Source organism: Pithys albifrons, chromosome 2, assembly GCF_047495875.1.
Source record: "Pithys albifrons albifrons isolate INPA30051 chromosome 2, PitAlb_v1, whole genome shotgun sequence".
Lineage (NCBI taxonomy): Eukaryota > Metazoa > Chordata > Aves > Passeriformes > Thamnophilidae > Pithys > Pithys albifrons.
In genome coordinates, this window is record NC_092459.1 from 45,581,995 (window position 1) to 45,808,564 (window position 226,570).

The 226,570-nt window shown below is 41.1% G+C and overlaps 3 protein-coding genes across 9 annotated transcripts; 1 reads left to right on the forward strand and 2 right to left on the reverse strand.

Moving 5' to 3' along the window:
• Positions 1-21,262: 21,262 nt before the first annotated feature.
• Positions 21,263-112,997, reverse strand: WASF1 (WASP family member 1). Of its 7 annotated transcripts, XM_071548897.1 has the most exons (10): positions 112,898-112,997; positions 103,111-103,146; positions 50,096-50,256; positions 39,334-39,468; positions 30,796-30,949; positions 29,843-29,960; positions 28,910-29,082; positions 26,791-26,970; positions 24,042-24,679; positions 21,263-22,169 (listed from the first exon to the last, which is right to left on the reverse strand). In XM_071548897.1, the coding sequence occupies exons 3-10, from the start codon at positions 50,226-50,228 to the stop codon at positions 22,012-22,014; spliced, it is 1,689 nt and encodes a 562-aa protein (XP_071404998.1). In that variant the 5' UTR covers positions 50,229-50,256; positions 103,111-103,146; positions 112,898-112,997; the 3' UTR covers positions 21,263-22,011. The 7 variants fall into 7 exon arrangements, with proteins under 7 accessions (XP_071404998.1, XP_071405001.1, XP_071404996.1 ...); XM_071548900.1 differs by lacking the exon at positions 103,111-103,146 and having other exon boundaries at positions 28,910-29,079; XM_071548895.1 differs by lacking the exon at positions 103,111-103,146.
• Positions 112,998-113,785: 788 nt separating this feature from the next.
• CDC40 (cell division cycle 40) lies at positions 113,786-156,136 on the forward strand. Its single transcript, XM_071548903.1, has 15 exons — positions 113,786-114,019; positions 124,635-124,721; positions 127,309-127,438; positions 136,821-136,904; positions 138,795-138,934; positions 139,520-139,616; positions 141,287-141,426; positions 142,998-143,072; positions 143,753-143,798; positions 145,095-145,196; positions 146,691-146,806; positions 146,890-147,023; positions 151,556-151,632; positions 153,203-153,347; positions 154,883-156,136. The coding sequence occupies exons 1-15, from the start codon at positions 113,825-113,827 to the stop codon at positions 155,058-155,060; spliced, it is 1,746 nt and encodes a 581-aa protein (XP_071405004.1). The 5' UTR covers positions 113,786-113,824; the 3' UTR covers positions 155,061-156,136.
• A 9,902-nt stretch (positions 156,137-166,038) lies between these two features.
• METTL24 (methyltransferase like 24) lies at positions 166,039-213,641 on the reverse strand. Its single transcript, XM_071548904.1, has 5 exons — positions 213,265-213,641; positions 192,832-192,930; positions 188,929-189,068; positions 183,203-183,431; positions 166,039-167,502 (listed from the first exon to the last, which is right to left on the reverse strand). Exons 1-5 carry the CDS (start codon positions 213,547-213,549, stop codon positions 167,188-167,190), a joined length of 1,068 nt encoding a protein of 355 aa, XP_071405005.1. The 5' UTR covers positions 213,550-213,641; the 3' UTR covers positions 166,039-167,187.
• Positions 213,642-226,570: the final 12,929 nt, after the last annotated feature.

A 226,570-nucleotide genomic window follows, 5' to 3' on the forward strand; every position in this document is an offset into this window, starting at 1 on the left:
ATTTCCACTGTTTTTATCGATACTAATAATCACAAATGTGACATCATAATTGATGAACACTTTAAAGCCTGAAGCTCATCAGGGAACTGTTGTAGTGATGTTACAAACATAATTCAAACTAGATTTTATTATAGGTCAAAATGCTGTGCAAATTAAGAACTCTTAGGTAGCTGGTAAAAAAACGATTCCCTCCTTCTCCACCTTTTGAAGCCCCCATCTCATACACTACATCAAAGCTAGTAAATAAAAGAGGGCAAAGCCTTCCCTCTAGCCCTGTGGCTGGGTGGTACAGAGTGTGTTTAAGCTCCCTTCCCTTTGCAAAGCCAGGGACCAAGGCCAGGCTGGACCATTCCGGCCCTTTTCTGGTCACCTCCATAGACTCAGCCAAAGGCGCTGCATCACCCACAATAGTAACTGCTGAGACAGAAGATCAGTGAGTGGCTCAGACAGGTGCAACCTGGCAAAACCTTTTGGTAAAACTGAAAAACTTGCCATGTAAAACCACAGGAGAGGGTTTCCAAGCAAATGTCTTCACACTCGGACACTCACCATGCACCCAGGTATAAGACGCTGAGTGGGACCTGAGCAGGCTTCTGGGAGCCATCTGCAGGCTCTGAAGATCAGCATTGGCTCTAAAATCTCCTAGGAGAAACTGCTTCTACTTGCTTTTATTCCTTGAAGCTATGCAGAATGTGCTACAGACCACCTTTAATGCAACCACCCTCTTTTTACTCTGGACCTGAGCACCGGGGATTTTCACCACAAATTCATTACACAGTGACAAGCTGGATAAAAATTAGATAAAGAAAACTTAGTTGAATAGAATTCTACTTCAGTAATAAACCACTTAATTCAAGAGTGTAAAGGACTTACGTGATTTAGTCTTCTAAATTCAGCTCTTGTTACTTTAAATGAAAATTTGTTTCTTTTTTCTGTTACATGATTACATTTTCAGTTCACCACTTTCCTCCATGATTTATTAGATCTACAAACTAAAGCTGAATCTCCTCTGTTTAAAATGTGACACTTTTAAAGTATTTCCCCAAGCATTCCTCTCTTCTAGAAAGCAAATTTTGTTACAGTGATCTTAGCCATTCATTTTTCTGGGACAATACAAATGCGAGAGTTTTTTCCTATATGCCACCTTCAGAAAGATTTGCTGACTCATAATTTCTTGGAAAACCCATGGCAAAAGAGGAGCGAGTATTCTATTGGATTTTGGTTAGCCTTGACAGTGGAATTGACATCAACCAACTTGCAGTAAAATACAGCTTTTAATTTTCAGAGTGAGTCGGACCAGCAGGAATACCTGAGCAGAATAACATAAGGCAGACTACATAATCTCTTCTGTCCCCAAATAACATCTCACTTTAGAAAAAGAAAAGCTGCACTTCCTGATGGAGGAAGGGCAGGAATTGTGTATAGCATGATAACTGTATTTTCCTTGCTGAATTTTTATTGAAAGAGCAGAGATGTACTTGAGAAAATGGTGTTACTTTTGCAGTATCTGGACCCACAAACTCCTCTGTCAGACAATGGAGTTTTTACCATGGTCATGAAATTATTTGGAGTGACAAAAATTCCTGGAGTCTTTATTTCCAGCCACTGAGCAGGGCATGGCCATGACACTCACACAGCCACAATAGGAAGACACCTCAGGGGACAATCATGTGTCTGATCTTCTATTTCCAAAAGTCAGTGGGCAACTTTGTCTGCATAGAGACCAGAACTGCAATGGCAATTGCCATTACCCATGGTGAGCACAGATCTTTCCTTGTCCCTGTGGGCCCATTTTTATGTTCTTACATCAATGATGCAGTCTATGAGGGGAGAAAACACACACTTGAGTTAGGCAGGTATAAGGGTCATGCCCAACATTTGATAACGGTATATTCTATTTAGCCTTTACTGGAAATGGAAATTATTTTCTGCTTTAGCACTCTTAAAATTCTTTGCCTTATTCTGAGGTAAAATTACGTCAAACTTGGTCTAAAGAGCTTCCAGCCTGTTCCCACTGAAACCAGTGATGCTCTGTTGTACATCAGCCAAGATAATGGCAGTATCTCACTACCAAAAGTTACCATTTTGAGGCAGTCCTTGGTCTCAGCTCCAATTTTCATTGGCAACTCATAGTTTATTACTAGCCTTGAAAGTCTTCCCCTTGGAAGTTAGGGGACTTGAAGTTGCCTTGCAAGTCTGGATCCTGGCAATTTGGCTTTTGTGAAGTACCTCTTGTGGTGAGCTCCCTTGTTTCAGAAGGACCAATTACAGAAAAAAGAGCATAGCTCTGGTGAGGAAGGCCTGGTTGGGAGCAGGACCAAAAGCATCCCACACTGCTTGATTTTCTCTGGGGCTTCTACCGAAATCAGTGGTAGAAGAGTGGAAATGAGACTGACTCTGCAGGCTGCTTTGGATGAGTCACTGTATATTAAAAAGCCAGCTGGATCCAAAATCACAGGTCAAACAAAACCTCTTTATTTAACTAAGCAAACAAAAGGAAAAAACACTTTTAAACCTGAAAAGTGAGTCTGTACATATTTTTATCAACATAATAATCAACAGGTACTAAGTAACACCTAGCAAAGGACTAGAATCTCTAATCTCCATTCTGCCTCTCTCACTTTAAAAAGGATAATTTTTTATAATGAGGTAAAAGTAGTTTCTGATAGTGCAGCTGCTCCTCAGAATTTCAGCTGGCTTTTGTGGCAGTTGTTTAAAAAGAAAAAAAATACAAGGGGGAAACCAAAAAGATGATTTTCTCCTTCTTGTTCCTTCATGATGGAGACGTTTGATTTGGATGAAAAGGAGGGATGAGTGAGTGTGGTTCAGCTCTGCAAGGGGCATGAGCACATCTGGATCTCACCTCAACCCTTGCTGAGTTTGCTTGTTTGAAGGACACTCTGTGTTGTGAAGTGTCTCCCCATCACTGGATCCTCATGGAATGAGCTCCTCCCTGAGACCTGCTGCAGCCAAAATCTCAGAGTGCAGCTCCTGGGCTGCTGCATTTTGCTCAGGAGTGCCCCACAAACTTCCCTGGGTAGAAAACCTTTCCCTGCCCTCTTGATGTTTAAGTTCTTTCCTCTTTCTGTTTCTCCCAGGGAAAACATTCCCCCAGGAGTAATTTCATTTACTGAGGGCAGGAATTCGGTGTCCTGGAAGTAACCCAGCTGCTGCTGGGGCAGCTGGATGAGTGCTGACTCAGTGCTGACAGCAGAAGTGGCAGCCGGTTCAGCAAAGGCAGGTCTGCTCGTGTCAGCTCTGTCTGCTGCAAGGAAGTGACAGAAGGCAGCAGGAGGTGAAGCAATGGTGAGGTCTCTGTGCAGGCTCCACATGTTGCAGCAAAGTCCAAGAGTGAAGGGCACTTTCCAGCAGATTCCCAACCTTTTTTTATGATTCTACTTTTTGGCATTGTAACACAAGTGGTGGGAGAGAAAGAGCAAGAGCAAAGATGAACGTGCGACTATCTGCATAAGAGAAAGAGCACAGTGGTTTGCACTATGATTCACGACATGGGGACAGCTCCTCTGGCAGGTATGTATGGCCAGATTTGGCGAACGCAGATTTGGGCAGGGCTCTCCCCACGTGGGTGTGCCCTTCCAGCCTGCGCAGTGGATTTTTTAGGTCGGGCACAGCGTGCACAGAACTGGCCCCACCGTTTAAGTCCTGAGGTCCATCTGCCACGGGCGAGTGAGCTTGGACAGTGACAGGGAAGTCCTCGGGACTGTCACAGCACCCGGTACTAACCGGGGCTGACCCTGCTGAGCATCCGAGATGTGACGGGATGGGATGGCAGGGAGGCATTGAACTGCCAGAGGATGGTCCCCACTGAGACTGGAACTCAGGTCCTTGGGATTCAGAGTCCAGAGTGCTCTCCGTTACACCACAGTACCTTGAATACACCAGCTGTCTGCAGTGTACCCTTCCAGCAAGAGGCTGGTGCCACACACAAGACAGAAGGTCAAAAATAATTCTTCACTGGCAGCATTGTTTGAGTTATCATCAATCCTAGGCACCTCAAGCAGACAACTGCAAGTGCAAGCATATCTCTTGAGTTGCCTAACCTACCGTTCAGCCAGTGAAGGGATAAAAAATAGTCCAGATTCACCTTTTGCCCTGCTTTTGAACACAATTACACTTCTAGCTGGCAAGACCAGACTTGACTGTTACCTACACAATAATGTATCTTTTCCATCCGCTGCTGCCCCCTGTGGCCCTGACACAAGGTGCTGGGGCAGAGCATCTTTGCACTGTCCCTCACACATTCCTCTGTGGCACAGGCTTTTTCTATTCCGGCAAGACCGGAGTAAAATCTATACCATGGCAGATGTTACGAAGATGTGTCAGCATTTAAAAGTGAGAATTAGATGTTTAGGACAAGAATGAGGAAAAGGATTTAAGCACCAAAATCCCTAAAGGTGGGCATCTCAGCAATCTTGTTTGCTGACCTGCAAGGGCCAAATCAGCTGCTTTACATTTTTATCCTTCGTGCCCTTAGAGTCAGGCAGGAGCACATGCACAGAGTGCTTTGTCCAGGCAGCCTGGAAGCCACTTTTCCCCCCTACACTTGGTGGGGATTGAGGGTGTCTGTGTCCTTACACCTGTGTTTTCCACATGGCTCTGCTTGATAGGAAAGCATAGAAATACTGAATTGGATAAAAATGATCCAGACCTTTTGTCACTGCACTGGCCAGTGTTTTTGTAGGCTTAAATTTGCTCCAGCAGAGAAAGGGGCTGAGTCCAGGATATAGGCAGAGAGGATGTTTTTATGTAGTAGAGATTTATCAGCACTGTTGGAAACACTTGTTTCTCTAGCAGGGAAGAACTGGCTGCAATGCTTCAGGCACAGGGGATGTGTGGAGTCAGGAAGAGGTGAATTGTCTCTTGGGGAAGGAAAGAAATCCTGAGCTGGGAAAATATTTTAATGCAAGTTTGTGGGGTTGTTTGTTTGTGGGTTTTTTTCATGCTACTCACTGTTTAGCTCCTGGCTGGTTTGTAATAAAGTTGTTTTTCCAGTGAAGGTTTTCTCCAAGTGACCTGCTTGTTGTGTGGTTGCTTTATTTTGTAACTTCATTGAAAGACACAGATTTTTCAGGGAAGGATTGGAAAAAGATTTTAAAAATTAAGCTTGAACCTTCTGTCTTTTTTGAGATAAGACACATTTTGTGTGGCTCACTGCTCATTTTATCACCACCAAGAGGAAGGGATGCTTATTAATAATTATATTTAAAACCTAGGTAGAAGGAGAGGCTCTGAAAACATTCTACAAGATGTTGATTATTTAAATAAATATTTAGTCTCCTATAAAATGTAATTAGATCTGTGACACTCTATGAATGACTGATTTTTTTTTTAATGAGCACCTTCAGTGACATGTTATCCTTTGCATCACAGCAAGATAATATAATTGTATACCTACAGGTGGATATAATTCGTCACTTCTAGTTGTTGCTGCTTTTTATAGAAAGAAGTACATACTGTCAAAAGAAATATCTTCTGCTGGAAAACGAATGTGTCAGTAAACATGGGGACCATGCTGCATTCCAGTCTCTGCCTTTTGATATTGTGGCTAATTTTTGTTAGTCAGTAGGAAGTTAGATTTTCCTGAAGAGCTTATCATTTTTCCAAGCAGGGGTGTGTTTTGTTTTGAATGTCATTGTTCAGTGGCAACAAGAAAAATGGGAGACAGATAAGTTAAGGGCTCCTCCTTTCTTTATGCTTGCAGTTCTATAAACAGCCCAAAGAAAATAATAAATTGTGTTGAATTATGCTGTCAAAATAAATACATCAGAAAGTCTTTTGCAGGGAGAGTTTGGCCATGAAGTGTGATCTGTGTATGAAGCACAAACCGAAGGTGTAGAGCAGGTCCCATACTTGGTGCTGCTGAAGATGGACTCCTTTTTCCCAGAGTTCTGAGCTGCTCCACAACAGCCAAAGGCTGTGAAGTGGGAGACAGGCATTTGCAGAGAAGTCCATTGTATGAGGTCTCACTCCTAACACTGCAATAGTGAGCTCTAAGAGTAATCAGATACTGTCTATTCATGAATGAGAACAGCTAATTGCATTATTTTCGTTTTGAATGAAATCGAAAAGATTAGAATACTTTGCTGTGGTTGTTGTCACAGTGTTAGTTCCACACGAGACTGTTTGCAGGAAATAAAGGCTCTATGAGGCCCCACAACACTCTCAGCTGTGTTCAGGTAAATGCCCTGCTGCTAGCTTGCCTGCTGAAACCCACCACTATGTTAGTAGCATGCAGCTCTAACTGTGTCAACCAGAACATTTTCTTCTTTCATTAGACATTTTTAGGAGTTAGAAAAGGCTCTGTCTCTGCCGTAATTGTCATTAAAACTGGGACCTTTTGTCTAACCCTAGTATCCATAGTATTGGACAGATCCATAAAAGCTTCCTAATAATACTCTCCCATCCTGCCAGGCTTGGTCTGAAATGAACACTCATTACTTTACCTGAGCAGACAGAACCCTGCTGAATGCCTCTGATACTTGAGCTGGTGATGTCAGTCCAGCTTCTCTATAATGCATGCAGCAGAACAAATTTTCTCAACAAGTAACTTATCCCATTTGCCTGGCAAGCTATGGGGCTGTGTCCATCTCTCCAGTGATTCCCTGGTGCCTCAGCTAGTACTAAGCAGGGCATGAACATTCTGACACCCCCTCCACACTTTATCCCTGGCACAAACTGAGGAGTGTGTTGGTGGCACTCAGACTGTGGATGTTTCCCAATTCTCATGAGTACAGCACACCACTGGACAGGGCAAGGCATGGAAGGTGTCTCATATTGCTCTGTAGAACATCCCTATGAAGTAACAGGTGAGAGGTGGATGCCTGTGTGAAACTTGTGCTTTGTGATCCTTCTTTTCTGCAGAGCAGAAAGTGATGGTGTGAGAAAATGAGGTAGCAGTGAAATTTGTTTGAGAGCTACCAAATAACATGAGAAAGGTAATTTTGCTCCTGGAACAAGGTATTTGCATAAAAAACACAGATAGGATGCAAGTCTTCAGTTCCCATTTTGGCAACATCCATATGCATCTCTTATTTCTATTGTTCTTCTTGCCCTGACACTCTTTTCACCTTCTTTTCTGACCCAGAGGTGGCCTTTACTTCTCTTTTTCCTGAAGGCACTGTGACAATGGTGTTTTTCCTGCTCTTGGTATGACCTGCCTTTCTTCAAACACATCTCTATTTTCCTTTCTTTTCACATGGCACTGCCTCTGCTTCCCTCAGAGGGGTTTCATGTGGGAGGAGTTGGGTGAATGTCACCTCAGAGGGGACTGTTTCAAGGGGGACAGTGTTACTTCTGTGCCACTTCTGCTTTTGCTGCTCCTGGGAAAACTATAAATAGTAGAGGTCTGTGGGGTCAGGGAGCTGCTCCACCACAAGCCTGACTGAAGTTCCCCTGAAGAGGTGGGTATCCTTCCTCTCCCACTCAGGTTACACAAACCCCAAGTCTGGGGCAGGTGATGATGATGTGCCACTTGGAGACCTTCCTCCCCACTCCATCTTGCTGTCTTTCAGAGAGGCTTCAGTTGCAGTCTGGTGTTTGCTGGCTTTCTTAATCAGAAAATGAGAAATACACATTTATGTCCTTGCACATATCATCTACAGGCAATAAAATTATCTTTTAAACAATCTCAGGCAGCTTTTACATCATCTTGCCTTCACTCTATTCCCAAATGCCTTAATTCAATGTTTATAACTTTGTCTGTCCTGGTATCACCTCTCTTTGCTTCCACATAGAAGCTGTTCCTGCTTCTTCAGATTACTCTCAGGTGGCCTCCCTTTAAAATGTATAACCCTATATAAATCCATAGCAACAATTTCTTGGCTGTTCCAGCACTTGGGGCTATTGATTGGCTGTGATGTGTTTGCTGTGCTGTAGTTAACCAGGTCCATACCCCCAGTTCACCCCAAGCAAAGACGAGAGAAGAACTATTGCTCAGTGCCGTTTCCCACCGAACTGCATTTCCCAAGGGCTGTTTGCACACTCCATCTGTCAGAGGGGTGTTGTCTTTCTGCAAGCTCCTTTATGCCATGACCCAACAGTGAAGGTTCCTAACTTTTGAAAATGTTCCTTTGTAGAGAGATACAGCAAAATTCTCTACGGTTTTTATTATCTTTCCCTGTCTTTAATTGTCAAGGTTTTCACCTGGAGCCGATAAAGGCATCGTGACCAGGGATCTACAGTACCTGAGAGACTTATTATTGCTTGTTTGTGCCTTGTTCGTGTTTATTTTTCTTTCTACAAATATGACAGCTTCTATATGAAAATGTGCTTTATAGCTACAGTGAAAAAGAAAGCCTGACGTAACCCCCACCTCTTCTGTGTAACCTCTCAACAGCAAGGGGGGAGAGCTTCATTTGGGTGAAATTTCTTTGTAAAGCACCCTGTGAGAGCACTCACTGGGGTGTGCTGCCAGAGCTGGAGGATGTACTGAGTCACAGGTGTCTGTCTCAGACAAAACATGATTCAATTTTTTCATAAATGACTTGGGTGATGGAACAAGGATAGTGTTTACTCAGTGGGTAGATGTCAGAAGGGCTGCAGTTACCTCAGAGGACTGACTTGGTGTTCAACACAATCATAACAAGTCTGAAAGAGTCTGGAAAAAAACAAGAGATACTTTATTAGAGGTAAACACAGCAACTCAGCAGGAAAATCAGCAGGATATCCTGTGAATCCAGGATGAAGAGGGAACAGCCATGTAGCAAACCCAGGAAGGACTATCTTGAACTGAGCTTGGTCAACAGCTTCTCCTCACCATTTATGATGCCTCAGGAGAACTTCTCCAGTATGTGAAAGCTACTGTAAAATTAAAAGGAAACTTTGTGCAGAAAGGTCAGGGTAGGAGGGATCTTAAGGGATCACCCAGTTTCCCTTTTGTTCAGGCCATTCAGAGAACCTGTGGAAAATAGCAGAAAACAATGCCATTCTTGTGACAAACTTTGGCCAAGTTTTGCTGAGAAAACTGATGTAAAGCAAAGAGTCTTCTTGAAGCAACTTCTACAGCTGGTAAATTAAAGCAAATAAGGGAATCAATAAGTAATAATGTAGCAGATAAGCTGATGAGCAAGAAGCTGCGTGTGTTCATAGCATATAGATTACATCAGACAAAATCAATAGCTGCCTTTGTCAAAGCTATAGGCTTGGTGACTGCAGCAGACGTTTATCTAAATTACAGTAACTTTCTGCAAAGAACCTCATATAAAACCTGCAGAGATAATATCTGTCCAGGTAATCATGCTGCTGAGTTTGAATCAGTCAAACTTTATTAGGTAAAAAAAAGACAAGAGTTCAGTTTTCTAGACCCTCCCAGGGATGCTGAGACGATCAGGGGCCTGATGCTGTCCAACACCCATAGAGCTGTGTGCTGCACTGATCACCCCATGCAGGAGCTGTAGTCATTCACTACCCTAAGTAATTGTTGGCTGAAAACCTTTATATGGCTTCAAAGATCTGTGTTACAGAGCAAGTTCACTGTGACCAGTGTCACTTGAATGCATATTTCCAAGGACATGAGTCCTAGGACCATGTCATGGACACAAGTGTGCAGAGAAATACAAGAACTGAAGGAAGGAAGGAAGAGAAGGCTCTCTGGGCAGTGGGAATGGTGTGAGTGGGCTATGGAGATGCAAGGCAGCACACAGCAGCAAGTGCCTGCACAGACATGGTTGTTATTTGAAAAGGATACTTCTGCTGTGGGTGCATCTGGATACAAGACTCACAGCACTGAGTTTGCCACAGGACTCCAAAAGTTACTTCATCAACAATGAGAGGTCCTGCTCCATGGCCATGGGCTGGGTTAGGGTTATGGACTTGACTCATTGTTTCATTTTTGGCAATGCACACTTCTAACACACTCTCTCTGTGCTGTCTCCACAGTGCACATCCAGGGCTTCTGACAGCCAGCTTTGAAACAGTTGTAGCAAAGAGCAAAGCAGACATGTGGGATTGACTGCCAAATCAAATGTGTTACGCTTGCCGATATTCTCCCAGAGCATTTACTTCTCTGTGAATATCAGGTTAATACAGATATTTAGTGTAGTCATGTGATTGCAATAAATGTTAATACTGTTTTATGGCTGGCTCTTCATGTCTGCTTTGCCTAGAGGAGAAGGGGAGAGAAGACTCTTAAAGTGTTTTCATTCCATACTAGTAAAAATATTCCTGTTAGAAATGTATGTGACACAGGAATATGTGCAGGTATCATCGACAGTAGAACTTTAATCCACAGACAACTAGCCAAAAGAAAACTAGTAATTTAGCCAATATCACCAGCCTGATTTACTGCAGCCTGTAAAAGGAAATTCTACACTTAAACAAGTTGCCAAAATCATGGGCACTGATACCTCAGTTTCTGGTCACTAATAAAGCTACAGCCCCACTCTTTGAATGGAAACATTTATGAGAGAGAGTTCAGTCACTTATTCTAAAGTGACTCATGTTTGCCTTGCCAGACACATTCATTTCTGAGCAGTCTGGCTTGGCTGCAGCCATGCTGCCTTGTGCTGCAGCTCAGCCCTGCTCCACTTGCCCAGGGTCACTGAAAGAGGCAGGACAGGTGCAAACTAGGGAGGACCACAATCCCACGTGCACATGGATGCTCTTGTGAGGCACCAGGCTCTGGATTTATCCACATTCACTGGTTTCCTCTGGTGAAATACCTTATTCCGCCAGCTCCACACAGAGAAGCGTCTCTGTGAGCCACTCACCATGGGACAAGCAGCTTTGCTCAGGTGGCTGTCAGGGCTCGTCCTTCATAACTGAGACATAGGGAGGTCTTGGTGTCATCCCTGCCATTCCATGTCACCTTCCCAGGGCTGACAGTGGAAAGAGCTAATCTGTGCAGGCTGCCACTCCCCAGCCCTAGGCATGCATTAGGAGATGGATGCAGCAAAAATGAGTGAAAGCCTAGGGAGTTCTTGATATGCTTGCCTGTAGGATGCTCGTTTTAACCTGAGTGATGCTCTTGGGAAATGCCCCTGTGGCAGCCCACCTGTCCTTCAAGACCTGATTTAAAATCAACATTTTCTTGCAGTGTCTCAGGACTACAGACAAAATGGATTTTCAAAAATTCATTTGTATCCCTTAGTTTTATTGACCTCTTGAATATTTTCAGTCAAACTCTGCTTTCCTGCTTTTCAGCATCTCCTCCAAAATCTCCGGGACATGCCACCCTTCAGCTCATCCCATTGTCAGCTCCTCCATTTATATGCTTAAACCAGGACCACTCTGCCATCTTCATGCAAACAAAAAAGCATCTGTCACTGGGACCTCAGAGCTTCAGTGCAGCCACCACAACCCATGGTTGCAGCTCTGGTGGTGTCACTTGGGCACCATGAAGGGTGCAGAAAGCCCAGGGAAACTGACTGGGAAAAAAAGTGTCTCTCTAAGCCTTTTGGATTTGTACTGCTGTGTAGTGCCTGACAGCCAGAAGGATTCACCTTACCTTGGTATTGCCTAACAACTGATGTCATTGCAGCCAACACAGATGGTGTTCAGATGCAGGACACCACCAAGCCTGTGCAGATGCTGGTGTTAGATCACTCGCTCCATTGGAGTGTTTGTTCCCACATCAGGGAGGAGACGTTTGACCGTGCATGAAGTTACCAGAGGCTACAACCAGGGTCCCGGGCTTGGGGTTCAAGTGAGTGGAGCAGCCCTGAGTACTTTTGCTCGAGATTGAATCCATCTAGAGACAAACAGAATGCTGATGCCTGCTGACAGAGCTGTTCCAGGGAGATTGCTGGGCCCACGCTGTGCCACCAGCCCCTGACCAAAAATAATGCTGCAAAAAGAAACAGAAAAGGGAGACAGTCAATGAATGTTTCCCCTCAGTTCCTTCTCCTGAGTCAGCCCTGGGGAAAGGGTTGGGTTTGGAATGGTTGGTTTGGGAGCAGTAAAAAGGCACAGGACACACCATCAGCAGGGGTGTGGCATGCCCAGCATTCCACAAACATGCCACAGTGAGGATTTGTATGTAAAGCCCCACACGGCAGCACCACAAGTTAACAAATTAACAAATGCACAGGCAATTATGTGACTTGCCAGCGAGGTAGAACCTCTACATTTAAGTATTTATAAATGATGATATCAACATATTAGGAATTAACCCTTCCTCAGTGCCCCTGTGTGTCCCCAATTACGCCGTGAAGATCACAGCTTCCCAGCAGGTAGGGGCCCCTGCACAAACACCCCCTCAGTGCAGGTAAACAGCTCTGTAGAAGTGGTGCTCTGCTCATTCCTAGGGAACAGCTCCCTCATCCTACACCACATGCCTTCTGCCATTTCTGGCCAGGTCAGTTTACTTAGTAATTAGCATTTGGGTGAATTCCCAGTGCCTTTTCCTGTGCCTGAGGGCTGTGCTGCTGCTCTGCTGGGACCAGCATCCCTCCAACCTGTTTATGAACGGTTTGTATCAAGGTGTGTCCTCTGGCTCTGTGCTGCTCTTGTGAATTGAAATGCTGGCACTGTCCCGATATTACACCTGCCTTCCTATACCCAAATCCTAGAGACGGACTGTCCTGGGAGATTCTTGAATTAAGAGATGAGGTTGTTTGGTTGGGGGTTTTTTTGAGTTTTGTTTTATTTCTTCACTTCTGAGTGGCTGCCCGGGCTCTGAAGCACTGCGGCTCCTTTTGGAAAGAGAACTTGGGTCATCCGAAGGCATCTCAGTGCTTTTTTTAAAGAACTCTCAAGCTGCCTTGGTTTTGAACTGGCCTGTGGTCTGCAGGAGGCTGAACCTGGCACAATGAGGGCAAGGAAATGCTTTGAGTTTTCAGGGTATTTTGTGCAGCTGGTAGGACATGGACTGACTGATCTAATCACCCAGAGGAGTAATAGTGCTGCATCAGAGAGGAGCAGACAGGCATTGCTCCTTCATCAGGCTGCTGCTGCTGCTGCTGCTGTAAAGGAAGGTGTTGCAGACCTCTTGCTACAGGAACCAGCCTGCATATGTGTTTTTACTGCTTTCCTGCCATTTATGGCCTTCCCAGTGGCTGAGGAGACTAGGATGGTAGGCCTGTGGCATCAACCATAGCCCACGTTGCAGCAGGCCTGAAGGGGCACAGAGGGTCAGGTGCAGGTCTGCTGAGCCCCTTCACATCCCTCCATGGGGGGGGGTTCCCCGGGTTTCATGCCACTCATGGCACAGAGCTGCTCACAGAGCAGTAGCAGTGCCACACTTTCACTTTTTGAGATGACCAGAGGAGAGGGGATTCTCAATCATTTTGGAGTCTCTCACAGGGCTTCTGTGGGACTTTTAGCTGGTGAGCAGAAGGATGCAGGGAGCCTCACACAGTCCCCTTCCCCTTGAGCAGGTGGAGGCCCTAGTCCTGCAGGGAGCTTCCCATGGGTGAATGACATGGTTGACCTGCGAGTTTCTCCTTTGATGCCCATCCTCGCTGGGGCTGGCATGATCAGCGATGTCCGAGTGTGAGACCCTCGGTTGTTCTGGGTGCTGCGGGTAGTTTACTGCCTTTTTGCTGCCTTTTAACTCCTTCTCTCTCTTAAAATAAAGAAAAGGAGGGGGCGTGGGGAGGGGAAAGAAAGGAAGTATAGGGAGAGCTAAAAAAGGAGTAAGCAGGAAAAGGAAAGTATGCCAAACTTGGGACTTGAAAGCAAAATGATTAAAACCTGCTGCTTTTCTCTCGAGCAGAGCCCCGTGGCTGGCCAAGGCGCTGTTCCCATCCTGCAGTCGGGCCGGGCTCAGCGCGGCGGGGAAATGCTGCCACCTCCCGATGCGCATCCGTGTGGCGGCCCCGTGCCCGGCGCCTCCCGGCAGAAATTCGAGGGGTTTACTTGGTGCGTGTGAAACGCCGCCACACAGGTGGTTTTCGGCACGGCCTGAAGTGGTTTGTGGTTAGTCCCGGGGGCAGCCAACTCCGTGATAAAGCAAAACCGCGCACGCCGTCTCCAACACAAACAGCACAGAAACGACACATCATCTGCATCCCGCTAATTTGCGGGGGCTGATCAAACGTTATCTGATGGTGGGAGTTGGTGAAACAGCAGACTCAGACAGGGAAGAAACAGCCTTCCCGTAGCAAACGGCCAAAAGGAAAACATTCTGCTTTTAATTGTATTTATTTCATTATGATTACTGTTTAATTATTATTCTTGCAGTGACATAAGAGAAATAAGGGGAGAAATGTGGTGATGAATAGTTCTTACTGGTCAGCACAAAGTGTCATGTATCATTCTTCCACAGCCTTATGACCTGCAAAAGGAGAAGAAAAAGTTCAGAAATCCAATGGGTGGCCAGGCTGCAGGCAGATAAAATTCTGCTGGTGGGTCCACCTGCACAAACCAGAAAGGCTAAAACACCCCCACTGACATTATGGCAGGAATGGGGATCAGTTCTGAAGACCCTGTCCCTCTGGGGAAGCTCATTGCAGCAAGTGGGGCACAGAGTCAGGGTGTTTCATCTGCTGGGGCACTCAGGAACAGAGGAGAATTGTTTTGCATCCAGAAGGGGACTCCCTACTATCGAGGAAGATAATGTGGACTCAAGGACAGTGGTAATGTGGAATTAGGACAAGGGGAAATGGCTTTAAACTGAAAGACATTAGGTATGGACTAGATGTAAGGAAGAAATTCCTCACTGTGAGGGTGGTGAGACACTGGAACAGGTTGCCCAGAGAAGCTGTGGACACCTCATCCCTGGAAGTGTTCAAGGCCAGGTTGAATGTGGCCTTGAGCAACCTTGTCTGACAGAAGGTGCCCCTGCCCAGGGCAGAGAATTGGAACTGCACTATCTTTATGGTCCCTTCTAAACCTAACCACTTTAAGGTCCTAATATTCTACAAAGGAACAGCACTGCCCCACAGTTGAGCTGGGGGAACCATCATGACTGGCACAGACAAAGAGGACAGGGTGCTCTTCTTGAGGCTCTCAGAGGGGTTCTGGTGGTGCCAATCCTTCATCCCACAGCCTGGATCTGGTCCCGCACCATGTCATGATGAGAACAGCCTTCACATGGGCTGTAAGTGCCACCCATCCTTGACGGACTCAGCAGGTGCTACTGGCCCCTGCTTCTCTGCTCTGCCACCCCCAGGGGTGCAGGCAGGCATGCCTGATACAGAGGGCTGTCTTTGGGACAGGCAATTACATTGCTCTCCCTTTCATCTATTAGATAAAGGGCTTGCAGGTGAAATATCCCAGCTGGCACATGTGCCAGAGTAACTGCAGACAAACATGCCCACCTACTATGGAGCACCCAGCCATGCTTCTGAGCCTGCTCCAACACGGGGGGATATTTTAGGATACACACCCCAGCACTTGCTTTTTCCTGAAGAGGGGGTAGCTATGTATTTTAAGAAGAAATGCAGCATGCAGTCAGCATGCTGCCCTGGGCACCACAGGAATGGCCACACTTCCCAGCCAGTGAGGCAGTCAGGGACAGAAGGGGGAGGGTCTCTCAGTTCCAGAGAGAGCAGGGGCTGAAATTTGGCTCCAGCAAAGCTAAGAATAATATATAGGATCAAAAGGCTGGTTTCGTCTCTGGGGATTGCAAGTCTGCTGAAGGTTTGCTGTAGGAAATAAGAAGAGAAAAGCTGTTTTGGAAAGGCTGGAGTGGCTGGGAAGCAGTGGTGATGCACCACTCTATTTTTGGATAACTTTCTGTCAAAAGCAGCCTGTAGTTTGCTAACCAGCTTCTGATGTTATAAAGCATAGTGCTAGTTATAAGTGAAGGTTTGCAAGGGCCTTGTTGCACTGGATTGGAAATGTTTTCAGGGGCATACTGAGCACAAATGAATTGATACTTCCTCTTCACTCCACCTGATGAACAGGGATGAAAGCAGAAAGGGTGGCAGACTTGGGGGGCAGAGAAACAAGGAGGTACCTTCATCTTGAGTAAAACCTGCCACAAGCACAGGTGAGGGCTGCAGTCTTGGAGATGTGAACCAGGTGCTCAAGAGCAGCAAAGAAGTGGCTGCAGCCAAAGTGCTCCTTCCTGCTGCTGTGCTGGTCTGTGTAGAGCTCTGCTTCCTTTCATGTAATCAACAAATTAGATTCTGTAATTTGCCTTACAAACAAGACTCTCGTGCACTCACTGCCTTTTTATTTTAGAGGTTTACCAAGCAAACAGTGGGAGACCAAAGAATTAAAGCCATAAAGTAATCTGCATATAATCAGTAATTACCATGAATCAAACCCTCCTTCAGTTCAGCTGGTTATCATTTCCCTGATAATGTAATTCCCTGCACTGAAAAACTAGGAAATGCTCATTTTCACCAGAATAGCAAATAATTTCCTGCTGTGACTATAGTACTGTATCAAGCAGTTTAGTGACCATGTAAATCCAGTGAATGAAATTTATGGGGAATATAAGGCTACTGAAAACAGAGAACAAAACCCTGAAAAAGTAATAGCTCCCTGTGTGTTGGGATGGGGAGGACATTTTGCCAGCAGACATCTGTTAAACAATTTCTTACAGGTGTCACTGACAGGTCAACACTGGGAGTTGATGCAAATTAGGACGAAGTGTTCCAGCAACAATTTTGTGTAGCCCAAATGTGGGCTGATGGTTGTGTGTGGCTGCAGACATGAGAGCCCCTTGATCTTGTGGGATCTTCTCAGTCCTTGTAACAGAGGGCTCAGTGACCATCACTGGGACAGAATTTCAGCCCACAAGCTCCCAAAAGTGCTTCTTAATTCCCGGGGAAGTGAAGTCAGCACAGCTGCAACTGTGGGGACATGGCCAGCTGTCCCCCACACTCACAGGTTCCTCTGGCAACCCTCACATCCTGCAATTTTGCAAGCTGCAGAGATGTGCCAAGTCAGTGGAAGGTTTCAAAACCCAAAGAGGCATCCAAACCTGGCTGGAAAACCCCTGGGATTTAGGGTGGTAACTTTTCCATGTGACATTAGAGATCTCCATCAGAAAGATCTACTGAGGGAATTGCAGGAACTGCCTGGGAAGCCCAGATATATTTGGTTGCTCCTAGAGACAGGGTCTCCCTGCTGTGGGGACAGGGTTTGAGTTGCTGCATTCTACCTCTGATTCATCCAAATATGAATCATTGGCACCAAAATTTCCCCTGGAGAGAACAAAGTATACAGAAGCAAAGAAGTTATCCTAATGTTTTCCTCTAATTAACCACAGCTGAATTACTTCCAGGAATCCTATTGACCAGCAAAGAATGCTGGCTCATGGAGAACATCTGTCCTGTTTGGGAGCATTGCTAACTTCTTTGTGCTTTTCAAACCCAGAGGATGCGTTTCTCTCTGTGGTGTAGTGAGGGAGGGCAGCTCCTAGCTCAGACTGCCTGATGGCCTTCTCATCCCTGCAGGGGGCTGTGTTGGCCACGTGTTCTGCTGGCGACGCTTACAAGCTGGTTTTGGCTTTGCCAAAATGCAACTGGGAAAAATCCAGCCTGTGGCATTTGCTTGGTATGAGGGGAAATTGCTAACCTACACCAGCATGCCAAGACCCGGGCTGTGAGCTGCTTTTTCATGAGGTTAGAAGTCTTGGGCAGTTTGCTGGAGTTATTTCTGGCTGGTAGTGAAGTGCAAAATCAAGCTGTGATGACACTGAGTGTGGATCCTTGCTCGACAGGAGTGATTGGGGCAGATTGGGAAGGAGACTTGTTCTGAGATTTTAGATTTGTGGTGAAGGAAATGCCTCACAGAGGAGTAGAAGTGGCTAAAACACAGTATCAATTCACATTGAAGGGAGTAATTTTTGAAGCTTTTCTTGGAGTGATACTACCATGGAGCTGTGACAAAATGTCACAAGTTTTGCAATAAATAGCACTCTCATGTTCAGGGCATTAAAATGGGGAGCAGGAAAATGGAAACAACCTGTCCGTAGGGGGGCCTCAGTTGTGTGTCTGAAAGAGAAGCTATTGAACCATCACAGAAAGAAACATAAGGAGAGGAATATTCAGCCCTGTTTGTCAAGAGACGATACCTGCTCCTATCTGTACCCAGATGTTTCCAGTTGCCAAAAGGAGTGTAGATGGAACTGTCCAGAGCCTGTAGATACTGTAAAAATAAGAAGAAATGGGATGGAGGCAATTTTCTTCATAGGCAGTTACTGATGCTGCTGTCAGGGGCTGCTGGCAGTTGGGGAGCACAAGTGATGACTAGCATGGCAGAATGTATTTTTCAGGCAAAGGAATTAGCAGGGGGGAAGATGTCTGCTTGCAGCAGGCATGGATCAAAGGAAAAGCACGGGCTGTGCAGGACTGGGTCTGTCACTCCAAAAAGGAATGGAATACCCCGTGCCCATTTTCCTGAGGCTTCTCCAGGTGTCTTCTTCTAGTAGCAGCTGGGATGGGGATGAGGTTCCCCTGCCCTGCCTGCTCCTCCACAGCTGGCTGGTGCTGTGCTGCCAGGCATTCATTAAGCCCTCAGAGCTGACAGCCAAGTCACTCACTCGCAGGAGCGCTCCCTGCATACCTGCTGGCAAAAAGCAGGTTCCCAAGCTGACAGGAACATGCTTTTTAAGCAGTTAAACCTGACCCAGCTCATTAAGGCTGAATCCGGGGAAGTGAGAGCTGTCCCAAGCAGCTCAAGGAGTAGATGGAGGGAACGATCTACCAAGGGCTGGTACTGCATCCAAGAAGCAACCAGGGATCACTAAGGTCTGTGCCACATGCAGGAAAGCGTAACTTTATTGACTAAAGGTCTTTTTAATGTGCTTCCTGCTTTTTAAGACCCAGTACACTGGGAGGTAACAGAATCCCTTAATGGTATCTAGTATTTAATGGTTACTGTCCACAGCACACCACCAAAAAAAGAACCAGAATTGTCTCTTCGTAATTTTGTTTCTTTAGTCCCTGTTCTTTTCCATTTACCTATTTAATCTTTGTCTGTCCATGATGGCTGCATCATTAGTGTTTTATCTTTTGATAAACCCCTGAAGTGACCAATTTTGCACCTCCCTAGTCTTCAGCTCTGGTTCTGCCATCACCCAGTAACCTTTGTTTCTTCTTTCTATGCTTTTTATATTGTCCTTCCCCCCACCCCAAATTTCTCAGTAGGAGAGGCAGGTAATTTTTAACTGTCCCAGATTACAGTTCAAGAAAGGCGTGAAGATGAACAAAGGTTTCTTTTCACTTATATGGGACATTACTGACACATTATTTTTGTGGCAGACATGAAGCCTCTGTTTTAACCAGCTGCTGTAAATGTACAGAAGTAAACAACAGACTCCGTAAACAGTTCAATACAAAAGACTTGATTTAGTACCTTACAAGACAAAGCAATCAATAATCTATTACACATCTTATCACAGGCATGAATAGCCCAGCAGCCCACTGCACAGCATTCCACCAAATGAGAAGGGCAGTCAGAGACCACAGTAAAAGTGACACAAATCACTGAGATTGCAAGTGCATCACTTGAAGTCGATCTATAAATGCAAATATTCAAGTTCAGCAATCACCTCTCGCTACTAGTGAATCACGCTATTGCCATCTGGAGACTAGTTGCTATGGCAGAAAGCTGTAGCGATGGCAGAAGGCCAAGAATCCTGCCTTTGAAATGTTAACTGAATTTAACTCTTGACTTTTCTCAGACAAGGTTCATTACTTCGTGTGACTGTGTCATATTAAATGAGTGCTTTGTCTGCCCTGGGTACTGGCTTGGAAGGGATATTATTAATCACCAGGACAGTGAAGCAGGTCAAATAAGAACCATTTGTCAATAACGATTTTTTTTATAACTGCAAGTCTGATATTTGATAGCCGCAGTCACTTAAGGACCTTGGTCGGGGGTTTTTTGGCTTTCTTTCTTTTCTCTGTACTTTAGGCAAGTTATACTCATTTCACAGCTCCTGGATGCACTCACATCATACCCCAGTGCAAGTCTGATGGTGAGGAGATCCTCTAATTTCAACACTTACAGCCTTGGCACAGAAATGCTGCTGCTCCATTTAAGTTACCACATAGGCTGCTGCCGGTAAGATCCACCAGGAAAATCAGGAGTTTAGAGACTTCAGCAAGGTACAGGTATAACATCAGTCAGAAAATAATTTTTGTGAATAGCAGAACTACCTACACACGGTATATAAGGACAAGCTCTCCTTTCAGCTGCCTAAAGTGCTGATCTGGCTCCCTGCTTACAGGGTAGCTGCAGGTGTGCATGCTGCACTTTGCCTTCAAGATCTCACTCCTTCACAGCTGTGTAAATGAGATCACTCACATTTAGTTACTGGACGAGATTTGACCAGTTAGGATTACTGAGATCCAAGGAAACACCTAAACACCATCAAAGGCTCATGCAGCAGTGCTTCTGCCATATTTTCTTTAACATTATGATGGGCTGTTAGAAAGGACATGCACTTTGAAAATAACAGAGAAGAGCAGAACAAACCAGATGGTGTTACTGTGAGAACAACTATCAAAGACAACAGTGTATTGAGAACTGCATCCACAGTTATAAAGATGCAGATTCACAAACAGTGGTACTTATGCCACAAACACAATATAGGCATAACTGCTGCAGTGGGAAAAATCTTGAGCACAGCAGGCCCTGTAAAAAAACTGCAGTGGTGGCTGAGATGGTGACAGTGAAGTTGGAAGAGTTGCTGTACACTATTCCTACCCCAGTCTGTACCACTGGAGTTTTGCTCAGTCCCAAGAGTAGGTTAATAACCATATGTCCCTACAACTTGTTCTGTAGCCTTTAGAATACTTAATGTTCCATCTTCAGAAATCGCATTCTGACTTTCAGGACTTAATTTTCCTGTATTACACAATTCCATCTTCCAGGAATAAGATCACAGGGTAAGAGTGCTCTTGGACTCTCATGTTTCCCTTCTCAACAGGCTTTTGACTATGTGCTCAGACTTGAAGGAGTTATTCCAAGGAAGAGAAACATAAAAGCCCTGAACAACATGCACTACATGGCTAGATAGCACTTAAAAACAGACTTTCCAATATCATCCATGTTCTTCATTATCTTTCATTAACCATGATTTTGACTGCTACATCTCCTCAAGATACACTGATGGTGTTGTTTTGCTTTTTTTTTTAAAACAACCCTAAAGCAGATAAGCAACAAGCTCCCAATTCTGTATTTGTATTGTTTTTAAACTAAGATCACAGTAGGATTTCAGCATTTTCTTTTCTTTTTTTTTTGTAGATGTACATATATATTATTTGATTACAGTGTTCTTTTAGATGAAGTACAGAATATTCATTGTTACTTTGTAGACCACAGATTAAACACTTGAAATCTAAGGATCCCTCAGGTATACCAGTGAAATGCAGCCTTCATAGAAAAAGCAACACCCAGGAACATTTAAAATGAACCATTTATTAAATCAAACTGTTATTTTAACAGTTACATAAGTTACACAGCATGTTTAAGTCAAAAGATTTCACAAGGAAAAAAAATTTAAACTTTTATTATGCAGGCAAAAATAGTACCACACAATATGTACCTGGGAAGGAAGAAGGGAAGGGGAATCTCTAAACATTCAAATAAGGCCATAATTATTTAAAAACAACAATAAAACAATAATAACCCCCCCAAAGATCCATTTTCTTTTCAGTGTGTTCAGTGCTGCTAACTATATGTACTTTTAGTGTACAGGTGTGATCGAGGCAGTGATATCTTGATAGCTAGGTTTAATGTTTTAAAACACTATCAGAAGTGGAATAAGGCTCATTAGTACACACAGCTGCCCTTGGAATGTCCATCTCAGTTGCCTTCATCAACTTAAAATTCACAAAGTGCACAGTTAAGATATGCCAAAAAATTTAAACTGCTACTCTATCAACAGCTGTCCATGCTTAATACTTAGTGGTCTATTGGAACAAAGTATGTTCTTTCAAAAAAGATGAGTAAGAAAAGCCACTGTAAAACATTTCGTTTCAAAGATGCACTAGGAGCTTTCTGTAAACCGAAAAGTAGAAAAACATGGATTAATTATGTAAAGAAAAGAATACAAAAAACACTAGAAATGACCATCAAACTTTCAAAGAACAAGCACCACAATGGACATTAGCATTCGATTTTGCAGTGTACAGCAACGTAATAATTTTACTCCAGCCAATCTACTTCATCAAATTCTGAATCATCTTCTGAGTCGCTGTATTCCACAGCAATGCGACGAGAGAGGATAGTAGCAACATCATTCTCAATGCGCTCATGTTTAGCTTCTTGTTCACGTTGCTCTTCAACTTTGCGTAGCTGAATACCTGAGGAACATCAAATCACAAACATGTTGTATGGCCAGACTTGGCGAACGCAGATTTGGGCACCCCCCACGTGGGTGTGCCCTTCCAGCCTGCGCAGTGGATGTTTTAGGTGAGGCACAGCGTGCACAGAACTGGCCCCACCGTTTAAGTCCTGAGGTCCATCTGCCACGGCCGAGCGAGCTTGGACAGTGACAGGGAAGTCCTCGGGACTGTCACAGCACCCGGTACTAACCGGGGCTGACCCTGCTGAGCATCCGAGATGTGACGGGATGGGATGGCAGGGAGGCATTGAACTGCCAGGGGACGGTCCCACTGAGACTGGAACTCAGGACCTTGGGATTCAGAGTCCAGAGTGCTCTCCTTTACACCACGGGACCACCCTATAAGCATGTTGCCCTCCTCCTTTATCACTGTGAAGAGATGATTCCCAAGTCCTTTCCAAGCAAAAATGAAGACTTAGGACACTGTCCTCCTCAGAGAGAAATTCTCTTGCAAATTTTGTAAAATGAGGAATGTCAGAATTGCAGTGGTGGACTTGATCATGAGTTCTTCTACTATAATATCCTGGTTCTGATTTCCCAGTAAAAATACACCTACATTTTTAGTACTACTATCTGTGATTAAGCCTTTTGCTATTTGCATTTCCAGACAGTTTCTATACTCTCTCTTCATGACTTCAATTAAGAGTTACAGCTATTTTGAGGATACTAACAAGACAGGACTTCTTGTAACCCTATTTCTATCACATAATGATCTGTTTTGGGATAACTTGGGATTACTTAAACATCAAACACAATGGAGAAATAATACATCCTGACAATAAGAGAAAGTTATGTATTATTTTATATATACTCTATATTGTATGTATATTATATATTTTGGTTTTATACTGACAACATCCCAGACTGACAGACTGAATATGACCTACATCCTATACTTAAGATTCTTCACTGTAGCTGTCAGGCAACCCAATCACAGGACTTGGTGGAATTTAAGCTGTGGAAACTGAAGCAGTTGTTTCTTGGGCATGACTAGGTCAAAGGTGTTTCAAGCAGTCACTGAAATAAAACCAGCAGGCTCTCCTTTCTTAGTGGTTTTTTTGCTGACATTCTCTATGAATGTTCCGCACCTCTGCTGCACTCAACTCTTGTTGACATTTATACCCCACCATCAAGCAGCAGCAGCAGCACTCATGGTGCAGTGGGGATTTTGCTGGCCATGGGCATGTTAAGCTGAAAAAGGTACAGCTTGTAAACACAGCTCCTCACTAGATCATCAGGAAAACACTGCCCTGCAGCTCCATCATTCATTTGCACTCTGCCAGTGGGCACCTTGAAACGTAAAGGCTTCTCCACTGCTGCACTGAGACATGTCAAGATTAGATACTTAACAGCTTTTTTAAGTTATCACCAATGATTTCTGAGTGTCATTTACATGTTGTTGTAATACAGTGACATATGATCAAAATCCCAATGCAAATCAATCTGTTCTGCTTCTATCTAATAGTCTGTGGAAAAACAATGTCTTCTATACAGTCTGTAGGTTATCAGAAATAACTACATTTTCAAGTAAACAGAAATGGAAAGATAATCTCCACAGATCATCTACAAACACATGTACTTCTTTTTAATCTAACTTCCATCAAGAACCAGTTATGCCATCCAAACTAAACATCTGATAAATGCAATTACAAGTTGAAAAAAATCTGTCTGCTTGGCAATGCATGCGCTGTAGAGAATAGAAAGCAGAAACAGACTTAAGATGCATTGCTCTAACTTCTTACACATGTGGAATACCCCAACTCTCAAAGCTAATGTGCATTTGGCAAGTTTCTGAGACCATTCTCTTTCCCCCTTAAAAGCGAAAGCTTACCTTTCCGTATTGCTTCCAGCAGGACGCTTCTGGCATCACTGATGACAGGAAGAGTTGAAGGATGGCGTTTGGGTTCAGGAGCAGGAATCACTTGGGATGGTGGTGATGGGGGCATGAGGGGCGCATGGGGGCCAGGGACAATGGTGGTGGGAGGAGGGTGCAGAACGGGAGGAGGATGAGAAAGGGTTGCAACTGTGACAGGGGAGGAGGGTCGAATGCCAGGAGGTGGCAAGGGAGGAGGTGGGGGTGGTGGAGGAAGTCCCTGCACTTCAGCTTGTGGAGGAACTGGGTGAACAGGTACAGCTTCGCACACTTGGGCAGCTCTAGTGACAGGAGGAGAGGGTTGTGCTAGGGGAGGAGCAACTGGAGGTGGAGCTGGGTGTAGAACTCCAGGAGCTATCTGGAGAGGAGCTGGTGGAGGCGGCACAGCCGGGGCCTGCAGAGCAGCTGTGGGGGGAGGTGGTGGGGGTGGAACTGGGGGTGGAGGGGTGGAAGTCATTGCAGCTCTTAACGATGAAGTTGACAAAGCAGATGGAAGAGGTGGTGGCGGTGGAGGAGGAGGAGTGGGGCTCACAAACACTGGTGTTCTGCCTGTTGCTGGTGACTGAGGACGATTTTCTACCAAGCCAGCAGTAGAACTGCAACATCCAATAACAGAACAAAGTTATTAGAGCTAGAGAATGGAAAAAAGAGTTATAGATTCAATTCTGCAACTTAAGAACATAGAACCCTGGGTATTAAAGAGTATTATGTACTATGATGATTTCAAGGTATTCATTCATACCTCATATACAAGGAAATCCAATTTTCAGCATGGAATATGCACCGGTTTTCCAACAGATCTCTGCTCAGATTCACCAAACTTACATTCTTTTACAGATCTGCATCTTTATCAAAGGTTTCCTATACTAGTATAATTCTTCCCTATTGTCCCTAAGTATATCCAAATTATTTTTCTGAAGTAAGGGAACTAGAAGTTGATTAACTGCTTTGATTCACAGAATTTTAAACCCAAAACAGAGCAGTACAAACAATGAGGACAAATTAGATTTGAAATACGTATTTAAGGTGTGATGACAAAATGAGTGACACTAATACCAAAGGTCATCAATTCTATGTACAGAGAGGTATTGATAGATACTTGTTATAGTCCAATGCATAAGTGAACTGAAGAAAACAAAAGGGAACAGTAAAGTTATTTTCCTGAAAGACCACCAAAGGATTTCTTTTAGCTGTTGTGGAAAATTAATCTAAAGAATTTTGCATTTTTGTGTATGATCCCATAAACAGTAAAAAGTCATTCTTTTCAAGGGATTAAATCTTGCTAATGTAGCTAACGCATTTGAATGAACTGTCATGTTTCCAAGTTGTAGGTACTTGACCATAATGTAAGATTTTGGGTTTAAAACAACAGGGGAGTGACAACCAAAGCCTCACTCTAGAAAATATTGTAATTATGAATCCACTTTTGGAAAGGCACAGAGAAACAGAAAATAAAAACACCTGCAGGTGGTGAGGGAAAGCACTTCCAATTTAGCAAATCTGAATTAATATATAGTTTTGACAGCTGACTGTCTTACTGTGATATTTCATGCAGACTGAAACACAGCCTAGTTGTACAAATTTACAAAACTCCAAAGCTATGTCCTAAGATGCCAACATATTCCACAGAAACATTTTCCATATAGTTATTTGTCTTGCCATTTAACTCAGAAGGTCTCCTAGTTACAGCGGCCAGGACCAGTTTATCACTGTGTAGGTGTAACCAAAACGGTGTATTCTACACCCTCTACGTCATTGCTCATGAACTGTTAATAATGGATCATTTGCAGCAGCTGCCCAGGGCACACCTGACACCTCAGGCTACAAGCTGGGTGTTAAAGAACCCTGTGAGGCACAGAAATATTTCTGTCTTCACACCAGTGACTCAGCTGTGATAACTCCCCTCTGGGGAGGCATCAGCATCATCACACCCAGCCTGAGCGGCCATGTCTGCTAATGGGCCATTAGGGACTGGCACAACAGGCAGTTGGAAGTCCTAAACCATCAAAGATTACAAAAAATATTCCATGACTCAGAGTTAAGTCATCCATTGTGAACCTTTTCACCCTGGGGGAGGTACTGGGCATTCCCACCAGGATCTGAGCATAGATAATCTTAGTATTTTAGGACTTCTAGTACCAATTATCAGATCCAGAGGATGAGCAGAACCTCAGTAGGACTGTGACTGCCACTCTCAGCCAGACTGTGACCATCATCCTCACCAGCAGTTTTCCTTTCCTTTTACTCTGCGCTCGTGGGACCACACGGGGCTCAGCACAAGGGTAAATGAACACCATTCTGTTCACGCCCCAGGGTGCCAGGTTATACATCTGGTATTTTGTGGGTTAAACCCAATTTTTTTCTCTGTATCATTGTATTTATTGTAACCTTTTTAGTAAATTGTAACTCTGACTTGTAACCTCTCTTGAGCTGGGTTCATTCCTCCTGCGGGATTACCTTTAAACCACCACAGAAGGCAACACAGTTGCAATATTAATGGTAAGGTAAGGCCTGTCTCCACCAAGGGGCCTTCTGTCCAGCTCCTGTGTGCCCTTTGGGGCTGCAGACACAATGGAGCTGTGGACTGACACAGGCCCCCAGGATGTGTGTACTGCCTGGGCAGCGTGGAAATCACAAATGTCTATCAGTGAGTGGTGGAAAACTAAAACACCTCAATAAATTTGCACGTGGCTTGACTGCTTTGTACCTAACACACGGAGGCACAGGTTTGGCATCTCCTGCTCCATGCATTGGAGGTGGCGGCGGTGGTTCATGTGGTCTGACCAACACTCGCTCCTCAGCTCTGTTCAGAAGTTCAGACATCTGGCTATAGGGTAATGCAGAAAGTGAATATGATCCATCCATATGGTCCACATATGCTTGAGATCTGTAGAAGAACAGTGAAAAATTATGCAATTTGACCTCTAGTAAAAGTATTAGTGCCCTCAGCTACTGTTCTACACTTCAGTTTGATTTCTGAATTCAGTATCTTCTCTGCACTAGTATTGCATATTGTACATCATGGCTTTTTATTAATCCATGCCAATTTTCCTGTCACTACTTCCAGCAGCTAAAGGGTTTGATTTTGACAGGTATATTAGACAGTTTCTACAGCATGTGTGTGACCTTAGTGTTTATTAGTCACATTATTTTGAGCTAAGTAAACACAGCAATGCAATCAGAACTACTCTTCTTTTGTAAGTCATGAAACATCCATCGATGTTAGAATGGTAGAATATACAACTGAATAATTTAGCTGAACTTCTGTCAGAGGATCTATATTCCAATATGTACAGAGAACTCACTACTTTAATAGACATAAGACTCAATAAATATCTATTATTGAGTAGTAGCAATAAATAAAGATGATTCAACTGAGTTGTTAATGACAACTTTAGAGACAACTCAAGAAGTTGATCAGTTAGGAAATTTTAATTAACTATTCACAGACTTTTTTAAACCTCTATTAAATTCACAAAAGTGTTTGCAGAACATTTCCCAGCATGGAGAGCAAAACTGTACGTTTCCATTTACTGCACCACTGATGTTCCTTCTCTGTTATTCCAAAGCACGGTGCTATTCCATATCTGAACAACCTGTTCTGCATGTGTAGTGCTCCCAAGCACTTCAGCATTATTCATAATTGTGTTACTGGTACTGAGATAATCAAGGTTTAGGCCAGGATCCTGGATATAAAAAGGATACCTGCAACAGGAGTGCCTAAAGTGGAATCCAGCGTACAACATAACAGAAGGGCAGCAGGAAAGCAGATATTTCTGCCAATAACTTGACACAGCAGTTTACAGGAATACTATTACAGCTGTTCCTAAAACATGCTAATCACCATAACTTAAGTTGTACCCCACTGAGTGAAATGCACTGAGACCATTTTCACATTCTGAACTAAGTTTTCTACACGCAGATTTTTCCATTTTTCAGACAGCAAACACTCCCTTCTAGAGCTGCCATTATTATTCACCATCATTGTTGAGTTTGTTTGAAGGGCTTAGAAAGCAAAACAAAATACTCTCTTATGGTGTGCTTTTGTCAAGAGAAGGATAAGGGGGGAAATGTAACTGTTTTCTGGAGGACAATTGAATTTAAAAATCAAAGCAAACAAAAACCCCCAGCAAAACCATACCCCAAAATCTCCTAATATTAATCATCAGCCCTCTTTGCTATCAAACGTTTCTTGGCTGGTGAAATGAACTTGGTTTTGCACAAACACCAGAAGCATAAACACAGAAGGTGTTTACCATGTGAAACGCTACTTTTAGCCACCAGCGAATACATGCTGTGAAATGAGAATTCAACAGGTTGGATTTTGTAATAGGCTATAACCAGAAATGTCAATCAAATCTTGGATTTGTTCAAGAGTAAAAAGAAGCTCAGTAGTCTCATTTGAATTCCAAGTGGACATTTGTTCATATCACACCCACCATATAGTCTTGGCACTGTCTACTTAAGAAAAATCAAGAGACTGGAATAATAGGGATTTTGTAGGTCAAGGCTGGAGGAATGTAGTGACACACTTGGGTGCAAGCTTGCAGCAGTGACACTGCACCTTCTTCAAGCTGCAGACCACAAAAACATCCCCAAGGATACAAGGAGGATACAGGCTACTCTTGAAAATAACAACATTAATAACTACTCCTTTACAGACACAGTAAGTATTTTAAAACTGAGTTTTGATTAGGCTAAGTCAATGGTTTCCAGTGCATTTCAAGAACAGCAGTAGCACCTCATCCATCACTGGCCATTTCTCAAGCATGCTCACTATACAGTACGAATATACTTGATAGAGGACAGAAAGAATAAAAAGGAACCTTGATTCAAAATGTGAAGCTGGGCCATTTGCAACTTCAATGTGCTTATGTAAGAGGTTAGCATCATCTTCTGCAAGCTCTGGACCTTGGGCTAACTTCTGCCACTCTCTCCGTCTGTCATGAGGTGCCCTTGGCACTTTTTCTGGTTCATGAGGGCGATCTAGATTTTTCTGCTGTGGGAGAGTTGTGCAAACAAAACTGACAACTGAGACAGTGTTTTTTAATTAGTTGCATATAAATATCAGCCACAAAATAATGGAAAACTACTCCAATTCAAGTGCAAGAAAAATTATTTTCAGGCTAAACGTGATATGTAAACCAAAAAGACTTGTAAGAGCCAGAAACTTCAGTCTAGTGGATAAGTACCTAAATAATACAGAGAAAAATAACTGTATAAGTAGCCTTTTATGTGAAGTCTGAAATGAAATTATGAATTTGATACATATTTACTCTGTTATGCATGAAATATGGAGAATAACAGTGAAACAAAAAACACTACTTCTGCAAAAGTGCTTGTTCCATTTAAAGAAAATATAAGTGCTCTATTCTTAATAATTTCTTTCTATTTTAAATATATCAATTGGAATGTCATTCAATACCTGTGAGATTGTCAAAATTTTGTATTACAAATAAATGTTTGAGTGTAATTCTTTATTCTTGCTGTATTTCTGCTTTTTGAATCATTGATAGAATACTTAAAAGTTCTGGCAAACCTGATGTTAGTTACATTAAGACTAAAGTATAAAAGCTTTAGAGCCTTCTGTATTATTTTACTACTACTATTATTATTTAATTATTTGTTAAAGTTGATGGAATTAAGTTGAATAAAGACGACTCTGTAAAGTTTGGATTGTTATTAAAGCAGCATATCTGCAAGCAAACCCTTTCCAGAAAAAAACCCAACCAGAAGCCATATAAAGTTAACATACATACCTTCTGCTTCCTCTTTTCTTTTCTTTTGTCCTCAGTGTCCTGCAACATTTTTTCCTTCCACAGATCAAAGAAATATGAAGGATTGGTATAGAACTTCAAACCCTCTTTCCCATCATCCCTGAAATACAATGACATAAACAGGGCATACTGTTTATTTGACAATACATGAATTCAAACATTAAGACAGAGGAAAGGCATATTAAGGAACATGCAGTATCTCAGACCCTGAAACATTTTACAGAGGAATATGAAAAAGATGATCATTGACTTCCTGCACTATCAGTCTTTACTACCTTTCCTGGCATTCAAGGTCCTAATTTTAGAAAGGTAACTTTAATGCAAGCTGTAGACAAAAAAGACTATCATAAATCAGTGAACTCCCACTCCAGTAACTCAAATTTTGTTGTTAAAGTATTGAGCAAAATTGTATGGCTGCTCATGTTCAGCTACTGATTCAAATTAATTTCGAGAAAATGAACAGCATTTACAGAATCACAGAATATTCTGAGTTGGAAGCGACCCACAAGGATCATGGAGTCCAACCATTAAGTGAATGGCCCATACAGGGACCAAACCCACAACCTTGGTGGTATTAGCACCCAGCTCTAACCAACTCAGCTGATCTCATTAATTTCTATTAAAGACCTTTCTTTCTACACACTTAACTGCTTATTTTCTTCACATCCAAGAACATTACACAGTTTAATAAATATAGATAATAAAAAAGGCTTTTTCTTACTACTGTTACACTGCATTAAAATTTGAGTAAAATGGAGTAAAGTTTTAATGCTTATAATGTCTTCTGCTGTCTTTATTCCTCCAGCAGCTTTGCAATTTTCTAGTCTGGCTCCTTAAATATTCAAGCACTACTCAACATGAGCAAAGTGTCTGGACATAGCCTCTATTATATAAAAGAAGCTAGAACATGGTTTTGATTAATTTGGTTTACTAACCTGTAAGGAGTGAGAATGTTAAGAGGAGGAGGCTGTTCACAAATGTCGTAAGTTTCTTGCAGAGGAATAGGCAGAGTTTTGCGGTCAAACAGCTGTTGATCTTGAATTGTGGAACTCCGGAAAGCTTTTCTCATTGTAATGTCCTGCAGTGACACTGAAAGGGGAGATTGCCATTTAAAAAACCCCCACCAAATATATTTTATTTGGGTTAATCTGGAATTGTTTAATGTTGGTTGAAATATAAATAATAGGCATTATTACTTGCATCTTAGGCATTTTACAGCAAACATAAATTCATCTAGCACTACTACCACAGCATTAGACTGTGAAAAACATGTTTGTAATGTTCTGGCACATTATCCTCTCTTTGACTTCACAGGAAATTTTTCTCATCTGGATAGATATCAGAACTCTATCTCTCCTATGCTGGTCGACAAATTGCTTACTGTAGCTAAAAAATACCATTCAATAGTTCAGAAGTACCTAATAATATTTACTAACTCCATTTCACAATCCTTTCGGTACTAAAAACTCTCTCCCTCAAGGTAAAGGTGTTATCTTTATGCCATCAGCAAGCCAAGCTTTGCATTCCTTGCACATACACGGCAGGTCCACTAAAGGCCGACCGAGATGCCAAACCATCAAATTACTTATGCTACTGAGATCAGTTTTAATGGGAGGTTGTTCTGTGTTCCAGCACATGAAACTAGGCAAATGATGTTTTTTTAATTTTAACTGAGATGAGACTTCTCTGTTTAATTCAGGTGAGCTACTTTGACTTTTTAAGAACTATGTGAACACAACAGACTAAACAGTGATGGCAAATATTTTACCCACTCCTGTTAAAGTCAACATATCTTTTTCTATTTCATAATCATTAAAATTTAGATAAAAGATTAATGGAAAAGTAACCACAACTGATAAGCTTTGCACTTTTAATTCTGGAAACAGTATACTTATTTAGTCTCATATTTCCCTCCCTCCCCAATCTTCAGTTACCACATCTGTGAAGTCCAGGTGTGTCTCAAGGCTAATTTAGCAGTCAGTGTTAGACTTCCATTAGATAAATTGACAGATCTTTTCAGTGGCTGGAGTTTTTTTTTTAAAAAAATCACAAACAATACTGAAAACAGTTTTAAGACAAACTAGCAAAGAGAGTATTTTCAGCACATGCATTTTATCTATAAATGATTATGTTTATTTTATAGAAGCAGGTTGATAGTAATGTCCCTTTACATAAGATGAGAGGACACCCTTCCCCCTCCCATCACTATGGCCTTTGGCAACAAACTTAAAAAAAGATCTGTTTGAGCTGAACACTGCATTTTTACTCTGGCTCCTGTAACACACAGAAGTGTACACGTACATATGTACACACACACAGAACTGGATTTGTATTGTATGATCACAAAGGGGCAGAAGGAAGGATTTTTTCCAGAGGGCTGGCAATTCCTGCAATGTTCTGTCTTCTAAACTAAGCATATTAGCAACATTCTTTGTGAAGATAAATACAGGATTTATCTGATTTTCAGCTTGGCTTTTGAAGTTTATTACAGTTGGCAAGGTTGTGTATTCCTGAAGAAGTTTCCTCCTTCTTTGCCCTCAGGTTCTAATTTATCACAGTGTCTTTTATTCTTTTCAATACATTTAATTAGCTGCTCAGAAGTCTTTTTTTAACTGTGTGAGAGAAGTATTATAATGTAAGAATGTCAGCTAGGCGTCTCAATTTCTGGAGGTATTTTTGCATTCATAAATAACCCTACATATTTTGTACCTGTCACGAAGCACAGGTTGTTATATGCTGGCAAAAGTTCACAGTTAGAAGAACTGTGGTTTACCTCATCTAAAAACTTAAGTCTTAGATTCTTTTATACTTCAGCTGCTCTTACTTTGGGTTGTTCATTATACAAATCACACCAAATGGACTTGTTCAGAGCTGCTTGGCAATCCTGCAAGTTTTTTAACTGTCACTTACTGGAGAGTTTTTACATCACAAATTAAAACTTTGTATACTTCTCTGTGAACCTGTGTACGTTCTGAATACAATGAAGTAAATTAATTTAGTCCAATAAATAAACACAATTCTTTGGTCTAATATTAAAATGCTCACAGAGTGTGTGACATCATAGTATTGAGATGTGCACTGTTCTATAAAGTCTTTATTAGCATTCCTTAATCTCTTCAATGAGCAAATACAGCCAGTCTAGTCCACAATTTCCATTTTCTTGCTTAGAACTCCACTTTTTGTAAACATGTCCAAGGGGTAACACGCCTGAGGATAATCAATCAAATCCCCAACAATAACCATAGTTACTAAGATACACAGTAGAGGTCTTACAGAAAACATACAGTGTGGAATTTCAAGCCGCATTTCCTGTGCTGATATCCAGTAACACTCCCTGAAAAGCACACCATTATTCCAAACAACTGACTACATTAGGGCAACCTTACTTGGGAAATTAAGGGATGTGGCACACAAAACACCAAGAATCATCATGACATGGCTACAACTTGCCCACATACAGGGACCAGGCAAATCCCATGTCGCAGGCACCACACAGCCCTGGACTGTGCTCAGCTTGGTGTACAAAGCCACTTGCTTAGTTTGCCAGCTGGCCAAGAGACAGCAGTCCTGCTGCTTACCACCTCAGTGGAGGAACACGAGAAAACCTGGCTGGTCATCCAGCCACTGAGCTCTGGCTGACTGACAAACTGGCACAGCAAGGGGACAGGTCAGACAAACTGGATGTATGAATTCAAGTGTGAGAAGAGATGAGTGGCTGAAGGAAGAGCTGGGAAAGGTGCAGACATTTGATCTGATGCTGTTAAATTTAAGCTTCCAGTTGCTTAAGTCCTAACTAGCACAAGAATCTCTGTACACACCAAGATTCTAAATTTCATATGGATATATTTTTCTGCAAGTCCATCTGCTACACCACTTGTGTTTACTGAATGAATAAAAAATGGGGTCTTAAATAATTTCCTTAAATGCTGAGATACTCATAATTTATTTTAAACATTCATTCAACAATCGAAACAAATGCCTGTTTATTTTTATTGTGTCTGTTGTTTGGATTGTATGAAAAGACATATCAGCCAGTCTAACCTTCTGTACATGACAATGTTTTCCACGTAAGTTACAATTATCTGTCAGAAAGCTAAATTGCCAACCTTTTGTACATTTGGTTTTCAAAAAGAGATGCCAGTCCATTTTTACTTGTAATCAACAACAAACTGGGGGAAAAAAAGAGGTATTTAAATTGCAATCTAATGAGATAAAATAACACATCTGTAATCTATATAGTAAAAGTCTGATTTTTACTTCTTTTTAAAAAAGTTTTTAATGATTATCCACTTGAACAATAACTGGAATGGCACACACATTAGGTTTCTCTGCCATCAGAATACTTCTGACTGGTCACTACAGGTTTAATAGTTGCTGAGAGAGAATACTTCTGTAGATCAGACACTACTCTTTGGGCTTGTCCTCCACACATGAAATAGAAATTTCCTGAAATATTGCTCTAAAACAATTCTGAAACAGCTCAAGCAGTCTTTGGAGAAAATGCATGTAGCTTAACTACTACAGGTAAACAAAATATGTAAATGTCAGAGCAATCATTTTAAGAGGACTTAGAAGCCCCTTTAAATGCAGCCTGTAGAACCAGGGAGGCCCACACAGCCTGTTAAGGTGTGAATCACCCAGCACCATCCAGCTTCGAACCTGCTGCTCTCAACAAACCCGCCACATTGTATCACAAATGACAGTTTGTCCAGACCTCTCTTTTTATGCACGAAATATGCAATATCATGGCCCTACCACAGACTATTAAGCCCTGAACACACTAATTTAAAACTGATTTACTTACTAAACAACCCATAAATTTAGTTAAGGGCCTAAGAAAATTGGAGAAGGAGCATGGAGAGCAGTTGTGGTTCAGTCCACCTGCACAGATCCTTTAGAGGGAGATACACTCAAACCCAACTTTCTTTAAGTGGAGATGTGCAAGGAAAAGTGACCTGCTATGCAATTTAATTAAAGACTCTTTTTCTTTATTTGCCTTTGGGAGTAAAAATTCTAATGAATGAACTGACAATGGTGTTATTCTCCACTCAAGATATTACACATGGAGATCATAACCTAATTTTCATGTCCTCCCTGTTCTGAACTTTGATTACATTTATACTCAAGTCACCAAGTTCCTCTTCAAAGTCTAGAGAAAGTGAGCTGCTCCTTAAACTGTGACTACTACCTTTACCTTCCAAGTTTTACAATGGGTTGAGTGTCCTGATTTTGAAGTTGAATGAGTCTCCTGTTTTCAGAGTATACAGAAGTATACAGACCACAATGAGCTGTCAAGTTTTTAGGTTTCTACCCAACAAATGCCATCTTTTTTTGCTACAGGAAAATGTTAAATCTCTTTAGCGTTAGTTCAGCTAACAGTTCTAACAGATATGCTATGAAAACCAAAAATTTGATATTTTGCCCTTGAGATTAAAATCCTCTGGTTTGAGATTTAAATAGAATTAGGTGGCTTATATTTAAAGAGCCACTAAATTGATACCAAATTATTCTGATAAATTCTGAGTTTATGAATTTTGCTTGTGCCCTGATACTATTTCTTTATGAGTGATACACAACTATTTTCCAACTGTACCTCAGAGCTGTACTCTATATCAGCAGTTTAAAAAAGAACCATATAAATGTTAAAATGAATACTCTCTTAAAAACTGTCAGACTTCTACAGCTATTGTATTATTTACTTTTAGCACTACTTTACACTTAAAGATGCAAACAAATTTACAAAATGTGATACATTAAGAAAAATCTATTGTTTTACTTATAAAATTTGTATATACATGGAAAGAGTTAGTAATGTCATTTATAAAGTAAACCCTGACATTAAAAATGGTTGCAAAGAAATTATACCCTTAGGGTTGCAGGGCTACTGAAACCGTCAACCTTAGTTCAGCTTTGTAGCAAGAATGTGTTCTCTCAGCCTTAAAAAGACCCCAGATATGATTACTCTTGCATACATACAGGCTTCTTTTTCATACACTGAAATAAAGTTCAGTTTACTGAATGAAAACAGGGGATTTCTTTCTTGTCTGCATGCAAGTTTGGTATCTTCTGAGGGGAAAAAAAACATGCATGTGGAAAGAATATTTTAAAATCTATTAAAATATGAAATTAATAATACTGAGAAATCAAGAATTTGAAAACAGTACAATAATTCAAACCTAACCAAGTTCATAACAAGTCTTCTATGACAGAAAAATTGTGCACCAGGAATTAGGTCCTCGGAAGATACAATCATAACCTTGGTTTTATTCTTTCACAGAGATACTATAATTCAAAATGAGAAAACAAACAGACTATTCAAACAAATTCAGAGCTTTTTATTGCTCTGACTGTACCAGACACATCCTGTCAAGTATCTGCACCTTCTTCAGTGAATCCGACTTGGGCTGTTTTTGTTCATACCACTTAGCTTTAAATGAATCTTAATTTCTTTCTCTTGTGTAATAGCATGGGCCCAAAGGAACCTATTAAATCTTCTATTACTGCCTGCTGGCAAAGATCTAGCAGATGAGACTCATTTCACAAGTGTAGCCCATTCTACTCATGCTGTTAGCTGAGAAGAAGTACTGAAATTTGCTTAAAATCTTGCATAGAAGTTTGAGAAAGGTAAATCCAAACGTTTTCCCCCCACCTTCATGCATTAACATACTGCAGCTATTTTAGCCCAGACTAGGAATAAATCAAAACTATTTATGATGAATTTCTAAATTTCAAGCCCAAAACAGTATGCTGAAGGCAAAAAGTTTCCTGATCCCTAACTTTTAAGGAAACACAACATTGAATTTCCTCTCATCTCCTTTGTCCTCATCTGGTGACTCACTGTGGGCAGATGACTGTGAATAAGGAGCCCTGGCTATGGCTCAAGGACTGGATATTCCTCGATGAATAAAATCAGTCATTTAACAGCTCCTGACACTGAGGACTGCATGTGTTCCTCTGAAGTACCCGCAGTCACTGCTGCTCTGTGGTGTGAGACACAAATCCAGGGGATTAGATTCAAGTCTCACCTAACCACTCTGGCCTTGACAGAGCAGACCTCTTCTCAGCCCTCTTTGCTTTAACTGCAGTGTCTGTCTTTTTCTTTAGTTATACAGTTTAGCAAATGCTATCGTATACACAGTACTGTGAAAATGTATTATATGGTGCATTTGGGACTATATACTATTTAAAACTACTTCTAGCAATTTTCTTACATCAAACAGTTATGGGTATTTAGTACTGAAACCTAAGGCCAAACTTGTCAAAGGCCACTTTCTCAGGATAGAATGATTTTCCATTTTGCTGTTCTGTATCATCCTTAGATGCTTTAAATCAATGACTTAAAATGATCTCTCAATATTATTGAAACATGAATGGTTAACATACCAGATATGCCCTATCAACATACATTCCACACTGATTTAAACCAAAAATTAGGCTGTCAAAAGTAAACGCAGAAATGACATTAACATTCTGGAGTATTGCAGTTAGACTCATAGAATCGATTGGGTTGGAAAAGACCTCCGACATCATCATGTCCAACCCTTGGTCCAACTCCAGTCCACTTACCAGATTATGGCACTCAGTGCCACGTCCAATCTCAGTTTAAAAACCTTCAGGGATGGTGAATCCACCACCTCTCTGGGCAGCCCATTCCAATGCCTGATTACTCTCTCTGGGAAGAATTTTTTTCTGATATCCAACTTAAATTTCCCAAGTGTAGTTCTTACAGGGTTACAACTGCTGACAATTTGTCATGGTACACTGAAAAGATTTTTTGTCATTATCCAATCATAGCAAACATGGTATTGTATAAGTGTCCTGGTTTTGGCTGGGATAGAGTTATTTTCTTCCTAGTATCTGGTACAGTGCTGTGGTTTGGATTTAGGATGAGAATAATGTTGATAACACACTGGTATTTGAGTTGATGCTGAGCAGCAATCAAGGACTCTTCAGCTTCTCACCTCACCCCACCAGTGATCAGGCTGGAAGGGCACAAGAAGCTGGGAGGTCACACAGCCAGGACAGCTGACCCAAACTGGCCAAAAGGACATTCCATACCATATGGCATCATGCTCAGCATATTAACTAGGGGGAAAGCTGGCTGGGGGCTGCTGCTCAGGAACTGGATGGGCATCAGCCAGTGGGTCGTGAGGAATTGCATTGAGCATCAGTTGTTTTGTATATTCTAATAGTATTATTATTTTCCCTTCCTTTTCAGTCCTAACAAACTGTCTTTACCTCAACCCACAAATTTTACTTTTTTTTTCTTCCCCAGTTCTCTCCCTCTTCCCAACTGCAGGGCAGGGCTGAGCAAGTGACTGTGGGGTGTTTAACTGCCCACCAGCTTAAACCACAACAATTGGAAAAAGACGTGTGTATGCATGATTTATGCTCAGTTATCAAGAGACTTGGAAAACCCCATTAATGTAATAATTCCCCATGGTAAGTCATGATTTTGTGGAAAATCTGATACTAGCTGTGAACAGCTGTCTTTTGAAACTTGTTTTCAAATTAATGTCACGTGAAATATAGAATCAAAACTTTCCTTAGTTTAATTTTGCTACTAGTGAAACTTCGACACCTATAACTAATGACAGCCTGAAAACCATGCTCCTGGTTTGACATTTCATTTTTCCTGTCAATACACAGTTATCATACCTAGATATTCAGAACTGAAACAGCTTTTTATGCTTTAAAATTGGATCCCACAAGCACTTAGAAATTATTTTTCATGATAGGATGCTCCTCTACCTTCAAGGTCTTAACCATATTATTTAGAACACCCTAAACTATTTGGGGTTGCAAGACTTTTCACAGTTCCATCTGAAACCAACAAATACCCTTGAAGGCAAAAAAAGCTTCATGGCATTTACACATTAAGTTGTCAATGTTCCTGCAGTCATCACAAAGCCTAGGCATCCTTTAAATTTCACACAAATTCTCTCTTACTGGCATGAGCTATACTCTAATGAGCTATTTAGGAAGAATCCAAGAGGTTATATAGAATCAATAAATGAAGCTATAGAACTATAATCACACAGAAAGCAAGAAGGTAGAAGTTAAATGCAAAAAACCCTACTTGGACAAAGGTTTACATCCAATGGGAATTAGTAGGGTGATTAAAAAAAAAGTAAAGGCTTATCTCCAAGAATTCACATAGTATTACTTAATATTTATATTCTGAACACTAATACATAACACTGTTGAAGTGACACATTCTCCTGTAGCTGTTTTCATGTAAGTTCATTGGTTATGGTATCATTCAGAACCATGAATGTGCTGAGTTGAGAAAACTGCTCAAGGCTACGAAAGAAACCTGCAGCAGAAATAGAAATGGACCTCTTTCTTGTAACACTTTGGTCTGTGTTCTTACAACCATGATTTAAACTATTAAACTATTATTCTTTCCATTTCACGTATCAGTGGTGTCTGAGTGACAAAGTAAGAAATTTTCAGTGCAGAAGGTAACTTACATTCCTCTTCCTTTGGATCGAGTTGTGTAACACTGACAGATAAGCGATCTACACGTTCTTGTAAGGAGTTGACTCGAAATGAGAAACTGTGTGCTTCGTTGAAAAGTTCACCAAATATATCTTCAGCATATTTACCTGAAACATAGAGGGGAAAAAAAATTAAATTCAAGCATACACACAGTCAAATGAGTTTGCCTTCGAAAATATTTCTAACTATTTTACTTAAGTAATTCTAAGATGCATGAGTATCACTTGTAACAACCTGTACTTACTAAGCCCATTAAGAATGCTTCAGAAAATCAAAGAGAAGTAAAATAATTAATTTGCAAGTTACTTATCATAAATTACACTATTTAATGCATTACAGGACAGATATTGAGCTAGTATAAATTCATTTACCTATGCTGATATGCAAGGAACTAGACTGTTTAGTTTCTTGGAGATGTATGAAAGGATGACAGGAGATTCAAGTATTATGAGAAAAGGATCAGTACTGAGTTTCTCTTCTACAGAGTCCTCCACATAGTGCTTCTAATGTTCTCCAGACTCCACTTGAGCAGTCAGCTAATGCCACTGAAAAAAACCCACCAGACTGCCTATCAAAATTTGTAGTCACACTTCTGAAATACCATGTGATGGCTTTTTAGACTTTCTACTATATTGTGCATATGTAATTCATGTACTGTTTGTGCACTTATGTTGGTTTTCGAAAGATAAATCTCACAAATTTCGAACTACCTGCTTTGCACTCAAGTTCCAACAGGTACAAAAGGAAAATAAAGGTATGGAAATTTTGCCTTTGGTGAGCAATATATCTGGAAGTATCCATAAAAACAAGGACATTTTTATATAAACACATCAAAAGAACAAAAATTAAATCCCTACCTGTACTGTGGAAACTACTTAAAGATACAATGTAGAAAGCATAAGGCCAGCACATACCATTTGTTAAGACTTGGGTAATAGCAATAGAAAACCAGTATGACTATAAACAGCAGAATATTAAAGGGGATATCAGATGAAATGTACAGAAGAAAATAGATGGGATCATAAATTCTGGCATAATAAACATAAACCCCAAAAACTAGCCTGAGAAACAGCAAATTAACAATAAATATTCCTTCAAAGACATGAGGAGCAAGAAAGCCAACCAGGGAGTCTGCAGAGCTGACTGGCAATGAAGGCATAAAAGAACACAGAGAAGACAAGACCCTTGAGGAGAGCCAATTTAACACTTTCCACTTGGTTCATTGAAAGGAACTGGAGAGACCATCATGAGAGAACTCACTGTGGGAGGCTCGAACAAATTGAAGGGACCATATAAAAATTACAAAACTAAACCAACAAAATGATCAGCAAATATTAGTAATAATTGTAAATCTCCTTATACACACTGAAATACACAACAACCAAGTTCAAAATTTTCATGGAACATGTTGAGAGCTACAAGCCTGTAAGGCTGGCATCCAGACAAATTAGCATAAATCATTATGAAGAACCAAAACAGCAGACATCTGGATGACTTGCTAGAGAAGAGGCAACACAGCTTTTATAAAGGGAAATCTCAATGGTTTATAAGGATGCAGACAGAGAGCTATGATCTAGTGAGACTTCCAAGAGAGTTTAGAAAGTACTTAATCAAAGCTTTTTGGGAAAACTTAACAGATGGGGCATACAAAAAAAATTACATTCCACAGATAAATAACTTCTCAAAAGGTGAAAAACAGAGGATAGGAGCAAATCATCAGTCTTTAGAGTTGAGAAAGGTAAGTTTTCTTAAGTTTCTATACTGGGATCTATGCTATTTAGGGTATCTGTAAATTACCTGAAAAAATGAGATTAAATGATATAAAGTTATGGAAAAGAAGCACATTGAGCATTAGGAAATATACAGAAACCCCTTGGCTGAAGACACTTCCATGCTGAAAAGGGTTGGAAGCAGGGAGACCAGTACATGCTGTCTTGCTCTCATTCTTGGAGCAACTGCTAATAGCCACAGTGAGAAGCAGAGCAAAGGTGCAGCCATTCTTAGGACCTTTGTCTTTAAGCACCAGCCCACAGTAAAATAGAGAGGGAACGTGAGTGAAGTCTTCTCAGCTGGCAACTCACCTAACATAAGACTTTCTAATATAGGTCTTGAAACTCTGTAAAGTTTATGTTCTTTAACCTGTATCTGAAGCAAGAGAAATTATTTAAAATGTGATCCACTAAGAGCAAGATTACTAAACTTTTAATACACTTATACGAAAAAATATTTCAGAGCATATATTCAGGAATACTCATTTTAAGTAGATACGTCGTCTAATATTCAGATACATGCAAATAAAGTGTAAAATTTCATGTATTGAATAAAAAGTAAATTGAAGGGCTTTAAAATCCAGTAACTTTCCTTTTATAGGTGTATTTTATGGTTGCAGTTTTATCTGTATCATTTCATCAGGCTTATAATTCACCTACCTCACTAATGAGCTCCAATTGCAAATAATCTGTCTCAAAAATCTCCTCATTATGTTGCATACAGCCACAAACATACTGCAAGGAGTAATTTACTCATGTTTATGAACCCTAATCCTCAAATAGGAAATACATTAAAAACAATCTGCCATCTTTGGACTGGTGTGCCAGCCATAATGCCACCACCTACCACCTGTTGGGGGTCTTTTTATTTAGCCTGAGGTGTATTCAACCAAATACTTCTTCAGGCAGAGCAAAATGTTTGCATTTCGTGAAATGTACAACTACCATTCAAAAGAATACTACATGTGACTGTAAATATATAACATTCACAATCCAGTATTTGTTTATGTTGCTGTCTCTGTGTGTATTTTGTACCTTCAATTTTGAATGGATTACAAAAGATATGATTATGTGTGATAGTACTGAACAAAGTGTCACAAACTCAAATAAAAACAAGTATGAGAAAAAATACATTAGTAAACAAAGCTGAACTCAGTCCACACAAGGTGTAATATGTTAGAAAAATAAGGAATCAAAACTAATTCCATTATATACAATGAGTATTCCAAAGTATTATTAACACTTCAGAAAATTTATGGTATTACAGTGCTATTTGATGGAAAATTCTATTCTTGTTTTGTGCACTGTAATACAGAGAATTACAGCTAAATATGGCAATTGAAATAATAACACCTTAGGATCTTGGTCACAGCTGGATACATTACACAAGATCAAAAAGATCAGTGATATTGTTTGCCTATTAAATTAAATTAAATAACAACCTAACCTTCTGCTTGTGGACAGCTTATTTTACTGTATTTGCAAAACTTCCCTGGCATTTATTTTTATTAACAGAACATTTTTAAAAATTTAAATAAGAGGATACATTATTAGTTTTAATTAAGGAATTTATAATTCACATTATTCTTTTCACAACTTTTCCTCATGTCTCAAAGGGCTCTGTTCACTATTGAACCTTCAATAAGAAAGTGATACAGGAATGCAGCTGTCTCTGGTGTCAGTCAATATCCTTTTTTGTGACAGCCAAATAAACTGCCTTGGGAGCAATGTGCTGTCCTTCTCTCCTCAATAACATGCATGGGTTTTGATGGCTTCTGTGAACAATTATATTCCTGACTTTTAACACAGACCTATGAGCTGAAAACAGAACACTAGCTAGCAGCTATGAGCTGAAAATAGAATAAAAATAATACTGCTTACTGCCTATCTCATTTTTTAAAAATTAAACCCACTGAAACATGGATCATCTACTCTTGTTCATTACCATGGCAGTAACTGTACAATGGCTTATAAAATGTGAAAAACCTACTGTTTAGTTTTACAGTGCTTCTCTTTCTCCCTTTGTTCCTTCTAATTTACTTTTTCTCCTATTTTTCCCTCCATAGTTTCCTAAACATTTGTCCAGCAGCACTGGCTTCTGTGCACAAATGAATAATCTCTAACACTTCCACACATTAAAATAGATACTAAGGTAAAAGAAATGGGTTTTTTGTTTTTTTTCTGGGGGACTGGGTATGTTTCTGATGAACTGAAGTCAACCACAATCACCGTATCAGGTTCTGAACCATATTTCAGGTTAATCAAACAAAACATGACAAAGCGATGTCTTCAAAGACATACATTGTGTTGTACAAATTCTTAGAACCACACTGACAGGCTGCAGGATCAGGGCAGACATGAGCAGCCCCTTCGAAACTCCAACCCTCAAATTCACCCAAACTACGGCATTCTCAATGATGGATCTGTTAGCAAACCTTAAGGGAAGGGCATTTAAATTAATCATTTTGCAACACTAGATCAGTTACCATCAGATTTAGTTACACGCTCTGAGATAAGGAGCAGGACATGAGTCCTGAAGCAGGACTTGTGAAAGAAGTCACTTCTTTACCATATTTTTGCATTGTTAAAGAAAAAGTGTTCCAAATCTTTTAACTGCATCTCAAACTGAAACTGCATCCCACTGATCGGTTATAAAACAGCATCACTTTCACGAGGCTGACTGGTAAAACTCAGGCCAATGCAAGATGCAGCAAGCAGGAGAAACAAAATAAGACCAATATTGCCAAAAGTAATAATCTGAATTAATTTAGCCTTAAATAATCTGTGAGACTTCTGGAGCTCAATGAAGAAGGGTATGTGTGTGCTAACATTTACACAGACAAAATCTAATTCAACACACTTATCACTGGAATTAAATTATAAAAATATGCAATATATTAAATATGTGATGATATTCTTATGTACAAAGTATAACAAAGCATTATGGTATTAAATTTAATAATAATAAACATTATTTTAATACTAAATTAGTAGATATGTTGATACATTTAAATACACAAACCTCAAAATAATGTTACCATTTAAAAATACAGGTTCAATAATTTTAAAAAAATATGTAGAAATTGATATAAAATATCTGAAAGAATAAGGTAAGAATTCAGTCTGTTACCCACTTACACATGATCATTCATTGATTTCTATGATTTCAATCCTGTTCAAAAACTGTACAATATTTTTGCCCAGTACATTTTCTAAAAAGTAAAAGTGCAGAACAAGATTAACTATAAAGCCTGTCTCACGTCCCACTGCACAATTCTTTCCCAATATACTTACACTAAGCCAAATTACATTATTCACTACTGAATAGTTCCTTCCTACATAATATAATGTATTTCTTAGAAATTATTCTTTCAGGACAATTAGTTATCACATAAGGCACTAACAATATATAACTTAGGTCCTTTTATAAGGCAAAACAAGAAAGGTATTCTAAGTCTATCAATACATGTGTTCTTCTCCATTAATTCTGACATGTAATTCAATGTATCTATTGTCTGTTGATTCAGCTTCAGGTCTTTACTACATAATTTCATTTTTAGCCAAAGAAAGGTATAACTGAGTTTCACTTGAAAGCATCAACTTATTTCTCATCAGGATCATTTCAATCTCCCAGCTCAGTGACTGGGAGACAGACTAAAAGCTAGGAGACTGAACCTGGAGATAAGAACCTTGGCAGATCCTTGAGAACTCCAGTGGCTGTGGTTCAGCAAGCTCTGAAAAAACAATGTACTAAATACATAGCACTGATGCTAATTAGGAACCTTCATTATGAAGGGCTAAGGGCAATCCACAGAGATTGGATTTAAGGATTATAATAGGAGTATCAGAGTACTGAAGGGACAACTTGGTTCCTTTAGCCAGGAAAATGGAACCAGGCATTTCTCAGACACACTCACCAGGGTATCAAAAGTATCGAAAAATCTTTGTTAAAGACCATGCCTGGAGCAGGTCTGACACTTCTTGCTGACATTCAAAAAGAAAATGTCAGACTTCAAAAATCTTCAGCCATGGAAGTCTATCACTTCTTACCTTCCACTGAGGACATAATCAAGGAAACCAGGTGAGATTATCCATTACATATTCAGAAATCTGTGAAAGAGACTGCCGAGAGCTGAACTTGTGTTGAAGGTACCAGTCCTAAAGATCATTTCACAGGGCAGTCTTCCTCTTCCTTTCCTTTCTAACATCACCTGAATTCACTGCTCTGTGTAGGAAAGAATTAATGACAGGCAGGACTTTTTTCAGCTAACGCATAATTGTTTTCAACCAGACATTACTGACCACTTGTTTATCCCCTCATTACCATTTGAGATTGACACAAAACAACATCACACTGCCGGTGCTGTCACTGCTGGGGAGCCAACCTCAAGAAGTCAAACAGAAGACACTGAGCATGGGGGTTTCTCAATCTGATTTAACCTTTGGTTTTCAAGTCCATCAGTTTCTTTACCCCATATGTCCAAGACCACCTTTTCTATTGTTCCCTGCCAATTGTACTAATAATGAAGGAAGAGGAGTGACTAATGAAGAAAATTCAGAGAATACTGAATATGCTTCTGAGCACACTGAGAAGGATCTGCAGAGCAGGGCTTGACAGAGGGTTTCTGTGGTTTCTGGAATACTGACTGAAGCTCCAGCTGAAGACCTGCAGAGACCTACTTCCAATCATGCAACATGCAGGCTCCTTACCATGGATGTGGATGCTGTCCAACGGGATGAAGAGAGGCTGGTTTTTGAGCTGAAGAGGGCTGGTTCCAAACATTAGTTGCAGTCCAGACACCTCACTGCTAAGTAATTTTGGAGAAATGTTTCCCACTTACTGAATGCTAACACCTGAAGCCATGGCAAACTGAAGGTTTCCTGAGGTGACAAAGTGCCTCTCACAAGATGAACGGCATTTAAAACCCTCTAGGGGATAGCACGGTAAGGAAAACATAAGAAAGAAAAGTTAGGTGTGTCTGAGAGAAAAAAATAAGGAGAAATAATTGGCTCTGAAGTCGAATTTTCACACCTGAAAACTAACAAATAAGGGGAAATTAAAAGAAATAATTAGAAGAACATGGTGGAAATAGTACACAGAAAGATAGAAAGAGGGAAAAGGCTATGAAGGTTCAGTGTTAAGTGAAAATTGTCTTCACTAACATAAAAGGCACTCCAGCCTGGCAAAGACTCATGCAGCATTCTCTTGCTTTATACAGAGGTGAAAGAAAAAATGGGGAATGACATCTTGCTATGATTGAATAAAAGTTTTACTCAGAATACCTGCAATAAAAATATTCTTTAAAGGAACATTCTCCTCCCTCTAGTTGGAGGTGTCAAGAGACCAGGGCCAAGAACAAACCCCATCAGTGAGGTTTCTGATACAGTACTGAGATTCTGTGCCCAGGGAACAGCTGAATAAAAGGAAAAACAAGACTGGTCAACAGCTGTGAACAAAATGAGGAGGCTACATACACACAATAGAACAATTTATCCACCTTCTAACAATGGCACAGCTACACAATGCTATCAGTTGTGTTCCGCGTACGCGGGAATGTTATGGCCTGACATACACCAACTCAGGCAGAACTGGAGTTATAATGTATGTGCAATATTGCTGAAAAGAATAGGTAAGCACTTCTCCAAAGCAGATACTAGCAGAAAGCAAGAAATACAGGAAAGAATGGCTAGGAAACTAAAACAGCTGTTGCTGTTGTCCAGAGAGTTTCTGCTGCCACAGTGCTAAGAAAAGCTTTCAGAACACAGATCCTTTTATGAAGTAAGAGAAGACTGGGAATAGATAGGGGGGAAAAATTACTTACTGGCAATTTTCTATGTTGTATCAAGACAGATTGATGTGTTTTTATGCTCCAGGGAGAAAGGCAAGAACTATCACTCAAAGGAGAAATAAATATTTCGTCCTCTCATCTCTACTTCTTTTAAAGGTCAAAAAATTTCTCAAACTGAACAGTTAAAAGCAACACATCAAATAAACTTTGAAAGTGTTTACAATTTGTATGGAGACACTTAGCAGCTATTGCTGACAATATCTACTGGTGTAAAGTTCTTTTCATTTAATATTAAAACACAGGAAAACAGAATTCCTGTCACTTAATAGATACTGTTTCTGAATGCATGTATTACTTAAACACAGTACCCAAGATCATCGAAATACAGTCCTGTTCAGGTTGAAAAAACCTCCACAAGTCACCTAGTCCAATATGCTGTGCAAAGCAGATCCAATTAGATCCAGCTGCTTGACTAATCCAGTAGAGTTGTTAAAATCTCCAAGAATGGAGATCTAACAACATCCATGACGAAACTCCATGCTTAGCTTTTCTCAACAATGACTTTTGGTCTTGTTTAAGTACTGGAGGCTCCAATTCCAAGACAGCATTCTGTCATGGTGTCATCTTACAAGAAGTGTTAAGAATGGTTGATCATGAGAGTCATGACCATAATGGCAGAAGATTGATCCTCTATTTGAAGACCAGTACATGAAAAATCTTAGAGGCAGAGATGACTGATTGCTAATCAGGTCAAAGACCAATCATTTAAATTCACGTGACTTTACCCCCAAAAGCAAAAGCAGTTTCAGTTCAAAGGAAATTAAACCCTACCAGAACTCCCAGAGTAAAGCCTCATCTCGCCTACAACTTAAAGGCTGCTTCTCAAACATAAACATTCTTCCCAGAAAACAAAAAGCAAGGACTGCAGAGAAGCTGGTTGCCAAGGACTGCTGTGAAACCACGCGTGCTGGCTGTGACTCACAGGCAACTACTGAAATCTGTCTGCATGTCAGCAGGCCTCGCTCTACACCCCTAACAGTGACATACCAAGCCAAGACTGGTTATTCAGGTTTAAGCATGACAGACAAAATTCCTGCACCAGAACTCCTGAATATTTTTGAACTTGTACTGCTACTACCGTAAAAAGGCAAAAAAACCTAAAAGAATTCTGGAACAAATACTTTCACAGGCACTCATACCTTTGTAACATAATCTCCATTTTTACCGAGCAGTCCTTAACATTGCTGAGAAATAAGGACTACTTTGGGGGAAAAATGTGTTTTGGTTTTTTAAAAACATACACAGTATAAACTAAAAACTTTGTTCAATTGGTATAAACACTGCCTGTAGAAAACCTAACACCATGATGCTATTTAGAAGGACAAACGAAACACTGAAATAACAGGTTCTGCTCACTAGTGTTTAACTTCTAAAGAATTCAGAATGACCTATTCTGGGCTTGCTGTTGCAGAGTAAACAAATACATTTTCCCTTCTGTTTTACCTTCCTTGTCATATCCAACATCCCATGCCTTTTTGATCACCTAGTGAGTCACAAGGTCATGACAGAAACATCCCTCAAGTGAAAACAGCTAATTCAGGCTCATTTCCATGTATGCATGCTTCATGCAAGAACTACTTTCTTTTTACAGAAAAGGAGTTATACATAATTACACTCATGTTCCCTTGCAAGTGTTTCTCAGTGCTACATGCCAGGCAAACCATGTAACAAATGTGGGAGCATTCAATGGATGCTCTTCAATTTTTTCTTCTCCCTTAACTGAGCTCTTTCTGTTCTGGTATTGCTTCATCCTGATCTCTTAAGCACAATGTCAGATATAAGTTCTGTATACCAGCAAAACAGCAAAAGGCAGTTGAATTTCAATAGGTCAATTTGAGGCCATGATGTTGAGTTAGAAATTGGTGTTGGGTCTATTAACATCAAGTGCTACTTCCAAATGAAAATATCAAATACAAATTTGGTATGTCATCTACAAAAAAAATTCTCCTAGATGAAACATATAATCAAATGAGAATTTTTAAAACAAGCAAACTAAAATAAAATAATAATGCATTATTAATAATTATGACTTGGAAGGGGAAGCCAGCACATGAGCAGATAGTATGAGAAGGGCTTTTCACAGAATGAAGCAAAACCTCAGATGGTGACCATATACTGCACCTCTACATGACCTGCGGTTGGTTCACTGAAAAGTAGTCAAATAGTTATTTTTCTTTGTTGCTGCAGCTATATTAATAATGGTCATATTTATGTGCTGTAAGTATTCCTGTCTTGATTGTATCATTCAGTATCCTCAATTAGAGTCTTCCACCTAATGGCTAACAGCTTTGAAAGGCTGCCACAACACTCACCATCAAACCAACAATTAAATCAATCTAATTAACAAATTAGGCTACATCACCTACAACTAAAATAATGATGAAGCTAAAAGATGTTTCACATTGTAGATGTATATAAATGCACATTTAAATATTTAATAGGTTGGTAGTCTTACTAATGTCCTAGTGGTTAAAAGCACCTGTAGTATTGGGAATCCAAAATGTCTTCATTCTGGTTCATCTGACAACTTATTTAAGTTGCTGTAATTTAAAAAAAAAAATAACCCAGAAAGTAGCCTTTCAGCAAAACTCCTTCAGAGTTCTAGAGTTTGAGAAGTATTCCCTCCTCTCAAATGCACCAAGAATACATTGGTGACAGAAGGGAGAAGGAAGAAAAATCTTTAACTCTTTGAAATATTATGTAATAATTACATTTCTGGGTTTATTATTTCAAAAGGTAACTACTTTTTTTTTCCAAATGACCACAACACAAACAAGGGTTTAAGTAAAGTGAATTAAGCAACCAATGATATATTCCTCATTATGTCATATTCCCCACTCAAGAACTGCTCTAAGGTTAGCAATTACTGACTTCATTAACTACTAGTAACAGAAATATATGGCTGAACTGTTTTAAGATGTGCTACAAGAAACGTTCCTAGCTTTCTTTCACAGAAGTCCATGCTAGTCACAAGCCACAACAGGAGTACATTCAAGACTCAGAGGCAATTTTCAACTGAGATTTTGAAAAAATGTTAATACTTCAAACACAAAAACTGCGACTGTAAAATACAATACAACTAGTTCTAAATACAACTATTAAGGCAAAATACTTACTTAGGCTACTCAGTTGTCTGATTATATTTGCCAAGGAGATATTGGTGACGCATTCCAGTTCATTCTTGATGCCTCGGGGCAGCGCTGTGTGGCACAGGTGCCTGGGGTCTATGTTCCGCTTTACCAGTGGCATTCTGAGATGTATCAGAGGACCAGCAAACCTGTAAAGGCAAGAGACACAATACTGTTTTCTGAATCATATTTTACATTCAGGTTATGTCTAAAGTTAAACCAACTAATCCTAACAAGATAAAAAATAGCTCCATAGTACTGATGGAATTCATTGCTCTGTGAGTGCATAAATATTTTCTTCTTTGCCCAAAGAAAGATTATTCTCTCTTTAAATCTTCACCTGATTCAGATTCCAGTGAAGTGAGAAACAATTTTTTACAGTTCATGTTTTTTCATTTCCTCTCTCGCCGAAAAAAAGACAGGAAAATCTCTGTAGTACAAACCCATTAAAGAAAGACTGTGTTCTTGATGGACTACTTCCTTACTCAGGGCAAGCAAAGTCCAACAAAAAGTTCTTTTATTATGAGGTCAAAGTCAAACTAGTTGTCTATTACACTCTAAAGGAAGATATGATTCATTAATTTCACCATGTTACTAGCAGGAGCTACCCTTCTATTCTGAACATCCCTTCTAAATCATACCTAGTCAAGGTAAGAAAAGAGAAGATATTTCCCTTCCACCTACACTGCTACTAACAATAAAGTCAGCCAAGAATGCTTCTTCCAATTTCAAAAGTCTCCACGGTAAACTTTCCCAGACTGAAAGGCAAATGAGTTTTCCACAATGTAACTGTGTGCAGTCCCAGTCTCTCAACCAGACAGCCTGCCACACTTTCATCTGTCCTCTGCTTAGAATTTTTACCCCAAAATGTTCTCAGGATGCAGTCAGGACTTTGTGTTGAACCACAGAATGCACCTTCCCCACAGTATATATTTAGCCACTGCTATCCTTTCTTGGTCAAAACTGAGAGATTTTTTATGTAAGAACAATATAAGTTCATGGTGGCGGAGCTGAAATTTTGCTCACCTAGAACAGCACAGTGAATTAAGAGTCAAAGGCGACTGTAATAGAGTACTTTCCCTTTGCAGACTGCTTAGATTTCTCCTTGCCATGTTTGCTGGGGGTATATTCTTTCACTGAAGCCAGAACTCACAGGTGAGGGACCCAGACAGGATCCTTAAGTCTACCTGAGAAACATCTCTGTGTTTCCAGGATCTGATTAGACCTCATTCATTAATATCATGTCTACTGCCCTTATTTTCTTGAGAGCACAAGAAAAAAACATTTTATGCTTTTGAGGGACAAAAGCCAATAAAAATTTTTCCTTTGGTCACTGGCTAAAGGGAAATATTATATAGTTCTTTAAATTGTGTAACTATTTTCACAATACTAACAGTACAAATTACGGAAGAGTGTATGGGGCAGGGTTAATTGTAAGAAAATATTTTTATTTTCTAGAAATACCTACAATCTATCTAGCTGCTAAATACCTATGAGCTGAAAAGTTAGCTGTTATGTACAAACTAAATAAAAAAGAAAATACAAATCTGAACACTGTCTCAGATGGAAGCAATAAAAAACTGTTTATAAACCCTTAACTACAGGTTTGTTATCATGGTTCCCCAAGAGAAAATAAAGGAACCATTCTCTCACTGTCAAAGAAACACAACAAATGATACATGAGCAATGTTCTACAGAACTAATTAAATATTAATTCCAGAGTTGAGCCCTTTCTTGATTACTGCTTTAATGAAACTGTTGTATACAAGTAGACAAGTCTTTCAAAAATGGTCTAAACAAGTATGTAAACAAAAATTTTCACAGAAAAAAATCAAAATTCCAATGTTTTCTAACATCTGAATAACGTTTTTGTGGCTTTCCTACACAAACATTTAGCATAACAAGAAAAGGCAGTAGTGGGAACAGTAAGTCTGGTAAAAGGTATAGTTGTCAACAAGAATAAGCTTGTAAGGGAAACAAATGACAAAAGATGTAATTGACACCCTTGAAGTTCCACATCATGTTTGCAAACTATGCAAAGCCTGAACAGAGAGTATTTACCTGACTCCCACAGAAACAAAGCCAAGGGGACAACAAAGGAAAGTATCACTCAAACATGCTTAAGACAAAGAAAAAGGCACTTCACACGAAGTTTAATAAATTCTGGAACTCATTGCCACAGGATGCCGCATACAGAAGTACCTGCTGGTAATCTGTACATTATGGACCTCATGTTACTTGCAGTTTGCTGGAACCACTAGAAGGTCTTGATGAATCCTCCCCAGTTGTATCTAGCAATCCCAGCCTAGGGAGCAACAGGTGTGTAACTTTACTGTACCCACGCAATTTCTTCACTCCTCTAAAAGATGTCTCTCCTAATGTAGTTCTTAATAAGAAAGCTGAAAAATTCTGAAATCACTGTATTTATATGCAGCTTTATAGCTGTGAAAGAGGAAAAAAACAAAAAGAAGACATTGTTACAATCGAGTATATATCCTTTAGGTCAAAGGCAAAACAATAGACACACACACACATCCACACCCCTCCCACCTGCTATCAAACAATGCATTACCCAAGCCACTGAAGCAGCAAAGGAGAAATTGATTCCTAGATCAGGAAATCCTGTTACCACGTCACTCCCAAGTAAGCTCTGGAAAATGCTCATAACCCCAGTCAGGCAGAAGAGAGAAGCGGCTTGTCAGTGCATAAGAGGATCCCTTGGCTGAGAGGTTACATGACACCTCCTCAGAGGTTTACAGCTCTCCTCCTGTCACGCAGGTCTCCCTCTCCTCAGCCCCACTGCCTTCTAACTCAAAACTCAGGAAGGCAAGGCAATCCTCAAAGACAACTTCCTCCCCTTTGCTGCAATCCCAAGCAAATCTTTCAAAGTCATTCTCAGGAAGTGAAGCGGCTTTAGTTTACACCCCATTTACTGGAAATACTTTATAGTGATTTTAAACTGAAACTCATGTTTAAAAGAGATGCCATCTCTTTCATAGAGTCACTATTGAAAACTCCTCTGCCCCACTTCCTATACATCCTTTGAAGCACTGAATCCACTTGAGAAGCCAACTCTAGTCTTTGCAAAGCCCTTTGCTCCTTCAGTTTCACAATGGCTGGCACAACTCATCCCCCTCACATATGCTTCACGTATGAGTATAGAATACAAATGTGTGTACACAGCACTTGCCTAATGTTTCTGTTCAGGGGTGGTCCTGTGGAGAGCACTCTGGACTCTGAATCCCAAGGACCTGAGTTCCAGTCTCAGTGGGACCGTCCCCTGGCAGTTCAATGCCTCCCTGCCATCCCATCCCGTCACATCTCGGGTGCTCAGCAGGGTCAGGCCTGGCTAGTACCAGGTGCTGTGACAGTCCCGAGGACTTCGCTGTCACTGTCCAAGCTCACTCGGCCATGGCAGATGGACCTCAGGACTTAAATGATGGGTCCAGTTCTGCGCACGCTGTGCCTCACCTAAAAAATCCACTGCGCAGGCTGGAAGGGCACACCCACATGGGGAGAGCCCTGCCCAAATCTTACTTTGTCAAGTCTGGCCATACAATGTTTCTGTTAAGTTACCGTGCTTTGATACCTGATTTTTTAAGAATTACAGAAAAAGCTCCAGCTGCTATTCAATTTAATTCCTATTACTTTAAAAAACGCTGAATGGCACTAATGAGAGTTAATTAGTATATTTTCAGAAGAATAGCCTTAATGAGATTTGACCACACTTTTTTTCAAAAAGGCAAGTTGCTGAATGTGTTGTACAGCTCTTTTCAGCTATGAGGGGTCTTAGAGGTGAGTGACACTTCCCTATCTCTGTCTCATACTGTCCCAAAGACTGCTGGCAGCAGCTGACACCCCTGCTCTCGGGGCACCTGTCCCCGTGCCCACGGCCACCTGTCTGCAGGCAGGACAGTGTCACCCTGCTGAGTGTGCCAAGAGATGACCCTGGGCAGCACTGGGGCAGGGAACAGCTACCATTGTCCCTTCAATCAGCTCCAGCAGAAATATTTCAGAATTGCACAATGTGTGGAGAAATGTTACATGGCTTGCTAGAGCTTGTGAAATACCTGAAATGCCAGGAGTCACAATAACAACTCAGGTTTTCTAGCAAGTACAGTAAGACAAGTAGGAATGAAAGCACAACAAGGTGGGGAAAACTGTCCAACAGCTTAACTGGTAATTAAACTATACTTCAGTTTCATTTTCAGAAGACTAATGGAATTTCATGATTATGTGGTTTTTTAAACAAAAGTTGACTTCTGATTAGGTTTCATTTTATCCTTACGAAAATTGTCATTATTTTCTTAGCATTAATGGAAGACACTAATCTGAATTTTTTTCAGTAATATACCAATATTCCAGCACTGAATGCCCTTACTTTCAGGGAGTCAAATTTACTAGCCATCTCTATAGCACATCTTTAGGCCTCAATATTACCACACTACTTGTAATTTTCCTTTAACAATGTGCAACAGCAATGCCTTTCATATGCCCCATTTAATTGATCACGTTCTAGCTGCTGGCAGAACAAAACACAGCTTGAAATGTAAAAATCAATTTAACACTTCCTCCACCCACCTTCAGAAACATAAATAGAATATATAATAGTTTTTATATTCTCTTACATAATTAGTTACTAACTGCATTATGCTATACACACTTTTGGACAAAATGCCAGTAGCTAATAAAAAACCTTAAATGTGTTAACAAACCTGGTAAAATCAGAATTGTATCAGTTAAAAAAACCAAGCTCATTATCTTGGCAAATTTTCTTTTAATTAGATTATATGACATCATATGTTATACCAGTTGCAGAAATTCCAAAGATGAAGCTTTTATAATGCACACCTCCACTATGAAAGGCAAATGTGCAAAGCCTTCATAGAGCATGTTACTCTGCAGCTCTCATTGCAAGATCAAGGTGCAGGTATAAGCCTAGGAAGAAACAGACACCTACAGTGTGGAGTCCTTCAACAAAGTAGGTCACTACCACCTACTGTTGAGTCAACATAACGATTTTTGAACTCTAAAGGCAATTAACATACCTTAGAGAATACATCTTGGAACTGACAAGATGACAACTGACATCTTAAATTGACAATTCACCAGAAATGTGTTAAAATCACAGTTTTGAAATCCTTTCTGTTATGAACCATATTACAGAATGGAAGATCTACTCCGTGGAACAATTCCCTCAAATCTCAGTCTTCTGCAACTCACTTTCAAAAATTTTTCTAACTGCAAGTAACTGGGAAAAGATGACTTTGTTGTAACTAAAAAGTGTCAATAAAAAAAAAAAAGGCAGCAAAATATATTACCAGAAGCTGATGTTCACATGAGTGTCATGTTGACGTGAATGAGTGTAAAATTAATAGTTTACATCTTAAGACATCCTTTACTAGATTGTCTATTCAAAAAATTTGTTACCCACTTATAGAATCACAGAATCATAGGATATACTGAGTTGAAGGGATTCATCAGGATCATTGAGTCCAACTCCTGCCCCTGCACAGGACATCCCAAGTATCACACCACATGCCTGAGAGCATCATCCAAATGTGCTTGAGCTCAGACAGGCCTGGTGCCGTGACCACTTCCATGAAGAGCCTATTCCAGTGCCCAACAACCCTCTGAGACCTAATCTAAACCTCCTCTGACTCAGCTCCATGTCATTTCCTTGAGTCCTATCACTGTCAGGAAAGTCTGGACAACTTAAGGAGCAATACCTATATAGGGCAAAGAAGATAAATTATTTTTAAATTAAACCACGGAGTCACTAATAAAATATTTCATATTTTGTTTGAAGTCACAAATATAAAAATTACTGTTCCTCAAGTAATACCAACAACAATCTCTCAAAGCATTCTCTAAATATTCTGTTGCTGAACTGAAGATAAGGTTATTCAGGGATAGATTAATGTCACTGAAGGCTCTATCTCAATAGCATTATACAGGAAAGTGTATGATTAGCAGGATAATAACAAACAGACTGTAAAAACCCATTTACCTCATATAACTATAAAATAAATTTTAAAATAATTAGCAATTTTTCTTCTGCACTTAATTTTGACTGACTTCTGTGTTGTTTTAATTGTCTGTGGCAATTAGTATTTTCCTCCTATAGAACAATCTGTAATCATCTCAGCACATCTGTCACGTCAGATAAGCAGAAAAGACAATGCAGTCACAAAAATGGGTAGGACTTGAGTTGTACTAAATCTCTAAAGCTAATTACAGGCAGGGCTAAAAAAAATACTTCTCAGCTATTACTATCCAGCCAAATTTCTCTCAGATGTGTACTTCAAGACTGCAATCTCTCTCCCAGGCATATATGCACACCTGCACACACAGAGACACACTCATATTTAAAGCACATGAAAAAAACATTTCAAAATCAGTTTGGATTTGGTTACAGACACAAACCACAGCCACAGCTAATTCCCTCTCAAAAATTGTAAGTTTCATATTTATTCAGCTAAACAAATGAAAAAAGTGCAATACTTTTTACAGTGGCGGAAAAAAAAAGTTGTATTTTCAGCCCTCTATAGGTTGTGACCATCATGACGTAATATAATAAAAAGTGGCAATTTTGGCAAGTTACGTGTGAAAAGAAATTGAGTGATTAATTTGTGTGCAATTTGTATGACAACTTATGAGATCTTTATCTGAGACAAATTAGCTTTTAAAAAAAACCCTTACATGGTTATTGTCACTGAGATGACTCTGGGGAGGGCAGCAATGGCAAATTCTCAGTATGGGTAACATTGTAAGATATGACTCCCCAGTAACAACGCAACCAGTACAACTTAATGAATAGAAACTGCCGCAACATTTCAGGGGAGAAAATTGGCATACCAGTTGGCTGGTGAAGGGACTGGAGCACAAGTCCTATGGGGAGAGGCTGAGGGAGCTGGGGTTGTTTAGCCTGGAGAGGAGGAGGCTCAGAGGTGACCTCATCACTGTCTAGAACTACCGGAAGGGAAGTTCTAGCCAGCTGGGGGTTGGTCTCTTCTCCCAGGCACTCAGCAATAGGACAAGGGGGCACGGGCTCAAGCTCTGCCAGGGGAAATTTAAGTTGGAGATCAGAAAAAAATTCTCTACAGAGAGAGCAATCAGGCATTGGAATGGGCTGCCCAGAGAGGTGGTGGATTCCCCATCCCTGGAGGTTTTTAAGGTGAGATTGAACGTGGCACTGAGTGCCATGATCTGGTAAATGGACTGGAGTTGGACCAAAGGTTGGACTTGATGATCTCGGAGGTCTTTTCCAGCCCAACAGATTCTGTGATTCTACGACTATAGGGGTTACCTCAAGTTTTAGAGGAAAAAAACCCAGCAGGAACTGAAATTGCAATCTGGGTCAAGTTAATGAGCTCTATGTAACAAAATACAGCATCATAGCATGCAGCAACCACTTTCTACCAAGTGAGTCCAGTCCTCAGGGCTTCCATACTATTTCCCATTTTGTTGGGGATAATCTTTTAAAGTTCACCTCTGGCTACAACCTGCTGTATAGCTTTGGGCTTTCCTCAGTGTCCTCACTCCCACTAGCCCTTCTTGTCCCAGCATGCAGGTGAGAAAGGCTGTCACCATCATTCATACAGTCATCTCCTGTCCTCAAACCCTAATGAAAAACTTCACTCTGATTACGGGTACAGAGCAAAACCATAAGGTATCCTAAACACAAGGAGAGAATATGCAGCTCAGTATTGTTTGGTTTTTTTACCTTTTACCCAATACAAGTGCAAAATACAATAGGGTTAAATAAACAACATACGGATTTGGCAAATCTCATCCCATATAAAACATATGCACAATATATTTCCGTAACACACCTAGGCAGATACATACAGCTACTTTGAAACAGAAATCTTTTAAAATTATTACACATAAAATTAGAAAAAGAGCTGCAAAATTTCTTATCAGCGTTACTAAATATTATTCAGAATCCCCTGTATTCATTAATTTTCTCCAAGTGAGCTCCTGTCAGGCCATTTGATTAAAAACAATTTTGGAAGTATCCTGGGTTCTAATTTAGGTACAGCCAAGAATGCTAAATTAATTTTTGATTACAAGTTTTCCTCTGTTCCCCAAAGGCTAAAAATGTATTAAAGCATAACATAGTACGGGACTTGAAATTGCTTTTTGAGACCTATGTTTTATCTGATGACTTTTTTTCTCTCTGCATTAATCTTGTCTTCCTGTTAACAGTTCCTATATATGGTGTATAACACAAAAGCCCTATGATGGATTGCAACAAAAGCTCTTTATTATAGTCTTGACAGAGACAGATAACTAATGCAGTGTTAATTTAAAATCAAAACCTTAGTACCAGAACTAAGGGTACAGTTTCTCTGATTTTAGCATATCTTATCACAATATGCTACCTTTGAAAATTTTCTACAATTTTCCTTGAAAATGTATATTCTACAAATGAACAGTTACATTTGTTACATAGTCTTCTACCAGTCCAGGATAAGATCTATTAAATGCACATGTCAAATTTATAACAATCTTACAAAATTTACCAAATGCACATAGAATCAATGCCAATATATTTCTGTTTCCCAGATACAACCACCTGCTTTTGAAGGGGTGGCATTTCCTGGCAGTAAATGATAAATATTTAAAGCAAAGGTACCTGAACTTCCCAGCTGCTAAGAAAAGCAACCAGGCAGGTACTGGGAAGATAAGGTGTTTCGCCCTGGTTATGGCACTGCACTGCTGTGCTCCCATGGGCAGTGCCCTGCCAACTTCCCGAACTCCTCCTGCTGCAGGAGCCCCGGGCTGGGCATTGCTGTGGCAGCCAACACCTCCCACGGCAGCTCCTCCGAAACAGAGCTGGCTCCGGCACCAGGGCATTAGAATTCAGCACACAGTGCCCTGCCCTGACAACAGAGCCGTCCTTACAAAGCAAACACAGACGCACTCGCCCCCGGTGACCAAAGCCTGCCCTTCTTCCCCAGACACGAGCACAGAACCCCCTGAAGGCAAAGCCATTAAGAAATAATTACTCCTTTGGTACCAAGCTCCAACTGGTAAATATTAAATTATGACATGCCAAAAATGAAAGAAATGAGTTGCTGTGTGTTGGTGAGGAAAGGAAGGAAGGGAAATACAGCGGTCCGGGTGTTGTGTTGATCTTACTGATGAATCAGAGAAGGGAATTGAATGCTAATGAAATAATAAATGATGCTGGGAATCTACAGGAGTAATGAGACCAGTGTACAGATGGCTGTGACTAAGAAATGCAGGAGCTACTTATGCAGTTCCCATATATTCATTTACCAGTGATACACACAATATTAGCTGTGTGTGTGTGTGGCTCAGCTTCACGAACGCAGATTTGGGCAGGGGTCTCCCCACGTGGGTGTGCCCTTCCAGCCTGTGCAGTGGATTTTAGGTGAGGCTCAGTGTGCGCAGAACTGGCCCCACCATTTAACTCCTGAGGTTCATCTGCTACGGCCGAGCGAGCTTGGACAGCGACAGCGAAGTCCTCAGGACTAGAACCTACAGCACCCGGTATTTCCAGGAAGGTCTCCCATCCAAGTACCAATCCAGGGCTGACCCTGCTTAGCTTCCGAGATCTGACGGGATCGGATGTCAGGGAGGCATTTAACTGCCACACAATATTAACTAGTACTCGTTAAAACAAATAACAGGTGTCAAAAATGACTATTGGGAGTTTTTGTGCCTCAAAACACTACTAAGAAATTGCAAGAAATGATATTAGCACTGGAAGAACCACAAATGAATCACTTATTTAAAAATTAAGTTTTTCATTGCACTTAATCCTATCATAACAACTGCCTAACTGCATTTTATGCTTGGATATCAAATCCACAAATGATAGATTATTGGTTTTGATTTTCTTTTTCACAGTTTTAAAGAAAGAATTAAGATAAACCAACTATCACATGGGATTTAAAGATGTGTAATAATCACCTTACTACTACCAGCTGAGCATCTTTGTAGATAAATTTCCCTTCTTGTGAACAGCGAAATTCCTGAGAGGAGGATTACTTGTAAAAAATGCCAATGCACAGAAACAGAATTTTTTCCTATCTGCTGCCATTTATGTTACTTAACATGAAGAGCCATGCTGCACAAAAAACATCTGCACATATTAACATCTATAGAGAAGTTTATGTTTGAACTGAAATGCTATTAAATATTTCACAGTACAGAAATACTGATGATTTATACTGTTGTTAGCTAGAAACTGATCATTCCATCCCCCACTCTGTATTAACAGCAAAAGTCTCCACTGAAGTGAATAAAAGGCTTACTAAGTAAAGACTAGAAGATTCAGATGTGCCTGTTTCCTACCCAGTGCAGGGCTGTTTGGGACAGTAACTTTTACAGTAATTTTCCCATTCAAGTATCATCATTTTACATGGGGGATTCCCAGTAATTTCTTGGGTAAATTCTTCTACAACCAACTACATCTCATAAACAGAAAAATGTGTCACTTCTCTCTCTTTCTCTCTGACTTTTGTTCCCCTGTACTTTCAGATTACGTATTTTAGTTCTTACTTCTCATTGTTTGCAACAATTTAGAATTTCACACCTTTTCTGTGCTAGCAATTCTACCAAATTTCTGTTCTTACTTGGCAGAAAAAAAAATCACTAATTCCAGTAATGTTTATTATTCTGACTTACATACCATCTAATTTACCAGCACTTGTTGGAATCCAAAATCGAAACCAGCATTCTGGGTGCACCTGTGTTACATAAGCATACCTGAACAAGTCTAAACATCAGAACAGTGTGCACAGGCAGCCCAGAAAGCTGACTGTGTCCTGGGCTGCACCACAGGCAGCGTGAGCAGCAGCTCTGCTGAGACCCCACTGGAGCGGTGCATCCAGCCTCAAGTGTAGTGACAGCAGCACACAGTGACAGGACAAGGGGTAACGGCTTTAAACAGAAAAAGTTTAAAATGGCTATTTAATGTTTAGATTAGACATTAGGAAGAAATTCTTTACTGTGAAGGTGGTGAGGCACTGGCACAGGTTCCCCAGAGCAGCTGTGGATGCCCCATCCCTGGAAGTGTTCAAGAGCAAGCTGGATGGGGCTCTGAGAAACCTGGTCTAGAGCAAGGTGTCCCTGCTCATGGCATGGGGTTGGAAATAGCTGATTTTCAGAGGTCCTCTCCAACCCAAAGCATTCTATGAATACTTTTAGTTATAACATTATTTGATGCTGTCACCTGCTCTAAATTTGCACCTGCATAAATTCAATTTTGCAATTTTTTTTTCCCAATTAAGTTTCTTGTTTGGATGTCCATTGAAGGTTGAGGTCTGACATCCAGACTTTCAGCTCCTGGTCTTTTTAAGTAGCTATTTTAAAGTGAAATGAGATTCCTTACAGGATCACATTTAGAACGTGCAACAGAAAGTTTTTTCCATCAGCTGAAATTATATGACCTCCAAAGAATAAATAAAATTTTATGGAAAATCAAAGAAACTACTCATGTCAATATTTATTAAGAAAGGTGACATTATTTGCCCTTCTATCATAACACTATGAAAGCCTACATAAAAGAGTAAGTACTCACTTAAAAAATTTATGCAGCAAGTAGGGATCACATGCCTGAAGGTTTTTAAATGTGTTATATTTTAATAAACTAATTCTAATATTTCAACACCTTAAATTATATCACACAGTAAAACTTATTTTCCAGCCAAAATTAGATTTTGTTGTACTTTCATATGCAGCATTTAAAGACCTCATATTTACATATGTATTTTTCCCTGAATTTCAATACTAAAATTAATTGCAGCCAGCATTTACTTTCACTGCCTGTGTCTGAGTTTGAGATATTTTAGTGCCAGGAAATGAATAAATATTGCAGAGAAAACTAATTTTTTTGTTGAAGATTAGAACGAATTAAAGCCAGTCCTCTCAAGGGTTCGTGTCACGGTTGATTGTGAGCGTTAACTAAACCTGTTCCCATAACTGGGATATCTGTAGAATGCCTTTCCTCTCTGGTTTCCTGTATCTATTTACATGTAAATTAACACTGCCACCTTTCCATTGCCTGTAATATTTGCAAAGACATACATTTTCATAATATGTGCAGGGGTTTAATGACATTTCAAGTATCTGTTCCCCTGGGAAATTTGTCTCAAGTCTCACAGCCATTTAGAAATTATTGGGATGAAATAGGAATCAGACAAACAAAGAATGACTGCATTCACATCCTTTTCTTTACCCCAGGTTTGGAAACTTGATTTTTAAAATCTTTCATATGGTTTTGTGCTATGCATCAAACAACAATTATTTAAAGTTACTATCTTAAATAACTGAGTGCTTTCAGTTGTGTGCTCACCTTACATCAGAATTCTTAACAGAGGTAAAGTACATCCACAAGGCTGATGGCACCAACAGGCCTAAACCACTATGAGCAAGACAACAGCAGGTACACATTTGTAAGGGAAAATAAGGTGTTCTCAGTCTGCAGGGAAAACCTCCTCAGGCAAGTTAAATGTGACAATCACAGTACCTTCTGTGCTAAAGGAAAACACTGACTGGCTCCTGTGAGGGAGTCAAGGGACCACAGACACAAAAAGGAAAAAGCAAGGTGAATGTTTATTCTTGATACAATGTAGCAAAAAGATTAGCCCAGGCAGCCAAGAGGAGGGCAGATCCAGCAAGGGAGTTAATAAAGTTGGCTCTTTCCCTCTTAACAAGTATTTAGCAAACAGTAGATAGTGATAGAATAGGGATGTAGAAATGAGATTATCTTTAGCTGTCTCTACAGGGAGCTCTGAAAAGGCAGCTTTGAATTGTTAGACTTTGAACTAGAACATATAATTATCAAGTAATAAAGATACCTGTTTGTCTAAAAGGTAAAAACCAAGGAACTCAATAATTTCAGTAATTCCTTCTGCAATTTAGATATGCTAACTGTAGATATTCAGAGAACTCAGGACACAGTATTAGAACAGAACTGCATAAAACACTAATTATCAAATACTCATTCTGTCATCAAAATGTTGGTTTCAAGCATAGAAAAAGAAAGGGAAATGGATGGAAAGACAAGATAGAATGCAGAGAAATCACAGGGGCCTGTAAAGAGCAGCCCAGTCCATATACATTAGTTTTTTCTCACCAAGGATATATGAAACAAACAGAGGAACTCCTGAACAACATCCTGCTCTTTGCAAAACTCATGCAAGAAATGGGAAGACTGTCTAAAGGATGGGCATGAGACTAAGAGGAATGAATTCATTCCTCCCTTATTGCAGTAATCAAAAACATTAAGCCACAGAACACTTTGTGTGAAAGCACCTGAAACCAAACAAGCAAATATGAAAGACAAATCTTATCCAGAAATTGGGATATTAGCTGCAAGCAACAGAACTTAGTTCCCAGATCTTAATCCCAGGAAAGAATTATGCACTTACAACATATGTATAGTCATCAGATAAAACCATCTCCAGAATTACTGATTTGAAAATTAGCATGTCCTTCCAGTTTAATGTCCTGATTACTTGAAAGGCATCTTTCCTCTATTACCTAGCTCCTTCTGCCCTAGAAAGAGGAATACAAAGGTTTTAATCACCTATCTTGAGTGCTGTACCTGTACTTTTAAGCAGTCTAATATGGCATAACCACCCAAAAGTTCTATTAGTCAGAGACAGTAATGACCACTCTCAGAAGAGATGAAATTTGTCATAGGCCTAATCCCCAGTTCACCTTTTCAAGCTTCTCCTGGGAACGATAGAGAATTTAGGAGGCTGTTCACATATCTAGACAAATTAGGTACCTCCAGCCACATGTGGCTGACTCAGGCTAAATGTCTCAAACAGGCAGGGAGGAGCCCAATGTATTTATACAGATAGTGTTAAGCAGTCTTGGAAAATAAACAAATTTTACTATCTGAGATGTATATATTTTAAGTAGGTAAAACACAATTTGAGTAGCATGTCATCCTTAAACCACAAACCTAATCCTACATAATACAAAAGACAATGCTGTATAATTGTATTTATGAACTAATGAAGTTTCATCTTAAATCTATTTACAACCTTGCCCCTGATTTTACATTTAAGCAAAATTCACTCTTTAGATAACAGGAGACAATATGCCAATTCCATTTGAGATTTATGATTAATATTAATTTTTTCCCACTTTAGAACTGTTCTTCATTGATGATTTTTCTTAAAAAATTTTATCTCTCCAACTGTACTTTTGCGCTTTATTATGTTTTCAGTTTTACATAACTAAAACATATTATAATTAAATTCAGGATAATTACAACCAGAAAACAATATGCCTTTTTTAGTGAAGGACAAGTTGTGCAGTCAAAGAAGTTCAGAGTACTTGGATTATCACATGGGCATTGGTTCAACTCAAGAGGTGTTCTTCAAATATTGATTCAGATTATTTTATTAACTTACAGAGGAGAAGACTGTCCAGGAGACTGTAATTAGTACATTGATGAAACACCAGTCAGGAATCCACATAATCTGTAGACGCGCCTGAAAAGGACTGGATGTGGAATTTAACACAGGATTCGGCACAGGGATGGGCTGATATGCCAGGCAATTTTATGACACAGCTTATTGGTGTATGGAAAGAGGATGTAGGGAAGCACTAGCTAAAAAAATCCATTGTGCAGATCACAGCTTGGCAAAGGTAAGCAGATGTGGAAACCAAGTCCAGTCCAAGCCAAAGTTCTGCTATTCCCCAGCACATGGACAATTCACAGGTTGTTTTTAAAAGGGAAAGGTAAATGTGTATACAAATATTACTTCATGTATTGCATCAGAGGTGGGAGAATTCCCCTTATCAATGCCAGGAGACTACTAAAAACAAAATGAGAAGTTTCTTCCTCTTTAAACAGAGCTCTTACCTCTTTGAGCACGGACAGATTAGAGTATAAAGGCACTACCGTGACTAGCATTTTCAGGAAAGTTTCACAAACATTCATAAAAATTGGAAACACTCACTGAGTGTGCCCAAAGAAGAGCAATGGAGCTGGTGAAGAGTCTGGAGCCAAGGCCTGTGAGGAGTGGTTAGGGAGCAACCAGCATCAGTACAAGAAAATGGCCTCAAGTTATTCCAGGAGAGGTTTAGATTGGACATTAGGAAAAATTTCTTCACTGAGAGGGTTGTCAATCATTGGAACAGGCTGCCCAGGGAAGTGGTGGAGTCACCATCCCTGGAGGAATTTAAAAGACATGCAGATGTGGCATCTGGGGACATGGAACTGGCAAGGTTAGGCTATTGGTTGGACTCCATGATCCTAAAGGTAATTTTTAACCCAAATGATTTTATCATTCATACCAAACGTGGTTGGAATATTCATACTGCAAATTCAGATAGTCATCTGTCTCTCTGCAAGTAAAAAAATAACAAAACTAATTAATTAAAGTAACATTTCCCTGCAGTTTTCTATAGTAAAACCTTGATTTCAATGATAGCAAAGAATAACTTTATACCACTAAAATTCTCAGCAGCAACATCTGTGAAATTATCCCAAAAAAGAGCTTAAGAAAAATTTCTATTTTTCCCCAAAAATATAAGAAATACAAGCTGTAAATAAAATCCTTGCCTTACCCAATATACCACAATGACAGATGCAATTGAATAACATCTGCTTGGTTATTCTGCAAGACCTTGAGATTAGCTCAGTTGGTCAGAGCATGGTAATAACACCAAGGTTGTGGGTTCAATTCCCATATGAGCCATTCACTTAAGGGTTGGACTGAATGATCCTTGTGGATCCCTTCAACTCAGAATATTTGGTAAAATCTGTGAATCTTCAAACAAAATCCTTAACAAAAGACCAGAAAATAACCAAGAAGTAAAAAGCTTGCTCAAAAAGGTACTACCTTTAGTGCAATCTGAAATAAATTAATGCTTCTGACTGCAACAAGGAGAAGTTTAAAGCAGCCACCAAATGTCATCTGTATTACTTGCAGATCAATACTGTAATAGACATGGTTCTGAACACAACACAGTAGATATCAAGTTCCTACTAATAATCTGGAGATTCTTTGCAATACTAAGCAGGAGAATATGACACTAGCGACAAAAACTGATACTGATGTTTATTCACTGAACAAACACATTATTTTTACAGTTATAAATAGATACACTGAAAGGCCCTAAGATGAGATCTATAAAAAAAATCTTAACTTGGTTTGGCAAAATGGGATTTATGCACATTTCTCAAAACCTACAGTAACTTCAACAGTTTTTATAATCCACAACCTTAATGTAATAGTTTTCATAGATGACTGATTTTAATATGGCGAAAAATACTATAAGACTTCACAGCTACCAGAATTCGCTGCTGAACACATGACTAAAAAGGCTAACAAAATTACCAGCTTTGATAATTTATATTTAATGCACACGACAACTCCTACATCCTTGGAGTTACTCTACTAGTGCTGAGATGATCCTTGCCATGTACATGTTTGGGTTAACTAAGGTTTATCTTGCATGGCAACTCCTACGTGCTCTGAGTTAATCTATTAGTGCTGAGATGATCCATTCCAACGTACATGAGTCGGGGAAGGGAGTGGCACAGTAATCTCAGTATTGTATGCATGGCCAGACTTGGCGAATGCAGATTTGGGCAGGGCTCTCCCCACGTGGGTGTGCCCTTCCAGCCTGCGCAGTGGATTTTTTAGGTGAGGCTCAGCGTGCGCAGAACTGGCCCCACCGTTTAAGTCCTGAGGTCCATCTGCCACAGCCGAGCGAGCTTGGACAGTGACAGGGAAGTCCTCGGGACTGTCACAGCACCCGGTACTAACCGGGGCTGACCCTGCTGAGCATCCGAGATGTGACGGGATGGGATGGCAGGGAGGCATTGAACTGCCAGGGGATGGTCCCACTGAGACTGGAACTCAGGTCCTTGGGATTCAGAGTCCAGAGTGCTCTTCAATACACCACGGGACAGCCCTACATCTGAGTATTAGAGCAACAAGAAAGATGTTTTACAATTCATATCCCGATCATACGCTGAACCCACTTTCCTCCAGAGAACTAATCAGAAAGAAACTAGCAAAAAAAAACCAACAGGAAGAAGACAACCTCTCTTGCTTACTATTAAGCTGTCACAAGTCCAAAGCAACTTCTTCCAATACCCAGTTCATATCAAGGACCACTACCGGGAGAATATTTTGTTACTATAAGAGGAAAGGAAGAAAAAAAGAAACAAAAAGAGACCTTGTACAAGACTTTACAATAATACCATTACCATTGTATAAATATTTAGATAACCCTGTTCATAAACAAAAAGGATTAAAGTAATTGTCCAGCACTTTTAGTCACACAGTCATCCCTAATGAAGGCTGTAAGTTTACCTAGCCATAATTATTCCCCACTATTACTGTCACTCAAAAATATTACTGCTTATTGAAGAAAGAGAAGCATCTCTTCACCTAATTAAATAAAATAACCAAATGATTATGCAAGACTTAGAGTAAAACTGTTGAGGATAAGAGGAAATTCTTGTTATTTGTAGACCCAGTCCACATAGTAACAGTAACAATTAAACTGATCTTAAAAAGCTTTAGGAACAGGTTTTTCTCAGTACAAAAGTAGGTAATTTCCCTGTGAAAGTTCTTTGCTGAAGGTGTTTCATTTAACTAGTTTTCAGTCACTGTTGTGGTTTTTTTAGTGATTTCTAATATTGAATGAGCAGAAAGTTAAGTTCTCCCACTTCTCAGAAGTTTGCATGAGACTGATATATTTTTTGTCTTCAAGGGGCATCAGTTTCTTCCCTGACACTTCCAACTTGTTTAAAGGTCACCTGTTCCTTCTAAAAATAGCTGCAGAAGAGAACCATTCTAAAAATCTCCTTTCAGCTTCGGGTCAGGATTGCTGAAATAGTACTGAGAATATGACATTGGGCACCCCTGGATATGAGGCAAGCACAAAGAGCATGGAGGTTGGTGAAATGGCGCCGTGGGGTGAGTTCCTTGGCACGAAAGCACTTTTAACCAGAGGCTCCATCTCCCTTTCAGAAAGTCTTGACATCTCCTCCAAGACAAAGTCATTCCACTGCAAAAAACACAAGGAGCTTTACCAGGGTGTCCCAAAGGAGAATCCCCTACAGACTGCTGTCAGAAGTTCCTCCTGCTTTGAGTCACTTTGGAGAGATCCCAACTTGGTATTTGAACGCTGTAGTCAGCCATGTTTAGCAGACCACCTTTAGTATCTCTGCTTTCCTAAACCCCCCCAGGCTTTCTGAGAGGGAAAGAGGCATGTAGCAAAGGCAACTTCTGCTAAAGCACTCGTCCCTTCAGCTCGCTACCCTGCAGAGGTCACTCAACAAGATGTGACTGTGTTGAACCCATCCAGGTATTCAGGAGACTAAACAATGAGAAAATCCCAAGAGTGCTCCTGTGAGAGATTTAGGACTTGAAAAATTATAGCGCTCAAAAAAGCATAAATCATTTAAAAAACAAAGTTTCAGGTCATCTACAGTCTGCTCTCCTATTATATATAATTATACTCAAATTATTACTAGCAAATGATCATTTAGTCTGTCCTTAAAGACATCCTTAGATGTCTTAAGAAGTCTGGCAAACTCCCAAAGAAAGCTGTTGCAATGTTTCACAAAAACTACAGGTCATCTGCATACCTGAGAACAAGCATCTTTCACTGTACCTGGGAATAAATATTATTGTCACAAATTAAAAAATCCTGGGCAAACACAGGAGAAAAGAAGGAGGGGTGTGTGTGTGGAAGAGTTCTCACAACAAAAATAGCTTGTCTAGAGAGAAACAATCTAAACGCCAGAGAACTGTGCCTTGGTTTTGTGCCTGTCTCAAAGCTTCAATCACACAAGCTCTGTAAAGCTATCAGTGGTGTCTGCTGATGTACTGAACTGACAGTAAACAATGTCTACTACCTGGGAGGCAAATCTCAATAGTTAAAAATATGGTACATACACACAAATGATAGTCTTAACTGGTAATGCTTCTGGATTATTGGCTTATATTTTCCTGTTGAAAAGGGGAAATAACAGGTAAATTTAACAGTAAAAGTCAAATCTTTATAAATCTTCTGAAAAATTCAAGCTACAGTTGCTGCTAGAAAATATATGAGGTAAACACTATATTCAGTATGCACTACATTTTAAATTATCATCTTTGGCTGGGTGCATATTATTGGCCACATTTCTGTGTTAAAGAAAGCCTCACACTTCTTTTAGCATTCGAACAGACTCTTTGGAGATGTTATACCAATTAAGCATGAAGAACTTGTTCCTGTGTGCTGCAGATTTCCTCTTGCATTAATGCAACATATGTATAAAATAAGAAAACTAGAAAGTGACAATACAAAAATATAAAGGAAATGGAAGTACTTCACTGTACAACTCTGAAGGGCTGCTGAATTTCAAACAAAGAATTCAGGGAACAGAGTAGGGAACACAGATAGTACTGACTTCTGTTATTCCCATTATTTAAATTCCTTCCTGGAGCTTGCTCACTGAAATGAGGATGGTTAATTTTAACTATTCAGAAAATTTCACAGATCAGCTGAAGTCTTCTGAGGCACGAATTAAAGAATTTTCACCTGGCATCCCTGGCTCATGTATGGGCTAATTGCTTCAAAACACCATGTAGAAATCAGTATAGGTAGGGGCCACTCTACCAGTCCTGCCAGGGTAATTCTAAAGTGTTCAGGGTGCTAAACTGAGATAAAATTAATCCAAAAAAGGCCAAATTATTTGTGTGGGTTCTCCTAGTAGAGCATACAGAACAAAGGGTAAAGAAGAGATGATGAAAATTACAAAGGTTTTCTTTTGGTGTTCATTATTATTTTTACTGCAGTATCATGTTAAGACTCTATTAAGAGCTCGATGCTGAATTACATCAGTACTGGCCTGAACATCTCATCTAGTTTTAGAGGTCAAATCCCAAATAACGGTGGAATCCTGACCTACTGGCACTGGACTCAGTTAATACTAGAGACCAGAAGGAGGAAATGCTGATTACACAACTCAGTTGTTATTTGGTTTGTTTCTAATTAAGGTAAAATGCCATTTCCTTTTTTTGAACAAAACAAATTATTTTCCCCTTAGAATATACATTTAAATAAAAACGGTCTGTCAGATATATCATTCTAATGTTACTATTCTGGCTGATCTGTTCAGCTATTTTTTCCCGTTTTACTATTCTGGGCTTTCATCAGAAGAGCTGGAAAAAGCACACATTTGCATATTCCTACATTACCAGTGTTTCTACATTAACAGCATGTACTTTACAGCTCATACTTTTAGAGCATAGCACTTAAGACATACAATTTTATACTTTTTCATGCCATATTTTCTTTTCTAACTTTCATTTTATAGACAATTACAGTTTAAAACATGTTTTAAATGCTTAATTTTATAAAATTATTAATGCTTGTGGTTCAATATTTATGGCAGGCATTAATAATTTAGAATACATTATTTATACTTTAAGCATTAGAACAGGAATTGCAAATTCAATGGACAATTTTACATCAATTTCTTGTCCTAAATAAAAACATTAATATACCAGGCATATTGGAAACTTTGTGAAAGGAAGCCTGGGGACAAAAAAAACCCCAAACATTAGTAACAGATCTATGTTACAAATACAGAGTTAAGTCTAAGTAGCAACTAGCATTTCAGTGACTAGCAAACAAGCTGGACTGAATTTTAGATGAACAAAATGTTTTGCTGCAGATTGCTACCTGCCCAACCATGATATTAACACCAGTCTACCAGAAGCATCGCCAGCACACACACCTCAGAGATATAACTACGGCAGAGCATTCATTTGCATTAGACACTGTATATGTATCTATGGCCAGACTTGGGGAATGCAGATTTAGGCAGGGCTCTCCCCACATGGGTGTGCCCTTCCAGCCTGCACAGTGGATTTTTTAGGTGAGGCACAGCGTGCACAGAACTGGCCCCACTGTTTAAGTCCTGAGGTTCATCTGCCATGGCCGAGCGAGCTTGGACAGTGACAGGGAAGTCCTCGGGACTGTCACAGCACCCGGTACTAACCAGGCCTGACCCTGCTGAGCATCCGAGATGTGACGGGATGGGATGGCAGGGAGGCATTGAACTGCCAGGGGACGGTCTCACTGAGACTGGAACTCAGGGCCTTGGGATTCAGAGTCCAGAGTGCTCTCCTTTATACCACAGGACCACCCTTATTAGACACTACATAGATGGAAAAAGCAACATAAATATGACCTGGTTTAGATCTTTCAGATCAGAGGTTTTTTCATGGTTAGAATCACAAAACAACCAGCAACATGCTTGCACTGAGGAATGCACAAAGCTACTCCAAGACCTCACAGTGAAAGTGCCATCGAAGCAGTGATTACAGTCAGTACAACTGCGTGAGCCACAAAGGCCAAGAAAAATCACCAGTTAGAACCACAGAATCATTAAGGTTGGAAGAGATCTCTTAGATCAAGACCCACTGTTAACCTAACACTGCCATCTTCACCACTAAATCATGTCCCCAAGTGCCATACCCACAACTTTTTTGAACACTTTCAGGGACGGTAATTTCACCACTTCCCTGGGCAGCCTGTTCCAATTCCTGATCACTCTTTCCATGAAGAAATTTTTTCTAATACCCAATCCAAACCTCCTCTGATGCAACTTGAGGCCATTTCCTCTTGTCCTATCCCTTGTTACCTGGAAGAAAAGACCAAGCCCCACTCTGCTACAGTCTCCTTTCAAGAAGTTTCAGGGAGCAATAAGGTCTCCTGGGGAGTCTCCTTCCCTCCAAACTAAACTCCCCCAGCTGCCTCAACAACTTAGTCTCCAGACACCTCATCAGCTTCATTGTCCTTCCCTGGACATGCTCCAGAACCTCAATGTCTTTCTTGTAGCAAGGTACGTAAAATAAAAACACAGTATTTGAGGTGTGGCCCCACCAGTGTCAAATATAGAGGAACAATCACTGTCTTGGTCCTACTGGCCACACTATTCCTGACACAGGCCAGGATATCCTTGGCATTCTTGGCCACCTGGGAACACTGGTGGCTCATATTCAACTTCTCTTGACCGGCACCCCCAGGTCCTTTTCCTTTGGGAAGCTTTCCAGCCACTCTTTCACCAGCCTGTAGCGCTGCAGGGGGTTGTTGTGACCCAAGTGCAGGACCCAGCACTTTGCCATGCTGAACCTCATAATACTGGCCTCAGTCCCCAACCCAGCCTGTACAGACCCCTCTGCAGAGCCTTCCTGCCCTCCAGATCAACTCTCCCACCCAACTTGGTGTCATCTGCAAATTAACTAGAGAAAGCACTTGATCTCCTCGTTCAGACCATTAATGAAGATATTAAACAGAATCTAGTCCCTGTACTGGCCTCTGGGGAACACAAAAATTACTTCCAGAAGTAATACTTCCAGAAAGTGGAAATGATATAAAAATAAGGATGGCTATTAAAAAGCCAGAAGGGGCTCCTAAAGTAATTGAATCATTCCAGGCAGAAAGAGAGAGTATTCAAGGATATGGTATGAAAAGTGCAGTGCCAGAGAATGCAACTTACCACAGCAAATGCAAAGTGTAATCAGCTGAATAAACAACTAAGTCATTAAATGAAGAAGCAGAGGTTTGGTTTAAAAATGAAAGTAACTATGGAAGAAACTTTGTGAAGAAAATTTGTGTACAAACATACAAATTAACACATCACCTTAGCTCTATGGTACCCAGCCCAAGGGTTCTGATGAAATATAGCATGAAGCAGACACCAAACCACAACTTTTTTGGTAACCAAACACTGGAACTGACAAATGCAGTGCCAAGCTTGGGAAACAAAGGGGAATACATTTGGGCAAGTGTGAAATTTGATAATAGAAAGTATAATAAAAGACAGAATTAGTGGACATATCACTAAATATAATCCATCAGTGAAAAGTCAACATGGCTTCTGCAAAGGCAAGTCTCAACTGACAGACCTGCTGAAGTTCTCTGCAGGGGTTACAACCTCAAGCACAAGGGTGATCCAGCTCAGGCAGGCTATGCACATTCTAAAAATAGGTTTTAAAAAAATTCTTCTCTAAAGGTTTTTCAGGAAAGTAAGCTGCTGAGACATAAAAGCAAAGGTTGTGGTATGGTAAAAAACCTGATTAAAATAGAGGATCCAGAAGATTGGAGTTCAGAGTCAGCTCTTACAATGTCACTTGCACAGGGGAGTTGTACTGGGAACTGTCCTGCTAAACACATTCATAAGCAACATGGCAAGGGAGAAGGAGAAAGGGATGGTAGTACATCAGTGAGGGGAGAAAATCTACTGATGATACACACAACAAAGTAGTAAAGAGGAATGCTTGAAAGACCAGTGAAAATGTCTTATCAGTCTGAATGATCAGGTAATAAAATGGCTGGTGACATTCAATTTAGATTCATGTAAAACAATACATGTATGAAAAACTAATCCTAGCTTCATATATAAAACAGGAGGCTCTAAGCAGACCAGTAATACTAAGGACAGAACAGTGGGGCTGTGCTGGATAATTCCATGAAAACATCAGCTTGGTGCTTGGCCACATTAAAAGAGTGAATTAGGAAATTAAAGAAACATTAAGAAAATTAGGAAACATTAGGAAAGTAAAAGAGTATCAAACAGGGAAAAAAAAGACATTCTATGTAATTCAATAAAATTATGCTTGTCTGATACTTTAACCATTACATGAAGGCTTTTGCCTGTTCCTCTCAATAGAGGACAGAGCAGAAGTGGAAAGGTCCATGGTACGAATTGTCCCTGTATATGGAATGCTCAAATGCATGGAATGCTTCTGCTTACAGAAAAATGTGAGTTTGGGAGGTGTTGTGACAGAGTTCTACAAAACCTTTAGTGGCAACACCTTACACAGATATTAAGTATTCATGGTTTCTTGCAATAACACAAACAAATGGATAGCACAAAAAGGTAGGAGAAGACAGGTTCAAAGACAACATATGGTTGGATTTCAGACAATTCCAGACACTGAATGCAAGAAGTTCCCGTGATGAAGTCAGGCTAAACACAGACAAGCACTTGTGAGAGCTCATGTATGTACCTAAACAAACTAAACCTCAAGAGTTTACAAAACCTTCAAGATGAAAATGCTCAGAAGCTGAAAGAATAATAGGAAGCATCATATGAGCTAATTCTATTCTTACATTTCTCTAGGCATCAGTTAGTGTTTACTGTTGAAGTATCAATACTGAGCAAGATAGACTGGTCCAGAATTTGGTTAGCTATTTGGGTGCAATTTTTCCTGCAAACTAACAAACAATCACATTACAAAGACTGAGCTAAGGGGGTACAACAATATTTAATAGCTTTACAGTAGCTTAAATACTTGAAAGATAAGTACTCAAATTACATTCTGCCATCCTTGAACTCGTGCTCATATGGAAGTTCCTATCTTTAGAAGTTCAAACTCTTCTAGTGATTTAGTCACTGAACCTATGAAAGCTAGGTATGATTAATCCTACAGTAAATCATTTATCTATAATCTCTTATTTGAATAATCTTTTCTTTGGATTTTAGGTATTTTCCTGTGTTTCCTGCTCGGTATTGCTCAGGCAACAGCATACAGCCAGACTTTGGTAAGCAAGTCCAATATGGCAAAGCCTGTCATTTGAGTTTCCTTTGACCAAGTTCCATTTGATATCGACTGCAGGGCTATAAAAGATAAAAATTAATGGGAAGCTACTTCAGAACCACACAACTCTGTATGGTTAACACTTCTAATTTCCGGCCTCAATGTATTCACGTCCAAACTTATAGATATTTGTTCTTTTCCCAGAACCACTGTTTATCTTAAGTAATTCTTCTTCCTTTAGTGCTTACCTTACTCTGCACTTACATGGGGGAGGAGGGGGTGGGTCACAACTCCTTTAAACTTTCTTTGTACATCAAGTCAATCACTCTTCTAGTCCTTAGTTGCATATATTACAGTCATAATATATCATTCCTGAATACAAAATTTTACATTGGATCTTTCCAGTGCTTCGTAAAATGGCACTATTTTACTTCTAGCTATTTCAGAAATATTTCATCTGATACAGCCTAATAGCAAATTTGCCTTTTACAGAATTCAGATTCACTTTTGCTTAGCAATTATTGTCTAGGTCAGCTAGGGCTTCTCAGGTTTTCTTATGCACCCTTCTACAGATAAATGTAAAAATGCTTCTTTTGACATTTGTGCTTTCTATTATATTTCAACCTAATCAATTCAGTCTTCAGTCTTTCACCATTTAATGATGCTTTTCATTTTCTCATCTACAGATAAGAACATCAACAACTTCCCACTTTCTGCCTACTGATTAAGACTGGTATCTCCAAGAGACCTGGTACAGGAGATAAGGAAATAAGAGAGAAAAAAACACAGGTACAAATACTGGCATTAATATTGCCTATGCCTGTTTAGGTAGGCATGAGACAAGAAATAAGGAGGGTTTTGATGGACTAAAATGAAATAGTTTTACAGATATTAAGTATTGAATACCATTAACAATAACATGAAAAGCAGCACAGTTCTGTATGACTATGCATGCCGATTGCACCTGAAAAGTTTTCTTTACACATGCACTGCCCATTCTGTAATATGTTGCATACTGAAAACCATTCAAAAGTTTTTTTTCATTGCTTGTGTTTCTTTTCAATTAAAGATACATTCATCAGGAATCAAAGATAAGGCTGCTTTCAGAATGTTTAAATGATTTTTTTATATAACTGAAAAATGGAATGCTTTATTTTCTATGTGCAGAACTATAAAAAATAACAAGTGCATATTAAGTGATCTCAGTGAATAAACTGTACCAGTTTCAACTGCTCTTGTCAAAGTATATCCAAGTCAGATACAAAATAAGACTGTACTAAAGGACAGAGCATAAGAAAATAGCTGGCTGGCTCTAGGGATAGAACTCGCTCCATTAAGCACCTTAATTTTCTAGACACAGCTTTAGGTACTGAAAACTAGTACTCCCGATGCTCAGTGTATCCTAAGTAAAAGAAATGTCTACAACTACCAAAACTAAATGTGCAAGATAAATGTATTTCTGAAATTTTATCTCTTCTATGTACTTAGATACCCAGGCTGCATTTGAAGTAAGCACTTCAAATTACGTCAGGTATTTTCCACATTTAGTTTTTTTAGCGATAATATCTGTGTCCAGACAACTGGATTGATCAATACTATTGTCCATATCTCATGTAACAGCCTAGGCACTGATGCACTATTGGGAAACACTGATTCACTAAAAATCTACTAAGCATCTACTCAGATCCACCCTTAGCACTTTCTAGAATGCCTTAAGCACCAGGACACAGGCATTGGTAACCCACATGTTTCTGAAACCTGGAAAATGAAGAGCTGTGGTTTGGGCTTAACTCCCTACAGTCTACATGCATCAGGGCAGTCCCGTGGTGTAAAGGAGAGCACTCTGGACTCTGAATCCCAAGGACCTGAGTTCCAGTCTCAGTGAGACCGTCCCCTGGCAGTTCAATGCCTTCCTGCCATCCCATCCCGTCACATCTCAGATGCTCAGCAGGGTCAGCCCCGGTCAGCACCAGGTGCTGTGACAGTCCCGAGGACTTCCCTGTCACTGTCCAAGCTCACTCGGCCGTGGCAGATGGACCTCAGGACTTAAACGATGGGGCCAGTTCTGCGGACGCTGTGCCTCACCTAAAAAATCCACTGTGCAGGCTGGAAGGGCACACCCACGTGGGGAGAGCCCTGCCCAAATCTGCGTTTGTCAAGTCTGGCCATACACACATGCATCAAATGTGCTCACTTAATTCCTCCTGGTCTGAATTCCTGCAGAAACAGTAACACGAAAGGCCAGCTATGGTTTATATAAACAACAATCGCTGGAAGCTGGAAAAGTAGGCATGTTGATGGCTCTATATCCAGGCCTGGAATCAGCACAATCTTCAAAGCTCATGAAAATTTTACTAAAAACCTCACATAGAGGTGGCAGTTAATTAGATTTTTCAGTTATTCAGATCACTCTCCTGACCTTGGAAATCTGAATCCCATGCAAACTCAAACACTGTGGAGTATTTCAGAGTAGATCTTGCTCTCTCTCGGTGCCATAGATGGAGAATGAGATTTGCTTCCTCCATTTTGGCTTGGCTCTGCACAGTTCTTACCCAGCACTTCACACACGTGTGTTTCTGGAAATCTGCCCTTTGGTTTTGTTAATTTAATTGAGTTGGGTATTTTAAATGCATTTTTTCTAATATCAGTAATCTTATTTTTTCCCCTCTAACATTACTTTTACACTAAATTAACAACCTCAAAATTAATGCTTTGTCTGGAAAGGTTTTTTTAATTCAGAAAACATTTCCAATATAAAATACAAATCTTTCTACCACCTTAAAAATTATCTGTCGTTTGTCATGATAATTAATTATATGTGTAATGCAGTGATGTTGGGAAATGTCAACAATAATTTCTTTGTTGCCCTGCTTTCTTAAATAGAATCATAGAATATACCCAGTTGAAAGGGACCCACAAGGATAGAATCACAGAATCATGGAATCAGCTGGGTTTGAAAGGACCTCCGAGATCATCAAGTCCAACCCTTGGTCCAACTCCAGTCCATTTACCAGATCATGGCACTCAGGGCCACGGCCAATCTCAGTTTAAAAACCTCCAGGGACGGGGAATCCACCACCTCTCTGGGCAGCCCATTCCAATGCCTGAGCACTCACTCTGTAGAGAACTTCCTCATATCCAACCTAAACCCACCTGGAGTGGGTCCAGAGAAGAGACCAATCCCCATCTGGCTACATCCTTTCAGGTGGTTCTAGACAGTGATGAGGTCACCTCTGAGCCTCCTCTTCTCCAGGCTAAACAACCCCAGCTCCCTCAGTCTCTCCCTATAGGGCTTATGCTCCAGTCCCTTCACCAGCCTTGTTGCTCTTCTCTGGACCCGCTCCAGCCCCTCAATATTCTTCCTGAACTAAGGGGCCCAGAACTGAACACAGTACTCAAGGTGTGGCTTCACCAATGCAGAGTACAGGGGAAGGATCACTGCCCTGGTCCTGCTGGCCATGCTATTTTTGATACAGGACAGGATCCCATTGGCCTTCTTGGCCACCTGGACACACTGTTGGCTCATGTTGAGCTTCCTGTCAATTAGTACCCCAAGGTCCCTTTCTGCCTGGCTGCTCTCCAGCCACTCTGTGCCCAGCCTGTAGCGCTGCAGGGGGTTGTTGTGGCCAAAGTGCAGGACCCAAAGTGCATGATAAAGTTCATCTCCTAGCCCTGCACAGGACCATCCCCAAGAGTCACCCTTTTAACTAGTCACTCTTTATGATGGGCATAGAGATTATTACATACCTGTGCTCAGTCATTCTCTAAAATTCTAAAGTGCCATTTATTTTTAATATATTTACTCTCTAATCCCCTCTGCCGTAGTGGATTATCCCACAGTAAGGCATATGCTTTCAAGGCTTGTGACAGTTTCTGTGTATACTTCTATCCTAAGTCAAGGTTGTACAAGTACTGTATGTACAGTTGCTTATAGAAAGTTTTCTTCCATCCCTCTCTGTCCTTGTGAAGAGAAACATACAGAGCTTACTACCAACAGGCAGAAGCAACTTTACACCATAAAGGTATTTTTAAAACTTAAGAAAACAAAGCAACAGAGGATAATAAAAGCTGTTCCCATTACAACTGTAGGGCATTCTCCAGTCCTGCAACACAGAAGCACAGAAACACAAGTGTACACACATAAGAAAAAACAGCTAAAGGACAGATTTCTTGGCACACACTTGAAGCCCTTAATATGTAAGATGGTTTTGCAAATCCTGTGGTCAATTTTCTGCCATCTACACTTACGCAAAATTCTAGAGGTTTGTCTATATTTGAACTATAAAAAAAAAAACAAAAACGAAAGAAAACCACACATACCAAACAAGCAAACCCCAAACTATCACTCACTTTAATTCCCAAAGTGCAGTTCTGTTAGTGGTGAGGGGTTTTTTTACAGATGAGTGCCAACACACTTTGTTGTTAGAAAGGAAACCCAGTTTCTATCATTCACTAGTACCAGTTCATCTATTAACACCATTTCTTAGTGGTAGTAGTAAATTTGAAACAAAAGACCAAACAAATCACCAAGCAAGCGTAGATCTAGGCATAAAGAAAATATTTTTTGTTTGTGACTTGTGCAGGCAAACCCTGTGAAAATAAATCTGCCTTAATCCTCTTGCCTGAAAAAACCTGAGAGTTCTTTCCAAGCACTTTAAAAATGCAGTTTCTCTTTAATAAGCATTAGCAGTGAAAGCAGCACAATGCCATGAACATTTCAGCCAAGCTGTCTTCAGTATTCTCCATGTATCTACTAGATTAATGAAAAAGGAATGCAAATTCCAATCTGAAACACTGTTTCTGTAGATAAAAGTTAACAATTTTTTATGAAGTGGTGCTGCTCCTTCCACAAACATCCTGAGCCCCTTCTGCAGAGCAACTTTCCCAATAGTTCTGGCAAGGAAATGCCAGCTGACTCCAAGGAGGAAAGAAAAGGGACATTACGAACATGATCTTTCCTAGAAGCAAGATCCAAGGGACACAGTTGGTGAAACAACTCATATTTTAAGGCTACAAAAGCAGCATTTGGTCAGACCTTTGAACAACTAAGAATACAGGATGATCTCATGTCTGACACAGAAAGAGTTATCTTTACTACAATGAATGATCTTAATTTATTTTTATTTCAGACAAGTTCCGAATCCTTAATTAAACCATTCCAACAGCCCTGGGCAATACAGGTGTTTGGAAAGAGTTCTGCAGAAATTCTGGACTCAGACTCACTACAAATTAATACTAGAATTATTCTAGTAGTATATAATATCAAAAATAGAATACATGGTGAACAAGTAATGATCATGACTTTTTCCAGCACAAAGAATGCCTCTCTCTTGATTTTTCATGGTACTTTTCAGCCTGACTCCAGTAGAAGGAGAATGGGGACTCTCAATTAATGGTACATGCATATCTTACAGAACCTTCAGTTCTTCAGAGCTGTCTGTACAGAGCCCAACACAGAGCTGAAGTTTTAGACTGTGGTTTCCATTGCCAGTGCTGTACTCAACATTAAAATGAACAACCAACACCACAATAAAACACCTCAGGAAACAGTATCTTAAAATGTGGATTCAGAACACTGATATGGAAATATCACTGTCATGGAATCATAGAATCGGTTGGGTTGGAAAAGACCTCTGAGATCATCAAGTCCAACCCTTGGTCCAACTCCAGTCCCTTTACCAGATCGTGGCACTCAGTGCCGTGTCCAATCTCAGTTTAAAAACCTCCAGGGATGGGGAATCCACCACCTCTCTGGGCAGCCCATTCCAATGCCTGATTACTCTCTCTGGAAAGAATTTTTTCTGATCTCCAACTTAAATTTCCCCTGTCACCCTGCCTTAATTAGTTGATTATAGACAGATGTACTAACAGAAGAAGATCCATGCTTAATTTTTCTTATTCCACATAGATTATAATATATCTAATTATAGAAGACCATTTCACCCCTTCCTTGGATGATGCTACCAAGATAAAAAAACAAACATTAGAAGCGAACCCTAAAGAACTGGGTTGTAGTTATATAATCTTAAAAGCAAACAAATATTAGAATTTGTGAAGAAAATTAAACCGTACCACTTCTTAACCTTTCTGAAACGAATAGGCTTTGGAAAAGTAGAATATCCTTTTCTTTGAAAATTGCTCCCATCAGTAGAAGGCACCAGCATCAGTCACACCCCAGCTACTTTCTTCTCTTCTGTTACTCACTTGCATGCTTTGCTGAAATGTTTCAAATGCACCAGTATTTACCAGCACGACTTGGAGGGCAGGCTAATGGATTGCTTCACAGCCTAGGTGCCAATTCTGCTATGCAAAATGACAAAAAAAGGCATAGACACCAGAACTGTGGGCATGAATATGTGCAGAATTCTTAGTGTAGTGATCGTGCCAAGCAGCCAGACTAAAACAACGTAAAATGGTTACACCGTAGTTTTTAACAAGCCAATTAAATACAGAGGGGGTTTTTTAAATAAGTTTTGAATGTCATAGCCAAAACAGCTTTTAAAATTGTTACTTTAAAGAAAAATCAACTGCAATAATAAGCTTTCCATAGAATATAACACACAAAGAATGAAAGAAAGAAGGCTGTATGTACCTTTTTTTAGTTACTATGTAACACAGTTACTCACTATCGCAACACAGTCCCTAAACTGGTCTAGGATGAGGTATCAGCTCATTCTATTAACATAAAGTCATGATGAAAATCAGGAACCAAAAATCTATAATGTGCATTTTTTAAAACCCACTCTATGAAATGAGACATTTATCATGTCACCTAAAAATATGAGACATGCATTCCAGAGAACAAATGCTGAAGTTTGCTTTTGGCATCTTTGCAGATGATTAACTACCTTTTCATTCCTGATGTCCTTTCAGCAAAGGAGAGCTGAGAACTTCAGATAGATAATGCAGGTATTATTTAAATATAAAAGAAATTTATACAATGTGAGATCCCAACTGTCACATTAAAATAAAGCCTCATGCTCTACTACAGTGTCTGAAAGAAGCCTCTCAATTAGAAATAAGATTCCTATCCCTGTGGAAAACCCGATCCTACAAACTGATCTAAAAAAGAACACTTTTGTAGTTCTACTCTGTCAAAATAATTTGTAGGAATGAGATCAAAAGTCAAATGGATATAAGTGAATTTTAAAAAATAATTAATCCTGTGATTAACAGTCCTTATTTTCTACATACAAGACACTAATGACACTGGGGTTTGGTTTTAAAAAAATGGGGTCAGAAGGGTGTATGCAGGGATATACAGTTGCAAAGCAGAACTGTAGAACTACAGTTCCAAAGGAGAACTACTTTCCCTCCATATGTGATTTTTACCTCCCACCAGCAGAGTGAGTAGTTTGCAATTTTGTCCTATTTTATCACAATTAGCAGATGCCTCCATAGTGAGGTCCTTTGGGATCTTTTTGGTTTGTTTTGTTTCATGTGGTGTAGTGGAACTTTTTTGGAGGAGATGGATGTGTTTTGGTGTTTGGTGTTGTTCATTGTTTGCATTTTTTGGTTTTGTTTTGGGGTTTTATTTTTCCTGTTGTTTGGTGTTTGCGGGTTTCCCCCCTGCCCCCAACAAAAGCTTTTTAATATCACTATATGTTGTGCCAAACCTTTCTTTCCATTATATTAAGGTCTTTTACAGAAAAACTTTCACATCCTCTCAAAATTCCCAGCTTAGGATTTTTTTTCTCCCACTAAAATACTGGGAGAGAGGAGGTTGGAGAGGTGCTTGAAGGACCATCCTCACTTTACATATCAGGGAGTCAGTACATTTCATGCCATAACACACAATTTTATTAAAGCACTAGAAGCAGGATCAAATGAAATCATGCTGTCTTTTCCACAAGTGGTCCAAACTGCATCATTTCTTACAGGGAACAATGCCATCTTCTTCCTACTATGCACAGCTCTCAGCTGCTCATCTCTCCTTTTTCCAGTCTTTGAGCATAGTAAATTGAAATAAGAACTGAAAGAAAAGCCAAACCAACCTACAAATAAAACACTTCTCTGTAAAGAAAGACAAAATCCATGTACTTCTAATAGTTATGCTTCTGTAAGGATTTTCAGTGAACCAAAAATCCAGCCACTCACCAAGAATTAAATAACTAATTCAGCCTGAACAGTAGGAGTTTTAATTGTTTCAACTATTTTGTGAGCATAAAAATCACAAACACAACAATTGCCTTTGGACTATGCAGGAGTTTAGCTTTTTCACAGCAACTAATTCTCCTTAAAAACCTTAAATCTTGTCAGTACAAGGGCATTATAAAAATTCTGTTTCCATATTTATTCCTGATTTAAAGAACTGAAAAACCCCACCCAATCTGCATGTAAATTACACACAACTATTCACATTTTGTTGTGCTAAAGTATGTAGTATGTAAGTCCTACTCTTCCTCTGCCTTCCAATTCTACTATTGCAAGTAAATGCAGCCGAGGTGCTTTGTGCAACTCAAAACAGAAGTTTCCTTGTACATGCAATTTTGACCACTTCAAATCTTCAATTAATTTGTCAAGTTTCATAATAACTCAGACAACACAGATTTAAAAATTAGTCTCTTGCCTCTTCCATTACTATATTTAATGAAGATGAAAGTGAAACCACTTTTACTCAAGCATAAATTATATTTTCATGCATAGCTGGTTTGTTTCACTTCTTTATGGCCCCAGATGATGTCAAACCAGTATCCATGTATTTTACTTGATATTATTAGAAGGGAGAGAATGTATTTATAATCTCTTTAAACAACAAGTCGGGATGCTCATTTTTCATTTTTAGAATGGGAAGTTTCAGAAACACTTTTCATGGGGCCAGAAAATGAGAAGGAAAAAAGGGTATTATTTGGTGGTGGTGGGTTTTGCTTGTTTGTTTGTTTTGGAGAGGTTGTTGATTTTTTAAACCAACAGCTTCTGTTCACCTGTCCTGAGAATGACAAATGTGATCTGAGATAAAATTAATTAATTTCCCTTTGTCCATATTCCTGTAAGACATTTCCCCCTCTTCATCTTACTTTCTTGTGTATGTTTTGCCTTTCTCCCTCTCTTTTCTTTTTTTTTTTTTTTTTGGCTGAGTGACTGTTTCTCCTCTGCATTTCAATTCTGTTTTGGCAGCTGGATCTCCAATTCTTCCTTCTCCCAGTCACCAGAAAGGCTACATGTTGCTGGGTGAAGAGAATGCATTACCTCACCCAGAGTGCAAAAGGCACAGAAAAGAAACTTAGGTCTGCAATCTGCTATCTGAGCTTCTGCAGCCAATATGAGGACTAATAAAAAAAGTGGAGAGGAAAATGGGAACATTTGCCTTTGAAGACACCTGTTGCTTTCCTAGTGGCAACATTTTCTATGTGTATACATATAGATCTTAACTTTCTAAACTACTGTTTTTTCCCCATGTTCTCCATCTACTTAAACTAGCCTGAAAACCTTAGGATTAACAAATATTGCACACAATGCAAATTTCCTGAAGTTGCATTTACTGAAGTTATTTAGGTGTTTATTGCACTGAATGGTATCTTTTTTTGTTTGTGGAAATAAAAAGATGAGTAACTACTAAAGTCTTAGAAAGTAATTATGGGGGTGGGCACAGTAAGTCTTGAATTCACATAATCTGGCAATTCTACAAAACTTATGATATTTCAAATGTATTTTAACAACTGTTACTGCCATTACATAAAATACAGAAAACAGAACTATTTGCTATATTTAGAGGAACACGCGCTAACACATACAAATCCTGCTTTTCAGGATTTCAATCAACCGGCTGACAATAATTGTCTGAAACTGAAGTAGGCATAGCTATAATTAGCTGTAAATGTGAAAAACATTTTTAAAGTCTTTTACTTCAAAATTATATATACTAATGGGGCAGTCCCGTGGTGTAAAGGAGAGCACTCTGGACTTTGAATCCCAAGGACCTGAGTTCCAGTCTCATTGAGACCATCCCCTGGCAGTTCAATGCCTCCCTGCCATCCCATCCCGTCACATCTCGGATGCTCAGCAGGGTCAGCCCCGGTTAGTACCGGGTGCTGGGACAGTCCCGAGGACTTCCCTGTCACTGTCCAAGCTCGCTCGGCCGTGGCAGATGGACCTCAGGACTTAAACGGTGGGGCCAGTTCTGCGGACGCTGTGCCTCACCTAAAAAATCCACTGCTCAGGCTGGAAGGGCACATCCATGTGGGGAGAGCCCTGCCCAAATCTGCGTTCACAAAGTCTGATCATACATACGTACATACCAAAGTATATACAGGAAATCAACTAAATTTAGACCTAATATGCAAATGTGTGCATAACTACACACTAGGTCACTCAGTGAAGTAATTATAATGTCACTGGCTGCATGTCAGCTTCTGAAAACAGAGAATCAAAGGATTCACACAACCCAAAACTACCCACCATTCCACAAGATGTGCCACAACATAATTTTCAATGTTACATCACTCCTGCTTCTTTCCCCCACCTCCTACCCATTTTCCGGGGGAGGAGAAAATACAGGACAGAACAGCAAGGACATTCTTCCGTGACAGTCAGCATTAAAAACAAGCAAAAGAAGCCCACATGCTACAACTAGCATAGGTATAAAAAGCCATGAAAATTTGTCATTATCTTATAGTGCAGCCAATGTGACACCAGCCAAAGTGAAAGCTCGTTAGCAGCTATAACATGATGGGATTTGATCGCTCAATACAGTTAATTTACTGCAGAGTCATGAAAATAGATCAGCATAGAGGAAAACAATCCTTACCACAATGACAACCTTTCCATATTACTAATGAGGAAAAGAGAGAGCAGTGGTACTTAGGTACTTTTGTTTTATAAACAGAAAACAGTTACCGATCTAGGAGTTACTTTATATTTGCCGATCACAGACTTTATACTGCAAGTTTGCAAACACCCAGGTAAACCTGGGCTTCTTTTTAACCCATAACATTTTCTCTTGCTGCACTGTCCCTGTGTTATGACACCTGCAGAAACAAACAACAGAGACAGTTGTTCCTTGTGCATGTGCAGAGGCAAGAGTCCTCAGCTGCAGAAATTCCAAACAGCAGGGGTAGAAGGCAGGCCACCAGACGCATTATGACAGCCCCTTAAAGTACTGCAGCTACAGGAGTGAAGTTGCTTGGATCACTTCATCATACTTCATCATGGCAATTAGCGAGAATCCTTACTCATTTTACATCACGTCTGATGAACACATGGATCTAACATTCACAGGGAGACACAGAATGACAGAGACATTTCTTTGGAGGTACTTCCAGAGGTTATCTAGGCCAATCTCCCTTTCAAATGAGGATTATTACCAGCACTAAACCAAGGCTGCCTTCGCTTTAGTTCATCATGGTCTAGAAACCTGAAAGAATGAATACTACAATCTCTCTAAGTAATCTGTTCCAGTGCTGCACTATTCTAAAATGTTTCTGGAAGGTCTAAGAAAATTCATATGTTTGCACATCTAAAAGCTCCGTTCAGTACAAAAGCAAGTCAGAAAAACTTTGGCCAACAAATCACGAAATCAATGCTGTTCAAAAGGACGTTTGAAGATCATCTAGACCAAGCCCTTTCTTAAAGCAGGGTCAGCTAGCAGATTTCCTCCAGGCCTTGCCCAGTCATGTCTTGAGTATCTCACAAATAGAAAGTCCGCAATGTCTTGACAACCTGCTCCAGTGTTTAACCACACCCATAAAGTTTTTTCTCACGTTTAAATGGCATTTCCTGTGATCAAGTTTGTGCTCACTGCCTCTTGTCCTGTCACTGAGCACCACTGAGCAAAGCCTGGATCCATCTTCTTTACTGCTGTCTATCAGGCATTTATACACATTGATGAGATTCCTCTGAACCTTTCCTCCTCTAGGCTAAACAACCCCAGCCTGCTGAGACAACCACTTAAACCTTTTTGTGGCTTTCCACTTCAGAACATCCCGTCTCTTCCAAACACCTGAACGTGACTGTTACACTCTTATTTATATCCAAATGTTAAAGTAAATAAATCAATATTTAAAAAGATATCCAAACAATTATATATGAAAAATGTCCACCAAAATCCGTCACCCTCACAGAGTTCAAATTTCCAGAAACTTTGACACTGAAATTAAAATCTTCACTTACTACAATATTCAGAAACTTTTAATGGACTCACAAGGCTAACCTAATGCTTATTGAATAACTACTGTTAATAGTGCACACACCAAGCAAGTGTAGTACATGCTTTATAATTCCACAGAAAGCCTTCAGTAATTTTTTTACATTCCTGAAAGGCATTTACAATTAATTACCCTGGAGAAGCCATGAAAGAGATCTACTTTGGGTAATCTCAAGTAAGCTTTCAGCTATGCATTAGGGGAAAAAAATGACATAAGCTCACAAAACATACAAATGTGTGTACTTTTCTATTCTGGAAGAACAAAATTTTTCTTTATGCACTACAGTTTCATGTATTTGCTACAGTGTTGCAGGTCTGAATAGTATCTTCTGCTGGCCTAGAATTCATTACTCCAAGAATATGAATCCAAGCAGGCAGACAAATCTCTCTGTTTGCATCAGGGATATAGATGCTATTCAAGCTCATAAATGAAGAAACTTAGCAATAAAATTAACGATCCAATCCTGCAAGATTATGCAACCTTCAAATGCATTTCACTGTAAATCAAGATAAAACAATTCCTCACAAGTTTATTTTCCAGATATCACCACATGCACACAAACCCCTCACAAATCCTAATTCTCTGCCCTGACTTCAAGACTGCAGGCTAGAAAACAAGATTCAACATTGTTCTTGCCAGTAATTTTCAACTCTACAGACCTAGTATGTGATTGGTTAAATGCAAACACTGAGAGAAAAGCAGGATCGCCAGAGTACCTTCCGCCCCACTGGAGCCCCACCAATTCCCGAATGACGTAATTCAAGACACACATGCAACCTGCTGCCCCAATTCACTCGACATGTAGTCCACACTCTACTTAGGGCCCTTCAAACATCACAGGGGGGAAGGTGCTGCAGATGAACCAAAGAGCTCTATAGCTGCAATCTGCACCTCACTGATACTTGTCTTTCACTCCCTCCCTATGAGAGACACACACCCAGCTCTGTGACAGAGCAGAGACTCCAGAAGATGGAGACACATTCAGTTAAGCAACGGTGCAATTAGCAACAGTTCTATCAGAAAAACACAGATCTTCTGTCACAAATACACAGATCTCATGTCTTAAAAGGAATCATAGGACAAGAAGGCACCTGTGAGAAACATCCCCTATAGCTGAAGCTATATGGCTCATATGGAAAACATGGAGAAAAGCCTGTCCATGATAAGTTTTGAGAAAAACAGAGGCCCTATACAACTAAAAGAATGTGTCTTACAAGGTCAAACTATTACACAATTTAAACTAAAAACCGTATCTTAGAGAAAGAGATGACTTGAGGCAATTTCATTTGTAATTTGTACTTGGTCTGTCAGATGCCCACTGTTGAGTGGTAACATTATCTTTGACTTTCATCAGTGAAACACCACAGTGATGCTCTCTGCACACTTCTCAGTCTTTTTTTAGCCACCGAACCTGTAGACTATAATAACAGTACCTGTTTCTGTCAGGAAAAAAGAACCAAACCAAACCACACTGCAAACACAACACAGTAAGAGCACCTTACTTGAATTACAGCTAAACTAGGTTGGAAAATTTCAGGTTTAGTATTGAAGAATCTTTTGAGATATGATGTTTATGTCAGCCACCTACAATTTTGCACCTGTCTGAAATTAAATTCTGAATGAGAAAATGAAAAATAATAATTTTGAAATTATGGCATAAGGAATCTTCAGAGTTGGCTCTTCTTGCAAGCTTCTCACACTGTGTTAATTTTAAGCAGTCCACAAAGACTCTCCATTCCTTTAGCTTTTACATGTCAAAGAAAACATATACTCAGTGTTTCTTACATATTTTACTAAATCCAGTTAAGCCTTGAAGTACATAAATACCTCTAAAGGAAAGATGGTGCATTGGAATTCTTGGAAGATGAAACTACAATACAAACTAGACAAATAATTCACAGTAAAGAAGAAAGTAAACATTTAGGTTGTACTGTGTTTGAGTTTTTCTAAAATACTTGTGATATAAAAGTTGTTAACATTTTCTATATCTCATTTGGAAAAGTACACATTTCCTTCTCTATGTTAGGAAAAGAAATATTCTGTTCCTTCACACACACACGAAAAAACCCTGCAACCCAGCTTCCATAAATATCCAGTATCTCTATGCAGCAGTTGCTTATGCATCAAAAGCTGCCCTCAAACCGATGCTGCCCACACATAATAATTACTTATTTAAACCTGAAAGCAAAACTTCAAAATAAGGGTGAACACTATACCAAAAGAAATTAAAAGAAAAAAGCCCAAAGAATTAGAGTTTAAAGGCAAAAGTCACTTTGTGGTCATAGCCTGAGAACTTCAGCTTCTCTTTCCTAACTGACCATCAAAGAGAATTAACTGTGGCCTGTGTGCTGAGTACCAAAGATACTGGTGTACATCAGGTTTCCAACCAAAAGGATTTTTCTTTCCAAAAAGTTTTGCGTTTCTCTGAAGAATAATTCACGACAGCAACAGATTTGCAATCACAAAACATTTGACTCAAAATTAGTTCATTTTCCTGTTTTAAGCTCAAGAATTTCAATTCATACAAGCACGCACATCTCCCATTTGAGTGCCAGCTCTCATACACTGCAGCAGCTGCTTCTTTCATGCTCCAAGGCCCCAAATTCAGATGTCATGGGCTGGCCTGATATAGCCCTACCAGCACTGCCTGCTGCTTGGGATCACAGAGCACAGGAGAGGTCATTAGACTGCAGTACAGGAAAAGAATAATAAAATATTTCCCAATATTCACCCTTCTCCACTGCATGAGCTTTGGTGTGGGTTTTTTCAGAGCTACACCAGTCCCTCAGATGATCTCCCACTACTCACATATGAACATCCTCTGCTCAGCTCAGTCTACTCCTCAGTCAACCCAAAGCAGTTTGGTTTTGTCTGCATACACCTCAATGTTTACCTATACATTAAAGAATGTGTGTATTCATATAGATATCTTACTGTTGAATCAATCTGAAAGGACTTTTTATTCAACATTCCCAACCCCCAAACATCAATTCATAGCAATTCCTTCCTGCGCAAAATACTGGAGATAGAACAACACTGAAATAATTGTATGTGCTCAAAGTTTTTGTTTCCTTTTGCTGTGGTAATTACTACATTTTGTATTCACCTACACTTAGTAAAACTAAATTAATACCAAACAAAGTTTCACACATAACATCGCTTACCCTATGCACAATGTGAAACTGAATTACCTGCACCTTCAAAACAGCACAGAGTAGTTACTTTCCATACACTTGAACTTTCATGGCCAAAAAGATTTGTAAATTAAACTGGCATTCAGGGAATTCCCTAAATATCCAGACTAGGAGCATGTCACATTTTCTCATCCGTGTATCTAACTGAAGTGCTAATCTGGTGACATATCAAAAGGCAGAATTGTTTTCCATTTTGCATCTCTTCTTCCCCCTCCCACTCTCTTTGTGCTTTAATGCTCACTTTTGCTTTCCTCCTGATGTCATTTCAGGTTTCATCAAAACGATTTTGGCTAAGGAGAACATTGGTAATTGGGAAAAGAGACCTCTCTCCCTCAAACTCTGACCTTTGATGTAGGACAAAATAACAACAAAAATGGACAAACTGATCTGAAATCCCTGTTCTACTGGAATATTTGATCTGACTCAGAAATTTCCATAATTTGCTATGGCTGCTAAGCAACAAATCAAATACATTTTGGTATATTTAAATGCATTATTCCTCCTACTGCTCTTCTGACTGAAAAAATACAGATATAAAATAATGCTGTTGGCACAGAATAATAGTGTTGAGGAAAGGTCCGGAATTTCACCAGGTGTACTAATTGTACACAAATATTTATTTGTTTGCCCTGAAGTAAAAATGAGGAAAATATCACAATGTTCCACAATCTATTTCCAGTGGCACGATTGTTTGGACTGTCATCATTCCTCTAGGGATTATAATTTCACCTAAATTAGCCAGCTCATGGCAAAATAATAGGCAAGACAAACATAAGATGGATAAGTAATTGCACCTGGGGCTTTCTGTTTGAGATCAGCCAGTTTTGGGGAATTCAGCACTCCATTCTGAGATTTTACACATGTGGACACTACACTTCCAGTTGAGAAAAATCAACTGAACAAAACGAACCTTTAGTATCCATCAAAAATGTCCCATGCCCAGAAATCAGAAGCACAACACTTGTCTTTAAATTAAAATATGCTACTACTTAACAAAAAAATTAATGTGGAGTTCTAGCAAAAGTTCAGTGAAATCACAACCAATCTTTGTTTTTCCAGTTTCCATGCACTATAAATTCCTAGAATCACAGAATGGTTTGGGTTGGAAGGGACTCACACATATCACCTACACCACCCTATCTGCCATGGACAGGGGCACCTTGCACTAGACCAGTGTGCTGGTTTAGAGGTAAACCGGCAGGAGGAAGGAACTCAGCTCAGGAGAGATTATAAGTCAGAGTTACAATTTAATAAAAATATTACAATAAAAACAGTGACACAAAGAGAAATTGCTTGTAACCCACAAAGCCCAGAAGTGTAACCCAGCACCCTGGGGCACAAACACAATGGTGTTTATTCGCCACTGTGCTGAGCCACATGTGGTTCCCCCAAGTCCAAAGCAAAAGGAGGTAAAAAACCTGTTGGTGCAGCTGACAGTCGCAGTCTGGTGAAGAGTGGTGGTCGCAGTCTGGTTGAAAGTGGTGGTCTCCTCCTATCGAGGTTCTGGTCCTCCTCTGGATCTGATGAGTGGTTCCCCAAGTACTCAAACCCCCAAGATTATACCCCCTCAGGTCCAGGAATCACACAATGAGTGATCTCACCCTGTGACTCAGGGGGTATTTTGGAATCATTGATGGCCCATTAGCAGACATGACACCTCCGCAGGGTGCGGAGGTGCTAACGACTTGCTGGAAGGGAGTTATCACAGTTCTTATCTCAAAGGTGTCTTTCACACCCAGCTCACAGCCTGAGGGGTCAGGTGTGCCCTAGGCAGCTGCTGCAAATGGTCCATTTTTAACAGTTCATGGGAAATGAATAGAGGGTGTAGCATACACAGCTTTAGTCACTCCCACAGTGATAAACTGGTCCCACCTGCTGAACTAGGACAACCAGGCTGTTCAAAGCCCCATCCAGCCTTACCTTGAACACTCCCAGGGATGGAGCATGCACAACTTCCCTGGGCAACCTGTTCCAGCATTTCACTACCTTTACAGTGAAGAATGTCTTTTTAATATCTAACCTAAACCCATGCTAAGGGGGAATTTAGAGCCATTCCCCCTTATCCTATCACTATTAGCCCTGGTCAGAAGTCCCTCTCCAGCCCCCTTGCAGCCCCCTTTAGGCACTGAAAGGTGCTGCAAGGTCTGCCTGGAGCCTTTGCTTCTCCAGGCTGAACATCCCCAACTCTCTCTGCCTGTCTGCACAGGAGAGGTGCTCCAGCCCTCTGATCCTCTTCACGGCCCTTCTCTGGACTTGTCCTAGCAGGTCCACATCCTTGTTATGCTTAGGGCCCCAGAACTGGACACAGCACTCCAGGTGGGATCTCACAAAAGCAGAGTAGAGAGGGAGAATCACTTCCCTTAAACCTGCTGGCCATGCTTCTCCTGATGCAGCCCAGGACACAGCTGGTTTTCTGGGCTGTAAGTGCTCATTGCCAGGTTGTGTTGAGCTTCTCCTCAACCAACACTCCAAGTCCTTCTTTTCAGGGCTGCTCTCAATCTCTGCCCAGCCTGAACTTGTTCTTGGGATTGCTCCAACCCAGGTGCAGGACCTTGCACTTGGCCTTGTTGAACTTCATGAGGATCAGAAAGACAATTTCTCAGAATGCAAGAGCTCACCCATATCTATGCACCTTCAATTTAAAACACAAAATAAAGTATTGCCAAAGATGGAAAATAACTTTTGAATCTGGAAAATGAAAGTAACACCCAGCTTTCTTTCACATCATTAAAGCAACTATGTTAAATATGAATTGAAAGCAAGTAACAGCATCTGGTGTGTGGGCAGGAGGTTTGCTTTGCTACTACCAGTGTTTGTCATGTGCCTACTGAATATAAGCACTTTAGGTCTTAATCTTACAGTATTAATTGGTAAAGCAGTAACAAATCCATCAGAATCACAAGAAAGTTATACTTGTATACATATTAGTATCTATTTTCCAGAGCAAAATAATAATGCATTTTCATCTCAGTTGCAGTAACTTTCTGTGCACCCATTATTCAAATTATTTGCTATTAACTATGTCATTACTAGATAATTAGACTGTAGTAACAACTTTGTGAGGAATATTTTCTTTATCTACATCAGTATGATGGATGCCTTTAATTTCAGCTGCAATAGTAAGAAAAAAAGACTACTAGATTAGGTTGTCAGAAAATGTCTTAAAATTTTCATGAACAGATTAAGAAAAATTAATTCCTTCACACACAAATGTATCAGACCCATTCCTCCAGTTCCTGTTCAAATTGTATCTTCAAAAGAAATACTTAACATGATAAGAGGCTTAGTTTAACCTCATTATTTATGTAAAAAGAAACCCAATATTAACTGTATTCATCAAAACAAAGTATGACAATAACTGCATTTGAAATACATGGGTATAAAGCAGGTTTTAGTGCAAATACTCACAATGTGACTGTAACACTGGGTTTTTCCTCCTTTTTCCTCCTTTGAAAACTGCTGGTATTTACAACCCCAGAAGTGGGTATTTATTCATTTATTCAAAAGATTCAACACATGTAGCACATAGACAGACTCCTGAGATGTCATCTGTGAAGGTCAACACAGACTAATACCATGTAAAGTGATTGTACAACCACTGATGGTGCTACTGCTAAGAAATTCCAGAATTTTCACCACTACACAACTGTTCAGTAGCAATAACTTCTCATCACTAAAAAGAGGAAAATTAAAAGAGACATATTGCTTTTCTTGTTAATTTACACATTTGGAAATTTGGCCTTCTCTAAGATGTAAATTCAAAGAAGCCCCTCTTGGGGACTGGGTATTCAAGATGTTCAGGGCTAATTTTTTTTTTCTTTCATTTTGACAAGTCCTTGATTCCTAAGTCATCTTTAAATTCCCACAGCCTGTAAGCACAGTTGTACAAAACATCCAGCTCTGATCCTGCTTTTGACTTCTCAAAAAAACAAAGCAACCAATAAAAACCAAAACACAACAACAAAACAAAAAATCCAAACAAAACCCAAGCAAAACTCCACACCCAAAGTCATTGTATAACAGTGAAAGGAACGGCACTGAGGAATGAGTAATCTGAAACTGTGAGGTCCAAGAAAGAAGGGCTGACAGCTGACTGGCCAAGTGGCAGCCCCGCCCAGAAGGACCTGAGGGTTGCAAGAGACCCAAAGCTGAAGCCAAGTCAACAAAGCTTTTTCATCATGGATGAGGCAAATGGCACACGGGGCTGTGCCAGGAAAAAAATAACGATATGTAAACAAGAACAAACAAATGAAAAGTTACCATCCTGACTCAGTACTAGTAAGGAAATACCTAGAGTACTGGCATTTGGGGCTCTGACTTCGAAAAGACTATTAAGAAACTGGAGATGGTGCCTCTGGGTGCTAAAGGGCTGAGAACTCACAGCCTCCAAGAAGTCTAGGCAACCTAGCTCATTACAGCTAAAAGGACTCAGGAGCAATTTAAGAGCACATAGTTCTGAGTTGAGCAGGGGTCTGGATTGCATAAAACAAGGGCCCGTCATCACAACTATGGCTTTATCTTATGGAAAGACTTCAAAACTACTAAGGGATTAAAAGAATATGTAAAGACAGATATGGAAAAATTAACTAAATTTTCCTAGTGTTATGGTAATTGTGGTTTTAGTTGTAGGACTACCTTCCCTTAATGAAGTCGTGTTCAATATAAATGAAATAGGAAGGAAGTTTGGAATTACCACTAAAATAAAATGTGTCCCATTACCAGAAGCATATAATACAGAGACACAGTCTGAACTTTGAACATCATCAGGACTGGTTTAAGGATTACTTCGTGAGAAAAATGTAATGCAAAACAAACTCCCCCCTCAGCATTACTTTCACTTTTTACTATAAACTATGCATTTAGTTCTTCTGGAAAATAAACAATTACAGATGTCTGATGTGGCATCGGATCACTGGTAACTAACTTAAGCATGCAAACTGCTTCAGAGGAATCTCTACTGCCTTACAGAACTGGCAGCATAAAATCTTATTTTAACTGTCACTGTTATTGCCTGCTTTCTTTCAAATTCCCTCACCTCCAAGTTCATTAATAAGCTTCTTCATTGATAATGTCATATTTACAATTAAGAATTTAAAGGATTCACAGCATAGGGTATCTCCAGTTTGAAATAAATTTACCAGAATATTTTTCTTCTGAAAAACAGTCCTCATTTCAAAAGAATAAGGACCAGTTACAGCTGTGATTTTAGAAAGAATGTTGGGTGTAAAATACTCATCACATTTATTTCTGACAAAAGCCCAACTGATAAGTAAAGTCTAATTCCAAATCTACATAGATGCCTTATTTTCTTACTCTGGTAGTTTAAAAGTAAGCATACTGCGATGAAAATGAAAAGGACTACTTGTGCCTTTACTCAGCATTCTCAGTCTACTTGTTTTTGTAAGAAACTCGATTCTCCTGAAATCAATTCAAAGCCACCTTGATTTCACAAGTGCAGAAATAGATTTGATTACAATTCTTGGAAAGGTTTTGCATAAATCTGCAATGGATACTTAAGTAATAATTTGATAACCATTTTTGAAGCAGCAAAAGTAGAAATCCTGAACTTTCTTCCCACGTGTTTCCAGTTTAAGCATGCAGGTAAAATTATCTAAAAAGAACAGATTATTAGTCCAAGTAAAACAATCCGACAAACAAAACCAAAAAGACTGATCCCGCTTACTGTAACACCATCCAGCTGCAGGGTGCCTTGAATGCAAGGACCATCAGCAGGGAGTACTCAACAAAAAAGGTACGGCAAGAATTTCTTGAGAATCTACATCCTTACAAGCACCTTTCTGAAACTCAATGAGCCTACTTAAAATATTACACCCATATAAAATGCATACCTTTTTCAAAATAGACATGTACGTATATATGGCCAGACTTGGCGAATGCAGATTTGGGCAGGGCTCTCCCCACGTGGGTGTGCCCTTCCAGCCTGAGCAGTGGATTTTTTAGGTGAGGCACAGCGTGCGCAGAACTGGCCCCACCGTTTAAGTCCTGAGGTCCATCTGCCACGGCCGAGTGAGCTTGGACAGTGACAGGGAAGTCCTCGGGACTGTCACAGCACCCGGTACTAACCGGGGCTGACCCTGCTGAGCATCCGAGATGTGACGGGATGGGATGGCAGGGAGGCATTGAACTGCCAGGGGACGGTCCCACTGAGACTGGAACTCAGGTCCTTGGGATTCAGAGTCCAGAGTGCTCTCCTTTACAGAGACAGGGTTTCTGCCTCAAGTTCAGTGTCAATAGTGCAAGAATTTTATACAACATATTAGCCTAAGTGAGTCATGAAGTTTCAGGTTGCATAATGTTCTTAACACCAGTCACTGCTGAGGCTCTATGCAGACCGTGAGCATAAGGCACTGAAGCCTTACACTCACACCACAATAACTGCCTCTGCAAAACCTTGTGTTGCTGCCTCTGAGGAAAAACGCATCTGCCAGGAGGTAAGATGAAAACGTAACTGATACTCTAAGATTGTAGGATGAATTACAATGGCTAACAAGGTATTAGTCTGACTGCCTGGAAGTTCTTCAAATAAAACAAATATTGTCTATAAAGTTCTATTACCTGCATGTGTTTCAGTTCTGCCTAGGGTTTCTAGCCTCAAGTTGTATTTAACCCAGCTTTGTAATCCATAACACTCTTCCTCATATTTTTGTAAGATTGTTTGTAAATTCAGGTGGTTTTCTTTCCCTATGTAAGACCCTGATTTATGATGGATTTGCATTTTGTTCCTCTGCATCCTTAGTACTTTTGTTACCTTTCTCTGCTTGCTTTCCTCCCTTCACTTTCTGTTTTCCATCATATATTCAACCAATTTTGTGTATAGGAATTTTTTTCCCAGTAGGAAGGTTATTTTCTTTTTCCTAACTGGTGTTCTCTATTTCTTCTCAAATGTATATATCAACATGTTAAAGCTTTCTTCCAAAGCTCCTTCACCTTTTATTTTTTCCTAAACTGTTTATCTATACACCAGTTTAATCTTTCTTTTCTCCCTTCTCCAGCTCCCAGATTCACTTCCTCCTCCTAGCACATCTTCTATCATTTGATCCCTCTCCAGTCTTTCAGCTCTTCACAGTACATACAATCTCTATATATAAAGCTCTCTATCAGAATTTTACTACCAATTTCAAAAGGGTAGGGGCTTTAAATAATTTAAAAGAAAAATGGGCTGTTTTTAATTTTCCTAAGGGAGAAATCACACAGAAGTCTCCAATGCCCTTCAGACTCAGTAGGCACTTTAGAAAATCATAAATGCCTTTTTTTTCCCCTATTCCATCTGACTCCTCCTCAGAGTTTCTTGCTGCACTGCTTTACCCATCTTATCTGGTCATTAACTTCTGTGCCTTCACAAATAAAGCCACCTATTGATCCCACTCCCCCATATGTCTTGCAGCTTCATCACACCAGGATCTGAACATACACCAGTACAGATATCATCATTTTCATTCCATGCTGAGAGGAACTAATAAAAAATATCTCTCTCTTGCACACATGGAAGACTTACCACAACAGGGGTTTCCACATGTTTGCAGAACTGCTGTTGTCTTGGACAATTTGCTGAGTATGAAGTAGATAGAACACACTTTGAGAACAACAGTAAGTGGATTCAAAACATGACTGACTAGTCTGTGGTCTTATTTCAGCCTTTCAGGTGAAAGAGAGGGGGCATTTTGTTGATGGCTTCTTAGCTACAAATTTTCACTGGCCTCTTAGATTGTGGTTGTTTTTTTTCTTCCTCAGTAGTCATCTGTTTTCTTCTCAAACACCTATCACACACAGCTTGGGAAAACAACTTTGAAATCTTCCCATCCCATTCCCACCCACAGCTCATCCACACTAGAGAGCTAAGTTGTTGTGTCAGCATAAGAGGCCCTGAAGCCAAATTTTCTCCTCTTGTGACAAAATAGCTTTATTAATAGTCTGTAATTGGAAAGAAAATATGACAAGGTTAAATTCTGACTTTCCAATATGAAATCTTCCAATAACTACCAATGAAAAAAACCAAATATATTGAGAAGGAAGCAAATATTAAGCTACTGTTTTCAGGAAGACTAATGTATTCTTTGTAAAAAGCACAAGTTTATTGAAAGACAGACAGAATTTCACTTGAACATGTGAACTGACATAGAAGAGAAAAATTGTGAGTAAAGAGGTTATTTTGCACACCACCTTGGCAGATTTCAAGAGTCTATTTTATTTTGCTAAATCTGGCTCATTATCAAAAGCTGTAATACTTTAAAAAATGGTTTCCTAAAATGTCCACATAAATTATGTTATAATGGTGATTTAGCAATATCCATAAATGAGACTATTATTGCAGGTGACAACACTCAAGGTTTCCTCTACTTTGGTGGAAGAATTTTTAAAACTCAGTTGGGAACTTGAGTAAATTTCTTTCAGAACATAACTGGCACACATGATCCTGAGACTGCTCACTGTTCATCATCATTTTCTTCTACTTTCCCAAATCCTACTTTTCACCTGTTAAACCTCATTTCCAGTTATTGTTTTTTTCACTCTTGAGACAACAATATGATGAAACCAAATAGTTTTCTTCCTTAATAATGCTGTTGTCCAGGTGTTAAAGAGAGCAGAGAAGCTCTGAAAATTCTGTTTGGCTTTCATTATAACAACTATGAGTTGTTACATGATACTTATCTTTATCACAGTTGTGAATAGTCACACGGCAATCCTTTAGGAGTTCCCCCACACATCACCTATCACCAAAGATGACTTGTCTGACTTTGTACATCTTTATTTTAATAAAACTGTTATAATAAAGAAAATCACTCAGGATTGTGGTTTTATTTTGTTCTCTCTAAATACAGTTCTGCCTACAAAGAATAAACAAATACATTGAGTTAGCTAAAAATTTCTCTCCTGAACAAGCTTCACGTATCATGATGCAAAAACACATCCCCCCCAAAAAACCCCTTATGTATGAGGTTTTAATTTTTAAAAAAAATAAAAATTACATGGGACATAAGATTTCAAAATTCCAACAGTAAATCTTACCTGCTCTTCCTATCACAAAATCACAGATAACAGAACATTCTGAGCTGGAAAGGACCCTTTAGGATGATCCACATCCAATTCCTGGCCCTACACAGGACAGCCCCAAGAACTACACTATGTGTCTTATCACTGGCTCTTTAAATCATACTAGTTATTACAAATGAAACAAAATGTTTATTTACATTCTACAATTTACTGGTCAAAATGTTATTATTCCTTTGCTTTCTCCTTTATCTTGATACAGATTCCTAGCTTTCAGTTTAGAATACAATTGTTATTAAGTGTAGTTTTTTGCTCACATACATAATTATGAACTCATACCTATGAAAATAAGCACAGTAGAACACACCATTTTAGCACTCCAAACTTTAAAATACTTGAAAAAATGGTAAGTCTCACAACTAGAATAATAATTGAAAGAAATTCTTTATTACAATTTATAACAATTAGGGGGAAAAAATTTCAAGCAATAACTTTATTTTACAACTCAGTAAAATGATTAGGCTGTTAAAATGCTTAAGCCTTCCACACATTCACTCAAAGCAACCAAATGTAAGCAGCACAGCTTGACACCAGCTCTAGCAGTTTGTAATACATTTACTTGCCTGGCCTAGTGTATAGTACCTACATATTAAAACAAGTCCTGCTTGTAATCGTTCTCCTTTATCACGCAGACAAGACTTACCTCTACCACAAAAAGACAACAAAGCATTTTATTTACCGCCTCACTTACCAGGGAACAAAAAGTTAAGAACTGTGAACAGTAACTTACTGCACAACTGGGCTGTTGTCTCTTGCTCAGACTAGATGCTACCTTAGCAAGTAACACACTGTCATTTTGTAGAAGAGAGAAGACAATGGTGAGATGAGGCAAAAAAAAAATCAAAACACAAATCAAATGTTTATCTGTTGTGCTCATCTGACACATAAAAAAGACAAGGACTGTAATAAGCAACAACATCTACTAAGAAAAGTTTAAATTATATTTTAAAGTTATTTTTAAAATTTTTTGCTTCCTTTTTTAAATTATTTTTTGCTTATTTTTTATCTAAAAGCTCAAAAAGTAGAAATCAACATTCAGTCAATTTCTGCTAAAACATGTTGTCAACTTATGTCAGTTTTTATTGTTTGGTGCAGAGTTATTTTTAGAAGAATTATATTTAGGACTGAGTTCAACTAACCTGTTCACATTGCACACTGCTTAATACTTCTGACAGTAGCTGTTGTCTTTCTTTCATGGCCAACTTCAAAAATAAAAAACCATTAAGAAAACGACACCTTTGAGACCAGAGAGTAGAGCCCTAGAAGTTGTTTAATGGCTGAGTGAATGCAACTACTATCCCAAGCAGTCATGTGGATTGCTGAGGTCAGCAAGGGCTGAAGTGAAATGTTCACTTCAATTAGTTTCTAATACCTGAAGTTCAAAGTGTTCTGACAAAGAGTTACTTATGAATCCCATGAAATATCCATTATATACATGTCACAACAGAACGTTAAAGTGACTGAAGGCTCTTCAGCAACTACAAAGCAGCAGTCACACAACATCCACAGAGATCTTTTCCCATGACAGCAGCTGTCAACCTGAGGGTCTTTTACTGCTGCCCCAAAGCAGAATGACCCCTTACAGACCAGGCTCTCTCCAGGGCCATTTTGGGTAGGTGTGACAGACCAGGGATGGCAAAGCACTGAGGTGAGCAGAAAGGCATTAGATGGCATCTCTAAGCGAAGCTCATCACTGCCCTTTAGGAAAGCAACACTTCCAGGTATCTGCCTCTCTCCACTGAAAGCAGACAGCAAACCTATCACCTCTCTGCATTTCTCATTGTCAGCTGTGTCCTCTGAGTATGCACAGAGGTACAACTGAGCAGGGATAGGCAAACCAAGATGGTGTTTCTCAAACTGCAGTAAACAGACGTTCAGCAGCTTCAAGGAAAAAGGTTTGAAAACTACTAGTTCAGAAAAAGTTCTATTCACATTCTTATTAGCTACTCTCAGAGCAGTGGAGATTTGTAGCATACCACTGGATTCAGGAGGAAAAGCTTAAGGATATCACGCACTGAAAATGGGGAAACAACACTGACAGATGTTGAATCTTCTGCTCAAAGTTTCTCTGTTGTCTGTATAAATAGATCACCTCCTTAAATTCATGTTCCATTGCAACAAAAAAGCTGGCAGTAAAATAGCACTTACAGAGTTCCATATTTAGACAATTGAGAGGAAAATAGTGTGACTTGAAACTTAACACATCCAGGAAATAATACCATCTTTCTAAGACTAGACTTTGGGTGAAGGAGAAAAGGGTGTAATCACACACGAAACATGGTTTCACAGTCTAACCATTCTCACTTCCCTACCAAACCATGACATAACAATTACTGCTCAGCATAATTTTTGTCTGTCCCCAAACAGCATTCAAGACTACTAATATGCTATAAAACAAATTCAAAGTACACAAAATGCATCTAACAACTTCACTTCGCTCAATACTGAAAGATCAGGAGGAGTAAAGGTACATAAAAAAAAAAAGAATAAAACACCACTAGTGTTTATTTTGAGGTATACTTAGTTTTTCTAGTAAGTATGCTAAGGAAGTATGCTATGACTCCATTTCCACAGACCTAGGAGTGTCAACTTTCATTTAAAAGATACGGTTTTTTCAGTACTGCACAGACAGCTTTATTTTTACAAAATAAAAAAATCATCAAACAAAAAACCCAACCCAACTTGCTTGTATTTATGCGTTGTGTCACGCAACTCTGCACTACATACCATCTGGTCACATCTGACCATACTACTAAAGTCTAGATCTAGTAAACACTTACAGCATATCTACCTGGACAGCTGAAGACAAGGATCTGTTCAGGTGCCTGGAAATGAGCCAGCACTGCCTCAGCCCCATCATATGCCCACAGCAGGATGGACTCTGCCTTTTGAATCCTTATTTAAGCTTCTAGACTACCAACACAGAGTATGATAGGAATCTAAAATATCTATGAATGACAGTAAAGGCAAGTGAATTTTATATTCTAGTTTTCACCTGCCTAATTTAAACCTATAGGCAACCTTCTTTATTCACTGAAGATGAACAGAGCTGCTCAGATTCATTCTTTCAAAGAATGAAGCAGTTGCTCTTATTTTCTCTTACAAAACGTGGCCAGGAGACAGTAGAAACACCTTGCCTGGCTTTCTGGGATGTCAAAAGCATTCCTCCTGCTTCCTGTTGGGGAGAATACATGTATTAAAAATACATTATAGACCAACACAAACTGAAAACTATTCATCTTCTCTTTGCCACTGTTGCACTAAGCACAAAACAATTCAAGATCCAAAATAGCAAAATAAGAGCATGCATTAGTGACTCAGCAGTCAGGACACACAATACATGCTCCAGATCTTACATTTTTTAAATAGATCTGCATGTCACTTATTAAATCTTATCTCCAAGGCTTGCATAGTTCTACCCAAAATTAACACACGCACTAGAGTGAGACCACCATGTACCAGTCATAAATTTTCGTTAAGAAAGTTAGAAAAAAAACCCCACACCAACCTGAACAACAATACAATTATTGTAATTGTAATCAAACATTTCATTGTCTGTTTTAAGTATACTAAAATGTCTGCAACTTTCAAAGGGCTCTAACTCTGTACAGTGAACACGCATTTTCTTTCAATAAGACTCCAGATATTTCAACATTCCCAAAGTCATACCCAATATACATTTTTTTGAAGTGTTTCCTGTGAATTAAAGTACTGTTCCCAAGTGCAGGTGAATCAGGCTTCTTCAGAATCCTTTCAACAACAATGTCCAAAGGATTGCTCTTCTTTCACATGAAATCAAAACCATCTATCATTTTGTCTGCAACTCCAGCTCAGAGGTAGCTGAGTACTCTAAAAATAAAGCTAACAGACGTGTATTGGGATCTAAATGAACATTAACATCTTGAAAATTAATAACCTGCTAACCTGCAAAAATGGTAAATATGCAAGGTGCGCGTAAAAAACCCAAAAACATATGATGAGCCTCAAGTTGCAAGTCAGACTTTTGAAGGTGGGAAATCAAGGTTAAAAACTTACAATACCTGTTTGGAAGTGTTGCAACATGAGCTCACGAATTCCTGAAAAAAGGAGACATAAAACAGGTAGAAAAACATCAGTCCTTAGAAGTCTTTCTTAGCCTTCTAGAAGGTTATCATCAAGCAGACTCCTTAGCTCTCTCTAGCAAACATGCATCAACACCAAAACTGACCAAAAACCAGAACTGCACATCAATATCCAACAGGTTTTGTGGTTGTATCATACAGCAATTATAGTTTTCTTTTCTAACTGTCTCTATTTTAAAACCATATCCTAAACCTCTTGTCTTAATACAGCTAACCTTTATTCTAAAAAGATTATTTCTGTAATGACACAGAAGGTTTCAAATTAAAAAAAATTACTATTAGTAAAGAAGCTCATTATAATAAGAGGCGGTCCTGTGGTGTAAAGGAGAGCACTCTGGACTCTGAATCCCAAGGCCCTGAGTTCCAGTCTCAGTGGGACCGTCCCCTGGCAGTTCAATGCCTCCCTGCCATCCCATCCCGTCACATCTCGGATGCTCAGCAGGGTCAGGCCTGGTTAGTACCGGGTGCTGGGACAGTCCTGAGGACTTCCCTGTCACTGTCCAAGCTCGCTCGGCCATGGCAGATGAACCTCAGGACTTAAACGGTGGGGCCAGTTCTGCGCACGCTGTGCCTCACCTAAAAAATCCACTGCACAGGCTGGAAGGGCACACCCACGTGGGGAGAGCCCTGCCTAAATCTGCGTTCGCCAAGTCTGACCATACACACATTATAATAAAGAATGGACAAGAATGTCTACAATCAGCGTATGGTTTCAGATTCAAAAAACCTGAAACAACACTTGCTTCTTGCCACACTCAGGCTCAAAAATCAGCTTGGGTAGCCAGGGTTCCATATGCAAGCACTGAGCTGGGGGAAAGCACTTACACTTATGAAAATACTCAGACACACAAGATGACCCATTTAGATTGTTTCTATACACAAACGCCTTTGCTTTTCAATGTATTCTCAGGAACACCGAAAGACAGAATTAAGGGCCTGTTTTATGTGACAGGGCAAGAGTCTGAAACTATTCAAAGTACCAAGGATTTTTCTCTACCAATAAGTTATTGTACACAAAACTTCTTACCAAGTATTACTTTAGAACAACATTAATCATTAAGTGGCTGTTTCCTATGGGAACTCTCTAACATCTAGGCAGAGAGTGTGGTAAGTTGCTGTCAGAAGTTCAGAATTAACCAAAATTTTAGGTCACAAAAGTATACACATTGATCAAAATGTTCCATCATTGGCCCACAGTGATCCACCACAAGAACATCATTCCAAGTATCACATGCTATGCTGTATTAAGCAAATCATCAGACATTCAAAGGAATGGTCCATGCATTTCAAGAGAACAACACTGATCAGATCTCTAGTGACACACAGATAGTAAACTTGTCAGGAACCTATAGTTTACTTTAAGGCAACCTTGCTTTAAGAATTTATCAGATATGATAGATTTTAAGAATCAATCCCATCTACCTCAATTGCAATAGTGAGTTTGGTATATAAGGCATCAGGTAAGAACTCAGCAGAAATAAGAGCTCCTTTCTCTGTAATATCACTACTATATTTTTTTTATGAATATTGCCAGCACTTGTAAAGATTTGAGCCATGAAGCCCCACTCTGAACCTTCTGGCAGATCAGAGTGATGCCCATCTAGGAGGAATACAAACCTGTGCAGAGCTTAAAGACATGTGCACTTCTCATCTGGAATAAAATCATGTGTTTACTCGCAGAGTAGCCACAGGTATGGAATGGAGGTGCAATTCTCCTCCCAAGAGAATCAGACCTCTACTAGTCCCAGAGTATGACCAAAAAAAAAAATCTTTCTCCTTGATACTAAAACTTTTTTGATTTTCTAGACAAAGAGATAAAATCTTCTTTACAGTTAGAAGTAGAATGGATAAAAGTCTAGCTAAAACAGCTACACAGATAATCCCTAATATCTGTTTTCCATTACTGGAAGCATCACACATGGTATATACAATATATTCTTTTCGAACTGAATTGTACCAAAACCTCTCCTTATATCATGGAACTTGCTGAAGGCAGATTTGAAGTTCATTTCCATAGGAACCAAAAACTACTAACCCCTTTATATTCAGGTTTGTTGTATTTTTTTTTAATAGCTCACTCATGCCAGCCACACAATGCCTTCCATCATCCTGCCTGGGGATGCAGACAGCACTGTTTCAAGGGGGTGGCCACATCTGAAGCTTCTCTAGTACAACAGCCTTGCATCTTCAAGACTATGGAATAACAGAGTTCATTCTGCACATGACTGATATGCGTATGTATTCTGCCATACAATGCCACTCTTCAGCTGCAGTGCAGAGCCCTGCAACACCAAACATGTGTTGTACCACTTTTGATGTGTTTTCACAAGAGCAAAATCAGATAAAACTGCAATTACAGCAACTTTCATGATCACCTCTACAGCAGGCTAGGCCACCAATCAGTTCTCCTGAACTAAGAGTAAAATAACTTTTCCTCCTGCTGTGAAGATCATCTAATCATAGAACATTTGAGGATGCCCAAAGCAAGATCAACCAGAGCAGGTTGCTCAGACCATCAAGATGTAACCAATATCACTGTCTTATATTCCCATCAGAGACCAACATTTGCCAGATGGGGTAGCTGAGCAGCAGAGAAGTGAATTTTTCCCCCTCACAAATTACAGAACTTTTGTGAAGCCTTTCTTCCAAAGAAAGAGCACCCGTAACAAACTCAACATGTATTTTTAGTTGTGTTCTCAAGCCTCTTAAGTTTCACAACTGCACATGGAATCACAATTGGAAAAGTTTGACAATCACAGGCTTCTCCTTTAATATCAACAAAAGGCTGAACCAGCTGAGAGTTAAAAGACCTCTATAAGCATTTCTGCACACACGTTCAGTGGCTAGTGGCTGAACAAGATTTAACAAGTTAAGCATTTCCTTTTTTTACTGAAAAGCTGACTCTGCACGCCACTTTTACAAGGGCTGGTTGAACTACTTAAGTTCACACAGATTACCAAGTCATAAATTACTTGTGATTTTCCTAATTTTCTTTTTTAATTACTTGAAGGCTTGTGCCAAAAACCTCTATGGAAGGTGCTGGTTTTGTCTTATGATGAGAACCTTTGCAGAAAACTGCTTATCTGGTACAGCCGATCTGTCAGACAATCTACGTGAACCCACATCACCATCCTGAATGTGCCTGGAAGGAAAAAGCTCCTCAAACCATGAACAGAGTCGTGTTGTAGACATACATCTGACAACTTTGATTTTGGCTACTCCACAGCCATTATGTCCAAATTGACAACAGAGTGCTGCTGGACAAGCCACTTCAATATCATATTTTGCATAAATACTACCAGTAAAGTACCTTAGTGTCAATCACTCTTCCAGTTTTCCATAACCTATGCATCTATGTGCAGTGCAGATATTGAAGAAAAGGGTTAGGCTGAAAGACGACGACTCCTCCAAAAAGGACCCTCATCAGCTTGCTGGACTGGCCTAAGACAGCTTCATAAAGCAATTTTCATTATTGATTTATGTTTAAACATGCCATCCCCATGCTACAAGCTATTTCCATATTTAGTCTATGGATGTAGGAGTTTCTCTTGTTATCCCCCTGTTTTGGACTGCATCATTTTGTGTAAAACAGTCCATTACATCAAACACCCTGAAAATTACTCCAAAGCCCTGAAATTACAACATTTATTTCAGCTATAGAAAACTGAGAACACCTCACTGCAATGAATACTAATTTGTTTGAGCAGTCATCTCTGATGAGAAAGAACAAAGTTCAAATTATTGGTTTGAAGCAAATAAAGCAAGGAGTTTAAGCTGGTTCTGTGTATTCAACAGAATTAGTCTAACAGTGAATGACAGACAGGATACATACATATAAAGACAGAAATACAAGTGCATTTAGTGGACAAGGGCAAGAGTCTCAATTCCTCTCTTCTCACAAAACACATGGCTTCAATAAGTTGCCTTTTACTGATTGCAGGTTTTTTTGCTTTTACATCTGCTATTGGACAGCATAAATTCATGTGTATTTTATAGTTTCCCCCTCCTGACTTTTATTCATCTGTCTTTCTTTTCCTTGGGTAAATAATTCCAATCTTTTAATTGCCTTGAAAAACTCTGCCATATCAATTGTATCATACTCTCTACAACGCTGTGATTTATCTCTTTTAAACTAACTGACAGTTAATAACACACTTTGAATAGCAGATAAGAACTAATGAATTTGTATACAATGGCACTTCCTTCTCTGTGCCTTTTCCCCACATCTGATTGAAGCTATAATTTGGGTAACACCTCAGCAAACTGCTCAAATTTTTTTGTTATATTAACATTGTTAATTTAGGAACTCCTAAAACATATAAATGGTATCTTATTTTCTGCTTCCAAAACACACAAGTTTGCATATACCAAGAAGCAGTTTTACCTGTCACCCTGCTGTGCTTTCACACAGCTTGCTTAGACTTCTCAGGTGACCTTTCCAGTATTTCTGAATTTGATTAAACAGTTTTGAATCCTCATTAAATAATTCTACTCCATAAATCAAATTCAACAGATGATTAATAGAAAATATCAAACATCTCTCAATTTAAGACAAAACATTAAACCTCCTATAACTTACCATTTCTATTATTCCCTCTCAGAGATTTTTGTGATCCATGAAATTATTTTACCTCTCACATCATGGCTTCTTCATTTAATAGCCTAGTTTGAAGAACCTTCAATTATACCTTTGAAAAGTATATGCAAATTAGAACTATATTCAAATTTAATCTGCTATGCTATTACTGCAATCAAACCCCCAGCAGAGTAGTGAGGCACGACTGTCATTGCAGAGGCAGGACTAACCACATCAGCAATACTAGTTAGTACTACTGAGTCTACCCTCAGTCTTCACTGTCATCACTTACTTCTATCTATGGGCAGTTGTGATTGAAAAGGATGAGAATTACCAGTACATGTTTTCTCTTTAAGAGCACCCAAAGATTTTCAGACCTGTTCTCTATGATCATTTTTTCATTATAAGGTCATTTGCAGAGTATTTGTTGGAAGCTCTCCTTCAGTAACTCTAAATCTATTGACCGATTTTCTACCAAATTGGACTTGACTACACTGAGGTTCTCCAAATTTGTGAAACCAAGAGCTAAATAGAGAACAAACACTCCATTAATACTCACAGAAAATGAATACAGCTTACCACAGAGCAGGAGAAAGGGGGAAAACACAGTACAAATGCCCATAGATAGAAGTAAGGACTTTCATTGTATGCCATAAAACCCACACCTGGCTTTAGAATAGATTCCAGTTTTCTAATAAGTTTGAAGTGTCATTAGGGCATTTATAATAATTTACTTCTGCATGGAGTCTGCTGTCAGAAGACTAAATTCACGTTGCAAGCAGAGCAGCTAACTAAAAAGTCAACCATCAGCAAAGTATAAACTCATTGAAAACTAGCCATTATTTCTGCTCCTTGTTAAGTGCTTCATTAAAATATAACTACATTTGTTCTTTATGTGCATAACATAATTTATTATGCCAACAGATGAGCGTATAAGCTATTTTGTTTAGCTTCCCACTCCCCAAAAAATATAGGCACATAAACATATTTTCAGAAACATATACACTTTGCATGGCATTTTCTGTTCTTTAACTGATAAAACAGCATTTTGAGAGAATCAAGAAATCCAATATTAAGATATGAGAATTTATAAATACGATAATTAACTTCATATACGTGGAAGTCTATAATTAGTTTTGCTGCCTGACCAACACATCATTTGTTCAGCTTGTGTTATAAGATGCAGTTCATAGCACTGCATAAGCACTTGAGGAGTTTGAAGAGGCTGCACAGCTTCCACCCTCCAGGGAACAGCTGGCTCTGAAAAAAATTAGTTTGTTTGCAAAGTCATCCCAAGTAAGTACGACAGTCTGAGTTGCTTCAGTCTTAACCCGTATCCGTTTTTGTTTGAAAGTACACCTTGTAAACATGAAATATATAGCCTGTAATCTATGTCAGACGACCTCAGGATCCCTCCCAAAAATCTTCAAGAGGCTGATTCACAGATGTCCTGGAACACAGAACTCTTATTGCAATCTGGCGCCTCGGTATCTTTCAGAATCCGGGACATGGTCCAAAAAAACAAAAACTGGAAAAGAGGTATTATCACACTTGCAGCAGTCAGAGGCTCCAAGGCGGCAGAAAAAGCAGAGCAGGAGTTACAAAAGGTGCTTCACTCTCCAAGCAGCTAAACCAGAGTACATTAAGATGCATTGGACACACAAGCAGGTGGTTATAAATGGGCCCAATCCAAATGCAGAAACAGTAACCTGACAAGACTTTCATCGTGATATCTGTTCTCAGCAGCCAAAAGATATGAACAAAGGAAAAAAAAACTCCCTCATTTTCTTTCAAACCCTCTATTTCCAACAGACCTTCATGTTTTAGTTCAATCCTCTGTCTGATAAGTATTATGCTTTTATTTTTTTCCCCTTTCCTCCAAACTGCAGACTTACAGATCTAGATGGATGAGAAGTGAGTGTATACACAAGTGGGCTGACAGCAATTTAAGACTGTTAAAAACATATATATAGAAAAAAAGAGAATAAGTAGGATTATATGCATCATTTTCTGTGGGGAAGAAAAACCAACAGAAAACACAGGGTCTGAGATAAAGCACATCCATCATGGAAAGCAACAAAAAAAGAACTACGAAAGACCAAGAAAAGGGAAAAGAAAGTAGGATAAAATACATTAAAAGCAGAGGGAAACAAATATCATTATTAACTATAGGGAAGAAAGAGGCTGATGTGAAGGAAAATTTGTGAAATGCTGAGTTAAAAATTAATATATTTAACCCCAGATTGTTAAACAAATCAGTCTTATACAGGAAGTGTTGGGGGTTGGGGGCTGTTTGGTGGTTTCTCCCCCACTTGGAAACTGTCTGCCTGAATCCAACCAAATTTGACAGAGGACTAGGATTCTCAAAGATAACTGCTTATGAAAATGCTAAGTTCATTAATGCTATGAGTGTCCTCACCACGGGGAAGGCTGCAGAATGCATTAAGACCTTATTGCACATTTGATGATCCACAAAAGGATGAGATTATACTAAAAAAAATTCCATTAGAGTTTACAACCACCCCTGAGATTTAAACAAAAACAACAACAAAAGCTCAACAAACCCACATACCGAAAAAAAGAGTAGAAAAAGAGGTAAAAAGACAGGCTTTTACTTCTCCAGCAACTACTCTTGAAATACTTATTCCTCTTTCCTTTCACCAGGGGAAAAGATATAGCAATACTTGTATAGTATTTATCACTGGGAATAATAAAAAAACAGGTGCAAAAATGCCCTCTTTATATGCAAAAGTGCAGTACAAAGTGGGACATTTTCATCTTCCTTTGGAAAATGAAAAGAAGAGAAGCAAAGTGACTGCAAGTAAAAACAACAGTGAAAAAGCAGGATGGAAAGCAAAGCCAAGTAACCCAAAGCACCTTCCACCCACTAATTCAGTCTGTCTTCAGAACCAGCAGCATCTAAGGCGTAACAGAGTCCATTTTGTGGAACCCAGTTAAAACAGAGCCTGCTTACAGCATACAGTCGTTATTCATACATACAGTTACCAATCAGCACACCTTTTAAAAAATCTTTTGCTTTATTTTGTATCAATCAACCCTATCTTGAAATTAGAAATATGAAGTCAATAGTCAATATGTGTTAACAAATCTCATCAGCAACTTCTCAGCTTTTTGACAAAACCAGACTTTAAATAACCATGTATATTATCCACTTTCAAAGTGTAGTGAAGTCAGTTTTTCAAATCCAAAAGTGACATCCACGTGCTTGCTGAAAATTAATCTCTGCTACCATTCAAGCAACGAGAAACTTCAGATGGGATTCCACTGAATACCTTCTCCTGTGTTTGCTTACATACTAGCCTGATAGTACCAGAAATGCAGATAATTTAAACCAATTAAGTGATTTTTGTAGGTTCTACAATGAAAGCACCGAGAATCCCAGGTGATTACATTTCACTGGCAAACGATCTAGTGTTTGGACACAACACAGCTGAGCATACTTGAGCAAACTATCAAAGCTTCGTGAATTAAACATTCAAAATTCAAGGATAACAAAGCAGAATTAGCTTAAAAGATTTTCAACCCAATTCTCCAGATAGAATTTAACAGACTGGTTGTGCAAACAGATCTCGAAATTTTTCACTTTTCAGAAAGCACACCTTTCAACTTTAGACAACACCCAGGACCTGCATGCCAAGAGAAAAAGGAATGCAGCCATATGGAAACAGTTAACGATTACTGCCAATAAACAAATTGATTGCAGTGGAGGAACCACTTTTGATATTAATAAGCAGTGATTCATGTGGAGCGTCATATAGCTTTCCTTACTTATAGATTCATCAACCACAGATATAAGATGAAAAAGTCAACTCATTACCATATGAAATGCTAGTTAAATGTCATATATTTCAGCTGTTGGAGATGTAAACAAGAGGTCTCAGCATTAAAAACGCGTGACTTTACCTAAAATCCTGGTTCTAGAATACACAGAAGAGGCATGCCTGTGTTTAACACAACAGATCCAAACGCAGCACCTTGCTCCACTCCACACTACAAACATTTTCTATATGCCCTCTATGTTTAAAAAAAACCCATAAAAATAATCTAAACGACATCTTCTCAAGCTAAGGAAAGAAATGCCTCAAACCGTGACTGCTGAAAAGAGTGGAAAAATCAAACTAGAGCATTTAATCAGATTAAATGCCACTGTGTCACAATTAGATGTCACTGTGTGCCCACTTTAAATCTGAAAGCACATGTAGCTCCCAGGGAAGTCATGGCAATGCATCGCTCCAGGTGCAAGCGCGTGCAACGCGCACACCTGGCGACACATCCCGCCCTCGGCACTTCCCATTGATCCCACCCGCGGGCGCGGCGGGCGCTCAGGAAGGGGTTGCTGAGCGGGCTGGGAGAAGTTCGACCCTACGTGCCTCTCCTCGCTCCCGGCCATCCCCCGCGATCCCCGAGCGCGCCTAACAATGGTAGCAGTGTTCCTCCAGCGGGCAGCTCTGCCCTGCGATGCGATCGAACCCCGCTCCGCCGCCACCGGCGAGCCCGCCCGCCCGCCCGCCCCTCGGCATTGCCGGTGCCCGCGGCGGCCCGGTCCCCGGGGAGGGGGAAGGAGAGGAGGGGGCGCCTCTCTCCCCCCGCACCTGGCGGCGGTGACGTCACCCCGCCCGCCGCGACCCCGGCCCGCCGCCCCCGCCGCACCTTCCCTCCCGCCGGGCGGTCCCGCCGCGCCTTCCCTCCCGCCGGGAGCGGGCACTCGGGCCGGCCGGCACAGGGACAGCCACAGCGAGAGGGAAGCGCGGCGCTCCGGCACAAGTGTGGCCCCCTCCCCTTCTCCGCCCGCCTCGCAACACGCCCCCCTCCTGCCCCTGCCCGCGGGGGCGGAGGGGAGACGGGGGAGAGGGGCTCCGAGACGTGCTTTCCCTCCTTCCTTCCCTCCCTCCTCCATCCATCCCTCCATCCCTCCCTGCCGCCGCCGCCGCCGCCCCCCGCGCGGGCGCGGACAAAGGGGAGGGGGCCAACACCTGACGAGCACCGGTCCCTTTGTGGGGCAGGCGCGTCTCGCAGCCCCGCCGGGGACGGGGAGCGGGAGCCGGTCCCTCCCGCCCGCCCCGGGCACCGCGAGGGAGGGCGCGGGGGCACTTACTCGCCTGCCCTCACCTCGCACCTTCACGCCGCTCGCCGCCCGCAGCCTCAGCCGCTCCCTCGGCGGCCGCCGGGGCGCTGGAAGTTCAGGCGGCGCCGGCCATTCCCGGCTGGCGGTGCCGGGGGCGGGCGCGGAGCGTCCCCGGCGGCTCCACAATAGGCACACCGGGCAGCGCGCGCGTGTCCCCGTGCGTGTGCGCGTGTGTGTCTGTGTGTGTGTCTGTGTGTGTGTGTGCGCGCGCGGGGGGCGGCGCCTCTCCCGGCGCGCCGAAGCCGGGCGGGATGCGGGGGGGTGCGGGGAGCGCTGTTTACCCGCCGGCCGAACCCCCCCCCGCGCCGCCCCGATGCTCGGGCTGGCCCACGTGCCACCGCCCCCCACCCCGCGGGCGGGCAGGTGGTACAGTCCAGCCCGTCGGGCGCCCTCGCCCCCCGGCTTCGGGGAGGGCGGGGCCCCGCCGCTGTGACGTCACCGAAACCGGGTGCCGGCGGCCAATGGGCGGCAGGGGGCGGGGCTGGGCGGTGGGAGCCCGCGGGTGCTGCGGGGCCGCCCTCCCGCCCCGCCGCTCCCGCCGAAGGGGCGGCCAAAAGCCTTTGTGTGGGAGCGGAGGCCGTGAGCCTGCCCCGGGCCGGTCCATGTGTTCCTCTGCCGGCACGCAAAGCGCTGGGGAAGGGAGCAACCCCCAGTGCACCGCGCCGCGTTGCATGCTGGAGTTTGGAGTCCTGCCGTGGAGTCCTGAAAGGTTAAGCACCACCAGCAGCCAAGGGGAATGATCCCCCCTCTAACGCTTGTGTAGCTTGTAATGAGCTATCAGAGTGCGCTTTCCGTTTTAAAGAGCCGCCTGTCCAAGGCGCAGCCGAGCCCGCTCGCTGTTCGGGGCAAGGGACGCGGCGAGCCCCGCAGAGCTGCCAGGACCTGCCCGTCCCGGCATCCCCCGCGCCAAGATGTCGGCGGCGATCGCCGCGCTCGCCTCCTACGGCGGCTCCGACTCGGAGCCCGACTCGGAGCCCGAGGCCGAGGGCGGCTCCCAGCGCTCCGCCGCCGTGCTGGCCACCCGCGACGCCGTGCTGCACCTCCGGGCGCCGCCCGCCGCGCCCCCGGCCCTGGCTGTCGATGCGGCCCCGGAAGTCGCCGTGAAGGTAGGCGGCCCTCTGCGGCCCGGGCCGGGCTGGGTCCGCACCGCGGGCCTCGGGACGCTCCTGGGGACGGCCCTGCGGCAGCCCCGCGCTGGGGAGGCGGGAAGGGAAGGGTGCGGGCCCGCCGCCTGGCCCGGCCCGCCTGGCCCGGCCCTGCCCCTGGTGCGGGGCCGCAGCTGTGGAAGGAGGGAGGGAGGGAGGGAGGGCTCGTGTCGAGGAGCCCGGGTGCATCCCGGCTGGGGGGGGTTAAACCTATTAAAGCGTGTTATCCCCATCTCAGAGCGTGTCTCGGCTGTAATTCCTTAGGTACTCTTTGCCCGCTGTTCTTTGAGTTTAAGATGTTTCCAGTGTGGTTTTCCCGGCTCGTGGGGTGAAGTCGATACTTGATAGGCCGAGTGCAACTGAATCCTGTGCTAAAGGGCAGCCTGAAATCTGAGCGGTGTTTCCGTTTTTCTTCCACTCTTGCTGGGCAAACCTGAATTTTCCTAGTTCAATATCATATTGACTCATTTCTGTGATGCCAGAAAGAGGGGGAAGGTGCTTTAGGACTTAACACCGGCACTCTGGACTCTGAATCCCAAGGACCTGAGTTCCAGTCTCAGTGGGACCGTCCCCTGGCAGTTCAATGCCTCCCTGCCATCCCATCCCGTCACATCTCGGATGCTCAGCAGGGTCAGCCCCGGTTAGTACCGAGTGCTGTGACAGTCCCGAGGACTTCCCTGTCACTGTCCAAGCTCGCTCGGCCGTGGCAGATGGACCTCAGGACTTAAACGGTGGGGCCGGTTCTGTGCACGCTGTGCCTCACCTAAAAAATCCACTGTGCAGGCTGGAAGGGCACACCCATGTGGGGAGAGCCCTGCCCAAATCTGCGTTCGCCAAGTCTGGCCATACACACACAGTTTGTAATCAAGAGCAGGCATCTTCCCATGATAACTCTGCATGTGTTACTGTGTTGCTCCTAGTGTTCTGAAAAGTTTCCTGTTTGTGACCAAGAGGTGAGTGGAATCTTTCACTCTTGTCATTAGTTAATTCTTACCACTTACCAATTAGTTAAATATGACCACTGAAACTGGTCAGATTTGCATGTGTACGTTTTATTGTATATTTTCTTATCCCTTGGACTCTTGGAAATCTGACTTCCTGAATTTCAGCATCTGGCAGGCTGTCCTGTACAGGCTTCAAAAGGATTGCTGATTAATAGCTGTCATATCTCCTAAATGTGAAGGATTATAAATGGCAAGTAGCATTGGCTGTGTTTTTCACCACTCCTAGGGCTGTAGCAGTGGATTTTCCCTTTACCACACCAGCTCAAAGGTTTCTATAGTTGCTCAGTTGCTGACATCAGGGAACAGATCTGAATTTTTAAGAAATCACAAAACTGCTAAGAGTTGTTTGCCCTTGGGTCCATTCCTTGATCTTGTTGGCGCCAATGCTGTGCCAGCACAGTTAAATCCCCAACACCAGTGCAGAAACAGGCAGCTGGAAGAAAGAGTTAAGGGTCAGCAGCCCATTCAGTTCAAAGCTGTTTGCCAGGCTGTGCCCTAGAGGGGGTACCCACCAGCACGTCTGGGGCTCTGCCTCAGTCATAATACTAAAATAAAAAGGGAGCGAGGTTTCTGAGTAGAGAAATGTTTGATTAAAATGTTGTCGGTAATTTTTGAGATCATGGATGAACTGCATATAACTGAAAAGAGCAACAGCTTCAAGCTGAGGCTTTCAGAATACAGCATGCTGCAGCTGCTTTTAGCACCTTCTTTGAAGAGTAACTGATAATTTCTTTGTGTAGTGATGTTAGGCTTTCTTTCTGGGTTCAAGAAATAAGGGTAGGTCTCATAGACAGCACTTTCTCAACACCTTCCAGGTCTAAAAATGATGACATCCCACCATTCAATGAAAGCTTGGCAGTCACCTCCTCAGGAAGTGAGGAGGAATTAGAAAGCCCTTGCTGAACAAATGTAAAATACATGATGTTTGAGTGTAGGTTACAAGTGTTGTGTAAGTACAGGCCTGGAAAAACTGCAGGCTGAGTGAGTAGGAAAGCAAAGTTACAGTTCATTAGTTACATTTCGCTTGTGCAAATGTTGTTTTAACATGCGTGAGGATCAAGTCTCTTAAGTGCATGGATATATGTATTATACAAAGGACTGGGAATGGATAAGTGAAGATGGTAGTAAAAAGGGGGATTAGAAGGGTTAGTCATACAATAAATATAAATGACAGCTGCACACAAGTGCATTTTTGGCAGTTGAGAATGCAAATCGTGGTTGGTGTTCTGCATCCTGGTTCTAACTGTTGTACCCCTTTCTTATTCAGCATTTTGGTCTGTTAACTGGCATAGACATTAGACTTATATGTACTTTAAAGAGGAATAGGTCCTCAATGTCTTTATTAGCAAGGCACAGTAGTTAGCATGTTCAACCAACAGCGTTTGGGTTACTTAAGTGTGCATATCAAATGTAGCCCTAAGATGTTACTTCAAGATTTATTTTGTTTTTCTATAAGAAATCTGAGTCTTTGCCTCAAAGTACATCGTAGTTACATAAAATCATATTTCTGTGAAAATAATTCTTCTCTAATTGAAAACTGCTAATGATTTGAAACTGTCCTTTAAAAATGTCAAGGGGTGGCTTTTGTGAAATCCTCTTCTTACATTCTGCATGTTAAAATAGGCCTATTGTTGATGTTAAATTACTCATAACAGATAACATTGAGTTATAATTATTGGTTACTCCAATCCAGTAGTGGTACTTCTTTCATTATAAATTGGAAAACCAACTGGATGAAACTTGCATGTTTCTGCTACTGTTTTTGGCACCACTGAACTGCTGAAAATGTTACATCAGCTGGGGGAAGGCAACAGAGGATGTAGGTGTGTGCTTCTGGTCCCTTCATGCAGAAAAGGGTCTGTTGTAAGAGCATAATGTTCAGAGAAGGGCAGCAGGGCCAAAGAAGGGTCCTGCTTCTGTATGAGGAATTATTGAGGACTCCAGAACTGAAAAAGATGACTGAGGTGAACACCACTGATAAGGACCTACAAAGTCATTAAATGGCGTGTAGGGGATATGTGCTGGTAAAGGCTGGTGAAGGGACTGGAGCATAAGCCCTGTGGGGAGAGGCTGAGGGAGCTGGGGTTGTTTAGCCTGGAGGACAGGAGGCTCAGAGGTGACCTCATCACTGTCTAGAACTACCTGAAGGGAAGTTCCAGCCAGCTGGGGGTTGGTCTCTTCTCCCAGGCACTCAGCAGTAGGACAAGGGGGCACGGGCTCAAGCTCTGCCAGGGGAAATTTCAGTTGGAGATCAGAAAAAAAATGCTTTCCAGAGAGAGTAATCAGGCATTGGAATGGGCTACCCAGAGAGATGGTGGATTCCCCATCCCTGGAGGTTTTTAAACTGAGATTGGACGTGACACTGAATGCCATGATCTGGTGAATGGACTAGAGTTGGAGCAAGGGTTGGACTTGATGATCTCGGAGGTCTTTTCCAACCCAATCGATTCTACGATTCTGTGACTTTTCCCATGCAGCAACTGTAAGCTAACTAGTAGGAGCGAGTTTCAGAACAACAAAAGAATGCAGCTCTCCATGCAACCTGTAGTAGGGGCTTATGCCTGTGCGAAGAAAGACTGTGTGTGTAAGAAGTTTGCACTGTTATAAGGAGAGTCTGGCCAAGTACTTGGAAGAGATCTGTTGAAGGAAGAGTTGTTAATAAATACATGGATTTCTTCAAGTTTACCAGGTCTTCTGACCTGAAAATATGTGTCTGTTGAGAGAGTGCAGAAGTATCATGTACACTTGCTCCACTCTTGGTCTCCCCAAGGTGCAGTGTCTCCTTCACTGATCTGGAGTAGAGGGCACTGAACTGGATTGAAATCAACCAGGCTGGCCCAGCCCAGTACAGGAGCTGGAGGGTCTGTGTTGCCTTTAATGTGAGGAGGGGTTGGAAGGGTCAGTTCTCTGTTGAATCTGGTTGGCCTTTGACACTCTGCAGGCTTCCAGAACAGTTTTATTTCAGAGGCCGAAAAATACTTCTGTCACTTTTTTTATTGTTTTTTTAAAACCTAATCCCTGCCCAGCTATGGAGAGGAGAAAGATACAAGTTAGCATGTGACCATTGTGTTAAGCAGTGATAGAATTTGGGAATTGTCATTTGTTAGGAATGTTTTGTCTTCTTTTAGCATGGTAGATTTTCCAGCTTTCTTTGATAAAAAAATATCCTGGAAAGGAGAGATGTTTAGAACTTACCCTCCTGCAAAATGCTGACAGTGTAGCCTAGTTCAACAGAGTGGTTTAGCATTTGCTTCTGTTGCTGGTTTACTTTTATTCTCTTGAAGTTAATGGGGTGGGCATTTACTGTTAAGTGTGTGAATTGGCAGAAAGAATAAAAGCCAATAACAGCCATATCTTAATGCTGGAGCTCAATTGCAAATGCTGTTTATCTGTTGATAATAAATTTGAAAGTCTTTAGAATGAAATAATGTTTATTTGACAGCCCAAGTGATTTATGCAAGAATTGGTGACAAACTGCAGCCTTTGTAGTTCATGGGATATGGTCTTAATTTACCACATTTTAATTCAATTGATAATTAAAACTAATTAAATATTATGCAAAGCAGCCCGTCCTTTTATGCTATTTGACTAAATAGTAATTAATTTACCTGGGGAGAATGGAACATTGTATATTTATTATCTGAATTGTTCAGAAAAAATAGGAAAAAACCCAACAGGTAGACATCAAAACTCTCTGCTTGCATGAGATGAAACAGGAAAGCACAAGCAACATTCTGTTCTTTCTAAGGAGCAGAATTACCATCCAGTGTTGCGGTACATGCTGCAACTTGGGTTTTTTATTTAAGACCTTGCTTTGTTACCTATTACAGGCATTTTGCCTCTGTTTAATTAAAAAACTGTTTTTGTCTTGCATATATGTAAAGAAACTTTTCTTTTGGATGTTTTTTTTATTATTGAACTAATTTGTATTTTATAAATCAAGTATTATTCACAGAAAGTAGCAGTATTTGGTTTTGGCATTCAGGAAGGGTTTTTCTGAAGAAAAACAGGACTGTGACATGTTAAGAGGGAAAGTTAATCTGATTTAATGTATTTGTGGCCTAAAATCTCTTCTATTTCCTGTGCCCTTTCTTACCCTTTTAAGTGGCCAAAGGGCTATGGTAGGGCTAAAGGAGCCTGCCTTTGCAGGAGCTGGACATGCTCTCTGGAGAGTTATAATGAAGCACCTGCTCGTCCACACTTGGCATCAGAAGCTTCCTTCTGTCTCAAGATAAGATTCCTCAGGCAATGGCAATTCTCCAGAGTACAGCCCTGAATACCATTCCTCTCTAATAGTCTGATGCTGTGTTGTAGAACAAAAGAGACAAAGGGAGAGCATTTCAGTATCAAATAATTTTTTTACTTCATCAAATCATATCTGAACTGTAAATCAGCCCAATGCTGCAAGTAGACATTACATCTATTAAAGAAAACCAAAACAATACAACCAACACACTGAGTAATTTGGTGATATCATAGAATCATAGAATCGATTGGGTTGGAAAAGACCTCCGAGATCATCAAGTCCAACCGTTGGTCCAACCCCAGTCCATTTACCAGATCATGGCACTCAGTGCCACAGCCAGTCTCAGTTTAAAAGCCTCCAGGGATGGGGAATCCACCACCTCTCTGGGCAGCCCATTCCAATGCCTGATTAGTCTCTGGAAAGCATTTTTTTCTGATCTCCAACTTTAATTTCCCCTGGCAGAGCTTGAGCCCGTGCCCCTTTGTCTTACTGCTGACATCTGCCTCTTTTTGCCTCATATCAGGAGTGATATTTGCATCTGTCTGAACACATACACAGCTAACCAAATTTCAGTGGATCTCTGGACTGAGGAATTTCTGCCAAGCTGTGTAATCTGAATCTTTCTGGGCTGAATTAGGTTCAGTTTAAACCTTTGATCATTCTTGATTTTTCTCCTTAGGACCCTTTTCAGTAGCACGTATCTTACCTGATACGTAGTGCCCAATGTGGCTTCTGTACTTCAGTTGGGTACTTGTTACCACTGTGAGAAAAGCAGAGGTGACGTGTGGAGCTGAAGTTTGCAGCTCTGTTGTATTGTGTCTTTAAAGATGGGCATATGCAGTAAAGCACAAGCTCCTAACACCTTCATTCTTCTCCTGCAGGTTATGTGCAGTGTTCCACCTTTACAGGGCAGTCCCGTGGTGTAAAGCAGAGCACTCTGGACTCTGAATCCCAAGGACCTGAGTTCCAGTCTCAGTGGGGACCATCCCCTGGCAGTTCAATGCCTCCCTGCCATCCCATCCCGTCACATCTCGGGTGCTCAGCAGGGTCAGCCCCGGTTAGTACCAGGTGCTGTGACAGTCCCGAGGACTCCCCTGTGTCCATGCTCGCTCGGCCGTGACAGATGGACCTCAGGACTGAAACGGTGGGGCCAGTTCTGCGCACGCTGTGCCTCACCTAAAAAATCCACTGCGCAGGCTGGAAGGGCACACCCACGTGGGGAGAGCCCTGCCCAAATCTGCATTCGCCAAGTCTGGCCATACAATACAAAACCACCTTTAATGATATTACAGCATGCCATTAGGCCCATATTTACACAATTTCAGAATGGCACGAAACACAAACTGCTTCTCTGCCAGTCTTACAGCTGAACTTTTATCTTTCTCTCGAGGAACTCTGTCTCTCTTTAAGTTGACAGCTCCTTGACCCCCCTTTGTATGATTCCTGTGCCTTTGAGAGTGGGAAGTGATCTGGGGTATTAGTTGGTTTCTCACTGAATTCACAGATGCCCTGCTCTTTCAGCCTGGCTACTGATCATCTTCCGTCCCGCAGAGCCACTTGTGTCACAGGTGGCATATAAGCTACATGATGAGTTGCTCACCTTAGGCTTTTAGATAAATCAAGATACTCCTGTGACCAAAGGAAAAGCTACATCACAGTACAGAGACAATCCCTTAGATACCTTATCTCAGTCACAGCTCTGGCAGGCTGCTGCTCCTGTGATCCTTTCCCTGTGAGCTGTAGCTATGGCAAATGCATCTGGAATGAGTGCAGTTAGGGCTGCTGTCAGCATAAAGGACAAAGTCATAAGACCTGTATTTACTTTTTCTGCTTTCTGGGTCTTAGAAAGATGAGTTCTGCAGAAAGATGATTCTTCTGGCAGTTGTACCCAGAGATCTTCACCATATGCAGAGGTTGCTGATGAGTTCATAGAACCATAGAATCGATTGGGTTGGAAAAGACCTCTGAGATCATCAAGTCCAACCCTTGGTCCAACTCCAGTCCATTTACCAGATCATGGCACTCAGGGCCACGTCCAATCTCAGTTTAAAAACCTCCAGGGATGGGGAATCCACCACCTCTCTGGGCAGCCCATTCCAATGCCTGATTACTCTCTCTGGAAAGCATTTTTTTCTGATCTCCAACTGAAATTTCCCCTGGCAGAGCTTGAGCCCGTGCCCCCTTGTCCTACTGCTGAGTGCCTGGGAGAAGAGACCAACCCCCAGCTGGCTAGAACTTCCCTTCAGGTAGTTAGAGAGTTCTCTTTTCTCATTAAAAAAAAACCACAGCCAAAACACACCAATGCAGGTGCCTTGTCAATTTGTGCTCTTGATGGGCTAGGTTAATATTTTTTAATGTTTCTTCTAACTACCAGTCTCATAATGCTGTACAAAGTGGCATTTATCAGATGTTGACCAAAGAATATTTTTTCTGCTGCAATTTCAACTCTAGCTGTAGACTTAACATTTCAGACTATGTTGTGTCAATACCTTATATTCCTATCAAGATTTCAATTCTTTAAAATAACTGAGAAGGTAAAGTGGGGAGTTGGAACACTTACAAATTATTATATAGTTTAAGGCAAAGTGGCGTAGTGAAAAGAACCATTATGTGCTTCAGCAGCATATTATCAGATCATTTGATACCCCAAAATGTGAAAACATGAGTAAGACCGGAGGTCTTGGGAAGTGTAGCTCTGATAAATATAACATGTGCTTCAATTTCAAGGCTCGGTGGTTTTCACACAGAAAGGCTGTGCCTGTGGTGGTCTAAGAGTGAACATATTGTGTGGCTTCGAAGTGACTCAGCACTGTTCCACCAGCAGTGAAGTGGAACCAGGATTGCTATAATTGTCCAGCAGAGGATCAGCTTTCATGGCACAATCTGTTTCTTTTTTCAATTACCAAGTGGCATATAATAGAACTTAACAGGAAGAAAAGAGGAGGAAAAATAGCAGAACTGAAAAATTCATGGCATTTTTGCAAAAGTGAATTTTTCTCACTTTTTCAGATTAAAGAGCAGGGAAAACTCTGCATCTTAATTTCGAGTAAACTGATCACTGCTTAAATGTCACTAACCAATGAGCAGATACATTTTGCCTTATTATCACAGAATCAATAGGGTTGGAAAAGACCTCTGAGATCATCAGGTCCAACCCTTTGTCCAGCTCCAGTCCATTTACCAGATCATGGCACTCAGGGCCACGTCCAATCTCAGTTTAAAAACCTCCAGGGATGGGGAATCCACCACCTCTCTGGGCAGCCCATTCCAATGCCTGATTACTCTCTCTGGAAAGAATTTTTTCTGATCTCCAACTGAAATTTCCCGTGGCAGAGCTTGAGCCCGTGCCCCCTTGTCCTATTGCTGAGTGCCTGGGAGGATCAATTATCTTCATTTTTATTTTCTCAAATTATAAGTTTGGTGGACAGGATGCGAGGTCCAGCTGGCAGAGTGAGCTGTGTGATGTGACTTGAAAAAGCTGACTATGAAAAATGTGCTCAGGAGATGGGGCTGTGAAAGCAAATGTTAAATGTGTAGGTAATACAGGGTAGGCATTGGTTTTGATACTCCTGATCTGGCTGCGGATGTTTGTTTTTGTTGCTGAAGGACTGGACCAGACCTGCTGTGCTGTTTCCAGGCAAGTTCATAGTGAATGAAAGTCAGGGCTGTGAATGTCCTGGTAGCCACTGTCATCCAAGCCCAGTGATTGAAAAGGTCACGTGATGAGAAAACTGAGGTCAAGGTGAGAACTGGCAGCGTTAAAGGTTCAACCAAGATCAGTGCAGTGGCTGGACCTGCCTTGTAAAATAATTGATACATGGTGAGAGTAAAGCTTTCCTGTAGGGCTTAACAATTCTACTAAGACAGTGGCCTTAGTAGAAAATCAATTGACAGGATTGCTTATGTCATGATTCTTTTTTGTTTATGCCTTTTCTTTAACACCATTTTTTTTCTTTGAGTAGTTCTAATCAAATATATTGGGATAAGAAGCCAAAGATATTTAGGCACTGATTTTCTTTTCTGTGTTCTGGACAACCAGGTTTTAAAATCTGTTAAGTCTTGCATGCGTGAGCAAATTTATAATTGACCTGCTGTTGAACTGGGGAGAAAAATATGGTTCTGGGCATAGCATGTTAGAGAGTAGCTAACAATATTAAACAAGGAAAGAACGTGCCACTTTGCTCTTTCAAGACACTACAATACAAAGCAAGACTGAGTTCGTTTGAGGTAATTTTCTATTAATGAAGCAACTGCTAAAATTTGATCCTCTGTTGTGCCACTTCCTTCTGTGAGTCACAAATGCTTTTGGATCCTGTTGTAGGTATGCACTGATTAAATGCTGGTGTTAATATAGTTTTTTCAGTATAATTACTAGGGATGTTTTCCATATAGCTGTGAGTCCTTTACAGTTTTTGTTATTCTACAGGATCTTCCTGTATCTACAGGATGCAGGAAGCAGTGTCATTAATAATTCTGAAAAATAACATCATTAACTGAGCTCTTCATAGGGAGGAGGTACTATCAGTTTAGAATCAATGTAAATGAGCCTTTGTAGAGCTCTCTGAAACCAGGTCTTTTTGAGCACTGGTATCTTATCAGCATTTTTCTTTCCCATCTTCTCTGCCTTCTGTTTCAGCCTCATGTGCCCTGAGTTTTTCCCTTTGATTTGCTTGAAGTTATTCTTTTGATTAGTCCCTCTTTCTTATCCCTTCATCTCTCAAGTTAAATTTTTGTCACGCTGGACTTGGAAACATGTTTAAGTACTAATGTTGAATTACATTTATATCTTTTGGTAAAAACTCAGAGGCAAAGGATTATTGCATTTTCTGAACATCATTGTTATACTTAATATTTGTGCTAATGTGAATTTTTTTTTTCACAACTGTCTTTCAGAAGTTACTTGTGACTTCTGCCTTCTACCTGTTGTAGAATTCTATCTTTCATATCTTTATATTGAATTGGTGACAACTTTAAGTGGTTTTTCTTTACGCCTGGTTTTCAAACATCCTCAAAAGAAAACCAAAAGCTTTCCTCTAATCTTGCTGTTCTTTTTAAAATGTGTGCATGAAGTCTTTCAAAAAAATAATAACTCACATTTAAAATTCTGCATGTGCCTTAAATGAATTTCTTAGTGATGGACTGACACTGTTTTTGCAGTCAATATGTTTTAAAAATAAAAACTTCAGCCAAGGTACTATTTTCTTTTCATAATGCTAAAAGTGTCAACTTGAACTACAGCCCTAATTTGGACTGAAAGAAGGTAATGTCATGTATTTACAAGTCTGCATGTGAAAAATTGTTCATTAATGTGTCTGTTTTATTTCAGGAAGATGTGGAAACAGGAGTTCACCTTGATCCTGCTATTAAGGAAGTTCAGTACAATCCCACTTATGAAACTATGTTTGCACCAGAGGTAAGAAACAATATTGATCTTTAGAGCAGAAATGCCTTTGGATTAAAGGGCAGAGGTTCAAAAAATTTCATGTGAATTTCCTATAAAACAACTTGTTTGGATACTTGCTGCGTTTTGGGATCTGGTTTTGGCAAATTAAAAAAAGTAGATTCTACACAGTTGTGGTGGTATTTTTAATGCTTGAATTTTAATATTCTATATAAAGCTCTTCTAAGAAGAATCCTAAAGTGTTTATCAGAATTGTAACTGGGAAAATTAAACACTAATGTGGGAAAATAGCATTATAAAGATGTTGAGAAAAACATGAACTGCATGAAAGTGGTCTCTTACTATTTTCACATTTTTGGTATTTATTCATCGTGCTCCTTAGAGCAAAATGAACAGTCTTGCAGATGCAAGGCTTGTAAGAGGAGGATTTAAAATTAAAGTCAAGGTACTTTCCATTTAATTATTCACATCAGTATTAAGAATTTTAGTAACTTGAGCTGTGCTAAATATATTTGGTGAAAAGCCATTTTAGGCTGAATTTAAACTGCCTGGTGCCATGTGAACCACTTTCCATTTTATTATAACTGACAGGTTATCTGAAAGATAAAAGTAGCTATTCAACCATTTAGCTTTTTTCAGTGTTTAACTTCTTTGTACAGTTTGTCTTCTGTTAGACCAGGAGTTAATTCTAGGCAGACAAATACCACATCAAATTTCTGCATTAGTTGTGCTTTATGCTTAGAAAACATTTTGTAGAACCACATAAATTGTCATTTTCATTGCGAGCTGGTATTTTGCGATGTATGGAAGCCGTGATGTGTGTGAGCAAAAGTACTGCTATATACTTACATTTACATGCAGCAGCCCTGCAGGTTTAGTGAGGGAAACCTATGTGGGAGTGTCAGTGTATGCCTGACAAGCACAGGGGTTGCAATTGAAGTTAGTTTGGTTTAATCTCTGTGTACTGCATTTATTTGTAGCCTCTGTTCTCTTCCCTAGCCGTGATAACCAGGAAGAGACTGGCATTTGGTGTCTTGCCAGAGGAAAAGAAAGGCAGGGTACCCTTAGGGTTTTCCTGGATTAATACAGCAAGTCCCCAGTTGCTTTTTAAATCCACAAAAGTATTGCTGGCAGTGTAATTTCTGTATTAAATATATACATATTTTTTCATCTCTTCCCCTTACAAGGGACAGTACACTGCAGTTTTGTCTTCTGAATGCTTGTACTGTATTGGGGCCACCTCTTAGTCCCGAGCAGGGGTGCAGCGTGGATGGCGGTCAGAAGAGCTCAGGCACAGCAGACATCAGAAGGCTTTGACCAGAAGGCTTACAACTTTAGAGAGTTTATTCAAGATAGATAAGACAGATCCTCATAGCTCATAATAGAAGAAGTACTTCCTAGAAGTTCCTATTACATCATCTCACATCCTGGTAGATCTAACTCTCACTCAGTAGCATTGTCCTGGGTTGAGCTGGCAAAACGCCAAGTGTCCAAGACAGAGAGAAAGTGTTCCTCCTCCCCCCGACCAGCTAAAGGAAAAAGAAGAGGGAGAGGGAAAAAAACCTCTAAACCAGGTTTATGCTGAAACTAATTATATGTATTTATACAGAAAGGAGAAAATTAAGAGAAAACTACAATATAACACACACTTACACAAGTTATATAGATATCTATAACAAGAAATAACCTCTCACTCCCCGATTAATACAAAATGTATTACTTTAGATTTATAAGTACTTTAAAAGACACCCTGCAAGAAAGAGAAAGAGTAACAACAAAATGTTTCTACTTCCCTGAACTCAAACAAAACACAAGCAGCAGCAGCTGGAGCAGGGCCCAGCACAATAGAGGAGCTGCCAGACGTTCTCCTCTTAGTTCAGCCATGATGGAGCTGACTAAGCTACACCCACACTCCGGCTCTTACCCCTTTTGAGATGATGCAATATGGTATGGAATACAATATTATTGGCTGGAAGAAGTCAGCTGTTAGCTAGCCCAGCCCAGCTCAAGTCAGCTGACAATCCCAGGCCTAGTCTGAACTTTAAAGCCTAAATCTTTGGCCTACTTGCTAAACCCATAACAAACATCCACACCTTTTATGTACTCTCACATCCAACATGCTACCACATTATTGGTTTCCCAATTAACCTTACGTACACCACAGCCTCTCATTGGCTCTAAGCCACCACACATACTCCAGGTAGCTGTTCTCTGTAGAACTCCAAACAGCTTTGCTTAAGGGATGCACTCACTGTCACCCCCCACAATACTGATCACACACTGAATGACAGCATGTGTTGATACTGTCAAGTATCAACTAGTCAAGTCATTGATATTTGTCCTCTGTACCACTAATGTGGGCTAGAAAGTTCAATCATGAAACAGACTGTTCAAAGCAACTGTGTGATTCCCTTGCAAGATAACAGACTAAGAAGCTTATTCAGTAGTCATAACGAAATACAAAATTGCAATGATTTTGTGTTACAATTTTTGAAAGGCAAGTCTTTTTTTTTTGTTGTTTTTTTTTCTGGAAAAGTACATACACAAAAATAAGAAATTACTAATTCTGCAATACTTTGTTTTAACATTTTTTATGTAGTTTGGACCAGAAAACCCATTTAGGACTCAACAAATGGCTGCACCTAGAAATATGCTTTCTGGTTATGCAGAACCAGCTCACATCAATGATTTCATGTTTGAGCAACAACGAAGAACATTTGCAACCTATGGTAAGTCCTTAACAGTGGAATTTACCTCCACCTTTATTATGCCAAGGTTGGACAAATTATGTTGTTCTCGACAGAACAGTTAATAGGACTGCAACTTCTGTGAATTTCATTTTATCAGACTTCTAAAATGCAAAAAGGCCTTCAAATGATAATCCATATGCCTGGAGATCCTAGTATTTATTTGGGAAAACTAATTTTTTAATTCTCTTTGAAATTGTAATCCAGTGTATGATCTCCTAGCAAACTGCTCTTAATTAATCCTTTCATTATTTGCATCAAGTGTAAAAAACACAAATGAAAATTTCACATTTTTAACATGACTAATCATAGAACTGTTATGCAAATAGAATCTTGCATGTGATTCTTATTAACACTTCATGTGATTCTCTCTCGAAACTAAAAAGAGGCCTTACTGAATTGTCATGTTCTTCAGAGTGGTTGTCAGTACATTCAAGCTGAATGCATCGGATTTACAGCAAATGGGAATACGTTACTAAAATAGTCTTGGCAAAGACAGACCAAAGAACTCTGTGTTGGTGGTCACTGTAGTAGCTGCTTTCTTATCTTGAATTATCTTTTCACTTGCAAATACTTGCATTTGAAAAATAAACATTGGAGTCTTGGAGAAGCTTGAGGTTCAAACAAACTTTTTATGAATTGTAAGAAAAATTGATTTTTTTAATAGGAAAAATGTGGAAGGACTATGGATTCTAAGCATTCTTTTGGACACATTTGAAAGAACAAAACTGCTATGTGTTTATATGTAACAGTGGTTAATTTTTCTTCTTTCATTTCTGTTTTAAACTTGATTGTAAGTGCTTGCTCAGTTGAAGTATCACTTCATATTCTTCAAATTCAGTTTATTAAGCAAGTTCTGATACTTCCTGTTTAAACTTAAAATGTCACAACATAACTTTTTGCATAACGGATTTGCATCTTTATTCATATTTATGTTCAAAATGCTACTCCTTGCAAGCTCTGTTGCCTCAAAAATCCCCTCCCTAAACATGTGTCCCCTTAAATTCATTAGGTTTGGTGTTACAGTGAAAACAATTGCCTATCATGTCCTCAGTTTTTGACTTCTTTGATATTTATTAGAGGTTTTCCCATACAAGTTAAAAAATGAAATGCCTTTATGACAGTCTTTTACCTATTTTAGCTAATAGATGCTTTTCACTGTGTTGTTAGGATGTGGCATATAAGCAAAATGCCAATATTCAGAAGTGTATCTCTAGTTCCATAGCATAATTTTAACTCAACTGTATTTTTGTTGTTAGAACTTGACAGACAGTGCAGATAGGAGCCTCTTCAGGATCCGAATAGACAGATTAGATTTTGTTCTGTGAAATTAAATGTACATTGTGTGGGTTGTGCATTCTTGTATGTGTAAAATAGATACTGGAAGAAAGGAGTCTGTAGGCATTTAGTGTATGGTTTGGGGTTTTTATGTTTGAGAATTTTGGATTGGGGGAAAATAGAACTAATAAATCTACTCAAAACTCCTGCTGCTGGTTTTTATCATCACTCTGTAGCAACTGTCTTGAAAGCTGTAATACACGCAAGTATAAAAATGTATTTTTAAGACTTGTAACGTTGGCAACTATTCAGCTTTCCAGAAATGTTCAATAGATAATGATCTGGGTACAGTGAAAATGGAACTATGAAAAGGCTGAGATACTGGCAAGTATAAGCACTGAGAAGCTGAAGTTCAAACTAGAAGATGCAGTAAATGAGCATGATAGTCTGGCTCAGTAGAAGGTCTATGCAAAACAGCACTCATTTAAGTTGACAAAAGGTTATCTCAGAAAATTCAATGTTCTTTCTCCATTTGGAAGGATATAACAAATATATTCTCAGAAAACACCAAATGTAAAAATGAAATAAATTTGACAAGCATAAATCTAAGCCATGCATGTTTTTAATGGCTAAGAACATATTGGAAGAAGGGAGAATAAACCTGTCTTTTAAAAGCTGCAGATCCTGAGACCTCTGGCCTCTATTAATCTGTTTAGCACCATTACACTAAGGCAGGAGGTCTCAAAGAAATCTGCAATAGCTGGCATGTAGATAAGCAGTGACTATAAATGAAGTACAAGGGTGGTAAATTAGATCATGTGTCCAAAACAGCTCAACTGCCTCAGTGTCTTTCAAAAAAGCAGCTTTATGTTATGTCAACCTGAAACCGGTGTATTAATCACAAAAAAACCCCACCAAGTATGTTTTGGCAAATAGTCTTTCTTACCTACTTCTCTTGCAGCAAATATTTACTATTAAAAGTACATTTTCCTTGTGATGCCGGGGTAGCTGAGAACATCCATGCTGTCATTGCCTGGGGTCCTTCCAGCCCTTTATTCTGTGGGACAGGTGGGCAGCAATGGGTACCTGGTGAGGAGTATGAGAAGGAGCAAATAGTGATACATCTGAATACTTTTTTTCAATACACAGTCTCTCAACCAAGGGCAGTGCTTATATATTTATTAATTTGAAGTGAGTTTGTTGAGTTTGTTTGGTTTTTTTCCTTTTTGACACGCTTGTCAAGCTGCTTCTTGAGCCCATATAATTTTATTGTGTATATAGTAATTTCTGCAGCTTACCAGCACCTTGTGTGAGGAAGTCTCTCTGTTTTGAACTTGTGGAACTTAACAGCTTTCTTATTTGACTTGAGATCCCCTAGTCTCTTGTGCTGAAAGACAAAATGAGCAGTCATTTCTTATTCACCATTTCTGTGTCATTCCTTACTTTATAGGTCTTGGTCATAACTTCTCAGTCCGTTCTTTCTTTTTTTTCACCTGGAAAGGTCTGACCAATCTACTTACTCCTCTCTTGCAGCCTTTTCATGCCTGTGGCTGTCCTTGTTTCTCTTATGTCTCTGCTAGTTTCACTACATTGTTCCCCAAGATGAAGAGCAAAGCTGTGCACAAAGTTTACATGTTAGTCTCATTCTATATTTGTTTTGTGGCTTAATAAAGTGAAAGACTTTTCATTTTCTAAGAATTCTTAACTGGGCATTTTTCTCTAGAGCTTTAAGTAACTTGCTCAAAGCTACTTGCTGAATTTTTCCATGTAGAACATGATGGTCCAGAGCATGGATCTGCCAGCAACTTTTCTGTGCTATGCAAGCCAACCATTTATTCTTGTCAGTGTTTTAATAACTTTGCATCAACTGACCATGTAAAGACATGAGTTTTTTAAAGTGTCTTTGACATACCCTCTAATCAATCTAACTTGGTTTCCTAAAGATATCCAAAATCAACCAAGCTTTGAGATTGTCACTTCAGAAATATTCTGTTAGTTTTGTCATTGTAATTTACCTGTCCAGAAACCGTGTTGTCTGCTCTGCTGCAATATATAATGCTCATCCAAGTGCATACTAACTTTCTTTATTATAGCTTCTATTCCTTCAATCTTCTAACTATATAAATGGCTGGCAGGCTGACCTGTAGTCCACCATATCTCCTCTGAACAGTCTTTTGAAAGATGGCATTGTATTTGATACATTCCTTTTCTGTTATATTGAGATGATATTAGGTGAGAGTTTTTGCACTGTAGTTTGACTTTTCATCTCTTGGGTGACTGCCATCTGTTCCTGGTGTTTTGTTACTACTTTCTTGATTCCTTAATGTCCTCACTTGGAGATAGATACTGTGTCATGTTACACATAAAGAAAGGTTCTGGCGCAGGAGCCTGCCCAAGATACTCCATATTGAACATGTGTTTTAATAAAAACCTCACTGGTGTTCTCTTTTCCTTCCTTGATCACCTGTTGGCCTACATGTTGTCTGATATACTTTTTGTCCCTGCAGCTTTTGACAAAGGACCAGTGTTAGTTTTTATACCGTCTGTGATTTGCCCCTCGCTTTTGGAGGGAGTCTGCCTTACTGTGGTGTTTACTTTGTCTTCTAGTTGGTCTTTTGTATTTGCCACATCTGGGTGCAACTTCAGCTCTTTGAGAAATAGTTTCTTATTTCTGATAGTTTCTCTTTACATACTCTTCAGCTGCACTCACTTCCTTCTGGTTTCTTCCAAGTTGCCTTTTAATAGCTGGCAGGCACTAGTTTTTTTTCTTCCACATGGTGTCTTTGAAGTGCCCATGCATTTGAAAAAGGCTCTACCCTTTGCTGCTCACTTTGTGTTCCTTTTTAAAACCTTCTTTATTTGATATAGCCCTCCTGTTTTGAGATTGAGATCATTGTCATAAATGTTTTTATGGCTATCTTTGCTCAGTTATTAACAATGTTGATTTTATACCCCATTATGGTCGTTGATAAAATGTGTTCCTGTAGAAAGAAAATCTTCAAATCAAGTTTCCTGCACTGTTCAAGTGGCTTTTTTTCACATGACTAACACGACTGCTTCATGGTACAACTACATTGTGTAAAAATGCTGTTTTCATCACAACTTGGTGTGAGATTTGCACAGTCTGCTACAAGGAGGTGACTAAAATGTCATTATTGCTGTGCTTCTTTCTCTAGCACTTTGTTTAATCTCTGTTACCATTTCATGGTTATTGCATCTGCTGTCTGAATGGTCAGGTAGAGAGTCCTACCAACTGTACCCACCACTACTTAAACCTGGAATTTCAATCCAAAGGATCCTTTAATGCTTGTTAACACTATTAACTTGTTAATCTGATTTGTCTTTAAGCTTCCTGTGGCATACTGCATGTTTTTCCCCACTCGTATGACCATCTTATTTCTGTATTCTTTCTACCAGGTAAAACATCCAGTCATGTTAGGACTATCCTACCAATTATGTTAGTTTATTATTTTAAAGCAAGATTTTCCATATTTACTATGTATTATTTTTAGCCTCTGCCATTTTGCATGCATGTTTGCGTTTTCCATTTCCCTGCTCTCTGTTTAAATAGGATTCTATGCTTATTACTATCCCTCTTATCTCAGGTTTCAGTTTTCTGTGCTACCATTTCCTTGAGGATATGGTTTTCTAAAGATTGTGTGTCATTGCAAATTGCTTATTTTTGTTAACTGTTGGCTATACCCAAATATTTTATCAAAAGGTACTCTCTGAACCTCAGTACCAACAGCTTTTAGTCTAGATGAGACCTACCCATCTCAGTAAGGTCCCCTTCATGCCAGGAGTTTGGGGAAGTGAATCCACACAGGCACTGGAGGTGTTTTCCACATCAGGGTTAAGATCTGCAGCAGCTGAGGGAGCTGGGGTTGTTTAGGCTGTGTCCTGGGTTGAGCTGGCAAAATGCCAACTGTCCAGAACAGAGTGAAGAGGGTTCTTCCTCCCCCCAACCAGCTAAGGGAAAAAGAAGAGAGAGAGAAAAGAAAAATCCTCAAAACCAGGTTTATGCTGGAACTAACTACATGTATTTATACAGAAAGGAGAAAATTAAGAGGAAACTACAATGTAACACACACTTACACAAGTTATGCATAAATAACAAGGAATAACTTCCCACTCCCCAATTAATACAAAGCCCATTACTCTAAATTCATAAGCACTCCAAAAGACACTCAGCAAGAAAGAGAAAGTATAACAACAAAATATTTCTACTTCCCTGAATGCAAACAAAATGCAAGCACAGGCAACAGGAGCAGGGCCCAGCATAGTAGAGGAGCTGCTAGATGTCCTCCTCTTAGTGCAGCCATGATGGAACTAACTAAGCCACTCCCATACACTGGATTTTACACCCTTTGAGATGATGTAGTGTGGTATGGAATACAATATTATTGGCTGGAAGAAGTCAGCTGTGAGCTAGCTCAGCCCAGCTTAAATCAGCTGACAATCCTAGGCCTAGCTGAACTTTAAAACCTAAGTTTAGGCCCACCTGCCTAAACCCATAACAGGCTGGAGAAAAGGAGACCTGGGCTGGGAGGAAGACCTTATTGCTCTATAAAACTACCTGCAAGGAGTATGCAGTGGCATAATACATCAAAATACTGACTAAAATAGTCCAGGTAGGCCATTTTATATCCTGTGTAAGATCCTCTCCCAGTTCAATGAAAAGCCATTAATAATTGCTCTGCGAGAGCCTGACTTTTTTAATTGCTAACCAGTCTTGTGTCTAGCCACAGGTAATCTACCCTATTTTGATTCCATTGATGTAATTTATTTTAATTTAGTTTAATTTCAGATATTAAAAGATAGCTATCTTTCTAGAAAAACTCTTCATAAGCCATTATAGTGTAAAATGCCCAAAACTTAACTAGCATTGTTTTTCCAACGTTGTAGTCCTTGGAGCATGGCAGAAAAGACTAGGAAGCCCTAAAATACAAGCACTTGTTCATTCTTCTGCATCTGTACTCTCAGCAGCATCAGTCTCTTTTCTTCAAAATTCCCTTTTGAGCATGGCTAAAAAAAAAGTCAGTAAATTCTCCTTAATTATGTTAGCATATATATGTTTTTGGAAGCAGAATTAGAGATTGTTTTTATGTGCTGCACTCAAACTGTTCATAAGTCATTTCATAGCTATTTTAGCATCAATGCTCATCCTAGAAGTGGACTGCTTCATTCAAGCAGCATTTAGTATTTTAAAAATCTCTTCTTTACAAGACATTAATGTCCTTTTTAATAAGAAACAGTCTTCTGTCCATGAATCTCAAAGCTCTTTGTAAGTACTCAGTAACTTGGTTATAGCAGGATTACTTCATCACTAACACTGATATTTTAAGAGCTTAAAATGATTGACTTGGAAATAACACTTGTGATTTTTTTTTTTGTTTTTTTCAGCTACTCATGTTACATGCAACACCTACAGTCACTATTACCTCTTACCCTTATAGGCACTTTATTCTCTGATTACTTGATTCTGCAGAGGTGCCAGTGCAGTCAGAGTGGGTTAGTCCAGCTGTATTTTTCTGCATACCTGAGCTACCTTGGGTCTCTCTGCTGCATTGCACAATATGGTGTAAACATGCTTTAATTAGCTGACTTTCTGGAATGCACATCAAAGTCTGATTATTTAAGCAACCATTTTCAGGTGCTCTGAAATTGTGGATGTAGGTGGAATTGTACCGTTCGTTGCTAAAATGTTGCATGAAATAACTGCCTCCTAAATAAAACTGAAGGAGACATAGAAGTCAGGGCACATTATGTGGGATACCAGCTGAGCAGGATAAAAGCAAGCAGTCTTTTGCAGCTGCGTTTAGGAGTCTCAGCCAGAAAGAAAAGATTCTCTTTCACATATCCACTAGAAAGTAGAAATTGTTAAGAGTTTCTATGAGGATGATGCTGGACCAAATTCAACTCAGCTATAAGGAGTCTCCGCTTCCACGGGAAGCTGTGCTTGGCCCAGGGGCCCTATTCATTGGAATACTGTCCCTCTTTTACAAGTACCAAGCAAATAGAGTCCCAGAGATGGTGTCAATACAGTTAGAGGACAAGTAAACCACTGTATTGATTTTGACATAAGTCCAAAGTAATATCTCTCTGCTGTTAATAGAAACCTTACAGCTTGGAAGAGAACGCACTGAAATAGTGTCTTAGTGAAAATCTAATTCCAGTCTCTGCTTGGTTTGGTTATCCATAATAAGAGTCTAGAACAAAATGAGATGTGTGTTTCCCAAGGAAACATTGGTATATATTTTTCTCCCTATATCATATTCATGGAACATCTGGGCATCTGTTCCATGGCTGGGTCTTCCCAGGTTTGAAACACTATAGAGCTGGTCAACAGATGGATTGCTCCATTTGGGTGGGAGTACCTGCTGTGTTCTTGGAATGACTTTTCTACTAAGTCCAATAATTTGGTTTTTTTCCAGCATCTAAAAAGAAATTAACTAGGCCATATTCTGGGACAGTAGTCTTTCTGAAAAATTTTTGGGGAGACAATCTCCTTTGGGTGTTGGGATGGTATTGAGAGGTTCTCAGCTTGTATACATTCAAGTGCTTTTATGGGCCATTGGTCTCTGGGGCGGACTGGGTAATCTCCCACTGTTCATGATTGTCTCTGTGAGTTAACAAAAATATGGGAATTGGATTTGTATGCTGTAGGATTTCATTAATTTTGTGTGTGCAATTACTTTTACTGGTGGTTTAATATTTTTATTGCTTATTTTTTGTGCCTTTTTCCCCCTCTCCTTGATACGGAGGAATTCTCTTGGGTCCTCAAGGGATATTTTGTCACTTTATTATTTAATAAAAATTGGTGTTATGTCCACCAGGGTGCAGTCTTTCTACAAAAAAAAAAAGGCACCGTGATGGTCAGTAACTGTTCAGTGCACCTGTTCCTTGGAAACCAGATGAATTTGTCTATCTTATCCTTGTAAGATCATGCTATCCACTTCATCAGAAATGGAGAAAAATGTAGGATATGTGTATTAAAATGAGAACCTCACTATCAAACATTGTAAATATCTATGAAATGTAGACACATTTTATAAATTATTTATAAGAGTAAAAGCAGCAGATATTGTTGTGGTTGGGGGTTTTTGGAGTGTTTTTTTGTTGTTGTTTTTTTTAATTGACTCAGTGGCTTAATCAGGAAATGAAGATGTGAATACTTAATTCTTTTAAAAATTAAAAACCATTACTGCTGCTTCTGAAACCATCCCCATTAGTTAAAGCAACTACTTTCAAGATGAAGGAACAAGCTTTCACAACTCTGGCAGGAGGAAGACTAAATTTTTGCTGGGGTAGACGGATTACACACAAAGCCCTAGAAAGCTTGATTTGCTTTTGGTTTTTCCCCATCCCTGTACTTTTCCTTCTGGCTGCTGCCATCTCCAGGAGCGCTAGAGAGGAGCAGCAGTCTGTTTGACCCAGCAGAGGCAGTGAGCAAGGCAGAGGCTGCTGCTGGAGCCGGGGGGCTGTCTGTGTGCAGCAGCCACGAGCTGCTTTCCATGCTCCTCACTGGCTTTGCAAACCAAGGGACAGTGCCCTGAACTGAAGTAGCATCTGTTTAACATTGCCAGTCACTAACACAGGGGTTTGAGCTGCTCTTATGCCACGTTACAACAAGAAGAGGTTGCTCTGGCACTTCAAAATCTAATGTTTGCATTGCAGCAAATGGGTCTGTATTCAGTGTTGACCTTGCTTGCAGCAGGGTGTTGGGCCCTGCAGGGGCCTCCTGACGTCCCTTCCCAGCAGAAAGATTCTGTGACTTTGCTTCTTGTGACCACCCTCCATTTGTATCTCATGTTAACTGTTGCCTATTATATTTATTTATTTCTCAATATTGTGCAAATTTAAGCACTTTGATAGCAATATGTACTCAAAGGCCTCAAGGTATTACTTCATAGTAATTTTTAGGCTCAGGCCAAGTGAAAAATGAGTGGAATTCCAAAGTGTCGATCCTTCCTCATCCCTGGCTCATTCAGAGTCAATGGGAAAAACTTTGCAGGGGGGCAGAGTAATAAAAGTTGTACAAAACTGAAAAGCTTGAAATAACAGTATTTTTTTCCTTTGGTTGTAGGTTATGCTTTAGATCCTTCTATAGATAACCCTGAAGTTGCCACCAAGTACATTGGTTCTGTAGAAGAAGCTGAAAAAAATCAAGGTAATAAGTTCAGAATCTTGTATAAATGCCTTGCAGCTGATGACTGTTTTCATTTCTTCTTTACTAAGAAATGGAGTAGGTAGTAGCAAAGGAATGAATTATGGAAGACTTACCCATGTCCAAAGAAACAAGAAAGAAAGATGTGTTGCAACTGTAATGTAAAGAGGGAAGAGAGATATTGGAGTGTTTTGCTTTCCTGAAGTAGCAAATGTTTCAGGCTGTCATGACAAATTTCAAATAGGATTTGCAATGTGTAATTGCACAAATAGAATTTATCTACATATTTGAAACAGCTTTTTGGTCCTCTTAAATTCTGTCTTGGCTAACACTGTCATGTGTCTGCCTTGGGATACCTGTGTGTTGGGCTAATCACCATAACTGTGCTACTCAGTGCAAAGTGATCACTCTGTGTGCAACCTCTGGCACTCCTGTTGGGAGCTGCGTGCTATCTCTGCTTAGCAGAGTTAAGCTCTTCGGGTTATTTAGAAAAGAAAAAACATTGGAAGGTTGCCAAATGGTAAAGGGCACCGGGAGGATTGATACCAGAAGCATGGTGTTTGTAATTAATACTTTGATACAAATATTTTAACGTTTTAAGTGACTTGTTTGCATTGGAAAACTGTACCTGTGTAAACTTTATGGTTATGCTTTCCCTTGCATGTCTTTTTCAAAAATCCTTTTCACTTTTGAATACAAAGGATCTTTATTTCTATGTCCTTTTCCTCAGAATGTATCTAAGGTTATTTCAGTCTTTGCTTCAAAGGAAATTACTAAGATTAAATAATTTTAAAAAATAAAATAACCTTTTCATAATGGAATTCAGTAATTCATTTTAAGAAAACTCATGATTAATGTATGATTCCTTCATGTGATCCCTACAATTTTTATATTGCCTGTTTTCCCCTTTTTTCAAGCTCTTTTTTGCCTTGCACTGAGTATTACTGTTGCTGTAGAAAAACATTGTTTGAAAATTACATATAATTGTATATACAAGCTCTTGAAAAACTTAGTTGTTAATGATTTAAAGTTTACTTTTTCTCCCATATCCATCTTGTTTAATGGTTTTGACAAGTGAAATTCTGAGAGAACAACATCTGTGAACAGCTAACATCTATAAGGAAGAACAAGGGAGTGTTTAGAGATATATAACTGTGTCAATAGAGACAGACTTTTTGATAGGGCCTGTAGCAACAAGACAAGGTAAAGATCTTAAGCTAAAGGAGGGCAGGTTCAGACTAATTGCAAAGAAGAAATATTTTACAATGAAAGTGGTGAAACTCCAGAACAGGTTGCACAGAGAGGTGGTGGATCCACCATCCGTGGAAACATTCCAGGCCGGGCTGGATGGGGCTCTGAGCAACACAATCTAGTTGAAGATGGCCCTGCTCATTGCCAGGTGGTTGAACTAAGTGACCTTGAAAGGTCACTTCCAACCCAAACCATTGTATGATTCTATGAACTTTTACTAAATCAAAATGCACAGGTTTGGTTGAGGTTTTGGGAGACTTATTTTCATTTTAGGCTAGAGTTTTTTGGAAAGTGTGAGGGGTGAGGGTGATCAGAAGCCAATTGTGGACTCTAGTTTCAAAAACTGCTTATAATCTGTAGGCTTATTATTAAAAATTAATGTTAAAAATTTAACATGATTAAATAACAAACAATGATGCACAGTTAAAGGGGTTCTTCTGTTACTGTGCATAGTTAGCATGACCATAGCTGGAAAAGTGGGCAATGCTTTGGCCAATTTTGCTCAAATGCTTTTTCCGCTTTGCTGTTTGTATTGAAAGGGCTGGTGGTGGTGGTGGCTTTTTCTTTCAAACTGACTATGATATGACCTGTGATGGTGTATTCTGTGTTAGCAATTAGGCAGTGTGTTGTTTCCTTCTTCAGGTTTAACAGTGTTTGAAACAGGACAGAGGAAAATTGAAAAACGGAAGAAATTCAAGGAGAATGATGCTTCTAATATTGATGGTTTTCTGGGACCATGGGCAAAGTATGTTGATGAAAAAGAAGTAGCCAAACCAACAGAAGTAAGTACCACTTTAACAAAATAGATACAAATTGTTAGTACGTTGCACTGGTTTTAACAGAGATCCATCTGCACTAGTCCTTAGTCCAAGTAGAAGATCCATGATGTGTTTTGGGGTGATTATGTCTAAATAAGGTGTTCCAAATAGTCTTCATTCTATTATTTGCAACTCTGGAAATAAAATTTGTTGTATCTGTGTGTAGTAGGCAGAGTCTGATTAAAAGCTGTTTATAGACTGAAGCAGCTTGAAATAAATGAAAGTAAAACTCTTCTAAAAGAAAAAAACAGCCAACAAAAAACCCCAGTAACACACCCTTGCCTGAACCCTCTAATGAACGGACATCATTCATGTTCAGTCAGTGCTTAGCTGTAGTCTATGGATAAAAACATAATAATGCTTTTCAGTGTACATAGTTTTTCAAGCTATTGTTTTGATAAAGGTATTCTCTTTATTGATGCTTAGAAATATTTCTGATCTCATCAAATAAATGTGTTCTTAGTAGTGAGTAAACAGTAGTACAGTTCTGAATTTCACTATGTGATTCTGAATGCTGACTTCTAGAAACATCTTACTATTTTTTTCCAGGAAGAGCAGAAGGAGTTGGATGAAATAACAGCTAAGAGGCAGAAGAGAGGAAAACTGGAAGATGATAAACCTGGAGAGGAGAAGACTATATTACATGGTAATGGCATCTTCCTGCCTGTTCTCATTTTCTAGCTCATTGTGTTTTCTTGCCTGCTGTGTTAATTAGTAAGGATGGCAGACAGTCTCAGTTTTGCTGAGGCACCTTGATGTGTCCATATTGGAGATAATAGCACTCACAGGCATAAGCATAAAGGACAGGGAAAGAGATAAACTTGGACTAATTCCACTTCATACTGTGAAAAGCAGCATGGGAATGTTGGTTTTCAGGGTTCAGGGTTTATTTATTTATTTCTAATGTTACTAGATGCACATATCCCTTTCCTATTTAGCTGAGCTAACATATTAAAGTTATGAGTTTGGCTTAGATTCAGCTTCAGAATTACTGTAGTTTTTTGTGTCAGTGTTCTCATTAGCAGGTAGTGCTTTGAGTTATGGCTTATGTGCAGTTTAGAAAATCAGTTGGACTTTATACTTCCTCAGTTGTTAATGTAAATGTTCTTACTGTCATGCTATGAATAATTGTGTATCAGTTGATTACCCTATGGAAGCCTATAGTATGTGATAACTTCAAAGAAAATGGTTTGATAAGTAAGTAAAATGAAGTAATTTTTTGAAACTGTTACAATAATTCACTCCACACTAAACAGTCCTGCCTGATGTTGCTTGGTGCAGATAGTTAGATAAACAGGGTCTCCCTTTGTTTACCCATTTCTACAGCCAGGCTCACACACACACACAAGCCCTGAGCATCCCTCCTTACGTGCATTAGAGAAGAAGTGGTGGCTGTGAAGTCAGTGTTGCTGACATTAGTACTTCATTCTGTTTATATGTAGTAGATCATGAGAATATTTACTGCACAGCGCTGAGCACAACAAACATGAAATTTTAGCCATTGGACTTTCTATAGAGTAGTTATTTTGTATCCCAACTTTTCATGCTCTGTGAGACCTTTCAATATAAACTTTAATTTTCTCACATGCAAATGTTTCAGAAATATGCCATTGTGTAGACATGTAATGTAAATATAAACATGATGCAATGTAAACATGGATAGTGTGCAGGAGGTCACTTGTACAACTAAATCTGTCATAACATTCCAGAAACTGAAATGTTAATTTAATCAGGGCACAGATTAATGTCATGGCTATGCAACCTGTATCTACTCTGAAATACCCATTTCCCTGCACAATCCATCCCTGTATCTCTGACTGCCCAAACACTTCTTAAATCTAGTTAAAGAGCAGCTATTGGCTACTACTGACTAACATTGGTTCATGCTGGTCAAATGAATCTTTTTGTCCTTGATTTGTAATTCTGTTGTCATGATTGACACAGCACAGAACTGGCCAGAAGGTGAGTTGCAAACAAATGCCAGGGTTAGAGTTGCATGTTTTAGTCTATGTAGAGTTAGAAGCAAACCCTTTATTGGTCAGGGGAGCTCTGTTGCTTTTTGATGGTGAGTAAGATGTGTACAAGAGAGATTGTCTTAATATTCATATTATCAGATTCCAAGCAGACTTTGCTGAAATGAGATTCCACATCTGTAGCCTATAAAGTGGGTTTTGCTTACAGGCACCTCTCCCTACACTTTACAGCAGAGCAGCTATGTTGAGGAAAACTTTGTGTGTGTTGTTCAGCCTTTCAAAGATTATAACCTCTTAAAATATGTGTTCTTGGATTCTCAAAATTCTGTGTTTGCCTTTCCAGTTAAGGAAATGTATGACTATCAGGGGAGATCTTACCTTCATGTCCCTCAAGATGTTGGAGTTAATCTCCGTTCTACGGTGCCACCTGAGAAGTGCTATCTTCCAAAGAAACAAATCCATGTGTGGTCTGGACATACAAAGGTAGGAATGTTCTTAAGCATACATCATAAAACCCCACCTAATTCTGTGTCTGCACCTAGTAATTTCTATGAAACTGAAGCCTCAGTAGAAGGAAGGTTTTTTTCATCTTTACTGCATTCTGTATGTATTTGATTGCTTTACATGCTCACATAAGGTGTTTGCCTGCTCAAGTGCAGTTGTCTGGCTGCATGTGCTTTTCTGTTAAAATAGTGGTTCTCCCTTAAGGGGAAAAGTATTACTCAGTGAGTTCTGAGGGATTTGGAGTTATTTCCTAAACTACCACGTGAATAACAATGCAGCTAAATCTAGAGGTTCATGAGAATTTGGGGGGTTTGGGTTTTTTACAGTAAAAGTACTTAAGGGCTATTTTGTATCCAACTTAGGAAGAGTTACATAGATTTTTTGATTATGATGCATCAGCACTAGAGTTTTCTCAAACACATCTATTACCTTTGAGAGGTGTATCTTGTTTTCTTTGATACTGCTTAACATCCACAGTTTCTTCTTGTGCAAGAAACTGTAACTGTATACATACTTTTGGTATTAAGAAAGTGTTTCACTGATCAGGTTGGTAAAGCTTATACTGAATTTGCTGCTTCTTTTGCCACTAATTTTCAGCATTGCTTGAGGGAAATATCCTGCACTGCAATACACAACATCTTGGTATTTGAAATATGGAAGAAAGGAGGACACAGAATGTTTTTAGCTTTTACACTTTTTTAGTTGAGTCACAGATCTGAGACCTTCTTTATTGATTGCTGCATCAATGACCTCCTGGCTGCAACTATCAGGGCTTTCCAGAAGAACATCTCCTCCCTAAAGCTCTAGTCACTCCTCTGCCTGTTATCCTCTTACAACAGACTGATTGCATAAAATAGCCCTTTCCTTCAAACAAGATGAATAATCAATGAGAGAAGCAAAAGATAGGCTGCCAAATTTAGAAACACTGGAGAATGTAACTAGACAATAATAGGGAGGATGAAGTACCCAATTCCAGCCAGGGGTAGGAGGGTGGAATTGGATAGCATATAAATAGAGTAATCGACAGGAAATGTAAAGGAGGGACATAAAGCCATGAGCGCTTGGGGGTTCTTTGGACTTGCTCTGAAAGGATACCTGAAATACAGACAGATGGGAAGATGCTGTGCTCAAGGAATCTGAGTTCAGTGGGTAGAAGCCACTGGTAGTATATATAAGAAACTGAACTTGCCCCATAACTTTTTTTGTGGAAAAGTTCCTCACCCGCCGCACTTGAAAAGGCTTGTTATACAGAAACAGCCTCCCAAACCCACAGCTTGTATTTATTTCCTGTGTTTGCTGCAGTAAGGGTGTCAATATTGAAGGAGGCCGCATATGCAGCTGTTACAGTGAATCAACTTGTTGCCAATAACAATTGTTCCAAATGCATCAGTGTTTCTAAAATGAATGTGGGTAGGTTATGTCTTTTCAGGATACAGTATCTGTATATTTTATGAAGATAAGCTTTAGCTTTTTGCTTGGAAAAGAGGGCAAATGAACTGAGGAAATATCTAAATTATCCACTTACTGTTTAATTATGTTCTTATTTACAGGGTGTCAGTGCAGTTAGATTGTTTCCTCTTTCTGGGCATATACTGTTGTCTTGCTCTATGGATTGCAAAATTAAGGTAAGTAATTTTTCTGCTTTCATGTATATATTTTATTCCATCATTGAGTACAGACAGTGCATTTTAGGATACATAAACATTTGCCACTTCTACCAAACACCCGTTGTCTGTGTTACTTTTATTTTTCTCACTTGACTTTTGTAATTTACGATTTCATTGGAACAAAGATAGAAATAATATATAAGACTTTGGAACAAAGATAGAAATAATATATAAGACTATGGCTTAGAACATTGTTAGTTGTTTAGTAATAGCATTTACAAGGTTACAAGTACCTCAGAGTATTGCCTCTGTTGTTACATTCATTTTCTGTGAAGCCTGGTTTTGCAACTAGCAATAGGTTTCTGCTGAGGTGTTTTACTGAAGCGTTTGTGGTTTTGAACTAATCTGACTTTAGTCCAGCATATACCATAATAGAAAGCTGGTGTTGTTGGTTTTTTTCAGTAGCAAAACCTTAAGTCTTTAAATTTGGAATATGGTATGGGGATTTTAGTTATTTTAAGGGGAGTTTGCTAACAGGAAGGTGACAGCATTCTTGTGAATGTCTGGATAGATAGTTGTGATTGATCATATGTTTGTAATGAATTTCTTAAAAGATGTTGCCATATATGTTTGCACTTAATTTCAGCATCGTTACTGTTTAACAATTAACATACTTTCTCTCCATCCCTTTTTACAAGCTATGGGAAGTGTATGGTGATCGAAGATGTCTACGAACGTTTATTGGTAATAATTTTTCTTTTAAACTGATATATATTTAAAACAGCTTCATAGAGACAACTCATATGCATCCAAGACAAAGGGTATTTGGGATAATCTTGGCAGTAAAACTTAAAAAAGATGCAAGTTTTTAACAAAATTTTGTCATTATTCCAAGCAATTTAACGTAACAAAACAAAATAAATAAAACATCAGTGTACTGCAATTGTCGATACCTTATACAAGATCCTTTCCAAAGACAAAATTGTGACAAATTGCCCCATCTTCATGTTGGAAACAGCAGCCCTCTGTATTTATCCAGTGAGGGCTTCTCATGGTCTGATGATCCCACCTTAAATAGGTCACTTCTTCTGTGCTGAGTTTCTAGTGCAAAAGCATGGGAAGCTTTTTTTGGGTTCAGGTGCTGTCTTTGTTCATGTAACAGGTGCTTTCTGAAGCAGATAGTTGAGAGAGAGAGAGAAATATAAACTTCTTAGCAGCTTTGAATGCAGAACAAAAGCAGCTGCCTCTCCTTTTGAAATGGGAACATTTCTAGAACATTGAGTGAATATATGTTGAGTAACAATAAAGAAGTCTTTTTTCACTTAATATTTGCGATGACAGCAATGTGGCAAAGATGATGGCCCAGAAAAGCTTCTCTCTCAATGGACTGCTCTTTCTGAACAGTTAGATTCTTTTTCTCAAAAGGTCCTTGTTAACAGCCAGATTCACCTGTTACTTTGCTATATTTAAGTTACTGTGCCAATATTTTAACTAAAGAAATCTGCTACAAGTCTGATGTAGTGGTCAGATGAAGTTACTGAGCTTGAGGGGTCGCAAGGTTAATACCAGATGAAAGAATTCCTAATTTTCTGTTCTAATATTTCCTGTATTTTTTACCTGTTTTCTAGTTATAAGTATTTATCCTTTAAATGTGTCTTCTGTAGTGTTTCTCTCTCCTCTTTTTCATTAAATGTTGACATTTATTAGAGTGTTTTCAATTTCTCCTGAAATTCTGCTTGTGTATCAATCTGTGATGCACAGGGGTTGGTTCTGTGCAATGCTTTTGTTCCTCTCTCCAGTGCTTTAGAGGTGTGAGGGGTTTGGGGGTTTTATTCTCATTATTCTTTAGAAGTTAATTGTTTTCTTTCATGTGAATTCTTTACTAGTTCTCATGAACAACTTCAGTAAATGATTTTCTTGTTCTCTGATCATTGTAAGACTGGAGCATTTAACTAGAGTTTTTGTTTAAAAAAACCCAACGCAGTAGTTCTAAGCATGGGTGGATGAAAGTTTATCATCACATTTTTTTCTCTTTTGTAGGACACAGTAAAGCTGTCCGAGACATCTGTTTTAATAATGCAGGCACTCAATTTCTAAGTGCTGCATATGACCGCTATCTTAAACTCTGGGACACTGAAACAGGTAGGCTTGTGTTTATAGACCTTGCTACTTGCCATGATGTTTAACTGTCAGTGAATATAAAGATACATTATCATTCAGATTGTTTCCAAATATCCTTAATATTGCCTTGTAGCTCAGTGTTCAGGCTTTCATTACAGTATGAATGGTCTTGTTTTGTTGTTCTCTGTAATGGTGCAGTTGACACTACCTATATACCTGTATTTCATATACATTTTCATTTGAGAAATCATAGAATCACAGAATCGATTGGGTTGGAAAAGACCTCAGAGATCATAAAGTCCAACCCTTGGTCCAACTCCGGTCCCTTTACTAGATCATGACACTCAGTGCCATGGCCAAGCTCGGTTTAAAAACCTTCAGGGATGGGGAATCCACCACCTCTCTGGGCAGCCCATTCCAATGCCTGATTACTCTCTCTGGAAAGAATTTTTTTCTGATCTCCAACTTAAATTTCCCCTGGCAGAGCTTGAGCCCGTGCCCCCTTGTCCTATTGCTGAGTGCCTGGGAGAAGAGACCAACACCCACCTGGCTAGAACTTCCCTTCAGGTAGTTCTAGACAGTGATGAGGTTGCCGCTGAGCCTCCTCTTCTCCAGACTAAACAACCCTAGCTCCCTCAGCCTCTCCCCACAGGACTTGTGCTGCAGTTCCTTCACCAGATGCTCTGTAACATTCTGATACAAAAAGTTTCTGAAGTTAAAATGTCCCTGCTCATGTCAGAGGGGGTGGAACCAGATGATCTTCAATGCAATTCTATGATTCTATGAAGTTAAAAAATGCAGGATGGATTTTGTCAGTATTCTTTTAAATTAAAGTTTCTTCCTCAGACAAGAAGTTCCCATGTGTGAAAAAGACATTATCTTTCTGGGTTAGCAGTGCCACTAGTCTTCTACAGGTGATACCCAGAAAGGTGTCAGTCAAATTCTCCAGTCTTGAGTCTGAACTCAGTTATTTAGACAGACCTTTTGAATTAAAAGGAGCTCCTGTAAGTCACGGAGAACATGTAATCAGGATATTTGTGGCTGAAACTGTGAGTGGAGGTCAGAGCTTTATTTTGCAGTTGGATTACCATTATCCTTTTCTAAGCTTAGCCTTGAGGAATTCCTGCCTGAGTTTACATCTCTTGTTAATAAGACATCTGATCCTAAGGAGGTGATGCTTTGCAAAGACAGTGGTCAGCATGTGATATCCTGACCAGTCCTGATGTTCTTGATATGTCCTGGTGCCATACAGGTTACTGAGCAGTCAGATTGTTTGGAAAGCTATAGTAAACTTACAGAACAGTTTGTATCTGTGCGTGTTTATGCAGGTGTATGCCTACAAGGGGAAAGAAGGTCTAATCAAAGAGTAGGACAAATTTTACCTCTAATCTTCTGAAGGACTTTAAACCAAGTATTTTCTGCTGTTAGTAAAGTATTTTTATCAATATCTGCAAACAACCAATCAGCCCATAGAACTTCCAACCTGATGCACTGCGAACGGCTTTTCTGTTGCAGGGCAATGTATTTCAAGATTCACGAACAGGAAGGTTCCTTATTGTGTCAAGTTCAATCCTGATGAAGATAAACAAAACCTCTTTGTTGCAGGAATGTCAGATAAGAAAATTGTGCAGGTATGTATACTCAGTATTTATTTCTCTAAAAATTCTGGTATTTATTAAAAAGCAGTTTCTTATGCTGACTCCTTTACTTCTAGTGGGATATTCGAAGTGGTGAGATTGTGCAGGAATACGATAGGCATTTGGGAGCTGTCAACACCATTGTGTTTGTGGATGAAAATAGAAGGTTTGTGAGTACATCTGATGACAAGAGTTTAAGAGTCTGGGAATGGTAAGTTTAAAATCTTGAATTTTAACCTAAAGTATATTGCAAGAAGAAAGTTTATTTTTAAAGGTATACATAGCACATAGACCACTGGGGTGTACTGAGTTCTGGCTAACTGAGGAAGAGTTTTAAAACCCTGATCTGGCTTAATGCTTTAGTCACTTCATGGATTTCCTCTTCCCCAAAGAAAACATAAGACAGCCCTATCAGCCTGAAGCATGCTGCACTCTGTTGGTGGTCTCTGCTCTCTTTCCTTTCCCTAAGGGTGTATTAGTCCTTAAATTAACCTTTTAAAGAAATGTCTGCTCTGTTACAATTAGTGTGTGTTGGTTTTGAATGCTTTGAACTTGGGTGCACATAGTATTATACATATTTGGCCTATGTTTGAAATAACTATATTAGTGTAGCTTCGTTTCTGATTCTAGTAGTCTGAGAGTTTTTTGCAATCATTGATATCCACAGTATGAATACAGTAGATGACAGAAAAGTGAGTCTGTCCTAGAAAAACTAATAAGAAATATTTAAATGGCTTCCGATTTTTAAAATTTAATGTGGGGAGAAAACAGATCTTTCCTGTCTCAAATGTTTTCCACAACGTTCTAGGTACTAAGATTTTCAACTTAGGACATTTAAGATTTCTCTAGGATTTGAAATTTCTTTTTGAAATAATCATTCCCATATCTTTAGGTATTCATTTCCTTTTCCTGTTCACACATAAAAAGCTGTTGCATAATACAGACACTAGTTCAACAGATCTGTGACTAATCAGTTCCTTCCCAGCTTTTTTTTTTTCAACCTAGATGAGAGACTCCAATCTGTGATATTGAAACGTTACCCAAGCAGCCAGCTAAAGCCTTGGCATGTCTGTGATCAGCTGCTATCATTGCCAGTAGCAGCAGTGGAAATGACCAAAGTCTGGGAACTCAGGCTTAGGCTAGACATAAATGCTGTCACCATATGCCACTCTGAGAGAGCCTCTGTTCAGTAGTTCATAAGTAGACTCATGCATTTACTGAGCTCCTTAAAGAGAAGTCTTTACAATACCATATCTGCTAAGGAATGTCTTCTCTCTGGTGAGTGGGAGGATGATCTCTCTTGCACAAATCTGTATTTCCCTAAGATTGGGTTGCCCTTGTTTTGTGAGCTTTGTGTTGATGGCTGAAATAAATAGCAAAGTGGGTGGATTTAGTCACTCTGTGGGGAAGAGCAGGAAAAGCAAAAAGGTTGCGGCATGGGAACATCGCAACCTCATTGTTCCAGTAGCAGAAGTTCTTTTCTTCTGAAGAAAAAAATATGTACTGAGCTTGTTGTATGCTGAAGAAAGAGCTCCCTTGTTGAAATAATAGGAAACTCAACTGTAGGCAATATTTTGTAATACAGTTGTTCAGGAATTCTTTTGTTTTTTAAAGAGCAAATGTAGTGCCATCCTTCAGGGCATGACTTGGAAACCTTTCCCCACAACCTGCCGTGTCATATATTAATTGACCTGTACACATATTTCTATAGTTCAATATTCATATTTTTTAAATGCCTTAAAACTAAATTAATACATTCACTAAGGAAGCTTTTGGAGCTTGAAAAGTTGGCAAATTATTTCTCAAATCCTTTTTTCCTAAGTTCTTAAGGAAAATTACATGCTACTTTGGTGATTTGGTTACTGCACTTGGCACTTTTCGTTATATGTTCTTCAGCACAATATTTCTTCAGTATCCTACAGAAACAAAGTGGAAGTAATTATGACCTGAGTAATGGCCTTAAAAGGCAGTAATTAAAAGCTGGTCTAATTTGCTTAGTTTTAATTGTCTAGAGGAATTTTTTAGTGTGTTTTGTAAACACTTGACTTGGCTGGAGCTGGTAATAGGATGGCATGTCTGACTTCATTATAGTGAGGAACTTTGGAGAATTTAAATCTCCTTTCCCCAGGAGTTCATCCCATGAATAGATTTCAGTGTGCTGTGCACTGAATTGCAGTTAGTTGATTGCTTTAAGTTCAGACTGCAAGTATAGCACAGACTCTTGCAGATTAAATGGTTTATTTAGGAATATTAATGGGAGCACTTCAAAATTTTTCTAGGTTTGCATTTCATGTGATTGGGATATTAAAGTTGGCATGGATACGTGTATATGGATTCTGTATTCTCTCTTCTAGAAATGCAGGATGTTACTTGTCTTTGTCTGCCTCATGTGTGTCTGATCATACTTGGATAAACAGTGAAATGATTTGAGCATTTGACCTTGGAGGTTTTTATTTCCTTTTACCTCCAAGTCAGCCAGCAAAGCAAGAACTGTACAGCGGTAACTCAGCTATTGTGCTGACAGGCTTGGAAGCTTGTCACCTCTGTAAAGCTGTGCCCCTCAGCAGACCTTTTCTGTCCATTGTTCCTAGTAAAGATACTGTAGTCTTCTACTCCTACACTCTTCATGATGTGTAGGTCCCAAAAATTGATTGGGCTGGACTTGGAGGTTCAGTTAGTCTGGGTTTTTTCTTCTTTTGTTAAAAAGATTTCTCTCTCTCATGCTTGGGGAAGAAGCTGTGTTAGAACCCCAGAATATAACACTTCTAAATCTTGGGTAGCTGGTACCACTTTTGGTATTTAAAACTTCTCAACATTTTAAATGCTGTAAAGTGGGGAAAGGACTTGAAAATATTTAAATTTTAAAAATTAACTAAACAATATATCACATAAGTTTTGAGGTTTGGCAACCATGATATATCTGTCTTGGTAATTTTTAAAGGCTTTTTTTTAAGGGAGCAGACTGATATAACTTATTTAGCAATTTGGAAATAAATGCAAAACATAAATTTATCTCTTTATTCTGCCTAATAGTTTAATGCTGCATATCCTGCAGCAATCCTAGGTGTGTGGGAGGTATCAACATAAAGCAGAGCTGTTGTGGAGAAGGTGGCAGGGCAACCTGTGCTGCATTTAAATTTCTGAATGCAGTGCAATTCAGCACTGGAGATGCATCTTCTGTGCTGAAACTTTGTGTAACGAGGGATTGGTTTAACAGTGGATTGGTTTTACCTGGCATTGAGGACTCCAGATGATGGATGGTCTGCAGGAGTGTTGGGTAGTGGGAGCAGATCAGGACCTGGCCTTGCAGCAGCATCCTTGTGTCCTGTTGCAAGTGGGGTTTGAAACTGTGGGTAGGATGTGGCACGGGTGCTACACTTCCTCTGCTGTCATGTTGGTCAGCCTGAGAGATTATGTGAACGTGTTGTCACTTCTTCACAGGTTTGCTGCCCATCAATGGTCTGAGGTCTGCCTGTTTGGCCGCCAGGTGTCCCTGGCCTAAAGCACATGCTTTTGTCCAGGGAGTGTATTACGTGGGTTGCCCTTCTTATGCTGAGGGGTAAATGATTTTAACATTTAACACTCAGGAGCATTTGTGTCACTTTGTGACAGCAGAGCAGCTTCTCACCCTGCTGCCCATATACACGTTGCTTAATGCAAGATGACAGGGAAGAACTTACTCCTCAATAAAACAGGATTGTAATTACCTTGCTAATGTTGACCGTGTTGCCATTCAGCAGGGCTCGGGCAGCTCGTACAAGGCAGCCACCCACGCTCTCCACTCAGACAGTGTCCCAGCAGCCCTTCTGCTGTGTGAATTACACAATGAAGTCATAAACATCCCCTTTGTATTACTTAATGTTGCTACAGAACATTTTGTATGTGTTTTCTGCTGAATGCATTAATCAAATCTATTTTCTGCTGGAGATTTCTTTTGCTTAATGAGAAAGCCATGTGCATGCCTTCCCTTTTTGCCAGTCTTCGAGTATAGGGTACGAGGAATACTGTGAATATGCACAAACCGTTAGTAATTCAATTTATATAGTCAAAATCAAATGACAGGTCTGTGGAGCGAGGATTAAACTGCCCTTGTTTTTTCCCTAGGCCTTTGTACAGGACAGTGTCTGTTCTTAATATATAGTGGCACAGTCCTGTATGTGATTGAGCTAGGGGAGTTCACCATTCAGTTCAGCTGTGAACATGGAATAGGTTGGCATCCCATTTGAGGAGATCAGGAGAAAAAGGGCTTTGTCAGAGAGATGAGAAAGAGACTAATATTTTCTTTTCCTTTGAAAAAGAGGGAGGAAAGGGGGGAAAAGAGGCAGAAATTTTGTAGTTTAAACAAAAGTCAGTAAAATATGCCAATATAATATAATATATGCAAGTATCAGTCTATTCTTGCTACTTATATAAAAATTTTGTACTAGCTACAATTATAATGGAAGCAATAAAGTCTCATCGTGTTACACTTTTATTCTTAACAATTGAAATTACGATTCTGCTTAAGACTCTGGGTCATTTGAGAGGGGTAAATTCATGCTATCAGAGGTTATGCTGTGGATGACACTGTAGTAGGAGCTCTCTAAGTGGACATCCATAATACTTTTGCTCTTTTGCATGTTCTTCCTTTGGACACAGCAATATGTTCTCCAGCATTCAGTCACTAAGTAAATCAGCTGCCTTGAGGCAGCTCTTTGGATGGTCTCCATGTCTTACTGAAACACATACTTCTTCCTTTTGCAGGGACATTCCTGTAGACTTCAAGTACATAGCAGAACCAAGTATGCATTCCATGCCAGCTGTGACTTTGTCTCCAAATGGTAGGTTAACACTTCGCTGCCTTCTTAGGCCTAATTTACCAAGTCATGTCTTACTGATTATATCTCTGAGGGGGATGCAACACAGCAACACCAGTCAGCCTATACTATACCCCTCACTGTGTGTACTTAACTCCAGGATTTTCATTTCCAGTGTTTTGATTTAAAAGCCTTAAGAAGAACAAGTCAAAATGAGGATTTATATCAGGGTAACTATCAATTTTAAATTAGACCTTCATCCAGACAGGGCAAAAGGATTCTTTCTTTTTGATAGAACTATCATGTGCTCTTTGCTGTCTTTAAAATATTAAGAGAAACAATTGTGGGAACTGATAATAGCAGCAAAGTACTAAGCTTGTGGTGCCACTGTTAAAGCAGAAATTGATGTTGTACATGATCGTGTTCCTTTTTGTTCTGAATATAACCCAAATAACCCTTGCCTAAGAGAAATCCCAAATTATGTCAGTATTTCTTCGTGTTAATGTTTCACTACTTCATGTTCTTCAACTGTTATCATACTGAAGGAAGATAAAGGTTTAGTGCCTCAAGTAATCAGTGAAAATCCTTCCAACAGCACAAAATCTCTGTTATCTGTTTTGGCCAAATTTAAATAGCTTTAGTGTCACCATTATTAAACTGTTGCCAGATTTGCAGTTAGCAGTCCCATTATGCTGAGTAGTGGCTGATCAGCTTGTTGCACAGCTGACGTTTTCAGCCAGCTCTCAGCATCAGATTGTATTTGCTTTGCAGTGTAAATGTTTTATTCTTAACAATAGAAGGGGGTTCCTAATATTAAAAGGAAGATTCTGCAGAAAGAGGTAGCTGCATTTGAAAATGTTAGCTTCTTAAGCTGGCCTTTTTCAACTTCTGTTTTTGAAATTGTGTAACCTGTTCTACTTTAATTTCTTCTCAGCAATGCAGAAAACAGACCTTTTTTAAAGTAGAGGAAGAGAATACAAGTTTGGGGTACACACTTCATTTGTTTCTTTGGGATGCCAAAGAAAATCCTTAAATTCTAAATTAATAGTAGGAAGACGTACAGTCAAGTACAGCCAAGTCAGCACATTTTACGTTGTCACTGTTTGCATCAAACACAGAGTTCAAGACAGAAGTCTCTGTTCTAGGTGTTCTGTAGCAGATCACTTTCACTGGATTCTCAGGCAGGAGTTAATGCACTGCCAAGATGGAAAATGAGATTGCAGCTAGATGGGTTTTTTTTTACCCTGATCCGAGTTACCTGATCGTGTGCACCAGCAAGTTTACTCAGTAGCGTAAAGGCTTAACAGAAAGTCAGCAGGATTGGTGCAGCACACTGCAGTAGCAGCCAGAGCTTTACTAGAGTCCTGAGTGCATTTTGTAGGAATAGGCATCTCAAATCCTGTCAAACTTAAGGTTTCAACTCTTGGCACTTCTACTAGGCAGGAGCAATATCAGCTGCTACCTGCTGCCTTCTACATAATGACAATCTGGATTAAGATAGTGCGAGAAAAATTATAAAAATCTCTTACAGCGTTGTAGTTAAAGTCAACTTCAGATGCAGCATGCTGATACCACGTTTTTATTGCATTTATAGGGAAATGGTTGGCTTGCCAGTCAATGGATAACCAAATTCTGATTTTTGGAGCTCAGAACAGATTCAGATTAAACAAAAAGAAAATTTTCAAAGGTCACATGGTAGCTGGCTACGCTTGTCAAGTGGATTTTTCACCTGATATGAGGTAAGTTTTCATGGGAATGAGCTTTATCTTGAAACTGGCAGGTGCAGATACTAAATGTCTTTTTGAGTCCTCTGTGACATTCATGTATGCACAGCCGTGCTATTAGCTCAGCATCAGAGTTCCCCAGTGTGCTGGTTTACAGGCGAACCAGCAGGGGAAATGAAGTCACCACGAGAGAGATTATAAGTCAGAGCTAAAATTTAATAATACTATTACAATAAATACACTGACACAAAAGGGAAATTGCTTTCAACTCACAAAAACCCAGCAGTATAACCCAGTGTCCTGGGGCACAAACCCAAGGGGGTTTGTTTGCCCTTGTGCTGAGACCCGCCTGGTTCCCCCCAAGTCCAAAGCAAAAAGAAGTGAGAAACCTGTTGGTGCAGGTGATGGCTGTAGTCTGGTCGAGAGCGGTAGTCTCCTCCTGTCAAGGTCCTGCTGCTGCTCTGGATCCAACGAGAGGTTCCTGAGGTCTTCTTACCCACCACTTATGTACCCTCAGGGAGCACTCAGTCTCTCCCCCTGGGCAGGGACTCACACAATGGGTGATTAACTCTGGGAGCCAGGGGGTGTTGAGCTGTTGATGGCCCCTTAGCAGCTCCGCCCCCCTCAGGCTGGGTGTGAAGGTGATAATGGCTCCCTGGGCAGCTGCTGCTAATGGCCCATTGTCCTTGGGGAATGAATAGAGGGGGTAGAATACACAGCTTTGATCACCCCCACACAGTGTTAACTGGTCCCTCCTGCTGAACTAGAACACCCAGCCAAGCAGAGGAGCAGAAAGTTTACTCTTAGCATATAATAGGACTAAGTTATGCTTGGTGATTGCTCTGAAGAACATTTAGACAACAGTCTGTGTAGTCCAGATCCCCCATTCCCCAAAGATGATCTACGTTACTGTTAAACAATCCAGAGACTCCGCTTGTTTTGCCTCATCCTGGCGCAGCACAGGAGGTTTCCACGTCTGGCATCCAAATCCAAATTCCAAATCTGGCTCCTTTTGCACATGGTCTGCAGCACAGGGTCTGTTCCACAACGTTGTCTAGAGTACCTGGGATTTGGACTTACCCAGTTTTCCCAGTTTATAGGTCTGGTGTGGGTATCCTCATTTATTGTTCAGGCAACCATCTCTTTTTTCCTGTCGACTCAGCAATATGCCCATACATTTACTACTGTACATAGATAAGATGTCAATTACTGAAAAAACTGGAGAATAACCTCAGCAAAACTGGAGGGAAAACTGTCTATAAATTTTAGAGGAACTTCTGGTGCTTTCTCTTTTGCTGATGTATTCCCTTTGGTTCCAGTAACACAGTGTATGGTATAACTGCATTGCTTAGCACATTTACCTCGCAGTTGATGAATCACTTTCTGCAGGACTTGTGCGCTGTAGAGCGCAGCGGGAATGCTGATTCTTTGGTAGGTTTGTTTGCAGGCTGTCAGACAGAAAGCTCTGTTCTCCTGCTCAGTGTAACAGTGTTATAATACAAGCAGTTTTCACACATGATGCCACTTTTCTTTTCATTCTGTTAATACAGCTATGTGATATCTGGAGACGCAGATGGAAAACTGAACATCTGGGACTGGAAGACAACAAAACTCTACAGCAGATTAAAAGCACACGATAAAGTCTGTATTGGTGCAGTGTGGCATCCACACGAAACATCTAAAGTCATTACATGTGGCTGGGATGGCCTTATTAAACTATGGGACTAAAGGGGATGCTGCAAAGACCTAAAGATGCAAGTCCTATATACATCTGAGATTAGAGTGAGTTCTGCTGTAAGGATGTGTGATACTGCATTTCTCAGCTCGCTGTATATATGCACTAAAATCCAGGAAATCTCCGGAAGACTCAGCTGAAAAGATATAGTTCTAAATATGGCATCTGGGCATGAGGAGCTGAGGTCATCAGAAGCATGCAGAATCACCTGTTAGTTTGTCTTGTCACTGCTTGTGAAAAACACTCTTGTAAAATAAAATAATTTTAAGAGAAACTATTTTTCTGGTTCTGGCTGTCAGATATGAGGAGTTAAAAGGAGAAAACCAGCAATTCTTAACTTTCTTCCAAAAAAAAGAAACCTTTGGTCCCTTCTGCAACAACTGGAAAAGATGTGTTTGTTTACTTGGTTTTAGGTGGAATTTTGTTGTCACAAAAATACTTCTGCCTTTATTGAGCACAAACCCACTTGCAGAGATTTGTTAATTCACAGTAGAAATTAAGAACTAATTGGAAGCTATCAGGTGTCAGGTAAACTCTTACCAACTGAAGGCTGCATTCATAGTCTTAGTTTCTGTCTACAGAATCATGATGATGACTGACTTTTACCTTTGCCCATAGTCCTCATTTTCAATATTTTACTTGTAATGATTGTGTGCTATGTGTTGGGTTTTTGTCTTCCCATATGCTATTTTTTCCAATAAGCATGACACATTAAAAAAAGAATTAATGTCTCTTGTTCATTTTGGAATAGTTTGTATTATAAGCCCCATGAAGGTTTTCACAATTTAATGTAAATATGTCATACATTTTCTCTTTAAAGAACTTATTTTTAATAAATCTTTTTATAAAAATTCTGCTTATTTTTATTCAATCTTTCTGTCTTGCAGTGTCCATATAAAATATTTCCTACCATTTGGTATTTTAATTTGCAGTTGTACCAGCATTCAGATATACCCATTCTCTTGCACTGTATCTTTCAAAACTAGTGCAATTTGGTTGCAGGAGAAAAATATTTTCAGCTCCTGGTCTCCTCTCTTTTTTGAGCCCATAATGGAAATAAAAACATGTAGCAAATGTTATTCCATTGATCAGTCTTTAATTGCAGTTTTGAATTATACTGTATTGTTTACTGTAAATCCAATTAGTGCTCATCCATTGTCAACAGTACCAAAGGAGCAATTGTCTTAATTGATACCAGGATAGAAGCTGAGGAAAGAATCCCATATGGTTTAGATGGAAGGGAATGGGTTGGTTGTTTTGTGGGCTTGGGGTTGTTTGAGCAGTTGCAGAACAATTCTAGTCTTCCAAAGAGTGCTTACACAAGGTAGGCCCTTGTGAGTGTACATGGAGCTCAGGTATTTTTAGACCAACTCTCTAAAGCTGAGCTTGAGAATTGTTCTGCTGTCAGTTCGTGTTGTTGTGTAACTGCACTGAGTTTACATGTTTCTGTTCACTTTCTCATCTGGGTAGCCTCGTGTGCCTGAAAAACTCCACCCCCTGTTCTCACAAGGGGCATACTGGGTGGTACCTGGGCATTGCCCAGCCTTGGACCCATGCAAGTACTGAGACAGGAAATGGTAGAGCCTGGAAAGCGAGTAAAGGGTTGGTCTGGCATGTCATCACGACTGCTCTCCTCTGCAGGGAGAGAAAAGACTGTTCCTGTTTCTCTGCTCTTCAGGATGTGGGTGGGAAAGAGCTGCTGCTGTCTTGCAGAGGGTGAATTTCCAGTGCGGTGCTTTTCACAGGGAAAGTTTGATTCCTGAACTGTGAGTTGAGCTCTGGTGTCTCCTGTGCCCCTGGTGCCAAGAAAGGGAGCTGAAGTAATTTGGATGGGTTTTCCTCCTTCAAATACATTGTGTACAGTGTGCCCTGACTTAACAGTTTGTATGTACAGGGAAATAGGGAGGAGAGGAGGAATAGAGCAAATAGAGAAACTTCTCACAGGAACACACACTAGCTTTCACATCTGAAACACCTTTCCCAAATATCTTAAAGGCATTTAAATCATAATACACAAAATGCTTGACTCTGTCATTGGTAGTGTTTTTGTATGTGTCACTTTCCAGGCAGAACTTTAGATATGTATGTATAAAATATGTGTATGCAAAGTATAAAAATAATTGTATAAACTTGCAGTAATATACAGGGTGTTGTGTTTGGAGGAAAAAAAATTAGAAATGCTTCAATCAATTCTGCTGGAGTTGATTTGGATTAAATGTTCTCAGCAAGGCCAGAATCAAAATTCCCTTAGAAACTCTCAGATAAAATCCTTTGTCCCTCACAGTTGGTCACTGCGTTAATCTTTTGTGGAATTCCTCGCATCTGTATTGAAGCCTGCAGGGGGAATATTTATGAGGATACTTCCCTCTTGTCAACCTGAGAAGTTGCAAGCTGCAAAGCCTGCATTGTCAGCTAGTTTGCTGTGCACAGGGACAGTCAGCCTGTGTCAGTGTGGTGCGAGTCTAGACGTGATTTTCCAGCAGCCACCTGGGAAGAGGTTTCTTTCTGGGCTAATAAATCATGTCCTTCTCTTCCCTGCTTCATGTTTCACCAGAAATTGCTCCGTTACCAGTGTTGGGCAGAGCAAGGCTACTCTGAGATAGGCTGAACTGACCAGTGAGCAGACAGAGCCAGGGAAAAGGCAGCACTGAGGGAAAAGAGAAGTGTGCATTTCGAGTTCCCCCAATTTATTCTCCTCTGACATTAGATGGAGAATGCAACATGGTGATTCAAGCTGAAAGGAGCATTTGGGAGGGCTGGAGACAGGTGTGTTGCACTGCCAGGAAGAAATGGAGCAAGCTGGAGTGCAGGGCTGCTTCACAGCATGATGAGTTTGTTCCCCTTGGTCACACATCTGTAACTTTCAGAAATGACATGCCAATACGTTCCTACTTTTATTAATACTGATTACAGTGGAAGTTTAACAGGTCAGGCAACTATCTCCATCATTCTTCCAGTTCTGCCTGTGAAACTTGATAGTTCTTTTGGCCTTTAGCCAGCTTTTTCTTGGACTTTTTTCATATATGAGAGGGGGAAATGTCCCACATATTCTCGTGCATCTTGCTGGGAAGGAGGCTCACTGTCTTGAAGCAGATGGTCTTGGCATCTGTCTTGCTCAGAGTTTATAATTGTCCCCAGTAAGATGGGGCTGCTCAGTCTTTGCCCTCATTATGAAGAACAAACATCAAAATTACTGTACATCCAGAAAAGTCCAAGATTGTCTTGTAAAAAGCCGATTTTTAGCAGCACGCAGATGTTCAATATGCCATTTAACACTGTGGTCTTTAAGGGCTGATTTAAACAGAGAGCCTTGCAACTCTGACAGCCCAGTAACACAATGTACTTTCTTCTTCCTACCAGCTGGTTGTTACAAAATCCGCTTGCTAGGAAGACTCCATATGACAAGCTGCCTGCACGAGGGGGAACACGCGGAGAGCGGAGGAGGGAGGGGAGTTTTGCTTGGAAGACTGTATAAACAGTTGAACCTATACACCAGAAAAAATCAGTTGCCAGGGAGGTTTTTCCTCTGGAAACTACTTAAAGACTTGTTACTGTAGGTTGACTTCACTAGCATACACTCAAAATTTAAGTCCCATATTCTGCAGTAAATTATGTCTTTTCTGTTAGGCTTGCTGATAAGCAAAACAGACACCATGGTTGTCTTGCAGCACTCAGAGAAAACTGCTTGTGGCAGGGCTATGTTTACAAAAACTGCTTGCAGAGTTTAAAGCTTTCAGAAATAAGTTGAAATACTTTCAGCAGGCTGTGGACCTGTAAATTCCCCAGGTACACAGGAAGTTTGACCTCAAACCTGTTTGTTGTCTTGTATGACATAACATTTAAAACACGTTAAATGCTAAAGTACTGAGCCTTTCTGAGTATCCTTTTGACCTGCTGTGCTTCACTGGGAGGCTGCTCAAATGAAACATTACTGCAGATGCACCATGTTGGTTGATGGAGTAAGTTAGAGGTGACCTCATCACTGTCTAGAACTACCTGAAGGGAAGTTCTAGCCAGCTGGGGGTTGGTCTCTTCTCTCAGGCACTCAGCAATAGGACAAGGGGGCACAGGCTCAAGCTCTGCCAGGGGAAAATTAAGTTGGAGATCAGAAAAAAATTCTTTCCAGAGAGAGTAATCAGACATTGGAATGGCTTGCCCAGAGAGGTGGTGGATTCCCCATCCCTGGAGGTTTTTAAACTGAGATTGGCTGTGGCACTGAGTGCCATGATCTGGTAAATGGACTGGAGTTGGACAAAGGGTTGGACGTGATGATCTTGGAGGTCTTTTCCAACCCAATCGATTCTATGATTCTATGATTCTAAGTTCTCATTAGGCCTTGGGTTTTTTTGGTTAGTCTGGAAGAGGTCAAGACAACCAAGCCTGCTTTCTGGTTTGGGAAAGGAAGACAGCAACACAATTCCTCTAGGGAGTCGTTCCAGTAATAGGAACTTTATGGAGCTTCAAGACCAGTGGCAGTTATCCAGACACAATTCTGGCAGCTGCAGATGTTTTTGGTTCTCCCTGTGTAATTGCCCCACAGTTGATGTCTTGCTCCTATTTCCCAGTTAAACTCTTTAATTGTGGAATAAGTCTTTTGGGTTTTGGTTTTTGGGGGTTGTTTCGGGGTTTTGTGGTGGAGTTTAAACTCTTGCAAATCAATATTTAAAACAAAAAAAAAAGGCAGCACAAAAATGCCCTGTCCTGGAAGATCTGAAATAATTTAACTTCTGACCTTAGGTTGCACCAGGCAGACGTCCCCACACACCTGGGCCTTTGCTTGGCCAGGTGAATTGTTTATATTTTGCTTCAGCATCCCTATACAGTCCTGCTCCTTCAGCTCCTCCTCACGTACTCTGTAAAATGTTATCCCTTCCAATATTCCTCAGAGACAAAAAGGGAACTTGGGCTCTGAAATCATTTGTTAGGCCAGACATCTGTAAGAACAGGAGGGAAGGCCCATTCCCTGGAGTTTTCAAAACCACGTTGTGTTTTTTCAGCAGAGCTTCCCTGCAGCAAGCTTCTTTCTCTGCCCTGCTGCTGACCCTTTGGGAGTACTTTGGTGCAGCAGGGCGAGTGAGCTTTGTTTTGCTTTTTGTCATTATTCCTCCCATATTAGACAAATGGAATAACACGAATATTTCTTCAGATCCTGAATTCTCCTATTTCTTGGAGCAATTTTCCTTCCCTTCATAAAGAAAAAATTAGAAGGCATTTCAGGGCCTCTCCTGCCTGGCAAGTCAGTTTGTGGGATCAACATGGGGTTGCCTGGTAAAGTCCAACCCCTGCGTCTTGGCTGCTCATGTCTGGTGTCCTTGGAGAGACGCAGGTCTTTCAGGGCATGGTTACTCCCTTTCTTTCAGGAAACTGCTTAAAACCAAACATCTGTGGTAGTAATCCACCAAAAAGAGCAAGGGCATGGCAGTGGTACTCACATTAGAGTCATCAGTTCCAGGCAGCACAAAGCAGCTTTCATTTCCCCCTTGCATAAGGTGCTGCTGTATCAGGATAAGGGACGTAGTGCAGGCTGTCTGCAAAGGTCCCTTTCAGAACCAGGTGAAACTCTACATCAGACAGGTCAAGCTGCACCATGAACAGGGACTTTTGTTTAAGGAAGAAATCCATTTGTTGTTACAGGTGGTTCCCTTTAAGTGCCAAGCTGGTTCTGCAGATGCTGCCCCTGAAACCCAGTGGAGGGAGGCAGGTATAAATGTCCCTGAATGTAGGTCAGCTCTGAACTTCCACCGGCACTGAACCAGGTCTCTACTGACTGCAATTAAATGTCACATTGTGTTAACAAGCAGGAAAAAATCAAGAGTGATTTCCTACTGAATAACCCTGAGGATCTTTTCAAGGACAAGGGAGCGGCTAATGAAGCACATGAAATCAAAGTTTTGTAATGAACCAGATGGTCTCAGCTGTTGAATAATTCACTAGAGAGAATGAGTGCCATTTCTTCAGGTGTGCTACTGGGTGATATGTCTTCTTGACATCTGCCAAGAAAGGCCAGACATATGTTCTCTTTATGCTTTGTTCTTTCACAGTTGAGAGGCGCTCATGAAGAACAACCCTTCACAAGTCAGCAATGGGATCAAAGCCTGGGGCCAGAAGTGCATGCAATAAATGGCAGGTATTGGAGTGCAGCAGGAGGTCAGACCTTTCTCTGGTCAAATTTTGGAAACTCCAAGGAAGGCAGCATGGCATTCAGAAAGAGACCGTTTTTTCTGGAGGAGCGTGTTAGTGTTCTAACATGATGCCATGGGCTCTCTATGGAAGGCTCATGGTGCAATAGTGACAGTTCTGGGGGATTGACATCTATTGCTGCTCTCCATCTTCACTAGGTCAGAGGCAGCACCTGTAAGTTCTGACTGACAAATATGTGTGATTTATAAAGCACTGTGCCCTCTCTGAAAGAGAAATGCCCTCACAGAAGGATATCTGCCAATAAAACTGCCCCTTCACATGGGTCATGTTTGCAAAGAGGCACTTTAGACTGAGCTGAAACGTCTGCTCTGGAGTTATCCAACTGATGCAATTATGGCTTCACATCAGGAATGAGATGTGGTCATTCTGTCTTTGTTAGCTGGGGTTGGCACTGGCTGTGGCCACCATGAATGACCTGAAGTGTGGGCAGTAAGGACACTCTTGGGCTGGACGCAATGGGCTGGCTGCTCTGGAGAGCTGATGCGAACGCCTCCAGGGAGCATGGAATGATGCCCAGTGCAACTGGGGACAGCAAGCCAGGAGTCTGAGTGGAAAACAGGGCTGGACAACACCTATAATAGGGATGCTGAGCAGATCTGGGGCTGACTCTGATTTTCCTCCTTAGCTGCTTCCAAAGCAAGGGCCCTACAGTGGGTCTCTGAAGAGCCATCTCTCTCTCTCTCAAACCAATCAGAGGGGAAAATGGGCTCTACTGTATTCTCTGCAAGAGGTGTTGAATGTTGCCTAGGCCTGGCAGCCTTTTAGCAATTCCAGGACAAGCCAGTGCCTCTTTCTCCCTGCCTGGGCATGGCCATGCAATAACCATTCTCCAGACTGAGGCTACAATGGCAGAATGTCCTGCCCACATTGGTTTTAATGGTGCACTCTGTTCTTAGCCCTTGAAGAAGGGGGAACTTATGGTGGTTTCTGTGCAGGTCTGATCTGGGAAGAGATGTGAAGTGCAACACTGGCATATGGTTACTGCATGGAGATGGTCTCTACAAGCTCATCACCTGCTTCACAGTCTTTCCTTCAGTCGCTGTCCTCCAGAGCTTCCCCTGGGCAGTGGAATGCTCCCTGCAAGGAGCCAAACTACAGGAACAAGGCCAACTCCAACATGGATGACAAACATGAGCAGATGTGCCCAAGGTAGCTGGTCTGGTTGAGAGACAGCAGGTAGCAGTACATCTGGTGGGGGTTGGCTTCTGGATCTTCAGCTCTGGCTGAAGCAGCACGAGCCTGTGGATGACAGAATTCCCAGATCTCTACCTTTCTCTCTCAGCACCAGTCCATACCAGGCTGAAGAGGGCACCTGAGCAGGGTGTACAGCTGGGACCCTGCAGCATGTAGGGAGCAAATGTGCCTGGGTACAGCAGTGAGTGGACACAGACTGACCGCACACAACATCCCCCAGCATCATCCTGTCCACTGCAGCAGAGTCAGCCAGCACTGGCTTGTGTCCCTGTGCATGTACCTGACAGCTCAGGCATCAGAAGACAGGAACTGAATTCACTGAAGGGTCTCTCCTTTAGGTAAAGAACATCAACAAAAGAGAAGGGGTAAGGGCATAAAAGGAAGACCACAGAAAGAGAGACTGTAACTCTGCTCTAAGAGATGCAAAGTAGAAAGGCACAGATAGTGTATTAAATAAGTGCTGTTCATTTTCCCCTACAATATCACATAATGCCTCCAGAATGATAAATGGCTTTTATCTATCCTGTACTTGAGATAAGGTTTTCTTAAAAATTACCATAGCTATTGGAATCTTTTTTTGCAGAAGATGTAGTCTGACGTGTTCCTGACTCTACCTGGCAATCCCAAGAAAGAGACTAGCTGAGGGTTTGCTGAACTCTCTTACTAACCAAAGAAGAACCAGGATGGACCTCTACTCCACTTCTGTAATTTGCATATCATCATTTTTACTTCAGGGAAAGAAACTATGGAAGATATGCACCCCCTTGGAATTTTAATATCTGAGAGAAGTCATGTGATTTGGTTTTTAACCTCTATTTATGAGGTTTTTAAACAAATGATAATAAGTTACTAGGCTACTTACTCTAAGACTCGTTAGGAGAAGAAACCCATATAGTGCTAGAGCCTGTATTTTTATATTTTATTAATAAAGCAGGACTCGCAGCTGGACTTTTGCCACACCATTATTTGAAAAATGGGAGTTGAAGCATTCTGCAGTGCACCAAGTGTGATCATTCCAACAAGCTAGATATTAGTTTAGAAAACCCTGGCAGCCTCTTGCATTTTGATGAATCTCCTCATGGCCCTGCATTGTTAAACACCCTCAGTGCTTAATGTACAAGGGCTTTAGGAAACATGGTTGTCACAGAGAAGGCATTTCCTACTCATTTTCTGAGGTTGTGGATCTCTTGTGTTGTGTATCACCTGGCTCAGGAATGGCAATAGGCACCCTTGCCCTGAGGAAAGTGCTTTGTCAGCCTCTTGGACATGGGGAATTCAAGGCATCTGCAACAGGTCATCTTGATTTTGATGCAGAGCAGAGGACATGGTGGGGACCCACAGCACCCTGCACTGGGTGACTGCAAAAGTCCTTGCTCCCCAGCCTAGGCAGGATGTGCAGGAGCAAAAACAGGAGCTACTTTTATAGAATCATAGAACATCCCCAGTTGGAAGGGACCCAATAAGGATCATTGCGACAAATTCACTGCTCCTCTCAGGCCTACCAAAAACTAAACCACATCAGTAAAAGAGTTGTACAGACACGCCTTGAACCCTGACAGGCTTGGCGCCATGACCACTTCCCTGGGACCCCCTTCTGGTTGAAGAACATTTTCCTAATGTGCCGTCTGAACTTCCTCTGACACAGTTTCATTCCATTTCTTCATGTCCTGTCACTGTTTACTGGAGAGAGGAGAGCAGCATCTCCCCCTCCACTGCCTCCCTTGAGGAAGTTGTAGACTGCAATGGAGTCAATCCTCAGCCTTCTCTTCTCCACGCTAAACAAGCCAAGTGACCTCAGCTGCTCCTTGTAAGCCTTGCCTTATCTTGGTGACCCTCCTCTGGTTACACTCTAATAGTTGGATGTCCTTATATTGGGGCATCCAAAACTGCACACAGTACTCAAGGTTAGCAGTGCAGAGCAGAGCGAGACAATCACTTCCCTTGACCAGCTAGTGATACTGTGACTGATGCACCCCAGGATATGGTTGACCCCTTTGGCTGACAGGGTAAACTGCTGTCTCATATTCACCTTTCCACTGACCAGGACCCCCAGATCTTTCTGCAGAGCTGCTGTCCAGTGTCTCATCCCCCAGTTTGTACCTAAAACCAGGATCACCCCCTCACAGCAGAAAAATCTGCCACCAGCTCTTGTTAAAGTATACAAGAAAACAAAGTGGTACCTTGAGGTGTTCCTCAGCCTTGAGACAAACTGGCAAAGATGGCCTGGCTATGTCCATTTACTTAACACTTTCAGCTTCCCAAACTGTTCCAGGCTGTCAAGGGCTTGGGCTAACTCATGGCTGTGCCTAGGAATCACCTGGAAGAATCCTAGATGGCCTGAGCTAAAATTGTGCCAATGATCTCATTAATTAACCTGTGAATGTTGCCTATCACTGCTAAATTGACTAGCAGAGGCATAGTGGGATCACCACCTGTCAGTAGTCCTGATCCAGCAGCACTGTCCATCTTCTTCCCTAAATGAGGCCTTTGAATCTCATGTTAAGTCCCTTTAGAATTAAACTCCACTTCAACAAATCCTACTGTAACTAACGAAGTAAAGGGGTCTCTTTTTAGAAGTAAAATGAAAAGGGGGGGGTCATTAAATCAGACTCCATAGGACACAAAAAACTGTCAGTGTGACTGAAAGGCACTAGATTGAAAACCAGCATGCCTTTGTTACAAAAAAAAGAGTTTGACATTTAGCCACAAGTTGAACTTTCAAATATGATTAGGAAGATTGATACAAACCAGAACATGAGCATACAGAGCTGGCTTTCACTGAAGAGGTTAAACCCCCTTCCATTTTCACTAGCTCCTCACCGCCCTAGTCTTTCACCACTGAAGCAGGGAGGGGTGTTTTCTGCATCTTCCAAAGCACTCTGGAGTTTGTGGCCTTTGTGGTCAACACAGATGCTCCAAGTTGGATTTGCTGCAGCAGTTTCAACCCCCACAATGGTTCTGCAGGTCGAGGTGGGAGGCAGGTGCTGGGGCCAAGCTTCCCACAGCCCCAGGCAATGGTAGTGGGAGAAAGGCTACCACCCTAGCAGGGTCACTTGCCTGCTGGCTCTTCTGGGAGAAAGGGAGCTGAAGCAGTTTCTGCTGGGGAGAGTGGTCCCTGCCCACCCTGTGGCAGCAGGAGCCCTCAGAGAGGTGGCAGAGGAAGAAAGCAGATGCCTGACTTGGAATAAAGCCTGGGGAAGGTGTGGGGAATCACTCGATACACTGGTGAGGGAAAACAGGGCCTCTGGAAGAAAGCTGACTTGTCTGCCTGGAAGGGAGAGCTCCTACCCCTGGCTGTGTGCTGAGATCCTATGGAATTGTTGGGTCCAGCACAGGTTCCTGCTCCAGGAAGGAGAGGATGAGGGAGGTAAGGCAGCAGAGGGGTGAAAAAGGAAAGAAGGGTCTGAAACGAGAGAAGAAAATGCCAGGACTGAGAGAAGGAGCTACATGGGGACAGAGAGAGACTTGTCAAAAACAAAACACTGGGCTGAAGCACACCAAGGGGAGGAACACTGAGCCCTGCAGAAGGCAGGAACCAAAGACAGTTACAAAGGCCACATATTAAAGACATGGGAGTGGTGAAATCTTCTATTTTAATGCAAAGTTTAATGTCAAAATTCTTTTAACAGTAAGAAAAACCCCAACCTGCTACATATTTTTTAGCTTGCCCCATTCCTTAGCTCCTCAGGGAATGCCAAAGGCTGGCTCATTGCGGATGTACTGCAGCCAATCCACATTCCAGCCTGCAGAGCCCCAGCACGGCAGCAGACCAGGGCACCTGCCTGAGTCGTAACCTCTGCCAGCATTAGTGCAGATCCAGGGTCTGGCCTCCTTGTACCAGGGACAAGCAGCTGTGGCAGGGAAGTGGTGAGGAAGTGCAGGCATCCAGGCCCAGCCCAGCAAATATTCAGAACCAACAAACAAAAAAGACCAGGTTTCGCTTTTATCTCTTGCGCTTAACTGGGGAAGCTCTTTCTTCTATGGCTGAAGATTATGGAGGGTGACAAGGGGGAGCACTGTCAGCAGCTTTTCCAGCAGCTGAGTGTCTCTGTCACACCAACTCCTGCTTCAGAAGCATTGAAGTCGCTTCATGCAGCCAGACTAGCTTAAAGAGCCAAAGGCAGAGCACTCAGAAGCTGCTCAATGAAATAGGTAGAAATTTAGTTTTGTGGCAAATTCTGCTTCTGCCAAATTCAGCTGAAATTTGCCAGTGGGTTCAAGAACATACTGTTCTTGACTTAAATTTGTTCCATAGGAAACAAGGCCAAAGAAAAGAAGGTGCAAATCAAACACCATTGCTTTACAGAGAAGTAACACTTGGCCATTTCTTAGAAAGGCATCTCCTCACAAGCACTCTCCTGTCCAAGGGCTAGTACAGCTTAGCCAGCAAGAGCTTTCCAGGGCAGCCCCAGAAGGATGCCCTCTGTGCCAGCATGCTCAAGCATGGGACAGCCTGAAAAGCCTTGCTGTTAGCTCCCACAGACAAGCATTCACAGAAACCCCTGTGCTCTGAGACAGTGTACCCACTGGCAAATACATTGCTATACAAATCTGTATTTTCTCCTAGCGCCAGGTCTTTGACAACATATAAATATAAAAGCCAGGCCACTTTGTTAGCAGTCACTGCGTGCGTATTTAGCAACTTTAGCCAGTGACGCCAAAGTCCTCTTCAATAACTCTATGGGGCCAGATGGCTTGCAGTCACACATCATAAAGTCCTTTCTGCTATTTCCATCTTGTATTTACCCAGCTCAGTGTGTAACAGCTACTGGCGTTGAAGGCTTCCTTTTTCAGAAACATCTGTGGTTTTGATAAGTCTTTGTAGGTATGGAAAAGCCTGAAGTCCTTCAGCTCCAGTTCTCGGAGCAGACTGTACCAGTACCGCACCACAGTGCTGTCATTGCCACTGACCTCAAACCCAGGCCAGTGGATGTGCACCTCAAAGACCAGCTGTCCTATCTGCTCAACAACATCTTCCAGGATCAGGTTTTCCAAAATTTTCCACTCAACACTCTCCACATCTGCCTTGAGGACATCAATCTGCAATGAAAAGCACCATTACTATGTGAAAATGAGAAAGTTTGCAATTGTAGTCAGTAACATCTGAGGCCAGGCTTGACCTTTCTTTAATACACATAGTTGTTCTTATGTACAAATAATTTTGCATTTAAAAAAAATAAAATTAAAAAATCTCAGAGGACTAACATGGGTAGTACATGATGTTTCACGCTTGCCTGTTCACAGCCCTTCTCCTCCTGCCTCCAACTCCTGGTCTAAAAAGCTATGGATCCCAAGGTGCCGATGCAGCTCCTTCTACAAACAACACACGTTCCTTCACAATTCTTGTGTTCCTTCATGATTCTTGTGGTGATATCACAGCTACGAACACTAAGGCACCACTGTTCCTTATTTCTCCGTCACAAAATTCCACGACAGATCCAAACACACTGACAGGGATTTCTTGCACCAGAGTCAAGTGGGGTTCTCAGGAGCCAGATGCTACATGCTCCACACAAGTGCAAGACGAGGTCAAAGCGAAATGAATACCTTGAGCAGCTCAGGTCACCAGCCGCCCTCAGCCAAGCTGCTGGCTGAAGCTTTTGCAGGCATCACTACAGATGCTGAGTGAGGAGGACCAGATCCAAAGATAATTATGCAAAGAGTCTACAGGGTTTAAAGGGCAGCTCCTCCAAAGAAAAACACAGAAGAGAAAAGAAGATGTGAAGGTGTTTAAATGGAATAACAGATCTAATAGGGAAGTTCCCTGTTCCAGTTTTAGACCATTGTTTAATTTTGTAGTGAGATACTCAGCAATCTAGCTTCTCATAGCCCTACACCACTGTGGCTTGACTTTGCCTGAAGGTCAGCTGGAGAACAGGAGCTTTATGCTTTAATGAGAAAAGAGCATTTCAGCACTGTTTCACACATGTTAGAAAACAACGACCGCAGTGCAGGACTGGTCACAAGCTACAGAGCTCAGGGGTCTGAGTGTCCCAGAGCCACACAGGGAAAACTCCCACACTATGAGAGTCAGGTTTGCCTGTGCCAGTTGCACCTGAGCTTCTGATTCTGCCCATCTGCTCAGTCTCAAGATATGTCTGAAGTGAAAAATGAAGACATTATTTAGAGTTAAAACTACTAACAAAGAAAAAAAAAGCCACCAAAACCAAACCAAACAACAGCAAAGAAAATCACCTTCTGCAGAGTGCAGGGGCTGTGTCCATGAAGGGCTGCAAGACTTCGGTGGAACAAGTTGATAAACAGGTGAAAACAACACTGCATTTTTCAGACCAGGACTTGGGAGACCAGGACTGGAATAAGGTCCATGGTAACAATCTGAATAATAATAAACCAAGCCACTGCTTGTCTGCTCATTAAGGCAGCATTGTGCCTCCTCCACACTGTGGGAGGCAGGGGGCCAGTGGAAAATGACTGAGGGATTATGGAATTAAAGCCCATATTGTGGTATGTCCACATGGGGTGCAGAGAGGAAGGTTGCACAGACAACCTTAGCTCTGGTATTTCCTAACTGGACTCTACAACAAAGAGCCTGTCAGTCTGTCCATCCATGGGTCAGTGAAACAGTTGAACATAACGCTCCCTTGGGTTCAAGGGGAGGCTGAATGTAAATGATGCTGCTCATGACATTTCAGCTGAGAACTACTTCATGGGTGAGCTCACTTGTTTTCCTTTATACAATTAAAGAGGTTTTTTATTTTTCAAATACCAACTTGCATCTCTACCTGTAATGCAATTTTGCAGACAGTCGATTCCCCATTGGTGCAATTGCCATAGGACCACACTGCTTAAGATACCAAAGATTTTTATTTTTAAGAGGCTTCTGTAACTTTGAAAGCAGACAAATTATTCAAAACCTTTTTTTCCTTGGGACAAAGGGTGGCGGTGGATGGATAGGGGAAGAAATGCTTCTACTCATTTGCTTTTGGTTTCCCATGATCTTACTTTATGGCAACAGTAGGACATCTTTTTCCCAGGGTAATGTTTCCAGTCATCACCCAGGTTTGTTTGTTTTTCTTCTGTGACACTAGCTGCTGCTCTGGCTGCTCAGCAGGCAACTCTGCATGCTCTGTGCTGTATTTGCAAAACTGATCTGAAAAGTGGCTGCTAACCAATGTTTCAGTAGAAGAAAATGCGCTACCACAATAACTGCTTAAACACATACTGAAATGACCAGGAAAGAAACACAAGGCTAGTGGGGATATGCTGCATACGCAAACTTGAGGCTTTTTGTTGCATTTAGTGCTCTGCACTGCTCAGAGATCTGGAGGGAGAAGGGTACCTGTCTCTACCCACCAACTTTTCTGTCTTCCAGGTAAAGTGTCTCCCTCAGCCCCGAGTCTTCATTTTATGCCACGGATAGTGTAAAATAAATGGCAGAACAGCTCTGTGTCAGAGTGTCTGAGAAAATAACAAGCATCCTGCTAACACCAAATCACAAAGTTTTCTGATTAGACAGCTCAGCATTATTTACCATCAGTGATAAGCAGCGAACTACCTGAAGATACACTACTGCCTTCCAGGTGCCTTGATTCAAATTGCCAGTGAAAGGATTACTGAACATGTCTATAAATTCAGAGCTCTAATTCAACTGGAAGTGCAGCTGAATTCTGCTGCTGGGAGTAAATCCTGGAGGGTAAAGACCTACAGTGCCTGAAGGTAAAGTACGGCAGTCGGCTCCAAGCACCCACAAAGCTGGCTCCTCTTATCTTCCACAAATCCCTTTATCCTCCACAAACTAACTAGGTTATCACATAAAAGTAAAAAATGTGGATTTTTAAATGTTTTCTCAGTTCAGCTCCTTTGAAAAAGCACTGCAGCATTATACCAGTTACACTCGGAGGAAAAAAAGGACCTTGTTTTATGTACAACCAAGCATATAAAACAGCTGAAAGAAACGTGTTCTAGTTAGGGAAGGTCAACACATACTGTATGAAGGCTCATTTCTGCTTTTTAGGGTAATGACTTGTTACAACTGTGCATCATTTCCTAAAGCAGAGATCAGATCTCTGTTCGCCTTGATCGCTTTTGAAATACCAGGGTTAACTGCGACTTCAGGCTCTGCTCTGCTCTGCCCTGTGGGCACCATTTAAAGCTCCCCATGGAGAAGAGTCAATTGAGAGTGAATAGCTGGAGGAAGCAATTTAGCTGTATTATTTCCAGCGTGAGCTCAGTATGTGGAAGTGGAAGCCGGAAAGGCAAAAGCAGCAAATGCCGTACAGGTCAGGTAAGGAGGATCCCTCCAGCTCTGTGGGAGCAGGTTTATGGTGTAAGCTGAGAGCAGGGAGAGGAGGGTTGGTTACAGCTTTCAGGAACAGAGCTCAGAAGCAGCCCAGCCTCCTGAACCACAGGGCCACCCTCACGATTTGAGGCTGCGAGAAACAATCCTGTGTCTGGCTCCCCGATGCCATGTTACCATTCTGATATCAGCTCTACACCAAGCTAAACTCTGCTGGCTCGTGCATAACTTTTTTTCCCTCTCCACCTAAGTTCAATTCTCTTTTCTCAGCAGACATAACTCTAGAAAAAGCTGTTTGATTCACATTCTGATAGCACATGTCTTTCCAGGTAACAACAGGTTCTTAAGAGTGGGTTTTTTTAAATGAAGCTTCCCTCTTTTTTCCCATCTGCAAATTTTCAGCATGGTACTTCCCTCACTTTCTTTCCTCCCAAAATGCATTCACAGCCCGTCCTCACCAGCAGGAGATGGCTTGGACGTTAAGTCGCTTTCATTCCTTTTTTATTCAGAGCCGAGGCTGTAATTGATGGCAGATAGGATGCCACGTAGCAGCCTAATAGCAAATTATGCTCCCAGAGGCTTGTGACTATCTCTCCCCATGCTCTCTGTGATCAGTGGGAGGGGAAACATCCCATCCCTCTCTAAGCCATCTGCTGGGCAGACCAGGACTACTGTAGGCATGGCCTGAGCAACACAGATCCTGAAATAGGGAGAAAAGTCAATCACTGCTGATCAGTGATATACAGCTCCAAACAGCAGCACTTCTCCTTCAAACAACTTCCCTTCCTTCCTGCTCACATTTACACTTCTCTCTGCAGCAGTCTATACAGCCAGTGTCAAATGACTCTGGGACAAATGTGTCATTGGAGATAATTCACTCCTGATGTGACAGGGCACATCTTCAAGTATCTGCTTAAGGCATCAAAGTCACAAAGCTGATTTGTGTAGCTGGGTTATTACATGGTCTTTGGGTTTTTTACAGGCAACTGTCCAGCTGAAGTCACTCACACAATATACATGTCACTGAAACAGAAAACCCGTAGTGAGTGCAGGCAAGCTTTGTTCCTCTATTCTCACTACCAATCCTCCACAGCCTTGCAAGTGCCAGAGAAGTCTTTTCTCCCAGTTATGGTAATGTGCTTCCATGAAAGCATTACACAGCAGGGGCAGGGTAGTAAGTAATTTTATGTTTACCACTTAAACTAGAGAAAATGTCTCAAAATCGTATCTCTGGATAAACAACCACCCCTTGATTTATGAGACCAGCATTGCCTGACATCCTTTCTCCCTGGCAGCACTTGGTCAGGAGGCCATAGGTGAAACCCTGTGGCCTTCTGTCACCACAAACATGTTCCTTTGCCATGGGACTAGTCATTGGCATCTTCCCATCTTAACTCATGCTGGGCACTGACACAGCAGCTCACTCATTAATCGTCTTCTGGTCATAAAGTAATACAGGTCTCCAAGCCTCAACTGATTTTCAGATAGGTTTGATGTGTTTAGCTAGCCCTACATGATAATAATCTTAAAGCCAAACTTCTTGTCTAGCTTGCTACCCACCAAGACAAAAGTTCCTCTACAGTGACCCAGAGAATAGGATCTAGAAGCCCTTTGCATGGAGTAGGCAAACACTGCACATTGACAATGATGAGGGAGAAGACCTTCCTCTCACAAAAAAATTGAGAATTAAAGATCTTGGTTCCTCATTTCAAAAAACTGAGTCTCCAGAGCAGGTAACAGGAACCTCACCACTAGTCGAAGACTCAAAGTGATGCTTTCTCAGAGGAAACAGGGTAAAAGTGACGATGAGAACATAAACCCACAGTTACCTCATCTGCTCCGTGGCAGCAGCTCACAAGTGTGCATCTCTGCTCAGAAACACTGTGCCCCAGCTCCCATTTGCACTGTGTTACCTCTTTCAGTGTTTATGGCTTTGCTGTTGTACACCAAAAAATGAAAACATCCCCTCACCAGATGCTTGGATCCAATGGCTAGATTGCCAAAGTGGTAAAAATACCTCAAGGGAGCTGCAGGAACCCTGACCTTAAATTATTTAACAGCCTCAGCAGCAGCAAAAGATCTGCTTTCCAAAGCCTGTGCTGCAAACAGACATTTTAAACACTGCATTTATTCCACCTGCTCTGCATGCAGCCCTGGCTGAGTGCACGAGTTGCTTTGCAAAGAGCACACTCAGCCATCTAATCTTGCAGAAGGTGTCCCGTTGCCCATTCCCCCCACAAAGGGACAAAAGGGGGGAAATCCATTCATTTTTGTCTTTTGATCTTCTCTGTCAGACGCTGCTGGGTGCCTGTGGGAATGGACATTTACTCAAAAGAATAAATGGCGTATGCTAGAGCCTCAAGTCTCTTCATTAGAGGGGGACAAACATTTGCAGTCTGTTTGTGTTGCCCCAGCACCAAGCAAGGAGAGCGGGACCCAGCTCCATGCTTACATAAAGCCACACTCTCTCGGTCTTGCTAAAGGTGAAAGCCAGCAGCAGAGGGACAAGTGCGTTGCCAGGGGGTGAGGGCACAGTCAGAGCAGGTTTGCAATAGAAGGCAAACAGTTAAGCAGCAATTGATTCCACAGCCCTGAGGAGCAACACCTGTGAGTGTGTGCCTGTGCTGCAAAGGGCAGAGGGCTTAGGCTACCATAAAATGGTTACACACAGTCACCAGCATTTCAGCTGCAAGATCTTCTGTTGTTTCTTAATTCAGTGCCCATGGGGGCCTTCAAAAAGTAAGTAATTGAAGAAAGAGATCAGAGTCCCGTCTTCAAAAAATGTTCACCACACCTTCAACAACATATTTTGCAGGATGATAAACTGCAGCCCTGGTATAACTGGGCAGCTCCAGTTAAATCTGGTGGAGGACTTGGTTCCCACCTGCACTAGCCAGCCCAATCTTTAAGACACACTGCTTCATTGGGATCTATTTGTTTTACTCTACCTCTTGTCCGTGTGTGTTAAATGCCTCCCTGACATCCGATCCCGTCAGATCTCGGAAGCTAAGCAGGGTCAGCCCCGGACTAGTACTTGGATGGCAGACCTCCTGGGAAATGCCGGGTGCTGTAGGTTCTAGTCCCTCGGTCGCTCGGCCGTGGCAGATGAACCTCAGGACTTAAACGGTGGGGCCAGTTCTGCACACGCTGTGCCTCACCTAAAAATCCACTGCGCAGGCTGGAAGGGCACACCCACATGGGGACAGCCCTTCCCAAATCTTCGTTCAGCGAAACTGAGACACACACACACACACACACACACACACACACACACACACACACACACACACACACCCCTCTTGTCCGAAGTGTCAACCTACCTCTCTTCTGTTTCACTGTTTGTCCACCCTGCTATTTGCTTGAAACTGTAACAGGAAAAAAGCTGCACATTCCTGAAAACAAGAGTAAGAAACAGCCCTAAATGCTTGCATGTCTCAGATTTCATCTGGGACAGGCACTGAGGAGGGGCAGAAGACCTACTGAGACTTTGACATCTGGATTTAAAATTTTTGAGAATGGAAGGGTATCTTAAACTGTTGTCAAATAAAAAATGAGATCAGAGGGGATCCAGACACTGAGATAAAAGTATTCAAAAAAGATACAGCCAATTTCGGTGACAAGAATTTGTAAACCATGAAAGGAGGAAGTATGAGCTACTAAGGACAAACAAGGGGGTAAAAAGAGTACATTTTTCAGAGAGCTCCTAACTGCTCTGGATAGGACATTTAACTAAAGAGCATGTTAATGTCAATTATTCCCTAGAAATTGTGAGAAAGGTGGGCAGTGGAAAAAATGACAATGCTTATGAGAATGGCATTGCTCTCGATTCTCATTAAACCATTACCGTGTCATAGACCACCACCCTGAGCAGATATTCAGCACCTTAGCCAAATTAAAGCCATACAGACTCACACTACTGTGTTTAAGGCAGTGTTAATGTCTTAATAGGAGCTGGGAAGTATGAATACATGCCTGGTACCACCTTGTGAAGCAGTGCAGGTTTCTCAGGCTCCTGCCAAACTCCAGTTTTGGTGGGAGGAGAGAACCAGGACTAACTGGTTTCCTACAGCAGCAGCATACCAACGATGACTCCATGGTGCTTGCAGTGACTGCCACGTTCTTCTGAATGCAACTGTTTGACCCTGAAATAGTGGTATGCTGCTGATGCACAGCACTCCAGTAAAGCTGGCGGAAAGCAGATTTTTAATACCTGATTTTTTTTTCTGAAGAGTCTTAACAATCACAACAAAACAACAACAATAACAAAAAAAGGAAATAAAATCCCCCAAAAATTGTCCTTCTATTTTAATATTTAGCAGACAATAACACGCCTTGAAAGTGCCTTCTATTTTCTTCAAAGACGACCTGCATTAAGTTCTGTTTCAACAGCACAATACTTCAATACTTTCATTACAATTCAGGCATTGCACTAGCCCTTTTCCTAGGGGAAGAAAAGGCTATGGATCACATTATATTCAGCCAATGATATAATTAAAAACATCTTTCCTCCATGCCTGACAATTGCATACTAAACAGCACCTTCAGGTCACTCAGTAGGAACACCAATATTCTTAACAATATCTTGAGAAGAGCTCCTGGTGGGGAGAATTTTAAATGAGGAGAAAGGAGATGTAAGGGACCTAGAGAAAACTCTGTAAAGGAATGTGTAAGAGGCACTCCATGTATACAACACAGAGAGCAAGCAGTGGTGAGCAGTAAATCACTATGTAAAAATCTTTGCTTTCAGAAATATGAGCATGTCAAGCCCATTTCTCCTTGCAGCCAAACTTTTCAATCTACTCACAATTAAAATACTTTAGGCAGCAGCAGCCCCAGCTGACTAAGCAAATACAGTGCTATTGCCACCTTGATTTCATTTTCCCTAGAATGGAAAAATATATACACCCAGAAAAGAAACAGTGTGTGTGAGGAGCTTAGGGATTACTCAGGGGCAACTTATGACAAGTTACAGAAGGTAGCATTTCCAACTGCAGCTGGAAACATCTGAATTAGTTTGATTGCCTCTTTTCAGCAAGCAGAGTAAAATTCACCAACTCACTGACACAACCCCAAACAAAAAAGTTCACATGCAGCACCAGTTAGTGCTTGAGCTGCAGATCCCCTGTCACTCCAAGGAAATTGCTCACATTTCACAGAGACTGTATTTGGCCCAACATCTACAAAGATACTCTCAAAGGGACTGAATGTGCAAGTCTCACAAGAACTCAAAAATCAGCCTGCAGAGCTAGAGGCAGATGTTTATCATAGAATAGCATGCTCTCCAGCACTCCAAGCTTTTACTCTAATTGGATGACTTAAAAAAAATACTACATATTTTGGCTAGCTTGCCCAACGTTATCATCTCTGGCACCCTCCCTTTCAGCACAACCAGCATGGAAATCAGGCGAGTGAGACTAGTTTGCACAATTTTGAAGTCCTGATCTCAGGATTTTTCAGACAGATGCTGAGCACACAGCTGCGTCTATGGAAAAGTCACTCAAGATGGGATGCACCTCATCCAGCCTTAGACATCTAAACCCAAAAGTTGTCCAGGTCCCCTTGGATGTAAGACCACAGAGAAGAACAGGAACTTCTGAAGGGCAATTTGAGATGTACAGGCCACATCATCCAGCCTGCTTTAAATATCTGCCCTTGAATGAGACAAACTGCACCTGAACAGTTTCACTTGAGTTTATAAAGACCTCAATAGCCACTCAAATGTAGAAATTATGTTAATGCAGGTGAGTTTCATGCTCCTCCATTCTATGGCAGGTCATTTATTTACACTAAAAGCTCTAGATGTGATGGTATTGCATCTGCCTGGTGCAAAAGGATCCAGTGTTCACATAGGACTTTACTGTGAAGAGTTACACCTACTACAAATAGGTCAGGACCAGCCATTTACACTCTAAAAAAATCAGTGTTCTGGGACCAAACTCTTTCTACTGTGCCATTCAGAAACTGATATAACAAAGAGACAGTCTGATGAGTCACAGAAAAACAAACAAGATGACAAGCAGTAACAGTGCAGACCCTTCCAGGGAAGGATGGGTAAGAAGGCAGTCACAGCCTGAGCCTTAGCAGAGACACCACTAGGACTTCTGAATAGTACTGATTGCTGATGTTCCACCTGCAGGAGAGGCAGCACAACACTAATAAGATGTTACAGGAAATACAAGATCTCTCATGTTGGACAAGTCTTAGAAAGGCCGTTATGATAACCCTAAAAAAGCATAAGCTGTTTTTCACAACCAAATATGAACGGTAAATAACAGCTGCAGATAAAAGGCCACTGGAGCCTAAAAGACCAGTGACTGGACAAGAAAACTTGGATGTGAAAATAATGAGGACAAAAATCAGATGAAGAGTGGTTCTTTTTCTTCTAGAATTGAGATTTTGGAAAAACCTCAAACAAGCCTAAAAAGCAAAGAAAAAATTAAGCCCTTCCAAGACAGAACTCCAAACATTACTTAACAATTTGTGATGCAACAATTCAAAAGACTTGGTCTCATTTTTTCTTTCTGATACTAAGCCACATGTAGTAGAGCAGATCTGAGCAGACCCTCAATGAATGTAACTCACACTAATAAACCCCAGGCTCCCTGTGCAATACCTAAGTCTACCCTTGCAAGGGATAATCAGAGTTGAATGATTTTGTCTAGGCAGGATCAAGAACTCATAAGCCTATTCTGGTCCCTGTAGTGTTCAGGTGTGCATCAGAAAGTGTAATTGCATGGATTTACTTGCTACAAAACTTGAACATGGATGTTTCCCAATCTAAAGAGTTAATTTCTCATTTTGTTAATTAAACCTCCATGCCCAACTAAGCTGTTATACATTTTCCCTGGACTTCTATATTATTATATTACTGTCAAAAGAGCTGATTTAAAACCAAAATTGTAAACCTTTTCTTTAATATTTGCTCTTCCTTACCAGTCTTCAAAAAAACTGAAAGTGCAGCACCAAACAGACTCTACAGTATGTGCTTTAGGAGAGGAGCAAGTGATAAATTACTTGCCTGGGAGGAGACGATGTTATTAATCAAAATGACTTCAGGGTGTAGTGTTTTGAAGTTATGTTGAGTACTAAATAACGGGTGAAGGGAAGGAGGGTTTTCCTTTTGAAATCCTAAATCTAAGCCTATTCAATAAAATCAAGCAGATACCTGTTAGCGAAGCTGTCACAGAAAAAAAATCTTCATGAAGAGACAGTGTAAATTAAAGCCTTCAAAGCAAAATCAGGATGTAAAAATTGCTTTGCATTTCTTTTCATAGTGAACAATGACACAGTTTGGTCTCTTACAGAATTTGTTCAAGATGACTTGAATGGTGGGAGTCGAATGCAACTCTGCTGTCCCTTCAAAGTTACAGCTATGAACCCTTCCTGATTAAATGAAGGTTTTACTTTGCATTCTCAGAATCTCCCTTCCAGATTAATTTATTTTACAAGAAACTATTTCATCCACTACTGAGCTATACTGCCAAGAAATGCAAATTCATAGCACTTACTGAGGGTGTAATGCAAGACTTGTCCTACAGAGCTCCAGAGAGAACAAAACTACTACTGAAATAAGAGTTTGCATGTGTGAACATGCATGCCACTCGGGACAGAATGAAGTCTTGCTTGTTTCTGCTGCTCAGGGCATTTCTGTTGAATGTTTTTAATTGTGCTTTATAGCACAATCTTTGGAATACAGAATACATGCAGCAAGTACGTCCTGAGGACAACACTGACACCATACACACCACCAATTCAAGCTGGGACTAGGTGAATGGTTGTGCTGGTTTAAAGGTAAAGCAGAGAGAGAAATGAACCTGACTTAAGACAGACTACAAGTCAGAGTTACAATTTACTAAAAAGATTACAATAAATACAACAATTACAGAGAAAAAAATGGGTTTAACCCAAAAAAACCAGATGTATAACCCGGCACCCTGGGGCATGAAAAGAATGGTATTCATTTGTCCCTGTGCTGAGCACCACGTAGTCCCTCTGAGTACAAAGTAAAAGGAAAGGAGAACCTCTTGGTGAGGATGATGGTCACAATCTTACTGAGAGTAGCAGTCACAGTCCTGTTGAGGTTCTGGTCCTCCAATACATGTGACAAGTGGTACCAGAAGTCCCAAAACCCAAAGATTATATATGCACAGGTTCTGGTGGGAATGCCCAGTACCTCCCCCAGGGCAGGGAGTTTCACAATGGGTGATTTATTCTGTGAGTCATGGGCTACTTTTGAAATCTTTGATGGTTTAGGTCGTGACAACTGCCTGTTGTGCCAGTCCCTAATGGCCCTTCAGCAGACATGGTCCCTCAGCTGGATGTGAAGGTGCTGATGCCTTCTCAGAGGGAAGTTATCACAGCTGAGTCACTGGTGTGAAGACAGAAAACATTCTGATGCCTCTCAGGTTCCTGAACACCCAGTTTGTAGCCTGAGGTGTCAGATGTGCCCTGTGCAGCTGCTGCAAAAGATCCATTTTTAACAGTTCATGAGAAATGACAGAGAGGGTTTAGAATACAGAGTTTTGGTTACACCCACACAGTGATAAACTAGTCCCAGCCACTGTACCTAGGACAATGGTTTATTTAGACAGATGACTTAGTCTCCCTGTGACTGAAATTAATTCTGATGATTCCCCTGCAAGACCATGGAACCAGCTATGACTGGTCTAGAAGGGCACTGGGATATATACTCGACACTGTCTCCCACAGTAGTCTTGTATCCAAGTCAGGACATTATAGTCTGGATGAACAGTGGTAAATGGATTGTACTCTGCCTGGATCTCAGTTACAACTAGAGTGTCACAGGGCCTGTACTTGGATTCACCCTGTTTGATACTTTCATCAGTTACCTAGAAGAGGTGTTAGATGACATTTCTGCCATGTTTATGGATGACACCAAAGTGGTGAGACCAGAAAATAAAGACATGCTAGGGCAGAGCTACCCTGGACCAACAGGCTGGAAGGATGGGCTCACAGGAACCTGATGAAATTCAACAAGGACAAATGCCAAGTCCTGTATCTGGGGAGGAAGGACTCGCTGCAATGATACAAGCTGGGGACTGCCTATCTGGCTGGGTAGCAGCTCTGCAGCAAGGCCCTGGGTGTCATGGTGCAAAGAAAGCCAACAGCATCCACGAATGCACTAGGAGGAGCACAGCCCATAGAACAAGGAATGTGATTATCTCCCTGTACTCAACACTTGTGAGAGTGCATCTAGATACTACATTTAGTTTTGGTTCCCACAAAACAAGACACACAATAATAAACTGAGGTGAGTTCAGCTGGGAGCCACGAAGATGGTTGCAAGGGCAGACTAGGGGAACAGAGCTTTTTCAACCAAGGCAGGAGATGGCTTTGTTGAGGGAAAAAACAGCAGCCTGTAGAGCCTACAGAGGCGTCGTTGTGACAGTGGAGACAGCCTCTTCAGCAGTGTTTAGAAGTAGGATAAGAGACAACAGGCATAAATTGAAATCAGGGGCTTTCACATTGGATATAAGGAAAAATATTTTCATGAGAACAGTCCAACAGAACAACAGCTGACACAGAGAAGTTGGTCAGTCTGTTCTGGAGAAAACTCAAGTGTTTTTCAAGACCAGAGTGGATAATGCCTGGAACAGCCTGGTCTGACTTCACAGCTGGCCTTGCTTTGAGCAGAGGACTGAACTACAGGCTATGTAAGATCCCTTCTGTCTGGAATTATCCAATGACTCTGTAGGAAGGAAGCTCCCTATCCATCAACCACTAATCCACAGTGAACACCTGCACTGTAGCATGCTCAGTGCAGTAGGTAGTTAGAGGATATGAAAGCTTTTACAAAGTTGAACTCCACTGCAATAAGAATCATATGCACCTTTTTTCCACTGTTTATCAGCACTGCAGTACAGAGTCTGCATGCTCAGTAAAAAAATTGATTACAAGGATGGGGAAAGGCAAGATGAGCAAGATCAATTTTTATATCTTTATCCTTTCCTGTGGCCAATAAAATACTGCTCTTCTCAGAAGATAGACCAGTAAATTTTCAGTTTAGAACCGTATACCAGGAAGTAAGACTTCCATGACATCCTTCGGAGATTATCCCCAGGCTTAAGAGATTTCACACTCTAACAGTTCCCAAAAATACTCTGACTACATGTTTCCTTTGTCAGCTGCATCCTAATACTGTACTAGATAAATCCTCTACCTCCAGGCTGTTTACACTCCTCAGAAAACTGAGGGCTGTTATGCCACATAGACAGTTAGAAAGATCAAGATCTTTTAATCTTTCCTCACATCCACTCTAACACCAAAAAGTGTTTGTATTTCTTGCCAAAATATCAGGATGGGTTTCCCTTTCTGTGGATGAGGTCCCAGTGCTGCCTGCAGAATAGCAGGTGTGCTCTTATCTGAGTCATTGTGTAAACAAGCCCATCCAAGTTCTTTGATTCTTTTGCACACAAAACACCCAAACTGCAAGTTTTCTTTTCAAGGCTACAACAGCAAGAACTTCAGGAGGTCTTGTCTGTGCTGTTTCCATCACCCTGATCATCTAACATCGGTGGAAATAGTTTCAGTCACTTGTAGGGTCTTGGATCCACTCCCAAATCTTAAAGAATAAAAGCAAGGAGAAAAGGAGGCATTTACTTCAAATGCAGCTGCCTGGAAATCCTGCCTTGAAGTGGGAACAGAACAATGTTGAGGGTAATCGGAAGGATTTTTTAAATTAAATAGAACAGGACAAAGAGCATGTTTTAACTTTCTAACTGAAAAAAAAGTGCTTTGGAAAACATTGTGTAGAACTGTTTTGAATTAACTTATTTATTCAGTCACGGGAATATTCTGCTCAGATTCACCGGAAGAATGAAAACTTGAATGTCACAGCATTTACTTTGATGCTCTCTTCATAAACTGGAGCTCATTGGTGCCTTTATGCAATATGCAACTTTTCAGGCTGCCTTCTAAATTGAAGAAAATCTAAACAGAGCAACATGAGGACAGTCAGCCCATTCAGGTATTTCACAAATGTAGAGTACCAGAAGGCTGCAGAATGTGTAACAGTTTTATTCTCACTGGAAAACAGTCAGCTCCCAACTTCACTAAGCCACAGTTTTGCACAGGAGAACTACTCAAACACTAACAGAACAAGAGGCTGTATACATTGTTCACAATGCACCAAAACACTTAACCAAATCCCACATCGTGTATGCAGCTACAAGAAAGCCTGGTTGCATGTGTTATGTGCACATTATGATCCTTGGCTGCCCTCCAGCCAGCTGGTTTCGTGTCAGCTAACTCCTGCCCGGAAAGTTACACACTCAGAGTTCATCGCTACAACCTCCTCCTTCACAGAAGGTCTCACAATCAGCATTACCATGATAACCTGAGACTGACTGTTCTCAGCAGGGCTGGTACATCACAAGACTTGTACGCTTCTTCTGGATCAGGTCACTAATTATTTGCTCTGTGACTAATTCTTCTAAAATCAAAACAAACAATGTAAGACACACATCAAAGAAAAGCCATCTCTCTGTCTCCCCAGATGTTTTACTAATGCACAGACCAGTATAGTTACAGTATGACTAAGAAATAGGAAAAGGCTTCTTTTTTCTGCTCTTATCTTCGAAATGGTCCAATCAGTAGAGTTGAGCCTAAAGAAAATACTAAGGAAAAGCAAGAAGTGAAGTAAAAGGACATCTTGCATCTTTTAGTAACAAACCAAACAAACATTGTACTGCTTGTTTTGTAAATCTTACAGAAGAGCTCCTCCTTAGCTCAGGCTGCCTATTTCTTAAAAAACAAAGACAAGCAGAACTAGCTGCAGGCAATGAAGTATATTAGCACTGGAATTCATGCTTGTGTATTCTCTGAAGGAAAAACTCTCTTAAAAGCAACCTAAGGAGCTTCTTCACGTGTATCTCGCAACATCTTTTGAGGCTTGAAGATTTCTGAAGTCTTTATAACTCTTTAAAAATGAACTAGGAAATGCGAAAAAACCCCCCCATAGACTGCTGCCAATTTCAAAACAGGATGTTTTTGTTGTTGATGACGGTAATTAGGACCATTGACCTTGAAAATTTAAACAACCCATCCATTCCTTCTTCTCTTCTAATTATTGTTGCAAATATTTTAACTATTTATAAACATGTCTGTGTGAGTAGTTAAGTGTTTGTTCATACTCAGGCAAAGACCAGAACGTCCACAGGACTAAAAGTGCTAGCACCTAATGTTACCAGCTAGTTCAAAGGAAAAGGAAGTGAGGAGGAGAAAGAAAGCATTTAATATATGGCTAGTGATTTAAAATCACAGTGGCTGTTACCTGCACACAGAAAAAGCAAGTCAGAAAAGGCAGCCATACCAGAAGTTCATTACAAGTACTGCTGAAGAAAGACCTATTATCAGGAGAAAACCTTGGAAAATGCATGGTCTCCTCAGATCAGCAAGGAGGAAATTCTGAAGCTTTGCCAACATGTAATCTTGCAGTCAGAAACCTGACACCAGAGTCCTTACCTTGTGATGTCCAAATTCATTCAGTATTGTGCCCAGCTTCTTGGTGTTGCTGTGAAGTTTATGAGTAGCAATGGCTGGGTTGGGATCTCTCCAGTCAATGGACAGGCGGTGGTACCAGAGGTGCCGACCCTCCTGGATGTGTGCAGACTTGATGCTGGGGTCAAAGCGATGCACCTCACACCCACTGTTGGCCATGCTCATCTCAAACTGGTTGTCATCATTGCCTAGCCTAAAAAAAACCAAAACAAACCAAATCAAAACCCCCCATGTAACTATTAGTGCTGTAAGAGGAAGTAATAGTGGGTAGGATAGTCTGAGAATGAACTACCTTAACCAAAAAAATCTAAGCTCAATGCAGTATGATAAGAACAAAGGGCTCCTTTCAAGTTGAACTAAACCATTTTTGGCCAAGCTGATAACCTTCCTGAAGAGATTTTTCTTAATTCAGAAGTTGAAAGAATTTATAAGAAAGTAAATTGAATGTTGGAATCCTTGTGCTGTCATTATTCATAAACATATTTTATATTTATATATTTCTCTATTTTCAATTTACTTTTTTTTACAAGTTTACAATACTTTTTACAAGTTTACAACACTTTCCCACCGCACAAACATCCATTAAGCAAAGCATAAGCAGAAGAGCAAAATCACTTAAGATTTATACAATACTGTTTTGTATAAATCTGGCATATTTCACACTGTGTCCATCACCTGGTGTTACAAATATGAGCCACAATAACCACCAGTGTGAACAAGACCCAAGAACCAAATGCCTCTCTTTCTTTGCAGATAGGAAGACAGAGATAAAAAGAAGAAAATTTAAAAATAACCACTTTACAACATTAGCAGAATTGTTACATAGACTTAAAAGAAATATTGCTGCTAATTTGGTGAAGATCCCAAAGAAGGAGAAAAATTAACATCCCCATCGTACAGCAGTATTGCCTCAGTCCCTGCCTCCCTATTTTACAAGGCTGTGCCATATTGCCACCTCCTACAGCCCATTGGTTCACAAAGAGTGCCCTAAAACTAAAAAAATCTGGTATTTATCATTGCAATCACATGTCTGGACCACAGGCCTTCCCTACTCTGTAAAATAGGATATCCTCTTCATTCATACTCCTCCAAATTTGTTCCAAATGTGATTCAAATCATGCACTAAGCATTAGACTTAAACAAAATTAATACACAGGGAGCACTAAGAAGACAACCAAGATTTTTAAATAGTGCTTTAACCAGTTGTGATAATTGAGACTATCCACTATGGACTAACAGCATGGCATTCATCTCTCATGCACAAACCATTACAGGACAGGACTCTTAGATGTACTGTCAGAGCACCTGCTACACTACACCACAGTTACCCTCAGAAATGGTGTGAATCTGAAACAATTTTGGCTACTTGCATCAGTACATAAAACACAATACATTTTAAATCATCATACACTATAGTATGACATTAGGCCAGCATAAATTGTTTTACACAGGTTACATACTAGTAAACTAAAATGAATTCCACTTGTGAAACCATGTTTGGAAGTGCATAACTGTCGGAAGTTACCAATACGGTGTGACATTTGCTGTAATACTGGTTAAGCACAGTGTAGTGATACTCTATGAGGTGGTCTTCTCCTCAGCCACCTTCCCTTTTGTGTGTCCTGGGCAAGTAGAAGGAGATAGGGTTTGCAAAAATAACCATGTGTGCTATTAAGAACAACTCTATTTCACAGGATTCCGACCCATAGAGCCCTGTAGGAAGAAAAGAGAGGAGTTTTTTTGTAACACATTCAACATGCACCAGGAAAAAAGTTCAGAAGTTAACTAAGTGAATCAACACATTTGTTTGCATGTGGCTTTCTACAGAAGGGCCACTGATGGGCAAAGATCAGTGTAATCCTTTAGGAATGAGAAGATGGCTAAAAATGAACAACACACGAATTGTTGGTGGCGGTTACAGCATTAGAGTGATGAGCCTACCAGCAACTGAGGACACACTTCTAACTACCAGCTGAGACAATCCAGAGGGCCAGAGGCTTTGGTGTAGACAAACCTCAGGCTCCCTCCAAAGAGATTGCTACTCATCTGGACTGCAAAGGGGGGTTCACAGAGGAGGAAAACAGAAAAAAAATACAGATGAGGGTAAAGAAGGGGCTGATATATCTTTTGGCATTCTAGTTAATAGCTCAAATTTATGCCTGAAGAGAGATTTAGCCAACAACAACTATTTAGGGGACAAAATAAGGCAATCTCTGAAGGAACTGGTTTGAAAAACACTTGGCTCACATGCGATCATGCTAAGGGATGATGCAGCATGAAAAAGATAAACAAAATATGTCTCCTAAGAAAGATTTTGTGTAACTTAAAAAGATACCTTGATTTTATAAGAAAGGTGTGGAGGCCACAGAAGACTAGAGAGGCCTTTCCCCACAGTCTGGAGATTTGCTGCCTCCATCAACAGCAAACCAAATCATGCCAAAGACACTGGCCTATTTTTACTACAGAAGAGAAGAGAGCTTTATTATAGAGATGCACACAGTCCTCTGCAGTGGGGGTAGGGGTGGGCTTTCAAACAGCAGAAGCAGCCCCTGCGGGACCGTCCCTCTCAGCCTGTGTGCGAGGGCAGAGGAAGGGCTCGCTGGCACTGCTCCCCTCCAGGAGCAGGGCAGGGACGCTGACCCAGGACAGAGCGTGGCACAGCAGGGAGCAGTGTCCCTTGGCTGTTCTCTGCTCCCAGGGTTCACAGAGGGTCACGGTACACAGAGCCTTGCACTAAGAATAAACACTGTGCTGCAGCTTGCAATGAACAAAGCATCGCACTGGCCCCTGCACCATCCAGGAGCACAGCCAGCGTGCAAGTGGCACAAAAGCTGCTTTGTCTTCTCCAGCACAGCTCTAGTGGGCACCTGTAGCTGATCCAGCCTGATAACTGCAGGTATTCCAGCTCCCACAACGATCACAGGGCAGAGCTATAAGCACAGCACATGCATGTTAAGGTACAACTTTCCCTTTCCTGTGCTTGCCCTCCTCCCTTTCTTTTTTGAAGGAAGAAAACTGAGCTCTACAGCTCAGGGAGAAAAAGAAGCACCCCCTGCCGGGATCAAAAAACCCCTACACTTTAGGATGCACCTGAAATGCCATTTATACTGTATTGCAGTGAGACTCTTTAAGCCTCTGCTAGTAGTTTCTGAAATCCTATCCATTTATGTTAGCCCAGCTTGAGTGCCGGCCTGTGGTGTTTGTAACTGACTTAGCTTAATCTAAGCAGATTTAGCACTAATAACTAGAGCTCACTAATGCATATTGCAATTATGTATCACACTGGGAAATCCTGTCCCTGAAGCAAAAACATTGCTGCCTCCCAGTAGTGGAAGCAACTATAACTAATCTAAAAGGATCCCCAGATGTTCCAGACACTGCTCGTTCCCATTGACAAGTAACCTCTTCTATAGCATTCGAGGAGGCAAAGCCTAAGCAGCATGTTTTGTTCCGGTTTTAGTGATATATGGATTTAATTCAGGATTTTCAGTAACACTCACACTGAACTTTCACATTTGTACTCCATCCATCCTCTCCACAGAGCATGTTCTTCATTGGAAGCAGCTGTTCCCTGTTTGCTCTTCATGAAGTGAATGAGATAACAAAAATGTTTAAAGGTTTTTTTGTCTTACGCAGAACAAAATTACTTTTCTGTCTGTTATAAACTAAAGGAAGTGAGTCTGAGGGGAAGAATGATGCAATAATGAGCTCCAAAGGCTGCAGAAGTAACATGACGGATAGAAAGACTGCTTCTCCACAACCTCAAGTATTTCCTTTTTATTTTTTAGTTGTTTCATGTGATGCATCATGGTTTGTTACTTACTGCATATGTGTACCTGATGATTGATGGGAGAACCAACATCAGTTTTGATCTCTGCTAAGCCCTACTGCTCCATCAGTACAGAAAATCTGTCATTCAGGCTCCCTGGACCTGGTGCAAAACAACACCATATACAAAGTACTGGTATGCACGCACTAGCTCAGGTTTGTCCAAAATAATCAGCAAAATATCTGTGTGCTGGTCAGATTCATGCCAAACCTACATTTCCTAGCACAGACAAAATCAACTTTGCATTGTACCTACTGGCCAATTCAACGAAAATACCATTCTCAGCCACACTTGATGCACAGCAACATGGAAAAGAGACATCCATACAGGAGCTCAGGTCTAATAATAATGATCACGCAGCTTGAATTAAATTAATTCCACTGAACTTTGAGTACTTTATCAAGACATCTAAAGTCAGCAGCCACATTACCCCATACTTCCTCTCTACAGTCAAAGGAAAGCTATACCCACCTGAATGTGCCTGCCTCTCCCTGCTGACTACTGGAAGGGCCCTCAGGCAGTAAGTCAGTACTAAAGCAGTAAAGTCTGAAACAGAGCATCTCTAACTTACACAGAAATGTGAAAAGCTGAGAAGAAAAAAAATCATGTAAATCTATATTTTGCATTAATACCAGGTAAACATAATTTGAAATAGATTGCAAACAACATTCAGAAAATATGAAGCAACAGTAGTCAAGAGTCATCGTCTCTCTGTATACCTGATTTGTCTCTAAGGGGCACTTTATTGTTTTACCACAGAGCAGTGCTGCTGAACAAAACCTGACAGCCCCTCAGCCTCTGAGGATCTTGGTCTTTACAGCTCAATACAAACTCAATACAAACGTAAACCCACTCAAATTACCAAAAAATGCTCCCTTTGACTGCAATGCTCTCTGCATCCACTTCACACTAATTGCTGGTGTTAACTGGCTGCGTATTAATCACTGAGAAATGCCACCCAGGCGCCGTTCCTTGCTACCCACTGTTTGTACCCCACTGCAGCAAAATCACAGAAATAAACCATGCTGGTTCAAGGAGCTGAAGTGTTTCAATACACCTCTAAGCTAAAGCTGGCTCCCAGGCCAGCAAAGACAGTTTTATTAGGCAGTAGCTATGTGGAGATCTGTATGAAATGAGCTCCAGATCCCAGCAATCATTTTCCCAATGCACCTGCATGCTGATAACTAATGTAAAAGGCCAGTGGCCTGACATACTCCAAGGACTGACCTCGCTCATCCTCCTGGGAAGCAAAATGTTTTATTAGCAGGAAAACAGGCTGCATATGTGCTTTTACTACCTGTGAAAGCACTTTTTCCGTGCAGAGTGAAAACCTCAACTCAAGTGCTGTAAACATCATAAACACCGCAAACATTCTAAAGCAAAGCCATAACTGCCTTTATTACTATCACTTTGGCACATGTCACCCCTGAAGTGTTGAGCAAATGCACTCTCATACAGAAATGTATTATTTTGTCCAGAGGTAGTTAATGAAGTTTTATGAGTAATGCTGCTGGACTACATGGCAAATATGCAAGTCACCTTTGCTCAAGGAAGATGCTGTAGGCTTCTCAGTTTACCTCCTTAATTTTCAGATTCCTCTGTATGAACAACCACACACAACTCACCATTATGCCATTTGTTTTCATACCAGTAGTAGAAAAGCAAAGGAAAATAAACACCCTCATAATGGAAGGTTTTTCCCTAAAAAGAAAAGTTTACCGAAGCACAAGAAGTAACAAACACACCCAACCAAAGTCTGTTTTTTAGGAAGACAATCTTGTTGCATCCTGTGTTGCATTTATAGGCCTTTTTGAAGTTACCTGTCATAAATAATTTCCTGTCCTTTAAAGAGAGCACTCACCCAAGTGAATACAGACGGCATTGCTTGCTTCTGATTCGGTGAATGAGGCCAAACCTCTCATCAAGACAAATCGACCAGGGCTTTTTTGAGGTTTCAGAGTACCCTTTCAGGCTATTCAGGTTGATGTTTTCACATGAAATCTGTTGAAATCAAAGGATATTTCATTTTAAGATATGACTTCTAATTTGTTTTTATTTGCCTTCTGGGATAAGAGTAGAAAAAAAGAAAAATGTTAATTGGTTTCATTTAAATCTGTCAATTTAATACATGGCTACAGAAATCTGATAATTTTTTTCCTTGTTCATCTGTTCTGCTTGGTGAAACTTATGGTTTACATAACCCCGCAGAGAGCAATGCAGTTTGAAAAGCAAATAATTAAGCATTAGTACTATCCCCCAAATCATTTTTCCACAAGGAAAAGATGTTTCAGCATTCAAATGTGTAATTTTTTTTTCAAACCTTAGAATGGATGCTGCATCCTGCATAATGTTAAAATCATGCCATGATTCAAGATTGTAATCACAAGTTGCAGTGTCACATAACGTGAGCTGTATACCTTAGCCAGAGTGTTCTGGACCTCTGTTCCAGAAGGGATTTAATCATTACCCCAACACATGGCCTCTCCAAAAACAAAGGGATTTAAGCAAGTGCTTAACTAAACAGAGGAATCATAGCATGTGTGTCTACGCTGAGCTGGCTTAGACGTCTAGAGTCTAAAGCCAGGATAAAACACCCTGCAAAAGAAGAGACAGAGACCCTGCAGGGAGGAAGACTAGAAGTCGAAGCCCTTGTACAGATCAAGAGAGCAAAGACTGAAAACACACTGGATTCATCAGAAACCTGTGTCAAAAATCACTTAGCTGAGGGGTGAACTGAGCTTTGCCAGCAGCTGAGCAGCAGCCTGCAACAGCCAAAATACAGTGGTGCCAAAATACAGCCATGGCCCTGTGAGTGACACCCTATGAAGGAGCACCTGCCTGCAGCACCAGCTCTGCCTGTCCCCCCAGTAGCTTCGGCTAGTGTTTCACCCCAGGCCATATCATTCTACACCATCTTCTTCCTCCAGACCCACTCTAGAAAAGGCAGGCATGGAGTTGGGGAGTGCTGCACCCTGTGCAGAACTCAGGAGCCAGAGCACGTAGGTGATGGAGAGCCAGTACAACTCATACGGCTGTCACCTTGGCAGTGTTGAGGTAAGGGGAAGCAGAATTAAGCACCAAAGCTTTGGCTACTTCTGCCAAAGAAAGGCTGTGCATCAGCATCTACAGCTGGGCCTTGAAGGGCTTTTCACACCACACACAGCCCAGCCATCGAATTCAGGGGTTGCAGGGCACAGGCTGCTAACACACAGGTAGGAAAGCAAAGACAGGAGAGCTGCAGGAACCCAGCTGAGCCATCATGACGGAAAGTTGTTCTTTGCCCCCAGTACCAACCCTAGCTGCAGGAATGGGAGCTGGCACTGTCAGAAAGCCAACAACTAAAATGGTGGGAAGGACAGTAGTAGAGACAAAACCAGGTTAAACATCTACCCTGAACAGACTGTTCTCATCTTGCTCCTTCCTTCCTCTATTGCCCAGGCTTTGTTCTCAGTTTTAGCCAAATTAAAAAGCACAGCTCTGGTCCCATCTGAAACCACAGAAATGAAACAATTTTACACAGGGGTAAGAGTGAAAATTGGAACCCAGCCTGTAATGAGGTAGGCACTCTCCACCAGGTACCTTATTATAAGTAAATAAAACTCTAATTCTTTAAGAAGCTTATGCTCTGAAAGATCATTATCTGAAGCATTAAATTCAAAGAGTTGCACACTGCATCACCACCTCCCTGCTCCTGTCAGCTCATAATTCCCATGGAAAACTCATTTAAGCTAATATAGCATCTCTTCATACTGTTCTCAGGATTCACTAAGTTTTAAGCAATGATTTGCACTGCACCCCACTACCCATTTCCCTTCAGTCACATAACAATCAAGGAATAAATGGCATTGCAATAATAAGCACTAATTTAAGACACAGAAGAATAATGTACTCTCTACAGAGAAGTAAGATTCTGCAGTGCTGCCACTTAGTTGACTCATGGCATTATGAGCAATTACAACAGTCAGAATTAGGAGCAATTTAACAGCTCTTGCTACTTAATTGCTCTTGCTATCAAAAAAAATAATTAAAACAAAAACAAACAAGAAAAAAACCCACTAACCCTGAACCTGCCTTTAGCACCATCACCTGTCCATTACATGATTTACAGGCCCAGATGCACTGAGCTCGCATGTTGTTCTGGGCTGCCACTCACTACTGTCACACAAACTACAGCACAAGTAAGATGGTTCTTCTGATCATCAGATACCAGCACTGGAAAAGCTTTTTCTGGCCACACCTCGATCCTGCTGATATGGCTTCTTCCCCCTGCAGCAGTTTAAGCCGTTGTACAGCGAGCTGAAATCAGGAACAGTAATGGTAGACGCTTGATCAGCAAACAAGGAAAATGAGATCCCATGCTCATCTACATAAGCTGGATCCAATTTTCAGAAGTGCTCGTATCAGTCATGGTGTTATCCAGGCAGTTAGCAATCTTTTAACATCTGCCGGGTCAGAAACAGAGATTTCTCTCATTTTTTGTTTTCACTTATGTTTGTTCCCTCAACCAGGGTCAGTAACTCTGGGAATGAAATGTCTCGATTAGTGTGTCAGAAGCAATAAACTCTCTATTAATTGATGTCCTTGTAGGCTTTGACCCAACCAGTAGAGTTTAGCAGCATCTGCCACTGTTTATTAAGTCACTGAGATGAAGGATGTTTTCAAACTTAATATGTCTGCTGCAGCCTAAACTTCTGTACAACAGAACAAGTAGCACCACACACACATCTCTTGCTGTCCCACGTGCATCATCTTTCCTCCTGCTCTCTCAGTGCTGGCGTGAGTGGCAGCAGAGATGACACTTTCTTGAGCATTTAGCCAGGGGTACCCACAAGCTGGAGGATACATGAACACACTGCTACCCCTCCTTTTTAGATGTGTTTCAAATAAATCTCATCTGAGCCTTAAAAGCACTGCATCAACAAAGAATTTCTTCTGTGAATGACATTTCAGTGACATTAGCACCTGAGGCTTTTTGCAGTTCCCCAGCGTAAGTCATGGTGCTGTTAAATCTGTGTTCAAGGGTCAATTGCTGATAGACCTGAGTACTGAAAGCAGCTGCCCTGTCGAAACTGTGTTCATCTAACACCTTTTCCATTTTTTATTACAGGAAATACATGTGTAAATGCTGTTGCGCCTAAATGAGGCCCCTGTGAAGACATGACGGTCCAGTTCCCATATGTGCTGAATGATGTAGGTAACAGTCAACACAATGTGGATTTAGAAATGTCCTATTTTTAAAAGCACATAAACCCACTAATTTTCCGGGTTATGATTTTTGTTCTGAAAATACCAGGATTCTAACGGTATCAGTGAAACAACTTGTTCAAGTTCAGGTCTGATGCCTTGTTCTCACTTTACTTGGAACATTAAATGCATCCTTTTAAGTAAAATGAGCCTGGTTATTATTACTGAGCGGTGGAGGGGTTGAATATACAGTTCTCTCAATACAGAGTGCTCTGTATTTTTCTCCATCTGCAAGGCAGTGAGAGAGAGAAAGAGAGAAACCACATTTAGAATTTCAGTCATATCACACTCTTGTCAGGACACAAACCCCTCCAGAAATAAAAAACATGGTAATGATGCATTCTTTCTAACTTGTGTTTTGACCCTTACATTCATGTTGACCATCACGGCTTGTTAAACAACTTTGGAAATAAAGCAGTTTCAAAAAAAAGTTTGGTGCAATGTTAATTCCTTAGCTGACAGGGGACAACCTGTGGCAGGCAAACTATCTTCTAAATGGAGACTGAAATGAAAAACATACCTGAGAAGTGCTAATGTACTTTAGGAACCTCAAGGCCTCATAGTTGAGGGAAGGAGTTGGACTTGCCCATGGTTGTAGTTCAATGTGCCATCTTACAGTCTGTAAAACAAAGCAAAACAAAAAACACCTTAAAGGCTTTACAATCATAAAATGCAAGGGCTAATAAAATAAGGAGATTTAATTTCAAACAAAAAGTTTCCTAGAGGCACGTCTACATATGAAAGACATTTCAGAATAAAGTAGGGTTTGAACTACAGTTAAAGAGCATCTAACTATGATTTATAATGATCAGCTTTGAAAGCAGATGTAGGTAATTCAGCAAGGGCTCCTCATCCAGGATATATGTATCAAGCCAGTTATTCTAGGACACTCAAGTAAGCCATGGTTTGCAGAAACACATGAAGAAAACCAGGTTCTGCATAACTAAATCCTCTATCAAAACATCTGAACACAGTGACATCATTTTAGTTTTATGCTATCATGTATCTCTGTTTCATTATCCGCTGAAACAAGAACTTGGGTTGCAAACACTAATAACCTAAGGAAACCTCTGCAAAGAATCTCTTTTCTTTTTTAAGATCTAGATTTTATTGAAAAGCAGGCTTCTTGCAGCATTTGAGAAAAGTCCTCTTCCTTTCTCAAGCTTGCCTGATGAGATACACCAGAATTCTTTGTTTCTCTCAAAAAATACAAGTGTGCCTGCCCATAGCCCTACTGCTCCTCTTTTTCATAGCCCCAAGGAAGTAGCTTCGGTGGGAGCTTTCCGCACTCCCTGCAAGGCCCCTCAGCTCTGAACCTCAGGGATTCTGTCAGCATCTCCACAGACACTTCCCACACAGACAGAATAGGACAGGAAAAAGTCTTCCAGAAACGTGCATGCAGAGCACCAGGGCTCTGTGCTCCCATCTGCGCCACCTTCTCCCAATTCTGCCTGCTTTTGTCATGCTGGGAAATTTAGACTTGTCATCTCTTGCCCTCAAGTAGATAAAAATACAAGCAAGGTGTTAAATTGCACTAAATTAAGATTGATTCCTCATGGCTTTTCATCTTCAGGTGCCGTAACTCACTTCTATGGCTGGGCAGGTAGTATCAAGCTTCCCTTTAATCATTCTCAATTAACTGAGCTTCCATAATGGACAGGATGGGATTTCACCCTCATAGGTTCATGTTCACATTCAATAAAACACAACCAGAAACTCCACTTGGGATTCCCACAGGACTTGATTTCAAAAGAAGCCCTGGAAAACCTGAAGGATATAGGACAGAGTGGCTGGAGAGCAGTCAGGCCGAAAGGGACCTGGGGGTACTCATTGACAGGAAGCTCAACATGAGCCAACAGTGTGCCCAGGTGGCCAAGAAGGCCAATGGGATCCTGTCCTGTATCAAAAATAGCATGGCCAGCAGGACCAGGGCAGTGATCCTTCCCCTGTACTCTGCATTGGTGAGGCCACACCTTAGGATTGTGTTCAGTTCTGGGCCCCTCAGTTCAGAAAGGACATTGAGAGGCTGGAGCGGGTCCAGAGAAGAGCAACAAGGCTGGGGAAGGGACTGGAGCACAAGCCCTATGGGGAGAGGCTGAGGGAACTGGGGTTGTTTAGCCTGGAGAAGAGGAGGCTCAGAGGTGACCTCATCACTGTCTAGAACTACCTGAAGGGAAGTTCTAGCCAGGTGGGGGTTGGTCTCTTCTCCCAGGCACTCAGCAATAGGACAAGGGGGCACGGGCTCAAGCTCTGCCAGGGGAAATTTAAGTTAGATATTAGAAAAAAATTCTTTCCAGAGAGAGTAATCAGGCATCGGAATGGGTTGCCCAGAGAGGTGGTGGATTCCCCATCCCTGGAGGTTTTTAAACTGAGATTGGACGTGGCCCTGAGTGCCATGATCTGGTAAATGGACTGGAGTTGGACCAAGGGTTGGACTTGATGATCTCAGAGGTCTTTTCCAACCCAATTGATTCTATGATTCTATGAATTAGCTGGAGAGGATGAAGGCACTTCAGAGAGGTGAGATGCTGAGCCCTCAGAGTGTGGCCTCAGGAGAAGAGGCAGTGACACAAGGGCTCCTCTGGTGCCAGAGAGGAACACAGGAAAGAGGAACAGAAGGTGTAGCTAGAAAAGGAAGATTATTAAAGAGGACCACCAGACTAGATGGAGTTTGCCTGGAGCTGATATCAAAAACTGATATTTTTGCAACCTATGTAAACATATTCTAGAGTGAATGTGAGGCAGGAGGTCTGTATGAGGTTTATTGTTCCTTGAGGGGTTACTGTTGGTTTTTTTCACAGTAAAGAGATGCCTAAATGGACACTTGAGATTTTGGTTTTTTCCCCCCAGAAGCAGACAAAAGGAGCATTTCTCACCCGGAAACTTCCTGTCTACAGCAAACATGGGCTCTTACACTCTGCACAGCTTGAGGCTGGAAACAAGGCAGCAAGCAAGCTCTGCAGCAGCACATCCCCCTGACCTCTGCAGCAGGCAGCCTGCAAACAAGCTAACAGCAGGAGCATAGGTGCACACCAGGGAGCGAAATGCGGGTAATCTTTCACAATGAGTCACAGTTCACACGGCTGAATAACGTTTGCAATGACAGGAATGCTGCCGTTTCAACAGGCTTGAAAGCAAAATGAAGACTGACAATCATTTTCAGGAAAAAAAAAACAACAAAAAACAAAAAAACGAAACACCAAAACAAAAAAAACAAACCACCTACCAACCACGCAGATACCTAAACATGTCTGCCCAGTTATTCTGAAATCTATTTGTGTGAGAAGTAGCTCATTAAGTAGAGGAATTGCCGGGTGGCCATTGTGGCACTATTCAGCAAGAATTCCCTCTGCACAGAGGGAAGAAAAAAAAAATCCCGATAATGAACCACGTGAATGAGGTTCTTTTTCAACAAAGTGCAATATACAAGAGCCACTGCAGCTTATTCTCAGGTTCTTAAAATCTTAAAGATGACAAAATGCCTTCCCAGTGACTCCAAACTATCAATAAACACAGGAAAATGAAATAAAAACCCTAGTCACTTAAAATTGTGGTTTCACTTAAAAAAAAGGAAAAAACAGAAGGAGATCGACCTTTTATATAGTCCTTTAAATTCAGAAGCACTACATAAATGCTACTTTTACCACAGAGATCAGACCTGAGGCTCCTGTTTGATGGCAATCCTTTTGAATAGCTTCTCAAACGTCACACTTGGTCCCTCGCTCCTTAGAAAGCAGCTGCCTATTTCTATTCACTAATGAATACATAGAGAGGTCTGTTCCTAACACCTACTAAACATCTCTGTGGAGCACTTTGATAGCTGCCGTACAATAAGATTCACAAGTGATGAACTGGGACAAAAATCCAGCACATCTCTAGGACCAGGTGCACCTTTCCAGTGAGTAACTATGTCAGTGATGCCACATAGGTGTGTCCAGGACTTATAGAATATCCTCCAGAAGGAGCCATTCCATATGCACATTGCTTATAGTTTTTCAGGTAATTTTCTGCCTGTTCCATAGTGTTTCCATATAAGCCTTCTCAAATAAACTTTACAGATAAAATCCACCTGGTCCCTGTGGACCAACCGCTTTGTGAAAACCAGGTTTATTCCTGATAAACAAATGATCCTTAACTGAGGAGTTTTCCTCCTCTGAACTTAGTGATTTTATTAACTCTGAGCAAACCTGACTGTGGCATCATGATGTAGATTTTCTCACTTGTAGTGTGGAAACCTCTAGAGTAACAGAGCAGGGCCCTGTGGCTGCTGTATTAAACACTTTTCTTCCTCATAGCCATCTATGATAGTCAACTGGTAATCTCTTAATAATCTGTAGTATACATATGGTATGCTTTCGAAAGACTGTAATTTAAAATCTGAAATCATAATATAAAGTTTAAATCAACATGTGCAAAGGGCTTACAAACCAACAGGTCTAAAACTGTAGGTCTGCAAAATGTCTGGCTGTTTTAGTCCAAACCTGCACACAAATCAGTAAACTCTTTCCAGACCAATCCTAGGTTCAGTGCACTGATCCAAAAAGCTCCATCTCTTCCTTCCCTTCTGCTTACATTTGAAAGGGAATTAGTAAGTTTTTCATATTCCCATCTGTTTTAACTCAATAACTGTTTTACCCCCTCTTAATCTGCTACTTTGTTAGCAGCCAATCAAAATACAGAAACATATCAGCCATGTATATAAGCAAAAATTTGGGAACTCCATTACCCTGCAAAGCAGTCTGTTGCTTCCAAAGAAGAAATAAGACTTGTCAATATATACACAGATGTCTTAAGCAAACCCTCTGATTACATCACACAACAATCATTTTTAACACTTGAGGCAGGCCCATTGTGGCAATAAATCAATAACCATAAATATTTGCTAGTCATAGAAATGACACACACATCTTCACCTCCAACCATTCTGGCTGAACCCTGGGTACCACCACACTCAGCCTTGTGAAAGGGCACGACAGAACAGAGCTTGCTCATGGGTGAAATTTTCAGGGGTTTTATTTTTTTATCGGTTTAAAATGCAAAGCGTGGGATTCAAATTGCAAAATTTCAGACATCTACATGGTAAATTTACTGGATTACTTTCCTGAAGGCTCACCCTTGTGAGAGAAGATAGGATTTACAAAGCCTAGACACAATTTTATTTGAGGTCCTGCTGCAGCACCCGTGGCCTTAAGCATATTCTTTTGTAGTGGTCTTATTGGGTTTTTTTCCCTCAATTCAAAAGTACTCTAACTAATGGAAGCAGTTTGTTGCAGCCCACTCAAGCACTGGCTTTACAGGACATGCCAACATGCTTCATGAGGGTCACACAGCAAGTATGCAGCCTGCTAAGATGAGTAGGAGGGCTGCTGAGAGTGGAGGCAGCCAAACTGGCACACTGCTCCTCTTGCTGACAGCACAGAGCAGCTCCAGCAGCAAAGAATCCCTCCTGAACACCCACATTCCATTTCGGAGGCAATTAGCTGGTTGACTCCAAGGGAGTGCCAGGAGTGCAGAAACACTCCTGCAGTGAGGACAGCCATGGATGAAGCTTCCACAGTGGGCTGGGGAGCTAAATTATCTGACAGGACAGATGAGACAGACAGGCTTTTTAAAGGAATGATTCATCTCACTATGGAGTAGACATTAAAATAAGTAAGATGAGTCAAGCACTGTGAAAGTCCATGTCTCTCCATGACCTGCAAAGGAAGCCTCAAGGATGGGCTCAGGAACACCCACACCAGACACTCAACACCACAGAAGAGAAACCCCAGACCAGACTATCACACAAGCCACACTGTAGAAAATCATGCATTTTAGAGGGCTGAGCCTACTCTTCATTTGTGAGCCTAAAACAATGCTTAGTTGCACTTCATTCTTCAGCAGGGTTGAGTAATTCCACATGTTTTATGTTTGGAGCAGCAATACATGTTGCAAGTAAACCTAACTCCAGCTCAAAGAGGAGGTGCCAGTAGTGACAAATAAGTATGCCTTCAGCCTTGGCAAAGACCTCCTTGAGAAGGGTCAGTTCATACAGTCCCCTTTAGCTAAATGCAATGAGCATCATAAAGGCTCATAAGAGGCATACTCCTAAAAACATGCTACCTTATACTGTTAATTTAGAAGCAGCGGGGACACACACAACTCTGTAGGTTGTAATTTAAAGTACAGGCTTACAAAGTGACTATGACTCATATTTAAAGCCTCGACTGAATTAATTTCTAACACAACCTCCTTTATAGATATTCTATCCCTACAAATCTGAACTGTTTCTTTCATTTCTTTTCTTTTAAATGACTATTCTTTTCTATTTTTCTTTGCAGTTTGGCTTTTTTAAAGAAGTGAGGTTTTCACCTAGGAAATCATAGTGCAGAACCTGCTACTTATGCTGCTTCTCTCTCTGTGTGTGCTTGTATTGAGTGGGTTCCCTCTGAGGCATCAGGCACTGAGTGTACCACAGGGAAATGCAGCTGACACCTGGTACTGCAGCCACCTAAACTGGGAATCTCCAGTCCAACAGTGAAACTTCCACACATTGCACAAATTCCATGATGAACTGGGAAAAAAATTAATAGAGGAAATCTTTCTATTTCCCCAGGTTTTTTACTATTCTGAGTTTATCTAAAGCAGAGGCATCTCTGACAACCACACACACAGCCCTCTCCATACCTGGCCACCACCAGATCACTCCAACCTCTGTACGCACCAGGTTGATGCAATGGAATGAACAGGCCACAAAAGGAGTCCCCTCCACAGGCAAACTCCAGAGCTATAAAATTGTAGTGTGTTACAGAATCACAGAATGATTTGGGTTGGAGGGGAGCTTTAAATATCACCTAGTATGATCCACTTCCATGGGGCACACCTTTCACCAGATCAGGCTGCTCAAAGTAAATAGCATTGTTCCCACTACAGAGGGGTGAGGAACACCACTCACTGCTGGTTTTGACTTAAACCAACTGCTTATCCATCTATCAGTCTATCCATCAAACCTGTATCTCTCCCATTCAGAGGCTGGAATGCTGGTGGGGGGGGTGTCGCATCAATGGTCTTACAGGTACAATATCCAAAGCTCTTACCCTGTCCACTGATGCAGTCACTCCATTGCACAAGTCTGCTAGATTAGTGAGGCAATAACTTGCCCTCAATGAAGCCACTCTGGCTGTCTCTAATGAATTGTGTGTCTTCAGCAGGTTTTAACATACCTTCCAGGAGGATCCTCTCCATGATCTTATCTAAAAATTTGATGTCAGAACATCAGGCTGAGGAACAAAAGCTCTGTGCCAAGATAAGCATGTAACGCACATGGTCAGGCTTTCCCACACAGGAAGGCTGCTTACAAAAGTAAATTCTGCCTATGGAAACCAGTACCATGATAAGAGTGTTTTCTGCATTAGTAAGTGTGTATCTACAGTTTAAATGGGTTTCTGATATGACCTGCATATGTAGAATTCTATGTCTGGATGTGTGTGTTTTATTTTATTGAAGTGGGAATTTCTAGGATCCACTTTACTCTCCCCTAATCCCTCACTCTGTGCATCAGCTGCTCCAAGGCCCTGCAGTACAGCACACACTTGCCTGCCTGGGAGCAGGATGGGAGCGCTGTAAGACTCAACTTAGGAAGCTCCGAACACTGCCCAGAGGGCTTCACAAGAGAGCAGTTTATCAGCACTTGTTTCCCAAAGCTGCAGTTTGCAGCGTAAGTAAAACTCTCAGGGTTAGCAGGAAAAGGAAAAAAGCGAAGTTTTACACTGAAATGAAGAAAACTATTTTCTGACTTCAATTATCATTAGAAAAGCTCTGAGTCACTGCATGGTAATTGAAATTAAGAGTCTTCACCCTTGCAGAGCACATCAGTCTGAACATGCATACATAACAATCCCTGAAAAGGCAGCAATCAACAATCATTTCACCTCTGCTTTCCTTTTGTTAATACTGATGTTTATTTTCTGCTCCTTTTGCTACTGATTTCCCATTTGATGGTATGAAATCGAACCACACGCATACAAATTACTGCTCCCGCACTCGCAGAGGAACTGCTGGCCTAACCTGCAAGCAAGACAAACCAGAGACCTCCATGCAAAACACCAACAACTTCAATGCCTTGGGAGGTTCAGCGTTTCACATGCAAAGCCCACACTCAAGCTCTCTCCAACTCTACTTTTAGGTTTGTGTCTTTTCCCCTAAAAAAGTGTCTCATAAGAAAAGCATGCACAGGAAAAAGGATGCTTGCCACTGACTTTGTGTGACAGAATTACATCACTTTAAAAATCCAGAAATGACTTTAGAAAAATAAAAAGCACCTTCAAAAATTAACATGATGAAGCCAGATCTGTAGAGAAATTTAGGTCACTAATGCTCCACTGAATTCAAATCTCAACGTTGAGTTCCATAGTAAAGGGATATTGAAAACTTGCTTACCAGGTTTAAATAAGCCACTGTGGACACCCCTGTAAATTCACCAGCAGACCTGGGCACATCACCCTGAATGCATTCGGACTTACAGGAAGCAGAAGTTTCAGAAGACTTGCCAAAATACTAATTTGTAGATGCTTACAAATGCAGAAAGCATTGCATCTAATTTATAATTTACATAGCATAACTACCACTCCTCGTTACCTCTGAGGAATAAATCCACTGGAGCCAAAGGAACTGTAGGCTGCAGAGGTAGGAAAGGGCAGTGTTGCACCAGGGAACCCCTCTTCAAACCTCCAAAGGTCACCAAAGACCAACAGCTCTGCCATTGCAAATCCCAGCAACATCAGGGAGAAATACGTATTTATTAAACTGGAAATTGATTTTAGTCTCCTAAGGGACATACAGCTTTGAAAATAGTCAAGTGGAATTTCTTTGCTATGGTTATGAAATAAAACAAATGAATCGGGCAGCAGCATTCCAGTGCTATCCAGAGGCAGACAGCATGATAATATATCTGATGGAGATAAAACCAGGAGCCAGATTGAAATTTATGGAAGTCAATTCTCAAAACTGCTTAAGCAGCTCAATCAGCTGAATTCCTGCCAGTGCTTGCATGCCTTTGCCAACACTTAAGGATAACAGCAAGCAACACATTCAGCAACTACTGGTCACTGCTTGTCAAATTCAGACTTCTGCTAAGCAGAGGCCAGACTGCAGTTTCAACCTGTATTTGTCACTGCTTCAGATGAAGTGCTTTGGCTGAGAAAATACAGGAGACATCATAGTCCATACAACAGGGCAGTGAAGCTATTTTCTTCTAGGTTGACTTCACTGCAATATTCAAACCACTGCAATTTTCAAACCACAGCATACAGCAAACAGAATTCATCAGTAAATACTCATGTAGTCGGATAAGCCAAGTTTATTCTGTGCAAATTCCAGCATTCTGTGATGTACAGATAGGGATGCCTCTGGGAGCCTTTGCACTGACTTCAGAGCCTCTGCCTGAGGCTGAGAACTGGGGAAAAAGAAGGTGCTTTAGTGTAAAACCAATGCTTTCACAAAAATAAGAGCATTTCATACTTGCAAAGCTGTCTCTCTCATCCAAGTGGAGTGCAAATGTCTAAACAGAAATGGTTCCCTACACCTTCTACACTAAAGGGAGATCTGAAGAGTCAGAAAATCCCTTGCCCTTCATCCTCCCCTCCTGGTTAAGTACCAGGACAACCTTCTGTGTCCAGGGAGCTGTAGAGGGCAGTATTTGTCACTAAACATCTATTGTCTCATAAAGCAAGTAAACACCAATTCTTATCCATGGGTAAACCAAAAGGCTGAGTTACTTCTAAAGATATTTTGATTTCATAGTGTAAAAACTAAGGCAAGAGAGAAAATATTTACAACAGGTACCTAGGTATGGTTCCCTCAACCCACCATCAGTTCACTTGGTTGTACTGGCTTTTACTGAATAGCAAGAGAAGACTCAAAAAGATTCACTTTTTAATTCTTCAACTCCTTATTTCATAAAAGCATTAGTTAATAAAACAAGATAATAGGGCTTTACAGAATGAAATGTATACTAGCTTTAAAAGTCTACAAACATCCTCCCTTTCTTGTTTTTTAAAATGATTATGGATTACTGCCCATAGTCTAGAGCTATGTAAAAGTCTTCCAACCAAAATAAAACTGTGTTGGGCAATTAGTTTTCTGTGTCTAGAAAGGAAACAACAGCTGGCTTACAAATTGTTAGGATTTTAGGTACAAGATGACACGTTTATTTTCCAGTTTACAAAGAAGAAAATCAAGCTCATTTCAAAGAACACAAATTTGAAATATTTTTTGTTAAATACAAGTATAGACCCAAGTATCATAAACCCCTAGAGGATGGGTTGAGCAAATATGCACCATCTTCTTTAGTTCAGATATTTTCTAATGTTTTATTCCTAATTCTGAGCATTATACAGCTACAGCACTGAGCATGGTTTGATTCTGAACTCATGATACACCCCAAATTCCCACAGCTTTCATAATGAATAATTGCAATATCAAGACATCTAAGAAGAAACACATTAGCTCAGCAGCAGCCAATTGACATATAATTGCTTCTTGTTTAATTTTCTCAAAAGAGGGAAGGAAAAGAACAAGATGTCGTTGCTTCGCTCTATTCAGGATGAAACAAAGTTCACTTCTTCGAAAGCTTCAGTGCTTCAGGACAACCATGAAGAAAGCCCAAAAAGAGACAGTGTATCAGTACGAACAAATTTTGTTGTTCCTCTGGGTTTTTTTCAGACAGCTCCTACCCTGTCGCATTTATCTGTGGGATAAATCCCACTCCTTCATTACTGCTATCCACTTTGCAGGGAGCAGGAAGGATCTGAAAATGGTTCCTATCATTTTTAGGCTCCTACATGGCAGATATTATTTAACATTACATGCTGTATCAATAGACATTACCATCTCTTCCCCCTAGCATTTCAAACACTGTCTCTTTGTAAAATATGAAAGAGGATGCTAAATAAAGGGCCCTGACTTTGAAGCTTCCATTTGATTATTTGAGTTAGCTAGCTGCTAGGAGAGGAATGAGGAAGAGGGCTGGGGATGGATGAGGCAAAGCTGGGGGAGGACAAAGCAGCAGCAGCAACTCTGCAGTCTGAACATTTGCTAGTTCTAACATCATTTTTAAATGCACACATTTCTCAGACAGGTCCAGCTCTTGCCACATCACTGATATTTGTTTCTTTGCTATAATTTTGTCTAGGCTAATTTCTTCCAGAAGACCACCCTGTCACACACAGACACAAAACCAAAAATAGTGACTCTACCTCACCAAAAGTAATGGCAAGAATATACAGTGCATCCACTATTTTGGCAATATCCCTAATAGAGATTAGTTCCCTAACTGGCTTTTTGCAGGCCCTTCCTTGCAAAGACCTCAAGGCCTATGAACTTTGTCTTCCACACCCCACAAAGGGCAGAGGTTTCAATTCCTTCAGCCTGCAGAAGTCACAAGGTCAGTACTGGATACAAGCCAGAATTTTGTCACTTCAAGGAGAGCTCAGAGCAATTCTGAAATGGATCAGAAAGTGGAATGCAAAGTATACCTCAGTGGGTCACTTGTTGGTTAGGTCTTTCTGCAACAGGCATGTAAACCCCAAGGTTTGCCATGTAAAATCTGAAGTAGTTGGCTTGACCTGACAATCCTAAGAGACTTCAGAAGCCAATGGCTCACTGCAGTCCTTCTCTTCCCAGAGATAAGAGAAGCTCCTGTTGCATGACGGGCACAGGTGGCAGCAGGAACTATGCTCCTCACAAGTACCCCAGATCTGGGACCTGCAAAGCCAGAACAGTTCTGTAATACTGACTTTCAAAGAACTCTGCAAAGCCATTTGGTTCCTGTCTGGAAAGCACACAAGGAAGACTTTGGTGAGAAGCAAGATTTCTGTGTATGTCCCAACAGCTGCTGGAGCTACTACATGTATCATTACAGAGAACACATGGAAAGGTTTATTTATTTTAGTTATGCATGTGTCGGAGTGGACAAAAATTACAGGATTGTTTTTAAATCTTGCAAAAAATTAGTAAGTAAGCAAAATAAACACCAAGGGGATCCTCCAGAACCAGACCCAGGACTTGTGCTCTTCAAGGGGTCTGCAAAGACCAGAGGACCCTTCATCCATCCATTCTCTGACAGTGCAGTCCATGAGCACCTCACAGACAGAGCCCTTTTTGATGGCACCTGAGCCTGAAAGCACATTCAAAAACAAGACTACTGAAGACTGAAGAGAAGATCAGACAAAGCAAAAAACCAAGTTAGTAAAAATTTAAACTCTTCCACTTAGCACTGCATAAACAGCTGGGAACATTTCCAGTCACCTCCTGCATAAATTGCTCCAGATGTTGCCGCAAGAGCAAGTTCAAAATCATGGCTTTCATCTATCTGTTACCCAAAGCATTTGCACACACAATTTCTAGTACCCTTAGATATTTGCTAACCCAAAATATGGCACCATGTCACCCTGTCACTTTTGTAGGCAAAAACATTAACATAAACAATATCAGGGTGAATTATGTATGTTACAGATTCCAGGATACATGTGTTATATACCACAACTGAAAGAAAAAATTAAATCAAAACTTTTTCCCCCCTTTTATTTGTTCCACTGAACTGCATGTCATTTGATCTTAAGACTTACAAACATAGAAGGGCTCTGGACAACATTTCACCATACACAAAAGTATCTTGGTGCATATCTGCTAGCTAGGAAAACACGCAAGCTGATTAAATGACTCTCATCCACTGCACACAGCTCTGAAGCACCCAACAGCCACCCAAGACAAACACAGCTCAAAGCCAATATTAGAACAAGCGATAAGAGAGGGCTGCTGCGGATGCTATCAAAGATTAGTAGTGGTTCACACAGACCTTCTCACCTACGTGTCAAGTCTTTTATCTAAGCTGTGCCATGAGTGACAGCCATCACTGCCAGGCTGCGGGAAGAGGACAGTGTAATCTAACACAACCAAAACAAACTGCCTGTGTGAAAGCTGGAGGTCCCTCACTAGTGCTCCTTAAATCTCCAAATTCTACATCTGTTCTGTAGGCAGTGATGATGCACTCTCCACGCTGTCTGTACAAGTATGCAAGGCAGCTGTGAGAAGATTTGTTCTTCATCACAGTTTTCAGTCAGCAGCCACTGGAATTTTGCTCTGGGTTCGCACCAGAGATCCACCAGCTGCACCTCACGCTGAATCAGGGCCACACTTGAGTAAAAGTGGCATGAGAAGTGTCTGGCATGCTAGCACCTACCATGCAGCCTCAAAACAGACACACATCTCTGGTAACTGCCTGGCTGGGTGGGTAAATGTTGATGTGAATAGACTGAACAAACTAGGATGAAAACCTTATTAGTGATGAAGGTAAGTATTTATCTTATAAAAAATGGACCACTGCAGTGATGGCTCAGCTTTGCGAACGCAGATTTGGGCAGGGCTCTCCCCACGTGGGTGTGCCCTTCCAGCCTGCACAGTGGATTTTTTAGGTGAGGCACAGCATGCACAGAACTGGCCCCACCGTTTAAGTCCTGAGGTTCATCTGCCACGGCTGAGCGAGCTTGGACAGTGACAGTGAAGTCCTCAGGACTAGAACCTACAGCCCCCGGTATTCCCAAGAGGTCTCCCATCCAAGTACTAACTGGGGCTGACCCTGCTTGGCTTCCGAGATCTGAGGGGATTGGGTATCAAGGTGGCATTTAACTGCCTATTTATCTTACAAGAAGGCAGCTAAAGGTTGGAGACATAATGTAAAAACCCTATGGCTATCTGGGAGAATTTTTACTGGTGCAAAATATTCTTCCAGGATGCTTCTCTCTCTAAAGAAGGAAAATTCATAAAAGGATAAAGAAAGCTTGGCCACCTTGAGAATTGCTTGAGCAAGAAAAGCTGCATGTCCTCAAAACTGTCTTCACTTCTTATTTCAAAACATGGAACGTGACAAAAGATCATTTTTGACACTAACTATGCTCATTGTCTTTAAGGGTGTCAAAATTTTCACCTTTCAGAGACTCTTCCTCTTTTCCTATGACAAGACTGTGACTTGCTGTACAATTGATATTCACACCAGTGCTCACCTCCTCCCACCTCCTGCTCGACAGCTGCTTTCATGCAGAAGATACCCTTCCTCCTCCAAGCACATACAGCACATGGAGTCCTGCTTATTTGCTGCTAACAAGGTCTGATAACCAGCAATACACCAGACAACACAACCCAATTCCCTAAACACAGTGAACTTTGGAAGGGTGAAGAATGAGGTGAGAGCAGAGGGTGTGTTTATTGAACTGCTGCCCTTTGATGGGACACAGAGGCCATGACCAGAGCTGCTCAGCCACTCTGAGCATCACCACACAGGAAGGCAGGAGGGCAGGGTGGGTTGCTTGCCCCCCCCAGCAGTCCCATGAAGCAGTTTGAGCTGAAGACAGAAAACAGGACTGGATCAGTATGGGTTTCTTTCTGCACCTGCTACTGCAGTCATAAGGATTCACATTTTGTACAAAGCCTGTGGACTACCTCTCCAGGTTTTCAAGGAAACAATGGCACAGCTGTAATGGCCATCATAGAGCAAAACATCTGCAGAATAAATCCTCACCTTGCTCCTTGGGACCTTTAAAAAAGAAACCTATATACTCTAATTTATTTTTTCTGTCACAGCTACCTAGAAAAAATTATTCTCATCTTTATATGCCAAAATAAAGTCTTGAGAAGGTATTTGAAAGAAATCTACATTATTGGATATAATAAAGTCTCATAATGCTATAATGACTTTTTGAAGGATAATACTCCCTAGCTGTTTCTCAAAAATTCATGAAGGGAAAACTTATTTCAGGTAATAAAAAGTGTGTAAGAATCAAGGTTATTCTGAGTGATCATTTACCTCACAAGCTTGCAAGTGACATCACTGCCAGGAAAAGCATTACCACCTTCTCTTTATGGTCTACTATAAACACATTTCATCTGCAGTTAAAATACAGTGAAAGCTCAAATTGCTCTTGCTTGGCTACCTGGAGAAGGATTCCCATGCTTGGGTACCTTCTGGGACCTCAGCTGCCCATGTTTCCAGGCAGAGCTGGCTGATGCTCCCCAGATTTGGTTATCTGCTGTTGAAAACTGCTTTCAATAAAAGTTTATTCTGTTCTTCCAAACACAAGAACCTCTCTCAGTCTGTGCTATTACCCTGAATATTTGAACAAAACCAGACCAAGGCCCAACCCACAGCTAGCTGTTCCCCAGGTACTAATAGAAGACATAAGCTTCTATCTTGTGCTAATCTTACAAGATAAGCAACTTTGGATTGGTTTATATTTGCTAAGAGACCTTCAGCTGCTGGAGGGAAAAAAATTGTGAACTAGTGTCCTTTCCTCTGGGGTCCACTAAATTATCCCACAGAACAATTATGATGGTGTCTGGTCTCTTTAGTGAGGCATTAAACCAGGGCAAGGATTGCTTATTATAGCCTTTAAAGACCCTATTTCCTCTTTTTATTTCATTGATGTTACATCATTGTTCAGGCTAAATTTCAGTTTAACTAATCACATCGTATCTGCCAGATTGCTTCTCTAATTGCAAAGCAGGTAAATGTAGCTACAGGGACCTCAGGAGGTTGCCCTGAAGCATAATGAAAAAGATACCTAGACCTTCACTGTGTGGTTGGTTACCTGAAGTTCACATTTTTCTAGGGCGTCTTTCCATTACCTACCAACTGCAGAGTTAAAATATTTGCCTAATGTCTTGCCTGAAAATCAAGCCAGTTGTCCTACTTCAGTGGACCTAGGAAACAAACAGTCATTATGTCCTTCAAAAAAATTATCTTTTTTTTTTTTTACTTTGAAGAGTCTTGGCACATTTCCTCAAAACCTACTTTTCCTTATTTGAAACAAGTACCAGTTTTGCAAGCTTCCCCTGCAGGCTTGACTTGCTGCCCACTTAGCATCTTTTGCCTCTCAATGAAACCCTCTCCAGTTTGCCTACTGGTAATTGAAGGAGGCACCCAGAAGCAGCACACTCAAAAGAATACCCAATATCCAGCTCTTCAGCACTGCACTCCTCTCCAACAGAACCACTTGTGCCACCCACATCCATCAAAGCGAGGACTCTGTTCACTCCTCAGTGCAGCATTTAGAGAACAGATCTGCATGCTGTAAAGCTCATCATGTCTCATACACAGGTGAAGAGACTGGAATAACCTCTGGATTTAAATTCACCAGAGGATTAAACAGGCTGCCTTAACCCATGTAGCTCCCTTGGTTTGGCTCAGCCAGGGCAAATCCGCTCCTTCAAACACAGGCTGATGTGACTCACTGCACAGCTCCCAGAGCCCTGTTCTGTCAAACTCTGGTATAATGTTAAAATGCTGCTCCAGGCACACATGAGTAAACTTATAAAAGTTAAGTCTCAATCCAAAACAGCTGTTTCACCATGGGATATGGAAAGACAGACCAATAAATTTAACTTCAAAATGACCAAGTTTTCTCCAAGAATTTTGGCTCCTGCTCATCCAGAGGCAGAGTAACTTCCTATTCAAGTAGTACCCAAAATTTACTTGGCTTTTAAAAATACATGAATCCAGCTTGAAAACGTTATACAAGCAAACACGCAATGAAAACATCTGATACATTTTTTTAACCAGATTTCTGAAAGAATTAAAAAGGACTCTTGGCATAAGCCCTACATATCACTAACATAAATGTAAATGGCATTGCTATTCTAAAATTAAAAACCAAATGTAAATTTAAGTAAAATCTTAGCAATAGTGCAATGTCAAATTGCATGAGGTTATTTTGAACCTAATTTGGTTATTATTCCACCTAATTTGAAAGATATCACTCCAAAATAATTGGCAAGATTTCAATTAAATTAAAGGTGAGGCTGTTATCAGTCAGTACTGCAGAGAAGGAGTAATTTCTCAGAAACAATTCCTATTTAAAGAAACACAAAACCTTCAGTCCAACAAGCAACAGCAAAAAACAACTAGTCGACATTTATAATGAACCAAAAGACAAATGTATACAAGTGTAAGGAAAGCCTAGAAAAACATAATCTCACAAGATTTTTTTTGTTTTAGGCAATGATGCATCATGTTTCAAAATATGTTATAATCCCAAACAAAATACAAATGGGCCCAGCAGCAAAATCTAATTCTTAGCTTTTAACCACTGAAGGCAAACACTTTTATACTCCTAGATACAAGATAAAAGAGCACCCAAAATAACACCAGGTTAACCTTGGCAGCATACCACACTCACCAACCACCTCCATGGAAATAAATCTGCCCAGAAGGCAAAGAACTCCAGCTTTTCTTAAGCAGACTCTAGAAGAGGGCTTCTCCCAGTTTCAGTGCACAAGAGCCAACACAACCTTGTTATTGCAATAGTTGCAACAAGAATTTGCTGCTATTTCAGATTCCAAATGAAACAATTTCTTTCTCTTTTGCCATGGCACCCTGAAATAACTGTAGGGGTGAGACCACCTTGCTAATACCTATTGCAAGAGCAGGTACACCTGTCAGAATTTATGTGTTTCCATATAGCTGGAGTTTTTTATCTGCTTCATATGTTACCAGGTCAGTGATTAACACAACCAGAGCTTAGAATCACAGTTGCATTTTATTAGCAACAATGCAGTTTTAGTGCTTCCATCAAAATACAAAAGGGATTACAAACTTTCACTTGTTTTACACTTGCAGCCCAGTATAACTCTTCCCATTCTTTAGGTGACCACCATATGCTGCCAATGCCAAATTTAGTTAATTGTCAGCAAGGGCAGCAGCATCTGCTCTTTGGTAGGCTCAACCAGGAGCCAAACAACTGTGAGCAATGTAGCAATGCACCAGAACAGGCAGCTCTAGCAACTCCCAGAGCTGTCACATAGCTAAATTGCTTTATTCCCTGCTGCTTTCAGTTAACATATTTTATGTATGCATCTTAAGGCACAAACAGACACTTGGAACCCTGGTGGTCAAACCCTCCCATCTGCTGCACAGTCAAGGACTCTGCTGACAGAGCTTTACCAGTGGTCAGGAAACATGCACAACTGCTCAGGCAGCTTCCTGCAGATCCAGGGGCCATTTATAGAAAGTCTCCATCTTTCCCATCCTGTCTGAGTCTTTTTTTTCTTAGCCTTTTGGTGGTGTTGGTTGCTGGACTGCAGTTGTGCTTGGGAAATAAATAACATAATTCTGCTTCAGAAAACCTTAAAGTCATTCAAAGTAGGCATCAAATAATTTCCTTATGTGTTTTTGCAATTTATTTTTTTATACAGCCACGAAGCAGGATATTCAACATCATCTATGGAAACACTCTGTTCATCAGTCTTCTGCAGTTGATGTAAGTGTGAGCATCACTGTTGAATATCCTACTTCGTGGCTGTATAAAAAAAATTGCAAAACCCCATAATAATTTCCTTATGTGAGCAGAGTTAAAACCAAGCGACACTAGGAAAACAGAGCAAAGTCTGGCCTCACTGATTTTTCATTGCTGCCATCCTGCTGGCTCACACATCACAGCACAGTCCAACACCACCTCCATAAACAGCAGGAGGGAAAAAACAACCCATACCTGAAACCATCTGCAGGCTTCAGAAAGGGACTGACAATAGTTTAGACAGAAGATTCTGAAAACATATAAAAGCCACAGCAAAAAGCAATCCCAACCCAATATAACACAGATCTGTGTAAGGAGCCTGTCCCCCTCCTCCAGGCAGCATTTACACACACCAATGCACCACACTGGCAGCAGCTGCACACTGATGCCTTTTCCCAGAACTGCTGGTAGCAGCCACGGACCACCAGCTTTTTTGGTAAGAGCCCTTGTCTTGTCTTGCAGTGGTTTGAAGTGAAATACAATGTTTCCTGATTTTAAAAAAATGAAAATAAAAAATCACCTATTAATTTTTTTTAAGCTATCGTGCTTTTTCACAAGAAAAAATGGCAGCACTCAGACCACTTCCACTTTATTCTCCCATGACTTTTCCCCTATATTTTTATTTAACAGATCTATTTCAAAACCAGGAATCCCTGGAAGTTCAGTTCTGTAATCCTTAAAGCCCTATCTTCACTTCAAGAGATTCTTCTTGGCCTGAAGCAACAAGCTCAAGTCAAATAGCTGAACACAGGAGATGGTTTCAGACTGAACCTGGCAACTCCACCCTGAATTGTATTTACTAGTACTTTTCACTTGACTTAATTAGTGGGATTCAAATAAGACCTCAGCAGCAACATGCCCAGCACCACAAACCACAGCAGTGATGTTACACACACTTCATACTGTGGACTTTCCGGAGCCTCGAGCTCTCTAACACTGCAAGGTGCTGCCAGTTCTCAGGGACAATGAGCAGCCTCTCCTGGTGCTACATCTCCACTAGGAATTCCTCAAAAGTCATTAAATAAATTAGGATGTGCTTTATTTTGCATCTTGTATTTTAATACTATTGTTAGCAAATGTTTTCAAGAAACTGAATCCACAAGATTACAGGCTTCCCCCCACCCCACCACGGATGCTGAAATTCTTCCATAATTAGAAGAACTTAAAAGCTGGACTTTAGAACACCAAGTAACACAGCATTGACAACAAAACCCACAAAAACTGACACCACAAGATCTAGATGCCTCAATGTGGTATCAATACCACAGTACATCAGGACACCATACAGTCTTTATTCTGAAGAAATATGTGACAATGTTGTCCTCATCACTGCCACAGTGGTGAAGGAAGCAAGGTATTATCTCATTTCTCCTTAAATTTTCAGAAAGCCAGAGGCAGGAAATAGCAGTTTAATTTTTCCATCACAGTTTCCCACAGAAGATGAGGGAAATCTAAAAGTCATACTATACACAAGTTCATTGTCTATCTCCTTTTTAAATAAAAAAATAATTACTGGGGGTGTACAGGCAAAGAAAAGAAACCAGATTTTCAAAGGAGACCCCATAATCACAGGACATCTGGTCAGATAGTGGTTTGGAAGTTAGCAACTGGTCTTTTCATCAAGGGATTCTGTGCAAACCCAGATAAAGCTTCTGGGACAAGACAAAGGACAAGCTTCAGCCACTTCACGATAACTTGTTTTCTTCTTGTCAAGGCAAAGATTAGAAATAGTTATCTGCTTTGATTAGGAAGGCAGTCTCATCTCTAGCAAAATCCCACTTGCTCCTCCCCACGGTAATTCCAGCTTCTTTAAGCACACCTTTGCACCGACTATCACGATTGCACCCTGACAGCAGGACAACAAAAGAGGACTCTTTCCCCACCTTCAAACGCTGACTCGTCTCCCCCTGAAAGACTACAAAGAAAAGTCCACAAAATAAATGTCTGATTCTTTAAGGGGTTCCTGAGAAACAAAATGTGCCAAAACAAAATCTGCCAAAACAAAAGACTACATGAAGATTATGGAAGAAGACAACATCCCGCTACTAGTCGCCCAGGCAGCTAACTGGGGTGAAGGTAGCACAGACTCTCCTCACTGCTGATGAACTCCAGATGCTAATGATGGTCCTCACTTCCCCAAAGGCTTTAACAACCATTAACATGTAGGAACCTAATTACAGGTCTATTTACCAGCTCATTAACTAACTCATTAACTCTCACGGAGAACAGGTCTTAGAACCATTTCTTGACGGCCTTTTGCGAGTGCAACGGCACTTGGATGCCAAGAACGCCAAGGGCCCTGGACGTTTCCCAAGCTTGCTCCTGTTGGGGATGGCAGTCCGATGAGCCTGCTTGGTCACTCGGAGCCACTGTGACCTTCGCAGACCGAGGTAACAGTCCAGCCCCGCTCCAGCACACTGCCCCTTCTCTGCAGCTGAGCAGCATCGCTCCAAAAGTCGTTTGACCACTTCCCAACAAGTCCCTATCACATCAGCCCACACAACCTCACCAACGCCCTCCCGTCACCTCCTCTCAGGTACCACCCGCATCTCCGCCCCGGGTGCGCTGCTCGCGGGGAGGAGGGGGCGCCTGCCGCGACACGGCGGTCGCTCGTCCCGAGCCCGCCCTACCTTCCTGCGACGGCCCGGGGGCTGCGGGGCACAGCAGGCGGTAGCGGCGCTGCCCCGCCGCCCGCTCCGCACGTAGGTGACCCTCCGCCTGCCCCCCGCCGGCACCGCCACCGCCGGGCGCTGCTCCGCGCCGCGGGACGGCCCCGCCGCCGCCGCCCGGTCCCGGGGCTTCTCCTCCGCACACCAGGAGCGCCTCAAGCCCAGCTGGAGGCAGAGGAACAGCGCGGCGCAGAGCAGGCAGAGGCGGAACGCCGGGCCCCGCCAGAGCGGGCGCTCCTTGGGCATGGCGACGGGGGCTGCCCTGCCCGGCGCTGCCGCCCCGCCGCAGGGCTCATGCCGCCGGCGGGACGGGCCCCGCGGCCGCCGCCGCCGACACTCGGGAGACCCCGCCCCGAGCGGGGCTGGCCAGGGAGGGGCCGGAATGCCCCTGTGCCGGCCCGGCGGGGGATGAGGGGTGCAGGGGTGCTCGCCCGCAGCCGGCCCGCTGGATGCTCCCGCCCCGGCGGGGACAGTGCCAGTACCGAGCGCCGTGCCCGCAGGTCGCTGGTGCACGCGCTCGGTCCTCCCGGAGCACAGAACCCCGCGCCCTATTGTATCAGTCTGTCTCTGTAGCATGGAAGTGTGCTAACTTGTCAATGTGTGTATTAGTTCAGCTTATACACATTATGTAATGTCATGAAGTAGCGTAATTTTGCTGAAAGTTTGGGTATTGTTTATGCATAAGTCAAACAAAAGGGCAGCCTGGCCCTGGAAGCAAGTACTTTGCTTCTTGGAAGTGAAGAATAATATATGTATGGCTCAGCTTTGCGAATGAAGATTTGGGAAGGGCTCTCCCCACGTGAGTGTGTCCTTCGAGCTGTGTAGTGCATTTTTTAGGTGAGGCACAGCGTGCACAGAACTGGCCCCACCCTTTGCTCCTAAGGTTCATCTGCCACGGCCGAGCGAGCTTGGACAGTGACAATGAAGTCCTCAGGACTAGAACCTCCAGACCCCGGTATTCCCAGGAGGTCTCCTATCCAAGTACTAACCAGGGCTTACCCTACCGAGCTTCTGAGATCTGATGGGATCGGGCATCAGGGTGGTATTTAATTGCCTCGTGAAGAATAAAGTGTAACCCTGAACATCCAAGATAACGCTAGCATCCTAACCCTTCTAACATATCTTTGAAACCTTCCTAGTATCATCTGGCAGTACAGATAAGTAACTTTAGCAAGGCTGGCTTCAGGGACATCTGGATCAGTAGACTAGCAGCAACAACGCTGCAAAAACAGAGCTGCTTTGCGAAGTTCTACTGTGATTAGTAACCAGTAGTGTGGCTTTTGGTGATTAGACAAACTGTGTTGGACCTAAATTTTTGAAGGGTATGAGAACCCTGCCTGAAACACCAGCAACTGTTTCTCTAATTTGGCTGCAACACCTCATGCTCATGAGGAACATTTCTAAGCCTATACTTTGCATCCTAACTTCTTTCCTGGGTTGTCACAGGCCAGCTATACTTTGCATCCTAACTTCTTTCCTGGGTTGTCACAGGCCAGCTGCTGATTTTCATGACACATCTTTGGTTTTGTGCATGAAGGAAAGGATCTGCATAAGCTGAGCAGGGCTGAGGGGCAGTGCAGGGCACAGGTGTCCCCCTCATCTCTGTGGGAGCACTGAAGGCCCCGCATTTGTTTCACAAAGGAGACACACAAGACAGAACTATAAAGTGTACGGACTGGCTTTGGTCTTAAGCCACAATGCTAAACAATGGCTGAGCCATCAGCAGGCAGCAGTGGTCAGTGGGATTTTCGGAAGCAGGTGCTGCAGATAGGGAGAAGTGTCCATGGCAGGAGGCAAGTTCAGCAGGAACAGGGAAGGGGGTGATGACAGCCAATTTGCCACACATGCTGCTTGGTGAGTAATAAATGTGTTCCCAGGTGGGATGTGCAGGATATGGATGCCCAACTAATCCGCATTTCTTTGCCAAGTAGGGAAGACAGTCTGTGGCTGTTGGCCCCTGTGAGCAGTACTGTGCTTCCAGCGCCCCTGCCTTGTCTCCTGGCAAGGGAGAGACTTGCTTCACTAAGCTCCTTCTGGTGTCCTCTCCTCCCTGTCTCTTCACAGCCTGGAGCAGAGCCAGAGCTGGCTGGTGCTGGGTGAGCAGGTCAGAGAGGAGCTCTGGGAGAAGTGGAGCCAGCAGCAGTCAAGCAACCAGACCTGCTGGCAGCAGGACAGAGTTGCTGCATGTAAGAAGGGAGAGAGCAATGATATATCTGGAGAAGTGAGATTTTAAGCATGGCTCCAAGCACAGATGCACTGGCAGGTGAGGTGCATGCTCCCTGCCATTTAAACATTGCTGTCCTCTTTTTTAAGGCAAACTATTCTTTTAAATTAGGTTAAAGTAATTCCATGGTTGTTTTAAACTGCCCTAAATGCAGGCCCCTCTTGGAAGGGGTAAGTGGCAGTCCTGCCTATCATTCAGGTAGCTCCTTTGTCCTAAGCTAAATAAGGGCCATGGCCCAGATGAAAACTAACTCAAGAAAAACTCCTTCTGGAGTAGTTTCCTAATAGACCTGGACACCCTTTTTTGTACCATCCCACCTTTTGGTCAGCAAATGTGAGACAGCCACTGGGTGGTTTATGCCTCTGGGAAAATGCATTGCAGATCAGAGCACTCCTCCCCCTGCCTCTGCTCAGGGGTCCCCGTCTTTCTCTTGAACAGGCTCGGATGCTTGCCACAGGCAAGCAAGTTGGCTCTGGCTGTGGACCTTTCTGATGCTCACATGCTTTTTCTGTTTCTACCTCATTTAGGTGGCTCACAAATGGATCAGACAAGCCCTGGTGCTAGTGCAAGAAAGGAACATATTTATGAGGACAGAGAGTGTAACTGCACCAATCATGACTGACAACAACTTAAGAAATTGGCACCTGACTCCATCCATGGCCATCACCCAGAGTTCATCAGCAGAAGGTCGCTTTGGCTGCCCTGGGGTTGCCGGTCTTTGCTCCTCCACATGAAATGGCAACATTTATCTGGAGGACAGAAGTAATGCTTATGCTCAGGGAAGAAAGGTTTAGACCTTCATCTAGAATACTAAGTTTGGGAGTAAATGTAACAAGACACAAGACTTGCAATTGTGATAGCCAAAGTAATTACATCACAAACATCTTAGCACAAAGTTTGTTTTAAGCTATCAGCTTCTAGCCAATGAATAACAGCATGTGAAGGTCGTATTAAAATATAAGTTTGTGTTTGTATGGTTATGGAGAAAATGTTGAAGACAGGAGTATAAATGTTGACTACAAAAGTATAAAGTCCCCAAATACATTTTAAAACTCCCTCTTGAAGTTTAATCCTTGAGAAATCAAAGCTTTCCTAAAAGCTTGAACAGTACATACGCAAAGAAAAGAGGTCTACCTGAACAGAATGAAACCCACAGTCTTTCTTAGTTATAGCATCACAGTTTCATTTGTTATTCTTCTCTCATTGTGTAGCTTCAGCAGAAAGCTCAAATACTTGATTCCAGTCACTCTTCTTGTCATCACTGAACTATAAGCACTGACCTTGTATGAAATATTCCCTTCTTTAGGAAGCTGATAATCTCCAATTTTTGAGCATGCTAGGAGTGGTCCTTATAAAGATTAGTTCACATATTTAACTCAGTGCTTTAATTTTGCTTTTGTGTTTTAATGAACAGTTGAATTTCTCATATTTCCCTCTTTTCCCACCCCACCCCCATCCCCCCAACCTCCCCGCCCCATCTCTTGTGAATGTAAGTCTGCCTGCTTAAAACTCAACAGAGTTTCTAAAGATAAAGAAAAAGGGAACAATGGTAGAGATGGATCTCAGGAAATCTCAGGAACAATTAGAAATCTTATCTGCATTAGCATGAGAATCATTGGGAATTAAGATAGTACCTTAAACAGTCTCACTTTTTCATTTTAACAAGTAAGTTATAAATCAATTCTTCCCCCAGGAACTGGCTACAAAGATATGTGTGCAAGCAATGAGCGTTAAGAAGAGCAAATTAAAACTAGTGTAATGGTTGCAACTCCAGCCCAACTGCAGGATGGGCCTTTTTGAGGCAATTGATGGGAAATACAAACTTCTGCAAAGTTTCACAGCTTTCTGGAAAACATGCTTACTCTTTGAGTCAGGCAGCAAATAGCCTGCCTTCCTTGCTGTTCTAAATCAAGATGGATAGTGTTAAAGGAACATTGATCATGCTGGATCCAACTGAACACAAACTACCACCATTTAATGCTAGAAGTAACTGCAACAGTGACTCTGAATGTGAGCTTTCAATTTCTACTGAGAACAGCAAGCATCATGCCCTGATAAGCAAAAATCAGATATCGGTCTTATTTGTGTCTACTTTTTATGTAAGTGCCACAGAGCTACAGTTCCCTTAGTTTCTCCAGAAAAGTCTTTAAGCTGTTAAAATTCCTCTCTCATTTACAAATTTGTCTATGGTGAGACCATAGTGCTAAATCTCCAGAAGGAAAAAGTTTAACACCAATGAACTTTCATTGCTTCAGTGGTGTTTTTGCAGCTTATAAATTACCTCTTGCCTGGGATATTGTTTGTAGTGAAATCTCTCCTTTGCAGCAGTTATTTAATGTTACTGTCTGTTACAGCCATTTTCAGTTCAAACATCTTGCCTACAACCATCCATCTTCTGCCTCCACCCATTGTCAAGGCATCTGTTTACCTTCTGGTTAGTTAAAATGTCTTCCACAATTCCCGTGCAAAATTAAACCCCAGACAGGAAAAATGCCACTAGGATTTCCCTGGATTCTCCGAATGCTGTTGATACAAGTCAAACATTCCTCCTGTAAAATGCGTAAATGAATAAAAATGCTCTTTTTGACTCTGCTTAACAACCACGCTGGACTTGGTATGAGCCACTTGCCAAAATCCACAGGGCAGAGCAAAGGAAGACTTTTTTTCTCTCTCCTCCCTCCTACATTCCTGGCTAATGCTTTGAAAACTGGAGTGACATTTCCCCATGTACATAAAAGCTAAGATGCTTTATGTACAAACTTTTGCTTTCACTGTGCCTCTCATCCTGAGTTTGCAGGAGTCAGAGCCTTGGTCCAGGCATCGTTTATTGCCTTGCACATTCATGTGGCAAAGCTGTGCCATAGGCTTGAGGAGTGTGGGATGAAATGTTTGTAGCTCCTGGGTGACTGCTCAGTGATGGCTTTGATGCAAGGCTGATCTCATTTCTGTTCCTTAAAATTGCAGCTTGAAATCCTGGAACTATTTCTTTAGCCACCAAATGGCAGATGACTCTGGAGCCTGCACGCAGGTAGGTACAGCCCTTACTCCTTCCCATACCCTAAATCCCACTAAAAACTTAGAGAAATAATCTCTTTCTGTTATCTTTTAAATGTTAGCAACAGAGAAGTAAATTGGCTGCATTGGTCTATTACCCACTTACCACTGCTGAGAAATATGTGTCTGAACTGCTGTCAAGGCAAAAGCTCAGCTGTGAGAATCATTAAAACCACTTCTCAGCTCACCACTGCTAAGTTTGAAGATAACAGCTAAAAAATATATGTTCATGCAGCCTCCCATTAGCTCTCCTCATGCGCGTGGGCTATTTAGGCAGCTTAACACAAGATTGATCTTGCTGTTCGACAGCACAGCACAAGGCACGGGTAGAGACTGTCTTTTCCCTCTAGCTACAGAGGAAGTCAAACACTACAGCCTGGCCATGTGATCCAAATTTGATGAAAGAGATAGTTGACAATTGTTGGCCTGAAGAGGGGATTATACATCAAGGTTCACCTCTGAGTCACACTCTTGTACGTTTGCACTCATACATACCTGTACCTGTGCACACACATTGGCTGCAGGAATGAGGGGAAGAATGAGACTGCCCTTCAGGAGGAGATGCTCTACAGCTCTCTACTATTCCTGAACCTTACCTTTATTTATTTAACCCTAATCCTCCAGCAGCCGTGTTTCATTCCTGGAGAGGAACAACAGTGATTTTATGGTCTGTCTTTTACTAAACCATCCAATAATTCTGAACAAACAAAAATCTGCCTGATTTTTAAAATAAGGGCTTGCAATTGAACAGATACTAGTATATAAATTGAAAACATGCATGGGCATTTAAAAAACAATCCAGTTTACAGGAATTAAGCAGTGATAGCTCATATGTAGTTCACGTATGACTGCACAGACTTTTATGATATGCTTGTTGGCTGTATTTCCTCTGCATCTATACTATAATCCCAGAGAGCTATCCAGCTTTGCTTAAAAATTACCCCGAGTTTCTATTACAAAATCCTATTTTCTGTATGTTTTAGAGATTACCTTGGTGTTACTCTGACTTCAGCTTTCTGCCTTTTATTTTGGATGCCATAAATTTTACTGACATTTTTATACTTCTAAACTCAAGGATTAATATTGTTCATTAAAAAATGTAATTTGGCATAGGGATTAATCTATAGTGGTCAGAATGCGACAAAACACCACAGCTGGAGTAGTAATGATGGCTTTAAGAAATTATATAAGCCTTTTTATTACATATTTTAATGGGCTTACATAGAACAGTACAAATGCCAAAGTATTTATATAGGGGATGGCAATGCCACTGGAGCAATAGAGCAGATGTCACAGAGAGAGACTTTCATCTGCAAGTACTCAGTGAAAAGGGCTCTCCAAGGGAAGAAGAGATGCAAGCCAGAGCACTGGGGCTGCCAGAGAGAAGAACAGCAGCAAAATATACCAGGTAGAAAATTCACAAACAATTTAAGACGAATAATTAATGTACTGTGCACTTTTTCACAGTGTGTCTTGCAATGTTGTTTGATATACTGGCATGTGTGTGTACAATTTATGCCTCATTAAAAGCAATAGGAGACAATAAAAGCTGGAAGTGGCTGACAGCATCCCTGATAGACTTTAAGGGCAAAAAGCAGCTTTTATAGGATAGGAGGCATGCAAGAATGTCTTGGACCAGTATGCAGGCCAATTAATAATAACTATCAACCTTTAATAAAGGTCTCACCCGTGTGTCTGAAAACTATCCCATTTTTTCAGCACACTAAATTCAAGATAATCATCTTCACCTATAACAAAAAGGTTGCTTTTTAGAACTATTACCATGTGGTCAGCCAATCTTCTCCTCCAGCTGGTTGCATTTTAAATGTCTTAGATACAATCCTAACGAGGAGGAGAGAAATGGCCTTGCCCTCAGCAGAAAAGATGCCAGCTCCCCTGCAGCTGAGCAGCCTTTCTGGGAGCAGACGGTGAGGATAAAATTCAGTGCTCTTCCCGCAGGCTCCTTTCAAGGCAGTTTGCCCTCAGTGGCATGTAGAGCAGCATCAGTGATGCAGAGATACCAGTATTGATTTGAAGTGGAATAACCTCCTTAGCCAAGAGTTTGTATATAGGTTAGGTGTTGCTGCAGAGCTCATCCTTTCAGCATGTGTCTTCCTGCAGTATGTCGGCCGCCATCCTCAGCTATGGATGTGGAAAGTGAAGGCCAGTGGGATGTTTTGAAGATGCTCTGGGAAGGACAAAATGGGGTTTGCGATGATGCAGGCACCTCTACGGGCATCACTTCAGGTGATGAACACTCAGCCAGGCTAATGCTCATGGTTGTGCCCCAGCTCCTGGCTTGCTTGCAGTCTCCCTGTTAGGAGGAGATCCCTTTGCCAGAATGCATTGAAATTCTTCAGGAACAACGTAATTTCTCTGTACTCTGTCAGGAGATAAAGTACATGCTCCTGAAAGCATAAAGGCTTTTTGCAGGGCTTGCTTTGTGCCTGCCAGTCGCCTGGTGGCAAAGCTGGAGGCAAAGTCAGCGGCTACTGAGGAAAGCCTGCTCTGCCATCTCCCCACAGTCCAGTCAGCACAGCAGAGGCAGCACAGAGGGGAGGACTGTCTCAGAGGACACTTATCTTCCCTGCAAGGCAAAGGAGAAGCTGTGGCTTCTCCTGACCTGTAGCTGGGTCAATGCTGGAAGGTGGGCAAGTGAAAGAACCTCCTAACTGGAGTCCAGGGCACCAGTACAGGCAAAGGGAGACCCCAACACTGGGACTTGCAGCTGGAAGAGGCAAATTTCCCCCTCTAACTTCTCACTCCTCCCTCAGACTTAATGTGTAGGAAAGAAGATGATCATTAATGTATAATGATGGGAGCCTTTAGGAATTGAGGGTTTTTTGCTCAATCTCTGTGCAGAAGTGCTCAGTCTTACAATGTGAAGACAAACAGCAACAAGATTGCTCTCAGCAACCCAGACAAGAACATTTTAGTTCATAATTATGGATGAGATGCAAAAGGATGAAAAAGAGGGAAAACATCTGTTCGCATAGAGTTTATTGCTGTTCATTTAAGAGGCCTATTAAATGCTAGAAAAAGCTATTTATCCTTCTGTTTGTGGCAATTATCCTGCTGCAGATCTCTGTGGAAATTCACCCTGTGATTATTCTTGGAGTGCTGGACACTGTGCAGATACAGTCCCCACACAAAAAAAGGGTGTTGACCTTGCCTACCAAAGCTTATGGAGGGATTTTCAGAAGAAGGGTAGCTAGTGCTTCTCAACATCTTCAACTTACACTTTATCGCTGTGGAGAAGTGGGTTGTTTCATGGAGTCTTTCCCTGGACTTCAGCTGCCTTGGCCCCTTTATTTCAAAAATCAAAAGGAGCTTTTTCTTTAGAAGCACACCCAAAAGTGAGATTGCTCTTCTTGTAGCCACTGTCACAGCAATATGGGATGTGAGAAGCACAAATCCAGTTCTTCAAATGCTCAAAGGAGATCAGCTGTCCTCTACTGACCAGGAAATCATTTAGCTCATCAGGCTGCAAGGTCTGTGCAGAGAAGAGACTTCATTTCTTTGAAGCCCAGCCATGCACTTAATTGGCAAAGAGGAAAGCAAGTATGAGTGTGTTGGTTCATCCCTCCCCCCTCTCCTCTGGCCTGCTCAGCCTTTGCATAAGATCTTGGCAGTGAAGCATCTCTTGACCATGTCAGGAACTCTTGGAAAGCTAAGGTGGGAGCAGCACTGACTGTACCAGGAACTCCTGCTGCCTGACCAGGGTGGGAGGTGACAGCAGGAATAATCAGTCATCCCCTGACAGCCTTAGAACATTCCTTATCTGAATCATAGTTCAAGTGAAACAGTGCCATCCTTACTGGAATTTCAAAAATCCCAGTAATCCCTTACCCAGATTGCAGCCAGGATGAAAATTCACAACCCTACAAACAGCAGTCCTAAGACAGACCCTTTGAGCCCTTCAGGACCACAGTGGACGGCATCAGTATTTCTCTCTGTGTAGGATGCTTTTCAGAGTGCCTGAACTCTCAAGTTGGTGAAATTCAGAGAAGTGTCGCCTGGCAACAGAACCTGGACTGATATCCCCACTGCTCGAGGCTCAACCCTCTCCCCTCCACACACACATTGAGAAATGCCAAAGAGGCATTAGACATGAGCATTTCACTGAATCTTGAGGGGAACTTTTTAATAGGTATACCTTTGTACTTATACATTACATGTCCATGTCTGTGTGTGTTACCTTAGTACATTTGCATACAAATTTCTCTGTGTCTTGACTTTCACACCCTGTAGTAATATAGTATACATGTTATTATCTTGAATCTGTTATTATCATTACATTCATAGCTGATCATTATTTAATCTAACCTTTAAAGGCTTTTATGATTAAGTGTTGCTAAATCCTTTAGATATAAACCCATTGACCAAGTCCGAGCCACATCTAGGTTCCTCTCCAGGAAGGAGTTTGGAAAGCAGAGGCATCTACTGTGAATCTCATGACCCAACAAAGGGTCTCCCTTACCACTTTTTACGTCCCTGGCCTCCATATAAATCACTCTAAATTGATTCTACTTCAATTTTACTTTATATATCCTAAGTAGTAAAGAGAGCCTTGCCATCAAACTTCATCTCACTTTTGCAAATACATGTCAAAGGGTTTTTTTGCTAATATCTTAGACAGCAAATTTTTAAGTGACCTAAACCACTCCCTTTTGCAATGGCAAGGTTCCCTCCCTGGCTGTGGTGCATTCTGTGAGAGAAGGGTTGCTTTTCAGACCTCCAGATTAGCCAAAATGCTAACTGGAGGTGCGTATGCAGGTGCTCCAGAAACAACAACAGCTGGCTTGGTTGCTTAATTTTCTGGTGACCCAGAAAACAAACAAGACTTGTCTCTGGCTCATAAATGGGCTTAGATATTGGCTGGCTGACTGAGACTTTGTAGAAGTTAGATAAAAAGGTAGGAGATGGGACAATGACAGGGACACGGCATGCATATACACAGTGCACATGGCATACAACACTCTTACAGTGTGAGAAATATATTGTCCTCATGGTAGGTAATGGACATGAACAGAGGAAAGTGATGTGGGACAGTGCTCTCCTAGTGCTGGCTGCTGTCAGTGGTGTGAGACAGTCTCAAAGGATAAAAACAAAACACAGGAAAAATATTCGCTTGAGACTTCATTTACTTTTGGAAATACCATTTCTATGAAGTTGTTCACCTTCAGAAAAGTTTAATCCGCCTTTCTCTTCAACCCAGCCCCTCCCTTTCTTCCTAAGGCTGAGTTTTGACTCATGTCTGCTTCTCCTCCAAAATACATGATCTTTACTTCTTCATTGAGAAAAACAGATTGGGACAGGAAGGGGGGGGGGGGGTGGGGGGGGAGGGATTCCCAGAAAGAAAACAGTCCATTTCTGATCTTGAACCAGCTATAGTTTCTAATACCTGTTCACCCAGAGTGGTGTGTGTGCTTGCCAGGAGCCAGGCCAGGCAGTAGGCACATGGGCCTGCCTACAGCCCCACCATGAGATACCCAGGCCAGCTTGAGAGGCTGGGGGACCACCAGTCCCCACAACATGAGGAACTGAGGACAGTTGGCTACCCCAGACAGTGATTACCCCTCCAGCCTTTTGATGGACAGCTGTGGGACATGCTGCTATAGCAGCAGCTTTGTCTAGGATTATAATTCCTTATTTTTTGTTAGCAGCTTCTGGTGTGCTGCTACCTCCACATTTCTGTTTCCTCAATGAACTTTTTAAAGCATTCTCCATGAATAACTGATTCATAATGGTCTTCTTAAGCTCTATGCAGCACCCAAGCCCTCCAAGCCCTGTAGGCATGTGGGAGCCTGACAGGCACCCAGATTTCCACTGAATTCAGTATCCCTGCATTTGCTCTTTGAGATGCCGGGTGAAGGTTTTTCAGCAACTGCTTGATCCAACATCTCCCTCTAGTGGAAATACCGAGTAAAGCAGGATAAAATACAGCATCGTACAGCATAACGTACTTGAATGCAACGAAAACAATAAAAATCTCAGTCCAGGTCATGATGTTCTCTATAATTGCTACACTTCTTCATAATGAATTTGAATGCTCTCTCAAATAGTCCTCGACTGGAAAAGAATTGTGATGAATGGTGAATGACAATTTTCCTGTATTTTCCAGAAATTTGACAAATTTCTTTCAAGCAGAGGCAAAAGCCTGTAACAAGACAACATAGCTTTATGGCATTGTTTTGTGAAGAAAATCAACAAAATTCCCTGTTGCAGAAAACTTTCTTTTGTGTTGAAGCTCTAAAATCCATCATACCTCCAATCTGCTGTCTGCAATTGCAAGGACTGAGAAAAATGTCTCAAAATATAAGCATTCTCTTTCCATACCATAATTACATCCTTGAAGTTCCGTGTGAGTGTGACAGATTGGTTGCCATCTGCCAGGGGTGCCTATTCAATGTAGATCAGAAAGTACAGATCAGAAGGAAATACTCACGTACAGTCTGGATAACTTTAGTCTGGGCACGCATGGGCTTAAGTAGCAGCACAGGGATAAAACACTTTGCACAGGTGACAGCTAAGTCTTTCTTTAAGGGCACCTTTCATCAGCGTGGGAGGTTTAATGAACCTGTCCCTGTTAATCCTCTCCTGCATGCAAGTGTTTCCCTGACACTTGTTCTGTGATTCCAGAAGAAAACTATCTCAGAGCTGATGCAGCAGCAGAGAAAGACTTGATGAGAAAACAGAGTTTTGAAAATTCTTCAGCTGCCAGCTCAGCTGGAGCTGGAGTTGGAGAGGTAATAGAGGCCACATCTTTGCTTCAGCTCCTTGCAAGAATCTTGGGTGAGGAGCAGAAACTCAGGGATGGCTGATGAGATACAGCCAGAGACTGACACCCAAGGCTGGGCAGCTGAAGCAAGCGAGGACTTGTCTCAACAAATTTCAGTTGCCTAAAGCCTAGAAGCAGTTTCACTGATCTGGCTTGCAGGCACTTGAACAGTGTGACTTTCCTCTGTGGGCAGGTGTACAGTTGGCACAGGGCAGCATCTCTATGTATCTAGGATATATTTTAGACTATTTAAATTTTTCATGCTCATTGAGAAAAATAAGAGAGGGATATGCAGTTATTCCTAAAATATTAGGGCATATTTATGGCAAATTGAAAGCTCCTGGAACAGAAAGTTGGGGCTTTGTATGGCATGACCTTAGCCAGGGAGAAAATCTCTGAAAGAAAGAATTTAAAAAGGAATTTCAAGCTAGAGACTGGGGAATTGAGGAGGAAAGGAGGAACAGAGGTTCTCAATGGCATATCTTTAAAGGTACCATTTTGACCTCTTTATAACCACAAGTAAGCAGGAAAACAGCAAGGTGCAATCTGGAGAAATAAAGGCCCTTTTAGTGGGGCACAGGAGCTGGAGCAATTGGGCTGAATGTATGCTTGTTTCTATTTGCTATAAGCATGAAAATAAGCTTTGGGTCTAAAATCCTCAGTTTTTACATAAAGGTATTGAAATATCAAAGACATTCCAGAAGAAAAATAATTACTGGCTCATTGTAATAGCATGTTAAAAATTACATGGGAAAGAACCAAAATAGATCCCATTCAAATGAGGAAAAGGACATGAACTCTGTCAAATTAAAAGCAGAAACAGAAAGGCAGACTGAAAAAGATTCTCAGGAAATAAGTTGCTACTAGGCAAAAAGCCTTTTCCATCCTAGCACAAGCATAGAGCCTGCCGAAGGGTTCTGCAGGTGACCAGGGTGTGCAGTCAGCAGATGATCAGGGTGACAACAGAGTTTGAGAGAAAACAAGTCCTAACACAACAGCTAAACAGATTACTCGTGTCTGTGTTCAGCACAGAAACGCTTAGTGAAATTCCCATGGCAGAACCATTTGTTAATGGGATAACTCAAAGAAGTTGCCTCAGATTGAAGGGCCAATAGATGAGGCTTTAGAGCAAATTGATAGAAGGGATAGTAACAAATTCATGAGAAGCGGATGTTACTCACTTGTGGGTTTTTAAGGCATGCTAATGG

Bases quoted from the DNA above. Each gene is read 5' to 3' on its own strand.
- WASF1 (XM_071548895.1), bottom strand. From the start codon at position 50,228: ATGCCACTGGTAAAGCGGAACATAGACCCCAGGCACCTGTGCCACACA. The intron at 24,680-26,790 runs GTACAAAGCAGT...TGGATGTTGCAG, and splicing joins CCTGTGCCTCCGTGTGTTAG to TTCTACTGCTGGCTTGGTAG. The intron at 22,170-24,041 runs GTAAGCTTTCGC...GATGTTCCTCAG, and splicing joins GCTGGAAGCAATACGGAAAG to GTATTCAGCTACGCAAAGTT.
- CDC40 (XM_071548903.1), top strand. From the start codon at position 113,825: ATGTCGGCGGCGATCGCCGCGCTCGCCTCCTACGGCGGCTCCGACTCG. The intron at 143,799-145,094 runs GTAATAATTTTT...TCTCTTTTGTAG, and splicing joins ATGTCTACGAACGTTTATTG to GACACAGTAAAGCTGTCCGA. The intron at 145,197-146,690 runs GTAGGCTTGTGT...TTTCTGTTGCAG, and splicing joins ACTCTGGGACACTGAAACAG to GGCAATGTATTTCAAGATTC.
- METTL24 (XM_071548904.1), bottom strand. From the start codon at position 213,549: ATGCCCAAGGAGCGCCCGCTCTGGCGGGGCCCGGCGTTCCGCCTCTGC. The intron at 183,432-188,928 runs GTGAGTGCTCTC...GGTTTTTTTTAG, and splicing joins TGCCGTCTGTATTCACTTGG to GCTAGGCAATGATGACAACC. The intron at 167,503-183,202 runs GTAAGGACTCTG...TTTTCATTGCAG, and splicing joins ATGAATTTGGACATCACAAG to ATTGATGTCCTCAAGGCAGA.